At 37.5% G+C, this 228,917-nt stretch overlaps 24 protein-coding genes, 4 long non-coding RNA genes, 1 other non-coding gene and 4 pseudogenes across 78 annotated transcripts in view; 12 read left to right on the plus strand and 21 right to left on the minus strand.

Annotated features, from left to right (window-relative positions):
* Nucleotides 1–1,413, minus strand: part of LOC112165121 (F-box/kelch-repeat protein At3g23880) — a 2,001-nt gene extending 588 nt beyond the window's left edge. For all 4 annotated transcript variants that reach the window (XR_002922641.2, XM_040505370.1, XM_040505369.1 and 1 more), the window contains exon 1: nt 47–1,413. Coding sequence is in view for 3 of the 4 variants with exons in the window: in XM_040505370.1 (XP_040361304.1) it covers nt 47–1,198 (1,152 nt within the window). In the remaining variant the exon portion in view is untranslated. The remainder of the gene's footprint in view (nt 1–46) is intronic.
* Nucleotides 1,414–4,366: 2,953 nt separating this feature from the next.
* Nucleotides 4,367–5,637, minus strand: LOC121049131 (F-box/kelch-repeat protein At3g06240-like; the record flags this gene model as incomplete). The annotated part of the gene is made up of 1 exon (XM_040505685.1): nt 4,367–5,637. A coding segment is annotated over exon 1 (981 nt), but the record flags the coding sequence as incomplete, so codon positions are not given.
* Nucleotides 5,638–10,359: 4,722 nt separating this feature from the next.
* Nucleotides 10,360–10,990, plus strand: LOC112165122 (dynein light chain 1, cytoplasmic). Its single transcript, XM_024301551.2, has 2 exons — nt 10,360–10,600; nt 10,690–10,990. Exons 1-2 carry the CDS (start codon nt 10,463–10,465, stop codon nt 10,885–10,887), a joined length of 336 nt encoding a protein of 111 aa, XP_024157319.1. The 5' UTR covers nt 10,360–10,462; the 3' UTR covers nt 10,888–10,990.
* Nucleotides 10,991–11,711: 721 nt separating this feature from the next.
* On the minus strand, nt 11,712–16,196 carry LOC112165120 (external alternative NAD(P)H-ubiquinone oxidoreductase B2, mitochondrial). Of its 2 annotated transcripts, XM_024301549.2 has the most exons (10): nt 15,935–16,195; nt 14,863–15,133; nt 14,376–14,573; nt 13,985–14,235; nt 13,672–13,891; nt 13,478–13,582; nt 12,837–13,109; nt 12,636–12,757; nt 12,282–12,410; nt 11,712–12,194 (listed from the first exon to the last, which is right to left on the minus strand). In XM_024301549.2, exons 1-10 carry the CDS (start codon nt 16,021–16,023, stop codon nt 12,107–12,109), a joined length of 1,746 nt encoding a protein of 581 aa, XP_024157317.1. In that variant the 5' UTR covers nt 16,024–16,195; the 3' UTR covers nt 11,712–12,106. The 2 variants fall into 2 exon arrangements, with proteins under 2 accessions (XP_024157317.1, XP_040362709.1); XM_040506775.1 differs by lacking the exon at nt 11,712–12,194 and having other exon boundaries at nt 12,344–12,453; nt 15,935–16,196.
* A 3,022-nt stretch (nt 16,197–19,218) lies between these two features.
* LOC112166320 lies at nt 19,219–20,415 on the minus strand. Its single transcript, XM_024303136.2, has one exon. The coding sequence runs from the start codon at nt 20,229–20,231 to the stop codon at nt 19,386–19,388; it is 846 nt and encodes a 281-aa protein (XP_024158904.1). The 5' UTR covers nt 20,232–20,415; the 3' UTR covers nt 19,219–19,385.
* A 2,403-nt stretch (nt 20,416–22,818) lies between these two features.
* Nucleotides 22,819–25,984, minus strand: LOC112165423 (heterogeneous nuclear ribonucleoprotein U-like protein 1). Of its 2 annotated transcripts, XM_024301919.2 has the most exons (9): nt 25,799–25,984; nt 24,920–25,683; nt 24,639–24,827; nt 24,436–24,544; nt 24,300–24,358; nt 24,006–24,219; nt 23,829–23,902; nt 23,361–23,721; nt 22,819–23,276 (listed from the first exon to the last, which is right to left on the minus strand). In XM_024301919.2, the coding sequence occupies exons 1-9, from the start codon at nt 25,902–25,904 to the stop codon at nt 23,173–23,175; spliced, it is 1,980 nt and encodes a 659-aa protein (XP_024157687.1). In that variant the 5' UTR covers nt 25,905–25,984; the 3' UTR covers nt 22,819–23,172. The 2 variants fall into 2 exon arrangements, with proteins under 2 accessions (XP_024157687.1, XP_040362472.1); XM_040506538.1 differs by lacking the exon at nt 22,819–23,276 and having other exon boundaries at nt 23,489–23,743.
* Nucleotides 25,985–29,201: 3,217 nt separating this feature from the next.
* On the minus strand, nt 29,202–30,485 carry LOC112166027 (F-box protein SKIP27). The gene is made up of 3 exons (XM_024302778.2): nt 30,013–30,485; nt 29,837–29,911; nt 29,202–29,748 (listed from the first exon to the last, which is right to left on the minus strand). The coding sequence occupies exons 1-3, from the start codon at nt 30,250–30,252 to the stop codon at nt 29,497–29,499; spliced, it is 567 nt and encodes a 188-aa protein (XP_024158546.1). The 5' UTR covers nt 30,253–30,485; the 3' UTR covers nt 29,202–29,496.
* Nucleotides 30,486–41,194: 10,709 nt separating this feature from the next.
* LOC112202941 lies at nt 41,195–43,231 on the minus strand. 3 transcript variants are annotated; one of them, XR_005800735.1, is made up of 3 exons: nt 42,764–43,231; nt 42,595–42,636; nt 41,195–42,484 (listed from the first exon to the last, which is right to left on the minus strand). XR_005800735.1 is itself a non-coding variant. In XM_040507262.1 (2 exons), exons 1-2 carry the CDS (start codon nt 42,783–42,785, stop codon nt 41,708–41,710), a joined length of 951 nt encoding a protein of 316 aa, XP_040363196.1. In that variant the 5' UTR covers nt 42,786–43,231; the 3' UTR covers nt 41,195–41,707. The 3 variants fall into 3 exon arrangements, 2 of the variants coding, with proteins under 2 accessions (XP_040363196.1, XP_040363197.1); XM_040507262.1 differs by having other exon boundaries at nt 41,195–42,636; XM_040507263.1 differs by having other exon boundaries at nt 42,595–43,231.
* Nucleotides 43,232–48,092: 4,861 nt separating this feature from the next.
* On the plus strand, nt 48,093–51,555 carry LOC112201339 (G-type lectin S-receptor-like serine/threonine-protein kinase RKS1). 9 transcript variants are annotated; one of them, XM_024342223.2, is made up of 8 exons: nt 48,094–48,341; nt 48,453–49,417; nt 49,534–49,671; nt 49,850–49,998; nt 50,178–50,388; nt 50,491–50,728; nt 50,806–50,956; nt 51,031–51,555. In XM_024342223.2, the coding sequence occupies exons 1-8, from the start codon at nt 48,178–48,180 to the stop codon at nt 51,331–51,333; spliced, it is 2,319 nt and encodes a 772-aa protein (XP_024197991.2). In that variant the 5' UTR covers nt 48,094–48,177; the 3' UTR covers nt 51,334–51,555. The 9 variants fall into 9 exon arrangements, with proteins under 9 accessions (XP_040375471.1, XP_024197991.2, XP_024197992.2 ...); XM_024342224.2 differs by having other exon boundaries at nt 48,096–48,341; nt 49,856–49,998; XM_040519534.1 differs by having other exon boundaries at nt 48,120–48,341; nt 48,644–49,417.
* A 1,287-nt stretch (nt 51,556–52,842) lies between these two features.
* Nucleotides 52,843–53,777, plus strand: LOC112202942 (annotated as a pseudogene).
* A 1,168-nt stretch (nt 53,778–54,945) lies between these two features.
* LOC112165853 (telomerase Cajal body protein 1) lies at nt 54,946–60,259 on the minus strand. The gene is made up of 15 exons (XM_024302551.2): nt 59,883–60,259; nt 59,708–59,770; nt 59,454–59,506; nt 59,169–59,249; nt 58,927–59,000; nt 58,676–58,758; nt 58,229–58,335; nt 57,985–58,127; nt 57,861–57,908; nt 57,577–57,629; nt 57,306–57,390; nt 57,135–57,201; nt 56,920–57,030; nt 55,901–56,732; nt 54,946–55,805 (listed from the first exon to the last, which is right to left on the minus strand). Exons 1-14 carry the CDS (start codon nt 60,092–60,094, stop codon nt 56,620–56,622), a joined length of 1,293 nt encoding a protein of 430 aa, XP_024158319.1. The 5' UTR covers nt 60,095–60,259; the 3' UTR covers nt 54,946–55,805; nt 55,901–56,619.
* A 7,926-nt stretch (nt 60,260–68,185) lies between these two features.
* On the plus strand, nt 68,186–70,073 carry LOC112164928. The gene is made up of 2 exons (XR_002922560.2): nt 68,186–68,616; nt 69,653–70,073. It is a non-coding gene; the product is annotated as an uncharacterized LOC112164928 (long non-coding RNA).
* Nucleotides 70,074–70,818: 745 nt separating this feature from the next.
* On the minus strand, nt 70,819–75,192 carry LOC121053111. 12 transcript variants are annotated; one of them, XR_005810807.1, is made up of 13 exons: nt 74,642–75,192; nt 74,416–74,481; nt 74,126–74,265; nt 73,965–74,039; nt 73,739–73,838; nt 73,576–73,640; nt 72,517–72,737; nt 72,230–72,399; nt 72,041–72,102; nt 71,877–71,955; nt 71,674–71,786; nt 71,318–71,413; nt 70,819–70,864 (listed from the first exon to the last, which is right to left on the minus strand). It is a non-coding gene; the product is annotated as an uncharacterized LOC121053111 (long non-coding RNA). The 12 variants fall into 12 exon arrangements; XR_005810808.1 differs by having other exon boundaries at nt 73,965–74,033; nt 74,126–74,268; XR_005810814.1 differs by having other exon boundaries at nt 73,601–73,640; nt 74,126–74,268.
* A 75-nt stretch (nt 75,193–75,267) lies between these two features.
* LOC112164925 (bifunctional riboflavin kinase/FMN phosphatase) lies at nt 75,268–80,218 on the minus strand. Of its 5 annotated transcripts, XM_040519561.1 has the most exons (13): nt 80,105–80,190; nt 79,571–79,837; nt 79,243–79,309; nt 78,161–78,292; nt 77,872–78,058; nt 77,649–77,779; nt 77,440–77,509; nt 77,271–77,336; nt 76,542–76,696; nt 76,363–76,458; nt 75,929–76,080; nt 75,770–75,853; nt 75,268–75,666 (listed from the first exon to the last, which is right to left on the minus strand). In XM_040519561.1, exons 2-13 carry the CDS (start codon nt 79,607–79,609, stop codon nt 75,538–75,540), a joined length of 1,308 nt encoding a protein of 435 aa, XP_040375495.1. In that variant the 5' UTR covers nt 79,610–79,837; nt 80,105–80,190; the 3' UTR covers nt 75,268–75,537. The 5 variants fall into 5 exon arrangements, with proteins under 5 accessions (XP_040375495.1, XP_024157052.1, XP_040375496.1 ...); XM_024301284.2 differs by lacking the exon at nt 79,571–79,837 and having other exon boundaries at nt 80,105–80,218; XM_040519562.1 differs by lacking the exon at nt 78,161–78,292 and having other exon boundaries at nt 80,105–80,193.
* A 2,402-nt stretch (nt 80,219–82,620) lies between these two features.
* Nucleotides 82,621–87,403, plus strand: LOC112202943 (annotated as a pseudogene).
* A 12,705-nt stretch (nt 87,404–100,108) lies between these two features.
* LOC112202944 lies at nt 100,109–103,291 on the minus strand (annotated as a pseudogene).
* Nucleotides 103,292–104,837: 1,546 nt separating this feature from the next.
* On the minus strand, nt 104,838–107,687 carry LOC112164926 (dephospho-CoA kinase). 7 transcript variants are annotated; one of them, XM_040519567.1, is made up of 5 exons: nt 107,587–107,687; nt 106,444–106,562; nt 106,190–106,335; nt 105,516–105,889; nt 104,838–104,947 (listed from the first exon to the last, which is right to left on the minus strand). In XM_040519567.1, exons 2-5 carry the CDS (start codon nt 106,549–106,551, stop codon nt 104,853–104,855), a joined length of 723 nt encoding a protein of 240 aa, XP_040375501.1. In that variant the 5' UTR covers nt 106,552–106,562; nt 107,587–107,687; the 3' UTR covers nt 104,838–104,852. The 7 variants fall into 7 exon arrangements, with proteins under 7 accessions (XP_040375501.1, XP_040375500.1, XP_040375502.1 ...); XM_040519566.1 differs by lacking the exon at nt 107,587–107,687 and adding an exon at nt 107,225–107,325; XM_040519568.1 differs by lacking the exon at nt 107,587–107,687 and adding an exon at nt 107,094–107,112.
* Nucleotides 107,688–113,759: 6,072 nt separating this feature from the next.
* LOC112202945 lies at nt 113,760–120,640 on the minus strand (annotated as a pseudogene).
* On the plus strand, nt 115,634–117,487 carry LOC121053112. Its single transcript, XR_005810818.1, has 2 exons — nt 115,634–115,802; nt 115,901–117,487. It is a non-coding gene; the product is annotated as an uncharacterized LOC121053112 (long non-coding RNA).
* Nucleotides 120,641–120,862: 222 nt separating the features above from the next.
* Nucleotides 120,863–126,133, minus strand: LOC112164924 (bifunctional riboflavin kinase/FMN phosphatase). 3 transcript variants are annotated; one of them, XM_024301282.2, is made up of 13 exons: nt 125,827–126,133; nt 125,405–125,443; nt 125,190–125,313; nt 123,726–123,860; nt 123,440–123,626; nt 123,217–123,347; nt 123,025–123,094; nt 122,856–122,921; nt 122,151–122,305; nt 121,971–122,066; nt 121,529–121,641; nt 121,364–121,447; nt 120,863–121,262 (listed from the first exon to the last, which is right to left on the minus strand). In XM_024301282.2, the coding sequence occupies exons 4-13, from the start codon at nt 123,811–123,813 to the stop codon at nt 121,134–121,136; spliced, it is 1,119 nt and encodes a 372-aa protein (XP_024157050.1). In that variant the 5' UTR covers nt 123,814–123,860; nt 125,190–125,313; nt 125,405–125,443; nt 125,827–126,133; the 3' UTR covers nt 120,863–121,133. The 3 variants fall into 3 exon arrangements, with proteins under 3 accessions (XP_024157050.1, XP_024157049.1, XP_024157051.1); XM_024301281.2 differs by having other exon boundaries at nt 121,529–121,680; nt 125,827–126,129; XM_024301283.2 differs by lacking the exon at nt 123,726–123,860 and having other exon boundaries at nt 121,529–121,680; nt 125,827–126,127.
* Nucleotides 126,134–127,975: 1,842 nt separating this feature from the next.
* Nucleotides 127,976–128,047, plus strand: TRNAD-GUC. The gene has a single exon. It is a non-coding gene; the product is annotated as a tRNA-Asp (tRNA).
* Nucleotides 128,048–128,142: 95 nt separating this feature from the next.
* Nucleotides 128,143–134,808, plus strand: LOC112164922 (anaphase-promoting complex subunit 4). Its single transcript, XM_024301277.2, has 19 exons — nt 128,143–128,347; nt 128,425–128,536; nt 128,635–128,726; nt 128,935–129,018; nt 129,114–129,353; nt 129,482–129,562; nt 129,753–129,904; nt 130,202–130,362; nt 130,456–130,556; nt 130,667–130,741; nt 131,122–131,301; nt 131,601–131,686; nt 131,762–131,860; nt 132,171–132,275; nt 132,684–132,822; nt 132,940–133,164; nt 133,261–133,413; nt 133,966–134,047; nt 134,528–134,808. Exons 1-19 carry the CDS (start codon nt 128,276–128,278, stop codon nt 134,620–134,622), a joined length of 2,334 nt encoding a protein of 777 aa, XP_024157045.1. The 5' UTR covers nt 128,143–128,275; the 3' UTR covers nt 134,623–134,808.
* A 121-nt stretch (nt 134,809–134,929) lies between these two features.
* On the minus strand, nt 134,930–139,459 carry LOC112164923 (calmodulin-binding protein 60 D). Of its 4 annotated transcripts, none has more exons than XM_040519560.1 (9): nt 139,218–139,459; nt 139,000–139,106; nt 138,539–138,614; nt 138,288–138,346; nt 137,667–138,166; nt 137,405–137,565; nt 137,125–137,328; nt 136,413–136,644; nt 134,930–136,155 (listed from the first exon to the last, which is right to left on the minus strand). In XM_040519560.1, the coding sequence occupies exons 2-9, from the start codon at nt 139,095–139,097 to the stop codon at nt 135,584–135,586; spliced, it is 1,902 nt and encodes a 633-aa protein (XP_040375494.1). In that variant the 5' UTR covers nt 139,098–139,106; nt 139,218–139,459; the 3' UTR covers nt 134,930–135,583. The 4 variants fall into 4 exon arrangements, with proteins under 4 accessions (XP_040375494.1, XP_024157046.1, XP_024157047.1 ...); XM_024301278.2 differs by having other exon boundaries at nt 139,000–139,123; XM_024301279.2 differs by having other exon boundaries at nt 139,000–139,138.
* A 3,883-nt stretch (nt 139,460–143,342) lies between these two features.
* On the minus strand, nt 143,343–145,406 carry LOC112165682 (ribosomal RNA-processing protein 17). Its single transcript, XM_024302285.2, has 4 exons — nt 145,237–145,406; nt 145,017–145,122; nt 144,484–144,616; nt 143,343–143,969 (listed from the first exon to the last, which is right to left on the minus strand). Exons 1-4 carry the CDS (start codon nt 145,356–145,358, stop codon nt 143,716–143,718), a joined length of 615 nt encoding a protein of 204 aa, XP_024158053.1. The 5' UTR covers nt 145,359–145,406; the 3' UTR covers nt 143,343–143,715.
* A 4,611-nt stretch (nt 145,407–150,017) lies between these two features.
* Nucleotides 150,018–151,255, minus strand: LOC121053175. 2 transcript variants are annotated; one of them, XR_005810959.1, is made up of 6 exons: nt 151,233–151,255; nt 150,945–151,050; nt 150,756–150,817; nt 150,592–150,670; nt 150,389–150,501; nt 150,018–150,119 (listed from the first exon to the last, which is right to left on the minus strand). It is a non-coding gene; the product is annotated as an uncharacterized LOC121053175 (long non-coding RNA). The 2 variants fall into 2 exon arrangements; XR_005810958.1 differs by lacking the exon at nt 151,233–151,255 and having other exon boundaries at nt 150,945–151,075.
* Nucleotides 151,256–160,881: 9,626 nt separating this feature from the next.
* LOC112164982 (sphingosine kinase 1) lies at nt 160,882–167,383 on the plus strand. Of its 4 annotated transcripts, XM_040506866.1 has the most exons (12): nt 160,883–161,389; nt 161,508–161,630; nt 161,742–161,842; nt 162,081–162,153; nt 162,344–162,430; nt 162,525–162,602; nt 162,746–162,816; nt 162,991–163,281; nt 163,426–163,548; nt 163,700–165,090; nt 165,461–165,634; nt 167,021–167,383. In XM_040506866.1, the coding sequence occupies exons 1-10, from the start codon at nt 161,053–161,055 to the stop codon at nt 163,895–163,897; spliced, it is 1,482 nt and encodes a 493-aa protein (XP_040362800.1). In that variant the 5' UTR covers nt 160,883–161,052; the 3' UTR covers nt 163,898–165,090; nt 165,461–165,634; nt 167,021–167,383. The 4 variants fall into 4 exon arrangements, with proteins under 4 accessions (XP_040362801.1, XP_040362800.1, XP_024157118.1 ...); XM_024301350.2 differs by having other exon boundaries at nt 163,700–165,634; XM_040506867.1 differs by lacking the exons at nt 165,461–165,634; nt 167,021–167,383 and having other exon boundaries at nt 160,882–161,389; nt 162,991–163,285; nt 163,700–163,887.
* Nucleotides 167,384–172,202: 4,819 nt separating this feature from the next.
* Nucleotides 172,203–180,509, plus strand: LOC112202784 (B3 domain-containing protein Os07g0563300). Of its 3 annotated transcripts, none has more exons than XM_024343789.2 (14): nt 172,203–172,571; nt 174,613–174,694; nt 174,787–174,885; nt 175,017–175,356; nt 175,491–175,827; nt 175,965–176,061; nt 176,187–176,361; nt 176,679–176,755; nt 177,051–177,140; nt 177,218–177,481; nt 178,124–178,173; nt 178,719–178,832; nt 179,012–179,082; nt 179,314–180,509. In XM_024343789.2, exons 1-14 carry the CDS (start codon nt 172,438–172,440, stop codon nt 180,081–180,083), a joined length of 2,700 nt encoding a protein of 899 aa, XP_024199557.1. In that variant the 5' UTR covers nt 172,203–172,437; the 3' UTR covers nt 180,084–180,509. The 3 variants fall into 3 exon arrangements, with proteins under 3 accessions (XP_024199557.1, XP_024199558.1, XP_040362039.1); XM_024343790.2 differs by having other exon boundaries at nt 177,051–177,098; XM_040506105.1 differs by lacking the exon at nt 172,203–172,571 and having other exon boundaries at nt 174,635–174,694; nt 174,774–174,885.
* Nucleotides 180,510–182,320: 1,811 nt separating this feature from the next.
* On the plus strand, nt 182,321–184,065 carry LOC112165507 (syntaxin-124). The gene is made up of 2 exons (XM_024302052.2): nt 182,321–183,570; nt 183,648–184,065. Exons 1-2 carry the CDS (start codon nt 182,663–182,665, stop codon nt 183,655–183,657), a joined length of 918 nt encoding a protein of 305 aa, XP_024157820.1. The 5' UTR covers nt 182,321–182,662; the 3' UTR covers nt 183,658–184,065.
* Nucleotides 184,066–184,332: 267 nt separating this feature from the next.
* Nucleotides 184,333–186,205, minus strand: LOC112165508 (vacuolar protein sorting-associated protein 28 homolog 1). 2 transcript variants are annotated; one of them, XM_024302053.2, is made up of 3 exons: nt 186,047–186,205; nt 185,877–185,959; nt 184,333–185,370 (listed from the first exon to the last, which is right to left on the minus strand). In XM_024302053.2, exon 3 carries the CDS (start codon nt 185,253–185,255, stop codon nt 184,626–184,628), a length of 630 nt encoding a protein of 209 aa, XP_024157821.1. In that variant the 5' UTR covers nt 185,256–185,370; nt 185,877–185,959; nt 186,047–186,205; the 3' UTR covers nt 184,333–184,625. The 2 variants fall into 2 exon arrangements, with proteins under 2 accessions (XP_024157821.1, XP_024157822.1); XM_024302054.1 differs by lacking the exon at nt 185,877–185,959 and having other exon boundaries at nt 186,047–186,204.
* Nucleotides 186,206–188,030: 1,825 nt separating this feature from the next.
* LOC112164635 (pre-mRNA-splicing factor SYF1) lies at nt 188,031–192,855 on the plus strand. The gene is made up of 5 exons (XM_024300901.2): nt 188,031–189,708; nt 190,340–190,524; nt 190,604–190,774; nt 191,655–192,107; nt 192,204–192,855. The coding sequence occupies exons 1-5, from the start codon at nt 188,196–188,198 to the stop codon at nt 192,636–192,638; spliced, it is 2,757 nt and encodes a 918-aa protein (XP_024156669.1). The 5' UTR covers nt 188,031–188,195; the 3' UTR covers nt 192,639–192,855.
* Nucleotides 192,856–202,516: 9,661 nt separating this feature from the next.
* On the minus strand, nt 202,517–203,245 carry LOC112202946. The gene has a single exon (XM_024343991.1). It carries the CDS (start codon nt 203,243–203,245, stop codon nt 202,517–202,519), a length of 729 nt encoding a protein of 242 aa, XP_024199759.1.
* A 503-nt stretch (nt 203,246–203,748) lies between these two features.
* On the minus strand, nt 203,749–205,763 carry LOC112166606. The gene is made up of 2 exons (XM_024303484.2): nt 204,902–205,763; nt 203,749–204,465 (listed from the first exon to the last, which is right to left on the minus strand). The coding sequence occupies exons 1-2, from the start codon at nt 205,614–205,616 to the stop codon at nt 204,044–204,046; spliced, it is 1,137 nt and encodes a 378-aa protein (XP_024159252.1). The 5' UTR covers nt 205,617–205,763; the 3' UTR covers nt 203,749–204,043.
* Nucleotides 205,764–213,468: 7,705 nt separating this feature from the next.
* Nucleotides 213,469–217,389, minus strand: LOC112168094 (ADP-ribosylation factor GTPase-activating protein AGD5). 2 transcript variants are annotated; one of them, XM_024305217.2, is made up of 11 exons: nt 217,163–217,389; nt 216,093–216,151; nt 215,809–215,899; nt 215,631–215,685; nt 215,436–215,526; nt 215,126–215,318; nt 214,774–215,032; nt 214,471–214,646; nt 214,100–214,330; nt 213,960–214,018; nt 213,469–213,798 (listed from the first exon to the last, which is right to left on the minus strand). In XM_024305217.2, exons 1-11 carry the CDS (start codon nt 217,211–217,213, stop codon nt 213,639–213,641), a joined length of 1,425 nt encoding a protein of 474 aa, XP_024160985.1. In that variant the 5' UTR covers nt 217,214–217,389; the 3' UTR covers nt 213,469–213,638. The 2 variants fall into 2 exon arrangements, with proteins under 2 accessions (XP_024160985.1, XP_024160987.1); XM_024305219.1 differs by lacking the exons at nt 216,093–216,151; nt 217,163–217,389 and having other exon boundaries at nt 215,126–215,346; nt 215,809–215,895.
* Between the last annotated feature and the right edge of the window lie 11,528 nt (nt 217,390–228,917).

Genomic DNA, 228,917 nt, shown 5'->3' on the forward strand with positions numbered 1-228,917 from the left:
ACCTTAAAGTGAACGGAAAAAGACTCGAAATGTTGGTGTCACATACTTGCGCGGTTCCGCCAATGCAGTTCAATGGTGAAACTAAAGTCTCCACATAAGCAACACACTGAGGAGAATACTCCTCGCAATTCCAAGTGACACTTCTAAATGTCTTTCCTTCCGGATTATATACTCCCAAGGCTTGTCTATGATTGAGAAGAACTTCACCATTGTCACAAATGCATAAAGGTGTCAACATGCTGTTAAAATGTTGATCAGGTAAAACCACTGGGGAAATGCATGCAACTTCGGTCCAAGATTCCTCTACCCCATATTCCTTCATCAACCATATACCAAATTCATGGTATACAAACAACGAATTCCCAACCATCACAACTGAAGTAGATACGGGGCTATTGGGAGCAGGGCGACCACAGGGGAGTAGTGCCATCACTTGAAATTTCTCCTCCGCGAGACCAATAGACACTATTCCCAAAGTACCTTCCTCATACTCTGCCCCGCTTAGAAGGGCTACCCAATGTAGAGTTTCGTTTAGTAAGAAGCCCTGCTTTTCTCGCAGAATGATGCACTCACTCTCTTCCCTAATACGATTGAAATCTGTAATGGTTCTCCATGAACCCGTTTTGAGTGTAAATACCTGAAGTGTGGTTGGCTTTTCATATATTTTAGTGGCTCGTATTACCTTGAAATCTGCAATGGTGGAATCATAACCAAAACCAGCAAAACATACGAAACTCACAAAGTCATATTCTCTACCATCAAGTTCAGGTTGCGGTAGCTGCTTGAACTCTCTAGTACAAGGGTTCCATAATATGATGTTACCCATTTCAAACTCCATACAAATCAAGCCATTGCAAGAACCATAGATCACAGGAAAAAAGTCAGGAAAGTCAGACGTTACCGGATACTTGAGCTCTTGTGTGACTGCAACGTCACCATCATCATCTACCTTCACTACAGAAGCTTGGGAAGGCCTTGTTCCGACGAGGAGGTTGAAGCGGTGGTTAGTGTTGACTTTGCTCAGGTGTTGCTTAACAAAAGAGGGATTGGAGATCAAAGCACGCCATGACTTGCGTACGCAGCGAAATCGAAGTAGAGATTTGGCCGGCAGCCTTGACACTATCTCAGCAATGCTGTCATCATCGAACTCAGGACTGACTGTGTTTGTTTGTGGAGCTGAATCCGGCTCGCCGGCCATGTTTGGGCTCTGGGATTTGAGTTCTCTTTTGTCGTATGGAAAGAAGAGTTAGAAGCTCGTGCTGAGAGCCTGAGAGAACCCACGCTCTGCTGATATACAGACTACAGTCTCTACGGTTTTGGATTCGAATTTCGAAGGAGGAACTGAGGAAGGGAAGGTGGGGGTGTTGACTGTTGACTAAAATGAAACTGGAAAGACCAGAAGTGGGTGTTTTGTATATCCTACGCGTGATTATATCTTATGGTAGGACCCTAGCTAGATCTTATAGATTAAGAAAACGATCTAAAGAAGGTTAAGACTTTGAACTTTCTTACTTAGCCAACACAGAATTATGATCTAATAAAATAAAATTTTAATAGTAAATAAAAAAATAATAAGGGTACAACAAAAAAGTAAAAATAAAAAAGAAGTCACTTTCTTCAAAAGTAAATTAGTATGACAGACTTTAACGATTAAAAAATATAAATTCCCTTTAAAAAAAAAAGGTCAATTGACATTAGGGAAGTAGATAGTGTAAGTAGTGTGTAAGTGAATTTCAATGTAGCCGTCTAATACTAACTAAGAGAAATGCTGTCTTATGTGACTAATGGAAAACAGTGTACAATACCAAACGAAAAGTGTGACAATTATACTAAAAAAAATTAGGTCGGTTATTGATCGTAAAACATACACAAACAAAATATTTTGGTTTAAGCAGTTTTCTTTCGTTCCAAGATGTTAACAGGAAGCAATTCCCTTTTTAAATTGGCCTCTCTTCAATTTGTTACACTGGACTTTCTTCATCAACTTGAAGAGTTGAAGTGGAAGAGTAGCTATTCAAGAAACTAAGATTACAGTAATTGAGATGTTAGAAGAATACTGTTAGCGCTAGTTTAGGATTGCTGAGACTTTTAAAGAAAACTGCTGCTATTGTGTTGTGAGAATAATCAGCTGTGAATTAAAACAGTTTTATGTTTAGTAAATAATATTTTTAAAAGTGCTATCAGTACATAAAACAACTACAGAACGTATTTTGATCCTCAATAGTTTCTAAAAAAACCACTGATCTGCTTCTAAAATCTGTCACTAGTGATCATTGAAAACTGTTATTTATTTATTTATTAAATATAATAAAATTTAAAATTTTAAACGGAAGCTAATTTTTTTTTAAATTAAACAATCCGGAACGAGGTCTTTGAATGGACTAGTGGAGGAAAGGTGCAAAAGTAAGTTTTGACAGACACACCGATAGTAATGAGGACAGTGTTGCTCTAGTAATGAGGACAGTGTTGCTCTATTTGTTGGAATGCACTGAAGGTGAGGAAAGCTTGTCGTTTCTATTAGAAAATAGTGACCGAGGGGGAGCACCTACTACTCCATTAGTTATGTCTAGGAAAAATGTTACTTTAACACATACGAGATCAGTTGGTTCAGTTGCGTCACATGGGTTTTGACTTCGATGGCTCTGAACCAAGTCTTCAAGAAGCAAGAGTTTTTCATGCTCTAAGATACCACAGTCACAAACCAACTTGGAACACAAGGAAATCAAGTAGAAACCATACAAAAAACCCCTATTAGTTGCACCTACTATCATCGATCACAACCTCAAAAGCTGTAATCAACATATGTATGTGCTACGAGTTGTAATTAAATTACAGACTTTCAATACATAAATTTTTTTGAAAAAATAAATAGAGGATTAGGCGATATTAGCTCCTTTGTGATAGCTGATTTGGAGTTTCAAATATCCATCCACAATCCCGAAAGAAAGGGGACCATTACAACCGGGACTTTCAATCCATAACTTGCTTGCAATAATCTTAACAATGCTTACAGTCTCCACACAAGTTTCAAATTTACCAAACCTAGTTGTTATGATCTTAACAATGTCATGAAGATGATGGATGGTTTGAGCCGGTAGGTGTTGGATTTGATCTAGGATGTGGTCTTTGCCTTTTTCTCCTGCGACCTACAAGCCATTATATACCCATAACTGTTAGCCCAAATTAATTAATAGTACTCTCAAATCACTTCATCATATTTTTAACAAATCACAATCTGAGACTTCTTGCTCATGAGCTTGTCATATGGGATTTTGATGAAAATTGACAAAGATATGGCTACTATTTGGCAGGCTGGAGGAATGATCGAAACCATAACTAATCAACAAAAGGTTGTAAGAGCCAAATGTGCATGTTGGAATAATAGTAATGAAGTTGATTTATCATTCAATTCAAATCATAGTTTAAGGACTCAATTGCAACTCGGGTATGGTCTTCTGAAAATGCAGTCAGAAGTTACAAGCAGAGTTTAATGAAACATATGCGAGTTTTCAACCATATCAAAATCAACTAACACGTTTTCATTGAATGACTTAAAAATCAAGAGAAGGTTGAACTCACCACGGTAAGAGGAACACTCGGAACTCAACTATAAGTTGTGACCCTTTACTGTACATTATCAATTTCTACCACATAATCTCACCAAATCACAATGCCAAAGTAAAGCCAAATCAAATTTCCACAAGTAAACACGAATTAAGGTAAAATACCTAACACCAAAGATTCAAGATTTGAAATTCCAGGGAAATATGAGGTAATTAACATAATGAAGTAGTACCCTTCTTACTCCAACCCGGAGGAGCCACCAAGGACAGAACTTCCATTTTTGCACCCTTGTTCTCCACTTTGCTTGCCCTTTCACTTTCACCTACTGAATTCGAACTAAAATTAGAAGGGGATAAAAAAAAAATTAAAAATTAAAATTAAAATAAAACTTAAGCTCAAGGGAAAAAAAACGTTGGTGCCACATACCCGTTATTGGTGAAACCAAAGTCTCCACATATGCAACATAATGAAGAAAATATGCCTCACAATCACAAATGATATTTCTAAATGTCTTTTCTTCCGGATTATATAATCCCAAGGATCTACAACGGAGAAGAACTTCGCCATTCTCTAAAATGCATAAAGGCGTCAGCATATTGTCAAAATGTTGAGGTAAACACTCTGGGGAAATGTATATGACTTTGGTCCAAGATTCTTCGACCCCATATTCCTTCATCATCCATATACCAAACTCATGGTATACAAACAAAGAGTTCCCAACAGTCAAGATTGAAGCAGATATAGGGGAGTGACAGGGGAATAACGCCATGACCTTAAATTTCTCCTCCGCAAGACCTAAAGACAGTATTCCTAATGTACCTTCCTCATACTCTACTCCTCTTAGAAGGGCTACCCAATGTAGAGTTTCGTTTAACAAGAAACCCTGCTTTTCGAACCGATAAATGTATTCACTGCCTTGGCTAATATGATTGAAATCAGGATTAGGCCTCCATGAACCCGTTTTTAGTGTAAAGACTTGAAGTGTGGTTTCTGCTTCATATATTTTAGTGGCTCGTATTACCTTGTAATCTTCGATGGTGGAATCATAACCGAATCCAGCAAGATATACGAAACTCTCAAAGATGCTTGAACTTTCACAAATATGAAGTTCAGGTTCTGGTAGCTGCTTGAACTCTCTAGTGCAAGGGTTCCATAATATGATGCTACCGCTTCCAAATTCTATACAAATCAAGCCATTGCAAGAACCATAGATATTTGGAAAACATTCACCTTCAAAGTCATGCATCTCCGGATAATCAAGCTCTGTGATTGCAACGTCACCATCATCTAGCTTCAGTACAGAAGCTTGGAGAGGCCGCGTTCCGAGAAGGAGGTTGAAGTGGTTGGTGTTGACCCGGCTGAGGTGGTTTTTAACAAAAGAGGGATCGGAGATCAATGCAAGCCATGACTTGCATACGCAGCGAAATCGTAGTAGAGATTTGGCCGGTAGCCTTGACAGTATCTCAGCAATGATGTCATGATCGAAGTCAGGACCGACTATGGTTGTTGCTGGCGCCGAATCCGTCTGGCGTCGCCGGCCATGTTTGGGGTGCGAGATTTGAGTTTTGTTTTTCATGTAGAAAGATAGAATGAAGAGAGGAGGGGCAACATTCTTGTGTTGCACCCTCAAAGTCAATGGTTTGAGATTCGAAGGAGGCGACGAGGAAGGAACGTGCAAGCGCTGACTATATGAAAATGATTTTTTTGTTTTTTGAAGTTTCAAAATTATGTATTTTTTCATTTTTATTAAATTTTTAAGTATCTTCGCTGATTCATAAACCATTCATTCCACAAAAACAAGCTCAAGATGAGCTTTAATAATCAAAAATCATCTCTACTAGTAATCTTGAATTCAACACAAAATGAGGAACATAGTCAGCCCCCAACTATAAGTACGTCTATAACCCATTACCATATTATCAATTTCTGCCATGAAACTCACAAAATCAAAATGCCAGGTAAAACCATATCAAAATTCCACATGCAAATAAACATGAATCAAGGCATGAAACTAAAGTAGCTACCCGCAGTAGAAAAGTATGAGGGAAATAACAAAGTAAGTATCTTTCTTACTCCAACCTGAAGGAGCTGGTAGTTTGAAGGACAAAATCTCCATTCTTGCACCCTTGTTCTCCACTCTGCTGGCCATTTCACTTTCACCTACTAAATTCAAACAAAACTTATTTAGAAGGATAAAAACCTTAAACTCAAGGTAAAAAAAAAAGGCTCACAGTGTTCGGTGTTACATACTTGCACAAATGCTGTTTAGTGATGAAACTAAAGTCTCAACATAAGCAGCATAAAGAGGAGAAGGCCGCTCGCAAGTCCAAAAATGACATTTCTAAATCTCTTTCTCTTCGGATTATACAACCCCTAGGCTTTTTTATGATTCAGAAGAACTTCACCATTCTCTAAAATGCATAAAGGTATCAAAGGTATAGTCAAAACCTTGAGGTAAAACCTCAGGGTAAATGTATATGACTTCAATCCAAGAATCTTCTACCCCATATTCCTTCATCCTCCAGATAATGTACTTGTGATATACGAGTAAAGAATTCCCAACCATCACGATTGAACTAGATATCAGGTTAGAATGACGACAGGGAAGTAGCGCCATCACCTGAAACTTCTCCTCCGCGAGACCAATAGTCACTATATATTCCCAAAGTACCCCTCATACTCTGACCCCCTCAAACGGGCTACCCAATGTAGAGTTTCGTTTATTAAGAACCCCGGGCTTTGTTGACGCGTAAGATATTCTCTCTCGCTAATATGATTGAAATCTGGATTGGTCCTCCATGACCCGATTTTGATTGTAAACGTACACCTGAAGTGTGGTTTCATCATCAAATACTCTAGTAGCTCGTATTACCTTGTAATCTTCTATGGTGGAATCATAACCGAATCCAGCAAGAGTAACTACAACCACCTTCAGGTTCCGGTAGCTGCTTGAATTCTCTAGTCGAAGGGTTCCATATTATGATGTTACCGTTTTCAAACTCTACACATATCAAGCCATTACAAGAACCATAGATCATGAAGCAAACGGGATCGATCAGAGAACGTTACCGGATAATCAAGCTGTCTTATTGTAATGCCACCATCATCTTGCTTAGACAGTACATCACCTTGGAAGGGCCTCGTTCCTACAAGGAGGTTGAAGAGGTTGGTGTTGACTTTGCGGAGGCGATTCAGGACAAAAGTGGGATCGGAGATCAAAGCACGCCATGACTTGCAAACACAGGGAAACTGTAGTAGCTAGGGATTTGGCCGGTAGCTTTAACAGTATCTCAACAATGATATCATCGTCGAAGTCATGACCGACGGTGTTGGTTTCGGATCTGGGAGTTGAGATTGACCTTCTCATATGGAAGGATGAACAATGGGACAAGAAGGGAAGGTCCGGGGGTGGTGACTAAATGAAACTGGAGTCGTTGACGAGGAAGGGATGATGGGCCGGGATGCTGACTAAACATTTGTGCATGGATTTCCAGATAAGTGCTGTTTTTAAATCGAGTAGAAATGTTAATGGCGAGGCTGTACCGCCATAGTTCATCGTTTATGTTAATGGCGAGGCTGTACCGCCATAGTTAGGTTTGGTTAAGGGTTAAATTTGGTTAGGGGTTGAGTCTTTTTGGCTCATGTAAGTCACTGGTGGTGGTGGTCCCGTAACTTTGGTTTCGTTGATGCTGTAACCTGTATGGTTATTTGGTTATTAATGGAATGCGGTACTTTTCTCAAAAAAAAAAAAAAAAATCGAGTAGAAATGTGGATTCCTTTGTACGCTAATGGATTTGTAAATTGTCGAATATAGGCATATCACATGGGTGCACAAAAATACTACCTCCTCCGTACATCTAAAGAATGACAATTTTGTAAACACTCGTTTTGTTTACGAAATATTGTGGAAACATTTCCAAAATTAAAGAAATATTAAGAAATTCTACAAATATGTTATGAATTTTTTAATAAAATTATAAATAGAAAGGTGATCTCGAACATTTTTTTTCTGCTGAATAATATCGATGTTATATTTATCAACTGTTTGAGATATCAATTTTAAACATTGCATCGCTTTTTCCTAAATCGAAGGCAAAAAAATCCTAGGAGAGTTTTCCTCTCACCCTAGTTTTTCTCTACGGAGTCCTAGCCTCCTTCCTTAGCCTCGCTATCTCTTCCTTGCCTCTCCATCCCTCCATGGCCTCCATAGATGCTATCACAGCAAGTTTTGAGGCTTCTCTTGCTCTTGCTTCTGGTGGTAGCGCCCCGGATCTGGGTAAGATTGGTGGTGGTCCAGTGTGCAAGTCATCTCAATCTTTTCTACTTGGCAAGCCTCTGACGCGCAAGCCCAAGCCGATGGATCCCAAAGCTTTCAAGGCTCACTTCCACCGTACTTGGATGGTGGATAAGGATTTTAGGGTCCAGGAAAAGGCGGGCTATGTGTTTCTATTCTCCTTTGAATCGCTTTGTGATCAGAACAAGATACTACGCGGAGGAGTTTTGTCTTTTGATCGAGCTCCTATGTGCTTTGAAGAATTTGATGGGGTAAAGCCCCTGCATGAAGCCCAATTCAAGCATCTACGTGTGTGGGTTAGGGTTTCGGGGATTCCTCCTTTGTATGAAGAACCTGAAAATTTTACTCTTATCGGTAATCTCTTGGGTGGTTTCTTAGACTATGATAAGAAGGAATTCAAGAAGGGTGGGATTTGGATCTTCTTCACCCATGATATCTCCAAACCTTTCTTGCTTGAGCGGAAGATTTTCTTGGATGTCGGCGTCGAACCGGTGCTTTAATTTCAGTTTGAACATTTGAAAGGGAGATGTTCACAGTATGGACTGGTCACGCATGCTTGGATTGCATGTGAGGAGTTGCATACTCCACTACCGTCATCTAGGGTTTTGAACTTTCCGGGGCCGTCAACCTCAGGAGGTTTGTTTTCCTTTTTGGCTCAGAACAAGCATGAGTTCTTCACTACTTCCTCATCTATTCTGAAGAAGAAGAAACCAACCTTTTGTCGCGTTGAACGCCCTAACCCTCCATCTACTTCTCCTTCCGGGTCGTCTCCGATTTCGGATCCGGTTGATGGTAATGGCGAGAACATAGCTTCGGGGACAGAGCATGCTTTGGAGCAAACCTTGAGTTCGTTTTTGGCCCATAATGGTGCGACTGGATCTGGTACAACTGAAGCTGCAACCATAGTGCAGGATATGCAACAAGATGTCGTGGCTTCAAAGAAAAGGGATAGGAATGGGGGTTGCGATCCCTTTCCGAATAAGTTCAAGACCATTTTGGGTGGAAAAATTCAAACTTTGCAGGCTGATGCTTTGGGTTTGGTTGGAGACAACAATGATATTCCTCTTGTCACTCTCACGAAGAAGATGGGTAGGCCGCCTGGTAGCAGGAATAAGAGCCAACACTCTGGGAAGAAGTCGGGAACGGCCCCTTTGAGACTCACCTACCCTGCAGTCGGTGCTTCAGGTTCTAGCCCTAGAGATAAGGGCAAAGAAAAGCTTTAGACTTTCCTGGTTCCTTTGCCTACTACTGGAAATTGAGTTCCTTATTACTTTCTTCTCAGTCTACTTAGTTGTACACCAATTGAGGTCTCTAAGCGACTAAATTTGCTTTTCAAAGGGGGTTAGTAGTGAGGATTTGATTTCTTGTATTTTAGGCTCAATAAGTGAGCATATGTGTTAACAGTGAAGGTACTTGTGTTTTGCTTGGCGGCTTGTGCCATCTAAATTTTAGGTATGAGACAGCATCTGATGTATGTGTCTTCTAGCCTTTAGTAATGAAGCTATCCTTTTCTCAAAAAAAAAAAAAAAATTAAACATTGCATCACAAAATTCGAAAGCATATGTGAAAAGAAAATCTAGCAAAACTTTCATCGCAATTTCTTGCTGTATTCTATTGATTTATGAATATACCTCCAATTCTCTTGACTCCATATTAAGTTTCATCCAATATCTCAATTTGAATCGTATTCTTTCGTTAGTACAAATGGTGTATATTTTTGTTGTACATATGTTTCAAAGTTTATAAAGAAGTTAAAACAATTTTGTGGATGTTTTAAAGAACCGGTTCAAATCATATAAGAGCTTGGCTGAAATAGGAAAAGTAGTGTTCCTCATGCACGATTTAGATCAGGTACATCCTGAAAATTACATTTGGTGAACACCATCAAACTCGCAATGTGAAGATGGCACTCAAATTGGGTTGGTTATTGATCACGAGAATCATATGAAGCCACATAATATTTCTGTTTCATCTGCCATTTTTCACAGCCTGTGATCACGTGGTTCAAGTAGTTCACTGCCAGCTTGTTCCTAGTTAGTTGCTACTCACACTTCATTTCCCAACATTGGAGCTCATCTTCATTTTTATAGTACATTTTCCTCATCAAACTCACTGTCAAGGAGAAGCTAAAGCTCTTTGGACTTGAGATCAACAAAACAAGAATACAAGCTAGAAAACAAAGTATAGGCAAACAGACAATTGATTATCAACCTCACAACACTAATGATTGATCAAAGGTACTAGTATCTTCGTGCTTATACTACCACAAACGTCTTGCATCTCCAGGATAATGTGGACCTAGAACTGAAAATTCCCCTTCAGTGCCGTAGAATCTGAGCCATTAACTGATCATACCAGATGCAATCAAGTTCACAAGCACTGCATTTTTCATGTCCCATTCATACATGGAGAGGCACCTGTCTGTATCCAAACCACCGCACTTTATTCCATTTCACTGATTGAATTCTCTGATGATCACAAAGCCTGAACTAGAAATATAATCCGCATATCACTCAATACTGCTACCTTTTCCACTTTTGAGCTCTTTGATCACTATTCTCAGCAGCAAGCGATTCCCAGTCCCGGCAGGTTTCCTCTTCAGCTATGTTAGAAGGCAAAGCGGTAGTTAACGAGACTGATATGCTTGAAACAATGCAGCAAGAAGCACTCCAATTAGCCGCCAAGGCTCTCGATATCTTTGATGTCACTCAACCTACTGAAATAGCTCAATTCATAAAGAAGGTTAATTACTTACTCTTCTTCCTCATCGAATCCTCAAATATTAGAGGCTACTGTGTACATGAATTTGGTACTTTTGTTTGTGAATGCAGGAATTCGATGAATCGTATGGAGCTGGGTGGCAATGCATAGTGGGAACAGATTTTGGTTCGTTTGTGACCCACAGCCAGGGGTGTTTTATCCATTTCTGCATAGGTAGCCTTGCATTCTTGCTCTTCAGGGGTGCAGCTAATCTAGCCACCTCGGCGGAGCTAAATAGGATTCCGACATTGGAGGCCTCAAATGCATAAGCTTTGCATCATAATTCCCTTTCTTTAATTTTCTGTTCAATTCATATTGACAAATAAATAAATGAATGTCGAAGAACGGATTCCAAGTTATGTCATCTCTCATATTCTTTTCAGCATCCATTTTATTAAGCTCAAGAAAAATGAAATGTGATTCAAACCCCCTCTACAGAAACGGAGTTTTTGTCTTAGATTGATGAAGAATTATGAGGGCAGAGGCAGAAATCAGAATAATAGGTTTCTCTCTTGCTATCTAGGAAACCATGATACCTTATGCTGGCAAAGGTAAATAATATCAAACCCTGTCAAGACTCTTTTTTATTGAAATTCTCTAGTGTCATTTCCTCATCATTGGTAAAACATGATTTTTAGCTTTTTAAAGTGAAAAACCTCAAAAATCTCTATCTAATTTGTTTTTAATGATTTTCTCGGTTTTCCGACTTTTGGAAATCGTTAAAAAAAAAAAAAATTAGGTCGAGATTTTTTAGGTCTGTTGGTTTTAGAATTGAGAAAATAACATTTTAGCAAAAAAAAACAGTGCTAATACACAATTTCGGTGAAAATCATGGTTTTGGACCATTTTGTTTTTTGGGTGAAAGATACTGGATTGTCTCCCACGGATTTAAACATCACGCCTAATTTCGCATACTGCATGAGCATGAGCATTGTTAGCCTTACTTGCTAGCACAAAGATATTGAGTAGCTCAGTCAAATTCCTGTAACCAGCCATAATCAATGATGGGAGGAAGTCTGGAGTCATCAATAAATAGTACACAAGCTGAAGCTTTGGATTGTTAAGGCGCTAACAAAAGTGTCTGAGACGATTGTTGTGGAAAGAAATTCATGCTCTTGTTAAGATCCAATTGCCAATGCTTAAGGTCTATACAAATACTCGATAACTGATTTAAGGGACATTTATTTTGGTATGACCTTTATGATCATCATTTCAATGAATCAAATGAATCAAAGTACTTCCTACAGAAACAAAATCCAGAGAAACTTGGTGTCTCCGATAGGACTAGAAAGAACTGAGTGTGAATAGCAAAATTGGGGACCTTGTAATCCCTACGGAATGTTGTTCATCAAAAGCAGTACTGGTCAGACTTGTTGGGTTTCAACTTTCAACAAGAGATCACTACTTAATTCTTCGTTCAACAAAAACTTGTTTATTGCCAAAATTGTGGTAAATGTGTGAACCGTATAGTCAAGATGATGTCTTCCCTCAAATCTGACTAGAATCCCTTCCGAAAATGAAACGCCTTACCCAGTCTGAAATGACCATTCCCCTGTTGCGCCAGCTAACTTGTTTGCTGAAAGTTGAGGAGGAAGCAAGAGAAACATCAAAATCATGGACATTTCAACTAAACCTCAAAGAGATCAAAGAGGTGGTTATATACCTTGCATAAACAGAATACCAAAGCCACTGGGAACTGTAGCCAATTGACACCCCATCACCGGGAAGAACAGGGAGTTGTGCAGCAGTTTGCTCACCTCCCAAAGGAGCAAATTGACCAAGATGCTTGTACCTTTCAAGAATAATCAATGGCATATTAGCACATTATAGCTAGCCTGCATGACTTACACAAAATTTAAACCCTGAATGAAGTGTCAATGTAGGTATCAAAGATCCAAGGGTTTTTGTTACAAGGATGAAAAGCTTACTGAACCTAAATTGGGTCTCATCTAATTCCAAAGAATGATTCCAGAAAAAGAGACACACATGCACAATAGAAACACAGATTGACTTGTACCTGAAGGGATGAAACCGATGGCGACCTTCTCCTCGAAACCTGAGAGGACCTTCTGGATATTTCTCACACTTTTCCATACGGTTGAAACAACTGGCAAGGTAGGCACCTTCTTGAGCTGCAACCTGATATTTCATTTAACAAGCAAATAAATACCTTGGCATGCCCTCAACAATATCCACATGTTCATGAATAGATCAATACCTGGGCTGTAGCTGGAAGCATTTTCATCTGGGAATCCACTTTAGAAAGAGCTGTTTTGAAATCTTCAATGTTCAGCTCCACTGATTTGGTTGCACTAGCGCCCTTTGTTTCCTTCAAAAGATCAACAATATCACGCATCTGCATGTTCTTCAAATAAAGCTCCACTTGAGGATATCTTTCACAAATGTCATTGATGACTTCTTTCCATTCCTGAACTGTAAGTGTTCCTGATTTGTCCTTGTCTGCCTTACTGAATATGGCAGTGATATCTTCCTATAAAGCCAATAGGAATAAGAAAAACAAGTAGAGAGATTAGTGATACGTTGAATCAAAAGGAACATTCCAATGTAATTGATAATGTGTGGACAATTGATAATGTGTGGACTTAGTAGTAACTACTAAAAGCAAATCAAAGTACTAGATGCATATTTGGTTATATGAAAACATGGATACATAACAGGTTTTTGTAAAGTTTGGTTGTCATTATTTCACGTCAATGAGAACTGTGTCTCTAAACTGATTATAGTTGACTGCTCCACTCACAAGTTATCCTCGAAGGGAAAACCAGGAGTAGTGCTGATATTTTGTTTCCAGAGACATTGGTATAAAAGTTTAGGTTGAGAAGTAAGAAGGGTAGTTACCAGGACTTTTCGCTGATTGATTGTGGCACAATCACCAAGTGCATAGACTTTGTCACATCCCTCCACTCGTAACCATTCATCAGTTGCTAGAACACGTCTGTTAGCCTGTTAAAAGGTTCTTCATTAATCATTACAGTTGTAAACTTCATAGACACAATGCAACAATGAGATTTCAGAGGTTTAGAAGACCGCACCTGACCAATTTGATTCATGAAATCCCTTATGAAAGGCCGCGTTCCAATACCAGTTGACCAGAGAGCCATTCCATATGGCATGGTGGAAATTTCCCCAGTTTTCATTTCTTTGGTAGTGATTTGTTTATCATCTACTTTGGTAACCATTGCTCCAGTTTTTACATTAATACCCTCTCTGCGAAATTTTTCTTCAGCAAACTCCGTGATTCTTTTATCAAACCTGCAAAAACATTAGAACTTCAATGAGTAAGCTTCCGCGGTAATAGAAAGATACCTGTCTGTTCAACAGTTCTAAGTCAGATTCTCTACTTACATACTCAGAATGTGATTTCCAGCCTCGAGAAGTGTTATTTTAACTTTATCTTTTACCCCAGGATATAATTTGACCAAGTCTTCATTCACATAGTCATGAAGTTCTGCAGCAAACTCCACACCAGTTGGGCCACCTCCAACAACGGCAAAATGAAGAATTCTCTCCTTCTCCTCATCACTTACAGTTGGCAGGCTAGCCTTTTCAAAGCATTCAATAACAGTTTTTCGTATCTTCTGGGCATCTTCTACTTCCTGCATGAAGCAAGAATCTCAAAGATGAGTTAGTAACAAAGATGCATACATTGATTCCCACCACCTGAGAAACCTCATTCCAAACGAGATAATTTTACAGTATTGCAAGACATGAATATAAAGGTTGCCAAGGACATCACCTTCAAGAAATGGCAGTTCTCCATCACACCAGGAGTATTGAATGTATTAACATTTGCTCCCACAGATATTACAAGGTAGTCGTAGTCCACAACAAATTCTTTTTCCCCATTCTCTAGATTAGATCGGCAATAGACTTTCTTCTCTTTTGCATCAATCTTGAGACACTCAGCTTCAGTGAATTGAAAGCCAATCTTTTTCTGTATAAAAACGTCAAAAAAAGGAAGTTAAATGACAAGTAATTGAACTCTGGCACAAAATGGAATTGCAATCATAAAAATTAATAGAGACTTTATCTGCAGGGATATGAACCTAATTTCCAGGTTAACATAACTTCAAGTTTCAGCATGCACAATTGTCTAATTGAAAGATTGCTGGCATGTAATCAACCAGAGACTGATAACAGTTTAATAAATAATAAGCAAAATAATGTTTACCAGAAAACAGAGACAGATATACAACAGCTTATATTATCTCACTGTGATTTACCTTTCTGACAATGTTACGAATTGGTTCAACAATGCTCCGAGGCTCCACGGTACCACAGGTAACACTCGGTAGTAAAGGGGTGAACGCAAAGTAATTCCTAGGAGATACAACATGAACATCGTATGAAGAATTTTTCAGACTCCTTAAGAAAGATGTTCCTGCCCACCCAGTTCCAAGTACAACCACCTTCTTTCTTTCCACATCAGGTGCACTACTACTGATCAGGTCAGAGTCTGAGTTCGCCTGAGCATAAGCCACATAGCCGCCGCCACTGCAACTCAAAGCAATAGACATAAGCCAACATATAATCACCAATCATGGCATGTATATATCATACATGACAAAGCGCAAAATGAGGGGTTTGCTTGGCAGAAACTGCCGAAATCTGAGCATGGTGACATGACTGCCATTAAAGTGGCAGATCATTGCAACTCTATATCTCACATTGATTTTAGTCTATGAATTCCAATCCCTTGCATTTAAAAATTACACATTAAATGTTCTATAAGCAACTGAGCATGAAATAATTCCAACAGATCTGATTATTTCCATAGACTTGCAACAAAATTGGAATGATTTAAGAACTTTCCAATTTTTTCACATGCTCACAAATTTGAAACTATACCAGATTTCCTCAGATTTTCAACTCCAAAAGATCTAATTGAAACTTCCAAAAAAATTGGAACAAAGCAGAGAACACATTTTTCAGCACGAAAACGCAATCAAACAGAGCTAAACTACAAGAACAGAATCTCATAAAGTATATTCCATTTTAGACGCGTAAAATTGCAGAGTCAAGAAAATAATAAACGAAACTTCATCAAATTTTAAAGTTTGAGGTGCAATTTTCTACAGAGATCTAACAGATTCCAGAGACTTCCAACAAAATCGGAAGAAAAACAGAGCACATAGTCTTCGGCATGGAGACGCCATATGTTACAAACTCAACGGTCCGAACAAAAAATCTAAACAAACTCGGCCTTATTTTATTGCAATAATTAACAATGCTAGAACAAAAAATAAATCAGTAACGGCATGAACAAGAAGAAGAAAAAGAGAGAAAGAGTAGTACCTGACGGCGACGACGAGGAGAATATTGGTGAGCCTAGGGTTGGCACGGAAAGGTCTAGAAATCTTCTGGACGATTCCGAAATCTTTCATTTCCGGCGCTTATTCAGATCTGCACCGAGAGAAAATCACAGCGAGCAAAAACGTAACAGAGGCGGCGGCACGAGAGAGAGAGAGAGAACAATTGTTGCGTAAGAATTTGCGTGCGAATTTATGCGGTTGTGTTATGGAGAAAAGGAAAGAGAGAGGAGGGAGCCAAATTTATACGGAAGGGGGAAAAATCCGAAGAGGTTGGAGTGTGTGTTAAATGCGAGGAGGGTTGGTTCCAGATTTGCTCGCGACTTGGCGCGCAAGAAAATTCAGCCACGTGTGAAGAGAACGAGAGAATATTCGAAGCGCTTTATACCGTGAGAGCACGACACGTAAGCGGAGATGGGGCCCTTGGGTGTGCTGGAACGCGAGAGTTGCGTGAGAAACAACAAAAAAAAGCACGCTTTGATTTTTTTTATTTTTTTTGGGGGATTATTTTATTGGGGGGTTTTTGGTGTGGGTGGCGATTTGGTCAAGGGAAAGCAAAAGCCACCTTTGATCACATGCCACATGGGTTGGAGAGGAAGGAAAGGAAAAAGCTGTAGTGACGATTGTGCACCGTCGAATTGTCTGACCAGTGACCAGGGACCCTGAATTGTGGGGGGTCTTGTTAGTTCTTTTTTATATAGACTAGGATCTTTTGGGTTTTGACATTTTGACGAGTTTTCTAAACGTACTTTTCACCTTTCCCACAGTTAACAAATTAGTAAAATAACTTGACAAATTTCTTGCTAAAAGTCGCCCCTAGTAATCCAAATGAATAAAAACCTAGATGCGGGGAATGTGTTGGAATTGTGCTGCTCAATATTGAAAAAAATATAATATAAACGACATAAGTGTACGGATCACTATTATTGGTATTGAGACAATTTAAAATAAAATTACGTATTAAGGTTATAATTTTTTGCTTAGAGAATAGACGCGCAAGCTTGGAAACAAAAAACTTGCCAACCCATTTGAATGTTCATTTCCATTCCCGTAAGAAAACATTAATTATGAAAATATGAACCTAAATTACCCATAATAAAAACTTGATTTCCTCTCCTCCCATAACACCTCCACATTTATTATGCACGTATTATTACCGTAAATTCACTGTATGTTAAATGAAAAAATGAGTATTGTTACATGGAATTGAGGAAAAGTACAAAAATCTATCATTATTTACCAAAACTGTTGTGATATAAATTAGGGTTAGGGTTGTGGCGATTTGGTCAAGCAGTCAAGGAAAGCATCACAAATATAGCACATGCCATATGGTTTGGCAAAGAAGAAAAGCCACAGCTGTATTTGACGATGCACAAAGAATGACCTGACTGGCTACCCAAAATAATGGGACGCTTTCCTAATTTTTTATACAAGACTAGGATCTTCAAGAGGGTAAAGCCAAACACATTTGATTTGACAAACATTGCTTTTCGGCTTTTGAGACGTCTAACATTGACCTAAGTTTAGTCTATTACCTAACTATCTACCAAGTTTCTTACAAAATAATTTTAATAAAGTTCATAACCAATAAATTTGTTCTGGGCCCAAATTCAAAAGATGCTTCTTTGTTCTGGGCCTTTTGCTACCATAACCAGGCCTGGATTCAAGTAAACTACAATATGGGCCTTGGTCCGTTATATGTCAGCCCATCTCGAAGCCCACTTTGTATTTGTGACATGCAGAGGACTTGCCTTAAAGGAGGAGACGTTGACTTCTTATTTTAAGGGAAGAGAGAAAAAGAAATAGTTGACTATTTTATGTTTTGACCCACAGATATAAGAATGATGGAGGAGGTGAAAGATTCTTCAGAATTTAGGAACCAGAAGCATGCAAGGTAGAAACATCAGCATCAGAAAGTCCTATAAACAATTGGACAGAGCTAGGGCTATGAATTTCTATGGCATACTAAACGATTTTAACTATTTGTGGATCTAACCCTGAACAGCTATACATTATTGGCATGTTGTTTAGTCTCTAAGATTCTAAAAGCCAACCATACTCGACAGCACGTCTGTTCGAGATCGAGCTCGAGTCCAAATTAGTGCCAGACTACTGATGAGAAGTTTTCCTGCCTATGTGCATGTACATATGTTTATCTATTTTGAGCTAAGCAAGTACTTCAAGAAACCCAGTATCTATATAGAGCTAGCACAGTACGTACGTCCGTCTGTGCTGCTATCATGTTTGGCTATCTACCATGTTTATATAGCACTACTGCACATGGACGTCGTCATCTTTTTCGACAGCCACTACTAGCTAGCTAGCTAGGTTTCGATGACCTTGACTAATAATGCTCGGAGCCTCGATCGAGCGCTAGCTAGCTATAGCTCATTTGCACCCTTCGTATTTGGATGAGAAGATCGATCCAAACCAGTTGGTACGTTGTCGATGTTAGTATCTTGACACATGTCTATATTTGATGACTCTTTCAAACATGGCAGGCCAATTTCGACGTGATCATCGTATGTCTGCAATAGTCAAGGGATATGAGTGACTTACAATAGACCACTTGAGCTAGCAAATGTCAAGATCTAACATTAATTGTTTCAATTACGATATTAGACGTTGGATTATACATGTAGTGGAGTAATGAATCTGATTTGAAGTGTTTGAAAATTGCATATTAAGAAAAATTAGATTCATTTATATTATATCCTATTGTATGTTTAAATTTGAACATACTAGTGTGATTCTCATTCTTTCAACTCCGAGTTCTTGTATATACACATTGAATACACTTACAACAACTCGTCTGAAATTGAATTATCCTTAATTGAAAATAAGCCCTTGAATAATTTAACTCATTTAAGAAATGTTTTGCCTATGGCTTCTCTCCACTTAATTCATGCATAAAGTGTAGACATGAGATAATGTGGATTTTGATTTCATTTGTGTTAAAAGTTATAACACTTGAAAACTCATAAATTTTACAAATCTTACGGTTGTCATTTTTTCATTTTGTTGAGAATATTAAATAATACTTTCAAATATAATTACCACTCCACGTGTAATTTTCTAATTTAAAGTACATCCTCCTTCCTTACATCAAATCTATATTTCATTTTCATGAGTCATGACTTTTCTCATATTTCTTTCTTATCATATGCTTTTTGAACCAATTGTTACCACAATAGCTCCACTTGTTTCTATGACCCCAAATCAAAATCATTGGTCTTATCATAATACGAAAACTATGGGGGGCATATTAGACATTCCGAACAAACATTTAAAGTTTTGGATTAGTGCTTAATATGTGTACTTGAACATGGGTTTAATACAACGGTAATCAATTACACAAACATTCAAAATCCCAAAACGCTCTATTCTTCACCATCTCAAAAAAAACATAATTAATTAAACCATTAATTAATCCCACATTAGCTGAATCTAATCTCACCGGAAAACATCCACTTCTCACCGCCAAAGTCATTGCTTCTCGTCGGAGATATATCAATCTCTATCAAATTCTCTTCGTCAACTTGAAATTCTAAGCCTGAACTCTTATTGCCATCCAAAGCAATCTCAATCAACCCTTCTCGGTCATCCTCTTCCCACTTGTAGCACATGTTTTCCGGCGAGTCCCACGCTCCGGTCACCGAAAAGTCGCCGTCCGATGATGTATCCGAATCCGACTCCGGGTAATATAGAGACAACGAAGGCTGCCTTCCAAGACCCAAAACTTGGTTTTCATGTTCTTCACGATTATCCTTCTCATCTTCTTCACCTTCATATTCTTCATAGATGACCTCTAATGGCGCCTTCACATTCCACTCAACAAAGTAATCATCGAAACAGGGGTACTGATTGAAACCCATCTCGCTTTCGTCTGTTTCGAATCGATACGTGACAAAGCTGTGATCTTCTTCTTGTACAACACTTGCAATTTGTTCATGAACGACTTCAAGACTATCATTGGTTTCAGAGTGCTCTGTTTCGAGTATGGAATCTTTTTCCTTTTCTTTGAGATCATCGTCTTCAAAACTCTGACTTGCACCGAGTCGGATAAGGCTGATCAAGATTATTCCGGTTATGATCAGCACCGGCGAGAAAACAATGCTTAAAAAATGGTACGGGAAGTAAAGGAGGATCAGAGAGTAAAGAGTGACAATGCTTGAATACAGAGGACTTGAGGAAATCGAAGCCCAAAAGTACTTCATTGTTTCAGCGAAAACCAAATCCGAAACAGAACTCAAATCCCATACATGACTCGCAGTTTGTTCCATGAAAAGCTGAATCAAATCCCATCCAAATCCAAGCCAATGAAACTGAGGAAAGCAAGCTTGGAATGGATGGGATCAAAGAGAAGGATAAAGATGTTTGATTGGGTTAAGATTCAAGAAGGATTGGGTTGTGGGGTTTTGGAGGGCTTTTAAAGCCTTTTGGGGTGCGTGTGAACAAGGCATGGAATATTATTTTTAAGAAGAGAAGGAAATGGTGGTGGTGGTCTGTAGTGACTAGTGAGCATTTACCAAGGTGACCTTTACCCCATGAAATCTACAAATCAACCTTAAAAGATGTTTAAATTATGTCCATTCATGAATTTAATCTCTGTCACTGCGTACATTCACCTCATAAGCTCAGGAGCAGACCATCAAGACGTAAACGCTTCAGTCATCGGAAATGTCAACCACTCTCATTCGAGGTTCAATCAAATCGGTAAAGAAGATTTACTATGTTTTCCTTGAAAGTTATGATTATAATGTCAGTTCATGTAGGTTTTAGGTACAGATAGTCTTTAAATCACCTCTTAAGTGTTTTATCGAACAATTTACTCTCTTTCCTTGAAAATTTTTATTACAATACCGGTTCATGAAGCTTTTAGGTATAAATAGTCTTTAAATTATTTTTTTGAGACATTTTATCAAACAATTTAATCTTACACTTAAAAAAAAATAACGAGAAAGTTAGGGATGATGATTTCAATTGAACTTGTAATAGTTCATCACCAACTTCATATATATCAACCCAATTATGATGAAATCAATCTGGGTAAAATGAGAAGTGGGTGAATAGTCCAAATGCAAATTAAAGGTCACATTTATCAGTGAGGATAGGAGCATAACAAATAGCTCATATGGACCAAATTAAAGGCATCAAAGTCATATGGGTTTGGCCTTCCACTTTGCTTACCATACATGTGCTAATAGCACTATTGGTAAAGTTGTGGTCTACCCCAGAAAATGGCTTCCCATACTGGAAAAGCTAAATGGAGGAAAAAGTAAGCAACTAAAAAGGAAATGCAGATATTTCTTTAGCTTTCCTACCTTCCTGGTTTGCTTTGAACTGAAAGGTATAGAAGAACTCTCCCCCTCTTTTTTCCTCACCAATCAGTCAATTATTATACTGCTCCTCTGGACTCTGGGTCTACCACTGCTACTAATTACTAAATCCTAGCTTGACTTTCAAGGAAATAATGCAGAGTTATGATTGGATGTGAAAGAACAACAAATATCAATGAAATAGGACCTTCTGAGCTTTTATGAATGTATGGGTTAATGCACAGGAAGAAGAAGAAGAAGAAGAAGAAGCGATTGAGTGTCCATGTGATTAATGTTCCCATCTCATTATCTGAATTCATTGATCATATGTTCCAGTTGTTACGAATTAATGCAAGTTCCTGATATCAGTGAGATGCAACTGTTGACAACTTGACATGAAAGATGACTGATATCAGGAGCTTTGTGTCATTAAAAGAATGGGTGCTATATGCAAACCGCGTCGGGCACCTCGAATTATTGAAGTAAACTGGTTGGATCAAAGTTAATACTGATGGTGCACAGAAAATAGAATCCAATCAGGCTGGCTATGGTGGTGTTTATAGAGACTACAAAGGCTTGGTTTTAGGTGCATTAATTCTCTTCTACTCTTGATATCCCTAGTTCGGTGACTGCAGAGGTCATGGCGGTCATTAAGGTTATTGAACTAGCTTGAGTTAGAGATTGGAAGTATGTATGGTTGAAGGTGGATTCTTCCTTTATACTTATTTTTCTTCATTTTCCTCATCTGGTGGTGCCTTGGAGGCTTCGTGTGTGATGGAGCAATTGCTTGCATTGTATCTCTCAAGTGCATTTTAAAGCTAGCCATATTTTTCGTGAAAGCAATCAAGCTTCTGATGCCCTTGCTAACTATGGGGCATCATCAAATGGCTTTACTTGGTGGGATTCAACTCCAAATTTTATGGTGAGTCATTGTAATAGGGATCGTTTAGGTCTTCCTAATTTTCGTATTCGTTAATTTGTGTTCTTATGATAGGAGGTTAGCTGCGTTTCCTACACTTGTTCTGCCTTCTTCCTCTTTGTAACTTTCTTTTCATTTAAAAAGAAAGATGAAAGCCAAACAACTCTAGACTTTAGCATCGTTAAAGACTCTAATCCCTCGAACGTTACCGGTACGTTGCTGAAGTGAATTATAGGGCGATGAGAGTAGTCCTTCTATCATCATTAGCAAGATACTCTGACGTAATTACTTTGTGAGATCCATGATCACCTAAAAAGAGATTAGATCAGAGCATTTGTGTGAGACTCAAACTACATGACATAAGCTCGTATGCTTGATATTTTTTTTTGGATGTCACTTCTACAGTATATGATTTCAACCGATACAAAAGGGAAAGGATGAAAAGGAAGGAGAGAACGAAACGATACTGGAGCTGCCGCTAGAAAGGAAACCATGCTATAAAGGCAAAGTTGATGGGAGTTGTTAGTTGTGGCAGACAATGAATCTAACCCACCAATCCATTGTTGAAACTAAAAGCCGAATGGCCGGTGAAGAAACTTTAGGACGCCGTCACATGGTTTTGGGACCCTTCAATTAGAAAACCAAGCATTCGTGCCACATAACTAACAATTATAACATGATTGTATTGTTGACTGTTAATGATCGGAGAAGAGTCATACATCAAAAAGTGAAAATGAACCAAATGCCATCATATACACCGCCCCAGTTGAATTAGGTACAAATGGTTCAAGTCCATCCTTCCTCTCCTATACCGCTATACTATCCTATAAAATTTGCTGATATCCCAGAAGAAAAACAAGGAGAAAGGATCATACCATCTCATTTAGCAGATCATGAACATATTTACAATAGGCAGCCGCAGTTCATGACACCTGGTATTCTTAGACTCTTTCTCCTTTCAAAAGCATGTTTGTCAGTCCACAGAAGTCAGTAGTACCCGGAACCAGGAGGGGTGTACCCGTCAGGATAAGGTGTGTTTGCAGGAAAACTTCCAGATTGAGGTCTAGGAGGCAGAGTTCCGTATGGTGAACCTGAATTGGAGCAAATCAACGAATCAGAATAATATATAAATCAACACAACACAAATACAGAATGAAAAGTTATAAATATGCTACCTCCATATGCAGGTGGGTAAGGACTAGGATGAAATGCAGGTGCTCTTGGAGCCTGAGGAGCAGCATGACTGGAGTACCCAGCACCACCATAACATCCGGGGGCACTGCCTGTGAATGAAGCCATTGCACCTCCTACTAGAGAGGGTTGAACTGCCGGACTAGGATAGGGGTTAGTGGCAGCACCATAACCTGCTCCGTAACTATTGCAAGGGGCTGTGCCACTTGTAGGATTGGCATTATAACTGCTGGAGTAGCCAGAACAAGTGGTAATTGCTCTAGGTATAGGTGGAGGTTGATTGCCTTGATATGGTCCTGCAGTCCCAATTGGCACAGCTCCCTGATGGGTCTGATATGAATTCACCTGAGAATAGAAATAATACACCCCTCATTAAACTGATGATACATTATTTGTTACCCTGCTCCAGAAAGTACCAAATACGAATGAATCTATGGGCAACCTCAACTTACTTGGTTGGGCATATGTGACTGATAGTAAGGTGGAGGAACAGATGAGTAAGAGCTATTCCAATTTCCAGTGTTGACTGCATAAAACATAATAACATGAGGATATCCCACATAAAGATTTTGAATAAAATAATTATATCTCGATTTCTTATATCCAGAGAAGGATATATAGATATTTACCTGCTGAAACTCCTTGATATTGTGGTGAAGGAGTGGGATATGGCCGCACAGGACTCACCCCATAACTTGGTGAACAAGGATAAGACTGAATTGAGTTTCCGCAGGAATATGGTGAAGATGTATTCGATTTCAAATTAGATTTACGTGCAAGTTCCTGCTTCATCTCATCCAAATGTCTCTGTGATTCTTCTCTGTTGAGTTCTACAAACACAACCTTATTGAAGAAGACGAGACTTAGAAATTGGCAATAAAATGAAAACAGCAACAATAGTATCAAGTTGGTGAGTAATTTACCTCATCAAAAAGCTCATCTGAACAAGGCAAATCCCTGCTGACAGGTAAAACATAATTGGCTGCCAGAAAGATAATGCAGGTCTCAATAAAACCACAGATGTCATAAGAACACAATTGGGAAAGGATTAACCATTACCCAACATTTCATTCACCGCATCAGCAGGTACCTCCTTTCCCATTTCTCTGAATCTCTTCATAGAACGAGCCTTCATCTCTTCAGGGCTTGGAAACACCACAACAGCAATCTGCAAAACAGAAAATAAGAAAAAAAGTAAGTATAGAGAGACTAAATAAACTGAACCTGAATCTAAATACATAGTTTCATGAACGTGTAGCTACCTTCTTGAACAGTTTGAATGGCGAAAGTTTACGTTTACGAGCCTTCTTGTATACATTTGTCTGATCAAGAATGTAATTGCGAGGAGTGGTGGCTGCTCTGGATAAAAGAGTATTAAAAATTTCAGTGGCTCTACTCATCAGACGTTCAAATCGTTCGCCATAATTCTGCTTCCGCAAGAGTCCTGGCACCTGAACAAGGTTTCAATTCATGTCAAGCTTTCTGTCAAGCAACCAAGAACGAAATAGCAAACAGAACAAAAGGACATTGAACAATCACACACCTTCATTTGGTCTAGAACCGCATTCGTCCCAAGCACAACATAACGTTTGTCAGGGTGCTCTTTCACCCATTTCTCTGCCCAAGTTGTTTTGCCCGAGGCAGGCAAACCCACCATCATCATCACTTCACAATGCTTCGGTTCACAAACAGACGGTCCCATAACAGAATTTCCATCCTCAAGAGCACATTCCCAAGGATTAAAACCCTCTTCAGGAACAAGTCCATCTTCAACACTAAACATCAACTCCACCCCCACATTTTTCAACAGCACATGAGGGAACACCCCACATTCCCAATGCAAATTCTTCACTTCACCCTCCGCCACCCCAAGACCCAAATCCCCAGCATTGAACCTCATCGCCGTACCCAAACTCTTCCCATTCTTCGAAAAACCAATGCAAGCCAATGGCTTCTCTTCAAGATTCACAGCACAAACAATCACATCCCCAAGCCCAAACTTCTCACCGTAGTCCGAAAACCTACTCGCATTCGAAAACTTCCCTGTCCCACCATACCCAAAACTCAGCTTTGTCTCCCCAAGGCCTCCCACCACATCATCCCCTCTGGAAATCCCAACCCGGCAAAGATTCCGCTGCTCCGGCGCCGTGTCCTCCATCTCAACAGGCTGAAACGACGTCACTTTGCAGCCGAAACAGTATTTCCCGCCAGTAATTCCCACATGGGCTCTAGCACCGGACCAGCAATACGCAAATCCTTGCTCGTAGAGCGAAGAACCTCGAAGCCCATTGCCTTCAATGTTGAAATCTTTATCAAAAAAAGAACAATTCACATCAGAATTCTGCTAAATACTAATTAGGGTTAGGGTTAGGGTTCTGGACATTTATCGAAATTGAAATTAGAAGCTAGAAATTGAAGGTACCTAGGTCGCAATCGACGCGATTGAGAACCACGCGCTGCTGGAGCCTGGGCTTCTTCGAGGGCTCTGGTTCGTCTTCAGTGGGAGCTTCGCGTTTGGTTGATGCCATTGAAACGATGAACTGTGTGGAGAAGAAGAGCGAGGGAGAGAGAAGAAGAAGCGCGAAATGGAATGGGTGTGATGAGCCAATTGGCTATTGACATGTGGAGGGCAGGGTTTATATAGAGGACCACGTAGGCGGTGGAACTGTGGAAGAGGATCAACACCGACTCGTTGGGCTTTATGAGCTGGAATCACATCTGATGGGCTTTGTATTAATACTTCTTTCACTTCTTTGTTTACTATTTCAAAATTCTATGATAACTCTCTGAAACTCTGATAACGATGGTGATATTGATTAAGACAATTGTTCAATTTGGGTAGCATAAAGTCATATATGGTATGGGAGGTGGGAGGTTATGTTATTCAGGATATAGGTGACTGCTTAAGTCACTAACAAAGTAAGAAATTAAGATTACCAATCTCTAATCAAATTAAGCTTCACTCAAACAACAAATCACTTTAAGGTCTTCCTTTCAGATAGTAAAATTGTTCTTTGTTAGTCTCATAATGAATAGAATTAATTACTTCACTTGATTTGAAAGTGATCAAATAAGCCTTTGGTTGAGCAAAAAAACTTATTATTAAGAGTTTCCTGATGGGAATTGAGATAGTTGCAGGAAGGACCTAGTGATAAGTACCCAAAATATTTTAGTTCGTTAGAAGAAAGACATTTGTGAAGGATACAATGTTTACTTACAATGGCATCATCACTAATAAGTTCATGTAGGTGTAAGTATCATATAATATAACCCCTCACGACATAAATCAAGTCCATTTGTGCAAGTACATTTCCGAGCTACTGAAGCAACATAGTTTTCATTGTTTTGATCCTAATTCCAAGTAAAATAAACTTCTCATGAGCATGGGAATCAAGTTGTGAACTAATCCGGCCTAGACATATACTAAACTCATACCTTACGTTTGTTTCTAAGAAACAAGACAAATGTAAGAACAGACTTCATCTTAACGCTCAAATATTCAATCCCTTAAAACAAACCACCCAAATGATGTACTCCAACATTTCTTTAAAGAAAGAACGAAGAAAAGAGGACAAAATTTAGAGGGCAGAGTATAGAACTATAGATAACAAATTCTGCTTCCCTTTCTTTTTTCCTACCTTTTTAAAATTGAAATGCATACCAACTTTAAGACCAGATATTAAATGGAAAAAAGTTATGATTGATGCTTACCAGAAACCAGATAGGTATCTACCCAAATATCTAAATTTTACAGCTAAAATTTAGCTAATTAAGATGACAACTACTCTTGGTTATTGAGAACCTTACCGAGTTTGCTCTCAATAAGATCTTCAAATTGATCTTGTCCCAAATTTCTTCATACTGTCATTAATAATTTCAAACATTTTATAATAGAAGCCTATTACTTTCCCAGTTTTCTCTCAATAAGATCTTCTAATTGATCCTACTTCAAACTTTCTTCATAAGGTCGCTAATAAATTTTAAGCATTATGACTTGCTACTGCAAAATTATTATGACTTTCTTAAGCCTAATAACACTTATGAATCAAACCCATGATGATCGATCAGTAACCACATGAAAATACAGAAGAAAAACAGAAGAGAACAAATGCATAGGAACATTATTAATTTTATAGATTAATGATCATAAATTACATAACCAAGTCTAAAACCTTCTCGTGTATTATATAGTTGTATAGATTTCTTGATGTTCTACTACGAACACTTACCATTATCGTATGGAAGACTATTATTTTTGGAAATAAATGACTGCTTAGTGCAACTAGCGAAGTAAAAAAATTAAGATAACCAAGTTCTCAACAAATTAAGTTTCACTCAAACAACAAATCACTTTAATGTCTTTCTTTTGGCTACGCATTTGTTCTTTGTTAGTCTTGTAATGAATAGATTTAATGACTTCATTTGTTCTGAAAGTGATATTTTGATCCTTGGTTGCTCAAAGAAATTGGGAAATTGAGATAGTTCATGAAGGCAGTTATAACTATCGAAAGTAGTTATAAATCTTTACAAGAACGGTAAACAATGTTTACTTATATTGGGGAAGTGATGAATCTAAATAAGTTCATGTATGTGTAAGCATCGGATAACATAAACCTATAAGACATAATCTATTCAAGGAGATGTGCGAATCACTAAAATTACAATTCCAATTGTGTAAGTTAAATTTCTGAGCTCCTGAAGCAACGCAGTTCTCATTGTTTTGATACTATCCCATGTAAATTTGTGATTAAACTTCTTATGATTTGAGCATGGAATCAAGTTGTGAACCTAACTCTAAACTCTACCTTAGGTTCGAATTTTAAGAAAAAGACAAATGTCAGAAAAATCCTTGTGTTAACACTCAAATATTCAATCCCTAATTCTCTAAAGCAAACCCCGAATGATGAACACCAAAATTTCTTCAAGAAATAATGCAGAAAAGAGGACAAAATTTAGAGGGCAGCAGATAATAAATTCTGCTTCCCTTTCTTTTTTCCAAACTTGGATGGATAACTTTTTTTTAAAATTGAAATGCAAACCAAATTTAAGACCAGATATTAAAAGGGAAAACGTTATGAATGATGCTTACCAGAAACCAGATAGGTATCTACCCAAATACCTAATTTTACAGCTAAAATTTAGCTAAGATGATTACTACTCTTGGTTATTAAGAACTTCACCGAGCTTGCTCTCAATAAGATCTTCTAATTGATCTTGTTCCAATTAAATTTCTTCATACTGTCATTAATAATTTTCAAACATATTGTAACTGAAGCCTATAACTTTCCCTGTTTTCTCTCAATAAGATCCTCTAATTGATCTTACTTCAAACTTTCTTCATAAGGTGACTAACAGATTTCAAGCATCAAGTCATGCTGCTGCAAAATTATTATGATTTTCTTAAGCCTAATAACACTTATGAATCAAACCCATGATGATCAATATGAACCGAACCCGTAAGGATCAGTAACCACATGAAAACAGAATATTGCATAGAAAACATTATTGATTTTATAAGGATCAGTAACCCATAAGGTCACTAATAAATTTAAGCATTACGACTTGCTGCTGCAAAATTATTATGTCCTAAGCCTAGTAACACTCATGAATCAAACCCGTAAGGATCAATATGAATAACCCAAGGTCACTAATAAATTTAAGCATTATGACTTGCTGCTGCAAAATTATAATGTCCTAAGCCTAGTAACACTCATGAATCAAACCCGTAAGGATCAATATGAATCAAACCCGTAAGGATCAATATGAATCAAACCCATAAGGATACGTAACTACATGAAATACACAGAATAAAGAAGAAGAACAAATGCATTGAAACATTCATGCTTTTTATAAATTAAAACTCATAAATTACACAACCAAGTCTACATCCTTCATATTATTCTCAGTGGAAGGGCTCAAAGATTAGAGCCCTTAAATAACCAACCAGTAAAGTTTCTTTCTTTCTTTCTCTTTCTAATACATGTACAGAAATAGATAAACAAGCAAGTTTTGATCTTCAATGATTGAATTTGAAGAATCTGCTTGGTACCAATTTCTCCATATGTACACATTACTCAAGCAGCAAAGCAGGACATTTCTATTTACAAAATCCCTGGTCGCTCACTCATCATCTTCATCCATGAAAAGCCCTCTTCTCATTCCTTCCTCCAATGAATCCAATAAGTTAACCGATATCTCTTCAAGCTTTTTCCGGCTCGGCAGCTCCCTATGCAGCCTCTGCTGCCTCGGAGCATTCGGAGCTTCAATCTCTTCCAATTCATCATTTGACTCCGAAAAATCAATCTTGGTTCGAAAAGCTCGAATCTTTCTAGGTGTGCTGTAAGCAAAATGCAACTGTTTTGCAATAAGAGTCTGCAACACAAAAATCATATCAAAATCAATCCCAAATTTAACCAAAACCAAACAAAATCCACCAACAAACTAGTTCATAAATACTCACCGCTTCTCTAATCGCCTTAGATACATGGAACAGCTGTTTAAGATCCTCATGCTCAACTCCACACAGAATTTTAATCTACAAAACCCAAATATAGAAACAAAATTTCAATCAGTAACCAAATCAGATTCCACTTCAATCCAAAAGTAAACCCATTTGGGGATTTAGCGCTTGCTTACCAGAATCTCCTGAGGCAGAGCTTCAAGTTTAGACCTTTCACCCTCGAAATCGAAATCGAAAGCGAAACACTCGCTCCTCTGCTTCTTCAATGGAGTCTTGGGACTCAAACCCGAATACGAATCCTCCGCATCCGGGATTTCTATCCTCTTCCTCCCCAAAGCTCGAACAAACCCTTCTCCTCCTCCGAACGAAACGCTGCGTTTCAGTAAACTACTCCGACACTTCTTCCCCAAAGCCATAATCAAACAAAGACCTGATAAATTGACTCAGATTCGGACTTAGATTTCGCAAATCTTTGTGCTTTGTGTTTGTGGGTGTGGAAAAAATTGGAAAGCAAGAAGAAAGGGATTGGGTTTATATATGGGGGGAGACGAAAATATAGCGTGTTCTCGAAAACTGTGCACAGTGGAGAAGAATAATCTACGCGTAAATGGAATCACCCCGAAATTTCTGCTGGAAAAAATCTCGGGTCCCCTGTAATTTATCTTTGTTTTTGCAGCAGTTAAAAAAGAATGGGGAACCAGGAGGGAAAACTAGCCGTTTGAACCTGACACGTGCCTAAAAGGAAGGGGCTGCGGTGGCGCACGTGTGGGGCAGGCGGTGACGTGGACGATATGGTCGGTCTGAGTCGGTAGTGAGGAGGTGATAGGGTGACAGTTGACGAGGTGGTGGGATTGTGACACGTGGAGAGGAGTACAGGCGGACGGTTGGGATGTGGAGGTGTAGACGCGAAAGACGGTGGGGAAGCATTGTTTGACTGAAGATTCTAGATTATTTGAGTGACGGCTGTCGTACTAGTAGCCATCGGGTTGGACTAGACGTCAAAGCCGTGGACGTGGGTTTTAGATTTTGGGCTCCAAAAGCATGTCTGTTAATTTTTAAATACTAGGTTTATCTTCTTCTTTTTTTATAACTTTTTTACTCTCTTTTTTTAAGTCTTTAAGTAAATACTTTTGGAAATTTTATAGATGAAATTTATCAAGAACAAATTTACTCTTTCATACCGAAAATAAATTGTAACCTACACAAGCAAGAATACTTTCCATTTAGAATTCTAAACCATATTTAATCACTTTGTTTAATTTGAATCACAAGTTTTAAAGATTAGGGTAATTATCTTAATATAATTGTAAAAACATAATTTCCTTTCCAAAAACGTGTAAAGAAAGTTTTCCTTAATATCCTAGACAAACCCTTTGGGTTAAGCAACAAGTACAGTAGTGATAGAGTGATAAACATGAGTCGCATATGACTCATGTGTCACATGATCCAACATATGAAGAGTATTAACCAAAACAAAGTATATGTTAAAATTGATTTTGAAGTTGCGAATGAAGTTGGAGAAATATATGAATGAGCTACGGACTATCAAACTACACTACCTTCTAAATGAGTTGCTTTTGAGTGTTAGATTCTCACCTAAAACTGAAAACATATTTATTCATGGATCTATAGTGTATTTAGATACGATCTTGATTGGAGATTTTGTGAATGAAATATAAAAATACACTGCTATCTATATAATTTTATTGAGTTTTTAAAAATCTGAAAAAATAAATAAATAAATAAATTTATCCATGAATCTATCATATACTAATTGTATATCTAAAAATGAATCTCAAAACAAGATTTTTATGTATCTAACAAAAACGAAGAAAATTTCACAAAATTTTTAGTACATGATCTTTATCTAAGTGCCGGATTATAAGATCTTAAGTTGTATCAATGATTATTTTTAGAAGATCTTAAGTTTTAATGATCTGACATTTTAACAGGTAAAAGTGGAAGGTTCGGTACAGAATAAAGGCTGGATCCTTGAAAATGTTGATTACAAAGATACTTCAGTACCTGAGGAACTGAGGATAAGGGGTTTCAGAATCAACAAGATTGAACAATTGGTAAAGTCTGAGTCTTGAGTTCTGCTTGGAGCCTTGAAGGTGAAACCTCTTCCATATTGTTTATTAAAAAAAAAAAAAAATTCTCAAGTCAGATAGATTTCTTTGCCCTTCTCTTCCCCTTTGTAAGTTGTTTGGTAAATATATATTTTCTTTTTGGAAATAATAAGTTTGAGCTGTTAGCCTTCTCATATTCGTCTAATCGTCTTGTCTCATTTAGGAAAAAACATATAATAATGGCACTGTATGGTTTAGGCTTTGAAGTAAAGCTTATCAAATCAATTTATACAATTAATGGCACGTTTACTTACTTGGAATGGAAAATAATCATGAATCGGAGACAAATGGAATGGGAGAAGAAAGGAATCGGTATTGATTATGGAGAAATGATTCCTAAACCCATCTCCCCCCTTCGTAATCGAATTCCTGAGTATTCAGGAATCGATTTCCTGATAAATAGGTGGGACCTACACCAATTTCGATTCCTTCATGTGTTAGTAAACACATGAATTCTTTTACCTGGAATCATTCCGATTCTTTTATGTGTTAGTAAACACAGGGGTATTTTTACTCCGTAATCATTCCATTACATTCTAAGTAAGTAAACGTGCACTAAGTTCTTTTAATCTGTGTCGGTCCAGAGAACATATAAAAGTTAAATTTTGGTTTTTGTTCGTGTGAAACGACAAATATCTTTGATCCTGTGAAGACTGTTGCGGCTGCATATTCCCCAACTATAGTTGTGCCGTGTTTTGGACTGTAAACTTGGCCAATTGGCAATTGTCTCACCCATTGTTGGTCATTCCATGGTACCAAAAGACAAAAATATAGAGCTGCCTGATAAATAACATTGGCTTTTTAAAACAATTGGCATGCTTCCCTCCTGCCGATCTAGAAATTGTCTCCACTCATTCTCAACGATTCTTCAATTAAACAAGTCTTTTCTTTCTTTTCATTCGGGTCGTCTTGTGGAATTCTAGAAAAGTCGGTCGCCCACTCTGTTAAGACACGCACAAATAGGTACATGACTGGGAATCTTCCCATTTATTGGGACAATATAAACAGAATATGAACTCCACCTCCTTCTATGCCATAGATCTCAAAGCCAAGCCTCATATATCACTAGACTAGAGCATTTACAATGTTTCGGAGTATGACATTCTATAATTTCGCATGTTCACCGGTTATAATCTGGACCGATGGAAAAGCATCTTGGATTCATTCTAAATGGTAAGGCATGTTGGGTTTCCAGCCTATGAGTCTTTCCTAAGACAATTGTCTTAGAGTATGAGAATTGTTTACCCAGTAGATTTTGGATTCCTACTGATGAATGGAGTTCCAATGAGGAAGGAAAATCCTTATTGATGTAGGATTACCTGTAATCCTTATTGATCACAGAGAAGGAGAAGGCATAATTGCCTACCACCAATAGGAATAGGTTTCCTAATTGGTGAAGAAAATTGATATCCTTATGGCCATATAAGGAGGGGTTATGCTCTAGGTTTTTCATCACAAAGACAAAGAGCAAAGTGTATTCCATTCTCGGAGTTAGAGAGTGAGAGAGGGCAAAGACAAGCATTCAGGTAGAGGGTTTAGTGGCAAGTGTCACTATTGTGGCGATACGGGCCACATGAAGCGGATGTGTCGAAAGTGAAAACAGGACAAAAAGAAAGGCAACTACCAAAATAATGGAGATGCTGACATTATCTCAGGAGATGTTCTTACAGTTCAAGAATGTCTTTATGTTGGTGACAAGGGTCACAATTAGTTCGTGGATACCGGTGCAAGTAGTCATGTTACTTCCAACTTGGAGTTTTTTTCTACATACGAAGCACGCGACTTTGGGATGTTAAAGATGGGCAATACAAGCTACTCCAAGATTTCAGGAATGGGAGATATCTGCATCGAGACTAATCTTGGTTACCAAATGACATTGAAGGATGTGAGGCACGTTTCTGATTTGCGTGTCAACATATTGTCTTCAAGTGCTCTTGATAGACAAGGTTTCCACCAATATATTGGTGATGGAAAGTGGACGGTTATAAATGGGACATTGGATGTTGCTAAAGGTGAGCTTTGTCATTCCCTGTACAAGATACATAGCTTGGTATGCAGAGATGACTTGAGTGCAATGGGTGATACTTCTTCACACATATGGCATCACAGCAAAGGCCATATAAGGAAGAAAGGTGATTTGGAAAAGAAGTCCCTAATTTCCTTTTCCAATGATGAGTTTTCTGACCAGGGAAAAGATGGTCAAGAGTTGTTCCACCAGGAGGGACATGGTGATGGGTTATTCGATCAGGGGGAGCTACATGCTCCAAACATGAAGTTCTGCATCAAGTCAGCTCGGGCGAACTCCCAGTAATGGAGTCACGCCGGTATTCCTCCCTCATAGTCTGGAGGGGGAGATTGTTGGGTTTCCAGCCCATGAGTCTTTCCTAAGACAATTGTCTTAGAGTATGAGAATTGTTTACCCAGTAGGTTTTGGATTCCTACTGATGAATGGAGTTCTAATGAGGAAGGAAAATCCCTATTGATGTAGGATTACCTGTAATCCTTGTTGATTACAGAGAAGGAGAAGGCATAATTGCCTACCACCAATAGGAATAGGTTTCCTAATTGGTGAAGAAAATTGATATCCTTATGGCTATATAAGGAGGGGTTATGCTCCAGGTTTTTCATCACAAAGACAGAGAGCAAAGTGTATTCCATTCTCGGAGTTAGAGAGTGAGAGAGCGCAAAGAAGGGAGAGATAGGAAGAGAAGAGAGAGTCCTTGTTTTCTTATTCTTTCTGGTTGTACCCATTATAAATATAGTGGAAGATCGTTTTTCTGCCCGGTGGACGTAGGCAAAAGTTTTGCTGAACCACCTTAAATCTGTGTTCTTGTGCTTGTATCTCTGTGGTTGTTTCTCTTAGTGTGCTGTGTTTATTTGTGTTTTCGACTTCACGTATTGACCGAATCTCAACAAGGTAAAACCGGAGAATTAAATTAATGGTTGAGCAATTATTCAGTGACCTGCTCTTTTCTAACACTAGCCCATGTGTCCCGCGATGAAAGCATGATACACGAGTACAGCCACAACTGAAATTTGTTTTATTGGATCAATTATAGATTCGTCGGTCCCTTTTGTTCACATAGAAAACATAGTCTTGTCTCTTTGTATGAAGGGAGATAGATACATGTTGCACTACATTAAAAAAAAAATACAAATTGTAAAGTGGAAGCTCAGCATGGGAATTGAGACCAAAGCATGGAGCATGCTAAATACTCTTACGCAGCAGACTTTGGAACAATCATATATAGAAAGCCTCCAAGTTTTTTTTTCGAGTAAGAGAGCAACCTTTTAAAATAAAAAAAAGGATTGCATGAGACGCAGTAGATGGAATCTTTCAGTCAATTAAGAACATGGAGATAAACTAAATTCCCATGTCTTTAATTAAGAAGGTGACAATTGACCCCAAACATAATGGAGAACTTTCTCAATATTTTTGTGGTTCATGTTGAACTCATGCAACGGGTTTGCAAATATCAAACCAAGTTATCGTGATCGATTGGCCTTCTTCCCAATATTTGAAAGCCTCCCATTGCAACTTGGAAAATCCTAATTTCAAGACTTGTCTCGTGCCTACCTAAATCAAGAATGCCTGAAAGAAAAGCTCGATGGATGACTTTGGATTCCAGACACATGATTCAGAGTTTATTCAGCTTCGGGGTCAGTGGCGGAGCCAGGAATTTAAGTTTACTGGGGCACAAAAAAAATATAAATATAAAAACATACAAAATCTTTAAATGTAATTTCTATCTATTACAATGGTAATTGTCCTCGACTAGATTTCATATTACATTAGGATGACAACTTGAAATTGGAGGATGATTTCCAGGATCAGAAGGATATTTTTCATTAACGTTGGGACAAGGCTTTTCAGAATTACTATCATTTTTCTTTGTTTTTTTTTACGGGGGATGACTCCAATGAGATATTTATACTCGACGACTCCTCTGCACCAAGATTTTCTTTTCTTTTAAAGTATTTTAACATATTTGAATGAAGAATAGAGAAGTAGTGAGAACCAAAAGAAACGACTACATCAATACTCTTCACAAAATAATTGATTGAGAATTGTTACTTGATGATATATATATATATATATATATATTGATGTAATAGAATATTTTGTTAATTGTTTTTCTATTGGACTTGAAAATTTGAAAGTAATAAAGAAATAGAAATCATTAAACGTAAAAGGATATAGGAAAGAAAAATATTATATGATTCATACAAAAAAAAATATTATATGATATTAATAGAAGGTCAAACATGGGACGGGTAAAGCCCATCAAGAAAAAAAAAGAAAAAAAAAAGAAAAAAAAAAAGAAGAGCACGTGAAGATGATTGAAAGAGTACATTCATCAGGTTAAGCAAATAATATAAAAATATATAGTATAAACCTGATATTAATATTAATATTAATATGTGTGTATATATATATATATATATTAGTTTTTTTTTTCTTGAAAAGCTGAGTGGGGCACGGGACCCAGTGGGCCCCTGCCTCCCTCCGCCCCTGTTCGGGGTGTCCAAAGTAAATACCCGAGCATTGGTTTCATGAAAAATGCTTCGACACCCAAAGTGAAATGGGATATTGACCATTTACGACAATTTGAGCCTAAAAATTGCCTACTTGCTCCACTAAGAGTTTTTTACTCTCATTTACCCAATTGAACATTTATTGACAGTTTTGTCCTATCCTCTCAGACTCTCTCTCCTCCCAGACTCACTCACTCTCTCTTAGAAACCTCAATGGACTGAGGGAATCACACCCAAGCCCTCGCCGAAATCCGAATCAGACTCACCGGCCACCGCCGTCAGCGATCTGGTCAACTCGAGCTCCGAAGCAGCCTAAGGGAGGTTGGGCCTCGAGTTCTCGTTCCTTCGAGTCTGCGACCTCCGCTCGCTCCTCAAGTTCCTTCGATCCGTCGCGGAGTCCGACTCCACCGTCAACCTCTTATCCCAAACCCAATCGATTCTGGAGCTTCAAGGTTCGGCTATTTTCGCACCTGCAATTTCACATTTTTATTATTTTATGAATTTTTGATGGTTGGGATTTCATTTCTTTAGGTTCCAGTGGTTCCGGTTCTGATCCAGGGTCGGGCCTGGGATTGAGGTGGAGGTCGAAAAGGGCAATGTGGCCCTGGCGGTAATAGGCCGTGAGAAGGAAGGGGGAGCTGGAAGACTTGATGGAGAGGAGGTCGAGGCCGAGGCCTGGATGGTGGATGGCGTCGGTGAGGCTCTTGACCTTGACATGGTTGCGAGAGAGAAATGTTTGGGTGTGATTGGCCGGGAGTTTGAGGAATGTTCGGGTGTAGGAGAGAATGAGGTGTTGAGGTCTGGCGGTGGAGATGGAGGTGAGAGAAAGATGGTGTGGATAGAGAATAGATTTCATTGTTGAAGAAATGGGAGAGATGGTACTGCATTTGGTTTCGTTTTTGTTGGCGTTGATGATGATGTTGTGACCTGGTGCTTCGGGAAGCTCGCAAAATTGGTAACGACATGGTGGGAAGATGCTTAAACATCTTTATACGTCTGGCGATGGAGCCGGAGGAGCAGAAGCTTTTGTTTAGGGGGGCAATAATAATATTATTGAGTGGAAATAATGTTTCTACTGGGGGCAATAATCATATTACTGGGGGGCAGTAATGTTTCTACTAGGGGCAAAAATTATATTACCGGGGGGGGGGGGGGGGGGGGGGGGGGGCGCAATAATCATATTACTGGGGTCTACTGGGGGGCAATAATAACATTATTGGGGAACAATAATATTCTTCCATGACCTATGAGATATGCGACGAGCTTTTTGAGAACTTCCGGCGACTTATGACCGGATTCCAGTGACCGATGACTGAACTTCGGCAACCTCCGGCAGCGGTGACAGGACTTCGGCGACCGATGACCTGAGTTCGGCGAGCATTGACGGGACTCCAGTCAAGTCTCCATTGACTTCTCTCTAAGTGACAATGGGAGGGAGGGCAAAATTGTCTCAATAATATACACAAAATAATTTTAAAAAAATTACTTAATTGGGCATTAGGGTAAAAATTATGTAATTTGTTGGGCAAGTGGGGTTAATGAAGCTCAATTTTGGGTAAATTGACATTTTCCCAATCATTTTTCCTTTTATTTGGTTCTACTGGACCAAAGAAAGAGTGGGCTTGATAGTGAAGCCTACGTGGCTTAGTCTGCAAGCTCGTGACTCGAGCTTTCATTTGCGAGTCAAAGGGTGTGTGAGGCCTGCTGGGCTACTAGGTCCGGCGTAGAGGCTCAGCCTGGTCTGCCAAGGAATGAAAAGTTATTACTCAACCCTTTTGGTAACTCTAATTGAATACAATCAGGTAAGGAAGGATGAGGTTTAGGTGGAGCGAGGCTCACTTAAGTACACAGCCTCATCTGAATCTTACCTAGACATCGCATCCAACCGGATAAGCCTAGTTGGAGAAGATTTATAACCATTGGCATGGCAACACGTGGCCAGCTTTTGTGCTAGCCTTGCAGCTTGAGCTTGGGCTTGAGCTTCTGGCTCAGGTTTGTTGTTGTGACTTTGGGCTTGATTTGAGTTTCTGACTCAGCCTCATTCAATATTCACCATTATAACATAAATAAATTCAATATATATTATTAAATCATAACGAAAACAACTTAATGCAGGGGTTATGTACCTAAGGAAATGGGTTCAAATCCCATTAATTAATGCTTCTGACATTACGTATAGGCAATAAGTTGGGAAAATGCTTCTGGCATAACGTTTATGTAATAATCACGTGATAATTTAGTCTATAATGCTTCTAGCATAATGAATTATAATGGCATAATTCATCCCTAAATTACATGCCCTTAAATGTCATAATGAATTATAATGGACATAATTCATATTTGTAACTGACATTACATATATATTAAATCGGGAGTAATAACATAATTTGTGCTAATGGTGCAGCAAGTTATACCAATAGTTAGGCCTGGCAATTCAGCCCATGACCCGTTAACCGCCCATTAAACGCCCGCTAAAAACCCATTTATTTCCGCCCGATAATTTAACGTATTAATGGGCTGCCAACCTGTTAACAACCTGTTAGTTAACGGGCAGAAATGGGTTGCCCGACGGAACCCATCGAACCCGATTAGAAGAGAAAAAAAAAAAGATTTTTTTTTTTTTTTAAAGAATTGTGAGCCCAATATGTATTAACTTTTGATTTAATGAAAATCAACAATGAAAAAGAGTTATAATGGGTAATGGGTTGGAAGAGGGTTTAAAAAAAATAAAAAATAAAAACTTTTTTTTTTAGAAAGGTTTTAATAGATAATGGGTGTGAAAAAGAGTTTAAAAAAATGCAAAAAAATAAAATAAATAAATTCATTTTTATGTTAACGGGTTTCAATGGCCAATTTATTGTTAACAGGTATTAACGGGTTTTAGTGGGTAATTGATTAGAAAAGAATTTTAAAATTTAAAAAAAAAAAAAAAAAAACCTTAGCAGTCTTAACGGGTTCCAACGGGTAACCCGCGAACCCATCGGGCTCAACCCGTTATAACGGGTTATAACGGGTTGAGCCCGTTAAGACCGCTAATCCGTTAAGTCCGCCCGTAACCCGCCCGTAACCGCACTGTTGCCAACCTTTCTATAGAGATTTGTGTTCAAATCTCATTAAGAGCAATATTAATTCCTTTTTGTCACTAAATGCTTCGGGCATAATGAATATTGCATATATGTAACGTGTGGTATAAATGACCAAATTAATGGTACCACCTTAGTGGTTATGAGCATTACTTCCGGAATGCATGCAGGTGGCGATGGCTGATTCTGGTGGCTATTGGCAGGGCCGGTCCTGAGAATTCAGAGACCTAGTGCGAAAATTTGACTGAGGCCTTATGTTCATTACACAATGACTTTAAAAAAAAAAAAAGGTATAATAAAATAAATGTTATGATAAGATCATTCAATCATATAAAAATTATTCTCAAACAGCTTATCAAAATAATTAAAAAAATTTCAAATAATGTTAAACATGGAAGATTAAAAAGAAGAAAGTAAGATTAAAAAAGAAAAAGAGAAAAGAAAAAAAATTCAGGGACACGGAAAGGAAAAGAAAGAAAAAAGAAGAAAGAAAGAATAGGAAGAAAAACATAAAAAAAAGGAAGATAAACAAACAGAGCTTGGGAATTGAACCCGCGACAAAGTCATAAAGGCCCGCATTTGACTTTGTCACCCTACCAACTGGACTACACAAACTTTTGAATCAATTCAAGGAACTAAATTTATTATATTCACTTCTATCTGTATATATTTATTCGAAACTTGAAGTCGGAGGCCTTCGATTTTCAGAGGCCTTGTGCGGCGGCACTACCTGCAGACCCTCAGGGTCGCCCCTGGCTATTGGGCGTTCTAGTGACTTGTGATGTCAGATTCTTCTTTTTGAATCTCATGACAAATATATATGCATCAACCAAGTAAATTAATAATATAAATTTGGGTGTCCATGCATCATAGGTGATTTTTCAATATGCAACCAAAGATAATTAAAAAGCATGAAATACAGAATTTGAAATAATAAACTAAATATGGCTCATGCTTCATGGTGATTTGTTCATCTAATCAAGGCTTGAAAAACATGAATTAAAATTAGAATTTAGAAAACATTATTCGATGCAGGATGGATGAATCTTTCACATGCAATATAGTGATTTGGAACAGCAAGTTGAACGATCATCCTTCTTTTGTTGGCGATTCAGAATTTTAGAGATTTGGTTGACGATCCTCAATCTTGTCTCAATGGTAGACATATTCGTGCTGATACCGTGTTGTAAAACTAACGTAAAAGAATTTAGAGAAAGAGAGAGTTTGGACGCATAGAGATGGAGTGTCACTTATTCATCTCACCATGAGGAGTTTTATATAAGGCTACATGGTGTACACAAAAGGTAATGCTTAATTACAATTCAATCACTCCTACAATTATAACATATCAATCACTAATCAGTAGTGATTGGCAAATATTACTCAACAACTATTTGCCTGATTATCGACAAATATTTACAGCACATCTGATTATCTGAACAATGCATAATACAATCTCTGCGATAAAACTGAAATGATGAAAGATACACTCCAATCAATAATTGAGTCACTGAGAGAAGAGTAAACGACGCCTTAATTGATTCTATAGTAAACAATTTATTCTAATGTAAGCACTAATTTTTTCAAGATGAAGAGCCTTCAAGTCCAAGGAGCTGTGGATAAACCCTTCAACCATATCCAGTGATATATCCCACCTATACATTCTGTCCTCATTATGTTTACACATAAAGTGCAGTGCAAATCATCAAGAAATGAGTGTTTACACATAACTTCAGGACAGTACTCCATGGTGAAGAAATAATAACTTCAGGAGATATCATTTGAAGAATTTTTCCTTCTAGTTATAGCAGATTACAAACATTTTGTTATTACTGAAGAAATCAAATATCTATACGAGAAACATAGTCACCACATTATAATACCCAAACCGTAGGCAACACAGAACATACGCTAGCTACAAGAGGAACATAGACAGAGAGGAAATTAATAGGAAAACAAAGAAAGAAAGATGGAAACGATAACAAATTAATATTGATAAAAGAAAAAAACAGTACAAGTTTGGCCGTGGTCCGGTTTTGTTTTTAATTTCCTACGACTGTACAGATTGAAGATCGATGATGCTACTAAATAAGTAAAGAGAGAAAGTAGGAAGACAGCAGGGCCTATTCAAAACTCGGTTGAATCCATAAATGCGATCCACTCTTATCTTTAAAATCATAATTGAAGGATTTGCCAAATTCTCGGTCGATTGACGCGTTGCTCATATTATAAATACCCATATCAATGTTTAGCACTGAAGAGACAAACATATTGTTCATGAAGTATATGCAATTGGCTTTACATCCGGAATAATCAGTGACTTCAATACAGAAGGAAGAACTACTTTGACTCAAGAAGATTGCTCTATTCCCCAAATCCTTGACCTCAGAGTCGTTCCATGATTTGCCGTTATTAAATGGGACCTCGAAAACCCTACAGGCGGTAGTGGATTCATACTTATTGGAGAAGAGACAAAAAACAAGCAATAGAGCTCCCGCGCATTCCGCCAAGTACAGTTGTTTAATGTGCCTCCTAGTACCAAGTAGTTCCTTTTGATTTATCTCTGGAGCAACAACCTTCAGTTTTGCTCGATTAGGGTCGTCAATATCACAAACGACTAAAACACGGCCACAACAGTCCACCACATAAAATTGTCCCCGATAGTAAGTCAGATCACTGATAATATTAATATTGTCCCTTTGGAATGATAGCTCCGTCCAATTTTCACCTAGTCCTGGTCTGCAGTATGCCAAAGTAGTAGAAGTATGAAACATGACTACGTAATCCGATGTCCAAGAAGGACTCGACGATAAGACAAACTTGCCTCTATCTTCAAGGGGATATTGTAGCGAACTAGCTCGTCCATCTGGGAGTTGAATGTTCATGGCATGTTTGAAGGGCTGTAACAGTTTGAATTCCAAGTCTTTAGATACAGTGACCAGCCATCCTAAAGAAGAATAGCACATTTTACCTTTAGCATCTAGTAATTTACTTCTGTAAATCTTATTACCTTTTGCAGTGAGACTGTAAAATTCAACCGTCACGTCGCCGCCTGCAACACCCCGTGGAAGGGTAAGTCTTATCGGTAGCATTAGGAGAGGAACTTGATATGCTAATAATCTCAATCCAGTGCTAGTACTGGTACTAGTACTAATACTAGCAAGGTAGTTTTCCTTTACCTCCATCGCCGCTGAACTCCATGATTTGCAAACTGCACCGAAAGCAATAAAATCCTCCAATGAAACCATCAACCGATTGGCGAAACAGAGAACAAGATCTCGAGGAATATCCGTAGACCAGTCGACAGCCATTCTTTCTTTTTTTCAGTCATGCGATCCCTTAAGATTAGCTTTGCCTCGCCGAAGAGATGATAAGTTGGGGAGTGGGGGTTATTTAGGGTCAGGGTGTATATATAGGCGCTGTGACTTGCCAACTGAATAATTCGAGATTCAATAGGATTTGGATTGCCAAGGTTTTTCCCGAAAGATTTGGTTAACTTATTAGATCATGTGGATTACACGTGGTCGGATAACAATTTTTCCAGTTGTATTTTTTGTTTGCAAAATGTGTTTTGCCAGATTTTGCCAAAAACCTATAACCAAACAATCAACGTTGCAATTACTAGAATTTTTGATGGATGGAGTTATAGATTCCATCATGTATGAGAATTTCAAACTTTTCTCATCCAAAGCTAATTGAATGGGTTTAATGGATTCTATCAGAGATACGGGTAAAAGACAAGAAAAACAAAGGAACAATGAAATTGGTAAGGATGGAAGAGTATTGAGTTAATTACAATCTGATTAGTTATTGCATGGCATGAACCTGGTCTTATCTAACTTTTGCTAATGATGATCTTCTCATCTTTAGTACTTTAGTTCATTCTGTATCAAAAGAAAACTCTTTGATATGATCTCAAACTGTATATTTCTTTTAATAGTTGGAAAGGAGTAAGATAAGGTTTAAAATTGTATAAAAAAGGGAGGATGTCTGAATGCTAAATTGAGAGGTATGGAATTCTGAATAAAACCACCCTCAATTGAAAACTTGTTAATTATGTTTTTTTTTTTTTTATAAGAAAAGGACTGCATTTAAATTAGAAATGCAAGCAAAGAAAAATTGTTAGGAAAAAAAAAACATATAGTTTCAATTTTAGTCTTTTATTTGCAAAAAGAGGTTAAGCATATACTTAGGTGAACCTTTCGAAAATTACATTCCCATGCAATAGCCAAGACCTGGAAGAAATAAGAGAAAAATATGAAAAGTAGAATGAAGATGGCGAGCAGTATCGACCTGTACAAATGACCGACAAAGAAAAAGAAGTCAAAAGCTGGGTATTGAATCATGGTGTAAAAGACTGTGAAATTTAGGAGGACCTTGTTTTTTTTTTTTTTCCTGATGACAGAAATGAAAACTGAAACTAAAGAACAAAGCCCTGACTACCACTCTCTTCCAGCTGATCCAAATGGAACGCTGGGGGTATTGTAAGGGGAAGACAAAAAAAAAATCACACTGAAGGATTCTAAGATTGATGAGCCAAAGAAGCTATATGATTAGCAACAAAATTGGCTTCTCTATAAATGTGTTTGAAGAAGATGGAATGAAATTGACGAGCCAGTTGCTTAATATCCTAAACAAAAACTTTGATTTGCGAAGGCACTTCAATTTTTCCCTGAATACAGTCAATTAACATCTTCGAGTCTTAAGGACTTTAGAAGGATCTTGAGGTAAAATGAGATTTATTCTTTTTTAATTTTCCAGATATAACAGACAACTACACTCTTAAAAAAAAAAATAATGATATAACAAACTACTAAGGAAATATTTACAAATCCAACGTCACAAACACAAAACTCACTCTACACAAACACAAACACAAAACTCCACACTCGCCACGTCACAAACCGCGCAACCCAATCATACACAACTTAAACGCACGTCCCAGATCGCCATTTTCATCCGTCGATTCAAACCCAAATCCAACGGCCCACGATTTCCCTCTCAAATCCCAGAGCCAGAAAACACAAACCCCCTCTCATTCCCAAAAAAAAAAAAAAAAAACACAAACCCCCCAATATACTTGAGAGAAAAAACCCTAGAGAGAAAAAAAAAACCTTGAGAGCCGCGTGGTCCTTCTTGCCTGTCCGGCTGTGCCTCGGCGCTGGCGCTAGCCGGTGCACGGTGCGTGCGGCTGGACCGGTGGTCTGGTTCGTTGGCATGCTTGATGCTCAATGGCTGGGGTTGGGAAGCTGCTTTTCTCGTCGTGCTCATGTGCAGGAGGCGGCTGAACGTGGATCGGGTTGGTGGCTGCTAGGTGGGATCGATGTTTGGATCTATGGCACTGCAGTAGGACTGACGGCGAAGCTACCATGGATAGGTGGGAGATCGGAGATGGGAGGCGGAAGGACAGGCTGGCTAGGACCGGTTGGGAACAGAGGGCGGTCCGGTTTGGTTCTGATATCCGGAGTGAGGCTGTGTGGGGCTGGGGCGGTGGAGTGGGTAGGTAGTCTTGGCCTGTGGTTCGACGGCGGAGATGGCTCGCAGATGGTCGAGGTCCGACATCGATGGCGGAGCGGCACATATGGTGGCGTGTTGGTTCAGGTGCCTTCCTGGACTGGGCTAACGAGGTGGGGCTTAGCTGCCTTAGCTCTCTGGGCCTGGGCTTGTTATTTACTTATAATTGGTGGTTTTTGGTTAGGTTTTTTCCGTTTTGATTTTTGTTTAGGTACAATAAGTCCCTCCTCAATTGAGCGAGGGTTAGTTTGTTTTGGGTTCATGGGTGTGTCGTGGTCTGGACTTTTGTCGGTGCTTTTTGGTTATCAACGTGATGGTGAATCACCCTTACACGTGGTCTGGCGGTTTTGGATCGTGGTGTCCGAACGGGTGGAAACAGTTCATCGTAATGTTGGTGGCTGGGTTGTATCGGTATATGTTTGGTGGTTACTCATTGTAGCTCGAGGGTATGAGCGTAAAATTTGGTTAGGGGTTGAGCCTTTTTTGCTCATGGAAGTCACTCATGTGGACGGTCCCGTAACTATGGATCTAATGTTATGTAATCTGTTTGGTTATTAATAAAAAAATTTCTTCTCAAAAAAAAAAAAAAACCACCGGATTATAAAATCTTAAGTTGTATCAATGATTATTTTTCGAACTATCATAAACAAAGCGCTTTTAGACTTTCAAAAAGCCTAAAATGCTTCGTAGGCAATAAAAGTTATTTCCATGTGATTTTACAAAAAATAAAAACACGTTAATGTAATTAAAGATTCTATGTCTCTGCAAAAGGTTCGACCCGTTTAAAGCACAATGGTCATGGGCCTACGCCTGGATTGTTCTCAGGTTTTGGTTTTTGAACAAAACATGATTAGTAAATAGATTGGGTGGCACCAGGTCTATTCAAATGTTTGAGTTTTGACCAATGAACATCCAGAAACTAGTTTTCCTCGCCCATACCACAAGGTTTGTAAAATGGTTTGCTTGTTAAGCTCTGCCATTGTATTGTTCTTTCATTTCATTTAAGTCGTTATATATAAATGTACCGGTACAAATGGATTTACCTTGGAAGTGACATAAAGGTACATAAATTTGATACAAGTATCAATACATGTATCTAGCTATCACGGTCAGTGTAAACTTTAAAACACTATATCACACGATGATCACAACACCATCTTAAGTCTTTAAGGCAGAAACACTGGTCGAAATATTGGTTTGAAAAGCTCGACCATCTGGTTCAGCTTTCACCCTCTTGAGTTTTGATCGAGCAAGTTCTTCCTCTTTACTAGTACTATTTCCTCACATGTTTTGGGAAACTATACATGTCCTCCATTTGGTCACATAAAATAATTTCCGCTCTGGCAGACAGTTTCCAACCTACAAGGATGTTGGTGTACCTGACTTCCTCACTGAGAGGTAGATAAGGCAGACCGCGACATAAACGGCATCGGTTCCTAGGCCAAAGGAGGACCATACACTCTAAGAACCTCGCCTTGTCTAAGATGAACCTTGCTAACTGTTCGTGTTGCTTATTTGTAACCTTAAACCCTCTTATTTTGACAAATTTGAGGGCATTAAGGAAGCTCATATTGTGATGATGTGATCCATGGCTGGATTTTGCAGCATATCGCGGTAAATTGCGCTCTCACAAGTATTCTCATTCAGCTGAAAGAAAATTTGTGTTATTAATCTAGATGACAAAAATAACTCACACTTTCGATTTATTGTAATTCAAATAAAAATTAACCATTTTACTGTTAAAAAAATTGAAAGAAAGAATGCCGCTGCAAATTAACTGTTAGAATAACTACATTTAAGCCAACAAAAACAACTGATCACAGTCATGATATTTAGATCCATTCACCTCAATAAACAAATTCTTCAGCCTTTGGACAGTTTTTTATAAAAGAGACTACTTCTCCGGCATTAGTGAAGCTCGAATCCTGCATGACTATTTGGAGCTCCCTCAAGTTTCAGAAGCAAAACTGCGTATCTTGAATAGATCCATGGTGAATCTTGGCAGCCAAGCCCTAATTATTCACAGAGAACATTAATAATTTAAATAACCACCAAACAAACTTCTCAACTAAAAACACTGATAAATTAATCCGAGTGGTTAGGGTTTTGGGATAAAGTCATTCACTACCTCAAGAAATGTGCTAGTAAAGGTGAGCACTCTCACAGTGGAGGCATCAGCAACAAGCTTTTCAACAGGCAGTGGAACCTCCAGCACTGATGCTGATCCATAAGTACCGAAATGATTTATATTCTATAAATGACTTGACAATAACTGCAGTGGAAGCTCGATAATGATACAAGCTCTTGTTGTTTGTAATTATCACACGTACGTAACTCTTATTGTTTTAGTTCGTTATTAAATTTACTGCTTTGCTAGGCAAGCACACGATTAAGTTTATCATCATGTGATGTACTATCACATTCATTGGCCTTCAATTTATATATTAGCATTGCATACATAGAAGAAAAGTACATACATAGGAGCAGGACATGTTTTGGCGTTTCTCCCTTCAGCTTTCTGTTTTTGTCAAACGAAAACAAAATAATATATTATGATCCTACACGCAGGTAATCAGATACTTTTTTTTTTGTCAAAGTAATACTTCATTAATAAGCCCAAAGTGATAAACCTAATGGTTTACTGACGGTTGACTCTCAATGAATGGGAATGGCAGAAATCTCTAGAATGGGAATGGCAGAAATCTCTAGAGAGCCTCTCTCTCTCTCTCTCTCTCTCTCTCTCTCTCTCTCGCTCTGGAATTTTCAAAGTTGGATGGGTTGGGTAATCAGATACTTCGTTAGTGCATACTCCGTTAGCTCTCAGCTAAGAAAATCATTTTCTTACGTTATAATATGAGTCATATAGTCAACATCCAAGACCATTTTAATTTAAAACTCGTTCAGTTTTTCCCCAGTCAACATCCAAGACCATTCTGGTCAATTTGTTGTGCATAATTGACAAAATGTGTCCTATTGGACTATTGGGAATGTTTAGAAGATAAGAAGATCAACGTAAGACAACTATAAAAATCAGAAAAATGCCACTTTTCACACCAACAAAGTTGCAAATGCCCAGAAAATGTTATTCAAAGCTCTGCTTCTCATCCTCCTCTTCCGATTTTGCGAATCCAGGGACACCATAACATGGAACCAAGAACAACTGAAGGATGATGGTGGAGTTTTGGTGTCCAAACAGAGCAAGTTTGAATTGGGTTTCTTCAGCCCCGGAAATTCTAGCTACCGGTATGTTGGAATTTGGTATTCTCAGACTAGTGTATCTAACAAAATAGTGGTGTGGGTTGCAAACAGGAACAATCCCATCAATAATACCTCTGGTGTGCTCACAATAAACAGGTATGGAGAACTAGACCTTTATGCTTATAACATGGAGAGCACTCCTATTTGGTCTAGTAATGTGTCGCGGTCGGTTCAAAATGTTAACACAAGCACTTTATCTGCACAACTTTTAGATACAGGAAATCTAGTTGTGTTCCAGGATGATAATAATGAAAACTTTTTATGGCAAAGTTTTGATCATCCCACAGATACTTTAATTCCAGGTATGAAAGTTGGGATGAATTGGAAAACTGGGCGAGAATGGGTTTTAACATCTTGGAAGTCACAAGATGACCCTGGAACTGGGGACTATACCTTAAGGCTCTATCCAAATCAGATTGCATCCCCCCAATTTTTTATGTACAAGGGTTCGAGTAAGTATTGGCGAAGTGATCCAGGGACAACGGGTTTGGTCACTAATCAAGAGGAAACTTATTATCCCATGAATAACACCAATGCAATTACAAGAGCAACAGTGATTGATTCTGCTGTAGAAGGCTTTACATGGGATGATGGTGGCCTTCAATGGAAGGTAGGCTTCTCTGCACCGAAGTCCCGGTGTGACTGGTATGGAGAGTGCGGTGCCAACAGCAAATGTCTCCCTGACAATGTTATTATGTTTTGGTGTGATTGTTTACCAGGGTATGTGCCTAATTCTATTAGTGACTGGAATCATAAAAATGGGTCAGGTGGATGTGTGAGTAATCGACTTGGTTTGTTAAAGTGTGGAGATGGAGACGGGTTTGTGAAGGTGGCAAGAGTTAAATATCCTGACACATCGATAGGAGCATTGTCAAAATCAGGTATGAGTGCCAAAGAGTGTGAGCAGGAGTGCCTAAGAAATTGTTCTTGTACCGCATATTTGAGCACTGAAAATGAAGGGCCTGTTGATTGCTTGACATGGTATGATGACTTGATGGACATTAAAATGTACACAGAGATTGGACAAGATCTCTACGTTCGTGTGAATGCGACCGTGTTAGGTACTAATCTGCTTGCAATGGAAGCAAACTCAACTAACTACATATAAGTTTTGAATGTCAAAATTACTTGTTTTTTATGTCATTGTTTTCTAATCCTTTGTCACCCTCTTATGTAGCTGCAAATGCCAGACGATCAGAAGGTTTCTTGGAAAGGAGGCGTATGCTGGCTATTCCAATACTGTCTGCTGTGCTAGCATTGGTACTAATCATTATGCTTGCATGTTGGTGGCGCAAGAAGAACAGGAACACAAAAGGTGAAAGACGTTCTCATCTATTTTAATTAATTAGTTAAACTGCTTTAGTTGTTATGAGCTGGTAACACTTGTTCCATCTGTAAATCACATGAAAGAACTGCAACAAGATCATCTGCATCTTGAAAACATGGACTAAAGTGGGATAAAATGATGTAGAGAATAATTGTTTATTGTCTAGGCATAGACTTTGTGGAGGCAGAGGAGCTTGTGGAAAAACAGAGACACCCTGAATTGCAATTTTTCGATCTTGACACAATAGTCGCAGCAACAGACCACTTCTCTCGTGTCAATGAACTTGGCCATGGTGGATTTGGCTCTGTTTATAAGGTATAGCAACAAATTCCTAAACATTTCTAGGCTCTAAAATCTCCTTTTTGTTCTGGCTATGTTAGGTTCTGGCATGGCTGTTTCATTCACTATTCTTAATTAATTAATCAACAGTTTAGTTGCTCCTTAAAGGTCTTAACTATGTGAAAGATTGATATCGATATTGGACATAACTTCAGGGTCAGCTACCAAATGAACAGAAAGTTGCTGTGAAAAGATTGTCCCAAACTTCAGGACAAGGGATCGAAGAATTCAAAAATGAAGTTGCACTTATAGCAAGACTTCAACACAGGAATCTTGTGAAACTTTTAGGCTGTTGTATAAAGGGAGAAGAAAGGATGTTAGTGCTAGAATACATGCCTAACAAAAGCTTGAACTCCTTTCTTTTTGGTACGTGTAGATGAAATAATGATTGGTTCAAGCCATTTCTCAAATATAAAGAACATTTTTGAAGCTTCTTTACTAAAGAGTACCGTTTGCATTTTGATGTAGATAACACAAGACGGTCCTTCTTGGATTGGGAAAAGCGCTTTGAAATTATCAACGGGATTGCTCGTGGGATTCTGTATCTTCACCAAGACTCAAGATTGAGGATCATCCATAGAGATCTGAAAACTAGCAATATTCTTCTAGATGCCGAGATGAACCCAAAAATTTCTGATTTTGGCATGGCTAGAATATTCCACAGAGATCAACTACAAGATAAGACGAGCCGAATTGTTGGAACATAGTAAGAATAATAAATATCACATTTAATCTTCATTGTGCCATTCTTTGGCTATGACATTCTACATTGTTTTTACACAGTGGCTACATGTCACCAGAGTACGCAGTATTTGGAAGATTTTCCATGAAATCTGATGTATTTAGTTTTGGGATCATAATGTTGGAGATTGTAAGTGGCCGGAAAAACAATGATTCTGATTTGGAGGATCCTTCCATGAACTTGATAGGACGTGTAAGCAAAACATATTTTTATAACATTTTATCCCTTAGTATTCATTTGTTTTTTAAACCCAATTTCAACTGCAGGTTTGGGAGCTTTGGGGAAAAGGCAGAGCCTTAGATATTGTTGATTCCACACTAAAGTCATATCAGCCTAATGAAGTCATGAGATGCATACAAGTTGCGCTCTTATGTGTACAAGAAGATTCAAAGGACCGACCTGCCATGTCAGCCATTGTTTTCATGTTGAGTGGTGAATCATCTCCTCCATTGCCTAAGCATCCAGCATTTGTTTACAGAAGAGATTCCGGCATTGATGTTGATCCATTACTTCCAAACAGATCTTATTCTATAAATGACTTGACAATAACTACAATGGAAGCTCGATAATGATGCGAAACTTAAAGTTCTGACAATATGTACCTGTTTTTAATTTAATTAGTATTTCATCAGAATTTTCTGTTTTTACTTTCCCATCCATTTTCTATCTGTTTCTGCTAACACCAAATAAGATTAGGATATTACTATCCAATCTAATCCATTTCCTAATGTTAGTATAGGAACTTGTATGTTGGCATTCCCTTTATACAAAACTAGAGAGTTCTAGCTTAAGAGAGTGCGTGTGACGAATAATCTTATCAATTGGAATTGAAGTTCAAGGCATGTAACGCAAGACAAGATCCTACTGACTCATATGGAAGTTTTTGGTAAGGTTCATTCATTACATTGTGCATGATTGAGTTCCAGGATTGAAGCATAGCTTCAATCTTGAGGTCGTTTGTTTAGTATTCCCTGTGTGTACATTATCTATGTGTCATGTTTATAAAGGAAACTATCATCAAGTTTTTATTTCAGTTTTTAAGTCATTGATTTAGCCGTGTACTGATTAAAGCATATATCGTTTTTATTTAGGATAAAATCGTTTTGTTATCTTTTAGGAAATCTATTTCCTATTTGATATCAATTTACTTTTATTCATCTTTATCACACCCTAATTGTTTTAGGGGGAGTCTTTAGTGATGCATATATATGTTTTGCATTAGGGTTCATTGGGTATGTCTTTGCAGGATAGAAAAGTTCATTTGATTCAATAGGCAAAGTTGTGTCTTGATCATTAATTCAATTGTTCCATGTCTAAGTGAATTAGTGAGTCAAGGATTCATTCATACATCATCCTCATGTTTCAAAGACCTACGAGTTTAGTTAGGAGTCAAGCATATTCAAGAATTGAAGATTCATGAGTTGATACGTGTGAAGTGCATCTAGAGGCAGTGAGCAAATTTGTGTTAAGTAGTTCAACCGGCTTGAATGAGTTTAGATAGAGGTAACCGCGTCCACAGTTATCCGAAAGGTTGCAAGTCTACTTTGTAATTTGACTACTATCTTATAGTGTGTGCTTGAGCACTTGAACTTCAAGCGATAAGGCCACGCAGTTGTTTACCTCACTTTGAGGATTTTTACTGCGCAAACATCTTATGTGTTTCTTTAGTTCTTATATGTGTGTTTGCTTGATACGTTGATTTCTGCTTGTTCTATTTCTCATTGTCTTGGGATTGCAATCTTATTACAATCCTAAAGATCAGTTTCAGTTTTGAGTGTACATTCCAGAGTGTTGCCTATTCACCACATCTCCCCTCTCCCCCCCCCCCCCCACCCAGGCCATTCAATCTATTCCAGTCAGGGGTACCAAACGTGGCCAATCTGCATTTAAACATGGAAAAAACATTCAGTTAGAATTTAATGGTAAAGAAGGAAACCACTAGCAATGGATGGATCAGCTGATCAAAGATGGGATTACTTGTGCTAGACTTTCCTAATTTATTTTTAGTTTCCAAGTTTGTTAAGGAAAGTATGATTTCCTAGTGATTAGGGGAGAGCCAGACATTTGTCCTAGTAACTATGAATCATATAAATTACCTGCCTCTAGGTAATTTAGATGAATTCTTGGTGTGAGACTAAGTAGTGCCAGTAGTCTTCTAGTGCCTAGTTTTTCATTGAATTGCAAGCAAACTTTTCACTGAACAGTCTATGGCAAACTTTTAACAGAATCAATACTGCTCTGCTTCTTCTCGATCTGTTCGGTGATCTATTTCCTACAAGGAGTTGCATCACTTGGTATCAACTATGGCCAACTTGGCAACAAGTTGCTAACGCCACAGCAAGTTGTGAACCTATTAAGCTCCAATAACATCACAAAAACAAGAATTTTTATGACACAAATCCTCAAATGCTAGCTGCATTTGCAAATTCCGGCAATGAGCTAACTGTAACAATTGAAAACGCAATGCTGAGCGAATTAACCAACCCCCAAGCAGCCCTTCTCTGGGTTAGCACACACATCAAGCCTTATTGTCCCGCAACAATCACCATCATTGCGGTAGGGAATGAGGTGGATGCAACCGACTTGCTAGCTAACCTTGTACCGGCCATGTCCAACATTGAAGGGGCACTATCTCAATTAGGCCTTGATTCATACATCAAGGTGTCAACGTGTAACACCCCTCACCCAGAAGATTTGAAAACAATTTAATATCATCCTACCATGCAAACATGTGAAAAGAAACAAAACTGATCAAATCTTACCAGCACGAAAACCTTATTGAAGCCAGAATTATTTTACCTATGTCAATCTCTAGCAACTAACGATCGAAGTCATCAATAACACCAACAAGCTTCCTTTCATATGGCTGTGATCGGTGCAATAATTGACTTACGGCCGTGCTAGTTGCTTGCTGGTGAATTGAAAGAAAGAGTAGTAACAACAATCGCAAGAGAGGAGAAATAAAGAGAGAGGAATTTCTCAAGAGAGTCAGAGAGACCGAGAGAGAGGGGCTACCATTTTCTCATCTGGTTATATATACCTAAGACAGATGGTAGAGATCAGGCGGTGCTGGAATGAACGGCCCAAATTGCACCATCTAAATTTTGATTTATTCTTTATTCTTCTTCTTCTTTTATTTATTTATTTATTTATTATTGTTTTTAATCATAATATGTAACGTGAATCCCTTAGAAATTGATATTTGATTTTAGACCATCAAACAAATTTTTAGGCATCTTGATAATATATGTAGGGTATTACACAACGCCTTTTTCTTACTCAGTGATGGAAAAATCTTATCCGCCTTCTGCTGGCAGTTTCAAAAGTGAGGCATGTTTACTCTTTTTAATGAGAATATGAAGCCTGGACCAACTTCAGAGAGGAATTTTGGTGTCTATCAACCAAATGGAACTAGAGCTTACAATCTGGGCAACAATAGGAAGCCGGATGTACTTGATCATGTTTGTTGCTTTGTTGACTTTCCAAGGATATAAGAGCTAGAAGACCAAATAGGCAAATCGGAGTTGATCCTCTAAAGTTTAGTTTCACTAGTTTGTTCAGGGGAGATGCGATCATTGCTGTAAAACAGTTTGCTTGACTACAGCAAAAGCAAAAGGTGCTTCGTTTTCTATTTCACTTGTTTGTTGGAGGATTTATCCAATGAATATTCCATTGGGATAAGTCTGTCACTTCTTAATGGAGCAAATTTCATCGGCAAATTTTTGTGCGGGAGGTTTCAAATGATGAAAGTTCGTCGGCAAAAGTTGCATTTTTTTTTTTTTAATTTAATTTTTGAGGAGGTTTTTGCCAACAATTATGTGATGGATATGCGTGGAATTTTGGGCGACAAAGTTAGCATGTACAGTGAACTAAACATATATGTAGAGTGAACTAAGTTTGCATGTACAGTGAAACTGCTAAATACAAGCCTTAATTAATGAAACTGCAGAATACAAGGAGGATATTAATCTTAAACCCCTTATTACAATAAGCATCTAGAATAAGTCCCGAAATGATATCAGGAGTTTCTACCAAATACATGTATTCAAACAGGCACCAATTAGCAAATAGTGCACGACTGGCTACTCCATTTACTTTGACATAGCATCTAGAATAAGTCCCGAAATGATATCAGGAGTTTCTACCAAATACATGTATTCAAACAAGCACCAATTAGCAAATAGTGCACGACTGGCTACTCCATTTACTTTGACATAGCGGAAAGATAACTTGATTACAACGAAGCATAATTACCCAAATCACAGCTTTCCTACTATGTTATCGCTAGAGATGAAACCCGATGACACTGAGTTTCATCCTGCCACTATGAGGTTGCAACCATTTAATCAGAATGTATCGCCGCCTCAGTAGGCTAGACAAGGCACTTAGAATGCACACACAGGCAGTTAGCCCAACTAGCCCTACAAGATAGTTGTAGGGACTTATTACACACCAAAGGCGAGACAATACTAACCAACTAACATAAGCAAAACTAAAAACATAAAATGCCTAGGCTGAGCCCAAAAAGAGGGCCCAAGCCCAAGCTCATGCCTCCACCCAAGAAATAGAAAAAACCATAGCCACCATCCAAGCCCCGCCACACCAGATTCGCCGGACCACCCACCTTCTGCCATCCTGTCACGCCAGCTCGCGCCACCACGAGCAAACCATAACCCAGCCAGAGTGTGCCCGATCCATCCCAGATCGGATCCCATAGCACCAACCCAGATCCGCCACCACGATCCCACCAAATAGGACACTGCCCAGATCAAAAGGATTCCTGCCGCCGATCCGAATCTAGCCATGTTGCGACAACAACTCCACCAAACCCGACAACTACTGAGATCGCTCCCATTCCTCACCTCACACACCGCCGCCACAATCTCCATAATCCAAACAAGAAACATAGATCGAGAAGGCCGACCACATATTAGACCCACACGAGGATGACAGCACTCGTCCGATGAATGCAAAGGGCTCGCCGCCGGATAGGAAAGAAGATCGCACTTTTTCCTTCAGGAGCATGCAAATCACGTACAAACTGTTTTATGAAATAAAACAAATTAACATCCCATTTCAAACAAAAAAAAAAACAAAACAAACAAACAAACAAAGTTAGAATCAGCTTTCACTTACATTTGTATTAAAACACTATTGGTCTTCAACATAGCCATTCATCTTGAGGCAAAGATGCTAAACCCTAGCCGCCTTGGTTTTGGGTCTCTACATCGGCGTTCTCTATCACTCGAGGCTGCTGTGTAGCCTTTAAAAGTCGACTATGGTTGACGAGCACCCTACTACATCTGCAGAACTATGAATTTGGTTCTGCCTTACACTACACTGATGCGTCCTCCTGCCGGAATGAGTTCTTGCAGAAAGACGGTTTTGAAGATCTGGGTTGGAAGAGCCGCCCAGCAAGGGGGCGCCTCAAGGCAATTGAGCGCATTGGCAAAAAAAGTTTTCACACAAAATTATCTCTTTGAAGGGTAATGTTGTAGTTAATTAGGCTCCTTGATTAAGTGAGCTAAGATGTCTTAAGTGAATGGTGCATGATTCTCGCTTTTGAGAAATTTGTAAGTGTTGTTCTGACATGCGATTATCAATGAAATCTTTCATTTACTCAAAAAAAAGGTTAATTGACTTTAATTCAACCAGACAAAGCTTTTCACAGGGATAGATAGACAATAGTCCCCTCAAAATTGAGCTCAATTTTGGGTCACATATGGGATGCAAAGCTTGAAGACATTTCTATCCGACTGAAAGAAACTTCATATTCAATTAGTGTACACCAATGCAAATTATATTTTTTTTGGCAGAAGATCATATGATTTGTTAGATGGGATACAGCAGCTTGGCTACAGATTCTGGAGCCGGTTCTGGCTGTTGTGATCATTGCCATTAATTTCAACAACGTTCTCTTCCATTGAAGCAACAGAGAAACTCCACACAGAAGCACAGTTTTCATGACCTACATATAACCAAGAAAACTAATTACATGATGCTGAGTGGGAAAAACAAAGTTTGTTGAGAAAATGGGTGGATGACACACAGACAATTAGAGTAGGAGACTAAAACTAGAAGGACATACACTCTAATTACTAGAAATATCCCCAAAAGTAAGGATCTGTATTTAGTATTAGGGTTACAGGAGCTACCACTCAAATGCAATTCGTCAATCCCATCATCAGGAGGAAGAAATCTTCGGTGGCCCGAAGAAGTTGTAGCCATTGGCAGAAAGGGATGAAAAGAGAATCCATTAACAGTATCTGCATTGTGTATAGAACATAGGAATGAGTTGGTAATAGAAGAGATTAAGCTATATGCGAGTAGCGCTCACACATCACATTTTTATAGGACACAAAATAATTACCCAATGCAGCTTGGAAGCCTGACACCCATTGTCCAGTTTGAAGATCATATATATGAAGAAAACCATCCTGAATCCAAATGCACAGACAAACAGACCATTAACATAAATAGGGTGTTGATTTGGTTGTGCCATAATATATGCTCATATAAGTATTTAAAGCTAAGATGCTACCTGACCACCTGTACAAAGATGGCGGCCAAGTGGCTCAATATCAAACAGAATCCGCTGGTTGGTATGTTCTGCAGACCTATATAACCTAATTCATGGTGCAAAAAGATAATGGTGGGTAAAAACAAGAGAAACGAAAAGAAAAGAAAAGAAAAAACTCCAAGGTACAGAAACTCCACAGCTTTTTGTTTTTTGAAACGCACAGCTTTTCTAAATTAGACAGGATATATCTAATCAAATCATAAATAAATTAAAAAATAAATAAGAAACTTACTTGTAGACAACATCAACAGATTTGCGTATATCCCAGCATAGTATATAAGGATCCTTCAAGTAACAATAGGCTAATGTTAATCAACGTTGAGAATAGAATTAAGACCATATATGTTACTACTGCATACTAAAATACTTCAATATTTCCAAGAACAAATAAAGCATGTGTCATATTATACTCGTTACATTTTTTGTTTACTACATTTCCAATAGTAAAGTCCACCAAAAAGGAACAAATAATAATAAAAGCCAGCCAAAAAAAAAGAAATAAGTAAAGTGTTTTACCTTCCGACCTCCAGTATACAAGTAATTTCCATCCTTTGAGAACTGGACCTGAAAGGCAACATGTTTCGATTCATCTGCTGAAATTATTATCAAATTCAAACGAATTATAAGGCTCCTGACTTACATGTGTAATCCCACCTTCATGTCCATGTAATACATATAAAAGTTCCATATTATCTTCTCTATATATTGCAGTAGTCTTGCTGTAAGAGCCTATAGCTAGCATTCCATTATGGGTTGGAGAAAAAGCCATTGCAGACATTATACCTGTCCACAATAAAGTAAACATGCTGAGGGGTGTGCACTTGCAGAACTTCTTCAAGTTTATATTTGAGCAATTATTAGATAGCTAAACTAAGAACATGTACCTGTTTGGCCTTCTTTATTTCCTTGAACAGTCGAATACTGGTTGTAATCTCTACCAGGGCGATGTAAATCAAACACCCTGACTAGTTTGTTGTATCCAGCAAAAATCCTAGAAAACAAAACAAGAGTACTGTGCTGTTAGAATTAAAAACCACCTGTTAGAATTAAAAATAAAAAACAATTTGTATGTTATTTATGGACCCAGCTAAGTGATTTTAATTCACTGAATTGCTTATTTATTCATGAAGCCCTATGCCTCAGTTCATTCTGTTTCATGTGTTAGTTTCTAAGTTCAAGAATGAATTCCCATCCAAAACTCTCTACTCTAAAATATGATAGGTTACCTTTCAAAAAAAATATGATAGGTTATTAGCACAATAAGATGAAGCAGAAAACGCGCATTTGACATATTACATAATCCTGAGAAAGAAAGAAGAAGCGTTACTTACTTTGTTCCACTGGGATTAAAGGCAATTGAAAAAGCAGCAGTGATTTCATCCACAGCATCATAAGCACGGTACGTGCAACGTAGCTGGAATTTCCAGTCAAAAGAGAAATTGTCATAACAGATATAGGAATAAAGAACTCACAAATACATATTAGAGTTAAGCAGGCAATATCCGACATTGACACTCAGCAAAAGTCCTACAGTCTTCAAATTTCATTAGCATAGTGTGGATTTGGAACAATGAGACAGCACCTGACCAGAAGAAGCATCCCAAAGATGAATCGGATGATCACGAGCTGTACTTGCGAAAACACATGTAACTGGGTCTGCAAATGTTAACCAAATTCCAAATCAATCTTTAATTTATCATATAGCTGCTGAAATTCACTTACAACCACAATGATAATATCTACTGCTATGACATATCAAATCAATATAGTGACTGTAATAGTAATAGGATAAAATTACGCCCACTAGAAGAGTTAAAGAAGTACCTGAAGCAGACATGTAAGGGTACCAACAATAGTCATATACCGACTCTCCCTCATTGATAACAAGGCTCGCAGCATAGGAGTCTGCAGCTCAAGAGTAAAATCATCAAGTAAACATATAAAGTCCCAAAGACCAAAAGCATCATGTCTCTTAGATGCATCCCCAAATGTAATCAAACCTAGCTCGATACTGAAACTCTACATACTCAAGCAACACTAAGCAAAAACATCTCCGGGTGCAGAATGTAATGAGTTTAGTTAAAAAGGATCTTGTAAAGACAAACTCACCTTCATCAGCAGGCGCAGAATAGCCGTTAACATATTCATTCCCACTTTCCGGTCTGTCAAAATGCACACAAGGTTTTAGTAGGCAGACCTCCTATTCAGTCTAATACATTAGTAATTTCAAAGTTTCGGCTTTTCAATTACATTTTGAGCTATTAGCAATTCAAGGAAGTAGCTATTTCCTTCATCCAAATGATACTTGATTCCGCAATCTCGACATATAGAGCACAAAATCAGCCAAAAGAAAACAAACTTACATTGCGAAAACTCGGAGGGTGTTGTCCTCAGAACTGGTGAGAAAGCAAGAACCATCCGGCGACCTGAACACAGAAAAATATAAAATTGAAGAAAAAAAATTATCAACAAAAAGAAGAAGAAGAAGGAGCTTTTCATTTTGAAATTAGAAGGAAGGTTGAGGTGGGAGAGGTAAACCATTTGACGGCCTTGAGAAAATTGTTAGGGTTTGAGGGAGTTCTGAACTGGCGGGAGAAGTGGTAGGTTCTCTGCGGAGGAACATCGAACCGAATCGCCGGCCATGAGTACTCTACTTCTCGCCGGTGGCTTGGGTTTTCGGTAATTTCGGTATCTGGGTTGGGCGAATTGGATAGGTGTTGCTGCTCTTGTTGCTCTTCTTCTTCTCCCATTGCTTAAACCCTTGAGTAGTAGTCTCTAAGCTACTTGGAATTTCTGGGTATTTGAGTTTTGGTGTGTATCAGAGTGTGTTTGCCTGTTTTGGCATTACCGCCAAAACTAGGGTCCGCTCTCTTCTGCTGCTTCAGTTCACTTCAGTGTTTGAACCGGGTCGTGAACCAGGGTGGGCAGGCCCAATTAGTTTATTAGTCAATCATCAATAGACCCCTATATTCTCGCATTCAATAAGTCCCGGGTGAACACAAGAAGATCTTGTTCAACTACTCTCGGATGTAAATTCAACACTGGAAATTTAAATTGAGTTGTTTTATTTTTCGCCGTTGGATGCATAGTTTTTTGGGTCAATTAATGATCACGTGAACACTCAACGGTGGAAATTTAAATTGAGTTGTTTTATTTTTCGTCGTTGGATGCATAGTTTTTTGGGTCAATTACTGACCACGTGAACACTATTGTTGTTGTGGTTTAGCAGTTTGCACGAGTTATGGGATCGATTGGTATGACCAAAGTTTGCCTTCTTTCTTCTGTTGTGACTGAATCACCGGTTATTACTTATTAGTATTCTTGTTGACTTGGATTATCGAGATACATGACCCGGGTGGAGAGGGACTGCAAGGCCCGATTATTCAAAGTTCTTTGGAAAAGAACATCATCGACAGGTTTGAGTATGTAACTATCGAGTATCTTCATATTAAAAAAGAAAATAAAAAGTATCTACCGTGTAAAGAATGAGTATGTAACTTCATGCTCTGTGAGTAAATGGAAGATACAGTAACTTATACGGCAATCATCATTGCAGTAACTTCATGTTTATGAAGTGATTGGCAATTTACAATACAATAAAACGAGTTTGTGATATATGGCATTTGTAATGCACACCATTATGTTTCAGGAAATGACTCGAAATGAAAGAATGCTATTGTCTCAATAATGAGTGTACAACAGCTTCAAACTCCATTATCAATTAGCCAATGAAGTAGAATAAGTAGAATTTGGGAAATTTCAGGGGCACCATTATGTTGGGCTTTTAAGATATGGGTCATCCTTGAATTTTGAGTACATTGGAAGATCAAGAGCTTTCTCTGCTGTAGATACCTCTACTAGTATGACTAGTTTGCTATCTCACCAAGCATAAGTAACACCCTCTTTGGGACACCCACAAGCCATGATGAGATCCAACCGCTACTTGCATCTTGTAGCCCTATGTTCAAGCTACGCTACGGTATCCGGAAGTCGCAAATCCGTCGCCGGGAAGCCACCTTTCCGGCCTTGCCAACATGCCCTCACAAATAGGCTTTCTAGACTAGAAATGGTGGTTGCTTGTCCCACATCGAAAACAATGTAAAGGAGAAGCATTCCTTCACCTAGAAAAGGAATGTCTCCTCCCACAACTAAAACAATCTCATTACATCTCTTGTAATCTTGTTAGGCCGCAAGGCTCGACACACTAGTTAAACATTCAAGTGGATGTAGCGGGAAACGAACCACTATACATCTCGTGTCACTCACTCTCTCTCTCTAAAGCTAACTAGAGATCCCACGGATCACTAACGTTAACATCTGCAATTTTCCCGTCCTCATGGATCTTTTTGATCAAGCTCTCGAGAGATGGGAAATTGGCCTGTGTAATTTCACACCAAAATATCAGAAAGAATAATCGACATGGAGAAATGAGTAATTTACTGTAAGATGTTGATTGATTTAATTGTGTAAGTTTATACCTCATGCCGTATGTAGCCAACTATGATAAGATGCAATTCCTCCCCATAGAAGTCCTCAAAGTCATGAAGCAGCCATGGCTCCTGTATTGCAATTGACCATTTTAAAGACACCTCGCGTTGGTAATTCAGCCCAACCGAAATATACTCCCGAGGGATGTTCTGAAAGGAGAGTTGAATATCGCTCAGTGGATAGATTAGCTGGAGAAAATATGGTTGCACCCTTATTAGGATAACAAAATGAAACAACTTTATCAAGCATTAAAGGAGAGAGAAAAATCTAATCATATGCAACAAAGCAATTATCTAAAGCTCGAAATGTGGGTGTACCTAGGGACACCAAGCATATTGACAGTGTGAGCTTCATGAAATAATTCTTATGGATATTATTACCTCAAACTAACAACATCAGTTATCACTATGTCATCCCAAGTCGTGTAGACTGTTAGAGTTCTATTACTGAATAAGCCAATAGCAAACAGCATTAGTCCACAAACCTGTAGAGATCCCAAGTACTTTTGAGCCCCGACCAAATCCCTTAATGACAGAGTTGTCAAAAAAAAAAATCCCTTAATGACAGGACCACCAATTTGCCAAGGTTCTATCGGTAAAGTGTCTTTTATCCCTGCAACAACAAATCAATGCTATGAAAATGGCGAATGCAAGTTGCATATGGATGAAGAAAGGAGAAAGATATTGGGGATTTGAGGGTTTACAATCTTTGAAAGTTGGTAGGCCCCACTTAAAAGTATATGGCAGAATTTTTTTTTTTTTTTTAAAGATTGTAATTCAAATCAAAAGATAAGGTAAAGTGGTCATTTCAATGAATAGTGCTAGGGTCAGTGTTATAAATAGTGCTCTTTGGGCTTTAGTATATGTATAACTAGCAATGATGCACGCACGATGCTGCGGGTATATTGTTTAGGCATTTTAAGACAGCGGTTACAAACATTGATGTGTTATATAGCTAAAGAGTTCTTTTATAGATTCCAAAATCTGGTATGTTGACCAGATGTGTATTTACAATTTTGCAATTAGGAGAACCTAACCAACTTTAGGTAAAAATGGTTAGATTTGGCCTTTGCATTTCCAAAATGGATTCAAAGGCATAAGACGATATGTGTTTCTGTGAAAAGCGGTTGGCCAAACTTACTACTGCATATTAACTTGCATCCTCGGCGGCGGGAAACAGCTAGTTTGGAAACTTATTTGAGCAGCTGCTGCTGGATATCAAAAATAATGATCAGTATGAAAGTCAGTTAAAAGTTCAAATGGATATGTAAATAGCTGAATTGAAATGTGGGGTTCACATATAAGCATGAATGTAATTTAAGGTTATTATTGTTGTATTGACATCTTAACAGCTCTTTTGTGATTACCATCAAATGTTGCTGAAATCTCATGTTGGGCTTTGTGGACCATGGCAAAGCCTGGCCATGGTATGTGAAGTTGAACGGAAATAGAGTCTCCATCTCTTATAACTGAAGCCATTTGACTTCTTGCCAGGATAGTTGTTCAGTGGGATCCTGATACCATTCTGCATCTGATACGCTTAAAAGCAAGCGCATAATTTAACCCTGAAATGTCATCGTTAGTATATAGTAAATAGGGATCGTTCTATTCCGGGGATTGAGGGTACACTTGTAATTGCAAAAACAAATTAATAAAAGTAAAAAAGTATTATTTACAAAAATAAAACAAAGAATAAAAATATATACAAATGAACACAAAATGGGGTTTTAGGATTATTAAATTAAAAACTAAAATAAAGAAAATAAAGAAAATGTAAAAACATATATACAAGGGTGGAATGAGAGAACAAAGATCAAAACCGAAACTATGATCAAATTCGATTAAACCCTAATATTGTTCATCTAAGTCATGAGAAAGGAGTTGATCATGTGAAATATTCGAAAGCAAATAATTTCCCATTTTTTACTTTTCAATGCTAATTAACCTAAGTGAAAGCACAAAGATTAATCCTATCAAACATGTAATCAAGCCCTAGAAAGCTAGTCAATCATGACATGTTTAACGCATGAAACACATGGAAAGGCTATCAACTCAAGTGTGCAACTTAGTATGAAAAAGTCCACCTAATTGCAATCATCTTTAATTAAATTCGGTTTTTGTCCAAAACCTTTACTACTTTGATTCAAGTTACACAAAACAAAAAGTTGATTTCATGTTCTTAAATCTAGCACCATTCATATCAAAACCCTAAGTGTTTCGAACCACATAAGATTAAAATACAAAAGATATCTATAAAGCAAATTTAATTAAACAAACTCACATAAGCAACTCTCGAATTACAATAATAGAATCTGAAAATTTCATTCAATCATATAAAATTTCAGAATTGAAAATTTTGTTCAAACATAAACGTCAACTAGTACATAACCAACGAATTCAAAACAAGGTTTACAAAGGAGAGGTCGAATTACACCGTGGATGGAAGATGAAGATGGATGATTAACGTTGTGGTCTCTTGAAACTCGAAAGCAAGCTTCAAGGCTGGGGAAGGATGGTGGTGCTCACGGCTTCTTATTCTTCCTTTGGCCTTGCTTGAACCCGTGGAGATGACTAGAGGATGGAGAGAGTTTTTCTAATGTTTATTTTCTGAGTGAGAGAGGTGTGTTGTGGTGTGAGTTGTGTTTAAACGTCTAGCATAGGGGAGTTTATATAGGGGAATGGCCAAGCTTTGTCACACAGCTTCGACCAATCACGTAGCGCCACGTCAGCTCTGTGTGTCATCCAACCAATCAAAAAGCTCCAAAATCAATCCCTAATATATTGTTGCTGATTTTCCCAAGATTATTTCTGATTTTTCTCTTAATTTTCGGCCAAATATCTGGATGCATTTTGGACCTTTCTTCCCTTAAATCTCTCCATGGCTTTATCCTTAACATCCTCCCCTTGATTTTCTCTTGATTTTCACATTAAAATTGCAGATTTTATTCTCTAATTTCAGCCAACATATCTTGAGGGAATTAAGGAACGAATCTGGACTTGTTTTGAACCTTTTCTTCCTTGAAATTCTCCCTTGATATTCTCCACGTAATCTCCTTGATTTTCCATGCAAAAATCAGATTTAATCTCCCAAAATATCTCCCACGTCATCATGTTGTCTTCTAATGCCTTCAGGTTTCCTAGCCTCATCAGGATTCTTGCGTGGACTGGGATTCCTAGTTGGACCAGGAAAACTCCATTTCTTCATTTCAGCTCATTTCAGCTCCACTTATTCCAATGTACCTAGAAAATAAAAATTAAATTAAAATTTATTTATTTAAGGAAATAACTAAGTAAAATATGAGGAAATAATTATTAAAACGTCGCATTAAAATGCTCCTATCAGCATCTTTGGTTCGGTGTATTGCAACGACATATCGTGTAGACATCCAATGAGCTCTAATTTTGTCACCTGAGGAAGATGCAATAGCAAAACAAAAAGCTGGAGTCAATTTCTTTTTTTTTCTTTTTCTTTTCAACAGTCATATTGGAAAAAAAGTAGCATGAGTGTCCAGTCCTTCTAATACAATAAGCAGCAAAGTAATGACTATGCCATATTGCCATTATTAATTGAGTTAAGACAGAGAGAAGTTATGGATCACTGTTTTCCAGAAACCAAATATAAAAAATTATGGTAGTAAAAAAATAAAATTTTCCATGAAGAATAAGACACTAAATGGACAACCTCAGTGAAAAAAAGCAAGAAATGAATGTAGCAATGAGCCATGAGCACCTTCTCCAAGCACTTGCTGGAACTTGTATGATCACCATTCATATAATAGGCATTTGCAAGATTAGCTATTATATGTCCTGGTTTAGTTTCTTCATTCAAAGATGCTAACAAATACTTCTCTGCAACATTTGCCCTTATATGTACTTATAATGACACAGGTTCTTCGACCAGAGCATTATGATGATAAAGCAGCACTCTACAAAAATTGACTGCTATCCAGGAGTCAGCATCGTCAAAGCTTAAATAGTAGATCGTTAGAAAGCAATGGAAGAGTTTATGAAACTTGGAACCAAACTTATCAAAACCATATCTGCAACAACTGAACCATATCTACATAAAAGAAGGGCAGGATAATTGATTAAGGCGGTGGGATCATTTTGATCTTTGAGGATCAACTCCTGGAAATAATTTTTTGACAGTTCCAAATTTTTACTGAAAATAGAACATGCAACAGTTTCAAGTTAGAGAAGTATAGGAGGTCAAAACATAAGTGTAAGATATGAGCGTAATTCATCGAACATTTAGCATGAGAATAATCCTGAGATATTAGTGTAAGATAATAAGAATATAAAATCAAATACTATCACTTCGCATAATTTTGAAATGCTAGCAATGTTTGAGTTAACCATTGTTCATACTGGCAATGAGATTCATTCTTAACTTGACTGTTCTATTTTGTCTATCAGTTAATACTCCGATTACCCGAATGATATTAAAAACTTATAGTCAGATAGGACATTACACCTGTATGCACTCTTCCTCACTTAAATAATTGTCTGCTTCCAATAATTTTGAATATGCAAAGTATCTTTGAGTGCAGTGGATTAAAGAAATGAACACAACACAAAATGAAAAGAGAAAAAAAGGATCGATCTTGTGGATTAAAGAAACCAACAATATATAATCATGATGGAGCACGAAATGAAAATATGATCGAGGATATAAAGAATTGGAAAGAAGGAAATGGGGATTTACCTTAACTAATAAATCTGTAATGGAGTCTGGGTTTGAGCCGATGTTGATCTCAGAAGCAAATGAAGAAGATTTGAACCCGGCTAGCAATTAGAGATTCAAGATTGGACCAAAGTCAATCGATCTGTAGAAAACATATATATACTGAGATTAGGTAGCTAGTATATATAGTGTGCAAATGAAATATGAAACGGACTGCGTCTGCATTGAGTTGGATTAGCAAAATTTGAACTGACTGACTAAGAAGGAATAGAAACAGAAAGTCTCTAAAAATCAGATACCCATTACCAAACCAGTGCAATAAAGCAAGAATGGTATCACTTCATTATACCACTGAAATCCATAATCAATACAATATATAAAACAACAACAAAGACAACTGAAAATGTCTTATACATAAAGTTTATAATCATTACTACATACGGTAGCCACTGTATGCTTTATCCATGTCAATGTTATGTTTCTTTGGATTTAGAAAGTGCAAGAAATAATTGCTCAGCAAGAGAAAAAGCATGATTCTCAAAGCTTTATTGCTAGCTATGGGATTTATTAGATGGAATGAAGCTGTAATTGATTTGAGGTAAAACAATGTCAAAGTTTTGGAAATACTTTCATTAGCAGAAATGATATAATTTGGGAGCACCATTCTCCAAATTTATTGAAGAACCTTGCACAGAACTTTTCTCACCAGTAAACCACATGCTAAAACGATTACACAAAAACAATGAAGTTGGTGGACACTCCCCCCAGATTTAGAAAATTTGTTGTTCCTTTGCAGAATATAGGAATTCATGCGGTTGGCGTTTTATCAATTAAACACTAACTTGGCCTTCAAATTCAGTTTATAATCAGAGGTACGATAGACTCAAACAAAGAAGTATGAGGACAACTTTGTCTTTATCTAAGTTCAGTTCTCTTTTGCGGAACACATGTATATATATATATATATATATATATATATATATATATATATATACGGGCGGGTTCTAGAGAGGACGTCCGCACTTTCGTTAAAGTGCGGACGACGCTGCTGCAGCAACTTTCAGGCGGCGACGGGGCGGCGGGGCTTGCTAGACGGAGGCCAGAGGTCGGACGGACCGGTCTGTGGTCGGTGGAGTCGCCGTCGGACGTGGTTGCCGGGCTGCCCAGAAACCTGCAGTTGCAGGTGAGGTCGTTGCCCAGAAACCTGCAACCTCGACCTCCTCCGACCTCGATCGCTGCCCAGAAGCATGCTGGGATACCTCTAGCCTCCGTCCGGCAAGTCGTGCCGCCCCGTCGCCGCCTGAAAGCTGCTGCAGCAGCGTCGTCCGCACTTTAACGAAAGTGCGGACGTCCTCTCTAGAACCCGCCCGTATATATATATATATATATATATATATATTTATATATAAAAAGGGTTATTGTTTAATTAATCAATCATGATTGATTGATTAAACCAACAAGGAAATGGTGCACGTGTGTTTGGCTTCTGATGTTAGTGTGGCTTTTCTCTCACCACCATGTGCTAGACCACATCCATTTACCCTTTCAGACCATGTGCTGCTCACACTAGCACACTTAACGCATACATCCTTGACACGTGCCAGACCTCCTTACCCATTCAGCCCTCTTTCATCCTTGACACGAAACCTACCCTATATTAAGGGATATTTCTCTCTTCCTCAGGGAGACACCTAGCAGCGCCGCACCACCGAAAAAAATAGAGGCAGCCCTTTTGGGCTGCTCTCTCTTCTCCTTCTCCTCCATTTTTCCTCTTTAATTCTCAAGCAGGAGACGGAGACGGAGACGGAGGAGAACTCGTGAGGCCGGGTCTGGAGATACCGAGTCTCCCATTGTCAGCTACCCCTGTCCACCCTTAGAAGACTTCTAAGATGATCTGGTCTGGGGTGAGAGTGAAGCTGCTAAGCTGATTCAGGAGGCGACTGCCTCTTTGGGAGCACTTTGCTGGCATGCTCAATCCTTCTCACCTTGAGCCCAGATTATCGTAGCCCTCTTCTCCAGACCAGATAATCTTAGCCCTCTCAATCAGGCCATTTCCGGTGGTTGTCGCTGTCCTCTTCGGCCTCGGTGGTTGTCGCTGAAGGTAAATACTTATGTTATGCTTTGCTTTGCTCGACCTTTACAATCTTGTTTTAAGTCAGATTACTTGTTTCCTTGTCCAGATTACTATCCTTTCAGCTTGCAATCTTGTTTGATTTTTCTTACTCCGGTTAATTTTGTTTTAAATCTCTATTTTCGTGAAAGAAATAAATAAATAAATTGCTTAATGGTCTTGCTACGATCTGAACCAGCCCTATCAAAACCATTTGCGCGCTGTACCTATATAAGAACAACTTGTTGTAATGTATATATAGCTATTAGGTAAGGTTGATTCAATGTTTGAGTTAGATCACTTGATATGAATTCTACGTTCATTGTTGTTTAGTTAGGTTCCCATGTTGTTATCTGTGTCTTTTTCACTCTGATATTGTAACTGTTATATGCAATTTTGGACATTCGTTCATTCTTTTATTATTTGTAGATTTGTTTTGACTTTCATTTTTTTTTTTTGGTAATCAATAAAAATATATAAGAGTGTTGCCAAAGGTAACAACAAATACCCTAGCATACGCAACCATTTAATCTTTGTCGTTCTGTATTCAAATATTTTTGCTGTCAAAAAATATGTATAAATGTTGATGACATATAAACCATGCTACTGTTTCCATCAAGAATCCGGTTTAATCAGATACATCACAGACATCTTCCCAAGTACAAAGAAAGTAAATAGTAGTAGCAAACAACTAGGAATGATTAAAGGAAGGACAACAATTGGACCAATCTTCAATCCGAGTAGGAAAAGTAGGTTGCTAATGCTCATATAATACATATAGAAGCCATGGGAAATCCATTTACTATGTTGAAAATTAATCATGTAAAATTGAATATGAAACACCTTTTGCATTGTCATTCTTGCTCTCAATCCTTGGAGACAGTAGAAAATAATCTATAATTTTCATATGATAAAATGAGACACCTTATGCATTGTAACTCTTGCTCTCAATCCTTAGAAAATGTATAAATTCTGTTGATTAAACTCTTGCTCTCTCTACCTTACCGCTGCTTCCGGTTTATTGCAGAGGCCGCGATGGGAGTGAAGGCTTCTGGCTTAAAATTTTTACCAAGAGAGGTCATCTAAAACAAAAATAGATATATATATCAAGTCTGTGAAGGCAAAGACTTGATATATATCTATTTTTGTTTTAGGATGACCTCTCGTTGATATGTCGGCATTTGAGTTGAGACATTTTGGTGACCTCTAGTTCGATTTAGTGGCTATCTATTGTCTCATGGTGTTTTCAGAGATTGTATAGCTCCATAATTTGGTATTGCGCTTTTACGGTTAGAAAGGTATGTCAAGTCTGTCGCAAGTAGGCTTTTTATGGCTCATATTAGTACTGTAATCATACAATCCTACTCGTGACACTTCCCATATGAATGAAATTTGATGGCTTGTTGATAGATAAAATAAAATTTATGGAACCGATTAGTATGACCAAAGTTTGCATTCTTTCTTCTTTGGTGAGACTGTCAGTGGTCATCAGTACTCTAGTTGACTTGGATTCTCGAGATTCATGACCTAGGTGGAAAGGGACTGCAAGGCCCAGTTAGTCAAGATTCTTTGGAAAAGAAAATCATCGATTGGTTCGAGTATGTAACTGACTAGTATCTAACTTCATATTCTAGACAAGGTATTTGCTGAACGAATGTTCTATGAGTAACAGGATGATACAGTAACTTATACGGAAATTCATCAGTGCAGTAACTTCATATTTATGAAGTGATCGGTAATTTACAATACAATAAAATGAGTTTGTGATATATGGCATTGTAATACACGCTTATGTTTCATGCAATGACTTGACATGAAAGAATGTTATTGTGTCATCAATAATGAGTGAACAACAGCTCCAAACTCCATTAGCAATTGGCCAATGAAGAAGAATTAGAGTTCGGGAAGTTCTAGGGGCATCCTTATGTAGAGCCTTTACAGATATGGGTCATCCTTGAATTTTGAGTACATTGGAAGATCAAGAGCTTCCTCTGCAATTGTCCGGTCCTCATGGATCTTTTCGATCAAACTCTCAAGAGATGGAAAATTGGCCTCTGTAATTTCACACCAAAATATCAGAAAGAATAAAAAGACATGGAGAAAATGAGTAATTTACTGTAAGACATTGATTGATTTCAATTGTGTAAGTTTATACCTCAGGCCGTATGTAGCCAACTATAATAAGATGCAATTCCTCCCCATAGAAGTCCGCATCAAAGTCATGAAGCAGCCATGGCTCCTGCATTGCAATTGAACTTGTAAGCAAGAAGAAAATTACTTGCAAAGGGTAAGTTATGCGTTTCAAAGACTCAATATAGTCTTTTCAGTGTTGTTGAAATAAGGATTCCAACCAATACTCATGACCATTTTAAAAACACCTCGCGTTGGTAATCCAGCCCAACCGAAATATACCCCCGAGGGATGTTCTCAAAGGAGAGTTGAATATAGCTCGGTGGAACAAAGTGAAACAACTTTATCAAGCATTAAATGAGAGACAAAAATCTAATCATACGCAACAAAGCAGTTATCTAAAGCTTGAAATGTGGGTGTATGAGCTACATGAAATAAAACTTATCGATATTATTAGCTCAAACTAACAACATCAGTTATCACTGTGTCATTCCAAGACATGTAGACTGTTAAGAGTTTAATTACTGAATAAGCCAATAGCAAACAGCATTAGTCCACAAACCTGTAGGGATCCCAAGTACTTTTGAGCCCCGACCAAATCCCTTAATGACTGGACCACCAATTTGCCATGGTTCTATTGGTAAAGTGTCTTTTATCCCTGCAACAACAAATCAAATGCTATGAAAATGGCGAAAGCAAGTTGCAGAGAGTTTTACTTTTCTGCAAATTTGTACGCAGATTCATGGTTCCTGCACCACATTTTGCAAATGTGCCACTCATTTTCAAACTTACTGATCAAACAATAAACATCAAATAATGAAAAGATTCAAGCAGGCCATTATGTTTCTTACAAGCAATTTCTCTATTAGGAAGAGCAACAGAACAAGTAGAGTATATGACTAAAACAGGATAACCAACCTCATGGTCTTTGGGTTGACTTGGTCAAAGCCTGAAACTGAAGTTAATTGAGGCTTTGGATCCCATTCACTCTTCCCTCGCTTTCATGCCATGAAAATCCCATCTGATGGAAACTACATGACGAACCTAGTGCCTTCAGTATTTGAAAAGCCTTTTTACTATTAAAAGGATTATTTCAGAGATACATTATGTTAAGAGCTCACCAATCAGTCGAATGGATGCCAAAACAGATGATACAACTTTGATTGATGACGTACACTGCTTGATAATCATCCATTCCGCCTGCATACATCTCTCAAAAATTAGCAACTATCATCTTAAGAAGATGCAATACCTAACTATAATTAGCATCTGCTTAATGTTGGACCTGCTGAGACAGTTGAGCAATCTTGTTCTGCGACTCTTGCCACATCTCTAATTCTCTATGACCTGCGGTTAACTCAAGACCCCAAAAGTTTTCCGAGATAATTAGAGGCAAAATTTAAAATATTTTCATTTGAAACAACTATGAGCAAAAAGTCACCAGTTTTCTTTGGAACAGCAATCCAATACCTACCAGTCCCATATTTCTAAATACAATACTCTTAAGCTGTGCATCTTCAGGTGACCATGGCGCTCTCCTAGCCATCGCTCTCTGTATGTCTCTTTCTCTGCTAGCTCTGCTGAGAAAACGAAGAAACCTTTTCAACGAGTTCTCCACATATCGAAGGCATTTTTCATCTTCTCCTAACCGTTGAGGAAACTTGCATAAATTCTTTGATGACTTCACATAATCAAAAAAGGGCAAGATCATACTTAAAGAGTAAATATATTGCAAATAAACAAACTCAACTGAAGCCGTACCAGTAGAGGTGGATGTGATTGGCAAATCATCCTTTCAGCTGCCTTTCTTGAAATCATTTCCTTTCAGCATCATAGATCCTGATGCCCATCATCATCAACATTGTCAGCCTCATCTTTCTTATCATCATCTTGCTCATCATCACCACAATCATTATCAACATCGTCAACATCATCCAACTCCTTGCAAGTGAAAACTGAAGCCTTTAACTGTTACATCATATCTGATACAGATGAAAAATTACAACACTATGTTAAGTGCCCCACCAATAATCCAAAAAGGCCAAAACAGAAGTTAGATGTTTTGTTCATATTGGTTTATCACTGCTTAAAAATCCTCTTGCACGTATGTCTCAGAAATTTAGAAACTAGAACCTATAAAAGGATGCAATAACTAATAATGAGAGACCTAACTTTCTTTTGAAAAGAAACCAGCTTTATTAAGCAAAAAGTTATATATATATAAAAAGAATGTGGGCAAGAACTATAGAAGGAGGCAGAGCCACCAAAAAAAAAAAAAAAAAAAAAAAGCAGCAACAAATGAAGGTGCAGCTTTGTAGGAACCAGTTGAAAAGTCAAATCTCCAAAAATGAAAGCATAAAGGAACATTTTCTTGAAATCATAGCGTAGCCTGTCTTTCTCGTTTTAAGCTGGGATTGCCGGCCAGAGTCTTGGGGAGGGTTGTACAAATTTAACGTACATTGTCATAGAGTTACATTGCGCAGAGTAATTGAAACTAAACTACATGAAAAGAGGACAAATTTAGGAAGACATAATCTACACCATATGACAGATTGCTCTTTGATATGACTAATGAAATAAGTGCATTCTTTAGCAATTGCAACCAACTCACACCCTGCAGTTTCTGTCCATCCACACAAAGCTTTAAGACTTGATTAAATTATCAGAGAAAGCACCGGAAATCTAGAATAAATGAAATTTGACACCTTACAAAAATACCATGTGAGCTTACTGCCAACCTTTTAGCCACATCACAAACACATATAAGTTTACGGTATATCGAGCTTATTATAAACCTTGCATGGTGATAGAGAGGTATACCTAGCTTAATTACGCTATGTGGTACCTCATCTGATCAATGATTAATCTCCATACTTCTGCATTGCCTGCACAATAGATTTTCATCTATATTAGATGCATAGAACTTGTTTGTAATGAATTACAAGAATATGAATTTTATACGACATAATTAAAGGTTTCTTACGGAGTTTTGCATAGCATCAAGACTACATGAGTGTCATGTTCCGCTGATCCACTGCTACTTTGAGGTCTGACCTGCTAAAAGGGTGTTGTTGCAACATTTTCTGCAAAAAGTCATCATTACATATCAATATAGTTTGCATCTAATTTAAAATAAGCTGCTCATAGTCTCAAATACAGAAACTCAAAGAATCTAGAGCATTGCAAAAGACTATTAGTGCATGCATGACCTTAGGAAAAGAAAGTGAGATAGTTGAGGCATCATTTAATCTGTAACTCATTGCCATGTCTCCTAAGACCTGCAGCTAAAACACCAAAAGCGATTCAGTAATTATGGCAGAACAGCTAGAAGTAAAATCATAATGATACGTAAGAAATAGCAAATAGTTACCTGCTTTCTGTGGAAAAACAATCCAACTCCCTCTCTGAATCATATATATATATATATATATTTACAGTAGCAGTCTTTAAGCTTTGCAGTTTCAGGTGATGATGGTGATCTCCTCATCTCTCTGTACCTCTGTTTCAACCCTGCTGAGAAATATATCGTCTGTCAGTTAGTAAAATTGTCTCAACTTCCTTTTCAAGCAAGAATATATCATGCCAAAAGCGATTCATTAATTATAGCAGAACAGCTAGAAGTAAAATCATAATGATTTGTAAGAAACAGCAAATAGTTACCTGCTTTCTGTGGAAGAACAATCCAACTCTCCCTTTGAATCACATATTTGTATCTCTGTTTCATCCCTGCTGAGTAATTGTGTGTCAATTAATAAAATAAAATTGTCTCAACTTCCTTTTCATGCAAGAATATATCATGCATGCTTGGCGATTATTTGAAGATGTAAAAGAGAAAATGAACAAAGAAATGTGATGAAGGAATATAAGTAAACAAGAGCAAAATTACCTCTCAGTAGCATCCGTCTTGTTACTTGTCAGATGCTCCACCTACTGGGAGAGTTAAACACAGCACCTGTAATGCACTATAACTAAAGTTAACTATGGTCAATTGAATGGAAAATCAAGAAAGAGAAAATATTCGTGAAAAAAAAAAAAATAAAGAAAATTTAATCTCATCTCCATGACTCTTCTTCCTTTGACGGCCTTGAGAAAATTGTTAGGGTTTGAGGGAGTTCTGAACTGGTGGGAGAAGTGGTAGGTTCTCTGTGGAGGAACATCGAACCGAATCGCCGGCCATGATGAATAAACTCTTCTTCTTGCTGCTGGCTTGGGTTTTCCGTAATTTCCGTATATAGGTGTTGCTGCTCTTGTCGCTCTTCTTCTCCTCCCATTGCTTAAACCCCTCAGTAGTAGTCTCTAAGCTACTTGGCCTTTCTGGGTGTTTGGCATTACCGCCAAAACTAGGGTCCGCTCTCTGCCTTGGGTTCAGCGTTTGAAGCGGGTGGGGAGACCCAATGAGTCGAGGTTTATTTTTGTTGTTTGTGCTTTAGCCGTTTGCACGAGTTATGGAACTAACGAGTGCCAAACTTCATGTTCAAGGTCTTTGTTGGAAAAATAAAATGATTTATCGAGTACGTAACTTCAAGTTTTATTAACTTGTGAGTAAATGGAAGATACAGTCATCGACAATCATCATTTCAGTAATTTCATGTTTATGAAGTGATCGGTAATTTACAATACAATAAAATGAGTCTGGGATATATGATGCACACCATTATGTTTCATGAAATGACTCGAAATGAAAGAATGTTTTTGTCTCAATAATGAGTGCAACAGCTTCAAACTCCAGTAGCAATTAGCCAATGAAGTAGAATAAGAGTTCGGGAAATTCCAGTGGCATCCTTATGTAGAGTCTTTAAGATATGGGTCATCCTTGAATTTTGAGTACATTGGAAGATCAAGAGCTTCCTCTGCAATTTTCCGGTCCTCATGGATCTTTTCGATCAAGCTCTCGAGAGACGGGAAATTGGCCTGTGTAATTTCATACCAAAATATCAGAAAGAATAACAGGACATGGAGAAAATGAGTAATTTACTGTAAGACATTGATTGATTTTAATTGTGTAAGTTTATACCTCAGGCCGTATGTAGCCAACTATGATAAGATGCAATTCCTCCCCATAGAAGTCCTCATCAAAGTCATGAAGCAGCCACGGCTCCTGCATTGCAATTGAACTTGTAAGCAAGAAGAAAATTACTTGCAAAGGGTAAGTTATGTGTTCTCAAAGACTCACTATAGTCTTTTCAGTGTTGTTGAAATAAGGATTCCAACCAATACTCATGACCATTTTAAAGACACCTCGCGTTGGTAATCCAGCCCAACCGAAATATACTCCCGAGGGATGTTCTGAAAGGAGAGCTGAATATCGCTCGGTGGATAGATTAGCTGGAGAAAAGATGGTAGCACCCTTATTAGGATAACAAAATGAAAAAGCTTTATCAAGCATTAAAGGGATCATATGCAACAAAGCAATTATCTACAGCTCGAAATGTGGGTGTACCTAAGGACACCAAGCATATTCACAGAGTGAGCTACATGAAATAAAACTTATGGATATTATTATCTCAAATTAACAACATCAGTTATCAATATGTCATCCCAAGACATGTAGACTGTTAGAGTTTAGTTACTGAATAAGCCAATAGCAAATAGCATTAGTCCACAAACCTGTAGGGATCCCAAGTACTTTTGAGCCCCGACCAAATCCCTTAATGACAGGACCACCAATTTGCCAAGATTCTATTGGCAAAGTGTCTTTTATCCCTGCAGCAACAAATCAATGCTATGAAAATGGCGAATGCAAGTTGCACATGGATGAAGAAAGGAGAAAGATATTGGGGGTTTACAATCTTTGAAAGGAGGTAGGCCCCACTTTTCAGGATGCAAATCAAGTAGAGAGTTGATCACCTCATCTGCTGAAGTAAAGAGATGGGATTGCTTTGGCAGAGAGGGTACAGCAACTACCTCCATTCCAGCAGCCTTCCCGGCTGTCACACCTGGCCTGAAAAACCGAATAGAGAAATGTTTAGAAAGAAATGCAAACTTAAGTGACATTAGTTCTTAAACCACAAACATCATCAGGGACATCTGGCATATAATTATCATTGCCAGAGCAGTTCTTCCAAACAAATTTAGCAATCTTTCTGTAGCAAGTATAATTTTGTGGGACTTAACAATGCAACTTTGGAGGCAAACAAGACAATATACCATAATAATTTCTTGTGTAGATCATTTTGATAGCAAATAGATACAAAGGAAAGAAGCCAAGGTCTTTAGATAGCCACGCTTTACTTCATAAATTTATATTTGCTTTCAACAGAAAATGTCAACATTAGATTCAATTCTGTGGGTGACCTAAACTGTATTCATTACATGAAAGTATAACCTTTGAGTGTGAAAATCAACGTCCTAAAAACAAGACTGGTAATTAAACATAAGAAGAAAAGGGTCAATGATCAGTTAACTAGAGTCAAACTGAAGTTGAAGCCATGTAACATGAAACATGCATCTACATCTACATACAAAAAAGACACAGAACAAACCTAATCTCCAAAAACCAAAGTAAGGTGACTCACAGAGAATCTTCAATGACAAGACAGCTGGACGGTTCAATATTTAATCTTTTAGCAGCTTCAAGGAATCTACAATGCAAAACTGTAAAGTTAGAGTTTCAGAAGAGCAAGTATTCAAAGCTTGTAACATTAAACGAAGTCAAGATTGAACGAAATATTGTTGCATTCTCACATTTCAGGAGATGGCTTTCCTGATCTTACTTCGTCACCTCCAATGATAACTAAGAAGGATTCTTTCCAACCTACATATGAAAACACAATAAGAAAATAACTAATTCCTTAGTATAATATAACACATTGTAGCACTGTCGGTGCATGTCATACCAAACAAGTTTCAACCTGAGAAAAATAAGCAATAGCATATTTCTGTGAGAACCATACCCTGATGAAAAGAAATTTTGGTTTCTATGTTTTCCCTTGGAGAGTTTGAAGCCAATGCTATTGGCACTCTGTGACCGCTCAAATGTTTAATTAGCCGATTGGCACCTGGAAGCGCTTTGATGTTGCACCACCTAGAGTGACAATTGACAAAAGCTATCAGCCATTTGCAATAAAAGTTTCGGCTAACTATTGGTGTTTGAAAGTATGTGCAGAAGTTGATTACTGATTTGAGAACATTGGGTCAAGCTCTGAGAGTAATTCACTCGTTGTGCAAGATAGCCCATAATCCTCCACAACAGCAGTTGCAGCTTCGAGTGGTGTTTTTCCAACTATCTTTTGAACTTCCCTCCCATCCCATTTCTTTCCATACTTGCCCAAATAAACTCTTAAAACATCACTTACTATGCCATCTGTGATTAAATTACGATTATAAGAAGAAAAGTCGCAGGCAACATGATTCCATTACCATAAACCAAAGTAAAATAGAACTGTTACTCAGAGCACCAGCGAACCTGTGTGTAGTAGTGTACCATCCAAATCAAGGATAACACACGACACTAATTTCTTTAATGGCTTGGTGATAGACATCTTCAAGACCACATACAGATCACAGAGATTCACTATGCTCTGATCAATGGAACATTCTGAAAATGAAACAAATTCAATGATTGAAATACTAGTAATTGATCCAAATATATATTAAGCAACTAATTGGTAACATCAACTCAACATTGCCCTTCTATAGAAGATATCATAGTAAGTCCTAGCAAAATTCATTTCTGCCATCTTTTGCATACATAAACATTATATGCCTACTGTAATACATAATTATGAAATGCAGAACTCAATTTTGCTTCCCATACAAAGTTCATTCCCTTGTCACAAAACACAATCTTTCACTGTCTTTTATTTTATCCCCATAACATTAAACGTTAAAATTATACAAAATAAGTTCAAAACAAAGCCAAATTGAAACATAGTTCTATGAGAAAGCAAAGAAATGTGGTTCCTCAGTGGCTAGTCTTAACAAAACAAGGTAGAATTCAACTGTAAAAAGAATATGTTTAAATACAAGACATTATATGAGACCAGGATAGTAGACAAGACCAAGTACTCTGAGCTGATCAGTAGGGTTTAAGTAACTCACAAGTAGAATATCATGAACCATACAGTAAGACCAAACGCCTATATAAATATCGAAATCACGCGAATATGCAGACAATTACAAGTATTTAAGAACAGCCAAAAGTACTGGAATCATGTTATAGTAACAGTGTGCCTAGAAACACCTAGACTGAGCAGGCACAAAGACTTTGAACTCAGCAAAAGAAGGGTTAGCTGAAAACAAGAGCAGACCCAGACCAGAACTCAAAAGAGAAAGCAGTATCTGATTGCAGATTATGAATGGCTTAAAACCCTAATACACAAAAACCGCAAAAGGGCCATAACATACCAACACCAGAATCCAATAAACGCAAAGAACTTGACCTAAAAGACCTCAAATTTGCAGATTACTTACAAACTATGTTAACAAGTAAAAATAAAGATGAGAATAAACAGTAAAGAGTGGATTCAAGTGAAGAATCTGCAATACCTGATTGGAAGTGATCTGGGCTTTGGAGGGAGAGAGATGTGTGGGCTTGACAGAAAGCAAAGCGAAGCTGAAGAGAGAAGGAACTGTGAGTACTTGAGAGTAGATATGAAGAAGGAGGGAGAAAGATGCTGGAGCTTTTTTTATATATTTGATGAGATCACAAAAGAAAAAGGGGCTCAAGACTTGTAAGTGTGAGTAATTAGAAAAAGGGGTTTTTCTTTTTTCTTATTTCTCTAGCAGAAACAATATTTCCTGTTTTCACATAGCACATAATCATAGAATTCCATGATACAATATTCCTCTGAAACCTCCTACTTCCCTCATTCACCTTATCACGACGAAATGGTATTTGATCGAAAAGGCGCATAGCCTCTTCAACCCTTCCTCTCTAACCATAACCAGCAACCGACGTATTATAAGCATCCACCAAATCTTCCAAACCCTCATCCCTCTTCCCACATCCACCAACAATCCTGGCAGCTCCATCCAGTTCACCATTCTGAATAAGCCCCGACACAAGTGCACTAAGAGAAGCCCCATCCCTCTGTAGCATTCTCTAAAAAAAAACCTCAATTGCACGCACAACATCACCATTCTGTAGAAACCCAGTACCCGGATATCATCAAATTTAACAATCACGTCACTCGAAAACTAATTCATACACACTATCAACGTCCAAAAATGAGATATGCAGAAATTCTGGAGCACATCGATCAAAAGTGACGGAGCAATGTGACTGTGAGAGAATTCAAATGCAACAAAATATATATATATATATATATATGCTTAGATAAACTGATATGTGAAATTAGCACAGCAATAAGCTTCGAGACAGAAAATAGCATAAACAATTCCACCATACCTTTGGATTCACGATGATGAAGCTGAAGTAGTAGACTGAGAGAAGAAAACGAAATTGATATTGGAGGAAGGACTGAGAAACCAAACAAGTGGACGGGAGCTGTTGCCCAATAAACTTTTGGATGATTCATGAGCTAAATGGGCCGTCAGATCCAATGCCACTGACCCAAAAAGACAATTTTCTTTTTTGTGAACGATTAAAGACAACTTTTTCGATTTTCCTAACTGCTTAATACACATCTCCTATTATCTTACATTTCAAATCAAATTTGATAGGTAGGTTAAATGACCAAAAAAGACATCTATATATTACAAAAAAAAAAAGTTATATTTTCTTTATATTATTTTATAGTTATGTTTAAATAGTTAGATAAACGCAATAAATAATTTATATACTTGGACTCCCCATTTAATACAAAAATAAAGTTAGAAACCATCTAATTTAAATTTTCCTTAAACAAATTGTAATTAAATGGGTGGGAAACCATATAAGTTAGAATTTCAGAATCAATGACATTAAATGGTTTTAAACAAATCGCTTTACTCCCATTTTTTAGTTCATTTCCTTTTTTTGCAATAAAAGTGATGATTAGTCAATTTATTATCTAATACAAAACATCACAGTTAGAAAACTTTATAATTGTTAATTTGTTTGGTCCCTTCTATGACAATTTCGTAATTCGGCCACTTTGGGGAAACGACTGATATTTAAATAGTTTTGGTTGAATGTTCAACTAAAAAAAAATGGTGTTTGGTGGATGAGGACTCAAATAATACAAAACCTATTTCTAGGTATCTATTTGAAGGGAATGATCTCCCAATAACTAACTCAGGTAATTAATATGGTCATTTATAAAATGTCAATATACTAATGATATATACTAATCATATTAAATAGTAACCCAAATATAGTCAAATAATAGGATATTTTATGGTTTTTGTGTTTAAGGATATTTTAGATACTTTGGGTGGTGTATTTAGTAAGACATTATAATGAGAAATTAAATGGGTAGTGTATTAAGTAGTTAGGGGTGTGTATTTAAAACTTCTCATAAGTTTTTTATACACTGTTTGAAAAAGAGAATGATATTGTTTTACATTATACATGTGCAAACTTTTAAGAATGGGAAAGCTAGTCTGTCTTGAAATTTAAAAGAAAATGAAAGTGTGTGATTTGCAATGAGTAATAGTGGTAGATGTGTGTGAAATTCTTGATCAATCGTCTTTAGATTTAATCTGGTTGTATTTTTGTGTTTGAATATTGTGTAACAAAATGAAGTTATTAGCTCGTGTGTCTGTACACTTTTGTTTGTGTTTGTGTTTGTTCTAATGTTCTCTGCCATTAGCTTATATTTCATAGTTAGTAAGTAAAACGTCACTTCAGTTCAAAAATAGAAATCTAAGACATGATTCCTAACACAAACAGTAGTTAAAAAAAAAAATTGTGATCGTAGTTTTTTTTTTTTTTTTTGTGTGACGTGTGCGGTATGATTTTTATAATGATGTGGTTTGCAATTTATCACAATAATATGTCTTACTATTATTGAGGACGTTTTATTTGCAGATGCATGTAATCATACTCGAGGTTTAGGCACCACATCCTCCTCGCAGAATAATAATTCCATCAATAATAACATATGATGGACTCCTAACCCCCTTTAAAAAAAAAAAAATTTCGACTTTCTTTTTCTTTCAGATATTTTCTCTCGAATTTAAAACGGTATAACCACCTAAAACATAACGGTTATCACTTCTTGTGATTTGAGATTGCGAGCAATGTTACCATATTGATGATAATGTGTTAAATTAACGTGTTTTCCATATATACATGATTTAACATATTATTGTACGGACTGACAACACCTTGTGCGATTTGTTTAAAATTATAATTCATACAAGTCTTAATTGTTCGAAGACCAACTGCAGCTATTAATCGACTATACATTATCGTTATACAATATTCATCAGTTTATGAGTCAATTTGTATTACGTGCAATTATGCGGAGGCCCACAAAAGTGTTATGAATCTATCACTCGGCTACTCATACACCTAACCAAACTACATCAAAACTACAACAAACGGACAACAACATAACACCAAATTCAAAACGCGTCAACATAACATTCTACAAATAGATTATCATCCACCACAACATTGAAACAAATACATTATTTTTGATTCGATTCAAGAGGCACAACAAAGTCCATATATTTGATGAAAATGTATAATGCTTTCTTTGTGTAGATAAACGTCTCTTGACACATCCTAAAGTAGCAAAGCAAACTAATGCTCAACGGCAACAAATCAAACCAATCGAAGCATCACAAATATTTTGATTTATATTTTGCATTTCATACAAACTAACAACCAAGTCGTTGTAGTATAGTGGTAAGTATTCCCGCCTGTCACGTGGGTGACCCGGGTTCGATCCCCTGCAACGGCGAATATTTTTTTTTTTTTCCAAATTTATTTTTCATTATTTCAAAAAAAACTTAAAACGCAAATAAAAGTCCCCCGCCTTCATTTTCAATCTCCATTGCTTTTCCCTCTCCATTTCGGTGTTCTTCTTCCTAAACGGCACCGTTTTGGCCACATTCACTCCACTCCTGCTAGGGTTTAGGGTTTTACAAAGCCCTCCTACACTGTTTCGTTTACCAGATTTGGTCATGGAAACCGACGAAGAAGAACAACGCGTCACTCCATTCCAGCTCCAGTTCGACAAGCCAGTCGCTTCGCAGGTACGCTTCTACACTCACAGCCTCCAAATCCCCAATTGTTTTGATCGGAATAGTAATTTTCTGTTTTCAATTGCCAGGTTAAGATCGCAGAGTGGAATCCCGAGAAGGATTTACTCGCCATGGTAACTGAAGACTCCAAGATTTTTACTGCACCGCTTCAATTGGCAGAGGCTCTGGACAATCTCCCCAGGTATCTCTCTGATTTTGTGTTCTTCTGGCCTTGTATGGTTTGATTGTGAATTTGTGAGCTTAGTTTTTTTTTGGTTCACATTTTGTGTAGGGAAGAGCATAACGTCTTTGTGTTGGAGACCTGATGGTAAAGCCGTCGCCGTCTCATTGCATGATGTTGAAGTGAGTAGCCTTAATTTTCGAGTGAAACATTGTGATATGAATTACATGAATTCACCGACTATAGTGTGTAGGATTTGTAATATGAATTTCTTTCATGATTCCTGCAAATTTCCCATTAATATCTGATGTTTTCTTTTCGTTCAGTTTTCAAACTTCTTCAATTGGCTCTTGAAGTGTATAAAGTTACTCAATTCAGAACCCAGTGATCACCATCTTCTACTGTACAATAGGTCTGTGCCTAGTATTCATGTGTTTAATCTGGTTATCAGCATCTATTCGCTTACTCACACATGTCAGTTTGGCAGTGAACTTGTTGTTATATTCTTGACGTTTCTATATGACCAAGATCCTGTTAAGCAGTTGCTGGAGGTGTCGGAAGCTGATGAGAGTATCGAAGTTGGATTGTAAGTGATTTATATATCACTCAGAGGCAATCTGTTTTAGAGTACAACCATTTTCTTAATTAGTATCATCTATTATATAATATATTTAGCATGTTGATAATTATTGTTTATCCAACATTTGTCTTTAACACTCTTGGAAAGTCAGTCTGTTTTGTTATTCACAAATCTATGTGTCTGCATTTATGTACATTTGACCGATTTCAGGACAATGGACATTCAGTGTGCATTCATGTCCGTAATTATACAAGTATTTGCAATATGGATTCTCATTTTATTTCTCAAGACTGAAATCTGCTTTCCATTTTTTCAGGGAAACAGTGCAGAGAGTTAGAGAATTAGTTCAGTTTGGGGGAGTTTCAGATTGTGAGCACCTGCAGAGGACGTTAGCCAAGGAATTTCAGCAGATGGAGTCTAGGTATGCAGAGGTTTAAAGAATTGATTACTGTAGCTTTGGTGACTCCGGGACTATTATCTCCCTCTCTATGAATGTTGGATTGTGTTAGTCATGTAGTCAATATATTGAACATCACAATTTGCTGAGGTTGGCAAATGGAGGAAGCTTTTCTGACATAAATTGACATGCTTTGGTTCCTGAAAGTGTCAATGTCGACCATTTGAATCTACCATGGGTTCTCTGACCAAAGAGTTAATGCTTTGATGTGTTTAAATTGTCATTCTAGTTTTGTAACTGCAGTAAATTTCACTTCATTACTTTAATCACTATCAAAGCACAACATACACACAGCATATATAGAATAAGTCTTCTCTGTAAGTAATACTTTGTATTTCAACTTATAAACCCCCCTTGGTGTTTTAGTTTTAAGGAGGCTTTTCAGATGCCCTTTACTACAATTTCAAGAAAGATAGCTGTGAAGATTCATTGCCACTTTGCCCACTTCCACCTTTGTCAGCATCTTTGTCTACCAGTATTCCTATGTCAGTATCATATTATGAGGTACTTATTATTTTAGGAATTAATGACCTTAAATTGCATGGTCATTCAGTATTATTCAATATAATCCAATACTTGGATTGCTTATCAGTAACATTGTTGCTTTTCCTTCCTGTATAGGATGCCTCCCATTCCGTCCCTCATCAGACTCGTCAACATATGTTTCTTGACTACATATCTTTCCATATACCAGATGAGTCCTTCTCTGGTATGGAAAAATGTATAGTCATAGTGAGGGGGATTATGCATGACTCAAGCATTGTAAAGAGGGGTTATACTTCAGTAGAAGCTGTACTGTTGTGCATCCCTGTTGGTTATTACTGTGTGGATCTTTCTTTAATAAGGTAGAGAAACTGTACTTTGTTACTTACAAACAGCAGTGATTCTTTTTTTATTGTATTTGTTTTTGGATTTCCTTTAAGCTACTTTATTCTTGCAGGAAAGTCAGATTGTTTTATTATTAAATGAAACAACTACCACTTCTGAAAGCTCTGGTGATGCCTGTATGATGATTGTGCAAGCAAATGACCTTCCATATGTATCTATCACAAGATCCTCTAGTCTAAACTATTGGAACTTGCATCAACTGAAGGTAATTCTTATCCTTGCTCACTCATCCATTCATGACTACTTGAAAAAGAGATCCCATAACTCTTATCTTTCTCCATCACAGCGTCAATTGCATTCTGTACTCGATTTTAGTATTAGTCAAGCTGTTATCCTTAACTTTCTATCCTTAAGTTGAAACCACTCTTTTTTTCTCTTTTGGTTGTCGATTGCCCACTCTTTCTACAAAAGCATGCTGTCAAAATTGGGGCATATGGTTTATTTTTTGAGAACTCAAACTCATCCCCTGTTGAAATAGGTTCCCTTTTCATTTGGATGGGTGCTTGTATGCTGTTCGTGCAGCAGTTCTATTGTTAGTTTTAGTGTCATGTTAAGCATTTTTCTTTTTCTTTTCTTCCCTCCATTTTTTCAATTATTGTTTTGTCCTAAGTTGTGCGAGAGATTTGTTTATTTTTTTTGTAAATAAAATAAAAGACCCAATCACATTCTTTCCTTGATTATTCTGATGCAATCTCTGTTCCCAGTTGCTCTATGGTAATGCTACTATTCTCTATTTGTACATTTAGGACTCTGTTGTTCACTTGCAAATGAAGAATGAGAAGGTTCGCAGTATACCCCATTCTGTTATTGCTCCTCTAGCAGTTAGCTGTAAGTCGCTCTAATTGTTTCTCAGTCAATCATGTTTTTGAATCCAAACAATGGACAAATTCTATCATGTGGGTTTGGAGGTAGGAATGTGATTTGAATTTCACATAAATTGTTTCATAAGACTCCAGAAATCTTTAGTTTTATTTAGTATTTAGGAATGCCCGAGAAAAAAGGTATTATCTCAAATGCACTTTAAATCACTGACTCAGTTTTACTTATTATTGTCATGATAAAAATGATCAAAACTCTTTCTATGTTGCGTTTTGGCATTTAATGCAAAATGTTTAAATCAAAAGCCAAACATTTAAATTTCAGCATATCAAAATAAACCTTAATCTTTGCTAGAAGTGATGAAAATGATTACGGCAATCGTGGTTTATATTGACCAACTAGTTTGTCTCCAACTTTTCTTGGTTTTGCTTCTGAAACTTGAGGGAGCTCCAAATAGTCATGCAGGATTCGAGCTTCACTAATGCTGGAGATGTTGTCTCTTTTATAAAAAACTGTCCAAGGCTGGAGAATTTGTTTATTGAGGTGAGTGGATCTAAATATCATGACTGTGAGTTGTTTTTGTTTGGTTAATGTAGTTATTCTAACAGTTAATTTGCAGCTGCATTCTTTCTTTCGGTGTTTTTAAAAGTAAAATGGTTAAGTTTTATTTGAATTACAATAAATCGAAAGTGTGAGTTATTTTTATTTGAATATATCTTGTCATCTGGATTAATAACACAATTTCTCTTTCAGCTGAATGAGAATACTTGTAAGAGTGCAATTTACCGTGATATGCTGCAGAATCCAGCCATGGATCACAATATGAGCTTCCTTAGTGCCCTCAAATTTGTCAAAATAAGAGGATTTAAGGTTACAAATAAGCAACACGAACATTTAGCAAGGTTTGTCTTAAACAAGTCTAGGTTCTTAGAGCGTATGGTCCTCCGTTGGCCTAGGAACCGATGCCGTTTATGCCGCGGTGTGCCTTATCTACCTCAGTGAGCAAATCAGGTATATACCAACATCCTTGTAGGATGGAAACTGTCCGCCAGAGCGGAAATTATTTTATGTGACCAAAGGGGGGACATGTATAGTTTCCCCAAACATGTAAGGAAATGGTTCTAGTCAAGAGGACGAACTTGCTCGATTTGCTTGGTCGAGCTTTTCAAACCAATGTTGGTTAAATGTGTACGAGAACTTTATAGCAGTCTTAGGGTTATATTTGGACCAGTGTTTCTGCTTTAAGAACTAGGATGGTGTTTTGATCATCGTGTGATATGGTGTTTTAAGTTTTTTTAATTATTTTATTTATTATTTATCTCTTTCCAGTTATAAGAAAGGCTACTTCGTAGTTTAACGATGTTTCATAACTTCAGTGCATGCAACCAACAATGTGCAAGCACAAAGCTGTTTATTATGAATAGGACCCCTCTATTGATACAGTTACATGCAGATGGGTTTGCCACAATCATTCATGGCTTATTTTTTTATTTTATTTTTTTGATACGAAAAGACTATTACAAAACAGAGCCCCTGGAACAACCAGGATTTACAACATCAAACAAGGACGCATGAGCAGCAGATCTCAGCAGTCTATTAGTCCATGTGGTTACATTGCGAGAGCCATGACCTAGATGCGCTAAAGCGTCAGCAACAAAATTTGCTTCCCGATAAACATGGTGGAAGATAGCAGTTGAGAAAAAAGTGGCAAGCTGTCTAATGTCTTGAATTAGTTTCTCAACTCTCCACGGTGGCTTAACACGTCCGTTCACAGCATCAATGTTTAGCTTTGAGTCACCATCAGCTTGTACGTGTGTGAATCCCTGTTGCTTTGCCGCAACCAAGCCATCTCGTATTGCCGTAGCCTCAGCCACAGGAATGGTGGTACATCCAAGTCCCTTAGTAGCAGCCACCATCGACCTGCCAGTTGAGTCTCTAATAACAAAACCACCAGCTGTAGAGTTCTGTATTACAGATCCATCAAAGTTTAGCTTAACAAAATTTGGGGACTGAGGCTTCCACCTAATGATGTTTTGGGTTTCAGGAGAGCCTAGCACCCCAGATTCTTGCAACCTGGTGTTCATATCCTTAAGAGTTGCAGCCGACGCTGCTACAATATCATTAGGGTTCCTTGTTTTCCAGATCTTCCAGCAGGTTATGATAACTTAAGCAAAAGCATAGCTGTCATATGGTTGGAGGAGGAACATTTCCTTAAAAACCTTCTGGTAACTTTCAGTCCAATTCCTAGGAGGATTGACTTGAGCAAGTCTCCATACTGCAGAAGAAAATTCACAATAACCAAATAAATGTTCAGCAGTTTCATTGTCATTATCACAAAGTGGGCAAGTGTTATCATCAATATAGCCAAATTGTCATAATCGGTCCCTAGTTTTCAGTGCCAGCCAAAAATTTTGGTCTTTGGAGGGATGTTTAATTTCCAAAGTTTATTCAGCAAGTCTGTATTCCTGTGTTTTTCTCCATTTTCTAGTTGGAGCCAAGTTGCAGATTTGATGGTGAAATTGCCATTAGGAGAGGGTCCCCAAATGAACTCATCTTCTTGTTCCGTAACTAGAATTGGTGTGCCCATGATTTGTTCAACCAAACTTGCATCCACTAAGGGAATTGAGTAACTTACCTCTATCCCAAGTGCCATCTGAGATATAATCTGCAACGTACTGTTTCATTAGTATTGATAGTGATGCAAATTAGAAGGAATAAGATCAATCAAAGGGTGATCGAAGGCCCAATTAAAAAGCCAGAAATTGATAGTTCTGCCATTACCAACAATCCATCTCATTCCCTTAAGTATGAGCTGCCTTGCATACAAGATTCCTTGGCTATTGGCTTTCTGGCACAGACCTTGAAAGAATTAAAGATTGATGCTGCATGGAATGCAGCCCTTTTGAAGTTACAGACTTCTCACTTGGTTAAAGCATGAATGAAAAGGCATTTGTCCGTCTGAAGTACAGCTATGATATGTTGAAGAAAGATGCTCAGCAATGTCTCTTGTATTGTGCGTTATACCCATGTGGTCATTAAATTGGTAAAAAAGAGCTAGTGGTGTACTGGTTTTGGGAGGGTTCATTGGATGGAAACAAGAGAGATGGACGGATAGAAGATATGGTACAAGCAAGAGAGATACTCGATCAGCTTGAAGCTAGCTTACCTTCTGGAAAGAGTTAGTCAAGAAGGTGGAAAGGAATGCACAAAGATGTGCAGATTGGTTAAGCATATGGCAGTCCAGATTACCAAACAAGTCCTCAGTTTTTCATCAAAGCTGGGCAGCAGAAAGAAAAATTCCTAGGGGATTGGCTACACAATGTGGAGAGAGCCGCATTGATGATGAATCAGTTTAAATTCCTCAGTGGAGAACCAAAGAGTGCCAAGCTAATCACATTATTGCTGCAGCATAATCCCATAGGTTTGAACTTGCGTGAGAATTTTTTTCATAGTATGCCTAACCTTCAAGTTCTTGACCTTTCTCATACTGATATCACTTCCCTTCCACAGTCATCTTTTTCTAGATTGACAAAACTCAGTGCACTTCTCTTGCATCATTGTCGCAACTTAAAATTCCTGCCTTCTCTAGAAAGTGTAAGAAACTACTTGTTCTCGATCTTTCTGATACTCAGATAGCAGAGTTACCAAAGGGGATGAAGATACTAACCAAACTTCTTCGGCTAAACCTGTCTTGGACCAAAGTGAAAATATTTCAAGCTAATTGAGTGCCTGTTAGTCCATCTGGAAGAAATGTTAATGATAACTAATGAGTCAGGTTTTCTGTGGGAATCAACCGAAGGAGCATCTATAGATCAGCTGATATCACTCCAGAACTTTGCTATTCTTCATGTCAACTTCCTAAATGCAGCATCCTTGGACATGTATGTTGATAAGCATCACTGTCCGCCAAGTTTCAAATTCTGTGTTGGTGGTGCTTCTGCCAAGAACTTACCTGCAAACAGCATAGTTTTCAAGGGTAACTTCCTTATGAATGGAGGAAACCTGGTCTCACTCCCAGAACACACCTCTGAGCTGCATGTAATGAGCAATGATGATCTACAATGCTTGCAAGTTAACTGACATCTAAAGAACCTGAAGGTCATCAACATTCATGACTGCCGAAGTTTGGTCTATCTATTTATGACAGGCATGTTGGGCAACCTTCCAAACCTTGAAATGGTTTTTGTCAAAAAATGTCAAAAGATGGTGGGTTTGATAGAGCCAGAAGAATCTGACGTGATTAAACCTCATTTGAAGCTGAAGCACCTACAGATCATTCGTATCTCTGACTGAAAATTTGGTCTACTTGTTGAAGAGTGAGATGCTGCACTACTTCCCCGAGCTCCTAGAGATCTCCATCAAACGATGCCAGAGAATGGAAGTGGTAATAGAGTCGGAAGAGCCGAATGTTTGTCTTGATATTCTTCCAAAATTACAGGAGTTGGTGTTGCGTGATCTCCAAGAATTACATAGCATTTATAATGGAGAAATGAAGTGTAATTGTAGGCACAACCTTTGGAATTGTCCTGCCCTAAAGATGCCGATGATAACTTGTCTGCCTGCAGAACTGCTTCCAAGGTTAGTATGCCACAAACGATTTATTCCATGTCCCTTTTATATTAGAACTCAACTTTCCTGGTTTATAAATAACACTTTCAAGATAATGTGGATTGCTAATTCTATATAGTTTCTTCTTCAACAAGTTCTTCTTCTGTGCTTGGATTTTTTTTTCCTGTATGCCTTTTGTGTGTGTTTCCAGTACCTGTGTCTGGTAAACAACCTTCCTGCTTGGCTTTGTCTTAAGAAGACCATGCGATTTGTCTTTATAAGGAAGGCACTATATATGTAATAGAATCACCCTCAGAACTCTGAGGATTCCCTTGGCTGGAGTGGGGTCTTCTGCAGTGTTAGAGTTCGAAACAATATTGCAAAATCAATGTCAAATGGTTTATTTTAGTTAACTCTGAGTTTCCTTCCCCTATACTGACTATAAATTACTAACTCCGATTTTCTTTCCTGCATTACAGTATTACATTAGTTGGTCGAAGCAATCAATTTATTTTTTATTTATTGTCAGCCTGAGACTGAAATGAAATGGCCAGGCCGGAAATTCAATTGAGAAGAAATGTTGCTAGATTTCTTGCCTATGGAAATACACTAGAAATGTACGCATCAATTAACTGCACATTTGAGTTTGTAAAGAAAACTGTTGATTTGGTAAACTCAGACACTTTCTGATTCAGATGATAAGGGGGCTTTGCTTCCGGAGCCAATAGATATTAACACTACAGAAGTTACTAAACCAGTCCGGCACAAACGTCGGAGCGCTGCAAGGGTAATGTGTCAGGCATCCAATCTTTTCTTTTTCCTCTCTCTCTATCGGTGGCTCTGGAGAGATATTCTCTTTATTTGTAGTTCCGATGATCCAACTCTTTATATATGCAGGGTCGAAATATCTATTGATAAGCTCTGGTTTGACTACCTCTAGCAGTACCTATTTTCTTATGCCTGATTTGAGTTGCTGCATAAATTACTTTATCTACACTTTTAATTATCTCATAGTAACAATACAGGATCAAACTCAAGTCATATATACAATGTACTTGCTTGTAACACTAAGCATAGAAAGGCCTATATTTGTTCTGGTTGATGTAGAGTCTTTGCTTTCCCAAAGTGACTTGTATGAGTAATATATACTCCATGACAAATTTGTTTGAAATTAATGGACAATGTGGCTTAAAGTATCCACGTATGATTGGATGCTTAGTTCTTCAGTTTGCTTGCATTTATCATAGAGTGGTGGCAAAAACAGGGAAGCTTGTTAGAGTTGAGAACAACTTTGATGCCAGATTTGCTTTGATGGATTGGTTTATTTTGGTTTTTGAGGTCCAATGCAAACCAAACCAAACTGAACCGTTTGTGTTATGAACTTATGAAAGTCTGGTCTCTGGCTTTATACTTCTGTTATAATAAAATAAAATAAAAATGGCCTCTAAAATAACAAAGTAAATGCATTTGGGAGAAGTTGGTAAACCTTTAAGTTGTAGAACCAGAGAGCTATTAGAAAATGGCCCTCAAGTTTTGGGTAAATTGTTGTCAACCTGTCCTCAGTCTTATGTAAAATCTCACTTTTGCTCTATTGCAAACGGTAGAAAGTTTCAGTCTTCCTAACCATGATCAGGGCTCAAGAAGAAAAGAAAGCTCAGGTTGGTTTGGTTTCATACAACGTTTATGGGAAATGGGTACCGTTCTTTGGGTAATAAGTTCAATGGGTTTGTTTTATTTATGCTTATTATGCCATATGAACAATGCTGAGCTAAAATATTTGGAACATGTTAAAAGTTCTGTGAGAACCAAAAGAAACATCTCCTTGCAGGTTCTTCTCCAAAGTTCCAATTACAAGGTTTATCAACTTTCTAACTTTGAAAAGTACTTTACATTCTTTCCTTTTAGTTTTTACCCTTGAAGCTTGAGTAGCTAGCTAGAGTTGATTGAATTCAACTGTTTCTTTGTTGGTTGAGTAGTTAATGGTATCTTACTGTTTCTGACTCTGTTCTGTGAAATGTGAACTGCTGTAATTGCTTTAATGGCTTTTCTTTATGGTTAAGTTGGCTAACCTCTTGGGCTGTTTACCCCACTCTAACTTTAATCAACATGTGTCTTAGCTAATCCTGACCAATCTAACCTTCTTTATGTTAAACTGGTGTTATGAAGTGGGGTTAAGTGGTCTGTTATCTATATAATATCCTGGGCATTTATTGTTTGCTGCAAGAATCATTGACTGTATAAATTTATCAACAATGACCATGCATTTTCATTTTCTATTGAAGAGCTGTCAGTTTCAAGTGTGAAAAGAGATTTAGAAACAGATCACCGTTATGCTGGAATTAATAATATTATTGACAATGACCCTGCAATTTTGGGTCAATCCTTATTCTCATGCTTATTTAGTCACTCACTTTTAGTTCCAGTTTGAATCTCTGAAAGTGAATACTTTGCTGTTTGCAAGAAAAAGCTCAGGTCGGTCTGTTTTCATAATGCTTGTATTCATGAATTTTGGTTCAGTCATTTCAAGATGCACTGATATATATATATATATATATATATGTTTGGCACACTTTGGCTGCAGATGAGGTGCTTGTTGAAATACCAAAGCAGAAGGGCATAATACTACTTTAAAGAACAAGGTATTTCTTTACTCATCATATTGGTTTTTCTATGTTAATAATGGATTTTAATAACTAATGTAACTAAAAAGGCTGTTTTTGGTTTTTCCTACCCTTTTTGGCTGTAGAGTGGCTACCAAAAAAAGAAAGTTATCCACGAGTCAAACTCAGAAGCTCATCAGTCTTGCATAATCTTTTGCTTATATCATTTTCCCATGCACCATACCAACAATAATGAACTGAAATATTCGGAAACTTGTGAGTGTAGACGATATGCTTGTGGATAGCAGCAGACAATGAAAGAGACTCTCTTTACCAGTACAGTACTCCTTTGAAGGTTTACCTCACTCTAGCTTTAATCAACATGCATGTGTCTTAGCTAATCCTGACCAACCTAACATTCCTTATGTTAAACTGGTGTTATTAAGTGGCTTACATCTATATATTTCCTGGGCATTTATTGCTGCAAGATTTTATTGTCTCTGTATCAATTTATCATTATAGTAACAAGTTGGGAGTAACACTATTAACAATGACCCTGCATTTTCATTTTCAATTAAAGAGCTATCGGTTTCAAATTTGAAAAGGAGACTGCAATTTGAACATCAGTCGTTATCCTCATGCTTATTTATTAATTCACTTATAGTTCCAGTTGATGAATCGCTGAAGGTGAGAAATACTTTGTTGTTTGCAAGAAAAAGCTCAAGTTGGTTTGTTTTCATAATATTTTGGTTTAGACATTTCAAGATGCAGAGAATCAGTATGAGTGCTTACAGATAACAAAAATGTTCCACAGATGAGGTTTTTCTTTTTCTTTTCTTTTTTTAATAGTCCCATGAGAACCAAAACAAGCCTCTCCGTACAAGTTCTTCCAAGTACAAGGTTTTTCAACTTTTTAAATGTGAGAAGTATTTTACTTTGTTATTTTTGTTTTTATCGTGTATGAATAAGCTAGCTATGAGTTTGATTGAATATCTGTCTCTTTGTCAGTTGGTTGAGTGGTTAATGTTACCGTGCGTTTTCTGACTTTCTTCCGTGAACTGCTGTAATTGCTTTAATGTATTTCTCTGTGGCTCTAGCTATTAACCAGTGTATCTAGATTCATTGTTTCTGAATCAATTTATCATTGTACTAACAAGTTGGGGTAGCATTTTCATTCTTCCTCATTACAATGTGAACAGAAATTCACCAACTGTAACTATGCAACATGGAGTTGGTGGGTGGGACTTGGGAGTATTTTCTTTTTTCTTTCACTGCTGATATTTGTTTTTACTGTATAATCATTAGGGCAGCTCTCATTCTTCTCTGAAGTTCATGCCCGAGTAAACCTGGCATTGGGATTAGATGTGAAAGAGTGACTCAAACGAGTTGCAAATGGCAGGTATGATACTCTTAGCTGGTTTTCTATAATTTTCGACTTCATTGCAACCTCAAATTAACTTTCCTCGTAACTCAAGCTTTCTCACAGTCTTTCTCTCGTTATACTTGGAAGTAACTTTCCTGAATCATTTATGCATGTCTCGTAGATAAGAGTTATAACTGACTTATAAGTTATGAGTTGTATGTTACATTAGAACTAATGATCTGTTGATGCCTACAACAATGTCAACAGCCAATCTAATTCATTAAACTTGCTCCAAGGTTGTAAGAATAACAAAAAAGATTGCTTTTGCAGTTTTGCTATTTTAACATGAGCTCGTATTGGTTTTACTTGAACTATGATGACATGAACTGATATCGGCTCACCTTAATATATTTCCCCATTGCAGAAACAATTGCACTTGTTTCCAGCGTTTTTGGTTGCCTAACTGTAGCTGTAACTCTGGCAGCACCCTGTTTTTGTGTACCCCTTACGGATAAATATGATTTCTTGAGGAAATGAGAAAAAAAGCTTTGTGCTCTATTACTTAAACTGAATGAGCTGGAACAGAAAAGGAGTAAGGTAGATCAGGAATCTAAGGAGAAGGTGGTGCGTAAGTTTGTGAGAAGTTCTGAGTGGTTGCAAGAGACAGAGAATATTATCAAGGAAGCTGCTGTATGGAAGTTTGAGGAGAGTATACATAAGAAGTATTGCCGTGGCCTACCCAACTATAAAGCTGGAAAACAAATTTCTGAAAGAACTGACCAGTTGGTTGAACTAATAACCGAAGGTGAAAAATTCATTAATAAGCAGGGGTCTGATGTGGTCGGGAAAATGATATGAGGAAGCAAGTTCATGGGGGAGACGGCAAATGCTACAGTTGAAGAGATAAAGAAGTGTGTATCAGACTATCAGGAGAAGAGGTTGCGACAATACGTGTTTATGGAATGTCTGGTTTAGGCAAGTCGAATATTGTATCGCAAATTAATGATCTGATATTACATGAGGAAGATGTTGATGATAACACAGGAAATAGCCATTTTGATAAAGTTCTTTTTGTGACTGTAAAGAATGAGCTCGTATCAACTAAAGCATCCGTTGAGGATCTGCAGAAGCAGATTGCAGATAAATTACAAATTGATCTTCACAAGGAAAATGGAAGTAGTGCAGATGATGCATTGGCAAGTGCCTTGGCCAAGTTAAGATTTCTGATCATTTTGGATGATATGCAGACAGAACCGTCTCTTGAGGCAATCAGCATTCCAAGGCCAAGTGAAGAGAATCGCTGCAAGGTTATTATTGTATTCAGCTCACTTACAATGTGCAGCGACATCCACGTTGATGAAAAGTTTGAGATCAAACCTTTATCTGCTACAGAGGCACAAGAACTGTTTGAGAGTGAAGCTGGCATTAAATTGTCAAAGCTAGGGGATGATACTCAAGCCATTGCAAAGAAGATGATAGATGAATGTGATGGTTTTCCCGTCACAATTATCTTGCTGGTACCAATGTACAACTTCATACCTGTTGATCTAGAAAGACTGAGCCCTCTCAGGCTCTCAGCTGCCAATTTGGGTTCTAACTTCTAAGAAGTTGCTGACGGGCTCATAACGTACACCATTCATCACCATCCCAATGTACACTTCAAGAATTTGGACAATACAAATAGGAGTTGTTAACAAGTTTACTCATTTGTATGAAAATTTTATGATACATCAATTAGACTAGATTTGACACAAAGGTAGACTCAATCCATGCATAAGTAAATTAACTAATTATCTTGATCTCAAATTAGTCTACTTCCGTGTCGAACTAATCTATTTAATGTATTGATACATTAATAATATTAATGCACCATAAACCTATGTTCGAAAAGACATCACGAGACTGAAAAATAATCATCTCAATCAATCAATCATGGATATCCAAAATCGAACGTCATGAAGTCGTCCGTATTTTCACGGGAAAAGTTTTTTTTTTTTTTTTTTGGAATAACACTAATAAGTATTTGTAATCGTATAAAACTCGTAAACACAATGAGTATTGTTCATTACACTTATCAATTGAAAAAATGAACAATACTCATTGTGAAAGAAATTTGAGCATCTATAAGTTTATTCACTCTTTGAGGAGGAATATGATTACACCACAAAGAGCCGAAAATTTGGTGTTTGTGCATAAAGTCTTTGTCTTTTATCAAGGAGAACTCCACAATACAAAAGTGGAGAAACGTGAGATATTGGAGGGGATAATTTTGATTCAATCGATACGGTTAATGGAGGCATTCTTGAGGTTTCCAACCTCTCTCTTGATGAACTGGACTTGGAGGGTGTAATCTTTGATGATGATAACGAAGTTGATAGAAGTTGTGGAAGTTTGTTTATTGTGCTTGAACTTAGTTTTATTTATGTTGTTTGAACTTTTTATGTTGTTTGAACTTTTTGTTAAGTAATTTGATCCTTGGACTTATGTTTTGTATGATTGACACGTTCACCACTACGATTCTTGCTTTATTAGGTATTAAAATGATGTTTGACTTGTGCGTTTAGGCTTTGCTTGATACTGCATTTTGTGTCTAAACTTACTGCATGTTTGTTGGAACTTTGATTAGTAAGATTAGCGTTCTTTTGTTAATATGTTGCTGGATATGTTTTGCGCATTCATATCTCCTTGTCCTTTGTTATATCTGTTTCCTTTATCTATGGTGATTTCCTTATATAAGGGCAGTTGCTAGGTTGTATTTCCATTCATCTTCTTAAATATATAAGATACTAAGGCAATAAGCAAAGCAACAAGGCGATTAACATCGAGGCGGACAAGAACCCTAAGGGTGAGGTCGAGAGAGGAGATTAACATCGGGGTGGACGAGAACCGTAAGGGTGAGGTCAACCATATGGAGATCCTTGGTGCAGCAGACGGAGGAGAACTCGTGAGGTCGGGTCCGGATGTTTTAGATGTACGGCTTCTGGATCCATGGGACAACGAAGTAGGTGACTTAGCCTATGGTGTCGTTGAGGACGTCAAGGAAACGGTCAACGAGGGCAGCGCCCTGGCCGGCGTCGACTGTGTAGAGGGTGGAGGTGACGATGGTGGCGCCTGTGACAAGGCTGAAGGCGGTGAGGGCGAGTTTGGTGAGGAAGGGCACGGCGATGAGAGGCGATTAACATCGGGGTGGACGAGAACCGTAAGGGTGAGGTCAACCATATGGAGATCCTTGGTGCAGCAGAAGGAGGAGAACTCGTGAGGCCGGGTCCGGATGTTTTAGATGTACGGCTTCTAGATCCATGGGACGAGGAAGTAGGTGATTTAGCCTATGGTGTCGTTGAGGACGTCAAGGAAACGGTCAACGAGGGCAGCGCCCTGGCCGGCGTCGACTGTGTAGAGGGTGGAGGTGACGATGGTGACGCCAGTGCCAAGGCTGAAGGCGGTGCGGGCGAGTTTGGTGAGGAAGAGCATGGCGACGCTTCCCATAGTTTGAGGATGTGAGGGTCGAACTCGGTTAGGGTAAAATGCAAAGGAAATTATACATATACTAAAGGCCAAAGAGCACTATTTATAACACTGTTCCTAGCACTGTTCATTGAAATGAACACTTTACCCTTATCTTTTGATTTGAATTACAATCTTTTTTTTCTTTTTCTTTTTTATAAAAATTCTGCCATATACTTTAATTTTTTTTATTATTAAAAATAAAAACAATTCTGTTTTATATTTTTAAATTTCTACAAATCATAGAAAAATTTTATTTTTTGTTGTATCTCATTTGTTGTTAATCTATTAATCTATTATCAACAACAAAACAAAAGAAATCATATTTTAAGTAACGCTGATGTTTTTTAGATTGCGAGTAATCCGAGTATTCATCTATTACATATGAAACTTGGAAAAAAAAAATCGGAATTCTTTCACTGCATGATTGTTTATGTGTGAGAATAGGGAACGAGAACTAAGTATCATATTTTAAGTAACGCTGATGTTTTTTAGATTGCGAGTAATCCGAGTATTCATCTATTACATATGAAACTTGGAAAAAAAAAATCGGAATTCTTTCACTGCATGATTGTTTATGTGTGAGAATAGGGAACGAGAACTAAGTATGAGGCAAGGTACACAGAGAGAGAGAGAGAGAGAGAGAGAGAGAGAGAGAGAGAGAGAGAGAGAGAGAGAGAGAGAGAGATGACACAAGCATGTATAGTGGTTCATATGTAATGTTGACATACGACGTATAAGTCGAAAATGTATGTGGTTGTGATAGTATAACAAAGTGCATATGATGCATACATGTGTGATGAACGCGATGACGCGTACATAATGATATGTATATGTTGTATGCATACGATGCATATGTTAGGATCGGGAGTGTTATTACTCGCCGAGTCCCCCAAGTCACGTAGTTAGTAAAACGGAAATTTGGAATTAAATTATGTTCGATGATGTCGGCGAGGCTAAGAATGAAGCTCCGGTATCGAGGTAACTACTTGTCATATTAGCGAGACTATGGCAAGACCATGATAGTCCCCCGAGTATGAGTGTGTAAGAATTGTGCTCGCTCATATTGAGTGAGTGATAGGTAGTGTGAGTTTTGTCCTATGGTCTTATTAATGGGATGTAAAAGAAATTTAATTGTTGCGATCAACAATAGGTGAAAATTTTCAATATTTCCATTAATAGACTATAGAACGAAAAGTATAAGCGTGAAGCTCAATGATAGTCCATGTCGGGTACTGCCTCCACTTGTGATAAGTGGTATGAATAAGTCCCCCAAGTGTAGAGAACGCTCGGGAGGTGAGATGACTCAAAAGCAAGGGATTGGACCTTGGCTTACCCGCTTGGTGTACCTCGCTCGGGGCAAGGATTATAATGCAAGGGACTAGACCTTGGCTTACGTAAGGGAGCTACCCTGTAGTCATCCCGTTGGGATACCTCACTCGAGTAGAAGATTTATGAGGGCCTGTAGGCCTTGTGTACCCGGTGGGGTAGATAGGCTTCGAGCCTCTTGTACCCGTTGAGGTGAATGAGAGTTTGAGCCTCCTTAACCCAATGGGGTTGAATGAGGGCCGGTACTATTGTTGTGGTTTAGCAGTTTGCACGAGTTATGGGATCGATTGGTATGACCAAAGTTCGCTTCTTTCTTCTGTTGTGTGACTGAATCACCGGTTATTACTTATTAGCATTCTTGTTGACTTGGATTCTCGAGATACATGACCCGGGTGCAGAGGGACTGCAAGGCCCGACTATTCAAGGTTCTTTGGAAAAGAACATCATCGACAGGTTTGAGTATGTAACCTATTGAGTATCTTCAGATTAAAAAATATACATATATATATATATATATATATATATACAGATCCTATCCAGAGCGAGGCATCGCTTTGAAATTTCAGAGCGAGGTTAGGGTTTAGGGTCACTTTTCGGTCGCATATCCACATCTCAACCGTTCAGTTTTTAGGTACTAATGTATAGATCATCTCTGCAAAATTTCAACGAAATTGATGGTCTTTAAGGTATCTAACTCGCTTAAACCAATGGACGAACTGAATCTGTCCAACCTGAACCGTACTAGCTTTAAGGCAGTTATCAATGCCTTAACGACCATCAATTTAGCTGAAATCTTGCAGAGATAATCTATACATTAGTACCTAAAAACTGAACGGTTGAGATGTGGATATGCGACCGAAAAGTGACCCTAAACCCTAACCTCGCTCTGAAATTTCAAAGCGATGCCTCGCTCTGGATAGGATCTGTATATATATATATATTTACCATGTAAAGAATTGAGTATGTAACTTCATGTTCTGTGAGTTAATGGAAGATACAGTAACTTATAGGGCAATCATCATTGCAGTAACTTCATGATTATGAAGCGATTGGCAATTGACAATACAATAAAACGAGTTTCTGATACATGGCATTTGTAATGCACACCACTATGTTTCAGGAAATGACTCGAAATGAAAGCATGCTATTGTCTCGATAATGAGTGTGTACAACAGCTTCAAACTCCATTAGCAATTAGCCAATGAAGTAGAATAAGTAGAATTTGGGAAATTTCAGGGGCATCCTTATGTGGGCTTTTAAGATATGGGTCATCCTTGAATTTTGAGTGCATTGGAAGATCAAGAGCTTCCTCTGCAATTTTCCTATCCTCATGGATCATTTCAGTCAAGCTCCCGAGAGCTGGGAAATTGGCCTGTATAATATCATACCAAAATATTACACAGAATAACATGGAAAAAATGACTAATTTACTGTAAGAAATTAATTGATTTTTAATGTGTAAGTTTATACCTCAGGCCATATGTAGCCAACTATGACAAGAAGCAATTCCTCCCCATAGAAGTCCTCATCAAAATCATGAAGCAGCCATGGCTCCTGCATTGTAATTGAACTTGTAAGCAATAAGAAAAAAAAACTTGCAAAGGGTGAGTTATGTGTTCTGAAAGACTCACTATAGTCTTTTCAGTGTTGTTAAAATAAGGATTCCAACAAACATTCATGACCATTTTAAAGACACAACACGTTGGTAATCCAGCCAAACCAAAATATACCCCCGAGGGATGTTCGAAAAGGAGAGTTGAATATTGCTTGGTGGATAGATTAGCTGGAGAAAAGATGGTAGCACCCTTATTAGGATAATGAAACAACTTTATCAAGCATTAAAGGAGAGAGAGAGATCTTATCATATGCAACAAAGCAATTATCTAAAGGTCGAAATGTGGGTGTACCTAAGGACACCAAGCATATTTACAGTATGAGCTACATGAAATAAAACTTACGGATATTGTTATCTCAAATTAACAACATCAGTTATCACTATGTCATCCTAAGACATGTAGACTGTTAAGAGTTTAATTACTGAATTAGCCAATAGCAAAAAGCATTAGTCCACAACCTGTAGGGATCCCAACTACTTTTGAGCCCTGACGAAATCCCTTAACGACAGGACCACCAATTTGCCCAGGTTCTATTAGTAAAGTGTTTTTTATCCCTGCAACAACAAATCAATGCTATGAAAATGGCGAATGCAAGTTGCATATGGATGCAGAAAGGAGAGATATTGGGTGTTGACAATCTTTCAAAGGAGGTAGGCCCCACTTTTCAGGATGTAAATCAAGTAGAGAGTTGATCACCTCATCTGCTGAAGTATAGAGATGGGATTGCTTTGGCAAAGAGGGTACAACAACTACCTCCATTCCAGCAGCCTTACTGGCTGTCACACCTGGCCTGAAAAACCCGAATAGAGAAATGTTCAGAAAGAAATGCAAAAGAAAGTGACATTAGGTCTTAAACCACAAACATCATCAGGAACATCTGGCATATAATTATCATTGCCGGAGCACTTCTTGCAAACAAAATAGGAACCCAATCTTTCTGTAGCAAATGTAATTTTTTGGAACTTAACAGTGCAACTTTGGAGGGAAGCAAGACAATATACCATAATAATTTCTTGTGTAGATCATTTTGATAGCAAATAGATACAAAGGGAGAAGCCAAGGTCTTCAGATAGTCATGCTTTACTTCATAAATTTATATTTGCTTTCGACAGAAAATCTCAAACATTAGATTCAATTCTATGGGTGACCTAAACTGTATTCATTACATGAAAGTATAACCTTTGAGTGTGAAAATCAACGTCCTAAAAACAAGACCGGTGATTGAACATAAGAGGAAAAGGGTCAATGATCAGTTAACTAGAGTCAAACCGAAGTTGAAACCATGTAACATGAAACGTACATCTACATCTACATACAAAAAAGACACAGAACAAACCTAATCTGCAAAAACCAAAGTAAGGTTACTCACAGAGAATCTTCAATGACAAGACAGCTGGACGGTTCAATATTTAATCTTTTAGCAGCTTCAAGGAGTCTACAATGCAAAACTGTAAAGAGTTTCTGAAGAGCAAGTACTCAAAGCTTATAATATTAAACGAAGTCATGATTGAACGAAAAATTGTTGCATTCTCACATTTCAGGAGATGGCTTTCCTGATCTTACTTCGTCACCTCCAATGATGACTAAGAAGGATTCTTTCCAACTTGCATATGAAAACACAATAAGAAAATAACTAATTCCTTAGTATACTATAACACATCGTAGCACCCTTGATGCATGTCATACCAAACAAGTTTCAATCTTAGAAAAATAAGCAAGAGCATATTTCTGTGAGAACTATACCCTGATGAAAAGAAATTTTGGTTTCTATCTTTTCCCTTGGTGAGTTTGAAGCCAATGTTATTGGCACTTTGTGACCACTCAAATGTTGTATTAGCTGATTGGAACCTGGAAGCACTTTGATGTTGTACCACGTAGAGCGACAATTGACAAAAAGCCATCAGCCATTTGCAATGAAAGTATCGGCTAACTATTGGTGTTTGAAAGTACGTGCAGAAGTTGATTACTGATTTGAGAACATTGGGTCCAGCTCTGAGAGTAATTCGTTCACTCGTTGTGCAAGATAGCCCATAATCCTCCACAACAGCAGTTGCAGCTTCAAGAGGTGTTTTTCCAACTATCTCTTGAATTTCCTTCCCATCCCATTTCTTTCCATACTTGCCCAAATAAACTCTTAAAACATCACTACTATGCCATCTGTGATGAAATTAAAATCATAAGAAAAGTTGCAGGCAACATCATTACATTATTATAGACCGAAGTAAATGGAAATGGTACTCGGACCACAAGCAGACCTGTGTGGAGTAGTGTACCATCCAAATCAAGGATAACACACGAAACTAATTTCTTTAATGGCTCTGCGATGAACATCTTCAAGACCATATACAGATCTCAGAGATTGTGACTATTGTTCTGATCAATGGAAAGTATGGAAAAAGACACAAATTCAATGATTGAAATAGTAGAATACTAATAATTGATCCAAATGTATAACCAGAACCCAACAGCCAAATATATATTAAGCAATTAATTAGTAACATCAACTCAAACATTACCCTCTCTTACAATGCATAGAAGATATCAAAGAAAGTCCAAGCAAAATTCATCTCTGCCATCTTTTTCATATATAAACATTATATGGCTAATGTAATATATAACTATGAAATGCAGAATTCAACATACAAATTCTCTTTCCTGGTGGGAAATCACAAAACACAAAACACAATTCCATCTTTCACTGTCTTTTTATTTATCCTCATAACAGCAACCGTTAAGAATTATATGAAATAAGTTCAAAATAAAGCCAAATTGAAACATAGTTATATGAGAAAGCAGATAAATGCGGTTCTTCACTGGCTAACCTTCCGAAAACAATGTACAATGCAACTGTAAAAAGAATGTGCTATACTAATTTCATGAGATTTTTTTTTTTTTTTTTTTTTTTGGGGGAGTGGTAAATCTCTATTGAAGTGTCCTGGGAAATGCACCAAAATGTTTAGTTCAAAAACAGAAATTTCACCTAACTTAAAGCAGCAGGTGTAATTTGCCACAGAAACATCAATTTCCAGCTGAATTATGATACACGAGAAGCATGAGATGTCAAATGACAGAGTTTTACTTTTATGCAAATTTGTCTGCAGACTCATGGTTCCTGCCCCACATGTTGCAGTGCCACCCATTTTCAAACCTACTGATCAAACAATAAACAAGCAATTTCTCTAGAATTACTATTTGAAAGAGCAAGAGAACAAGTAGAATATATGACTAAAACAGGATAACCAACCTCAGGGTCTTTGGGTTGATTTGGTCGAAGCCTGAAACTGAAGTTAGTTAAGGCTTTGGATCCCATCCACTCTTCTCTCGCCTTCATGCCATGAAAATCCCATCTGATGGAAACTAGATGACGAACCTAGTGACTTTAGTATTGGAAAAGTCTTTTTACTATTAAAAGGATTATTTCAGAGATACATTATGTTAAGAGTTCACCAATCAGTCGAATGGATGCTAAAACAGATGATACAACTTTGGTTGATGACATACACTGCTTGATAATCTTCCATTCCGCCTACATACATCTCTAAAAAATTAGCAACTACCATCTTAAGAACATGCAATACCTAACTATAATTAGCATCTGCTTAATGTTGGACCTGCTGAGATAGTTGAGCCATCTCATTCTGTGACTCTTGCCACATCTCTATGACCTGCGGTTAATTCAAGACCCCAAAAGTTTTCTAAGATGGTTAGAAGCAAAAGTTAAAAAAAAAAAAAATTCATTTGAAACAACTATGAGCAAAAAGTTACCAGTTTTCTTTGGAACAGCAATCCAATACCCACCAGTCCCACATTTCTAAATACAATACTCCCTAAGCTTTCAGGTGACCATGGCGCTCTCCTAGCCACGCTCTCTTTATGTCTGTTTCTCTGCTCTGTTGAGAAAATGAAGGAACCTTTTCAATGAGTTCTCCATATATTGGAGGCATTTTTCATCTTCTCCTAACTGTTGAGGAAACTTGCATAAATTCTTTGATGACTTCATAAAATAAGAAAAGTGCAAGATATATTTAGAGAGTAAATACATTGCAAATAAACAAACTCAACTGAAGTCGTACCCGGTGGATGTGATTGGCAAATCATCCTTTCAGCCGCCTTTCTGGAAATCATTTCCTTTCAGCATCATAGATCCTGATGCCCATCATCATCAACATTGTCAGCATCATCTTTCTTATGCTCATCATCACTACCATCATTATCAACATCGTCGGCATCATCTAACTCCTTGCAAGTGAAAAACTGAAGACTTTTAACTCATCACAGACTTGACTCTCTTTTGAACCCGAGCACCTTGACATTTCAACAGTCTAGTTAAAGTTGGCTACTGGGGAGTCCTTCCCACCTTTGGCTCCTAGATCCATAAATATTACCATTCTGTCCACTTACAAGCTAAGGTTCAGGGGACTTTAAAGAAATAAGAGATCTAAATAAACCTTGATATGCACTTGCAAGTAGTCTAAATAAACCTACTCCCAGGAAGTTCAATGACCAAATGAGCCTTCTTCATATAACACATAAACTAGTTTCTACTATAAACAGAAATATAACCTAGAAATTTAGGAAACTGAAGACCTTTTGCAATAATTTTAGATTGTAAATGCATATAATCATTCTTCATTACAAACACAGTGAAGTTCTTCTCTTATCAACTACCACAGAGAGGGAGATTTAGATCAATATCTCAACAAGCACAACTCCAAGGTTGCTATAATTTACTATCACTGTTATAAACTTTTCTGAACAAAAGAACACCTATGATAATGGAGACAAGAGCAGATGAAGCACCTTGTCGAGAAAGCCAAAATTCAGTCCATGTCAAGGGCTTTGCGACCTCAAATAGCACACTCTTAAACTTCTCTTTCAAATCCTCTTGTGATCCAGTGTTATCAATCACTATGTCTGCCTTAGTCCTCTTTATATCGAGTGACATCTGAGCATTTATTCTGTTTCGAGCATCATCCTCACTTGTTCTGTCCCTCGACATGAGTCTCTGGAGCTGTGTTTCAGGATCGACCCATACAACAATAATGGGCTTTGTCCATCTGTCCATCTTGGCCTCAAACAATAGAGGGACATCAAGAACAATAACCTTAAACCCCTTCAACCATAGCTTCAAAATTGCCCAAAAGATTCCAGATGATATGTAAGGAGCCAGTAGTCTACAAAAAGATAAAATCTAGACATTAAAGTTGATAGAGGCATGTAATTTGTATTATAAGTCACTCCAATACATTATCCAGACATTAACCGAAATAAAAATCACCAACATTCAGCAAGCAATCAGTAGATCAAATGGTGACCATGTAAATTTGTAAAACTGTATGATTTGCTCCACCATACCAGGTATAATTTAGAACAGTTGACAGATAATGCGCTTGTTTACAACTAATAGTGTTACAAAGAGATGCTCTCAGTGAGATCACATAATAAAATTATGCAATTTGTGAGAAGGTACATACCGATTCAAAAGTTGACGCTTCTCGGGATTAGAGAATACAATTTGCCCTAGTTTAGGCCTATCAACTTCTCCATCAGGTTGCAAAATGCCCTGTCCAAATGCTGAAACAACCTTTTTCCATCCACCAGTTCCCTTCTTCAATACATCCTGAAACCAAACATACTTAGTCCATGAAAGACCTAAAGACAACTGATTCACATTTTTTTTTTTATAACTGTCTAAATTAGTATGCTTCAGCTTTTGCTCATCACTTACTCGAGCCACAAGATCGGCGTCAACAACAGGTATGTCATGGGCCTTGAAGAGATTTGAGACAGTGCTCTTCCCAGACGAAATCCCACCTGTCAGTCCCACTATCCTCATTCTTCTTACGTCTACTCAGAAAGATCAAAGAACGGTGATTAACAAAGTTCCTGACTTTAACTAATTCCAGTAAGAAAATTACTTTCATTACACGAATTTCTGAGGTATTTAAATTTGCTACACTCAATAAGAGCACTTGTACCGCAAATGGGAAGAACAAAAGGCAAAACTTTTCATCACCAAAACAAAAAAGGCAAAACTTTTTGGACAAAGGCCTAATTTCCCAGATTTCTTTTACTCCTCTTATTGTTCTTCAGTATGCAGATTTATTTTCATCATCAAGCATCCGCCACATTATCATCATCCTCCATCAAACCACAAGCATAAAAAGTATCCCAAGAATATTGACAAACAGCTTATGGTCTCAAAATGAGGTCTACCACTAAAGAACTAGTAAATATGAATCATAGCCTTTGCACATGTATAAGTTTCTGCCCAGAAACAGAAAAAGTCAACCAATTTCATTCCAAATCCAGTCAAAAACAATCATGGGAAACAACAAAGAAGCAAAAGCTACCCCAATTCTAAAGCTTTACACATACCCAGAGAAAAGAAAATTCTATATCTCCCATCAAAGATTAACAACAACACTTAAACATTCAATAGCAAATTAAGCATAAATATTTTTAGGGAATGATGCAGATTCTAGATGATATTGAAATTAAACACTTACTGTTTCTTCAAGAGAAACCAGAACAGTTTTCCGTCCGAGTAGTTCAATACAGATATAAAATTACAACACTATGTTATGTGCCTGACTAATAATCCAAAAAGGCCAAAACAGAAGTTAGATGTTTTGTTCATATTGCTTTATCACCGCTTAAAAATCCTCTTGCACGTATATCTCAAAAATTTAGAAACTAGAACCTATAAAAAGATGCAATAACTAACAAGGAGTGACCCTTTTTTTTTTCCCGAAAAGAAACAAGTTCTACGCATCTTATCATATTAGATGCATAGAACTTGTTTGTAATGGATTAAAAGAATTTGAATTTATACTGGGTAATTAAAGGTTTGTTACGGAGTTTTGCATACCATCAAGACTGCATGAGTGTTATGTTCTGCTGATCCACTGCTAGTCTGAGGTCTGACATGCTAAAAGGGTGTTGTTGCAACATTTTCTGCAAAAAGTCATCATTAAAAATCAATATAGATTGCATCTAATTTAAAATAAGATGCTAGAAACTGAAAGAATCTAGAGCATTGCAAAAGACTAGTAGTGCATGCATGCCCTTAGGAAAAGAAAGTGAGAGAGTTGAGGCATTATTTAATCTGTAACTCTTGCCATGTCTCCTAAGACCTGCAGCTAAAACACCAAAAGCGATTCAGTAATTATGGCAGAACAGGTCGAAGTAAAATCATAATGATATGTAAGAAATAGCAGATAGTTACCTGCTTTTTGTGGAAAAACAATCCAACTCCCTTTGTGAATCACATATATATTTACAGTAGCAGTCTTTAAGCTTTGCAGTTTTAGGTGATGATGGTAATCTCCTCATTTCTATGTATCTGTGTTTCAACCCTGCTGAGAAATTGTCTGTCAATTAGTAAAATTGTCTCAACTTCCTTTTCAAGCAAGAATATATCATGCAAAAAGCGATTCATTAATTATCGCGGAACAGCTAGAAGTAAAATCATAATGATTTGTAAGAAACAACAAATGGTTACCTGCTTTCTGTGGAAGAACAATCCAACTCCCCCTCCGAATCACATATTTGTATCTCTGATTCATCACTGCTGAGAAATTGTGTGTCGGAATTAATAAAATTGTCTCAACTTCCTTTTCATGCAAGAATATATCATATATGCAGCCTAGCGATTATTTGAACATGTAAAAGAGAAAATGAATAAAGAAATCTGATGGAGGAATATAAGTGCAAAATTACCTCTCAGTTTCCGGATCCCCTATCTTGACGTCACAGTTCTCGGGCCAGACAGGCATTATAATACTCCAACGACATCTGTGGATGGAAACCTTCCTGACCGGTACGTGTATTTTGCAGGAAGAGTGGCAGGTTCATCAGCTCAGGGCATTGTGAAGGAAACAAGGCATGGCATAATTGTAATTTCATCACCACCGTTTTCTGTCCACCCTCCAACTCCTTCCCACTGTTTACACTCATACATGCCTACGAAGGTGAGTTGTTTCAATTTTGGGAAGAAAACAGAGTGCCCGTTATTCCTAAAAATTCATCTCCAACTCTGTTCATACTGCCTACTTCTAGTACTTCAAGGAAACGGCAATTTCCCAAGAGGAGGCCAAAATTCACATTCAGACCAACCCACAAGATAAAAGGGATCTCAAATTCTGTAACTGTAAGGATATTATCCAACTGTAAGCCTAATACACAGTTACACACAAGGTTTGCAAATTGTATAAATTTCCCACACTGTCCGGTAATTTCTCCAAACCTCTATTCCAAGGCAAGTCGAGATACCTCAAATGTATCAATTCACTCATCTCTCCTGCAAGTTCTATGCATTCCCGCTCAAATTTAAGGTCCTCAGACATTTTAGTTGTGAGCGAGATTCCTTTTATATCTATGCTACTTCTTGAACCAAAAGTTGCAATAGTACGTAACTTTCTCCAATTGACTGGTGAAATTAAATCCAAAAGGGGTGGAGAACGAGAGGATACAAGCAATGACGGACCTCCTCACTTATTACCGTTTTTCTTCCATCTACTTCTTTAGCCTCCATTGTAAAGCATTCATTCTTATTGAGAAATTGCACAAAGTCGTGCACAATATCATGCATTTTATAACCTATATTAGTCCTCTTGTTATCCCAATTATCTACTTCTTTCATAACATCCTGGAAAAATGATCGCATTAATAAGGTATTGAAAACATTTTGACCTGTGTTTTCCTTTTCTTTGTAGTCTATTCTACTAAGGTAAGCCTGTGATATCCACAACTCAACCAAATTGTGTTTATTGAACCAATAATCTTTTGGAAATGTAGCACAATATAAAAGGGTACAGGGTCTAACTCATAATAACTTAATAAAAGTGGTTGAAAAACTTGTTGCTCGACCTCCTTTAAAAGTCATATCTTGCTATCCAAGACCTCTTGCCAATCTCCCCTTTCCTTCTTATACCGCATGAGAGCACCTAGAGTTATTGCAGCAAGTGGCAAGCCGTTACACGTTTTTGCTATTTTCTCACCTATAGCTCCAAATCCATTAGCCTTATCTTCTTCCCTCCCCAAATATGCAATGCTATTGAACAATGCCAAACAATTTTCATCACTCAACTTCTCTAAAATGGATCATTTGAGTGGTTGCTCCCATTATCTGAGCAACTTTCTCTTTTCGTGTGGTCACCACTATTTTACTACCTTTAGCACAAGTTTCCATTAGTATTGGTAAGTTTAAACTTTCCCACTCTCTTGGGTTTTCGGTCCACACATCATCTAGAAAAATCAAGTACTTTTTGTCCTTAGTACATCTAGACATACACTGCAAGACTTCTTCTAACTCAGTTAAATTCTTGTCTTCTTTACTACCAGTACCCCTAATAATGGCTTTGGCAATCTTCACCCCATCAAAAGGATCTGAGACACAAACCCATATCCTCTTTTCAAAATGTTCTTTTACATTTTCATTGTTGTAGGCTAATTGGGCAAGAGTTGTTTTACTACTTTTGCCCATCCCTCCCATACCCACTGTAGGGATGACAAGCACCCGTTTCCCTTCACAGTCTTCACTACTATCACTCAACAACTTGCTTAACAAATCAGCTTCTGCTTCTTCTCTGCCAAATATTTTAGAAATATCGACAAATGATGAAGTTTTCAGCTGTTGCTTAAGTTGTTCATCATTGTTACGAGTTGAGGATTGATGAAACTCAAACATATCTTTTTGAGCAGTAATCAGAGTTAACTTTTCATTCAACTCTTTCATCTCGGTAGCTATTTTATAAAGATGAGTTGCCTTATTGACTAGGCCAAAACAAAAGCAATTCGAGGGAATGGATCAGAAACATACCTTCTTGGAGGTTTTCTTTTCCTCAGTGGCAACTCCATTTGCCTCGTTTCAGAACTTCAGTGTTCCACTCATCTAGCACGTCAACCATCTCGTAAGAGACATCATTCAGCCCATCCAACCAGTTTCTCACGCTAGCCTTCTCCACTTGCTGCTTCTCAGCATCCTCGAGCACAGCTTGAATTGCTTTTAGATTGCTGCTGAATTTTTGGACCTCTGTCTCAGCATTCAAAATCAGCTTCACAACTTCTTTTGTGTGGTCAAAAGAAACTGTAACCAATTGTTCCAGAACCACGGCAGTGAGTGCCTCGGCCATTTTGGAAAATGAAACACAAACAAAAACACAAAAGAGTTGCAGAAATATCATGAACTGAGAAATGCAGAATGGATGTGAGCCTATTATGGTCTTTGTACCAAGTTTATATAGAGCATAAATTGTTAAGGCCAAACTATTTCGAGTAAAATAATAAAGATTCCAAGTGAATATATTATATATGTATCCTAATTTCGAAATTGGATCTACGCCTTTTATATTAGACACCCCGTCTTGGTAGATGCTCCACCAACCACCTACTGGGAGAGTTAAACACAGTACGTGCAATGCACTATAAAACTATGGTCAATTGAATGGACAATCAAGAAAGATTCCAAGTGAATATACTATATATGTATCCTAATTTCGAAATTGAATCTACGCCTTTCATATTAGACACCCCGTCTTGTTACTTGTTAGATGCTCCACCTACTGGGAGAGTTAAACACAGCTCGTGTAATGCACTAAAGCTATAGTTAACTATGGTTAATTTGAATGGAAAATCAAGAAAGAAAAAATGTTAGTGAAAAGATAATAGAGAAAATTTTATCTCATCATCATCTTCTTCCCTAGAGTGAAAAGGCTGTAGCAATGGAGCTCAAAGCATCAATCATTTGACCGAATCGCCGGCCATGATGAATACTCATTTTCTTGCCGCTGCCTTGGGTTTTCGGTAATTTCTGTATATGGGTGTTGCTGCTTTTGTTGCTCTTCTCCTCCTCCCCTCCCGTTGATTAAACCCCTCAGGAGTAGTCTCTAAGAGCAAGTTCACCCGTTGGGTCACCAAGTTACCTACTATCCACTGCTTTTTAGTGTTAATTTCCACTCTTTGAGTCACGGATACAGTTTTCATGGTGACCTGGGTCACTTTGCAGGACATGATGGTGATCCTGAAAGTGACTCCGGGTGACGCAGGGCACGAAATACACTATGACACAGATGGTGAAATTAACACTAAAAAGTAGTAAATAGTGGGTGACCCAACGAGTGAATTTGTTCTAAGCTACTTGGCGGCATTACCGCCAAAACTAGGGTCCGCTCTCTGCCTTGGGTTCAGTGTTTGAAGCGGGTGGGGGCACCCATTGAGTCGATGTTGTGGTTTAGCCGTTTGCATGTAGAGTCAAGGTCTTTGTTGGAAAAATAATGATTTATCGAGTATGTAACTTCAAGTTTTATTGACTTGTGAGTAAATGAAATGGGGAGGAGATAGTCATTGACAATCATCATTTCATCATTGCAGTAACTTCATTTTAATGAAGTGATCGGTAATTTACAATACAATAAAATGAGTATGTGATATATGGCACTGTAATACACACTTATGTTTCATGCAATGACTTTGTTTGAACCCAAAATAACATTTTTTCCGACATGGGGGACTTGAAGAAGACCGGGCCAATATCCGTGGCCCAAACTATATATTTTCGATAAACTCGGAATATATTGTTTAGAGGCTAAATAAAGCCTACTTGGAGGCCAAGCAATCTTGGAGCAAATCTGAATATTCTCAAGATATCTGATAATTAATGGTGATTTGTTTGCTTGATTGCCAAATACTGTGCAAGCGAGCAGATTGGGTTGATCAATTAAGGAAGGAAACAATGATCCTTCGTTGTCCTTTAGTACCAATATACATGCAAATAGTTAAGATTCTCATGCAATTGATGGCATGGTGGACGTGTATAAGGAGCATGCAATGGCAATAATCAAGGAATATATATACAAGCTACATGAATCAAGGCCAATACGTGGCTATTTCACATATATACACATGCATGGTAGAAGACAATCAAGGAAGAGATAGCATGGTGGGCCATCAACTATTTGCAGCCAATAAGATGCAAGGAACCAAGTTTTCCCATGTAGTCAAGCAATTAAGGTGGACGTGAAACACTTCAAGGGGATTGCAATAAATAAGGGTGATATAATTATGCATGATTGCATAGCTACAGAGTCCCTGCGAGAATATATACATATAATTAATGCATATCCTGCCACATTCAAGAGGAAGATTATGTCTGAGACTCTAAGAGGCAATTAATCCTTGCCTACATTTTAGCGGCGACAGAGGAGGATAATTATTAATTATCGCTTACGATAATATCAAAACTATTAAGAGTTTTGATTTGATTCAAGGCCAATAACTGTGGCCTAAAATATAGTATTTCATTCCTATTTGGAAATAAAATCTGCAGCAGCCTATATATAGAGGCTAAAGACGATACAGAAAAAGATCTCTCTCTAATCAATCAATCCCAGCGATTACAAAGCCTCCCCGGAGCAAACCCTCAACCTCGTTGAAACCCGGTGACCGCCCGCCAGTCCTAGTCTCCTCGCGAGCTGACTGTTAGCCTCACCAGATCAACCCGGCGACCGTACTTCCAGTCCTAGTCTCCCCAGGAGCCGACTGCGAGCACAACCGCCACTGTTACTTCCAGCGAAGCAAGGGTAACGCCCCCGCAACCCAGCGAAGCTAAAGTCACACTTTAGCAAACCCGTGTTCCTCTCAAATTTCCCAGTGATTGCTCTGCTCAGCTTTCAAGTTGAGTATCGATACGGTGAACGAAAAGAGACCACAACCAAAGCCCTTACCCGCGTAAGGCAAGAAGTCCTTCTCCGGAAGGCAAGAAAAGAACCCTGTGACGAGGTTGGTGCTCTCCTCGTCCACAGCGCTTGAAGAAGAAGTCAGGTCACGGGACTACCCCAACGACTGTACCCCGCGGTGCTGGCACGCCTGCGCAACCACTCGCCCAAAAGAGACTGTTTGCACACCAGCTGGTTTTGGAGCCAAACAGACTTGACATGAAAGAATGTTATTGTCTCATCAATAATGAGTGTACATCGGCTCCAAACTCCATTAGCTAGCCAACGAAGTAGAATAAGCAGGGTATAGGAAATTCCAAGGGCGTCCTCATGTAGGGCTTTTAAGATATGGGTCATCCTTGAATTTTGAGTACATTGGAAGATCGAGAGCTTCCTCTGCAATTTTCCGGTCCTCATGGATCTTTTCGATCAAGCTCTCGAGAGTTGGGAAATTGGCCTGTGTAATATCATACCAAAATATCATAAAGAATAACATGGAGAAAATGAGTGATTTACTGTAAGACATTGATTGATATTGTGTAAGTTTATACCTCAAGCCGTATGTAGCCAACTATGATAAGATGCAATTCCTCCCCATAGAAATCCTCATCAAAATCACGAAGCAGTCATGGCTCCTGCATGTAATTGAAATTGTAAGCAATAAGAAAAAACTTGCAAAGGGTGAGTTATGTCTTCTGAAAGACTCACTACAGTCTTTTCCGTGTTGTTGAAATAAGGAATCCAACCAATACTCATGATCATTTTAAAGACACCTCGCGTCGGTAATCCAGCCCAACCGAAATATACCCCGAGGGATGTTCTGAAAGGAGTGTTGAATATTGCGCGGTGGATAGATTAGCTGGAGAATAGATGATAACCCCCTTATTAGGATAACAAAATGAAACAACTTTATCAAGCATTAAAGGAGAGAGAGAAATTCAATCATATGCAACAATTGCTTTATCTAAAGGTCGAAATGTGGGTGTACCTAAGGACACCAAGCATATTCACAGTACGAGCTACATGAAATAAAACTTACGGATATTATCATCTCAAACTAACAACATCAGTTATCACTATTTCATCCCAACACATGTAGACTGTTAAGAGTTTAATCACTGAATAAGCCAATAGCAAACTGCATTAGTCCACAAACCTGTAGGGATCCCAAGTACTTTTGAGCCCCGACCAAATCCCTTAATGACAGGACCACCAATTTGCCAAGGTTCTATGTCTTTCATCCCTGCAACAACAAATCAAATGCTATGAAAATGGCGAATGCAAGTTTGCACATGGATAAGGAAAGGAGAAAGATATTGGGGGTTTACAATCTTTGAAATGAGGTAGGCCCCACTTTTCAGGATGCAAGTCAGGTAGAGAGTTGATCACCTCATCTGCTGAAGTATAGAGATGGGATTGCTTTGGCAGAGAGGGCACAGCAACTACCTCCATTCCAGCAGCCTTACCAGCTGTCACACCTGGCCTGAAAAACCCCAATAGAGAAATGCTTGGAAAAAAAATGCAAAGGAAAGTGACATTAGTTCTTAAACCACAAACATCATCAGGAACATCAGGCATATAATTATCATTGCCAAAGCAGTTCTTGCAAACAAAATTAGAAAACCCAATCTTTCTGTAGCAAGAATAATTTTGTGGGATTTAACAATGCAACTTTGGAGGCAAACAAGACAATATAGCATAATAATTTCTTCCGTAGATCATTTTGATATACAAAGGGAAGAAGCTAAGGTCTTCAGATAGTCATGCTTTACTTCATAAATTTATATTTGCTTTCAACAAAAAATATGTAACATTAGATTTAATTTTGTGGGTAACCTTTGAGTGTGAAAATCAACGTCCTAGAAACAAGACCAGTGATTAAACATAAGAGAAAAAGGGTCAATGATCGGTTAAACAGAGTCAAACCGAAGTTGAAACCATGTAACATGAAACACACATCTACATCTACATCTACATCTACATACAAAAAACACAGAACAAACCTAACCTGCAATAACCAAAGTAAGGTTACTCAGAACAAACCTAAATTTTAAATAGGATTTGGTGTTTATTTATTTGGTGTTGTGGACTACCAATTGTAGTTCAGATTGAATTTTTGTTTTATGTCTCAGTCGGTTATTTAATTTATTTTGTTTTAGACTTTTGTTTGGGTATAGAAAGCTTAGTCACAATCTAAATAGACAACACGTGCTATTCACTCCTTCATTCCTACTTCCTCTTCCACCGCTTCTTTTGCCTTGCCTCAAAGAAGCAAGGCAAAAACCTGCACTTTTCCAATAGCTTGACAGAGATTGCTGTGAAACCCACTGACCTCGAATTGAAATTTCTTGGTTACTTGCAGCTATCTCCAGTAAGTCAGTCAATTTCTTTTCCATCTTCTAAAACCTATTCATTCTGTTTCAGCCTTTCTTTGAATTTGGGTATAATTTTGTCGAAAACTTGGTTTAGGTGGTTGGAATTGCTGATTATAGAGTGGGTGTTAGCGTTTGATTTTGGGTTGCCGCTTGTAGCAGTGGATTGTGGTTTTATTAGCTGCTGAAATCTAAGGCCTTGAGGTAGGGAAAACAAAACCTTCTTTATAGCTTAGATTCTAATCTAGTTTGTATTGGGTGTGATTGATATGAGAGGTTTTTTTTCTACGAATTCATATGAGATTCTGTTATGCTTATGAATTGGTGGAATCTTGTTTGTCTTCATACTGCTACATATGTCTCCATGGCGGAGTTTTACCTCGTTTTGATCTGCAATTATATATTTGGGTAAACAAACTTCAAGTACCAAATGTCCTTGCTTCTTATTTTCATTATATTTTGGTCTTCTAGTTTTGTTTGAAATTTGATTTCGAGTTGAGTAAAAGCTTTGAACCATGGTTTCTGGAAGACAAGAAATTATGCAGATAACTTGAGCGTCTTGCTATAAAACCAGAAAAGCTGATTCCTCTTTGCATATACTTCTTATTGGAGTCTTTTTCCTTTTTCAATCTTTTATTTAATCATGGTTGGTAGCTGTTCGTAAAGAAAACGGTGTTTGCTGCCCTTGATTATTACTTCTTGATCTTCAATCTGCCATTTTGAATGATTAGTAAGTCTCCAACTAGTAAAGACTGCTGCTAGTCGATAATGTTCTTTTCCTGCTCTTTTGACATTGGTATGAAAGAAACCATATTGGCAGTCGCGTTCTCTCCTTCCCAAAGTTTTGGCTGCTGCAATGATGTTATATATGTATTGATTTTGCATTGTTCAGTTTCTCCTTGAAATGCTGAAATTCCTTATGGAGGTTTGGGTCAAACATGAATTTAACCATCTTTTCTGTTGTTGATTTATTGAAAACAAAGTCTCATTCTTTGAAATACCTTATTTCCAGTTTTATGAATCCTATATCTCCTTTTGGATAGCAATGTTGATCAAGTGTTACTTTGAAACTCCAAGCTTTTATGTACTTACTGATTGGATCTTCACAAAAAGAACTTGATCTATTACAGTTCGGTTTCTTGAAAGAAAACAGATTTAAGCTAAAGTGCCATTTCTTGGCGGCTTCCTATTACGGTTTGAAATTGGACTTCAAGCTATTACTAAAAATCCTTGAATGTTCAGATTCATTTGGGAAAAAAAAAAAATGTTTCCTGGAAAGACCAGATTTGGTTTTAAATTGTTTGATTTGGTTAGGCCCGGGAAAAGTTAAGTAGGGATTGTGCCTCCCTAGGGTGAAAGACCCAAAACCTGATCAGGATCCGCTTGTACGGGGTTTGCTCGGTGGCCTTAATACGAGCAATGGGCTCTAACCGGAAAAAGAAGGATTTTCAAGGATTTTGTTGGAATTCTAGTCAAGAGATTTGAACTATTGTTGCTGGAAGTTGCAGTTAAGGAAAGAAAAGGATTTCTGGACTTTGGTTATAGTAAACGAAGCTAAAAGGCTTCATGGTCTTGTTACCCTTTTGCTAGATTTACGACTAGCTTTATTTTTTTTTTCTTCCAATGTATTTGAATGTTATCAAGGAAGCTTTGAATTTCCAGCGTGTTCTCCTTTTCTTGCTCAGTTTTTTGTGGAATTGATTTAAGTTGAATGCTGTCTTTGAATTGAAGCAAAGCTTTGAATCTTAATCTGTGGCAGGGATTTCTTTTTAATTATTGCAGCAGCAACTTCTAAGCTTAAGTTATTTTGCCTCTAATTATTCCCTTGTATACTCCAGAAATTATACAACCAGAAATACTAACAGTGTATTTTCTCTCCCTTCACTTTCCAAGTGCATTCTAAATTAGAATCTTTGCTATACTGATCTTTTTGTTGTACCTACTGAGCTTGTGAAGCTCACTCTCTACATTCTTCTTGTGGTATTCAGGAAAAGAGTCCATGAGTGGACGTGTTAGTGAGATACCAGAATTGTCTTGAGTAGACAATGTTTGGAGCTTTGTTTTGCTTGTGAAGTGTGTGTTGGACCTTGCTTTTCTTGTTTAAATGATTGCTCCCTGGTGCTGGATGTTCCTCATTCCAGAATTTTGTTCGTTTTGCCTTTGCAATGTACATATGTTGTAAATGACTGAAGTGTTAACCTGGAGCATTCTTTTGTAGTGGAAACTTTGTAAGCGAGTTGCTCTTTTGAGCTTATAAAAAGGAATTACTTTTCTCTCAATTTTTAGAAAGGCTTTACAAGAAGAATTTGTTAAAAGTCTTGTTCAGTGAAGGATTAGAAACATGCTTTTCAGTTAGCGTTTAAAAACTTCCAGTTTGATTTTGTTTCCTTTGTGCTCACAGAATTGTCCTTACTTCAAAAAAAAAAAAAAAAAAAGCCTTACTCTGATTTCAGTTTTAACCACTTCAGTCATGACTCAAGGTTGGGTTGTGACAGTAGCATCCTCGATGCATGTCATACCATAAAAGTTTCAATCAAAGAACAATAAGCAAGAGCATAGTTGTGTCAGAAGTATACCCCGATGAAAAGAAATTTTGGTTTCTATGTTTTCCCTTGGAGAGTTTGAAGCCAATGCTATTGGCACTCTGTGACCACTCAAATGCTTAATTAACCGATTGGCAACTGGAAGCGCTTTGATGTTGCACCACCTACTAGAGCGACAATTGACAAAAGCCATCAGCCATTTGGAATGAGGTACTCAGCTAATTATTGATGTTTGAAAGTAACTGCAGAAGTTAATTACTGAGTGGAGAACATTGGGTTTAGCTCTGAGATTAATTCACTCGTTGTGCAAGATAGCCCATAATCCTCCACAATAGCAGCTGCAGCTTCGAGTGGTGTTTTTCCAACTATCTTTTGAAGTTCCCTTCCATCCCATTTCTTTCCATACTTGCCCAAATAAACTCTTAAAACATCACTTACTATGCCATCTGTGATGAAATTAAAATCATAAGAAAAGTTGCAGGCAACATCATTCCATTATTATAGACCAAAGTAAATGGAAATGGTATGAAAGAAACCATATTAACAGTGTATTTTCTCTAATTATTCCCTTGTATACTCCAGAAATACTAACAGTGTATTTTCTCTCCCTTCACTTTCCAAGTGCATTCTAAATTAGAATCTTTGCTATACTGATCTTTTTGTTGTACCTACTGAGCTTGTGAAGCTCACTCCCTACATTCTTGTTGTGGTATTCAGGAAAAGAGTCCATGAGTGGACGTGTTAGTGAGATACCAGAATTGTCTTGAGCAGACAATGTTTGGAGCTTTGTTTTGCTTGTGAAGTTTGTGCTGGACCTTGCTTTTCTTGTTTTAATGATTGCTCCCTGGTGCTGGATGTTCCTCATTCCAGAATTTTGTTCGTTTTGCCTTTGCAATGTACATATGTTGTAAATGACTGAAGTGTTAACCTGGAGCATTCTTTTGTAGTGGAAACTTTGTAAGCGAGTTGCTCTTTTGAGCTTATAAAAAGGAATTACTTTTCTCTCAATTTTTAGAAAGGCTTTACAAGAAGAATTTGTTAAAGGTCTTGTTCAGTGAAAGATTAGAAACATGCTTTTCAGTTGGCGTTTAAAAACTTCCAGTTTGATTTTGTTTCCTTTGTGCTCACAGAATTGTCCTTACTTCCAAAAAAAAAAAAACCCGTACTCTGATTTCAGTTTTAACCACTACTTTAGTCATGACTCAAGGTTGGGTTGTGACAGTAGCATCCTTGATGCATGTCGTACCATAAAAGTTTCAATCAAAGAACAATAAGCAAGAGCATATTTGTGTCAGAAGTATACCCCGATGAAAAGAAATTTTGGTTTCTATGTTTTCCCTTGGAGAGTTTGAAGCCAATGCTATTGACCACTCAAATGCTTAATTAACCGATTGGCACCTGGAAGCGTTTTGATGTTGCACCACCAAGAGCGACAATTGACAAAAGCCATCAGCCATTTGGAATGAGGTACTCAGCCAATTATTGGTGTTTGAAAGTAGCTGCAGAAGTTAATCTCATTGGGTTTAGCTCTGAGATTAATTCACTCGTTGTGCAAGACAGCCCATAATCCTCCACAATAGCAGCTGCAGCTTCGAGTGGTGTTTTTCCAACCATCTTTTGAAGTTCCCTTCCATCCCATTTCTTTCCATACTTGCCCAAATAAACTCTTAAAACATCACTTACGATGCCATCTGTGATGAAATTAAAATCATAAGAAAAGTTGAAGGCAACATCATTCCATTATTATAGACCAAAGTAAATGGAAATGGTACTCGGACCACAAGCGGACCTGTGTGTAGTAGAGTACCATCCAAATCAAGGATAACACATGAAACTAATTTCTTTAATGGCTCTGCGATGGACATCTTCAAGACCATATATAGATCTCAGATATTGTGACTATGTTCTGATCTATGGAACGTATCTGAAAAAGACACAAATTCAATGACTGAGATACTAACAATTTGACCCAAACACATAATAAGCTACTAATCAGTAACATCAATTCAACATTCCTCTCTTACAATGTATAGAAGATATCAAAGTAAATCCTTGAAAAATTCATTTCTGCCATCTTTTGCATATATAAACATTATATGGCTAATGTAATACATAACTATGAAATGCAGAACTAAACATACAAAGTCTCTTCCCTGGTGGGTAATCACAAAACACATCTTTCACTGTCTTTTTATTTATCCTAATAACAGCAACCGTTAAGAACTATATGAAATAAGTTCAAAACAACGCCAAATCATACACATGGTTCAATGAGAAAGCAAAGGAATGAGTTCTTCAGTGGCTAGCCTTACGAAAACAATGTAGAATTCAACTGTAAAAAAAATATGTTAAACTAATTTCTTAAGAATGTGGGGGGGTGGCGGCAGAGGGAGAGGGGTTGGAGAGAGAGAGAGTAGTAGTGGTTCTCTATTGAAGTGTAACTATCGACAGGTTTGAGTATGTAACCATCGAGCATCTTCAGATTTAAAATAAAAAAATATTTACCATGTAAAGAATGAGTATGTAACTTCATGTTCTGTGAATAAATGGAAGATACAGCAACTTATACGGCAATCATCATTGTAGTAACTTCATGTTCATGAAGCGAGTGGCAATTTACAATACAATAAAACGAGTTTGTGCTACATGGCATTTGTAATGCACACCATTATGTTTCAGGAAATGACATGAAAGAGTGCTACTGTCTCAATAATGCGTGTACAACATCTTCAAACTCCATTAGCAATGAGCCAATGAAGTAGAATTTGGGAAATTTCAGGGGCACCATTATGTTGGGCTTTTAAGGTATGGGTCATCCTTGAATTTTGAGTACATTGGAAGATCAAGAGCTTCCTCTGCAATTTTCCTGTCCTCATGGATCTTTTCGATCAAGCTCTCGAGAGATGGGAAATTGGCCTGTGTAATTTCACACCAAAATATCAGAAAGAATAAAAGGACATGGAGAAATGAGTAATTTACTGTAAGATGTTGATTGATTTAATTGTGTAAGTTTATACCTCAGGCCGTATGTAGCCAACTATGATAAGATGCAATTCCTCCCCATAGAAGTCCTCACCAAAGTCATGAAGCAGCCATGGCTCCTGTATTGCAATTGAACTTGTAAGCAAGAAGAAAATTACTTGCAAAGGGTAAGTTATGTGTTCGTGTTCTCAAAGACTCACTATAGTCTTTTCAGTGTTGTTGAAATAAGGATTCCAACCAATACTCATGACCATTTTAAAGACACCTCGCGTTCGTAATCCAGCCCAACCGAAATATACTCCCGAGGGATGTTCTGAAAGGAGAGTTGAATATCGCTCGGTGGATAGATTAGCTGGAGAAAAGATGGTTGCACCCTTATTAGGATAACAAAATGAAACAGCTTTATCAAGCATTAAAGGAGAGAGAGAGAAATCTGATCATATGCAACAAAGCAATTATCTAAAGGTCGAAATGTGGGGGTGCCTAAGGACACTATACAGCATGAGCTACATGAAATAGAACTTATGGATATTATTATCCCAAACTAACAACATCAGTTATCACTATGTCATCCCAAGACATGTAGACTGTTAAGAGTTTAATACTGAATAAGCCACTAGCAAACAACCTTAGTCCACAAACCTGTAGGGATCCCAAGTACTTTTGAGCCCCGACCAAATCCCTTAATGACAGGACCACCAATTTGCCAAGGTTCTATTGGTAAAGTGTCTTTTATCCCTGCAACAACAGATCAAATGCTATGAAAATGGTGAATGAAAGTTGCACATGGATGAAGAAAGGAGAAAGATATTGGGGGTTTACAATCTTTGAAAGGAGGTAGGCCCCACTTTTCAGGATGCAAATCAAGTAGAGAGTTGATCACCTCATCTGCTGAAGTATAGAGATGGGATTGCTTTGGCAGAGAGGGTACAACAACTACCCCCATTCCAGCAGCCTTACCGGCTGTCACACCTGGCCTGGAAAACCCCAATAGAGAAATGCTTAGAAAAAAATGCAAAGGAAAGTGACATTAGTTCTTAAACCATAAACATCATCAGGAACATCTGGCATATAATTATCATTGCCAAAGCAGTTCTTGCAAACAAAATTAGAAACCCAATCTTTCTGTAGCAAGCATAATTTTGTGGGACTTAACAATGCAACTTTGGAGGCAAACAAGACAATATGGTATAATAATTTCTTGCGTAGATCACTTTGATAGCAAATAGATACAAAGGGAAGAAGCCAAGGTCTTCAGACAGTCATGCTTTATTTCATAAATTTATATTTGCTTTCAACAAAAAATATCAACATTAGATTCAATTCTGTGGGTAACCTTTGAGTGTGAAAATCAACATCCTAGAAACAAGACCGGTGATTAAACATAAGAGAAAAAGGGTCAATGATCAGCTAACTAGAGTCAAACCGAAGTTGAAACCATGTAACATGAAACATACATCTACATCTACATACAAAAAAACACACAGAACAAACCTAATCTGGAAAAACCAAAGTAAGGTGACTCACAGAGAATCTTCAATGACAAGGCAGCTGGACGGTTCAATATTTAATCTTTTAGCAGCTTCAAGGAATCTACAATGCAAAACTGTAAAGTTAGAGTTTCAGAAGAGCAAGCATTCAAAGCTTGTAATATTAAAAAAAGTCAAGATCAAGCATAATATTGTTGCATTCTCACATTTCAGGAGATGGCTTTCCTGATCTTACTTCGTCACCTCCAATGATGACTAAGAAGGATTCTTTCCAACCTACATATGAAAACACAATAAGAAAATAAGTAATTCCTTAGTATAATATAACACATCTTAGCATCCTCGATGCATGTCATACCAAACAAGTTTCAATCTAAGAACAATACGCAAGAGTATACCCTGATGAAAAGAAATTTTGGTTTCTATGTTTTCCCTTGGAGAGTTTGAAGCCAATGCTATTGGCACTCTGTGACCACTCAAATGTTTAATTAGCCGATTGGCACCTGGAAGCGCTTTGATGTTGCACCACCTAGAGCGACAATTGAGAAAAGCCATCAGCTATTTGGAATGAAGTATTCAGCTAATTATTGGTGTTTGAAAGTAAGTGCAGAAGTTAATTACTGATTGGAGAACATTGGGTTTAGCTCTGAGATTAATTCACTCGTTGTGCAAGATAGCCCATAATCCTCCACAATAGCAGATGCAGCTTCGAATGGTGTTTTTCCAACTATCTTTTGAACTTCCCTCCCATCCCATTTCTTTCCATACTTCCCCAAATATACTCTTAAAACATCACTTATTATGCCATCTGTGATGAAATTAAAATCAAAAGAAAAGTTGCAGGCAACATAATTCCATTATTATAGACCAAAGTAAAATGGATTTGGTACTCGGACCACAATCGGACCTGTGTGTAGTAGAGTACCATCCAAATCAAGGATAACACATGAAACTAATTTCTTTAATGGCTCTGCGATGGACATCTTCAAGACCATATATAGATCTCAGATATTGTGACTATGTTCTGATCTATGGAATGTATCTGAAAAAGACACAAATTCAATGACTGAGATACTAACAATTTGACCCAAACACATAATAAGCTACTAATCAATAACATCAATTCAACATTCCTCTCTTACAATGTATAGAAGATATCAAAGTAAATCCTTGCAAAATTCATTTCTGCCATCTTTTGCATATATAAACATTATATGGCTAATGTAATACATAACTAAACATACAAAGTCTCTTCCCTGGAGGGTAATCACAAAACACATCTTTCACTGTCTTTTTATTTATCCTAATAACAGCAACCGTTAAGAACTATATGAAATAAGTTCAAAACAAAGCCAAATTGAAACATGGTTCTATGAGAAAGTAAAGGAATGAGTTCTTCAGTGGCTAGCCTTATGAAAACAATGTAGAATTCAACTGTAAAAAAAAATATGTTAAACTAATTTCATAAGAATGTGGGGGGGGAGAGAGTAGTAGTGGTTCTCTATTGAAGTGTCCTGGGAAATGCACCAAAATCTTTAGTTAAAAAAAAAACAGAAATTTCACCTAACTTAAAGCAGCAGGTGCAATTTGCCAAAGAAACATCATTTTCCGGCTGAATTACGATTCAGTGATTCATGAGAAGCATGATATGTCAAATGACAGAGAGTTTTACTTTTCTGCGAATTTAAAGTATCTTTATGAGAAAAGAAACAAAGATACACTGTAAACAAGTCAGTGTATCAGTTCCTAAGATGTGCTTGAGAAAATGTTTGCAGGACCACAGATATAAGTAGTTCTGCCCCTCTTTCTCAATTAAGATTCTAAGTAGTTGTAAGTCTGTCGTCGGTTAAGGGCGCAGAGACAGCATTAGACTTGTTGAACATTTTTAGCACTCCATAAAAATTATGTCATAATCAGCAGCATATTAGCTGGAATCAGTAGCATTTTAGGAAGCAGCTGAATTTGGAGAGAAGGCAGAGCAAGAATCTCAAAGCACCATTGGAAACTATCAAAATCAATGAGAATCAGCCAAAGGGTCATCGAAATAGGAAATATATAGTTTTTTTTTTTCCTTACAGAATTTTGGCTAGTTAGTACTATAGTAAAGCTACTCTTTAAGTTTTCAGCTAATAACATTGTTTTTATCTATAACAATGAGAAGTTCAAAAGAAAATTCGAAGAGAGAGAGGCTGTAAAATATAGGGGAAAACCAAAGAAGCATAGGAAAAAGACCCTGCATTGAATTAACCATTATGTGACTCGAAAACTAACAGATACACACTGACAAATGTCCAATATGAAATTCCCAAAACCGCGACGGATGAACTAAACTTGACAGGAATAAGGTTCCATGAGAGTTGAAACAGCATACCTTTTGAGTCACGATGATGAACGTAGTCAGCCACTTTCTAATACTACCTTACCTATCCTTTCTCGCTTGTGTTATCTTCCCTTTCTCTCTTCTATCTCCCTTCTTTTCCTTCCCTGATAGGAAACTGATACGAGATGAAGAACCAATTTTGGGTTACAAATCTTGTGTGAAACTGTTATCGAGTAAATAATTTTGGGTTACAAATCTTGTATTACCTTTGCTTATCAGCTTAAACCTCACTGCTTATCATGAATCTGCAATTGACCATTTCAACCAGTTAATCAGTAAGCTCATAAAGCTCCATTATATCATTTTGACTGTAATTATATGGTTTATACCATCCAGAAGACAAGAATTCAAGATTCAAGATCAACTGGAAAATGGAAATAGCTGAAATTTGAAAACTTGAAGTAAGAACCAACAGTCCAACAACGCATCAAGTTACAAGTCATAAGATCAAATCGAGTAATCGACAAATCATCAAATATTCAAATGGAAATCGATTAAAGACTGGAGGAGGAGAGGACTGAGGAGCCGACCCGCCCGACCGAGCCGTCGCCACTCGCCGAGAAGCAGAAGAAGACGACGGAGACTCGGAGAGGGAGAGAGAGAGAGAGAGAGAGATCAGGGGCGGTACCTGGAGGGTGGAGGCGGAGACGCCGAGACGGGTTGCTGGAGCAGTCGGGAGTGCTCCAAGGACTCAAGGAGGAAATCGAGGACCTGCAGTTTGGGCTGTTCGGCGGAGGAGAAAAAAAAAAAAAAAAACCCGGTGGGAATTTCTGCAGCGGAAGCTAATAGCTGATCTTGGTTTCGTTCAAAACTCGACGGTGGGGCTTGCCATGTGTCTTAATCTCCTTCAAAACTTAGATAGCTCAGGTAAAAACAGTGCACGGAGAGGATCCTCTCCCGACTGGGAAACCAAAGAAAGAAGCGGACGGCAGCTGTTGCCCAATAAACTTTGGATAATTCATGCCACCGACCTAAAAAAACAATTTCATTTTTTTGAACAATTATAGATAATTTTTTTTATTTATAAGTTTTTTATACACTGTTTGAGAAGGAAAATGATGTTTGTAATACATTATACATGTGCAAACTTTCAAGAATGGCGAGCTAGTATGTCTTGAAATTTTAAAAGAAAATGAAAGTGTGTGATTTGCAATGAGTAATAGTGTTAGATGTGTGTGAAATTCTTGATCAATCGTCTTTAGATTTAATCTAGTTATATTTTTATGTTTGAATATTGTGTAACAAAATAAAGTTATTAACTCATGCGTCTATATACTTTTGTTTGTGTTTGTTCTCTACGATTAGCTTACATTACGTAGTTGGTAAGTAAAACGCCGCTTCAATTCATAAATAGAAATCTAAGAAATATTTATAATACAAACAGTAGTTCAACAAAAAGGTTATGATCGTAGTTTATTTGTGTATGACACGCGTGCGGTTTGATTTTTATAAACATGTGGTTCGCAATTAATTACAATAATATGTCTTGCTCAAAAGTTTGACCTTCATTTTCTTTCATGTTGTTTCCCTCAAAGTTAAACGGTGTAATCACCTAAAATATAACATACACTTCTTATTATTTGTGATCGTGTGCAAATATTACCATATTAATTAATATTGATACGTTGAATTAACGCGTTTTTCCATGTATATATATATACACACACATATACGATTTAACATATTATTGTATGAACTAACAGCACCTTATGTGATTCTTTTTTTAAATTTTAGTTCATACAAGTCTTAATCTTTCGAAATGACCAACTACAACTATTATTCAACTATCCTCTATTGCAGTGGCGGAGCCATAAATTAATCTAAAATGAGGCACTCGAAAGTTTACAAAAAGAAAATTTAAAACTTAATATATATCAAAATTTTAACAAAAATAAAAAATTAGAACAAAGCTACAGAAAGATTGATTTAAATTACATATTTTATTAATCAAACTTATAGTTTTTAGATTTTAAATAATTTTTCATAATGAAAATATAATTTATCTTTAAACTTTAAAACTATACGAAAGAATAGTGTTAATGTTTTTTTGTTAAGAAGAAAAAGTAGTATTAATGTTAAGAAAAAATTAATCCAAAAAAAAAGAGGAAAGAATTAGAACTCTGTTGCTACCAACACTTGAAACTTGGACCAGCCTCTTAATGTAAGAGGCCTCTACCCACTGCAACAACACAGCTTCCAGTCATTGTGAAACCAAAAACATTTTAAACTAAAATCTTAGTGGGGCACAGGATCCACCGTGACGCTAATGTGGCTTCACCCCTGCTCTATTGTTATACAATATTCATCGGTTTATGAGTCAATTTGTAGTACGCACAATTATGTAGAGGTCCACAAAAGTGTTATGAATCCATCACTCTGCTAGTCATACGCCTAACTCAATTACATCAAAACTATAACAAATGAACAACAACATGACACCAAATTCAAAACGCGTTAACATAACATTCTACAAGTAGATTATCCTCCACCACAACACCGAAACAAATACATTACTTTCGATTTGATTTAAGAGGCACAACAGATGCCATATACCTGAAGAAAAAGTAAAATGCTTACTTTGTGTATATTACGTCTTTTGACACATCCCAAAGTTCCAAAACAAACTAATGTTCAACGGCAACAAATCAAACCGATCGAAGCATCACAAATTTTTTCACAATTGATCCCACTGTCAAATATGCATAGATAAGTTAGGATCAATACACACATACCCAGAATTAATTATATATTGTATTTCATGCCGAAATAACAACCAAGTCGTTGTAGTATAGTGGTAAGTATTCCCGCCTGTCACGCGGGTGACCCGGGTTCGATCCCCGGCAACGGCGATTTTTTTTTTTTCCAAATTTATTTTTCATTATTTCAAAAAAATTAAAACGCAAATAAAAGTCCCCCGCCCTCATTTTCAATCTCCATTGCTTTTCCCTCTTCATTTCGGTGTTAACCTCTTCTCCTTCTTCCCAAACGGCACCGTTTTGGCCACATTCACTCCACTCCTGCTAGGGTTTAGGGTTTTACAAAGCCCTCCTACACTGTTTCGTTTACCAGATTTGGCCATGGAAACCGACGAAGAAGAACAACGCGTCACTCCATTCCAGCTCCAGTTTGACAAGCCAGTCGCTTCGCAGGTACGCTTCTACACTCACAGCCTCCAAATCCCCAATTGTTTTGATCGGAATAGTAATTTTCTGTTTTCAATTGCCAGATTAAGATCGCGGAGTGGAATCCCGAGAAGGATTTACTCGCCATGGTAACTGAAGACTCCAAGATTTTACTGCACCGCTTCAATTGGCAGAGGCTCTGGACAATCTCCCCAGGTATCTCTCTGATTTTGTGTTCTTCTGGCCTTGTATGGTTTGGTTGTGAATTTGTGAGCTTAGTTTTTTTTTTTTTTTTGGGTTCACATTTTGTGTAGGGAAGAGCATAACGTCTTTGTGTTGGAGACCTGATGGTAAAGCCATCGCCGTCGGGCTCGAAGATGGAACAGTCTCATTGCATGATGTTGAAGTGAGTAGCGTTAATTTTCGAGTGAAACATTGTGATATGAATTACATGAATTCACCGATTATAGTGTGTAGGATTTGCATCACGTATGCTACAAGCTTCTAGAGAGTACATATGATATAGTGTATGAGCAGCTAGATAAATTTTTTTTTTCCCTCTTCATTATGCTTTTCTAATCTGTTTGTTTTCGGTGATTTTGAATGCAAGGCAGAATGGAAAGTTGTTGAGGAGCTTGAAATCGCATACTGTGGCTGTTGTTTCTCTTAATTGGGAGGAGGATGGACAGATGACTAGAGTATGTGCCAAATTGATTCTGATGGGTAAAATCATGAAATCACTTTACTTTATTTATGATCTCATTTTGATCTATTTCTTAAAAATTGATGTCAGGATGAGTATGGCAGCCACTCGGTATATGAAGACCGTACTTCTCGTTTCTTTCCACCACCTCCAAGAGTTCCACGAATGCCTGGACTAGTATCTGGAGAGACCGGTTTCATGGATGATAGTGAAGATTCATTTCGAGAGCTGTCAAATTCTTCACAGCAACGTTTTAATATCCTCTGCAGTGGAGATAAAGATGGATTCATTTGCTTTAGTATATTTGGGATCTTTCCGATAGGGAAAATTGTAAGTAGTAACTTCTGCTCCATTCTGAGAAAGTTATAGGTTTTTGTGTTTAGTTTTGTGAAGCTACATATTCCAGTTTATGTCTGATGTGTCTCGTAACTACCTGTGTCATCTTTTCCCCGTGCCAGAACATACACAACTTTGGTGCTGCTAGTCCACTTAAGGATACTGAAGCTGAGTGTAGACTTCTGAATGCTTCTGTTTACAAGGTACATTCACTGTGTTCATAATGATCTTGAAAGGTCCTGCTGTTGGAATTTTCCTTTTTCCTAAAGCTAGCATAAATTTGCTTTTTTCTTTATTCTTTCTTAAAGTGCTTCTTCTTTAAAGCAATTTACAGGTTAACAGCGAACTAATTTACCAGGCCAAACTGATGTTATCACATGTTGTTGTCATTAGGTTGCTTTGTCAAAAGATCTTTGTCATTTGATAGTCATGTGTTCAGGAGAATTAATTGAAGATAGGGAAGAATCAGAAAACAGGCAGATGACTGAACCTGGTATGCATGGCTTACATTGCATAGTGCTTGATACATCTATATTTTGGAAGAGGTAACTTTTCTGTGGCAACCAGGATATTACAGACTGTTCAAAACATATAATAAGTTGTGCTGTGATATGATTATATTATATTATACTATATTTAATTCCTCTATTATTTTGTTTCTCTTGTTCTTGTTCAGTGTTTCAGTGCATGCCAATTGCTGCTTATTCTAAGTTTTAGGATCTGAGATTGATTTAAATGTAATTCATGTGTCAAGCTATGTATTGTAGAATGTTTAAAGTTTCACCTATTGATTTTCCACTTGAGATCAAATATCTGGCTTACCATTTTATTTATCATTGTAGAAAAAGTGAGCTTCATCAAGTGGCGCAACAAGCTTCTAACATTGAGGAATTGGCAGAGGTTATTCGGTCATCAATTTCAGTTATGCACAAGGAGTGGTCTGATGCTATGCGCACTTTTCATGACAAGTTTGATTCTCTGTCCAATCTGATCATAGACCATGGTAACTTCTGAATATCACCTAGTCCCTTTTTCTTGATATTGTTCTTGGTCATTTAGTTCGCCCATTCATACTGTCCCTACCATTTCTTTAAAGGACTCCAGTCCTCTCCCCAAGAGGAGTTTTTGAGTCTTTTAGGCGGTGCAAGGACTAGTCCAGCAGTTCATCAGTTTCTAGTTAACTCTCTCGGTGAAGTGGTATGCTTAGTCTCATGTAACATCTTCTTTTGAGATCTTGATTTTATGCATTCCGCTTAGCAAACTGTATGCAATCATATAATTTATTCAAAAATTGTATTTCTACTTAGGGCGTGAAGCGCGTGTCAAAGGCTGTTTGTGGTGCTGGGAAAGAACTGCAGCTTATAATCCTAAATCATCTCCAGGTGCTTTATTATTAGTTCTTGCTGTTGATGCAAATTTTCATGTTAGAAGCAGTTGATCTTTGCCGTACTCCTTGATGGGGTCAGCTAATATAATCAGTTAGAGCATAAAATAGTTCCATTGTCACAATCTATGTCTAAGAAAAATGCTCTCATATATTCATGCGGAATTGGCAGAGGAAACATAGATTACCAGTTTAGGGTTCACATTTTCATTGTAAACATCATGAGTCCCCAATCTCGTATATGTTTCTGTTTATCCCTTGAGCTTTGTTTAATGATACAAGTCGAGTTATTGCTTGATATAATTGATCCTATTGCTCAATACTCCTCCTATCAGAGGGCTTGAGTTGTAACCAAAGCTAACTACCTACCCTTTCCAGCCTGCTGCAGAAATTATCGCATTCAGGATGGGAGAACTAAGAGGCCTTTCAAGATGGAGAGCACGCTATCAGGGCATCGGTTTGGATGAGACGCTTATCAATAATGCAACAGAAAAAGCTGGAATGATACTTGTACAAGTTGAACGGTTTATCAGGGTGCTTTCATCTGTGGTGCAGCAGGTTTGCTTTGATCTTGAATCATTGTTGCTCTTGTATCTTACTATTGAACAGTATTCCCGTCTATTCTTCCTTTCACTTCCCCAAACTATATCTTACTAACGAGGCTGTAGTTAGAAATGTTAAGTAGTTATGTACTTTAACTTAGATCCACTATTAATTTAGAGAAACTGTAGTTACCTGGAGAAGTATTATAATTCAGGCAATTTGAAAATTGGTTACTGTACAAAATGAAATAGAACAATTTCTTTCATGATTCCTGCAAATTTCCCATTAATATCTGATGTTGTCTTTTCGTTCAGTTTTCGAACTTCTTCAATTGGCTCTTGAAGTGTATAAAGTTACTCAATTCAGAACCCAGTGATCATCATCTTCTACTGTACAATAGGTCTGTGCCTAGTATTCATGTGTTTAATCTGGTTATCAGCATCTATTCGCTTACTCACACATATCAGTTTGGCAGTGAACTTGTTGTTATATTCTTGAAGTTTCTATATGACCAAGATCCTGTTAAGCAGTTGCTGGAGGCGTCGGAAGCTGATGAGAGTATCGAAGTTGGATTGTAAGTGATTTATATATCACTCAGAGGCAATCTGTTTTGGAGTACAACCATTTTCTTAATTAGTATCATCTATCATATAATATATTTAGCATGTTGATAATTATTGCTTATCCAACATTTGTCTTTAACACTCTTGGAGTGTCAGTCTGTTTTGTTGTTCACAAATCTATGTGTCTGCATTTATGTACATTTGACTGATTTGAGGACAATGGACATTCAGTGTGCATTTATGTCTGTAATTATACAAGTATTTGGAATATGGATTCTCATTGTATTTCTCAAGACTGAAATCTGCTTTCCATTATTTCAGGGAAACAGTGCAGAGAGTTAGAGAATTAGTTCAGTTTGGGGGATTTTCAGATTGTGAGCACCTGCAGAGGACGTTAGCCAAGGAATTTCAGCAGATGGAGTCTAGGTATGCAGAGGTTTAGAGAATTGATTACTGTAGCTTTGGTGACTACGTGACTATTATCTCCCTCTCTATGAATGTTGGATTGTGTTAGTCATGTAGTCAATATATTGAACATCACAATTTACTGAGGTTGGCAAATGGAGGAAGCTTTTCTGACATAAATTGACATGCTTTGGTTCCTGAAAGTGTCGATGTTGACTATTTGAATCTACCATGGGTTCTCTGACCAAAGAGTTAATGCTTTAACGTGTTTAAATTGTCATTCTAGTTTAGACTTTTTACAACTGCAGTAAATTTCACTTCATTACTTTAATCACTATCAAAGCACAGCATACACAGCATATATAGAATAAGTCTTCTCTGAAAGTAATACTTTCTATTTCAACTTATAAACCCCCCTTGGTGTTTTAGTTTTAAGGAGGCTTTTCAGATGCCCTTTACTACAATTTCAAGAAAGATAGTCTGTGAAGATTCATTGCCACTTTGCCCACTGCCACCTTCGTCAGCATCTTTGTCTACCAGTATTCCTATGTCAGTATCATATTATGAGGTACTTATTATTTTAGTAATTAATGACCTTAAATTGCATGGCCATTCGGTATTATTCAATAAAATCCAATACTTGGATTGCTAATCAGTAACATTGTTGCTTTTCCTTCCTGTATAGGATGCCTCCCATTCCGTCCCTCATCAGACTCGTCAACATATGTTTCTTGACTACATATCTTTCCATATACCAGATGAGTCCTTCTCTGGTATGGAAAATTGTATAGGCATAGTGAGGGGGATTATGCATGACTCAAGCATTGTAAAGAGGGGTTATACTTCAGTAGAAGCTGTACTGTTGTGCATCCCTGTTGGTTATTACTGTGTGGATCTTTCTTTATATAAGGTAGAGAAACTGTACTTTGTTACTTACAAACAGCAGTGATTCTTTTTTTATTGTATTTGTTTTTGGATTTCCTTTAAAGCTACTTTATTCTTGCAGGAAAGTCAGATTGTTTTATTATTAAATGAAACAACTACCACTTCTGAAAGCTCTGGTGATGCCTGTATGATGATTGTGCAAGCAAATGACCTTCCATTTGTATCTATCACAAGATCCACTAGTCTAAACTATTGGAACTTGCATCAACTGAAGGTAATTCTTATCCTTGCTCACTCATCCATTCATATGGGTTAGATTACTTGAAAAAGAGATCACATAACTCTTATCTTTCTCCATCACAGTGTCAATTGCATTCTGTACTCTATTTTAGTATTAGTCAAGTTGTTATCCTTAACTTCTCTATCCTAAGTTGTAACCATTCTGTTTTTCTCTTTTGGTCATCGATTGACCACTCTTTCTACAAAAGCATGCTGTCAAAGTTGGGGCATGTGGGTTATTTTTTGAGAACTCAAACTCATCCCCTGTTGAAATAGTTTTCCTTTTCATTTGGATGGGTGCTTGTATGCTGTTCGTGCAGCAGTTCTATTGTTAGTTTTAGTGTCATGTCAAGCATTTTTCTTTTTCTTTTCTTCCCTCCATTTTTTCAATTATTGTTTTGTCCTAAGCTGTGCGAGAGATTTGTTTTTTTTTTTTTTTTATAAATAAAATAAAGACCCAATCACATTCTTTCCTTGATTATTCTGATGCAATCTCTGTTCCCTGTTGCTCTATGGTAATGCTACTATTCTCTATTTGTACATTTAGGACTCTGTTGTTCACTTGCAAATGGAGAACGAGAAGGTTCGCAGTATACCCCATTCTGTTATTGCTCCTCTAGCAGTTAGCTGTAAGTCGCTCTAATTGTTTCTTAGTCAATCATGTTTTTGAATCCAAACAATGGACAAATTCTATCATGTGGGTCTGAAGCTAGGAATGTGATTTGAATTTCACATAAATTGTGAATCTTTAGTTTTATTTAGTATTTAGGAATGCTCGAGAAAAAAGGTATTATCTCAAATGCGCTTTAAATCACTGACTCAGTTTTATTTATTATTGTCCTGATAAAAATGATCAAAACTCTTTCTATGTTGCGTTTTAGCATTTAATGCAAAATGTTTAAATCAAAAACCCAACATTTAAATTTCAGCATATCAAAATAAAACCTTAATCTTTGCTAGAAGTGATGAAAATGAATACAGCAATCGTGGTTTATTTTGACCAACTAGTTTGTCTCCAACTTTTCGTGGTGCCGTATTGTGGTGTATATTCCCCATAAAAACTACAACGTGCAGCATTTCTTATATTTATATTGAATTTTTTGTGACAGCATCAAGAGGTGTGGCCTGTGTTTTTGCTGCAAGAAAGCGTGCCTTGGTCTACATTCTGGAGGAAGATGAAGATGAAGTTTCTGATTCAGAGTGACCCTCACTCTTTTTATGTATCAGATTGGTTTTCATGGGTTTTCAATCAACCAGGGGTATAAATTTTGTATATATGGAGGTTCAAGATAGGACAAGCTCACAAAATGAGGCATGAGTTCATACTTTGGACAAACCCATAACATTGTCTGCCAGTCGAAATGAAATCGAGAATTTATTCAGCTTAAAACGGTGATCAACTTATTAGAGATTAATGGCATACGTCGATCAAAAACATATCAGCCATTGACTACTTAATCCAGTAATCCTATCACCTGAGCCCCTGACGACAGAAACAAACTATAGGGTGCGTACAAAAACAAATTCATTTCTTACATAACTAGATATTGACCAAATTACATTTATTAGATTACAATACAAATAAAATTAAGAATAAAAATTCTTCAGTGACATTAATCATGTCAAGTTCAAAATACAATTCGTGAACAAAAAAAAAAGAAAAAATTCACAGAACAATGAGTAATAAAAGAACAACGTACTACCAACAAGTGTACTCACTTGTACCCTTACGCCTTCCGTGAAATGTAAATAAGAAACACCTTTGCCAACTTTAGCTACAAGAAAGCTTCCGCTGAAACATTGCTAGTCAGTTGAAAGAGCTCAACACTGTTGATTTCACAAGTTGCAGTGAAATGGTGCCTATGTCACAAGAAAACTAGCATGCTTCGAAGTAAAGCACAACCGTTAAAAGCAGCGGGTGTCAACTGAGAAGATCAGCTTACTGTTCATGAACTGTACAGTCAGAGGTCCGAAGATGTCAGACTTATATTCCAAGGAACAACTGTACCCAGACTCAAGGTTTTACTCCTAGATTTATCCACGGAACCACTCAATTCTTGCTGAAGTTAGAAACTGCAACATGATACAAATTCAGGTTGGGGAACTGATTCCCTCATGACACCAAACTGTATCAGCGAATCTCCTTTCTTCATTCAAGTCATAAATTATGATTCATCCAACTCAACCAGTTGTGCCCGTCTCTCAGCAGCCTTCTTTCTAATGAATATGCCCCATCTAAGGGCTGCCTTAAGTTTGAGCCAACCAACAACAGCCTTACCAGATGAACGGCTGCGATCATCGTCGAAATTGTAGTTTATAGATGGACTGGGCATATATGCTGAGGCGTAAGAATAGTCTTCGGTAGCATTTATGGAAGGATGGACACCCTGACCGTGAACTTGACCATGACCACCCATGCTAAACATACGAAGTAGATGCTGCATATCTTCATGTTCAAGTATCTCATGGCTCCTCGTACGAATTTCTTCCTCTGGGAAAAAGTCAAGTCCCCTAAAAGAAGCAAGATTGGATGTATCCACATTCTGGAATCCTGATGTGGATGATTGTGGCGGACCAAGGGCACGCATATTTTCACTTCTTTGGATTTCATGTGGGTGCGAAGTGCTGGGCAACTGACTCTGTAGAGGGAATGAAGAGCCATCAAACTGAACGGGAGGATTGAGATTTACGTTCTGTGGAGGTATTGAAAATCGGGTTGCCATGCCATCATTATAACCTATAATGAAAGAGAAAGCACACACACACAAGTCAGCAACCACATAGTTTAGGGGAAACAGACAAAACCTCAATTTTTTCTACTGCATCTTATAAATTTGAAAACAGACTATTATGAAACATACCAACAAAATTTAAATTGTTATTGTACCAACCCTCAGGCTTTGTGATCCCACCGGTAAGGGAGGATGGATGACTCTTTAGATATAACTTTCGATAAAGTCATTGGATACAACATTTTGGCCAAAGAAAATATACCTCCCGCAATAAATCCAGGATCCATAATATTCTGCTCTGAAGGAACTGGCAGGCTAGGTAGTGTGAACTGCTGGTTAAATGAGTTTGTATACTCCTGCGAAACCATGGGAACCTCAAGTTGAGAGGTAACTGGACCCTTCTGCTGCTTGAAGTTTAGAAGAGACTTTCCATCATACTCCATAACATGCATCCAGTTTTCATACGCCTTCTTCACCAAACCGTCAACATAGACCTGCAAGAAACAAAACCATTCACTGTTCTCTCAGATTTCATCTCTGACAGTTTACAAACGAATAAAATCTTAAAAAATATCTATGGCTCTGTATATATAGCTTTAAGTCTTTAACAGACCCAAGGAAGTATAGAAGAGTCATGACACAACTTAACATCAGTCTAGTTGAACTTATCAAACTTAAAGGCTACGACTATGATCCCAACACAATCCTAAAGTAGAAACTGAAAAGTATATTCAGACACATCAACCAGAAGTTCAGACTATTAAGGTTAATTTGCTTAATCTTGGTGTTCCTTTATAAATTGAATAGCAACTGCATATGAAGTAGATTTTCTCCCTGTATGGGTAAAACCGTAAAACAGAAGAAACATCCATTAAGTTTATAGGTCAATGACATTGCAGTTCATACCATAAGTTAACCAAAACCATGAACCATAGAGGACCCACGAAAACCAAAGAAACCAGAGGGTCACATACCTTCTGGCTGTCTGAGAGAGAGTCAGCGGACATATACTGTTCATTGGTGATTAACCCACTCAACTCATAGATATTGTTGAAAACAACACCAACACTTCTTGCATCCTCAGGATAGTACACATAGAGTTTACCACCTAGAAGACAGGTCTTTGCATGTTGTATAAGGACGTCCCACATCTTATTCGACATGCCACTCCCAAGAATCTGTGACAAACGGATAAAAAACTTAGGAACTGCATTGTTTGTATCTCGGTTTGACAAACAAGTTCTATATTCTTACATTCCGCAGTCTCTGCGAGTCTCTATTCACAAGTCGTAGGAAGTCTTCAACAGTAAAGACTCCGGCCTTATTCAGTCTCTTGTGAAATGACCCATCTTTTCCAATTTTCTCCAATCTCCAAACCTCATCAGTTAGCACAGGTGGGTAGTGTTTCTTGTATACTGTAAAGTAAAAAAAAAAAAATACAAAGATTAACTTTTGATTATTATCATTATTTTGCACACAAAAGAGGAAACATGTCCAGAACAAATTATTGACTCACATTCCCCACGGTGGTCCTTAACGGTGAAGGCATCTGTTTTTGCTTCACGGATACGAATTCCATCGCAACAGCCTGAGGCAACCTTCAATCCTAGCCTGAACTTCCTGCTCCTAATCCAGCTTGAATTATCGGTAAATGTCAGCTCCCCTAGAGTTCCTACACCTTCTTTCAGTGTCACTTGAAGATCCCCAGTGAGAAGTGGCCTCTTTCCTTCACGCTCTTTCACCACATGGCTCTCAAATTCTTCTTCAGTCCAGTTATCATCGTCCTCATTGTTAAAATCACCTTCAAGAACAATAACATCTAGTTTCACCATTGACTCTGGACCTGATGTGACAACACAGTGTGTATTTGCATCAATCAACACAATAGGGATTGCGGCACCCCACTCTCCTTCTACTTTTCCACCAGTAAAGAGAGGAAGCGACAACTTGGACCTGAAGTGCAGCTGCAAGTTTCTTCCATCAGGTCCTTCAATTTGTTTAGGAGGAGACGACCTGCTATTTAAAACCATTAGAAGAACAAATTATTGACATGAAAGAAAAATAACTGATTGAATAAGTAACAGAAACAAGAGAAAGAAAAGTGAATTAACAAAACTAGGTAGAAAGGGTCAAATACCTTCCGGTAAGTTTAGCCGGGCCTAATTTTGCTAAAGCACGCTCTACCTCTTCACTGACCTGTTCACATTAAATAAACAAGAAACATCAGCTATGCATGTTAGTTAATCCAATTTCATTTAATTACAGATTAGGAAGCAATAAATGGTATGAATTTCTTTAAACGGATGAAAATTGAAAACAATAATTCTCCTAATCCTTCACAAAAGCCAAAAAAAAAAACAAAAGTCGACAAAAAGTTATATAACTTACAACTCTGCGTAGAATTGGCTCCAGTGAGGAGCAAAGCTTTTGCAGACTGTCGACCTTGAGAGCTTCAACAATTACACTGCATCAAACAAACATTTAAAGCAAATTTAACATTTCATAGAATCCAACAACTTCTCGATCCAACTTGGACTAAACATGCCTCCACGACTATATAAATTTAAAAAAGTTCATCTGTAGATCTCGAAACCAATCATGTTAGCATATGAGAATGACATAATAAACTGTAATCACTACGTCTGGATTAGGAAGACCCATTAAACACTGCCACGACTTCCCATAATCCAGACCAATATTTACTTCCTACACATCACTTGGCAACCTCTAAAATGACTTTCCAAGTTCAAGTCACATGAACCATAAAAAGTAAAGAGCTTCCACATTTCCGGGAAACACCATTCCAGCTAAATTCACTAGTCGAATTTTTCGAAAGAAAAAGATTTCACCTTGCTAGAGCTGGGCGTTTCCTATCAGGCTGGCCTTCTTCAGCTGCGGCCGAATCCAGACCCCGCTTCTCCCTGGCCATACTATTCGATCTCTCCATGTACCTCGTCTGCATCTTCCACCTCTCTGATTACAAACAATCTCAATGCAAAACAAAATCACAATAAAGCGCAGACACACTTTGACTGGCAAAATTCCAATTCCGCAAGCCAACACTCACCAACCAAACCCAAGTCAACAACTTTCTTTCTCTGCTCAACCGAAACCCTGATCCGAAACGCTAGTCTTTATTGCGGCTGCGGCAATCGAATTGGATGAGGGGGGGGGAGGGGGGAAGGCAAAGACAAAAAAAGTGAAAAGGAGAGAATAATAGAGGAGCGGGAAAGTGAAAAAATAGGAAAGAAAGAGAGCTATCTGAGAAGTTTCCAGGAAGCGTCGGCGAATTTTCTCGCCCCCGCTAACGTGTTTGAAAAAATTTAATGTTGAAAAAGTTGACGATGACGGCAGAGACGGCCCCTTTTACTTGGAAATAGTGGCGAATCCGGGGGAGGGGTCGGTGGGGCTGAGATTTGTCGGAGGCGAACGATCAGGGTGATCGGGGCCGTCGGTGGGGGAATCTTTTTTTTTTAATTTTTTAAAGCATTGGCCACGTGAGTCTTTGGTGGGCTGGATATTGGGGACTGATGATCGTGTGTGGTGAGTGTAGGTGGGGTTATTGTGGGGGGGTGATGAAGATGAAGTAATTACTGGATATGGAAGAGTCAAGGATGGATTAAGGAATATCAAAGTTGGATTTTGCTTCTCCTAAGTGATTAGATTGTTGTTAACAGAGTCTTCAATTTCTCTCCTGTAATTGCTAAGCAACTTCTTGACATTTACTTATGTATTTCGGGGAGTTTTTGTCGTTGAAATTCCATGCAAATAAATGACATATTTTAGTGTATAATATAAGATATGTTTATATTTGTAAATTTAAATGAAGTGTCGGTTAATATTTGTTTGGCATTTTTACAGTGTTAAAAAAATTGTAGTGAGAAACCAGTTGTTAATCTTTAACAGTAATGATCGTGGTTATTTGATTGCACGATTTAGTCTTTTGCAACAAAGGCCAAAAGTAGACTTGCTGTGAAAAAAGATAAACCCTCTAGCTAGCGGCTAGCGCGGTTGTGCTTTCAAATAATATATACGTGACAGTAGGATGAGCTTAATGACAAACACAGTCATAGTGAGATAGTCCGTATACTACTTCTCAATTATTGATAGAAATTTGGACCTTATTACTGGTGACAAAACGAATTTCTTTACAAAAGGAGGATAACTACACTTTTTAAGTCTTTAACAAAGGTGCCACTATACGAGCAAAAAAGGCAAGATGCCACAACATGCCGCAAAAGTTCTTGGATACGATTCTGTAGAACAATGTAACACTGAATTGATTTCATTCAAGGGTACAGAAAATTTTAGTATACAACTGAAGCATGATCTTAACTAAACGCCAGTTCCACATGCTCATAAATTGTTCAAAGTTACACCCAAAATGAAAGTTCTGGTTAGCTGAACTCATGTACTTTATATATCTCCAAAGCAAGGACAATTTGTAGATCCTAAAACTTCAAAGAATTGGACAAGGGTAGAGTAGCTAGCGCCTCTTTTGAGTTATTTTCCTTTCCCTTCCTTTTTTTCTCTTTTCTTTTGCATCTTTCGCCCTGATTTGCGCTTTCCAACTTTTTTGAATGGTTTTCTTGTTGCTCACAGGAACATTGTCCTTTTTATTAGGTCCAACTGTTTCGGGCACCACGGCATCTGGCTTTGTAACTGGATGGATTTACTTTTCCCTAGAGATCTCGCTTGTCGTCACTGTGACTTTTATGTCGCCATTGTCATTACTTGTTGTACTTTGAACACATGATATTGGTTAACTCCAATGCATAATGAGCATAAAATGAATCAGTATGATACACCAAAATCCAAATCTAAACATATAAAACCAGTAAGGCAGATACACTCAAGTTCATTTGACACATGCAAAAGGCCATTGTCATGATTCCTAATTTTTATGTTTGTTCAAGCTAGAGCATTTAAAGGGGATTAAGTCTTTTTTGGCATCAGTACTATCGAAATTTTTGCATCTTTTCCAACGATGGAAGGAAAATCTTTGACTTCACTAATGTTTTATGTAAAAGCATACGCAACTCATATCTAGCCACTGCATGATCAAACATTTTGCGAAGTAACACCGATGCTATTAAAGTGCATTCCAATACTCACTGAGTTTCAATGTCTATTATTATTGAGATTTACTATCCCAAAAAACAACAACTGAGTAACTAAGACTACAGTGATATGCAACAGCGTTTAGCAGCTTGAGAGTAACTAAGATAGTCAACATGAGCTTCAAGTACTGACACAATAAAGTGGCGGTGTATGCATTACAAGGTTTTTGAAAATACCAGAGATTGGAATATATAGGACTTCCTTCTCTATATTGAAATAGGACTCCCTAAAAATCTTAGGGCGAAATCTCTTTTTGTGTCTGACTAGGAAACTAAAAGAGTAAAAATGGCCAACACAACACCGTGTGCCCCAAGCATGTAAAGGCCTATATAGCTAGCGAACCCTAAAGTCCGGAAAAAAAAATTATAAGGTATGTTTAACAAAAAAAAAAATCTTTTATAAAAGTAAATTTAATGTAAGATATATTTAACAGTTGTAATGTATTCTTTTTATTAAAAAAAATTTTATTAATTTATTAAAGTCAATATTATACCACTCAACTGATACAAAAGTAAAAATTATTATTATTTATTATTGTTTTCTGCATAGAGTAGAGGGGTGGGGGGAGGAGGGGGGCCAGTACAAGATTTTTGTATGAATCTCATTAAATTCATATGCCAATTATAGGTGCACATGTCAGCATTTCAAAAGTTTGGGGAGGCTAGGGCCACCTCCGACCCCTATGAAGTTTCGTCAGTATATGTGACTAAATATGCCTGTATTGATTGATTTGCAGGCCTGATTTGGGGGCATGATTTTTGTATAAATCTCATTAAATTCATATGTCAATTATAGGTGCACATGTCAGCATTTCAGAAGTTTGGTGAGGCCAGGGCCATCTCCCGGCCCTATGAAGTTCCGCTAGTGTATGTGACTAATTTGCCTGTATTGATTGATTTGCAGGCCTGGTCTGTAAGGTTCAGAAATAAACCCATCATAATGTGTGTGTGAATTTGTGAGAGGACTTTTGGTTTTATGTAATTATAACTACATATATGTAGTGAGAATTTCTAATGTCTTGGTTTAAGTTATGTTATGTACCTTAATTGAATGGGAATGCTGTGAAAGGGACTAAACATGTCTGGATAAGTATCAAAATCTCTTTATGTTTGGTTTAATATATAGTTCATTTGGTTTGATGTATTTTTATATATTCCAAAGTAGTTTACAATCAATAATCTATAAATATTTTCTTTTGAAGAAAAACGAAACACGTATATCTGACTCAATTTTAAACTGAAAAGGGAAGTGTTTTCACAGTATTTGATGTGAATAGGCTTTAGTTGCTCGGAGTGTTATCGACATTTGGCCCCAACATACATACATGGCAACCACGCTGCTGAAATCCTCTCGCTGACTTCGCAGCTTCTCCTCTCCCCTTGCTTGTTCGTACTTGTGGAAAACATTACATGTCAGAAGCTGGTTCTCCCGCTAAAAGGCGAACTGGAAAACTTTGAACCTCGAGTTACACTAACTTTTCGTGCAAGAAATTATCCATATCCTCTAATTCTTCATGTTGTAGAGTGACATCCTCTTTATCTGCTTTCTGACCTCTCAGTTGATCCACCCTTCTAAACTGCTACCAACAACACATGCGTGAGTCGTTCAAAACAATGTCCCTGAAGCAATCCTTTCTTCGTTCTCTTCAAGTACCTTTGCAACACAATTCAGAAGAACAATTAGAAAATCAGCAAATGTTAATGGGCTGAAAGAAAGTGTCTATATATCTTTGTACTTGCATGGTATAAAGGCCTTTCAGGCTCCCTTCTCTGCAGTTTACGAAGGTCAATGAAATTAGGTGTCTCAACGCCAGTGGGAGCAGTTCAAAAAATTACCTCAAGTTTTAGGAGTTCTCTCGAAACTACCAGGACATGAAACATGGAACTTCACAAGGATAATAAGACAAAATGAAGATGGGAAACAAACAAAGATATACCTTGAAAGGCTATCTACAGATTCAATACCATCATCTAAAGGTGACGGTACGATGAGCCTAATGACAAACCGAGTCATAGTGAAATTGTTCATACACTACTACTTAACTATTGATACAAATTTGAACCCTAATACTGGGTGACAAAACGAACTTTTTACAATAGAAGGATAACTACACTTTTTTAAGTCTTTAACAAAGTTGCCACTACACCAGCAAAAATGGCAAGATGCCACAACATGCGCCAAAGTTCTTGGATATGATTATGCAGAACAATGTAACACTGAATTGATTTCATTCAAGAGTCAAGTACAGAAAATTTTAGTATACAGCTGAAGCATGATCTTACTTAAGCGCCAGTTCGAAATGCTCATAAATTGTTCATAGTTAAACCCAAAATGAAATCCAAATGAAAGTTCTGGTCAGCTGAACTCATGTACTTAATAGATCTCCAAAGCAAGGACACATGGTAGATCCTAAAACTTCAAAGAACTGGCTAAGAGTAGAGTAGCTAGCGCCTCTTCGAGTTATTTTCCTTTCCTTTCCTTTTATCTCTTTTCTTTTGCATCTTTGGCCCTGATTTGCGCTTTCCAACTTTTTTAAATGGTTTCTTTTTTATCACAGGAACACTGTTCTTTTTATTAGCTCCAGCTGTTTCGGGCACTACAGCCTCTGTCTTTCTAACTGGATGTATTTCCTCTTCCTGAGAGATCTCGCTTGTCGTCACTGTGACTTTTATGTCTCCATTGTCGTAAGTAGTTGTACCTTTGAACACATGAAATTGGTCAAGTCCAATGCATATTGAGAATAAAATGAATCGGTATGACACACCAAAATCCAAATCTAAACATATAAAACCAGAAGGCAGAAACAATTAAGTTCATGTCACAGATGCAAAAGGTCATTCTTATGACTCTTATTTTTATGATTGTTTAAGCTAAGGAATTAAGTGTTTTTGCCATCAGAACTATTGCAACTTTTGCATCTTCCCCAATAGAAATCTATTACTTCACTAATGTTTTATACAAAAGCATATGCAACTCATATCGAGCCACTGTATGATCAAATATTCGGTGCAGTAACAAGGATGTGATTTCTCAGTTCCAATGTCTATTATTATTGCGATTTACTAGCCGAGAAACCAACAACCGAAGAACTAAGACTACAGTGATAGGCAGCAAGGTTTAGCAGCACTAGAGTAACCAAGATAGTCAGCCATGAGCTTCAAGTACTGACAAAATAAAGTGGCGTGCATGCATTACAGGGTTTTTGAAAATACCAGAAATTGGTGCATCTGGCTCACTTTCTTCATCTTCCTCCTGGCTCACATCTCCCTCATCATTCTCGTCAGCTTCTCCCTCAGCAGCTGGGGGAGCTCCACCAAAGAGAGCCAATTCCTTTTCTAGTCTCCTCTGCAATGAAAAGTAGCCAGACAAAAATAAATACATAAATCTCACAAAGAATGAAAAATACAAGCTGGGTGATGCAGATTGATTATCAAAGTGTTGAAAGCTTTCAGCTTTTGGCATACTATAACAATCCTAAGCTGCTATGAAGTTCCTACTGCCAGAAGTTCAATCTTCTTCACCATAATACTCCCAGAAACAAACCACCCGGATCAGCAAATTTCACATTCTAACAGCTTCTGTTTCTTAAGAAACAAGCACTACTCAACACAGTTCATAAAAAGCACCAATCTTTTTAGCTTAAAACACTAACCCTCTTATCAACACCATCAATAACAAAAACCCAACACATAAACAAGGCCATTCAATAACACTAACAAAAACCAAACCATTAAAAAAACTTCACCTTTTTGCGGAGCTCAAGAAGCTTCCGCCTTAAAGCCTCCCCTTGCTTCTTCTCAGCTTCCTTTCTCCTCTTCTTCTTCCTCTTGTGAAACCCAGAAACAAAGTCGCTTCACACCAAAAAAAAAAAAAAACTTGAGAATCAAAACCAAAAATGGACAAGACCCAATTCACCAAAATCACAAAGGCAGGCAAAATCAGGGTTTAGAGTTTGAAGATAGTACCTGAGATCTTTCTCGTTGAAAGTGACGGCGACGGCCTTGTTTTTAAGAGCCCTCTTGTTGATGTAACGGCCGCGGGGAGCGGCGGCCGGAATCGCCAAGTCTTCAGCCTTGTCTGCTGCCATTGCGGCTTCGAAGCTAGTGAGCTCTTATTCTTGCGCGCTTTGTTTTAAGAGGCTTTGTTGTTTGTGTACGTAGCTCGTCCGGGGAAAATTCGACTAGGCCCAATATTTGTATGGTCTGCTCAAAATGAAAGAACAGACCTCTCTGACTTAGGCCCAAATAACATGTGGGACAAGTGTGGAAGGGAGGCTAAAATTCTATCTGAGAGGTCAAGGCTGCGAAACAGTTAGATGAATGTCGATAGAGGCTTCCCGAAGATACTAAAAATCTATTTACCTTCTAATCCAGATTCACATTGGCAGGCTGTGAATCACGAAAAACAAAGGGTAAAACCGTACTTCCGTATGTACAGTGTTCATAGCACTCAGACTCTCAGAGTGGCAGCCGGTAATTGATGGAACACAAAGGGCAAAACTTTCTTTTTGTACGCTTATGAACAGTTGTCAACAGTATAAATATGTTAAATTTCCTTTGCATTTTACCCTAACAGAGTTCGCCCCTCACATCCTCAAACTATGGGAAGCGCCGCCGTGCCCTTCCTCACCAAACTCGCCCACACCGCCTTCGCCGCCTTAAGCCTTAGCGCCGGCTCCACCATCGTCACCTCCACCCTCTACACCGTCGACGCCGGCCAGGGCGCCGTCCTAGTCGACCGTTTCCTCGGCGTCCTCGGCGAAGGCACCCACTTCCTCGTCCCATGGATGTAGAAGCCCTACATCTTCGACATCCGGACCCGGCCTCACGAGTTCTCATCCGTCTCCTGCACCAAGGATCTCCAGATGGTCGACCTCACCCTTAGGGTTCTCGTCCGCCCCGATGTTAATCACCATGGCCAAAGAAGCATGTGCCCAAAGATATTTACCACTAGATTGCCACTTTGAGCCTATTTATTTATTTAGTTTTTTTGTTCATTACCACCACAAATTCATACCTAACCTATACACTTTTATCCTACCCTTCCATGGTAGTTGGTGAAGCGATTTGAGAGAATGATTTTATGTTTGAGTGCTTCAAAATAAAGAAAAAGTCAAAAGTGTGAGGTTACAAAAGAATAAGTGTGGGGGTGAGCGATTTTGTTTAGAAAAGAAAGTTCTAAAAAAAAAATAAAACAAACAAAAAAAAAAGAGAAGAAAGTTTGTGAAAATAGAAAGAAAGTTCAAGGAAAAGAAAAATAGAAGGAAAAAAAAAAAGTAAGTTGTGTGAAGAAAAAGAAAAAATTACGTAGTATAATATGGGTTGTACATTGGGATTAGAGTGAGTGAGTTAGCATTTGAAAGTAAAGTCATATATCTCTACAAGAGAGAGTTGTTTCACCGATTTCCATGGACTTTGTCTTTCCTTATCCTTCATTTCTATTAGCCACTTACCCTTAGCCCCATTACAACCAAATAAAAGACCTCTTGATCTTGAAAGTTGTGGGCTACCTAGCGGAGATGAGATCGAAGAGCAAGCATATGGCGGCGTGTGTTGTGAAATTGCTTTTAAGTGAAACACATATAGCCCTAAATACTTGAGTGGTAATATTTAGTGAACCTATGTGAGTTTAGTGAGTTTTGTTAGGTCTTCTATATGCCTATTGGATTGTGGTGGATCGATTTGACACGTGGTCAACACATGCATATACTTGAGCATTTCTCACACGTGCATCTTAATTGCCCTACAAATTTATAATTTCTATGTTATGCTTTGTCGACCTCATGATCATTTACATAATTAGTTCTCCGAGGGTTATGGTTGGAAAGGCTAATACTACACTATCTTTAATTCTTTATGTTTGTGAGTTATTAGATTTTCGGATGATATTTCATTTAGTTTGCTTGAGGACACGCAAAGTTCAAGTGTGGGGGTGTGATTACATGCATTTATATGCATGTAATTGTATCTAAAACACTATAAATAAGCTAATCTTTGAGCCAATTATAATGTAATTAATCCAATTTTATTTATTGTGTAGGAAATAAGCAGAATTGCGGAAACCGAGAGAAAATAGTGTAAAATTGAACCAACTTAGAATTTCTAAGAAAAAGATGAGAAAAGTCAACGGTCGATCGACTAAGTTCAACGTCATCAGGGTGTGAAGCTCATGTATTGGTACTTCAACTTGGTGGAAGAGAAGAAAAATGAAATAATAAGAGAAAATTAAAATGAAAGAAGAAATTGGATGCTGCACACGTGTTGACCATTTAATTAAGCAAACCTTTGCTTAATTAATCCTTACTGGCCAATCCTCCGCCTTTTCTTATTATCACGTGCAGCACATTTTGTTTGATTAGATTGAGCCAATTAATGGCTAACACATGGCAGACTACCAACGCATTCTTTCTCCTCTTCCGCACAGCCGCACATCCTTTTCTCTTCACAATATATACCGACCCACGACCTAATTCCCTAGAGGAGAACCCTAAAACAGTAGCCGCACACCACCAAAACAGGGCAGGGCTGCTCTCTTCTCCCATCTTCTTCCTCCAGCCCTATCAAAACCATTGCGCGCTGTACCTATATAAGAACAACTTGTTGTAATGTATATATAGCTATTAGGTAAGGTTGATTCAATGTTTGAGTTAGATCACTTGATATGAATTCTACGTTCATTGTTGTTTAGTTAGGTTCCCATGTTGTTATCTGTGTCTTTTTCACTCTGATATTATAACTGGTATATGCAATTTTGGACATTCATTCACTCTTTTATTATTTGCAGATTTGTTTTGACTTTCATTTTTTTTTTTTTTGGTAATCAATAAAAATATATAAGAGTGTTGCCAAAGGTAACAACAAATACCCTAGCATACGCAACCATTTAATCTTTGTTGTTTTGTATTCAAATAATTTTGCTGTCACAAAATATGTATAAATGTTGATGACATATAAACCATGCTACTGTTTCCATCAAGAATCCGGTTTAATCAGATACATCACAGACATCTTCCCAAGTACAAAGAAAGTAAAGTTTGCTACTACTAAACTAGGAATGATTAAAGGAAGGACAACAATTGGACCAATCTTCAATCCAAGTAGGAAAAGTAGGTTGCTAATGCTCATATAATACATATAGAAGCCATGGGAAATCCATTTACTATGTTGAAAATTAATCATGTAAACCACCTTTTGCATTGTCATTCTTGCTCTCAATCCTTGGAGACAGTAGAAAATAATCTATAATTTTCATATGATAAAGTGAGACACCTTATGCATTGTAACTCTTGCTCTCAATCCTTAGAAAATGTATAAATTCTGTTGATTAAACTCTTGCTCTCTCTACCTTACCGCTGCTTCCGGTTTATTGCAGAGGCCGCGATGGGAGTGAAGGCTTCTGTCTTAAAATTTTTACCTAGAGAGGTCATCCTAAAACAAAAATATATATATATCAAGTCTGTGAAGGCAAAGACTTGATATATATCTATTTTTGTTTTAGGATGACCTCTCGTTGATATGTCCCTAAAACAAAAATATATATATATCAAGTCTGTGAAGGCAAAGACTTGATATATATATATCTATTTTTGTTTTAGGATGACCTCTCGTTGATATGTCGGCATTTGAGTTAAGACATTTTGGTGACCTCTAATTCGATTTAGTGGCTATCTATTGTCTCAGAGATTGTATAGCTCCATAATTTGGTATTGCGCTTTTACGGTTAGAAAGGTATGTCAAGTCTGTCGCAGGTAGGCTTTTTATGGCTCATATTAGTACTGTAATCGTACAATCCTACTCGTGACACTTCCCATGTGAACGAAATTTGATGGCTTGTTGATAGATAAAATAAAATTTATGGAACCGATTAGTATGACCAAAGTTTGCATTCTTTCTTCTTTGGTGAGACTGTCAGTGGTCATCAGTACTCTAGTTGACTTGGATTCTCGAGATTCATGACCTAGGTGGAAAGGGACTGCAAGGCCCAGTTAGTCAAGATTCTTTGGAAAAGAAAATCATCGATTGGTTCGAGTATGTAACTGACTAGTATCTAACTTCATATTCTAGACAAGGTATTTGCTGAACGAATGTTCTATGAGTAAAAGGACGATACAGTAACTTATACGGAAATTCATCAGTGCAGTAACTTCATATTTATCAAGTGATCGGTAATTCACAATACAATAAAATGAGTTTGTGATATATGGCATTGTAATACACGCTATTATGTTTCATGCAATGACTTGACATGAAAGAATGTTATTGTGTCATCAATAATGAGTGAACAACAGCTCCAAACTCCATTAGCAATTAGCCAATGAAGAAGAATTAGAGTTCGGGAAGACTCAATATAGTCTTTTCAGTGTTGTTGAAATAAGGATTCCAACCAATACTCATGACCATTTTAAAAACACCTCGCGTTGGTAATCCATCCCAACCGAAGTATACCCCCGAGGGGTGTTCTCAAAGGAGGGTTGAATATAGCTCGGTGGAACAAAGTGAAACAACTTTATCAAGCATTAAAGGAGAGACAAAAATCTAATCATACGCAACAAAGCAGTTATCTAAAGCTTGAAATGTGGGTGTACCTAAGGGCACCAAGCATATTCACAGTATGAGCTACATGAAATAAAACTTATCGATATTATTAGCTCAAACTAACAACATCAGTTATCACTGTGTCATTCCAAGACATGTAGACTGTTAAGAGTTTAATCACTGAATAAGCCAATAGCAAACAGCATTAGTCCACAAACCTGTAGGGATCCCAAGTACTTTTGAGCCCCGACCAAATCCCTTAATGACTGGACCACCAATTTGCCATGGTTCTATTGGTAAAGTGTCTTTTATCCCTGCAACAACAAATCAAATGCTATGAAAATGGCGAAAGCAAGTTGCAGAGAGTTTTACTTTTCTGCAAATTTGTACGCAGATTCATGGTTCCTGCACCACATTTTGCAAATGTGCCACTCATTTTCAAACTTACTGATCAAACAATAAACATCAAATAATGAAAAGATTCAAGCAGGCCATTATGTTTCTTACAAGCAATTTCTCTAGAATTAATATTAGGAAGAGCAACAGAACAAGTAGGATATATGACTAAAACAGGATAACCAACCTCATGGTCTTTGGGTTGACTTGGTCAAAGCCTGAAACTGAAGTTAATTGAGGCTTTGGATCCCATTCACTCTTCCCTCGCTTTCATGCCATGAAAATCCCATCTGATGGAAACTACATGACGAACCTAGTGCCTTCAGTATTTGAAAAGCCTTTTTACTATTAAAAGGATTATTTCAGAGATACATTTTGTTAAGAGCTCACCAATCAGTCGAATGGATGCCAAAACATATGATACAACTTTGATTGATGACGTACATTGCTTGATAATCATCCATTCCGCCTGCATACATCTCTCAAAAATTAGCAACTATCATCTTAAGAAGATGCAATACCTAACTATAATTAGCATCTGCTTAATGTTGGACCTGCTGAGACAGTTGAGCAATCTTGTTCTGCGACTCTTGCCACATCTCTAATTCTCTATGACCTGCGGTTAACTCAAGACCCCAAAAGTTTTCCGAGATAATTAGAGGCAAAATTTAAAATATTTTCATTTGAAACAACTATGAGCAAAAAGTCACCAGTTTTCTTTGGAACAGCAATCCAATACCTACCAGTCCCATATTTCTAAATACAATACTCTTAAGCTGTGCATCTTCAGGTGACCATGGCGCTCTCCTAGCCATCGCTCTCTGTATGTCTCTTTCTCTGCTAGCTCTGCTGAGAAAACGAAGAAACCTTTTCAATGAGTTCTCCACATATCGAAGGCATTTTTCATCTTCTCCTAACCGTTGAGGAAACTTGCATAAATTCTTTGATGACTTCACATAATCAAAAAAGGGCAAGATCATACTTAAAAGAGTAAATATATTGCAAATAAACAAACTCAACTGAAGCCGTACCAGTAGAGGTGGATGTGATTGGCAAAATCCTTTCAGCTGCCTTTGTGGAAATCATTTCCTTTCAGCATCATAGATCCTGATGCCCATCATCATCAACATTGTCAGCCTCATCTTTCTGATGATCTTGCTCATCATCACCACAATCATTATCAACATCGTCAACATCATCCAACTCCTTGCAAGTGAAAACTGAAGCCTTTAACTGTTACATCATATCTGATAAAGATGAAAAATTACAACACTATGTTAAGTGCCCCACCAATAATCCAAAAAGGCCAAAACAGAAGTTAGATGTTTTGTTCATATTGGTTTATCACTGCTTAAAAATCCTCTTGCACGTATGTCTCAGAAATTTAGAAACTAGAACCTAGAAAAGGATGCAATAGCTAATAATGAGAGACCTAACTTTCTTTTGAAAAGAAACCAGCTTTATTAAGCAAAAAGTTATATATATATATATATATATATATAAAGAATGTGGGCAAGAACTATAGAAGGAGGCAGAGCCACCAAAAAAAAAAAAAAAAAAAAAAGCAGCAACAAATGAAGGTGCAGCTTTGTAGGAACCAGTTGAAAAGTCTTGTAGAAACTGTATAAATTCTGTTGATTAAACTCTTGCTCTCTCTACCTTACCGCTGCTTCCGGTTTATTGCAGAGGCCGGGATGGGAGTGAAGGCTTGGGAAAGGCAAGGTTATCAACCATCAAGGAGTCTCAGCCTCCACCTGCCAACATAAGAGCACTGATATATCTAACGTTGCACCTGAAAAGCAGAGTCTGTTGAATGTATCTTTTGCTGCAACAGCACTATATATGCACTTTGGTGATAAAGAAAATGTAGAATAGCCGTAAATCTTATGTAATTATGATTCTTATTTATTTAGGTTATCATGTAATTATAGGAATGATTGTTTCCTATTAGGGTTAGACTACTCCTCTTGTCCTTGTATATATACCCCTTTGTGGGATGAATAGAAAATGATTGAAAACCCTAAAATCAAAGTATTCTTTTCTACTTGGTATCAGAGCCAGGTTCAATCCTTTGAACTTGCCTGCATCCTTTGAATCCTGAATCCTGAATCCTGAATCCCAAAGCACACCACAAACCGCTGCGTACCACCACCATTAAAATCAAGCCATCCCTGAATTTTTTTGAAACCCTAGAAAAACCAAACCTGAAAAAAAAAAAAAAAAAAAAACAAACAAACCCCAAATTCCTCAATGGCCGGAATTGCAATGGTGTCATCCTCACCGATCATCCATCACCACTACACCACCCAACAAGACAACTCTGCTTTAACCACAAGTGTTGTCTTGAATGAATCCAACTACACCATATGGGCTCCTCTTATGAGAATGCGCATTGGAGCACGAGGGAAGGTTGGTTATCTGACCGGAGTAAAGGCTGAACCCGCCATGAATTTTGCAGAGTATGAAGCTTGGGCCACGGACAATGAAAAGGTGAAAAGTTGGCTAATTGACTCCATGGAATCCTCTCTCATGAACCAGTATATTCGTCTTCCTACTGCGAAAGATATTTGGGAAGCTGTAGAGAAAACCTTTTATGATGATTCTGATGAAACCCGAATCTTTGAGTTGAATAAAAAGTGTTTTGAAGCAAAGCAGAATGGAAGGCCCATTCCGACCTACTACAATGAGTTAGTGGCAATGTTCCAGGAGATTGATCAAAGGGTGGCCTCTCAACATGATAATGTTGCAGCTGTCGTTCAAGAAACTTCAGCAATGTCCCGGATGCGTGTTCACTTGTTTTTGAGTGGACTTGACCCAAAGTATGATTAGGTGGGTGGAGAAATCCTACGCAAGGAGCCTAAATTCTCCTTGGAGCAGAGCTATGCTTACATTCGCAAGGTGCAATCAGAGAAACAAGCTATGGGTCGTTCGGTACCTACCGAATCTTCTGTTATGGCCGTTCAACGCCGACCAGGTCCTTCTCCAGGCTTCTCAGGTCCTTCTCCACGCCGTCCTCATGACAAACCAAACCTATACGCAAACAAAAAATGTGTTGTCTGTGGGGAAGTAGGTCATACCAAGGAGCGGTGCTATGAAGTGATTGGCTACGTTGATTGGTGGGACTTCACCAGGAAACCGCGAAAGAATCCAGGCAAGGCGGCTATTGCTACTACAGAGGAAGAGCATCTCGATAATGCCTCCGCTAATGTAGCGCAGTCAGGTATGAAGGGTAAGGCTACTTTGAATAATACATGGATAATTGATACAAGTGCATCTGATCATATGACCAATGACCCTAGTCTTGTGAAAAACCTTAGACGTTCCTCTCAAAATATTGTCTCTACTGCTGATGGTACTCCAACTCTGGTCGCCGAAGAAGGTTCTATTGTTGTATCTGATACCTTAACCCTTGAATCTATCCTAGTTGTTCCCTCACTAGCTTATAATCTCCTATTTGTTGGTAGATTATTTTAGCACTTGCATGTATTGTGACCTTCTATCAATCTTTCTGTGTGTTTCAGGACATTCTGACTCGGCAGATTCTTGGTTATGGTGTTAGAAGGGGAAAATTATACTACCTGGATCTGACAGAGACTGGAGAAAACCAGAAGCATCTTTTGGGGCAAGCTAATCAGATTAATGGGGTAGAGAATGCAAAGGAAGCAGTATGGTTATGGCATCGCCGTTTAGGTCATCTATCTTTTAGTTATCTTAAGAAGCTGCAACCTCATTTGTTTTCGGTTGTCAGTGATTTGGATTTCCATTGTGACATTTGTGAACTGGCCAAGAGCCACCGTATTTCATATTCACCAAGTCTTAATAAAAGTCCTGTTCCTTTTATGAAAATTCACTCTGATGTCTAGGGTCCTGCAAAGATTCCTTCTCTTTCTGGAGCTCGGTATTTTGTAACGTTTATTGATGATTGCACTCGCATGACATGGGTGTCATTACTGAAGAATAAGAGTGATGTATTTGGAATGTTTATCGAATTTTACAAAATGGTGGCAACTCAGTATCAACAATCCATCAGAGTGTTTCAGTCTGACAATGGTGGAGAGTTTGTGAATGGCCCTATGATTGAGTTTTGCCGGTCACATGGAATTCGTCATCAAACCTCCAATTCTTATACTCCTCAACAAAATAGGTTAGCAGAACGGAAGAACAGGCAGTTGATGGAAGTTGTTTGTGCTTCCTTATTTGGCATGAATGTACCTCGGTCCTATTAGGGAGAAGCAGTAAAATCTGCAGCATATCTTATCAACCGTACTCCTTCACGGGTGATTGAGTTTCAGAACCCTCATCAGAAGCTTCATACATTTTTGACCGTCCCTTCTATGCCTAATTTGGAGCCCCAGGTGTTTGGGTGCACAGCCTATGTTCATATTCCCAAGCCTCAACGCAGCAAGCTTGATCCCCGTGCCCGTAAGTGTATCTTTGTTGGTTATGCTGACTTCCAGAAGGGTTATCGATGTTATGATCCCCTTACTGGCACTTTACATGTCTCTCTTGATGTTGCTTTTCATGAATCCGAGCCTTATTACTCAGGGGGAGCTTCTCAGTCTTCCCTTCAAGGGGAGAGAGGTTGTGAAGGGAATCCTCGTTCTATTATTGATTTTGATGTCTTTGAAGACTTGGAAAATTTGGAGGATACATTTGAGGGTAGAAATTTGGAAATAGAAAATGCAGTTGCCGAACAGAGCATTGTGAATTCCGAAATAGACAATGCGACTGCCGAACGAAGTGTTGCGAATTCCGAAACAGAAAATGCGACTGCCGAACAGACTGTTGTGAATTCCGAAACAGAAAATGTAACTGCCGAACAGAGTGTTGTGAATTCCGAGACAGAAGAGACGACTTTTCTGGATAGTTTGAATCAAAATCAAGACGTATCTGAAGCTCACACACAAGATATTCCCCCTTCTGCATCACCAACTGAAGATCCCGGTCAGAATGATCCTCCTCAGGTACCCCTAAAATTTAATGAATCTTTTGGATTAGAAAGTGTCGAACCTAGGAAATCACAAAGGGTTACCAAGGGAATTCCTAAGAAACAATATGAACCAGATATCAAAGCCAAAGCTAAATACCCTATAGCTAATTTTATGTCTAACCATAGGATTTCTGGGTCACATGCACTTGTTATTGATCAATTATCTACTGTATCTATTCCTAGTAACGTGCAGGATGCATTGACGGATCCAAAATGGACAAAGGCGATGAATGAAGAATTGGAAGTTCTTCAAAAGAATGCAACATGGGAACTAGTACCTATGCCGGTTGGAAAGAAGACTGTAGGGTGTCGTTGGGTATTTACTGTGAAGCTTAATGCAGATGGAACTATTAATAGATACAAGGCGAAGTTGGTTGCCAAAGGATACACACAACGTTATGGGATTGATTATGAGGAGACTTTTGCCCCTGTGACAAAGATCAATACTGTTCGGATTCTAATCTCACTTGCAGCAAACAAAGATTGGCCCTTGCACCAGTTTGATGTGAAGAATGCGTTTCTTAATGGGAATTTGGAAGAAGAAGTGTGCATGGATGTGCCCCCAGGTGTTAAGAATTACCCAAGTGAAGTTGGCAAGGTGTGTAAATTGAAGAAGTCTTTCTATGGCCTGAAGCAATCTCCAAGAGCCTGGTTTGGGAGATTTTCAAAGGCCATGAGAGCCTTTGGGTACAGACAGAGCAATTATGACCATACCTTGTTTATCAAGCGCAAGAATGGTAAGATTACAGCTCTTATTGTGTATGTTGATGACATGATTGTTACAGGGGATGATCCGAAAGAGATGAATGAGTTACAAAAGTATCTGTCAAAGGAGTTTGAAATGAAGGATCTGGGGCAACTGAAGTATTTTCTGGGTATTGAAGTTGCGAGGTCTAAGAAGGGAATTTCACTGTCACAGAGGAAGTATGTTCTTGACTTACTTACTGAAACGGGGATGCTGGACTGCAGTCCAATTGAGACACCCATTGAGATGAATCACAGACTTGCCATTTATCCTGATCAAATTCCAACTGATAAAGGAAGGTATCAACGTCTTGTAGGAAGGTTGATTTATCTTTCACATACTAGACCTGATATTGCTTATGCTGTGAGTGTTGTCAGTCAGTTTATGCATTGTCCTAGTGAAGAACATATGGATGCAGTTTTTCAGATTTTGAGGTATTTGAAGATGGCCCCAGGTAAAGGATTACTGTTTGAGAAAAAGGATGAATTGGAAGTTGGGGGATACACAGATGCAGATTGGGCTGGTGATAAAACTGACAGGTGTTCTACATCTGGGTACTTCACTTTTGTAGGAGGGAACCTTGTCACTTGGCGTAGCAAGAAACAGAAAATTGTGGCCAGATCAAGTGCAGAAGCTGAATTTCGAGGTATGGCACATGGAGTCTGTGAAATGTTATGGATTCGTAATGTCCTGAAAGATCTAGGTTACAAGCTTAGACAACCTATGGATTTGCATTGTGATAATAAAGCTGCAATTGAGATTGCACATAATCCAGTTCAGCATGATAGGACAAAGCATGTGGAGGTTGACCGTCATTTTATTAAAGAAAATCTTGACAGAAAGGTTATTCGTTTTCCATTTGTAAACTCAGAAGAGCAGTTAGCTGATGTTCTTACTAAAGGAGTGTCCAGGAAGATATTCAACAGCTCAGTTGACAAGTTGGGCATGATAGATATCTATGCACCAACTTGAGGGGGAGTGTAGAATAGCTGTAAATCTTATGTAATTATGATTCTTATTTATTTAGGTTATCATGTAATTATAGGAATGATTGTTTCCTATTAGGGTTAGACTACTCCTCTTGTCCTTGTATATATACCCCTTTGTGGGATGAATAGAAAATGATTGAAAACCCTAAAATCAAAGTATTCTTTTCTACTGAAAAGAGGAAAAAAAAAACAGGTAGCATCCGAGTTGACAGAATGGAATCAAATGCTGAGGGGCACAAACAACAGAACTTAGAGACAATAACCATGGCATGTCGCCAACCTAGATTAAAGTCAATTTAGGTGGAAAACATTGTAAGACTTGAAACACCACACGGTTGTTGCAAACCCATAAGCCATGTATGATTGTGGCAAACCCATCTGCATGTAACTGTATCAATAGAGGGGTCCTATTCATAATAAACAGCTTTGTGCTTGCACATTGTTGGTTGCATGCACTAAAGTTATGAAACACCCGAATTTTTTTACCCTAATAGAACGGGTACCCGTGGGTTTTTATGCCATCCCTAGGGACAACTGGACAAGTATGTTTACAACTAATAAAAGTCTGCCGCAATCCACTTTTCTTTCTCACTATATTTACTGTTTTTTATTCCATGTAAAACGTGTGTCATAAGTTATATCCTTTTAAAAAAATATATTTTATTTTATACTGGGTGGAAGTTAGAGCCTAAATGGGAAGGCCCCCTACATCATCGAAAAAGTATGCTCAAAGCTAAGAAATGTCTTTTTCGTGATCGACAAACTAAAACAAGAAGTTTGGAATATCAAACAAGAAAACCTATAAACTAAGTGAACACTTTAGTTGAAAATATTGGAAAGCATTTAGCACTTTTGAATCTCGCTAGAAGCACTATTTAACAACTCTTTTACTAAATGATCCCACAATCCACTTTTTTCTCCTACTATCTTCTCTTTGCAATGAGCGTTTTATTCCATTTATTTTCTTTTTTAATTTATTAAAAAAAATTGTAATTGTCATATTTACCCTTATGATTTAATTTATTATCAATTTTTTTTTAATCTTTTAGAGTTATTTCTGTTAAATGTTTTAGTTTTAGCTAACAAAACATGTTCTGTTAATAATAGATAAGTAAAACCAATATTTAAATGCAAGTGGTCTTGTCAATGGAGGCAGTGGCGGAGTCAGGAATTTAGGTTCACTGGGGCAAAAAAAAAAAATACAAAATCTTTAAATGTAATTTATATCTATTACAATGGTAATTGCCCTTGATGAGATTTCATATTTTGAAATCTTTGCATGATAGTTTCATTATCTATGCTAGCAAAAATGTCTTTCTCAATATATGAAATCAAGCAATCATCAGGAAACTCGTGAGCTCTAGGTTGACAAGGACCTTTTTATAGATAATATATGCGTACTTCATTTTGAACATTAGGACGATAAGTTGAAATTGGAGGACGATTTCCAGGATCAGAAGGATATTTTTCATTAATTTCAGGACAAGGCTTCTCTAAATTACTATCATTCTTCTTCGTTTTTTTTTTTTTTGCGGGGGATGAATCTAATGAGGTATTTATACCCGACGACTCCTCTATACTAGGATTTTCTTTTCTTTTTAAGTATCTTAACATATTTGAATGAATGAGGTATTTATATCCGACGACTCCTCTGCACTAGGATTTTCTTTTCTTTTTAAGTATCTTAACATATTTGAATGAAGAATAGAGTAGTAGTAAGAATTAAAAGAAGTGACTACAACAATACTCTTCACAAAAGAATTGATTGAGAATTGTTACTTGATGAAAATACACACACACACACATGTTATTGATGTAATAGAATTTTTTTTTAAATCATTTTCCTATTAGACTTAAAAATATGTAAGTAATCAGAAAATAAGAATCACTAATTGTAATCAATTTTATTATTGATGTCAAAAAAATTGGGAAACGAAAAATAATTTATGATATTTCAAACGTGTTTTCTTCCTCAAATAATCCCAAGTCCCAACAAAGAAAACAAGAAGAGCACGTGAAGTGCTATCCTGAAAGTGAAAAAAATAATATAAAAATATATATTAAAAACCTGATATTAATATAATACTAATACTATAATATATATATATATATATATATATATATATATAAACTTTTTGGTGAAAATGTGAGTGGGGCAGGAAACCCACTGGGCCCTGCCTCTGAATGGAGGGAACTATAGAAGTTATCAAATTCATCTGGAAGTATAGAAGTTATCAAATTGGGAGAGGATCCTCTCCTAATCTCATTTCTCTCCTAAGCTACCTAAGCTTTTCACTAGAGTTAGACACATGGCTAAAACAGCATCCAATGGTCCAAATCTCCTTGAGTAACTAATTTTACAATAATACCCTTTCCAGATGTTTGTCATATTCCACCTCTTCTCTATTATTTTCTTCTTCCTCTCTTCTTGTCAGCTCCCTCTCTGTCTGTTCTTCTTTATCACACTGTTCATACATATCCATGGCTTAACAATTCGACCCCAACCTCATTCATCTCAAATCATTATTCATTAGTTGCTGTTTGTATTATTGAAGAAGAAGAAGAAACACACTAAACCATCATCACTTACCCAAACACTAGAAAAGATTCAAACTTTCTCAATATTTGCCCAAATAAATCAAATAGGAAGAAGACCCAGATCAATTACTAAACACTCGAAGAAGAAAGAAAGCTTGGGTCCCCAATTCACCAAAGCTCACCCACTAAACCTTAAGAAAGAAACACACTAAACCCTCCTCAATTTTCCGGCGACACCTAATTCACCAAAACTCAGGGACTTAGACTTCATCGCGCTTCGGTAAAGGCCAGAGGTTTGTTAAAGGTGAGAGATTTCACCTTGGGCTTGATGTGTAGGGGAGTAGAGGCTCCTTGTCCATCTGGGCTGGTCGGAAAATCGATTTTGGTGTACTGGGTGTCGTTGGAAATTTGTAAGATTGAAACTTTGTGGCTTTTCTTTTGGAGGAATGGGATTGCAAAGAAAAATAAGAAGAACAAAGAAAAGGCATGGTTTGAACTTGATGAAGAAGACAAAGGAGCAGTACTACTGCTTGGTCGTGAAATGAGTAAGGATTAAAAAATTAAAATAAAAGTGTAGTGGGGAAAAATTGATATAAGTAATTAGATGTACTTATTAACACGTGTCACCATGTAGTTAAAAGCTTAGGTAGATTAGGTTGATAAGGAGCTTTGATGGGAGTCCTTTTATTGAGGACCACTGAAATGACTAGTCAACTTTTCTGTGAGACCTACATTTCGATCACATTTCCACAAATTAGCTGTTAGATGTTTAGATATTTCATTTATGTAATTTCAACTAAATTGAAAATAGTTAAGACATTCATAATCATAATCTATCAGTTATGAACATGAACTGTTCATGTTTGACATATTTGGTTTGTCCATTAATTTGATAAAGTTCGGTAGCTTAATAATTAGCAATTTGGAAGAAAATTTTTAGAATTGATCTACTTATACATACATAAACATCTAACGGTTGATTTGTCGTAATGTAATCGAAAAATGGGTCTCTCAAACCATTGATTAAAAAGTCTTTAATAGTTCTCATTTTAGTGGTCCTTATTAGAATAGCTCCATAGTTTTGATTTCGATTCATACGAGTTAATAAACAATATATTTATGAATATATTTTTTGTATCCTAATCCAATTTCATAAACAAAGGTAACGGCTTGTCTTTATGTGACATTCTCTTGGATTCTCAAAACTTATGTCACTCCACTTCCTTGAGGCAGAAAACTCATCGTTGTCTCGGCTGTGTCAAGTGTTAACGGAGGCATAAAAATTACATTTTTCTTTTTTTATGACAATTTTTGAGCATGTATTAGGATGGTTAAATTTGGATACACGTCATTCATTCAAACCATAGGATATATAGAGTTTCTTTGACTCACACAGCGCATGACGTTGACATGACGCGTGACATCTGAAAATATACAACGAGCTTGATTTTCACGACTTTTGATCAAATGCAACCAAATTCCAGTTGCGTTCGTTTCCAATTTCCTCGCTCACATCAAAAAACCCGGTTCACTTCTTCTTCTTCTTCTTCACCAAAACTTAGCGTCAACGACTCTTCACGACTACAGAGATGGACCGACCCGACTCCGACTCCTCCTCCCGGCCCGTACTCTCCGACCGGGTCCTCATAAACGGCGCCGTAACGCCGGTCACGTTCTTCGCCGACGGCGTGCTGCGGTGGACGGAGAGAGGCGAGAGGAGCTTGATCGTCGAGAAGGAGGTCCTCGGGGTCAAAGTGGAGGGTCCGAAGATCAGAATCGGAGCTCTGGTCGACGGCGGAGGTGGAATCTGCTGCGTCGGCAGTAGCGGAGGAGCTCTGGTCAGGATGGACTTGGTGTTCGAGCCTTTATCAGAGGACTCGCAGAGGCTCTGGTGCCAGAAGCTTCTCGAATTCATCGATTCTCTCGGTAACTGTCGAGCTGTTCTTGTTTCAGTTTCTTTTAGCTCAAGCTAAAGTTCGATCAAGTCCTTTTTTTTTTTTTTGAACTGCTCTTAATTTTTGATTTTGTTTTTGAAAACAAACAGGACGGCCGAAGAGGCTGTTTGTGTTTGTGAATCCATTTGGAGGGAGCAAATCGGCTTCGAAGATTTTTGTTGATGAAGTGAAGCCGCTTTTTGATGATGCTGGTGTTCAGTTTACACTGCAAGGTTTGAAATCTTGTGCATTGGTAGATACTAGATGGTATATGTTGTTGTTGACCTTTCGATTTTCGGATTGTTGGTGACACTTGGAAATTTGTGTGCGTATGTGGTTTTCAGAAACTCAGTATCAACTGCATGCGAAGGAAGTTGCGAAAACTCTAGATCTTTCAAAGTATGATGGCATTGTTTGCGTCAGTGGGGATGGAATCTTGGTTGAGGTTGGTTGTAGCTTTAGTAAACATGTAGTGATTTTTCGGTTAAACTCCTTTCGAGAGCTGGAATGGTTTTGAAGTAGTAATGTTGAATTACAGACTATATTCCCACAGGGGATCAAGTCTGATATATCATTAGTACCATTTGTATGTGTGTGTGTGTGTAGATTAATTTGTCTTGAAGATACTTGTGCATATATTAAGCTCATCATTTTCTTCTTACAAGTACCACACTTTTTAGTAGGTAGTAAATGGACTTCTTGAGAGAGAGGATTGGGACACTGCAATAAAGATGCCTCTCGGAGTAGTTCCTGCAGGTTTGATACTCTTGATCTCTCAATTTTATATTTTGCGGTACTTTTGTTTGATAAGTTTGAAACCTTTAAAGTCCTGGAACATGAGCAAGACATAGTCTCTAGTCGCTAGTCAGGATTATTTTTATTTTTATTTATTTATTTATTTATTTTTTTCATTAGCAATTTGGACAACTGATGTTTCCGTGTTTAGGTACTGGAAATGGAATGGCAAAATCTCTTCTAGATTCTGTTGGTGAACCTTGTAAAGTATCAAATGCTGTTCTCGCCATTATTAGAGGTTGCTTATGGTATTTGTCAGTATATTTATTATTCTCTCTCTCCCTCTTGATTATTTTGTTAAGTAAATTTCTTCATCTTAAACTTACTGACAGGACATAAGCGTTCATTGGATGTAGCTACCATATGGCAGGGGAAGACAAAATTTTTTAGTGTGTTGATGCTCGCATGGGGTATGTCAAGAGTTTTACCACAGGATAGTGTGGATTTGATACTTTAAGCAGTGTCTTTTACCCTTTTTCTTGAAAATAATAATAATAATAATAATAAGATTTGGACTGGAATAGTAATATGTAATGATTTTATTTCCTTTCAGGCTTAGTAGCAGATGTTGACATTGAGTCTGAAAAGTATAGGTGGATGGGAAGTGCTCGTCTTGATTTCTATGTAAGTTTTAACATCTCATTTGTTATGTTCTAGTCCACTAGATTATGCCTTGCTCGCTCTGTTATTTGTGTGTTATGTATCTCTGGTGAGTTGCTTGAAATTGGTTAACATGTTGGGATGGTAGTGAATGGCAAGATATGAATATTTTAATACCAATTGTTTTCTTATTTTTAGGCCATTCAACGAATTGTGCATTTGAGGCAATATAACGGATCTATTTCTTTTGTGCCTGCGCCTGGCTTCGAAGGGTTTGGAGAGCCTACTAGTTACAATTACGATGGTGAATCTACTAACAATGATCCAAGTCAAGAAAAGCCTACTAAGGTTCGACAGCTTGGCTATGAGGGACCTGATATTAATCTAAAGAACATGAACTGGAGAACAATCAAAGGACCGTTTGTTTCAGTGTGGCTTCACAATGTACCTTGGGGAGGTGAAGACACAAGGGCAGCTCCTGATGCCAAGGTTGGTCTGTAAAATTGCATAACAGATTAACATCTCTGCTTCAGATATTTCTCTGTTCTACAGTCAGGGAATGTTTATATGAAACAAATGCTTCAGAACTTATTTGTGTGAAAAGAATAATGCATGTGTGCTCCTTGTATGCAGTTCTCAGATGGTTATCTAGACGTTATAATTATGAGGGCTTGCCCAAAATTGTCCTTGCTCTCATTAATGACAGGGTTGAGCACTGGGACTCATGTCAAGTCACCATATGTGCTATACTTCAAGGTGAGCAAGATCAAACTGCTGAGCCATATAATTTACTTTGCTACTTTGAAGTTAGGAAGCTTTGCTACTTCAATACCAAGAGCTTGGGAGAAGGTCCAGTAACGTTTTTGCATCTGTTGATTCTGTCTCTTTTCCTGCAAACATGCAACAGGTGAAAGCTTTCATTCTAGAGCCTGGTGCTCGCGCTGATGATTCAACGAAGGAAGGGATAGTGGACTCAGATGGTGAGGTCCTCGCTAGGGGCAAAGGAGCATACAAATGTCATCAGAAAACACTAATGGTGTACGATAAACTTCAAATAACTTTGGATCAAGGTTTAGCCACTCTGTTTTCCCCTTCCCCGGTGTAAAATATACATTTTATATGGATTTGATTTTTCATCACACAGAGAAATACCACACATGATAGTCGTATTTGTTCATTCTACCCTACATGTAAGGCCTCAACAACAAATTAGAATATTAGATCTGACAAGGGATTGAGTTATATATAGGAGACATTCCTTGGGAACTTGCTTGCTGAAAAAATAATATGCAGGTCATGTTTGAAGATTTTGCTTTGATGTAGTGTGCCTCTCTGATCATTTGCTATATACTTGTGTTCATGCTCATCTTGATAAAGAACGAACCAAATACAACAACAAAGCAAAAGCTATTTTTGTGCTAATTGACTGATCACAATTCCTATAGATATCATGTAATGGACACACATGCATGTTTTGCTTCATAGTATATTATCCTTCAAGGCTTGTATTTCACCTAGTTGGAACCCATTGATTAAAGAATGAGACCCACCTAAACCGTAAGGACCTAACTGGGATTAGGGAAAATTGAAATGTAGCGGAAAGGTACACATATGCTTGCAGGCAATTAACAAACATGGACCAGTTGTACAGACATGTCTAGTACACCCTTTCAATTCAGAGTAGAGCTTGCAGTTCAATTCCCATGTGAAGCCAATGTCCTTGCAGCCTTGGCTTGCCAGAGCTTGGAGGGAGATTTGGGCGGGAAATTTCAACAATTTACTTTGTACAGCCAGTTAAAAATCAGTCTGCCCAGCTATTACTGAAGAGGTCAGAAAGTAGGTGAAAGCAGTTGGGAAAATCAATTTTTCTGCCAGCTATTCAAGATTCTATTCTAGGGAAGTGGGAAACCTGCGGAAGAAGGAGCATGATCCTTGTCAAATCTGAACTCCTCACCATGTCAGTGTACTCTCTGCTATTTTCTGAGAAAGCAGGTGAAATGGAGTTGGGAAATTGAATATATTTGGCTTTCAAATCAAGGCCTTCACTGTATAGAAAGGCCCTCATAGTTATTGCTCCAAAAACGCATAACCTCTTCCTCTCCCTAAGATTCTAAACCCCTCTTCTTTCCCCGTTCTCTCTCTCTCTGTTTCTCTCTCGATTTCTAAATCCCTTTACCATTTGAATGTTAATGGATGCTTTGTTCAAGCAATCCATTGTCCACTTGACTTGTTTTTGGAATGGGAGGAATAGGAAAGAGGGTTTGGGCAGCCGTGAGTTTCAGGGCAGCCAGGCGCAAGGTATAAGTCTTTGAGGGTTCATATTGCTTTTATTTGTCTTAATCGTAACGAAATATCCCAGGAGTATGATTTTTCGTTCTGATCCCTTAGAAAATATAGATTTTCAGAGTATCATATCATTTAATTGGGGCACAATTTCATTCAAATCAGGCTGAGTTCTATACCCGTATACACAATTTCTTTTTTCCAGATTACTTTGATGCTGTATTCCTTTCAGTCTTTATCGTTTGCAATCTTGTTTGATTTTTCTAACTCCTCACTTATTAATTTTGTTTTAACTCTCTATTTTCGTCAAAGAAATAAATAAAATTAATGCCTCTATTCATTTTTATCATCAAGTATTTTGAATTTGGGTTGGTTTGTCATCTAGTTCCCTCACCAATTTAAGGAAGAGGATATCTTTAAGAGGAAGCAGGCTCATGCAGCTGCAAAAGGCTATGGTGGCATACGTAGCCTCCATTCTTGCTGCTGCAACAGGCGTTGGTGGCTTATATTGGCATTCTCTCCATTTCAGATCGCTTCGAAGGAAAAGGTACCGGCAAAGGTAACTGTCCTCCACATATTCATTTCTCTTATCTTTTGTTTTTGATTGATGTGCGGGTCTGTCCTTTTTTCAGAAATTTAAGCTCTGTATGGTGGTGATGGATGATAATTGTTTTGTGTGTTTGTTGCACTCATTTCATGTCTAAGTAGCAATAATCAAGACATCAAATCTAACAGAATGTAGGCTTTATCATAGAATGTAGCTTTTGAAAGAGAGAATGAGAAAATGGACCAATTCGAGCCTCAAGATTTGTTGTGGTCCATTTATTTGTTGCCATTGTGATGAAGAATATGAACAGGAATTTTAAGTCAGATTACTTGTTTCCTTGTGATTTTTCTTTTTCCAGATTACTACTGTGATGCTATAATCCTTTCAGTTTGCAATCCTGTTTGAACCTTACTTGAGGGTTATGAAGGTTATATTTTAAGAGATGGTTATAACCCAGATTACTGCTGTGATGCTATAATCCTTTCAGTTTGTAATCTTGTTTGAACCTTACTATTGTGATGAGGTCTGTGATGTACAAAAAAGTAGCGAGAAAATACCAGTCGGAAACAACTAGGAATGATTAAAGGAAGGACAACCCTAGAACCAATCTTCAACCTGAGTAGAAAAAGTAGGTTTCCAAGGCTCATAAGACATTGGAAACCCATTTACTATGTTGAAAACTTATCCTTTTGCATTGCAGAGTATTGCTCTCAATCCCCTTGGAAACAGTACAAAATATCTATAATTTTCATATGATAAATGAGTTCCCTTCATCCCTTCGTCCCCAGAAGCTATATTCTGCAGAAACTTAATTGCAAATATCTGCAACCCTTCCTCTTTAGACCTCACAAGCCCAATAAAAGTCCGTATAGCTCCTTGTTCAATCATGAACCTCTTTATCTCTTCCACCCCAACAAGATTCTTAAGCACCCCACAAGCTGAACCAACCAATCCACCTGAGCTTTCACCACATTCACATAAATTAAGCAGAGCTGTGACTTCTCCATGAGCTGAAATAGACCACCCATTATCCCCATTCTCAGTTAACCTCTTCAAACTTCTCGCAGCTCCTCCTTTCCCAATCTCACTTCCACACTCCAAAACCCTAATCAATGGCGCAATAACTCCGGCTCCGATCAAAACCCCTTTATACAATCCAAACCCAGAACCCAAAGCCTTGATACTTGCATATTATCAAGTAAGGATGATTCAATGTTTTGAGTTAGGTCAGTTGATATGAATTCTAAATTCATGGTGTTGTTTAGTTAGGTCCAATGTTATTATTTCAATCTTTTACATCATCACATTGGACACATTGGAAAAGTATAGTATAGGAGGGTTGCTGAACCATCTTTACATATTCATTTGTCTTATCTTTGGTTTTTGATTGATTTGCAGGCCTGGATTCGAAGGTTCAGAAATGAACAACCTCAAGCATAAGGGGGAGTAATTTTGGCTTGGTGTAATTATAAATGAAGTTAGTGGATTGAGCTATATATGACTTCTACAACAGAGATACCACATGATGAAGAACCGAGTTGCTATGGAACAAGGCGGCTTGGGAAGCAATAAAACAACAGATTTGCTCAAAACAATTCTCAATTCAACGTGAAGTAGGGAGTTCTCAAGTAGGCTATACAAGAACAAGGCCCCTTCATTTTCACATTCAATTAGTTGGTTTATTGTTCAATGTACATTTTGGTTATCTTACAGTTGTAAACTAGCTGGTGAAATAAGTAATGCAGCACAAATTCAATATTACATTCACTTTCTTCAATTTCGTTTTTTGTTTTTTGGAAATCTCTCATCTCTTTAAGCAACTCTAATCGATCATTGGTAGTATACATATATCCATGGTTGATCTTTTTTCTTTTGGTCCAAGTATTGATGCCTTTCCTGACAAAGAAAGAATCAACAACAATAACAACAACAAAGAAAAGCTATTCGTGATAATATATTTACCGATCACATTTCTAATGCCCAACAGTATTTTGGGTAAGAACACAAAATTGGAATAAGGTCTGCCTAAAACTTAAGATTGACCAAGGCAGAAAATTCGGGAGGGAAGGTGTAACAATAAGGCTTGGTACATGCAGTTCTTCTGCACTCCTGTTACATATCTGCAAAACTCTGAAGTAGGTGAAGGACCAATGACCTTTGATCATTGCTTTGTTTGGGCCTCACACCTCAAGCGTATCTTTGGGCCTGTGAGTTTCTGGTAAGCACCTGTCCTATTGGGGTCTTTAGGAAATCCGTACTTGACCACTCAAGCATGGATTCCAAGTTCATACTTTGAATGGAGAATAGTCACTTTGATCACTCAACTATGACTTATTAAACACTTTGGTCACTCAAGTTTCAAATATATCATATTGGTCACTCAAGTATTACACTGTCATTCACAAAAGTCACTTTGTTGTGAGAAAAAATTCCCCTTGGGTGACTTTTGTGAATAACAGTATAATACTTGAGTGAACAAAGTGATATATTTGAAACTTGAGTGACCAAAGTGTCGAATGAGTCATAGTTGAGTGACCATTTGTAGAATTCTCTCTACTTCGAAATTTATATATGATGATATGCGATAATTGGTCAATGAAATTTGGGTCAAACATAAATGGAAATTTCTATCATACAATGATAGGAATTTGAAGAAGTAAATTTAGAGAAACAAGTTTTAGGGTATAACCCACATGGTGATGTACGATAATTGGTCTTAGGGTGGCATAAATCACAACAAAATGCCATATTTTCACCAACAAATATTTTACTGCATCAACTGAAAAATGGTTCAATTCATTCCCATATTTAGATTAGTATCTATCTGAACTTGAAATAAATGTTAGATTTAGGTCAAGAGTTTGATCCCCTTGCATGTAACAAAAAGATAATGAAATCAACATGGAATCAATCTAAATATGTGACGAAGATCTTGGAACTCAAAATTGGAACCTCAATTTGTACCCGCTATCTAAAAACGTAATTGATATCACTCCTAGCTACTTATTAATCAATACCCGTCTTAAAACTTGTGACTAGGATCCTGAAGCTCAGAATTGGATCCTCAATTCATACCCGCAGTCTAAAAACATATATAATTGATATCATTCCTAGCTACTTGTTAATCAACTAATTGAGCTAACTCAGTACAACTCCCAAGCTTCATAGCTAGCCAAATTAGTACGCGTAGATTCCAAAATCGCACAAGGCCATGGGTGCCTGCGTTTTTGGCTTGACCCCTTATCTTTACAAGTCGCAACGAAAGAGCCAATATGAACATTATCCTTTTCTCATTTTGGAATGGACGTAGTCTATAAGCAATATATTCCTTGGAAACAAAGTTAATAATTTATTGCATCACATCATTGCATGTCATATACTTCATCTGGTTCTTAACTTTGTTAATAGTACATGCGTCTTGCTTTGACGTTTTTGTAGTCTTGTTATTATAAAAAGTGTGTGCCTAGCTAATATGATGAATCCTAGAGACCTCAAAATGGTTACTGTCACTGACTCACTGCTCTAAGTCTAAGCCACTGTCCTCCTTTATTCAGCCTATCTTAAATCATTCTTAATCGATCCCAATCGTCCATAAACAGCTATATGTAGTTTTGTTAAAACGCTAGTTAACATTGCTATCAATCATGTATATCAATGCATGGGTCAGAAACCAGCTAGCTGGGGCTGCTAGCTAGGCTAGGTGATAAGTATTACAAAACAGATTTGATATGCTCCGTATGTGTTGCGGTTAATAATGAACGATTTTGTACACCATTTTTCAACGAGGGACTTTCAGTCACGTAGATGTGCAAAACAACACTACGATTAATTCATGACGACATAGTTTACGGTGCCTCGACCGACACTTGCCGAAGTGCGTGGTGAGGCATGAACTAGAAGATGACGGAGAAAGAGAGTTGGGAAACCTAAATGAATGGAGGAGAACGAAGAGAGGTGACAGAGATAGAAACTTGGAGGAGTACTAGCTAGTCTGGAGTTATCACTTAGAATCAGTACAAACACTCGATGAGATTCCAACTAAGCTACTTTGTTCAGAAACAAATTGTGCCCTAGGAAAACAAGTTGCAGTGATCGAGAATCTTATGACGTACTGCATGCATATTCGACCTTTTTGTCCATGCATGATTTGCCGAGTCTTCTCATATTATAAAGTCCATGGATATGATGAATCCTAGACCATAATATTGTACGTAGTGTCACTGACTCACCCTATCCTCTTTTGTTCTGGCCTATCTTAATCTTAGTCTCCTCTCACGAACTACAAAGTAATGCAGCTACGTCCTAGTTTAAACTTTAAACAAGCTAATTATGCCATTTTGATCTTAACAATCGTGTATGTTGATGGGTTGGGAAACCACTAGACAAATCTATATTGAATTGTACGAGCGCATGGAGAGTTAATTAATACCAAAAAAAAAAAAAAAAAAACAAAGTCAGGTGTTTGTTGAAATATCTGAAAATAACTCACGTAAAGTGCAACCACTTTACAATAAGTGTAAATTGATTAAAATATTTCATGGAACACTTAACATTTGTAATTCATATATAAATGTTAAAAGAAAAAATACATGAAATAAACTATTTTGCGAGCTTCTTCACCTTACCCTGTAAATCGATCAGTTATATATATATATATATATATATATATATATATATATATATATATATTGTTTTCTACAATTGTCCAAATATACGTATATCAGTGGAGATACATGTGGCTGTCCGTCAATGCCTGATTATCACTAAACTATCAAAAGGATGGCTTTTGATCCTAGGAAAGAAACAACATTGTTAGATGTGGCCGAGACTATATGTTAATTAAGCCTTGTGACTCATTCATAGGTTCAATTTATATGATATGGTCAAATTAAACTATACTATTTGTCCAAACAAAATAAACTATAGTAATAGACAAATAAATATCTTAATTCGAGAATCTAGATCATGCTCGGATCACTTTCTTGTCCTTAGCTCATTACAATAGTTATTTACTATTATTCTCTTGCATGCATACTGCTCCAGATGAGCATTGCAATTAGTCAAGTAATTTGTTTTATCTTCTTTCGCAAAACACGTGGTTTATTTAACCAATAACAATCTATTACCGTTAATTACTCCACTAATTAACTCTCCCACACAGCGCAGCTATAGCGGACTACTTTATTAATTAAGGAAACAATGTACCATTAATAATTAAATCTGGGGTATTGACAAAAGGACGCACACCGTAGTGTACGGTTTAAGCTAGAGAAATTACACCAATCTATGTTGTGTGTTTTTTTTTTCACTTTATGTTACCTATGGTTTGAATTTGGGACCTTTACACCTACTTTTGTTCTTTATTTTGCGTTACTTTCACTTTTTGGTCTAGCTTAATTTTCACAAAGAATTGGAAAATGACATCGAGTTTGACTCTTGGCCGGTGATTGCTGTAATCCGTGGATTTGGCCAACAATTGCACTACTGAGATTGGTTATGTGTGATACTATTGAGGGATCTTTTAGCCTTTAATTTCTTACGTTGGTTACATGTATAGTTGGGAGAGTCCGCCACCTAATGAAGGGTTCACAATGATGTTGGTAGCAATAGTCTTGTGAGTGCCGGGTGCCATGCGATGTCCTATGGTTACAACGTGCTTTATGGGGTGGAGGTTCTAACTTGTTCAAGCATATAATTTTATACGAGCTCGTCCATCGATCTATGCATGTGCTCAATAGATGAGCTATTGTTTGCATACAATAATTTTTTTCTTATGTGAGTGACAAGAGTAACCTATTTTTCTTTTAAGAGTGAGGAGATTTAACGTCTTTTATTGTGAGCTCAAATTATATGTAGTAATTTTCTTTAAAGAAAAAGAAGCCCAAAAAATGATAAATTCAAAAAGATAAAAGAAAATGATGATCAAGTTTTACACACAAAATTCCAAAACGAGTAACTCTGTAAATGCTGAAGCTGAGTGGAAAATCTTTGAAGTTCCGACGAAGTACAAACGCGGAAAGAAAAGTAGGCGACCAGGCGTTACGTGATTTAATAAATCATGCAATTCCCAACACTTCCCCACTCTCCCATCTACAAAACCCCTCGTACTCGCTCCCTCTATCCAGCATTACTTACCCTCCGTGTCCCTCCCTAACCAGTCCACCCCAAAGTCCACCCACCCAAATTACCAAAACACCCCTCATCCCAGAGCTCGTACCAAAATGCCACGCAGGACAAGGACATCAGATATCAAAAGTAAAAGGAAAAAAAAGGCCTACAACCGCCTGTTATGGTGAGGTTGATCGACGGTCTAACATGAAATTTTCATGTCTAGCGTTTGAGAACCAACTCTCGCTAAAACTTTAGATTCGTAAGCTTGCGACCGTGAATTAATCTAATTATACTAGAATATATTTATCAAATATTGATCGGATGAATGTATTGCTAATGCACTCTCGATTAAAAAAAAAAAAAAAAAAAAAAAGCCACGAAGGACAGCGACATCAGATATGGGAAAACAAAAGAAAAAACGAGGACGAATGCCAAGACTCGACGTGTTTTAGAAGCGCCTCATATTTTTTTTCCTCTCTCTCTCTCTCTCTCTCTCTCCTCCCCCTTAAAAATAAATGCCCTTTTCTCTCTCTAAAACCCTCCCTCTCAAATACTCCTCTGTCTCCCTCACTTTCACGCTCTATATGATTACGTACAGATCAGGCCGAACCTTGCCGTGCTTCGATTCCTATAGAGCTCCAGCTTCTTCTCTCTAAGAAGCTCAATTTCCTAGGGTTTTAGTAGTAGCCGCGGCTCGCACTTCGATGTCGCCGTCGTCGTCATCGTCTTCTTCCAAGTGCTGCTACAATTCCGAGTGCGGCGAATTGAAGCCGGAGCACCCGAGGAAGGCCTGGCGCCTCCGCACCGGAGACTTCGCCGAGCTCTGCGATCGATGCGCGTAAGCTCTCTAGCATTTCTTTCTCTCTCTCCGTTTTTTTTTTGCTTTGCTTCGTTTTCGAAATGGTTCAGTGGCTTCTCTTGCTTTGCTTCGACTTTACGGCGTCGTTTTGACGTTTGATTTGGGCGGGTTTGGGATCCGGGTTAGGGTTTTAGGGGAGGAGTTTGCTAAATTTGGAGGAAAGCGCACGCACTTGTTTCGAAAACGAAGATTGGGCGTTTTTGTTTGTTTGTTTGGAAGGGTAGTTTCGGTAAATTGCTCTTAGCTTCGTATTTCTTCGTTGTGCTCTTCGTTGAAATTTGATTGTAGGCGCTGAATGATTGTTGACTTCTGTTAGCTCATTTCTATTAGTGTGTGAAATGAGAAAGTGTAACTTTGTTTACGGAAGGTTTTGATTGCTTTTGGTTTAACTGGCCTGTTAGCGAAAATTGTTACTTGGTGTTGGGAATTATTATTATTTTTTTGTTAGATTGTTTGTTGATATAGAATTTTGTTTTCGAAAATATGTTTCGATTCAGCGTAACTAGCAGGTACTTAATGTTAGGTGATGTAACCCGCATTTGCTTATACTGGCTTAAGTTTAGGTAGTTTTCTGGAACGAGAAGCTTTTACAGTCTTGTTTGCGTGTAGTTGTTGATATTGAGACCCGTAGAAAGCAAAGGAAATAGCTTTCTGGCAAACAAAGGAAAAAGAAAAATTGTGTGCATTGAAAACCTTTAAAGAAAAGAGTAAACTGCAAAATGATAACTTTTTATTGTTTTGGGTTAATAAGGGATAAATGTTTGGATTAGAATGAGACTACTGATTGAGGAAATTGATGGGGATGAGAAGTTTTTTTGTTTTTGAAGACTCAAGGGAAGAGAATGATAATTTTTGCAGTATTTAAAATGATGTATACAAATATAAGTCGAATAGTATTTCCAATATGAATAGGGATATTGCAGGCCCTCCTCACAGACTTACATGGGAGACATTCTGAGCTGTTAGATTTGCAACTTATTAAGACCTTTACTTTCTAGCAAGCTTAATTTTAAGTTAGTAAGTTAGTGCCAAAATTTAATTTCCATATAGTAGGGGTAGACAGGGGAATGATGTTCCCCAATAGACTTTAGGCTTTCTATCTTTCGAGTTTTTAAATAGTTTATTGAAATTGTTCAGCCTATAGTATAATCTCTTAAACAGTTCACTGGAACTTCGTATTGCTCTATCTAATGAATATGCATTAGCAGCAAAACAAGAATAGGAATTGCAATTTTAACAGAAATTCAGAGGTTACAATTTTTTGTTATTAATCTATCTAAAATTGGTTTCCAAGCAGGCCTATTTCTTATTTCCCTTTAGTTTGCATTTATTATTTTTTGTTTTATCTTGAAATAGTGACAATGATATATTTGGACGGTCTTTAGTAACAAAAAACTGATGTTGGATGGTGGCTGGCATCAAATTGAATACTTGAACTTGGAGCCAAAATTTTGTAAAGGGACCAATTAAATTAGAACATAATTATTTTGTAATTATTCATCTGCACATGTCTGTGATGTTTGCGAATTTACATGTGTGCTTCTGATAAGAGATTGACATGTCCCCATTTTAGTGTATGAATTCTACCATGTAATGACTTATGCAAACACACCCTTTATTTTGTTCGAATTAACCCATAGACAGAACTAAAATCACATTTAGACCCGTGTCCTTGTAAGAGAATTAACTTATCCCCAACATGTATTGTTAATCTATTATGTCCATTGGTCCCTCCCTAATCTAATAATTTATTTATGTACAAGTATTGGATCCATATCCTTGCATGGTGGTGTGTGTGCATGTGATACAGATATATGGAAGGTTTTGGAGTTTGTGATTGTTTGCTGAAGTGATTTTCCTCCCTCGTAGTCAGATGGAAGTGGATTATTTACATATGTATTCTTGATTTCTGTAAAATGGTAGTATTTTGGTGAAGAATCTCATTCCCTTTGCCTATACTATATTGCATGCTTAGTAATGATACTGAAATATTTTCTCTCTTTTCCTTATGTGAGTCAAGCCTCATTTATGAAGAAGGAAGATTTTGTGAGACTTTTCATGTGAAAGCATCTGGGTGGAGGTGTTGTGAGTCGTGTGGAAAGGTGAGGGACATTGCTTTATAAATAATGTACTAAATTTACTGATTTAGTAGATTTTTACTGTAAATGTTGTTTTGATTAGTCTTACTTTGCAGCGGGTTCATTGTGGATGTATCGTTTCAGCTCAAGCCTTTACCTTGTTGGATCCTGGAGGGATTGAGTGCGTAACATGTGCAAGGAAACATATTGTTTTGGTACGGATGTTTCAAAAAGTTTTTATGTTTGAATGTTTACCATCATACTCTTCAATTGTCAATGTTCAGCTACGTGAACATTTATATAAATTGCCCTGTTTGATTTACAAACTCTCTTTTTGTTAATTCAGACATCAAATCCAGCATGGGCACCAACTTTGTTCTTTCATTCACCTTTATCTGATAGACTGAAGGACATGTCTGGCAAAAATTGGACTCAGTTGGCTGGATCTGGTCCTGTACCATGGAGGCAAGCACCCAGTTTATTCAATTCTTCAATTTCTTCATCTGAATTGCATGGGAGGTTGCCATATGATGTTGATGGTTCAATGGGAATTAATAAACTTAATGCCGGTGAAAGAGTATCAGTCCATCCCTTGGAAAAGAAGAAAGCCGAGGATTTTTCTGAAAGATTAATGAAAGTGAACCTTGCAATTGGCACACCAGTTAGTTTTGAAAATGGGAATTCAGGTAGTGCTTCCTTTACGGTATCTTCCATAGTCTAAGATAAAACTGGACATGTCAACTTGCCATGTTTATTTCTTCTTTGCTGCAAGAAAAAGCTATGGTTTGATGGCTGATTGTTGTGTATATTTATGTTGTAGGAAATAAATGCATGGAGCAAAGCAGTTCATGTTTAAATATATCTCAACAGCCTGCCTCTTTGAAGGAGGAACCATCTACTCCACAGTTTGTCCTGTCCGTACCTTATGTATCAGCAAGTGAAACAAATGGTCAAGTGGTAGTTACGGGAACCAATTTGCGGCCTGCCCTTCCTATGGTAAAGCAGTTCAATGGTACTTTACATAATGGAGTTGAATTGTCTGGTGATACTCAGATCCGCAATGCAAGGCCTCGAGCAGATGCACGGGGAAGAAGTCCGTTACTTCCACGGTACTGGCCTAGATTTACTGATCAAGAGCTACAGCAAATGTCTGGAGAGTATCCTTTGATTCGTTATCTTGTTTCTTCTTTCTTTTTTTCTTTTTTGTTGTTGTTGTCTGTCCTTTACCAATTATAGCTGTTGATGCTGTATGTAGTATAAATTATGATTTTGTCTATCCTTGACCATATTTAAGTTCAAATTCTGTCATTACTCCATTATTTGAGAAAATGCTGAGCGCAAGTGATGCTGGGAGGATTGGACGTCTGGTGTTGCCAAAAAAGTGTGCAGAGGTGTGTCCTTAAGTTTCCTCTCCTGGACCTGGCATTTTGTTTCTGATGCATAGTTTTTGGTAGATAAGTTTTAGTTTTCTATGATTTTTTATATTATAATTATTAATATTCCCGCTATGAGACAGGCCTACTTCCCACCGATTTCTCAGCCCGAAGGATTACCGCTTAAAGTCCAAGATTCGAAAGGCAAGGAATGGGTATTTCAGTTTCGCTTCTGGCCCAACAATAATAGCAGAATGTATGTTTTGGAGGGGGTTACTCCTTGCATACAATCCATGCAATTGCAAGCAGGTGACATAGGTAATGGTTTGATATCACTGAAGAAATTCTATTCGAGTGCACTGTGTTTATGCTTAAGGAGTTCTATTCCAGAACTCTGCCAGCACTTCGTGAAGGAGTTCTAGTTGACTTGGTTGTGTCTTTGATTTTCTGGATTTTCTTGCACTGCATTATTTGTTCTTAGATATGATTGATCTCTTGGTACTGTATTTGACGGATCCTGTTGTGAATATGTGTGTGTGTATACTCTACTGGTTGTCTTGTTAGTTTCCCATAATTCATCCATTAAGTTGCTTTGTTCCTCACTTTGACACTGAATAGTTAATCTGTTTCCTCAGTGACATTCAGTCGATTAGAGCCCGGAGGGAAATTGGTTATGGGGTGCAGAAGGGCTTCAACTGCCCCATCTGATCAGGTTTGGCCTGGCACATCCTCCTTATCCTTGTGACTATTTTATGTTGTGAAATAGATGGTTTAAGTGGCATGCATCTGGGATACTGTATTTTTGTTCGAACACCAGATAAACGGTATTGATGCTCTTTAATTGATTGGGATGATTTAGCTAATACCGTATATATCTTGGACTCTGCAATTGGACTAGTTAGTGATCTTTTGTTGCATGCTTTTTTGCAACTTTATGTTGATATTTTGCATTTTTTTCCCTACTGCTCATACTCATCTTTAATCTGCTTTTTGTTTGCACTTGGCAGGAAAATGATACAAACAAGATGGGGAATGGAGTTTCAGCCCATGTAGATGTTAGTATAACAGATACCAAATCTGGTGAAGTTTTTTCAAATGTATGTTGTATAATAAAAGATTCAGAAATCGTATTAAAAACATTTAAGAATCACGTAGCTTTTCTTCAATGAACCAGGCTGAATTGGCAGATCCTAGTACATTTCCCAAAGGTGATAAGTCAAGTTACATATCAAGAGAAGTAGAGGGAGCTAAATCTTTGATCTCTCGAAAAAGGAAAAATAGCAACTTGGGGTCTAAGAGTAAGCGCCTGAGGATTGAAAAGGAAGATCTGATAGAGCTGAAGATAACATGGGAAGAAGCTCAAGGACTGCTTCGCCCTCCTCCTAACCATGTTCCTACTGTTGTGGTGATTGAAGGTTTTGAGTTTGAGGAATATGAGGTACATATATTACTCCTGTTTTTTCTTGAAGGATTGACATTGCCATGTGTTCTTCATAGTTTTTCTCACTCAAATCTTCTTGTTCTCCTTGCAAGAAAGACGTACATCTTTGTATTCCATTTCTATAATTTCTGTTTCTTCTTTCCCCTTTATCACGATATAGCATGGTATTGGGTTGTGGATTACCGTTTGCTACTTTATTCTGACTTCCAAAACTCAACAAAATAAATACTAATGAATCATGGAGAGCTTCTTTTACTAATTAAATACCCAAGTTGATTGTGACGATATTATATGCTATAAGCATTCTTATGTTTTCTTTGCTCTCTTTCTGGTCTGCCACTGATCTCCATTTCTTCTGTTCTGGATGCAATAATCATTTTTCTTGGTTTGAGCCTATACTAAACAATTTCAAACTGTGATTATTCTCTTATTTTTTGAGCTGAATAAAAAGGAACGATACAATGGGGGTTGACCTCACCCGTGGTTCAATCGTTCTCAACCCCAAAACCCAATTCACATGCCCTTTATTAAAGAGGGAATTACTTCTTCGCTTTTAGTCAATTTAAACACCATGGTGTTCATATAGGATTAGTAGGACCCCCATTGTTTGGATTCTGACATCGTTATTTCACCTTACAGGATGGTCCAATTCTTGGGAAGCCGACACTTTATGCTACAGGAAGTAAAGGGTGAGTCACTGCCTACCAATATCTGTCCAAGAGTTCCAAATTAGTTTCTGTGGTATTTCTGATGCTTTACTTTAATTTTGTATTCCTTAATCAAATTTATTGATATAGCGCTAGTGGACTTATTAGCATTTTTGTGGGTAAGATACGTTATTCACATAGTGGTGCCTGAATACTGCTGCTAGGTGAAATATTTTAATTATTGACATTTTTCCCTGAATCTTTTAAAGAGCTAATAAGGCGGTAATAGTTTTGGTTGTCTGCTATTCTTTACTGGTATGTTCTATTTTTCTTTGTCTTGCATTTTCTGTTCCAGGTAAGCAAAATCCAACATTTCCTTTATTTGTATGTGTTCTTTTTATCATGTACCAGGGAAAACAATTTAATGTAGTTGATTTTTCCTTTTCTGGAACTTCTAGTCTCCACATAGGCGTGATGTATATACTTGGAGTTAAACTTAAATATGCTTTGCTTCTGTTCGTCAGTATTAGCTTTTCTGTCTCCCTAATATGCTAGTCAATTCAAAGACTTCGTTTCTTTTGTGCCAGTGAGAAGATTCAATGGGCACAATGTGAAGTCTGTTGTAAGTGGCGCAAATTGCCTGTTAATGCCCTTCTTCCCTCAAAGTGGACTTGCTCAGATAACTCATGGGACCCTGATAGGTAAAACAGACATTGACTATAGGCTTTTGAGTTCTCATGAATACTGGTGCCTGAACTTGGTCTTCCTACTATTTTGCTCTAGGAAAGGACTCAAAGGAGTTAATACAAAAACAAAACGAAAAAAACAATAATTTAGTTGAGCCTCTGGGTGTTACTAACGTGTTGCAAAATGCTACCAGGTCATTGTGTTCAGCAGCTCAAGAGTTGACAACGGAACAGCTTGAAGATCTGCTTCCCCGTTGTAATTCAGGTATTAATGAATTGAAACAATTATTCTAATTGTACTTTCCTTCTATCAGAGATAATATTCTGTGACTCATAGGAGTCTAACTTGGCTTTGAGTTATTCTCCTGTCTGGCTGCCTATATATTATGCATTGTTTTTTTTTTTTTTTCTCGTTCAAGTAACAAATGTTTTGATAGTGTTAGTTGTATATCATTTCAATTGATCAAATTTACATTTTTTTTTTCCATCAAAACAGTTGCTCCTAAGAAAATAAAGGCTGCTAAACAGGACCCAGATAACATTGAAGCTTTGGAGGGGCTTGATACACTTGCAAACCTAGCTATCTTGGGAGAAGGTGAGTCACTCCCAGCATCAGCTCAGGCCACAACAAAGCACCCCCGACATAGGCCCGGATGCTCATGCATTGTCTGCATCCAGCCCCCTAGTGGGAAGGGTCCTAAACACAAGCAAACATGCATCTGCAATGTATGCTCAACAGTGAAGCGCCGGTTCCGTACGTTAATGATGCGGCGCGAGAAGAATAAGTCGGAGAAAGAAGCAGAAACTACACGCAAAAAGCAGCAGCAACAGCAATTACTAGACGATGAGACCCTCTTATGTGGTAACGCAGGAAGTAGCAGTCCAAACAACAAAGTGGAGGTCCTTGAGCTTTCTGATGATGACTTTAACAGGACGAAATCTCCAACTCCACCTTATAAAGGCCAAATTGACCTGAATATCCAGCCAGAGCGGGAGGAAGATCTATCACCTGGCTCAGATTCTGGTGGCGTGATAAAGTTGCTCCAAGATGCCACAGAAAGGTATCTCAGGCAGCAGAGGCAGAGTTTGTCAACCTCTGGTGGTGGTGAAAGATCAATGGGCAACAAGTCGCAGCGAGCTGGAGGTGAAGCAGGGGGAGAACCACTTGGCAACATTGCAATTCTTGGGAATAGCAATCATGATAGTGGCAATGATCATCCCGCAACTTTATCTGTCAAAGCTTCAGCTTCCATGACAGCTACGTGATAAAATCAATGGATTCCATTGTGCAATGATATGTCAATGGTTTTGAACCAGTTATAGTTTCTGTTGTACATTCATCACCGACATGGCGTCTCAGGTTGTATATAAAGAAGAGAGGTAGGAAGAGGGCAACTTGTCTGAGAAACTATAGCTGGGGATTTGTTGTTGTGCTCTCTATAGTTATATAAGCGGTAATTTATAGGGAAATGATGACTGCGACTGATGTGGGTGGAGGTTGCAGCTATGTAGTTCCATTTTTAGAAGCTCACCTTGCTGTCTAGTGCAGTAACATTCAGGATGTAACTTATATCTCCTTTTCGGTCACAGGAGTAGAAATTGCATTCACCCAATTGTGTATTTTACATTTTTTTTCAAGCAAATTTGAGCAAATATTAATTAATTGATTAATATATTGTTCATTTCAATCTTTGTCCGGTGAACATTAATCAGAGTATCTTTCTTTTTGGCCGACTTACATAAAACAAGTTACTATAAAGCAAAATACAGAAATTGTAATTTTATTTTTCATTTCTTTATTTTTCTCAATTCTAGGTAAAGGTGGCGTGAACCCTAAAAGAGCTGAGGAAGACAATCTCTAGTCTCTGTTTAACTATTTATATTTTATAGCATGATGAGCCCGAAAAAATGATAGTTTAAACTCGGCGGAATATGTTGATGCCCAGAGTTGGCACCCGGCAAATGATTTGGTGTAAGCTTCAATCATACAGCCAACAGTATGGGCATTTAGGTTTAGGGCATTTTTTTTTTTTTTCAGGTTTGAAATTATTGATATGAATATTTTTTTTCATGTGAATTTTCCTCATTTTCCTGTTGATGCAATATAGATCCATTTCATTCACATTTACAAAGCAATTGTAGGGTAAAGAGTTTGTCAAACCAGGATACAACCTAAACCAAGTGCAATGGAAAAGATTTGTCCCCTTCAAAAAAAAAAAAAGACTTGTCTCCGGAGGACAGCTTATTAAATCTTTGAAGCTACCTTTTAATCAAGGACTAGACCTTTACTTGACCAATAGTTTAGGTACCTGCTTTAGAAGAAATCCTTAAGATGGAAACCCATTTCCCATTGACCAATAGTACATGCTCATACTCTGCAAGTTGTTAATACTCTAACTCAGCTTTAACACTACTTGATTTCAACCTTTTCACTCAGGGTAACAATCTTGACGAACAACTGTCTGATTGTTTATATTCACATACACCTCACACGAACCTCTTCCCTATCAAATTAATATTAATGGGGTAATTTAGTTTCACCGCCCAACAGCCCATTAAGTCCCTTCTTTATAACCCTTACTATATTGGAGAATATGTCTTGCGGCTAATTTGCTACCGTCGGCCAACCCAGAACTGTCCACCCATTGTTTGAAAAGAACGTTGACTCTGATAGCGGCCATTTCCACGACGCCTCCAATAAGGGAAATGTCATGTCTCCCACCAGTATGGGCATTCTTATCATGGGCATAGTGACAAGAGGAAGGTTGAAATAACCTAACCTAAGTTTCCTATTTTCTCCCACCAGGTGAGAGTTGAACTCATGATTCTTATAACTATCCTAACCTAAGTTTCCTATTTTAAACAGTTTTCTCCCACTATCTCAGAGTTGAACTCATGATTCTTACGACTAATTAATAGGTCACGGCTGCTCTAACTTAATTTCAAAGGAAATTCCTATTCATTTTTTAGCATCTTCCAACACCTTAATGAAATCATCCAAACTTGGATCAAATTTTCATTACATATTATCTATAGTGTACCTTGTCAAAAAAAAAAAGAAAAAAAAAAACTATAGTGAATTGCAGGGATAACCAAGACATATACTTCTTAAATTTCTAGCAACCAAAGTCTTTAAACTAGTCATATCACACAACATACATTTTTCTTTTACCTGCCAAGAAAAATGAGTTTGGTATGAAACTATACCCATGGACATATAGTGAGAAGGGATTGAACAGGGTTCACTTGGATATTTATGACAATTCATCAGTAGCTTGTAAACATAAATAGTCAATTATAACAAAAGCCATTTATAATTAGGCCAGAAAAGTGAGCAAGAAAATAATCCCAAAAAAATCTTTACCAACAACTATGGTGTGGCTCTGTGATTGGGAGGAGAGAAATGTACGACCAAGTCAACCAAGCTATCTTGAAGAAAAAATAGAAAACGCCATGACATTTGTGAATCCCTCAGCAATTTTTCAGGTCAATTTGGCTGGCCCTGATATCAAATCAATCCAAACCCTCAAAAAAGGAGCAATCCTCATCCAAAAATAAGGAAACTTCGCTTCTCGTCCATTTTGTTGGTGACAGTTTCTGCTTTTGTCCTCCTTTGTCTTCCTCCTCATTCATGCAGAGCAGCAGCGGAGGAGGAATATGCAGAAACCCCAATCCCATTTCATTAGCTTATACAGTACTACGTAAAAATAAATTTTACTTGATTGGTTTGTGCATTGTATGATCTCAATCTACTTGTTCTTGTTCTTCTTCTTTGTGCACCGAGTTTCTTTTCACATACGTAAGGAAACAAAAGGGTGAGTGATCGTATATAAAATCCAGTCAAGATGAACGACTTATTTTCGAGCTCGTTCAAGAAATACACAGACCTGAAGCAGCAGGCCTACCTGGACGACATGGAGGCAGGGAAGGAGAATATTAATCTTGACAAGTTTTTTGAAGATGTAGAGAATGTGAAGGAGGATATGAGACAGGTGGAGAAGCTCTACAGGCAGCTACAGGAGGCCAATGAAGAGTGCAAAATTGTCCACAATGCGAAAACCATGAAGGAGCTCCGGACCAGAATGGACTTGGATGTGGAGCAAGTTCTCAAGAAGGTGAAGATCATTAAGGGAAAGCTGGAAGGTTTAGAGCGTTCGAATGCAGCTCATCGAAACAACCCGGGTTGTGGACCTGGTTCTTCAGCTGATCGAACGAGGACCTCAGTTGTTAGTGGGTTGGGGAAGAAGCTTAAGGGCATGATGGATGACTTTTCGGGGTTGAGAGCAAGAATGACAGCTGAGTACAAGGAGACAGTGGAGCGTAGGTACTTCACTATAACCGGAGAGAAAGCAAGCGAAGACACGATTGAGAATTTGATAGCAAGTGGAGAAAGTGAGAATTTTATGCAGAAGGCTATTCAGGAACAGGGGAGAGGTCAGATTATGGATACCATTTCCGAAATTCAAGAAAGACATGATGCTGTGAAGGAGATTGAGAAGAACTTGATCGAGCTGCATCAGATATTTTTGGACATGGCTGCTCTTGTAGAAGCACAAGGGCACCAGTTGAATGACATTGAGAGCCATGTTATGCATGCTAGTTCCTTTGTCAGACGCGGCACGGATCAGCTTCAAGAGGCTAAGGAGCAGCAAAAGAAATCGAGGAAGTGGGCGTGCATTGCTACACTTCTTGGAATAGTTCTTCTGATTCTCATCCTAATTCCAATATTATTGCAAGTTTTCCCACATATAATGTAGGTATAACACTTTTTGTTTCTTGTGATTCTCATCCTAATTCCAATCTTAACAAGTTCTGTCACATGTAATGTAGGAATAAATGAGAGGGGGTCCTTGACTTTCTTTATTCTTGGAGCTGTGAATCCTTGTCTGTGAATGCATAGTGTACTCGGATTTTCACAGTAGGAAGGAACACAATTAGATCTTCAGAAAAGTTTTGTTTGTGCGGTTTCAATGTCTCACCCGATTCAACTTGGTGACCCAAAGCAAAGTAGCACATCTAGACATACCGAAGTTCAATGGGTTCATTTCACATTGGCGCATTCCATAAGGTTTTGAAACTCAGTTTCGTTCACATTTGGGGAATCCTGTAAGCTTTTGAATCTCTGGAAAGGACCCCACTGCCAGAAGCTTTACAACGAAATTCTTATGCAAGAGATATCATGACATAGAGATCATTTGTAATAGCAAATGTACTCCCATTCTATGAATGACACTGCTTTTCCTATCCCTACCCATTATTACCATCTGATTTTAATGAATCTATTCATAATTCCAGTATTATAATCAAAATTTTCAATAGCATTAAAAAAAAAAACACAGAGCCACAATCAGTGCCCCTATCCAAGATTCTTATCAGTAGTTTAATAGAAAAGGCCAAGGCTGGTGCACCTAACCAAAACCAGATTTCGAGAAGCCTGTGATAGTTATGGCACTAAATAATATAGTATTGATACCATACTTTAAAAAGACAGTCAATCATTCAATCATCAAACAGGTTAGTTTCTCAAGTGCCCTGTAATGGAGCATCCCCATTCATTTAAATCAAGCATTACAAATCTGGAAACCAACTTTCAGTACTTCTAGAATATAGTTTGATTGCACAAAAATACTAATATTTAGTTCAGAATTGCAGTCATACGCAAAATATATAGGCTGCAGAAAATTAGGAACCCTTCTAAGAAATCATTGAGGTTCCAACAAGTAGCTGTATCCACACAAAACGCTATATATCGAACCTCCCACGGAGAAACACCGCACCCAAATATTGACAAACTACTCCGACCATCAATCAATTACCAGCATTGGGTAAAGCTGCCATAAATGAGTTGTAGGATGATTCGAGATCAAAGTGAAGCTGCCTGGCCTGTTGCTCTGTCAACTCATCGGCTGCGCCCATCTTTGCCAGCCTTGCAATCCATTCCTTCAACTTCACCTTCCCCAAGAAATCCGGTGGCAGAAAGGTCAACTTATTGAGAGATGTTGCGAGGTCCGAGAGTAGGGGGTGCACCTGATCAACTGCAATCATATTCAACTTCAATGAGTCCATTGCCGTAATGAAATTCTGTGTGCACTCTGCCACAGCAGCGGCCGATGAAGTCATGGAAGAAGCTGCAGCAGCCCTGTGCTCCACTGTGGCAGGAACCCCAGAGGTCACAAGGCGGTTTATAGCTGCTGGGCAGTCCATCTTATATGTATCTGCAAAGCGCTCAATGCTTGGGATGGTGTCTTTAAGCGTGGAAGACAAAGTCTTAAAGTGAGCAATGAGTTTCTGGCATTCAGTCTCATACGCTGATGAAGAGATCACGTCGCGAATGTATGCCCTTTCAAGCTTCTCAGTGGCCTTTATAATGGCGTATAACTCAGAGAAATTTTCATACATTTCTCTTTCACGCTTGTCATTCCATAGCTTGACCTCCATTTTACTTATGTATATACCGATACGTCTTTGAAATAGAGAACAAGAGCTCTTAGGGATGCGTGTGTATGTCAAGGATTGGAGAAGAGGACGGGACACGCGCAAAGAACTTTATTCACTGAAGAAAAATCACATACAGAGCAAACAAAGGAGAGCATGAGACTTCATCACTCACTCAACAACAGAAACATTCTAGCATTAGATGAGCAGAAAAAGATTTACTTTCATCTACTGAAAAGCATCATAAGTTCATAACACAGACAAAAAGTCTAATGCAAAGTCTAATACAACATTTCGACTTATCTGAGCTTATAAATAAACGTAACACATAATCTTTGCAAGTAAGAAGCAGATCAAGAATAACAGAGCTAGAAAAACCAGACTATAAACCCAAATCCTGGTAAGAAAGAAACAGAAACAACTCCCATTTCTACCTTAAAACTACTTGATCTTCAGCATCACAAACATACAAACAATGCCTTAAAACTCCATTATGTTCAGTAAAAGCCGCTATCTTTCTTAATCAGAAATCTAATAAAGCTCAAATGACCTGAAATCTGAAATCTTAATTAAGAAACAGAAACCCAACTAAAATCAACCAAACCAGTACGAAACAAGTTTTACCCTTTTCAACTATGCAAACATAGAAGCCATGGCCCCCATGATGGAAGCCATGGTCCTCATCTCAAGCCGCCATGGAGACCACCCTAGAATCCGAACCAAAACAACAACACCCTAAATCAGAACCAATCCCCAAACGCAAAGAAGATTCTGGGTGGGATGAGAGAAATTACCTGAGAGAAGAAGTTGGAGTGGTTCTGGGTAGAAAGATTGGAACTTTATTTTTGTGGTTTTTGGGGAATTTAAAACAGGGTGTTTCTCGAAGGAGGAGAATGAAATTGAAGGGAATTGCAGAGAGAAAGAGAGAAAGGGTTGCGTGTGTGTGAGGCGCATGATATTATTGTTTGTTGCTGCTTACGCCATCTACGTGTGTAGCAGTTGGAAAGCGACCCGGCCTTTCTTTCGCTCTTTCCAATGACCGCGTCCTAAGTCCTAACACGTCTTGCCCGCCCGTATTGTATTCGGATCCCGAAACATTGATTTAGATGTATCGAGTGCTAGGGCTGCATACGGATTGAGTTAGATCGGTTCTCACTACAAACCGTCTCTATGCTAAAGTGAGCGGTTTAGGCACTTTGGAAAACCAGTCATAAAAAAAAAAAAAAAAAACTCAATCCGACCCAATCCAATTAAATATGGTTTGGTTTGGTTGGTTCGGCGGTTTTCACCTATATAATATTAACATGCTATTTATGCAAAAATTCATAGTAAAAATTCAATTTCAAGAATTGAAATTATGTTAAATTATCTAAATTTAAAATTCAATAATTAAAATCCAAAACATATAGTCAAAAACTAAAACCTAAATTAAATTCAAAGTGATTCAGTTATTTAACGACTTAGCCATCAATACTGGCTTAATATGATAGTATTAAAGGTCAAATAATGAGAGATTGAGAGATCAGTGATGTGATATGAAAGAATCAAAAAAATTGTATGATAGTATATCATTTGAGAATAAAGTTATAACTGGAGATTTAGAAATTACTTAGAACAAATCGGACAAATGAATATATATTTATTCTGTGTGTGTGTGTGTGTATATATATATAAGGAAAATAATAAAATAAAAGGTATTGGAATAGTTTAATACACATAGAAATTAGAAGAGTAAAACTTTTTCTCTTATATTTCAAACATACCGGGTCGGTTCGGGTTCCACGGTTTAAGTACAAGAGAAACCAAACCAACCCAGTTCATAAATGGTTTGGTTTGGTATTGAACCGATTTTTAATTTTTAAAGTTAAAAAACCTTAACCAAACCATATTTATCGGTCGGTTTTGGCCAATTTAGCCGGTTTGTACCATGTTTTGCACACCCCTATCGGGAGCCAAATAAGTATTCGATTGAGAGTTTTTAATGGAATTGCGTCGCGTGGATGGTACGGTCGATCAATTCTGTGTAAGAAAGAAAATTATATGAGTTATTTTCGGTTTGGTGTTTTTCGATAAAAAGTATTTTTGTGATTGAAAAATAAAAATATGATAGTCAATTGTGTCATTACAGTTATGTGACACGATTTATTCTAAAAAAAAAAAAAGTTATGTGACACGATTGTTTCACCTTTAAGTTTTTTTTTATATACAAGACTGAAAGGGAAATAAAAAAAGCATCAACAACCCTTCCTCGTTGTGTAACTAGCCATATCAGTAATAAAGGAATTTGTCGTTATTCATTATCTGATTTGTTTATAGTAGTATATAATCAAAAATAATAATATACAAATGAAAGCTTGTGAGTTCTTTTGATCCTATTCATCTACGAGATAGTTTTAAAAGATTATGAAGGACAAGTAAATCTCACCCATATGTATTAAGTCTGAAATTATAACAACTTAAAATTGTGTATTCATTATTGACCATCAAATTCATCAGTTCGTTTCAATCCCTAAAAATTTATCATTTGCTTGAATAACTCTATAGATTCTATAATATATTCTCGACCGTTAGATTTAGAATCGTGAGCTTTTGATCACAAGGTTACTATAGGAACACTGATCCAATGAAAGGTCGAACCCAAATATATATTGCTTCTAGTCCCAACCTAATATCAAAGAAGGGAAATGAACATGAATATCCATATTATATCCAAAACACATATGGGCTTGAGGCCCAAGAACTTTACCGCATTATTAGATCTGCTCATACTTATCGTTCTTCCTTCAAATTTTTAACAGAGCTCACTCTGTTCCTCTTTTCAAATTAGGGCTTTCTCACGCCCAAATCCTCCTCCTTTCTACCTCCAATTTCAACATTCCCACCCAAATTTCCAGAGGTTTAGGGTTTTAACACCCCCCCCAAATCTCTCCAATTCCATCTCCCATGGCTATCTCTCAAGAACTCTACCCCTCCCAAGACGACCTCCTCTACGAAGAAGAGCTTCTCCGAAACCCTTACAGCCTCAAGCTCTGGTGGCGCTACCTAATCGCCCGATCCGACGCGCCCTTCAAGAAGCGCCGCACCATCTACGAGCGCGCCGTCAAGGCCCTCCCCGGAAGCTACAAGCTCTGGTACGCCTACCTCCGCGAGCGCCTCGAGCTCGTCCGCAACTTTCCGATCAACCACTTCGAGTACGAAACCCTAAACAACACCTTCGAGAGGGCGTTGGTCACAATGCACAAGATGCCGCGGATTTGGATTCTGTATTTACAGAGCCTGACGGAGCAGAGATTGGTCACCAGGACTCGCCGGAGTTTTGACCGGGCGCTGTGTGCTCTGCCGGTGCAGCAGCACGACCGGATTTGGGAGCTGTATTTGGTGTTCGTGAGCCAGAAGGGGATCCCTATCCAGACCTCGCTTCGGGTCTACCGGAGGTACTTGCTTTATGATCCGACTCATGTTGAGGATTTTATTGCGTTTTTGATAGAGTCTGAGCTGTGGCAAGAGGCGGCGGAGCGGCTGGCCTCGGTGCTTAATGATGATCAGTTTAGGTCAATTAAGGGGAAGACCAAGCATAGGCTGTGGTTGGAGTTGTGTGATTTGCTTACTAAGAATGCCACGGCGGTTTCGGGTTTGAATGTGGATGCTATCATTAGAGGTGGGATTAAGAAGTTTACGGATGAGGTGGGGAGGCTGTGGACGTCGTTGGCGGATTATTATATTAAGAGGAGTTTGTTTGAGAAGGCTCGGGATGTGTTTGAGGAGGGTATGCAGACAGTGGTGACTGTGAGGGATTTCAGTGTGATTTTCGATGCGTATGCGCAGTTTGAAGAGAGTATGCTTGCGATTAAGATGGAGGCTTTGGGGAGTGATGAGGAGGATGAGGAGGAAGGAGAGAATGGGAGAATGGAAGATGAGAGAAGTGAAGAGGAGGAGGAAGATGTCCGGACCAATGTAGACTTGTCTGTCGCTGAGCTTGAGAGGAAAATACTCCATGGGTTTTGGCTACATGATGAGAATGATGTTGATTTGAGGTTGGCTAGATTGGACCATCTTATGGATAGAAGACCCGAACTGGCTAATAGTGTTCTTTTGAGACAAAATCCGCATAATGTAGAGCAATGGCACCGGAGAGTGAAGCTGTTTGAGGGGAATCCTACAAAGCAGATACTTACTTACACCCAGGCTGTGAAGACAGTGGATCCAATGCAAGCAGTGGGGAAGCCTCATACGTTGTGGGTTGCTTTTGCTAAGCTGTATGAAACACATGGAGATATTGCAAATGCAAGAGTAATTTTTGATAAGGCCGTCCAGGTGAACTACAAGACAGTGGATAATCTGGCTAGTCTATGGTGTGAGTGGGCAGAAATGGAATTGCGGCATAAGAATTTTAAACGAGCCCTGGAACTGATGAGTAGAGCTACAGCAGAGCCGTCTGTTGAGGTCAAACGAAGAGGTAATGCTCATCCTTTAATGGTTTGCTGGGTAGTTTTGTCTGCATTTGTGATTGGTTTGTCTGTACATTTAAATATCACAAAATTCCATTCAGAATAAGAACTATGGAGCGGTTTCATTCAGTATTTTCAGTTTATAGGAATTTTAAACATGAAAATACTTGTAGTATCTATTTTCGTTTCACACTTTGGAGCCAGAGAATCATCTCTTGAAAGTTAATAATCATCTTTGTTCGCTTAGAATCGATTGCTCTTTTCCCTGCTCTCTATTAATGAACCCAAATAATATGTACTCTTCATATCTGCTTGACGTCTGAGTGCCTTCTTAATTTTAATGCTGTCGCAAATTTTTGTTTCTTGAACAATTTTTTCTTCTTAAATCTTACTTTAAACCCTATCTGAGTTTGACATTGTTATGTTGCATATTATCCTTTCATATTCCATTTTCTACAGACAGCTCTTTTTTGGTTACTCTTGCACTAATATGTTTGTAAGAGCCCCATTGAGTTGTGGCTTTCTATTAGTTTATTCAACTGTTGAAGAGAAAAGGAAAAAAAAAGGCTGCATGTCTAGTTGTGAAGCATATCTGGAGCTAAAACTAACCTTTTGAACCTCTGATTGATGTTCTTGCAGTTGCTGCTGATGGGAATCCACCAGTTCAGATGAGGCTCCATAAATCCTTGAGGCTTTGGACCTTTTATGTGGACTTGGAGGAGAGCCTGGGTACACTAGAGTCTACTCGGGCAGTGTATGAGAGGATATTGGATTTGAGAATAGCCACACCTCAAATAATAATTAACTATGCATTGCTTCTGGAAGTATGACATTCCTCCTACTGCTATTTTCTTGAAATTTCTGCATCTAACTATATTAACATTGAAAAATTTACTGATGCAGGAACATAAATACTTTGAAGATGCATTCAAAGTCTATGAAAAGGGTACTCAAATATTCAAGTACCCGCATGTCAAAGACATATGGATTACATATCTCTCTAAATTTGTAAAAAGATATGGGAAGAATAAGCTCGAACGTGCAAGACTACTCTTTGAGGATGCTGTTAAAGCGGTATGAACCCTCCATTCCCTTTCAACTTTAGTCTGGTAAAAGTATAATTTACCCTGGCATTTCTAAACCATTAAATTTTTGACAATGTATTGCCTATTGTTCGTCTGGTTGAACATTGTTTTTCCACATTCATCACCTTGGTTTTAGTTTATGATTATATTTTATGATCTCATCTGATTAGCAATTATTGGTTAAACTTGACATTTTGTCTTGTCAGATTATTCTTACGTCCTACTGTCCATTTTTGAAGTGAAACACCGCAAATTATTGAGGTCTAATTAAAGAAGCCAATGGTTTCGTGTGTCTGGAAGTGGTTTACTTTTCATTTACATCTCATGGGCATGGTATTGCTGTTTTTTTTATCTTATCACTATTTTGGTGCAATCACAGTATGCATATACACGTTTATATTATAATGGGATGGATGGAATACCTTAGATATTACAGGCCAAACTGATTTTGAAGTTCAATGACCTTTTGGTGCCATGTCCATGCATTCAATTGTAGAAGTGGTAGGGTTGTGTAGATCTTAGGTTAAAAACTTGCAACAAAAAACATGATAATGAATTTGAGCAGAGCTGGAACACCTAAAAGACACCCACTTCGGTCAATATGGTAACCTCATCTAGTCTGGCTTACTAGCTACTGATTTTTGTTGCTGTTCCTATAGAGTTCAAAACTTACAATGACAAATTTGATATTTAATTTGACTACAGCTGGAAACAGATAAAATTACACCCTCTAGTGTTTTACTGGGTTTTCGTTGTCTAAATTTGTCTGAATTCTTTATGATTTTGAAATTAGTTTTTGACTTCAAGTTCAATAGTGCTGGCATGTTGCATTCTTGCATATTCATACTGACCTTGATTTGTTCTGTCAGGCTCCTGCTGATGCGAAGAAACCTTTGTATCTTCAATTTGCAAAGCTGGAGGAGGATTATGGTCTAGCGAAGCGGGCTATGAAGGTCTATGATGAAGCAACTAAGGCTGTTCCAAACCATGAAAAGTTGAGCATGTATGAAATCTATATTGCCCGTGCAGCTGAGATATTTGGGATCCCCAAAACAAGGGAGATATATGAGCAAGCAATAGAATCTGGTCTCCCTGACAAAGATGTGAAGACAATGTGCCTAAAGTATGCTGAACTCGAGAAGAGCTTGGGCGAAATTGATCGTGCTCGGGGAGTTTATGTATTTGCATCTCAATTTTCAGATCCACGATCGGATGCAGAATTCTGGAACAAATGGCACGAGTTTGAGGTGCAACATGGGAATGAAGATACGTTCAGAGAAATGCTTCGAATCAAACGGAGTGTTTCTGCAAGCTATAGCCAGGTAAGTTCATGAAATCACAGTTGTATCTGTATTACTTTTACCTGCCTGCTAATTGCTTATTGCTCATCTCCACTCGTTTTTTGGTTGTTCTTGCAGACACACTTTATTCTACCTGAGTATATGATGCAAAAGGACCAGAGGTTGAGCATTGATGAGGCAAAAGACAAATTGAAACAGGCTGGAGTCCCCGAAGATGAAATGGCTGCTCTTGAGAGGCAGTTGGCTCCTGCGATCAGCGATACACCCTCTAAAGACAGCAACAGAAAAGTGGGCTTTGTGAGTGCTGGAATAGAATCACAGACTGATGGAGGGATAAAAGTTGCTGCAAATCACGAAGACATTGAACTACCAGAAGAAAGTGATTCTGAAGATGAGGCGAATGTTGAAATTGCACAAAAGGAGGTCCCAGCTGCTGTTTTTGGAGATTTGGCTAACAAGAGAAAGGATTCTGAAGATAATGAGGGCGGAGACAAGGATGGTGAGAGCCGCCTTGGTGCTCTTGAGAGAATAAAGAGGCTGAAGAAAATGTGATTAATGAAGGTTTTGATGCATTAGATATTGAGCTCATTTTGTATTGAGATTTCTTTTTGGCCCCTTTATTGTAGCCTGTACCTGTATATTTGAAGCAAATAGCTCTAGTTTTCAGTACACTTGATGTAACTGAGTAGTACTGTGGAAGGTACATGCGCTTTCAGGTTTGTATCTCATTTTCAAAGAGGTTAACAAGAATTACAGATAACATGAACCACATCATCAACTGATTCTACCACTGCATTTGTTTGGAAAGCATTTTCTGATGCTGTAATTATTACACAAATGTTTTCTGTGTCCTAAACAAGAGAATGTGGAAAGCTGCAGAATGTTATAAAAGCTACAGGGTCAAGTGAAATAATTGAAAGCTGCCAGAGAGACGGTAGAGGATAATGTTGCTGAAGCTAGAACAAAACTTGAAAAAATACGATCTGATGTCGAGTTGTGGCTGACAACAGTGGGCGAGATCATTGCAAAGACAGACGAATTGTTGAGTGAAGAAAGCCAAAGCAAAGCTGAAATCTCTCCATGGCTTTTGTCCTAATCTGACCGTCCGTCACCAACTAAGCAGCAGATCAACTAAGTTGGCACTGGAGGTTGTTGAACAGTATGGAAGAAAAAGAACTTTCCCAAGTTTCGTGTGGTATTCTTCGGAAGGAGGTGTGGGACTGTGGGGGAAACTACAGGAGATAATCTGGCTTTTCAATCAAGGATGTCAGTTGTGAAGGAAATCATGGATAGCCTGAAAGACACTGATATTCAGAGGATGTGGGTGTGTGGCATTGGAGGAGTGGATAAAACCACGTTGGTCATAGAAGTTATTTGATAATGTGGTCATCCTATAAGATGTGAATACTAATCCAGACCCGCAAGCAATTCAAAAGAAAATTGTTGAAAAGTAGGGCATGGACATTCTTCAAAAATCAAAATGAAACTACAGAAGGTAGAGCGAATTGTCTATGTGCGACGATACGATGCAAAAAAAATCTCGTGATTTTGGATGATGATGTTCAAGAAAAAATGAGTTGGGAGAATTTGGGACTTCCCCGTCTTCCAACTTGAGATGCAGAACTTGAGATGTTTTAAGATGCGTGCAGATAAAGTGTTTCAGCTAGACCTTTTAGATAAAGAATAAACATGGAGTTTGTTCGTGAAGATTGCAGCTAACGTCATTAAACACAAAGGTTATATACAAGATAATGATATAGCAATCCAAGTAGCCGAAAAATGTGGAGGTTTGCCCTGATTAATCGTCACAGTAGCAGGTGCTTTAAAAGGAAAAAATAAATTAGATTAATGGAAGACGACTTAAAATGTTTGATAAAGAGGTTTAATATATGGGATCCCTTAATATATTTCTCTTTGAATTCATTTCTAAAAAAGGTCTGAGAGTTCTCTCTCCTCGTGTTTTTTGGGAAATTATTAGGTGGTCCCAGATCATTGTACATGTGGTGGTTCGGGTTAATGTTATTGACTCATACGATAGGTGTTTGTTTATGATTGGTTTCTTAATTTAATTTATCTTTTTTTTTTTACCCCCATCATGGTCTCCACGAAATTTAAGTGATGTTATTGGCTTGGATCACCACTTGGCAGTGCCACGTGGTAATCCGAGACCACAGAATAATTTCCCGTACTTTTCTATGGTGGCCGCAAGGCTGAATTTTCAACTCCAAATCACATATCGTCCTTCCTTGATTCAATTCCAATCCTTTTCCTTCTTTCCACTCATTTTGATCTAATCTCCCTTACCTTCTTCAACCCAATTCATCTCGAGCATCCACATGGGAGCCATCGACAATGAGATAGAGGCCTCGCTGCAGCAGGTGGGATTTGATGCCAGACTTCCCTTGGCTGGTTGGGCGTTTTGCTTCAGAGGAGGAGATAGTGGCTGCCCCACATCGACCTATGGGTTAGATTGTGCAACTCTGCTCTTTCTCTTGGTTTCTTGACCCAGGTGGAGACGGTGATGCTGGTGGAGGAGGTGTTGTCGGCTGCAGTGATGTTGACGGAGGTGCTTCTAGCCAATTTGTTCCAATGGTTAGAGTTGTTTTGGGCCCTCGGGTTGTCTTGAGCACTAATGGTGGTGATGTTGGCCATGGCGGCATTGCGGGCTATGTTAATGGCAATGCTGATGGTCTTGGTAAAGCCAATGGTGTCGGCACTGTTGCTAACGGCGGCGGCGCTAAAGTCAGTCTGCTTCTAGGGTGGCTAGGGTTTGATTCATGCCCTATGATTATCTTTGGGCTTGAATGTGGGCTTAGTAGACCACTCTTGTTTTATTTTTCTTTTTTCTTTTTAGTCTTCTTTTTGTTGTATTTTAAGAACAAAACGGAGCTTGGTAGGGAGAGTTTTAGGGTCCAATTGAGGCTTTTTTGGAGTATTTTCCTACTCTCTTTCTCTACTGTTTGATTGTGCTATGTTTGTCAGTACATGGTTACGTTTAGGTACTCATTTTATCAAGGTCACACACGTGGCGGGTTCCTATGTAACTTTGTTGGCCGGAGTAATGAAAAGTGTCCACGTTTCTTCTAAAAAAAAAAAAAAGTGTTGACAAAGAAGAATTGACGGAACATGCAAACCTGGCTTTAGAGTGGAGTTATAACCAATTAGATGATAAGGAGCTTAAACTGTTATTCTTGCTATCCGAAATCACAGCCACGCAGAACCATATAAATGTGCAACACTTGTTGAGAAATGGTGTGGGTTTAGGCTTGTTTACAAATGTGAATACATTGGAAGAAGCATGGAACGCATTGGATACACTGTTTGGAAAGCTTAAAGATTCTTGCTTGTAGCTGGACAGTGATACTGAGGGATATGTCAGAATGCATGATCTTGTATGTCATGTTGCTAACGGGATTCCATATAGGGATCATCACATGTTTTCAATAGAATATGGAGGTGAGTTTAAAGAATGGCCAAATAAGGATTTCTTTAAAAAGTGCACTAGGATCTCTCTCGTACACAAAAATATTCCCACTCTTCCTGAAATACCTATGGAATGCACAGTACTAGAGAAGTTCCATTTGTGTGACACTAAATGTGATAACCTGCAAATCCCATCCAACTTCTTTAGCGAGATGCAGAATCTCAAAGAGATGTATTTAATTGCCATGTATATGCCATCATTACCTTTATCTCTTTAATACTTGAAGCTTCAAACATTGTGTCTAGATGCATGGTTGTTATTTGGGAAATATAACTCTACTTGGGCAGCTAAGCAGTTTGAAAATTCTTAGTTTTTCACGATCCAATGTTAGAAAATTGCCTAAAGAAATCGGGTAATTGACTCATCTTCAGTTGTAAGATTTATCTAATTGCAATGAACTTAAAAGTGATTTCACCTGCTATTATATCAATCTTGGTGAGTCTAAAAGATTTGAGAATGAGAAACAGTTTTTGCAGTTGGGCGGTTGAAGGTGAAGAAAGTAATGCAACCCTTTTTGAGCTAAAGCATTAGTCTCGGCTATCCACATTAACAATACATATTCCAAATGTTGACGTTCTTCCAGAAAACTTGTTTTCCCAGAAGTTAGAAAGGTTCAATATTTCTATTGAGAGTGTGTGGGAGACAAGAGATTCAATTGTGATGACCCTTAACACACTGAAACTCAAGCTTCCCAAAGAATTAGATGAAAGTCTAAAATTGCTACTAAAGAAAACTGAAGACTTGTCCTTATATGAGACGGAGGTTGTTTGAAAATTATATTGAGTTTCCGTCATTGGAAGTATTGGAGATAAGGGGTTGCGGTAATCTGAGGGTATTCATCGGTGATAAAGTTTCTATGAGTAGTAAAGATACTAGAAGCTACAAAGAAATTGAATAGGAGGTCTTGGAAGAGGAAGAGAACCTTCATGTCGAGAGTGAGACTGCTGTAAAATACTTCCTCTTTAACGAAAAGGTAATCTATATGGAGATCTCTGTCTACGTCTCTCATTCTTTCATTGTTCATATTCAGATATGTCACTTTTGTGAAAATAAATAATGATTTTTGGACAAGTTTCTAACTAGCTCAAAACAATTTGCATAAATATGAACTTCAAGAACGCAAGATGATTTTTATATGAACTTTTGTGAAAATAAATAATGATTTTTGGACAAGTTTTCTAACTAGCTCAAAACAATTTGCATAAATATGAACTTCAAGAACATAAGATGATTTTTGAAATGGACCAACTGCTGCATCTTGGGAATGACAACTCCCAATCAATACTTTTTCCAAATCTGGAAGCTCTTGGGGTAGAGTATAAAGTCATCCTTAATATCCCTCCAAATTCTAACAACTTTGGCAATACATTGGTGTGAGCGATTGAAATATTTAACAAGTCATTCTGTGACTAAAAGCTTAGCATAAGTTAAGGTATGGAAAGTGCAGTGTTGTGATAGAATTGTAGTAATAGTGTCAAGCGACGGAGATGATGGTGCCGATGTTGTAGGAAATGAGATTGTTTTCAACCGCTTGCAGCGTTTGGTGCTTGTTAATCTACCAAGTTTACAGGATTTTCACTCCGGAAATTGCACAATTAAATTCCCATCATCCATGACCTTAGATGTAAAAGACTGCCCAATCATCAAGTTGAAGATATCCCCTAATAAGGTCATCCTACCACAAATAAAGGCTAAGAAGCAGTAGAAGAAATCGAGGAAGTGTAGCCACGCTAGCCCTAGCCACATTAACACCAACCGCTTCCGCCCTAAGGTTCTGACCTTGCCCCAATCTCTTCTGTCTGGCTCTAAACCACACAGCCGCCACACAACATTACCGATGCCGAGAATTTCCTTAGTTGGCCGGATGGTGGCGGCTAAGGTGGTCCCTGTGCGAGTTTACTATACGGCGGCGGCAGCTGGAAGGAGCTGATGGTTATTGAAGAGCCAGCTGCCCGCAAATGGAGATTTCCTTTTCCGGGGTTGGAGATTGGTGGCCACACAACATTACCGATGCCGAGAATTTCCTTAGTTGGCCGGATGGTGGCGGCTAAGGTGGTCCCTGTGCGAGTTTACTATACGGCGGCGGCAGCTGGAAGGAGCTGATGGTTATTGAAGAGCCAGCTGCCCGCAAATGGAGATTTCCTTTTCCGGGGTTGGAGATTGGTGTTGTGGGTCAAAAACGTCAAAAAGTATTAGTATCATTTACAAAGAATGTCGAAGATTACAAAGGATTAAAACAATATTTACGAAAAATATTAAAAAAAAGGGGGTTTGAAAAGTGTTTGTATTCTAACATAACTAAACTAAATAAGTTGATAGATCAAACTATGAATCAAGATAGAGATACGGAATGAAATAGATATAAAGATGAAGTTAACAACCATTAACACGAAAACAAATAATCTAACATAAACCATGGATCAAAATATGTAGATGAAAGAAATCAATCATCAGGGATGAAAACATACAAAGTTCTTTTTACTTTCCTTAGTTAAATTAACTAGATGAATGTTATTCCTTGTGGGGTTTGAGTACCCTCCTAATCAATCTTTTGTTGCAAATACACTATATATATCTAAGAACTAAATAAAAGAATCAAAACTATAATATACTACAATATATCCAACAAATCACAATACTAAAGCAAATTGAATTAACAAAAATGCAATCACTGACTTGGTTGGTTGAGAGAGGTTTGCGTATGCAGCGCAATGTCCTAAGACATAATTTCGTCCCCACACAGGTGCTGTGGTTAATCGTAGACAACTGCCGTGCAGGATACAACTCTCGTTCCAAGGCGTGGCACCGTTGCCTTGAAACCTAGCGAACTTCACTTGTATTTCTCTCGAGTGTTTATGAGAAGAGATGTCAGAAGCGATTTTTCTTATTCTGCAATGAACCTTCATGCCTCTTTTATAAAGAACGGACAAGAAGAAGAAGAAGTAATTGTTCAATCAATTTGAATTTGATTTGAACAGTTACAACCGTTTTGAATCAGTTTTTCCAGAAATCGTTTTTGGATCAGTTTTTCCAAAAATATTGTCTTTATCCGAATTTATAAAAAGAAATGGTTTTATTGGAATTTTAATTTCGGCCCAAGGCCCTATCTTTGATATATTAGAATATATATATATATATATATATATATATATATTTCCAATATTTTCATTGCAAAGGGCTTGTTTCCCATTCAATGGACCTCCACTTTCACTTTGTCTATTTAGTATGTTTCTTGTGGAAACATATATAAAGAGATCAAAGTATGGCCTTATCTCCTATGTGGGATAAGGGAGCACAATCTATTCCAATCGGTTCTAACAATGAACACACCATAATTAACCCTGTTAGACATACAATGCTGGTTGTAGATTGCTCCTCACTAACAAAACATACTTAACACATAAAGATCAATGAAAATTTGATTGATTTAAGACAAGAACAAAAGTTGGAATGCCATACAAGTATGCAAGACTCATTGTTGATTTACTTAAGGAACTATAGGTTTTCCACTTAAACAATTAGGATCTAGAACGCTAGCATATCTTAATTTAGATTCAATTACATGCTCAATATTCTATGTTGGCCATCAGATAACACAAAACATATAAAAGGTGGGACTGAAGAACAAAGTTAACAATCTAAATTCATCAATCACACATTGAAATTGCAATTTATGTTGTCAAAAACCTAAAATTTTTTCGTACTTCATGGTTATTGGAAACTATACATCAATACACAAACTCAATCATCACAAAGAGTCAAAATTTTCATTTAAACGATGCAAGAATTCGAATTTTTTTACAAACACAAGAAACCGAAAATAGAGAGCAAATGGTCATGGTTACACTTTTGAAGAACTTCAAGAATGCAAGATGATCTTTAAGAGGATAGAGGCATGATAAATGCTACGGCAAGGAGAGGATGACTTTGCTTCATGGCTTCAAGGCTTGCACAATGGAAGAGGCCAAAACTTTGAGAGAGAGAGAGAGAAGGGTGGATTTACGAAATTGATTCTGGGTTTTGATGATGAATAAACGTCTACACCTCCCTCTATTTATAGTGGACGACAAGGACTAGTGTTAAGAACATCTTGCAAAAGAAGTAGAGATCAATCTTGATTCTAGAAAGAACATCTTTTGCCGCAATCTTCAATGTATCTAGACACAATTTCAGCTACTTTTGTAGTATTTATATAATCAGGAAACCTTAATTGGTAAATATTCTCTTCATTTCTTTTCCTGATTGCATACGATGTAGATTCCCCTTGGAACTCTCCATATTTGATTTCTAGAATCTTCACGGATGGCACATGCCTTCACTTCTGGTCCAGGCTTCGCCACATGATATCTCAAAGCCCAATGTCTTCATAGTCCACATATATGTCATGTCATCTTAAGTCTTTTAGAACATTCTTGTACAATCTTGAGTCATCGTGAAGCTATGTCATCTCCTAGCCTTCCCAGTATAATTATCAGGATTCCTATTGCCAACAAATTTCTTAGTCCAATTACGACTCTTCATTTCTGAGATGTTCTAGAACCTTTCAGAGCTCTCCTTGTACGACATGGACTCCTAGTCATATTAGGTTTCATTTTCTTGGCAGGAATGGGTTTCCTTGTCCAAATGGGATTTTGTCATTTGTCATTTTTGTCATTTCTACAAGCTTGACTCCTAGTTTACTCATGATTCTTAGTTCAACTGGGATTCATTTTCCTAATAGGATTGGGAATACATCATTTCTCCATTTCTGATCATTTATGTGCCTCATTTCCTCCTTGCCTTCATTTTATTCATTCTCAGCTCTTGTTAGCTCATTTCCTATGTTTCGAGCTCAAATGTACCGAATTACAACAAACTAAGTTAGAAATGGTGATGTTAAGGGAATAAGAATAACTAAGTAAAATGTAGAGATAATATCACTTAAAACATCACATATAATACTCTTATCACTGATTCCAATCTTAATGCAAGTTTTGCCACGTGTAATGTAAGAATAAATGAGAGGGAGTCCTTGACTTTCTTTGTTCTTAGAGCTATGAATGCCTGTATTGTGTACTCGGATTTTCACCATAGGAAGGAACATAATAGATCTTCAGAAAAGTTCTATTTGTGCGGTTCCAATGTCTCACCCAATCCAACTTAGTGGCCCAAAGCAAAGTCGCACTTTTTTTTTTTGGCTTAAAAATATTATTTATTGAAAGGAAAAAGAGAGCTAAGGGGGGAAATAAAGCAATACATCTTAGGAAAAAGAGAAAACAAAAAATTCAAAAGGCATAACCAATTGAGTCAAAGGTTAAGACACACAATTGACTTCCGGTTGCAAGTAGGATAGGGACCCCACAAACTAGTTTGACAATGTTTGGGATTTTTTGTGATGAGTCTTTGGTAGAGCCCGAAGGAGATTCTCATCTTCTAAGACATATGGAAGTAACACATTTAGACATACGGAAGCAGCACATTTGGACATATGGAAGTTCAATTGGCGCATTCCAAAAGGTTTTGAAACTTGGTTTCAATTCACATTTGGGGAATCCTGTAAGCTTTTGAATCTTTGGAAAGGACCTAACTGGTAGAAGCTTTACAATTAAATTCTTATGCAAGAGATACCATGAAATAGAGATCATTTGAAATAGCAAATGTACTCTCATTCTATGAATGAAATTGCATTTTAAAATTCAAGTGGTTTTCCTAATCCCTAACCATTATTACCATCTAATTTTGATGAATTTATTCATAATTCCAGTATTATAATCAAAATTCTCAATAGCACTAAAAAAAAACACAAAGCCACAATCAGTGCACCTATCCAAGATTCTTCAGTAGTTTAATAGAAAACTGAAAAGGCCAAGGTTGGTGCACCTAACCCAAACCAGATCGATCTGGAGAAGCCTGTGATAGTTATGGCACTAAATAATATAGTATCGATACCATACTTAACAAAGGACAGTCGATCATTCAATCATCAAATGGTTAGTTTCTCAAGTGCCCTGTAATGGGCTGGAGGATTACGGTCTAGCAAAGCGGGCTATGAAGGTCTATGATGAAGCTAAGCATGTCCAAACCATGAAAAGTTGAGCATGTATAAAATCTATATTGCCCGTGCAGCTGAGATATTTGGGATCCCCAAAACAAGGGAGATATATGAGCAAGCAATAGAATCTGGTCTCCCTGACAAAGATGTGAAGACAATGTGTCTAAAGTATGCTGAACTCGAGAAGAGCTTGGGCGAAATTGATCGTGCTCGATGAAAATGTTTTGGGCATCGAACATATCGTTGGCAAAAGTTGTTTCCTAATATGATTCAGGAAGCATGAACATGATAGTAAGAGACTCCGTCAAGCGTCGAAAGCCATATGAGATGAGCTAGAATCCATTAGCAATTACGGGCACAGCCATAATATTTGGTTTTAAAAAAAACTTGAATGAAAATTACAATCTAAGAGGTGCCTTATATAGGGCACATAACATAAACCTAATATAACTAGAAAACATAAAGAACAATTTATTGTACACTAAAACTAAGAAACCTAATTAAACCTGATTAAATAAAAATCAGAAATAGAATCCTAGATACTAAAAAATATTACTCTTGGAATCCTAATAAAGATTTTGCTCGAGAATCCCGATATATCCAAAAGAGTAATTTATGATTAATTCCATTATTAAGAAGTCTATTTGAATACCAATTTCTAATATTTAAATTATTCTTCTTAATGTGAAGACGCTTATGCTTATTTCTTTTCGAGATTTTTTGTTAACATTGGCTAAAATCTAGTCCTACATCATAATATCGGCAAAGTTGTTTCCTAATTTAGTGTTAAGCCAATGAAAATTTGTTGGTTAATGTTGTCTCTACTTAACCAATGAAAATCCGTCGACTAACGTTTTCTTCTAATCCATCCTATAAGAATTGTTCAATAAGAACCTGCAGCCTGACTCGATCTCTTCAATTTTGCAAATTACCACATTGTTTTCTTTTGAACAGTACCACATACTTAGGTAGAAGAGCACTGCTGTTTCTCACGTATAAAACCGTAGCCTTCCTATTGTGACTTGGATTAAAGCAACTCAATGGATCATGTTCTTTCTCCGAGCTAGTCAAGTCAATCCTCCCTGGAACCACTTTGCACAATATTACAGCCTTCCTAACCGTAACATCTCCAATATACTCTAGTGCCATACTGCTCGTTGTAGTACAAATCCCTCTCTTCTCATGTCTTAGAACCGAACACAGACCACATTCATCTGAATCGCATAGCTGCAGGGTTGGAATCAAGCCTTTCGAGGCAAGTGAGCATGACACGGGTGCGCCATAGAACCTCCAAAGCACATCAAGGTTGGCCAGGCTACATGGCCCTGTTTGGCTATCTTCTTGTGCCTGCACCTGTTCTTCAAACCGAGATACCTTTTCCGGTGTATTCTCAACCTTCAGGACCCTCTCGATTAGCTGCCTCCAATCGTTTCTCTCAGAGTTCCTCAACCCTTCTCGGAACAAAGGTTCTATTAGTGTGTTCATAATGTACTCATGTTTTTCGCCCGGTTCACTGAGTGGTACTCCAGCTCTATTATTGTGCGAGTTCTTATTGATTGGAAGGCCAGAACTTGAATTAGTTTTGGACTTGTTACGAGGCATAGAAGAACCCGCAAAACAAAATCCAATAAACAACCGTGCCATCAGATCAAGAAGCCCAGACAAGAAAACTAAATTCTAAACGCAGTGTGTATACATAATAGAGAAAATCTATCAACGCTAATTAGAACCAAATTCCTAAATTGACTAGGGAAATCTATCAACGCTAATTAGAGCCGGATTCCTAAATTGACTAGGGAACTTGATCTATACTCCTCAACCGACTTGATTACACTTCCCTATTACACAATGATAATGTCTATCATTGTCTTAAGAAATTTGCGGTTAGAGTGAGGTTAGAACGTTTATCTAGGAATTTTGACAAATAAAAAAAAAATGTAGGAACAAAGATTAAAAAAAAAACTCGATAATCAGTGAGTGATTTTACATTGATCTCTTATATAATCAGCATGACTCACTTCAGAGACCCTTTTTGAAGACTTGTGAAGGATATGTACGTAATAACTAAATGAGGAGTTTATAACTACTTTATTTGTGCCTTGGTGATTTTGATGTGAAGGTAAGAGTCAGAGTATACAACAAAAAACTTGTACAAACATCATTCTAAATTTTTGTTCTTAATTTACAAGGCAGTAAATAGAATTTCTTCCTGTACAATACAGACTACTGACCGACGTGTATCTTCTTTTCTGTAACCATAACCGAAAGGAACTTCGACTCAAAAACCAATCCAAAAATCCTAACTAGCTAGCTAGCTGTAACTTTGTATCTCTACTTTTTTTTCTTTCATTTTTTTTCAGTGAGAAATTTAAAATTCAATGCAATCGAAAAATCACTACCTGTGCCTACATTAGAAAATCAACTTCGATGCATATAACTTGACTAATGGCTTCCACGGTTGATCATCTCCATGTACTGATCCAATGACTCCTGTCTCTGCAACCTCATTTCTTCGTTGAACTTCTGTATAAACGCCTCGACTCGGCGGTTCAAATCGTCCTGACTCAGCGACGGCTCTTTCCTCAGCTTAATCCCTCCCGGCGAGGAACTCACAGCTGCCATGGTCCTCAGCTTCTGCTGGTTCGTCATGTCCTTAAACGTCTTTGACTGTTGCACTGCTTCTGACGTCTCCTCGTCCACTTCATCGTTAACGTTGACACCTCCGCTACCGTGATGATCCCACGTGTCGCTCTTCTTGATGTGCCGGCTCAACGGCATCGCACGCCCCTCCGTTATCATCTTCCACGTGTTCTCCAACGTGTCGTGCCGTTTTGGCGCCTTGGACACTCGCAACGGCCTCCCACCTGAAAAGTAATCTTCAGATAAGTTCACCAAAAAAATACTATTGAACGGCAACAAAACATGGCCCATGAATCATCATCTATCAGATTTGTTTCAATTTAACCACTCAAGATAATAAGTTTTAATCACAAAAGGTTTTGAAAAACGACAGCATTATCCCTATCTTGCAGCATCTTTTGGGTTCATCTAAGGATAATTTGGTCATTTATTACACTGTGAAGTAGACTGCTTGTGGATGTTTTAAGCCATACGGGCCATACGCCATGTTTGAATACTACTTTGTTCTTACTTCAAATGAACGCGTTTCTTTATAGAAAGCGATGTCGTTGTAACGGAAAGATGACAACTCTAAGGCTGACCTGACCTAGTGACTAGTCGTGTTCTTCAGATTTTAAAATCGGAATCATGTAAATGAGCGAAGTTATCTAAAATAATTACCTTCAGGGGTGGATCTAGCCGGTTTCCGGTGACTGAATCTCGTAGAGACTAGAGGCTTCTCCGCCGGCAAAATAATATCAACGAATTTCGTAGTATTCTCCGACGTCGTCCACGTGGCTGTCGAGACCTCGATCTCATCCTCACGATCATTATCAACCTCAGCCACAGGCTCTTCAGGGTTGTTAAATGGTACCATAGACGTCACTTCCTTAATCACGGCCTCATCTCTGTCATCGTACACTACCGGTGACGCCGCCACATCCTCTTCTCTTCTGTGCTCGTACACCTGTGGCGCCACATCCTCTTGTATATGCTTGTACACCACTGGTGGCGCCACGTCATCTTCTCTGTGCTCGTACACCACTGGTGGCGCCACATCCTCTTGTATATGCTTGTACACCACCGGTGGCGCCAGGTCATCTTCTCTGTGCTTGTATACAACCGGCGGTGGTGTTGATTCAGACTCCGGGGAAGGAAGCTTTGCCTGAGGCCGGTCATGGTGGAACATTGAGGAGGCGGCAATGGTGATGATGATGGCGTTGATGACGACGTAGAGATACGGCGGGCGGAGCAAGGATTTGCATGAGCTCCAGATCAGAGGAAGGTTTGAGACGGCGAACTCAAACACCAACGGAACATAGAGCTGCATGGCCAATGCCAAAGCCACAACGCCGCTCGAAATCAACAGAATCTTCAACGACACCAACCACGCCATTTTCGATTGTATTTTGAGGTTCTAATTTGAAGATAGGTCGATTGTATTTTCAGGTTCTTATTTGAAGACAGGGAGATAGTGTGTGTGTTTTTGAAGTGGGGATTTGGAGAGAGCTGGGTAAGCGTGGTGTAGATTGTACAGAGGGAAAATGCATGGGGATATATATAGAGGGAGAACAAGGACGCGTTTGGGGAGGGAATGTGGACCGTGGGATTTCTGTGAGGACAAATTGACGGCGATGATTTGGGGACTGTAAACCGTTGGCATGGGGCGGCCTACGTGTAGAAGGAAGACTATCCTCGGATTGGCCCACGTACGTATCAGATTTTGGTAATGATTATGTAGGAAGAAAAATGATAATAAGGATGAAATAGCATAATTAAAAAGATGAATAAGCGTGGAGCTGGACGCTCCTCACAAATCAAAGACTCTTCTGTGCATCTTATTCATGGCGATTTGGCAAGTAATGATGAAGGTGAAGCAGATGTGTCGAAAAAACATAAGATGATGAGGCAGCGTAATTTCCATATTACACGCCAAATTTTGAATTGTGGCCACTAATATGATGGGGAATAGTGTACTCATTCACCATTTATGATTTTCACATTTAACTCAACTTTTTAATTGCTTGAATGGTATATTGTTTGATGTAAGAGTCGCTTATCATTTTGAGTCTCCATTCAAATGTATCAAAAACTGCACAACGCGAAATAAGAACATTATTCGGTCGATATAGTCGAACTTCGTAACAGATGATGAACAAATTAAACTGTTGAACGCTAACAACACCGTAACATCCTTAACCATGACTGAAAACAGATTTAAGACTTTGGGAGGGAGCGGGTGACTAAGAACGCCTCCTAACCCGGAAAACTCTAAAGCTCCTACCAAAGCTCGTAGTTATGTTTTTTATTTTTCTTTTTATTCTTAATTAGTTGTGTATGCTGAGATGAATTAACACGCATTTGCATAAAAATTGTTATAGCTTAATCTAGAGAGTTTCTATTGGAACCTCCAAATCTGCTCACTTGACCTCACTCTATTATGAATTATTAAATGACATATATAACATACTATAAAATGACTATTAAGGACAATAATTATACCAAAAAAATATTATATTTATTTTATGTAGACTTTCCAATTCAATAATATTATATTGTATTCCTTATTATTTTCCTTATCTATTTTTAATTTTCCAATTTCACTACATACTCATTAATGCATTCATATATATTTAATAAGAATAAAAAATATGATTAAGATCATGTGACATAAAAATGTGTGATATATATGTTGAACGCATATTGGTGAGGGAAAACAAAATAAATCCTCTTATAATTTATGACCTAAATCTAAGTCAATCCATTATATTTGCAAAAAACAAAAAAACAAAAAACAAAACAAAACAAAAACTAAAAATATTTAAATAATTAATCATGTGGTACAAAAAATACAGAAAACAAAAAACATTAAAAAACCGAATGATTTTTTTTTTTTGAAAATAAAAACAAATGATTTTTTTTTTTTTTTTTGCACAGCTAACAGAAAACAAAAGTTTAAAAAGATAATAGTTCATGACATTTTCTTATTGATTAGACATTAATTTTTGAAACTCAAGTTTGACTAAGAAATGTATATTTATTTAAGATTTATAGAGTGATTAAATCATTGAAATGACTAAATTTTTTATTTTAAAGATAATAATTTGTTTGCAAATTATATGAGTGAGGTTATTTGAGGAAGTTTAGTGAGTAAATTTAGTATTTGAAAATTTGATAAGAGCTGTAAAAAGTATAGATGTCAAAGTGAGTAAATTTAGAATTTCCAATAAAAAAACTCTTTAATCTATAACCCATTGCCATGCCATGATTATTAATTTATTATATATAACGAGAAAAGGTCAATTCATACCTAGTTTTTTGGGGATTTAAAGAAGACGAGAAAGAGGACTGGATGGCTTTAGGTGACAGAAAAAAGGTCCAATATCAAAACAGGAAAGCATTCGAGTATATTTGAAAGAACGAAGGTTGATATGGATATAATGGACGACCCTGCTCAGCTTCCACCACCAGCTGCGGTGGCCTACCAAGTGTGCGCGAGGCAAATGCACCTGATCTAGCCGACCACGGAACCATCGTTTTGGTTCTACCGGACCTACTCCGTCATTTCTTATTTACAGATAAAGGCTTGCTTCCTTTTTCTTTTTCTGAGAATTTAAGCTGATTAAAATAAAAAACATATGACAGGGACAGAGCTAGCTGCGTGTATATATCACTGGAGGAACAGCACGATCATGCAAGATTCTCTTTTTCTTTCTTGATCGCTAAGTCAGCGGAGAAAATTATACATTGACTTCAGATTTACGGTCTGAAATATTATATTCCATTGTACCTAATTAAATAGTCATGTTAGTCATGAACTGATGAGATCATTCCATTACAGATGGAGTAGCCTTAACGTACGTAGATTGTGTACGATTGCGACGAGCATATTCATTTCCTTCTCACATATGAAACAAGGATACCTAACGTAGAATTATGTTAATGACGATACGGGTTCTTTTGAGAGGGCTGGGGAGAATGACTATTATTAGAATGATCGACTTTTAAGACAATTCTTACGTTCAACCCTTAGGTAAAAGAACATATTCATTTATATTGTCAATTAACATACTTTTACCTAATAAATTTTTCATCAAATGATACATATTTTAAGTTAACATTTAAAAATCATCTATGTTAAAAATTAATCAAATCAGAAATCGTTTAGTTATCTAATTGAATCAAACAAATGGATGGTTTTAACAACACTTATTATTACCTTTTATACCATAGTGTTATTACATTACTTTTTCCAAAATATTTGTACATGGAGATTTTAGTAACTCAACTAGTTTAATGGAACAACTCTTTTTCCTTAGTAAATAACTCGATCGATGTGAATCTTCTGACTCCGTATAATTAGTAAACAACTTAACATGAATGACTCTCATTTCTTTTCCTTTCGTTCTTTTCGTTATTTTTCTCTCGGGTTCTTTCTATTTCCCATTTTTAATTACAAATATGAACTTGCAGGTCCACATTCACCAAAGGGATTTGAGAACAGACATGATCAATTTTAGGCAGCATACTGATAAGAAGTGATAATTATCAATCCAAATTTATATGTAATACTAATTCATTCCAGCCTTGGGTATGGTGTTTTCAGAGTGTGATTTGAGCAGCTGCTATCGCAATGATATTATGGACCAATTCAAATTTAAGCTGCAATTAATTGGAAAAAGACTGCAGTTAATGGCCTGTAGCTTAACAACCCTAAATGATCCAGACATATGCCGTGCTGGTCCGTTAAACGAACGAAGAACTTATTCTTTCATAACTAAGATTGGCCAACTATATATAGAGACGTACTCCATTGCAATGTGATCAAACAGTACTGAAATTGTGAATAACAACCCTAAGCGATTCTTCTTTCAATTATTTCAATTAATGGACTGTAGCTTAACAACCCTAAATGATCCAGACATATGCCGTGTTGGTCCGTTAAACAGAACGAAAGTTCTTAATCTTTCATGACTAAGATTGGCCAACTATAGAGACTCCATTGCAATGTGATCAAACAGTACTGAAATAGTGAATAAGGTACTCGTATATATGATAGGTGCAAATATAGGACTATAGGAGCACAATTTACCCTAAAAACGAATTGCCTTGAACCCAAAATGATGATTGTAGCAGTGCCATTATTCGGACAAAATGATGTTTAGTTTTTTTTTCCTGATAATTACACCTATATAATATTGTCATCTACCGTTTGGTACCGTCTGTAATATTTTCCTTAAATGAATCACGTGATCATCCATTCATCCGTGCTCACTTTTCGATCACTATAGACCACATAGCTGGCCTGAGGCGAACTTCATATAGTAGCCTCATTGTTCAAAGGGTTAAAACCACCGTTAGAAACTTAGAATGATATGCTGAAAGATAAGTCGATTAGTCAACTAAACAATTATTATGTCGACTGAAATTTAACAAACCTTTACCCTATTTCATATAATGTAATTAGTTTGAAAGCAGGACAGTACTAGTTGATTGCAATAAGCAGCTAAACAATAATTATGTCCACTGAAATTTAACAAACCTTACCCTATTTCATATAATGTAATCAGTTTGAAAGCAGGACAGTACTACCTGATTGCAATACACAGCTAAACAATAATTATGTCCACTGAAATTTAACAAACCTTACCCTATTTCATATAATGTAATCAGTTTGAAAGCAGGACAGTACTACCTGATTGCAATACACAGCTAAACAATAATTATGTCCACTGAAATTTAACAAACCTTAACCTATTTCATATAATGTAATTAGTTTGAAAGCTGGACAGTACTAGTTGATTGCAATACACAGCTAATTAAGACCGGTACGGACGTAAATTGATAAACGAAGCATTGCTTTTGGTCGACTCTCGCTGTCTTATTTGTAATGAAAGATCAAGACATGGATATATTTCGGCCAATCGAAGAGAACAAAGTACTTGGGCTTTCACGAGCACCAATTACTTGACTAATCTACTACTGATACATGCTCATTAAACAGTAAAATTGCGTATGCCCGTGCTCATTAAACACTGAAATTGCGAATGCCCTAGCTATATATATGATTACTTGGAATTTGGGTGCCCAGCCTAGCTATATTTTTTTTTTGGTCTGAAGCCTAGCTATATATATTTACTGATTATCTCTCCACGAAAAATTATTATTACTTTAGTGTGCAGAATCACCGCAATGTGTCAGATTATCTCACCACATCAATTAAAAACATTAAATTTAGCTAACAGGGAAGATAAGCCAAAACCCCAAAACTTGAAAAAGTCCAAGGAAATGTTGATTAAGTTACAGAACGCATATAGTTACGTAGGTGGCAAAAATATATGAGTGCAAGTATGGATAAGATGTGTGATTATGCCACACATTTAGGGTTTTGGCCTATTTAACACTTTGATAGCGAGAGCAAACGACCAGTCCTGATAGTTGTGGTATATATTAGGGTAGAAAAGAATAGATACTAGCTGGATTGCATATAAATTAAGGGTATAGCTGTCGTTTACTGTTGGGAGAGATAGGGTTCATGCATGCATGGTTAGGCTAGCTGCTTCTAGAGCCAACCGACCACCATGGAACTGGATATGTAATTCCATATAGATACAGATTATTATAGATTCATAGCTAGAGTAACAAATGGGGCAAACGTCTAGTCGTATACATGAAATGGCAATCTATAGTTCGTGGAGATTAATCGAAGTATTAAATACGGCAGTTGGATAGCTTGTCAAATAAATTAGCTGATAGCTAGCGTTTGCATATAAAGAGAAACCGACAGGGATGAGAATCAATGATGCATTAGTTTCAGGTGAAGCTAGTTTTAGCTTCTGGTCAGTTTTGTGCCTGCGTGAACCTGAATTTGTCACAATCTGCATATCAAGAAAACAACCGCTTTACCGCTCTATACACAGATTAACGTATAAAGATTCAGCAAGTTGTACAATATCTTAACATATGAACCTAAACATTGAACCGATATATGATCATCTAAGCAGAGACATAGGGAATAAAAAATGTCTAAATTAGTTGAAGTTTTAACCTTACACTACATAGATATATCATTGTAATACAGTGTGATGGTTGAATTTGGATGCTTATTTTCCCTCGCTACATCCTTAGATTGAGTTAGATATATGTTATTTTTTCTTTTAGTTGAGTTTTATCTAACTTGAGGTGTGGAAGCTTACTCTTACATCCACTTTTGCATTAAATTACATTGTCTGATAATAGGAAAAGTGTTAGAAATTTAAAATCCTCACTCAATGTGTACCACACCGAATTGTATATCAACTAGATGTCATCTTTTTCTCTTGGTTGTAACTAAACCTCATCCAACTCCCAACTATATATGAACATAATAGATAGAAACATAAATAATATATGGATAAGACATGGACCCGAAGTTAAGGAACCGTTGATAGTTATATCCTAGTGTATATTCCAAGCACATACCTACCCATCTGAACGCGTACATAGTTTCAACAGAGTAGCTAGACTTCAGGTCTTTCACCCTTTGTCTAGAAAAAGTGCATTGCATGGGTCACAAAAAATCAATTGCAATATATAATGAAAGTAAGGATAATACCTACAGATAAAAGTCGTTGATAATTATGGTTTCGACTGCTTAATTTCTAAGCTACTGCACTTTCCGGGAAATTAAAACCTGGCCGACTCTTACATGGCAATAGGTCACAGCCTCATTAATTGTAGAATATACTCCCACTATCAGAATTGTCAGTTGCTCTTCTTGTTAAGCAAACAACAAAATCCACTCAATTTGTTTACCAAAACAAATGGAAAAGTAATGGAAAAGTATTACCACAGTGCAATCTACTCTTAATACCCAAACCGATATTGGGCGGTGGTCAGATGGAAAAGTCGACAAAGAAGACCACCCTGGGATTTGGCACTATGATATTAGATAACGGTTTTTCCTACTTTTTCTAAATCAAAGTCGTTACAGTTAAGCACCGTCCAAACCTTTGGTGTTTGCCATTTGTAAATTCCGTCAATACGGAACGAATCTTAATAGGTTTTTTCGATTGAATCTTCATAGTTGAATGTGTAAATTCTCTAATTTTTTAATTATACCCTGGTGGGCCTTAACCCAAAATTTGAGTTAAGGACTAATAAGTGCCCAACGATGTCCGAAGTTAACAATATTTATTATTAGTGAAGTTAAATAGTTAATGATGTCCACGGTCAGTGTCTAATTGAAGCTAACGATGTCTATGCACAGATAGATGGCGTTAATTCTGTACATTGAAGCGACGCTGCACTTACCCAAAGATGTCGTATGTTATTCTACATTTCTACCCAACTCATAAATTTTCTTAAATTTTTTTTTTTATCTGAAAATTGATTTTCTACCCAAAACTGTGGAACGATTTTTTGAGCAAAAATCACATGTTTTTAATTTTGCACCAAAATCTTCCCACCCACAAATAATAATTGTTACGCAATTCTAGAACTGATAGAACTCAAAAATCTTGACTTGATTTTCTTTATACAATTTTCCAAAGTCATAAAACTGAGAAAAGTGTAATAAAAAATTGGGTCAAGATTTTTAAAGTCCATCACATGGAGGAGATCCCAAAAATCATGTTCTACCAATAGTGAAATTAGAGCAAAAAAGCACTCAATAAAAAATTGTGTTGAAAATGTATGTCTGAAACATGATTTTCTGCCCAAAACTGTGCACACATGATTTTTGGCAAAAATCGCATGTTTTTATTTTCTCACCCTCAAATCATAATTTTTAAGTAATTCTAGAAATCATGTCGAGATTTTTGAAATTTGTCATTTGGAGTATTTCTTAACAATCATGTTCTACCAATTGTGAGATTAGAGCACAAAATTAGTTAACATAAAATGATGTTGGGAAGGTTTGGCTTTGGCATGTTTTGACGTGCCATGTCATTGTCACGAGTGCCCCCATAACACTTCTAAAGTGTGAAACCATGTCAAAGCCTTTAATTCTTAAGGAGGTGAAATTTGCACTCCCAAAATTGCAAACCACTCCCTTTTCACACCCCATTCACGCTCCCTTTTCACACCCCATTTTTTAAGATACCATAATCTCACTATTAATAGAATATAATTTTGAACATGTACTCTACTTGACGGGCCCAAAGTTTATAATCTGAATTATGACATGAGCCTATCTCAATTTCTTCTTTTAGCCAACGGCCCAATATCTTTTGATTTCTATTTTCATGAAAAATAACAAGCAATAGAGATTGAGGCCAAGAAATATGAACCTAACTTTATTGAAGACAAGGCCTGCTGTCTGCTGATACAATTGAAGTCACCATCTTAATGAATAAAGATTAAGGAATCAACTATGAATGAGTAATCAACTATAAAATGCTCCCATATTTGGTCATTTCACCCACAAACGATTAACTTGTCATCGTTTAGTAAACAATCCTTGAGTTAACGATGAAAAATCAAAGTCCCTTCCTGAGGGAGTTGGAGTGACAGAAGATTTTGGCGGTGGTGTTGAAACTCTGCTTCCTCCAATGCTTCTGACACCGTTGATCGGAGCTACCGGCCTCATCATATACATGCTGCAACAGAAATGTCGACAACAGATTCAAATGGTTGATGTCTTTTGCTTTTATTTTCATGAAAGATCTCATACACAATATGAATCATTGATAACTAGGTCTCATGAAAAGACAAACAATTCTTTCAAGCATGCACACCAGCTACTTTCAATAATGTGTACCTTGATGTCGAGTATGAAACTGCATTGCCTATTGGACGTGCATGATAACCATTCCCAATCTGGCAGCAAGAAAACAACATAAGAGATCAGATATCAGACAGAAAACACTAGTTGAAAGCAAGCTCTTTCATGAGTACCACCTGACTATAATATTGTAGATTAGGCGGCGTTGGGTTGCCAGGAACTTGTTGGCCAACGCTTCGCCCATTTTGTGTGGGCAAGTGAACAGCTTGGGAGGCAGGTTGTAAACTTGAAGAAAAGGAATGGGATCCGCTAGAATTTGGCGCAGCAGCCATTAGTAATGAATGTTGTTGGGAGAGCATTGCTTCTTGTTGTTGTTGATGCATCGAGAATGGAGAAACTATACTTGACTGCGCAAAATGCATTAATAAATTGGTTAGAGGACATGGACTATGATAATGCAGCTAATGTTATATACCTCATCATAATTTGCAGCCTGACCAAAAAAGGAAAAGGAAAAAAAAAAAAGAGAAATATGCAGCACATATACCTTCTCAAATAAGTTTATAATGTCATTCTTGACATCAGTCTGAGGTTTCACTGAAAAGGTTTGAGTGGTTGATGGAGAATCTATAAACAAATCCTCAATACCATATTTTGATTGCACCTTGCTTTCAGATGATTTTGGTGCATTGTTTTTCTCTTCTGCCAGTTTTGTTTCAGCAGCTGCAGGTTAAGGAGATTCAAGGTCAATCTCATGAGCCAATTTAATAAGTAATTACTGATCCGAAGATTTCTCTTTTGGGAAGACAAAATTAATAAAGCAACAGTTGCATATGATAAAGGAACATACAATGCATAGTAGCCAATGTAATGTTATTGGCAAATGTCATGGAGCCACTTCCTCTTGATTCCTCCATGGAGAGCATATTGAACAAATCAGTAGCATAGTCCACTTTAACTGGTGCGGAAATTGGAGTAGCACTGGCTCTATGACTTGTTGGTTCAGGTTTTGGAGCTACTGGATCTGTTTTCTGCTCAAGTTCTTGTGGTTTTTGACTAGCTTCTGGTGATTTCTTTTCCATGTTTTTCGGTTTCAAATCATCACTAACCTGTCCATTAAGACCATAAATCATATTAAAACAAGAAGCACTGGAATAATCAGTTTTTAATCAACAAATGGGCAAATGAACAATAATACGCACCTGCTGTGGTATCCTGTTTATTCTACCAGGTGGATGAGCAACTTTCTGCTCATAAGACTGTTCAATATTTCTGACATCGCCATGCTTGCTTCTAATTTCAGGGCTTGCTCCATAAACAGAAGTTTTCTGCGCAGTCACCCTGGGAGGTGATTTTAGTTTGTCATCCCTGGGAACCCATTTTTTCGATTCATACCTAATGGATAACATGAGCACCCAAACACCTAAGCCCAGAATATGAACCATAATGAATAACTAGTATTACATAACACAAAATACCAGTACTGTAAACCAAAAACCAATGAAGTCATACTTTGCACGGATGAAATTCTCGATTCCAACTCTGTCATAATTAGGAGGCAACTCTGCTTCCCAGTAACTGTTCGATTTCTCATTTCCCATCGCTAGTAGCAACAAGGAACCAAAATAACTCTTCAGTAATTGCATAACAATTTTAAACTCGATTTCCATCAGACTAAAGAGCCCATGGAATAACATTTATACTTACATTGGATAAATGCAATCTGCTCTGGAAGCCATGTGTCCAAAGTGGCAGATCTCACCTGCATCAACATCAAAATCATAATAATTATACAGAGCATATAGCACAGCTAGAGGAAAAACACATAGAAGTAACATGGATATGCAATGAAGTTCCAAATATAAATAGGAAAAACGTATGCCACCTTTGATATGTGTACCCCAAGACTTCTATGGGCCCCAGAACACTGCATGCATATAAAGATCCCGAGATTGACACTAGCCCATCGTGGAGCTCTGTACAGAAACGGCACCATTACAAATCAACCAGACATATAAGATGCATGACAAAATAATCCACCACTGAAATAAGCACTAAACCCGAAAGAGTTTACATGACTCTGTCTCTTTCCCTTAAATCATTGCTATTCAATTTTATGTTACTTCTCCTTCACAACAATTACTATCTATAACAATGTATGATACATACATGGCTTTGCAGTCTGCACATTCTCTGTTCTCTGGCAATTTAAGAAGACCTTCCAATATCTACATCCAAGGAAATAAAATACGACAGATAAGAAACACAGTATACAGAAAATTAGGTTCAAAAGTAGAATAGCAAATTTACAAGGGGAAGAAGAATGATGATTGTAACCCCCATTTACCCCAACCCCAACTCCAACTAAACACCTAGTCCACACACCAGTTGCTTAGCTTAATCTAAACAGTGACTAAACATGCTTATGTGTTCAGACTATAAAAACAACAAAAAATATGAATCATCTCACATAATAGACAGCTATAATTTGTGTGTTAGTTCAAAATTTAGTTTTGTTATAAGTACATTCTCAATAATTGACAACTCATTGTGGACCTTGACTAACCAAGGCTTGCACCATCAATAGTTCACAAAATATGACACCTTGTACCTACTTTTGTTATATATTATTTGTTCACATCATGAAATTTCAATGACACAACTGAATACAACACAAGATGAACAATATTAGGTAGTGCAGATAAACCAGTTCTGTTTGTGTCAATAATGTCAACCAACAATTATACTGATCACCTGAGATACCCGTCGACGGCTATCAGAAACTACTAAATTCTAATTCCCCATACTAAACGTTAGACCAATATGCAAAGAACCCAAGATTTCTTCTTGAAGACCCAATTAGCATCTTCAATGAAAACCCAGATAAGCTCAGCCAAAACAACAAAGCAATGCAAAAGGGCAGTAAACATTAAAGCATACAGTTCCAATTACAAGAACAATCTTCCAGCTACAACCAAACCAAAAAAAAAAAAAAAATGTCAACAAAACCAAACAGTGTGCCGTAGCTAAACTAGAACACCATAGTTGACATATACAGAGTTTGAAGCCAACCCAACAATCCCAAAACAGCTATCAATCATGGCTAGCTTGAAAAAACAAAACCCGGATGGAAGAGAAAACAAAGCTCGAATCTTTGCAACTCCTAATACAAACTGCTATGCAAAACTTGAGATTCAATGAACTGATGAAAGTGAAATAAAAGAGAGAAAAGAAGAGACCTTTCTGTGCTTGGCATTAAGCTCTTTAGAAACGTTAGCCTTTTGGTTCATGTTGCTGCGGATAATCCAAAGCTTCCAAACAGCTGTTTCTCTAAGAAAAAGGGTCTGTCTTCCTTTCTTGGTTTGTGATTCTGAAAAAATGAGGAAGTGGGAATCTTTGCTTTCTTTTCTTGGCTGTGTTGTATTCGGACTTAGGAAGAGGAGGGTGGCATCACCAACAAACACACGCGTCAAATTTCAAGTCTTCTTATAGGTGTGAACGGCCGTTGACGGCGCCGTCCATCCTCCGTTTGGTGTTATTTGGAGTCTACTGTTTGGTCATGTCCTAAGCAGAGCAGATGGAGTTAGTCCTACCCCCCCAAATGCCAAATCAACACATTGTTCATGATTGTTCTCTATGTAAAATTGACTCTATTGGAAATACCTAATCATCCTGTTCTTGTTCTGGAATTACATTATTTTTACAGCTACCACCTCCTTATTGCTTTTTCGTGCAAGACATAGAGCAACCTCTATCAAACATAATATTAATCTAGATCGTATAGCATGTTTGTCATATTATGACAGAACTGCTGACCGATAACGCAAATTCTGAGAAACTGTCAGAGATAAGTGAATCTGATCATTAAGAATAAATAAATGATTTTAATTTTTATTTATTTTATAATTTCCCTATAATTTTGGTATTTGCAATTAATACATGTGATTCAGAACCATTAATTCGTCATGGTCTCTTATGTTTCTTAAGCAAGATTGCGTAATATGGTATGCATTCATATAATTAATTGTTACAATAATTTTTGCCCACGAAGCTCTATTTCTATTTGGCAAACATTGGTGAAATTAAAAAAAAAAAAAAAACTATTATGTGGAGTAATGTGCAACATAATTGTTAAAAGAGAGTTTCTATGCATACCTCCAAAATTGGTATTTAGACCTCCTCACTTAATAGACCTCCAACTTACTTTTACAAATAACCAATATACTATCTACACCTCCCTAATTTTCCCATAATACCCATCATCCAATAATATCAATCAAAACTTTTTTTTAGAGTGTTCTATTCATATACCTCCAAATCGGTAATTAGACCTCCATCAATTTTTGAACATTTCATAATATTATTTTACTCTTGATACAACTAAGCTGAAAAAAAAAAAAAACCTTTCAATTGATAGCTCCCCCCCCCCCCCCCCCCCCCCCTCTTTTTCTTATTGTTTGTATTTTGTAGGCATATGCATCTTTAGAGGCCAAGAGCAGTTCATTTCTTCAACTTCCTAAGTTCCCTTGTTTCATATATTTGCTCGATGGGAATAGTATGCTCCAATTGATGAGTATGATTTTAAGAGAAAGTGGTCTGTTGGTGTTTTGGTTAGAGAATATTGCATATCCGAAATTGACTCGAGGAACTGCAAAGTAAGGAACTGGTCTGTTGATTTCTCCGCTACTTGGTAAGGATGAAGACTACAAAAGGGAAAAAAATGGCATAAGGATGACCATTTGTTGATTTCATACCTCTAAAAGGGAAAAGACTTTTTAAATTTTGTTTTTCTTTCGTGTCTTTATTGGTAATTTGACATGAGTTGACAAAATCAACTATCACTTGAAAAAAGAAATAGGTCTAAATGCTAATTTTGGAGGTATGAATAGAAGCTCCTTGTTATAATACGCGTTCTGTGGCAAGGACTTTTCTTAGGTTCAAAAGGCACAAATTCTTCACAAATCCTACTTCGTAAGTCTTGTTGGTCGGAAATTGCTTTATGAGGTTTGACAATAATAATGAAAAGATTCAATTTAATTGTCTTTAAATTTGAATTCTTATGAACATAGTTAAAGTTATGAATTGCATGTTTCGTCAATTCAAAAATTTTAAGAAAGCTCGGTTTTATTCACCAACTGTTTATCCCCATTGAAGCCAAAATATAGAGAAATCACGCATCAGTCACATACAAAAATAAGCAAACGTTCTCGTTGTAGATTTCTGAAGTTAATTTTTTTTTCCTCATGAAAATAAAACTAAAAATCAATAGTAAGCAAATGCAAGGTGTTGATAGATACGCATGTTAACTTCATCACTTCTTCGTCTTACCCACGCTATTAGACTCATCCCTGCAAATGAACCAAAAACCCGAGTTAAGTCACCGAAATCACATTAACATAAACAGCTCTCACTAGAAAACTATTTACTTTCTAATAACAGTCATCAACGTCTCTCTGCATACAAACCTCACAACTAACATACCAACGACAGAAATTTGCTATTTTGGCATTTGATTAGCTGGTATAATTTTAGCATATGAAGCTAGGCCCTTGCAACAACCCCCTTTTCATATATCTATCTTACCTATATTTAGGAACAATAATAGCACATTTGCAATTGTTAAAGAGAAATACAATGAAGATAAAAAAGAAGGATGCCCAAATGCAAAATAAGACCTGGAGATTGGCCAATGGTAATAGGGCAATAGGCCAGAAATCCAGAATGTGACGACGAATATATATGCCTTGTAATCTAGTTGTATCCTGAGACTACCCAAAACTAGCTAGGAGCTTCACATTTTATTAGGGCAACTTTTGCTGCACCAACTTATATTTCACAAGCTAAAGTCTTGGGATGACAAAAATGAATATAGCACAACAATAAGCCGTTTGAATGTCCAAAAACATCTATCACGCTTTGATGGAATGGAATGATCTGATCAATAAAATTTAGTTCTTTTTCAATTTTGATTTGGAATCGATTCACAAAAATTCTTTCATCCATCATACAACAGCAACTCACAAGATTCTAGTCTACAAAACTAAAGCACAGCTAAAAAAAAAACAAAAATTATAGGAAGATTATACCTGACAAAATTCTTGAAATCGGTTATAGCTGTAGAAATAGAACTGCAAATTTACCAAAAACCACAAAATTGAAGAATCAGAACAATTCATCTGTAACAAAAAATGAAAATAAATGCAATTCCAAGGACATTGAAAATTGTATGTAAAAGACTGAAAGAGTATAACATCAAAGCAGCGATCAACTGATGAAGAAAATTCTTACTTCTTGGTCTCCTTAATCAGCTCAAGTTGGTCACGCCTAATCGAGAGCTTCTCTTTCCTATAAGCCTCTTTGTCCCGACCCAACTGCCATTACAGATGCAGTGATAGGCAAAATCGAGTTTCTTGAGGCAGCAGCACCCATGGTTGTACTATGAGACTCTGAGGTATAGAGTTTCAGGGTGGTTATGTTTAGGGTTCGATATCTATGTATATATAGGATTCCTACTCAAGAATCAAGACACCATGAGACTCTGAGGTTTAGGATTTTAGGGCTGGTTATGTTTAGGATTCGATATACATAGATATATAGGACAGCGGTGTTCACCTGGTCAGTTGTTGACCAAAAAAATTATGCTCAACAACCCTTAGATTTACATCCAAGGGTGGAAAACAAAACACCTCAACTTACTAATAATTCTCTCTGCCCTTGGATTTACATCCAAGAGTGGTTGAACATTATTTTCTTGGTCAATAACTGACCAGGTGAACATTTTCGATATACAGGATTCCTACTCAAGATCGAATCAAGATATCTTTTCTTCACCACCAAGTTTATGGTTGTTTTCGTAAGAACACCTGGATCATAAATTAAGGTTATAGTATTAAGTATTGTGTATGAGTACGAGTGGGTACGGCTATGATATCTTAATATTTCTCATACATGTCATACTTGTCACTTTTATGACTCATGTCACAACATTGGCGAGTAAGCGACTCATGTGGTAACTAATTAAAGAAAAAATCGTTTTAAAGGGAAATAAGATTCTCATTAGTTTAAAATAATCTGAGTGATTGAGTCTTAAAAGTGGTTCTTATTTTTTTTTTTTTTTTTTTGAGAATGAAAAACCTTTTATTCCAAGATACTAGGATTACATAAGACAGAAATAACCGGTGAAGGAAATTTCTCTGAAACCTTTTATTTCTGTCTTATGTAATCCTAGTATCTTGGAATAAAAGGTTTTTTCAACTGAGATCTTTTATTTCCAACTGAGATACTAGGATTACATAAGACCGATATCTTTTATTCCAAGATACTAGGATTGCATAAGTTCCCGACTCTCCTCCTTAAGAACAATCTCAGTTACGGGGGTCCATCAACAACCATGACATCCATGGGCCAAATAGGCTCAACCCCTAACCAAACTAATCATTCATTTTCTCGGGCTACATAATAATACAAATCTCGAGAGTCATGATAAATTCTCGCCGCCAATACTAAGAACAGCCATGTCAACCTCCTCCATATCGTGTCATAAAATAGCCAAACCACGAACAAGGATAAATTGCCACCATATTGACCATTAGAAGCTAGTCAAGCCACTGATAATATCACATGTAGTCCTTGGAAATAAAGCCATATCAACGGCTCATTAGACAAACCAACCCAAAAGTCTCCATACCTCCTCATAGCCAATCTCAAGAAGAAAAAGACTCCCTTCAACACCGTGACCCAAAACCGCCAGACCAAATCTTCTGGATCTATGGTTGTTGATATGGATGTGCAGGAGCTCTTCCCAAATACCTCGACCATAAGATGATACCGAGAATAATTCCAATAGTCCCTAGGAGTAAGGATTCAAATTTCAGTTCCGGTTTCGATTTTGCTACTTTAAATTTAAGGAAATTTCAGAGAAAGTTTCAATTTCGGTGAAAATTTCAATTAAAAATAAAGAAAAATCACATTCATTGCATTTATAAAATTATATTTTCTATTCCGCAGAGTATATCATCATACTTTCTCTGTTTTCTTGCTTACTCTGTTTGTTGCATAGAATGAATAGGTTATGTAAATCTTCTTGTGAAGATTTAAAGTTGCCAAATATCCTGTCAAACAACAATAATCAACTAATATCATAGTAACGGGCTACTTGACTATTGAGCACATGTAAATATTCGATTATGATTCTATTGTTAATTTCAAGAAAACCCAATAATATAACAAATCCATGCACGGTATCCTAAAGCAGGGTGAAATTTATGCCTAGGAGAGAGTGGAACAGAAAGTATGAGGGTAATTAGGTAAAATAAGTTGTCCAGCATATGTAGGACAGACACAAAGTACATCATCATCCTCACCTTCACCATTGCTGCCTGCATTAGTCATAGCTATTATATTCCACAATAGGCAAGCAATAATTCCTGCACAACATCACCATTCATCAATACATCTTGAAAGTTGAGAAGCGTAGGTGACACAATGATATATGGATTAGACAATAACGGAAACTCATCAGCTCTCTTATTTTTAACCGTTTTTAATTTTAAACTCATCAAAATTGAGGCCTCAACACCGTTTACAAAGGCTAAGCACCCTGGCACCTATAGCCAGGATTTCCACTATAGTTTCCACTATAGAGAACTATAGCCATCACATATATCAATCTAAATGTACCCGTAATTACATGGAATTAGAATTCTGGCACATGTTATCAAAAGATACCGTGAAACAACAGTTGACGTACATAACCAGGTTCCAAGTGCAGCATATTGCACCCTTTGTAAATGGATTGGTATATCATTTGCAATATCATGATGAATAAGTGGGAAGAAAGGTGGCCAATTTCTTTCCTCAAAAACAGTTGCAGCTGAAACACAAAATGGAGCATGTCAAGACTGTAGGTGCATGCATTCATTTAACCCCAGACAGTAAGGACTAAGGAGAAGATTAAAGCTAGTAAACAAAAGGATGGTTCAGCAAAATAAAGGCAAGGAATAGTACGTGGTGCTTGAGCCTCTTCGTTCTGTGTTACTACCTACATGTACCAAGAAGAAGAAAAGATTACTGTTTGAACTATGTAGTGTATGGATGAATGAAAAGTTATGGTACAGTTACTGAAACACTTTTTTCATTTGGGGGGGGGGGGTATTATGTATGGAATTAGTTGAACTTTTTAAGAAATCTATGGAATTTAAAAGTCTGGGTGTATTCATATAGACTTTCACCAGTCCATGAAAGTCTTGAGGTATTCGATTAGGATTTTTAAAAACTTTATGAATTCCACCAAAATCTAGGGGTATTCAATCAGGACTTTTAAAAATGAATAAAAGTTCAGAGGTATTCAAAATTTCATTCATACTCATGGAATTAGAAAATCAAGGATAATCATGGACTTTGTAGTGTTAACTATGCATACCAAATTCTAATAATTTTCTAGCCACCAGACCAAAGATTTGAAAAAGTCTATCAATGATTTTTTTTTTTTTTTTTTTTTTAAATCTATCAAAAATTTTTCTTTACGTGCAAAGATGTTAGTCGTTGGTTATCTATCATCTCTCTTTCTTATTTCTTCTTATCTTTTCTCTAATCTTTCATGATATCAATATTTTTCGATACCCAACATGTTCATTGTAGTTGTTGAATGCGATTTTTTTTTTGTTCAATTGTGATACTTGGAACGAGTTATTATCATCTTGAAAGTTGAGAAGCGTAGGTGACACAATGATATATGGATTAGACAATAACGGAAACTCATCAGCTCTCTTATTTTTAACCGTTTTTAATTTTAAACCCATCAAAATTGAGGCCTCAACACCGTTTACAAAGGCTAAGCACCCTGGCACCTATAGCCAGGATTTCCACTATAGTTTCCACTATAGAGAACTATAGCCATCACATATATCAATCTAAATGTACCCGTAATTACATGGAATTAGAATTCTGGCACATGTTATCAAAAGATACCGTGAAATAACAGTTGACGTACATAACCAGGTTCCAAGTGCAGCATATTGCACCCTTTGTAAATGGATTGGTATATCATTTGCAATATCATGATGAATAAGTGGGAAGAAAGGTGGCCAATTTCTTTCCTCAAAAACAGTTGCAGCTGAAACACAAAATGGAGCATGTCAAGACTGTAGGTGCATGCATTCATTTAACCCCAGACAGTAAGGACTAAGGAGAAGATTAAAGCTAGTAAACAAAAGGATGGTTCAGCAAAATAAAGGCAAGGAATAGTACGTGGTGCTTGAGCCTCTTCGTTCTGTGTTACTACCTACATGTACCAAGAAGAAGAAAAGATTACTGTTTGAACTATGTAGTGTATGGATGAATGAAAAGTTATGGTACAGTTACTGAAACACTTTTTTCATTTGGGGGGGGGGGGGGTATTATGTATGGAATTAGTTGAACTTTTTAAGAAATCTATGGAATTTAAAAGTCTGGGTGTATTCAATATAGACTTTCACCAGTCCATGAAAGTCTTGAGGTATTCGATTAGGATTTTTAAAAACTTTATGAATTCCACCAAAATCTAGGGGTATTCAATCAGGACTTTTAAAAATGAATAAAAGTTCAGAGGTATTCAAAATTTCATTCATACTCATGGAATTAGAAAATCAAGGATAATCATGGACTTTGTAGTGTTAACTATGCATACCAAATTCTAATAATTTTCTAGCCACCAGACCAAAGATTTGAAAAAGTCTATCAATGATTTTTTTTTTTTTTTTTTTTAAATCTATCAAAAATTTTTCTTTACGTGCAAAGATGTTAGTCGTTGGTTATCTATCATCTCTCTTTCTTATTTCTTCTTATCTTTTCTCTAATCTTTCATGATATCAATATTTTTCGATACCCAACATGTTCATTGTAGTTGTTGAATGCGATTTTTTTTTTGTTCAATTGTGATACTTGGAACGAGTTATTATCTTACTTTGCATTTGGATTGCATTGGTTGTGTTTTTTGTTTTTATTTACTAAAATCTATAGAAGTCATTTATAATAAAGTATATAGATTTTCAAGAATCAATAAAAAATCTGTTGCTTAAATCAATGGTTTTAAGAAATCAATAGCAGTCTATTAAATTTTTAAAGAGTCTGTGGACTTTTTAAAAAGTCTGTCAATTAAAAAAAGTCTGCACAAATCCAAATACAATACACCCCCCTTAACATGTAATGACATAAATTACATGTATCAAATATTCTTGAAGTCTGGTGATTTTGGCTTTAAGGTAATTTTCATTATCAGGGACTCCACTCATTTCTATTCCAATTAGTCGTTCGAATTCATTAAACCGCATAACCTCGTCTCGTATAAAGTCGGAAGTGGTATCTGTCAAATAGCAAGAAACAACAAAACAGTGTCTATTAAACTTGATCAGGTAAAGCTCAAACTCAAGAAACCATCAGGAATTACGTTGGAGACTTTGTAGCGAGGTATCAAGACTTATAAGGTGGTCGCAATAAATGTGTCTGTAACGAGAAGATCGGTAGCTCAATGCCTTTTTACACTGCGATAGATTGCAATCGAATAATTAATCTATAACAGAAAAGCAATCAAACCCAAGAAAGCAATACTTATAATTCATATCCAAATTGTGCACAAACCTCTAGTGAGTAGTGATCGAGATGTGAAGAAGCCATTCAACAAGCCTAACCAGCACACACCAAAAATCAGTACGTACTAGTGCTACACAGTAGTAAAAAATAAAGATCCAAACAATGAACTGTTGGAGTTAAGTCTTTCATTTACGTACTATTCCCAGGTTGATTCTCCAGCTTGAGTCTCAATGAATTCATTTTCTTGTCAACTCTAGCTTGGAATTTGCCAATGATGGAGTCTAGTTCAGCAGGCTTAGGCGTCACCCTTTTAATCACAAGCAACACTATATAAGAACACAAGCAGCTATACATGCCTAAGTTTTCTTCCATCTAAACAAAATCTCAAGTATCATGTAGTCACCTGGAAATGCCAAAGGACGATCCCGGACGCCCACAAACCAAAAATCTCAATCGCAATGGTCCCTATGTATTGTACTAGATACACCACAAGTTGATAGGAGCATAAAATGCGATAAATACAATGTGCAATTCTTTACATTTTTCTTAGTTATTTCCTTTAAAAAGTCAGTTTTAACTTTGTTTTCTTTTCAGATAGTTCGTGAAGCAGTTAGAGAACACGTAGGAGTCAAGAATCATCTAGAAACATAGCAAGATGAAGTCGTTCCTTGTCCAAGAAGTAAGCTTCAAAGACAGAAATTGAGTCCCAGTCAAAACAGGACAGTTTGGCAGGAATCTTCTATGGACAGATTTCAGGTGCATTTTTGGAAGGTTATTGATGCTGCAAATATCAAGGAGAGTCCTAGAATAATTCTGCAAGATTATGGCAAGATTACCAAGGCTTGAAACTTGTGCACCAATCAAAGGAATCCTCAAGCAACTAAGGAAGGTCTTTAAAGCAGAATTGGAGAAAGAAACTTGGGTTGTGCTCTTCATACATATAGAGCATCTGCAAATGTGATTTTTCACCCATCTACAGCGCCATCTTCTTCCCTAAAATCCCTAGTTCACAAAGTCTAAAATTCCCCAACTTCAAGAAGCAAAAAGCCGTGCACACCATCATCCATCTTCATCAAGCCTTGCCGTGTTCTTCATCTTGAAGGAGTTCTTGCATCCAAGGCTGCCTAAAAGTGAATTCGTGGCTCTCTTCTTCTCTCATTTATGGTTTTTACTTTCTTGTAATTCAAACTCATATGTTTTTAGTTGTGAATTTTAAGACGATGTGTGGCTAATTTACTTTTGTTAGGGGCGAGGTTTGAAGCCCCTAACATATATTTTTGACAATATTTTGATTTCTAGTTTCGTGATTGCTTTGTTGTGAAATTGTTTATTTGGTTTTGATTTACAGATAACTCTTGCATGTTTATGTTTTATGAATGCGCACATAAAATATTATGATCATGTGAGTGGGGCTAGAAATAAGTATTTTAATCTCCTAAATGATTAATAAGGCTTGTTTCAATGGTAGTAAAACCTATAGGACAATAAGTGAAACCAAATAAAAAGAATTACATGCTAGGTAGGCGTTCCACACTAGTATTGAATTCTTGTTTCGATCAAACTTCCATATGTGATTAATGCTTAGAATAAATTGTTGATAGGATAGCGTTCTATACCTTGATTGTTTATTCTAAAGGCTTAGTAATGGTGTGTTCAGCTTACTTAAGTAATTTAGGGAAATAATAAGAACTTATGCAGTGCGTTCACGGTTTATTCTTGATTGAAACCTTTTTCACGACTTAGTAATTAAAACTAGGATGATAAATTTGTGTCAAGCATGTTTTGGTGGTGGATCTCCGAGTTCCTAACATCTTCATCATTATCTTTCAAACCCTAAATTCAAAATCGTTTTTCTTTACTTTATTTTCGGTTTATTTTCATTAAAAACCAAAAACCCTAAGTTCAGTTCGTTTTAGGATTGCAGCGCACTCTTCTATCTTCTCTGTCCCTCTATCTTTCTCTCTCTTTTTCTTTTGTTGACGTTTTTCTTTAGTGTTAGTTAGTTTTTGTTTTGTTTTCTTTTGTGTGATTAATATACTTACCCTCGATCTCTGGCTTCGAACTATCATTGCTTATCCTTTACTACTGACGACTATATTATTGCAGGGTTAAGTTGAGCGTCTATTTTGGGCATGTCACAAGTTCATCGTCCAACAAGTGACAGATGGCTGGTGCGTGTGTATATAACACTCCCTTTGGCTAGGATATATATCTTTTCTAACGTCCCTATCTCCTCACGGTCCCACAGTGCACTCTACTCCAAAAACCTCCACCTTTACATGGAGAGTCCGTCATTCCTGGAAGAATTTCTCCACCACCGGCGCCGGCCAGACTTTCATCCACCAATTGCAAATCAGGCCTATGATGAAGCCATGAAGCAGTCCCAACATGATTCTGAAAATCTGGTTCTCGAAGAACTACTACAAGGCCATCTTCTTCTTCTTCTTCTCAATCTAACTAACTAGCGCCATGATCGAACAAGGAAGGAGAAAGAAAGTTTCTAATTTCGAGGCTGGCCACTGGTGTTTTTCGGAGCTAGAAGAGACAAGAGGGAAGAGAGAAGAGAGAAGAGAGAAGAAGAAGGTTTTTCAATTTGTTTCGGTAGCGATTAGGGTTTCTTGGAAGAGGAAAAAGACTAAAGTGGAGTGACTAAAAACAAAATTGCGAGCCATTCTCATTCTCATTCTCCTCATTCCGCTTCCCCTTCCCTTTGCCCAGACTGACAGATAGTTCGTACTACCGCACGCGTGTTTCCTACTGGCTTAACTGACACACTAACTAATATTGGGCTAATACCATGGGCCTAAGACTAAGTTAGGCCTTTAAGGACATAAGATTTTGAGCTGTTTGCTTGACTATTAACACATTTCCTGCCACTTGGCATAAGTTAACACCTGATTCCTCGAGATAATTAAAAGTATCACGTAATTGATACATTTTTATTATTATTAATTTTTTTTTAAGGATGTAGAAAATGAGCAGAGTTGAAGAAATAGAGAGAGAAAAAAATTGACGTGAAAACGATTGTGCTTTCTATTTATTATGAGAACGTGCCTCACCCGCACCTTCTTTGTCTAGGGTTCTCCTTTTCAAGCTTCCTCTTGTCCGATAGTGTCGACACCAACTGCTATGACGCCTTCCGCATGGGAATCCTTTTGGGAGTCAGGTCTAGAGGTCGACAATGTCTTCTGCTTTGGTGGGGTTATTATAGTGGTCGAGGTGTTCTTTGAGGCAGAGTGGTAGTTCTTTGTTTTCGGCAGTGTGGCAGAGCGAGTCACTCATTGTGTGCACGCGATAGCGCCACGTAAGGAAGGGGAGACTGGTTTTGGGCTGATCCAGACTATTGGCCTTTTATGTGTTGTCTTCCATTAAGCCATTAGGCTGCTGTTAGTTTTGTTTTTCCAATAATTCCTATATGTGAAGGGA

Source organism: Rosa chinensis, chromosome 5, assembly GCF_002994745.2.
Source record: "Rosa chinensis cultivar Old Blush chromosome 5, RchiOBHm-V2, whole genome shotgun sequence".
In the NCBI taxonomy this organism is placed as follows: domain Eukaryota; kingdom Viridiplantae; phylum Streptophyta; class Magnoliopsida; order Rosales; family Rosaceae; genus Rosa; species Rosa chinensis.

Excerpts from the sequence above, each read along its gene's own strand:
- LOC112201339 (XM_024342223.2), top strand. The coding sequence starts at position 48,178 with ATGTTATTCAAAGCTCTGCTTCTCATCCTCCTCTTCCGATTTTGCGAA. Across the intron at positions 49,418-49,533 it reads TGTGAATGCGACCGTGTTAG|CTGCAAATGCCAGACGATCA; the intron begins GTACTAATCTGC and ends CCTCTTATGTAG. Across the intron at positions 49,999-50,177 it reads GATTTGGCTCTGTTTATAAG|GGTCAGCTACCAAATGAACA; the intron begins GTATAGCAACAA and ends ACATAACTTCAG.
- LOC112164925 (XM_040519561.1), bottom strand. The coding sequence starts at position 79,609 with ATGCGCCTTTTCGATCAAATACCATTTCGTCGTGATAAG. Across the intron at positions 78,293-79,242 it reads CCCAGATCACTTCCAATCAG|AATGTTCCATTGATCAGAGC; the intron begins GTATTGCAGATT and ends TTTCATTTTCAG. Across the intron at positions 77,780-77,871 it reads GACCCAATGTTCTCAAATCA|GTGGTGCAACATCAAAGCGC; the intron begins GTAATCAACTTC and ends TTGTCACTCTAG.
- LOC112165682 (XM_024302285.2), bottom strand. The coding sequence starts at position 145,358 with ATGGCAGCAGACAAGGCTGAAGACTTGGCGATTCCGGCCGCCGCTCCC. Across the intron at positions 145,123-145,236 it reads TTCAACGAGAAAGATCTCAG|CGACTTTGTTTCTGGGTTTC; the intron begins GTACTATCTTCA and ends TTTGGTGTGAAG. Across the intron at positions 143,970-144,483 it reads GCCAGATGCACCAATTTCTG|GTACAACTACTTACGACAAT; the intron begins GTATTTTCAAAA and ends ATGTGTTCAAAG.
- LOC112202784 (XM_024343789.2), top strand. The coding sequence starts at position 172,438 with ATGTCGCCGTCGTCGTCATCGTCTTCTTCCAAGTGCTGCTACAATTCC. Across the intron at positions 174,695-174,786 it reads GTTGTGAGTCGTGTGGAAAG|CGGGTTCATTGTGGATGTAT; the intron begins GTGAGGGACATT and ends CTTACTTTGCAG. Across the intron at positions 175,828-175,964 it reads CTACAGCAAATGTCTGGAGA|TTCAAATTCTGTCATTACTC; the intron begins GTATCCTTTGAT and ends ACCATATTTAAG.
- LOC112202941 (XM_040507262.1), bottom strand. The coding sequence starts at position 42,785 with ATGGAGTTCAGCGGCGATGGAG. Across the intron at positions 42,637-42,763 it reads GGAGTTCAGCGGCGATGGAG|GCGGCGACGTGACGGTTGAA; the intron begins GTAAAGGAAAAC and ends GGGGTGTTGCAG.
- LOC112165122 (XM_024301551.2), top strand. The coding sequence starts at position 10,463 with ATGTTAGAAGGCAAAGCGGTAGTTAACGAGACTGATATGCTTGAAACA. Across the intron at positions 10,601-10,689 it reads TAGCTCAATTCATAAAGAAG|GAATTCGATGAATCGTATGG; the intron begins GTTAATTACTTA and ends TTGTGAATGCAG.
- LOC112164922 (XM_024301277.2), top strand. The coding sequence starts at position 128,276 with ATGGAAACCGACGAAGAAGAACAACGCGTCACTCCATTCCAGCTCCAG. Across the intron at positions 129,563-129,752 it reads TGAATGCTTCTGTTTACAAG|GTTGCTTTGTCAAAAGATCT; the intron begins GTACATTCACTG and ends TGTTGTCATTAG. Across the intron at positions 130,363-130,455 it reads CAATCTGATCATAGACCATG|GACTCCAGTCCTCTCCCCAA; the intron begins GTAACTTCTGAA and ends ATTTCTTTAAAG.
- LOC112165853 (XM_024302551.2), bottom strand. The coding sequence starts at position 60,094 with ATGGGAGAAGAAGAAGAGCAACAAGAGCAGCAACACCTATCCAATTCG. Across the intron at positions 57,909-57,984 it reads ATGAAGGTGGGATTACACAT|GTCCAGTTCTCAAAGGATGG; the intron begins GTAAGTCAGGAG and ends GTTGCCTTTCAG. Across the intron at positions 57,202-57,305 it reads ATCTTTGTACAGGTGGTCAG|GATGGTTTTCTTCATATATA; the intron begins GTAGCATCTTAG and ends ATTTGGATTCAG.
- LOC112166320 (XM_024303136.2), bottom strand. The coding sequence starts at position 20,231 with ATGGAACAAACTGCGAGTCATGTATGGGATTTGAGTTCTGTTTCGGAT.
- LOC112164635 (XM_024300901.2), top strand. The coding sequence starts at position 188,196 with ATGGCTATCTCTCAAGAACTCTACCCCTCCCAAGACGACCTCCTCTAC. Across the intron at positions 189,709-190,339 it reads TGTTGAGGTCAAACGAAGAG|TTGCTGCTGATGGGAATCCA; the intron begins GTAATGCTCATC and ends ATGTTCTTGCAG. Across the intron at positions 192,108-192,203 it reads TTTCTGCAAGCTATAGCCAG|ACACACTTTATTCTACCTGA; the intron begins GTAAGTTCATGA and ends TTGTTCTTGCAG.
- LOC112168094 (XM_024305217.2), bottom strand. The coding sequence starts at position 217,213 with ATGAACCAAAAGGCTAACGTTTCTAAAGAGCTTAATGCCAAGCACAGA. Across the intron at positions 216,152-217,162 it reads TTAATGCCAAGCACAGAAAG|ATATTGGAAGGTCTTCTTAA; the intron begins GTCTCTTCTTTT and ends CCTTGGATGTAG. Across the intron at positions 215,527-215,630 it reads GCAGATTGCATTTATCCAAT|CGATGGGAAATGAGAAATCG; the intron begins GTAAGTATAAAT and ends TGTTGCTACTAG.
- LOC112165508 (XM_024302053.2), bottom strand. The coding sequence starts at position 185,255 with ATGGAGGTCAAGCTATGGAATGACAAGCGTGAAAGAGAAATGTATGAA.
- LOC112202946 (XM_024343991.1), bottom strand. The coding sequence starts at position 203,245 with ATGGCACGGTTGTTTATTGGATTTTGTTTTGCGGGTTCTTCTATGCCT.
- LOC112165507 (XM_024302052.2), top strand. The coding sequence starts at position 182,663 with ATGAACGACTTATTTTCGAGCTCGTTCAAGAAATACACAGACCTGAAG.
- LOC112164924 (XM_024301281.2), bottom strand. The coding sequence starts at position 123,813 with ATGGTCTTGAAGATGTCCATCGCAGAGCCATTAAAGAAATTAGTTTCA. Across the intron at positions 123,348-123,439 it reads AACCCAATGTTCTCCAATCA|GTGGTGCAACATCAAAGCGC; the intron begins GTAATTAACTTC and ends TTGTCGCTCTAG. Across the intron at positions 122,067-122,150 it reads CCTACCTCCTTTCAAAGATT|GGATAAAAGACACTTTACCA; the intron begins GTAAACCCCCAA and ends CTGTTGTTGCAG.
- LOC112164926 (XM_040519567.1), bottom strand. The coding sequence starts at position 106,551 with ATGAGGATAGTGGGACTGACAGGTGGGATTTCGTCTGGGAAGAGCACT. Across the intron at positions 106,336-106,443 it reads ACGCCGATCTTGTGGCTCGA|GATGTATTGAAGAAGGGAAC; the intron begins GTAAGTGATGAG and ends GTTTGGTTTCAG. Across the intron at positions 104,948-105,515 it reads ATTTTGGCTTTCTCGACAAG|ATGATGCCGACGATGTTGAT; the intron begins GTGCTTCATCTG and ends GCAAGGAGTTAG.
- LOC112165120 (XM_024301549.2), bottom strand. The coding sequence starts at position 16,023 with ATGAAAGATTTCGGAATCGTCCAGAAGATTTCTAGACCTTTCCGTGCC. Across the intron at positions 15,134-15,934 it reads CTCCTCGTCGTCGCCGTCAG|TGGCGGCGGCTATGTGGCTT; the intron begins GTACTACTCTTT and ends TTTGAGTTGCAG. Across the intron at positions 12,195-12,281 it reads TGGTATTCTGTTTATGCAAG|CAAACAAGTTAGCTGGCGCA; the intron begins GTATATAACCAC and ends CTCAACTTTCAG.
- LOC112164923 (XM_024301278.2), bottom strand. The coding sequence starts at position 139,112 with ATGCAGACGAGGTACATGGAGAGATCGAATAGTATGGCCAGGGAGAAG. Across the intron at positions 137,566-137,666 it reads TAAGGACCACCGTGGGGAAT|TATACAAGAAACACTACCCA; the intron begins GTGAGTCAATAA and ends TTTACTTTACAG. Across the intron at positions 137,329-137,404 it reads ACTCGCAGAGACTGCGGAAT|ATTCTTGGGAGTGGCATGTC; the intron begins GTAAGAATATAG and ends CGTTTGTCACAG.
- LOC112166027 (XM_024302778.2), bottom strand. The coding sequence starts at position 30,252 with ATGGCTTTGGGGAAGAAGTGTCGGAGTAGTTTACTGAAACGCAGCGTT. Across the intron at positions 29,912-30,012 it reads CTCTGCCTCAGGAGATTCTG|ATTAAAATTCTGTGTGGAGT; the intron begins GTAAGCAAGCGC and ends TGGGTTTTGTAG. Across the intron at positions 29,749-29,836 it reads CTAAGGCGATTAGAGAAGCG|ACTCTTATTGCAAAACAGTT; the intron begins GTGAGTATTTAT and ends TTTGTGTTGCAG.
- LOC112166606 (XM_024303484.2), bottom strand. The coding sequence starts at position 205,616 with ATGGCGTGGTTGGTGTCGTTGAAGATTCTGTTGATTTCGAGCGGCGTT. Across the intron at positions 204,466-204,901 it reads GGCTAGATCCACCCCTGAAG|GTGGGAGGCCGTTGCGAGTG; the intron begins GTAATTATTTTA and ends ATTACTTTTCAG.
- LOC112164982 (XM_024301350.2), top strand. The coding sequence starts at position 161,053 with ATGGACCGACCCGACTCCGACTCCTCCTCCCGGCCCGTACTCTCCGAC. Across the intron at positions 163,282-163,425 it reads GGGCAGCTCCTGATGCCAAG|TTCTCAGATGGTTATCTAGA; the intron begins GTTGGTCTGTAA and ends CCTTGTATGCAG. Across the intron at positions 163,549-163,699 it reads CATATGTGCTATACTTCAAG|GTGAAAGCTTTCATTCTAGA; the intron begins GTGAGCAAGATC and ends AACATGCAACAG.
- LOC112165423 (XM_024301919.2), bottom strand. The coding sequence starts at position 25,904 with ATGGCATCAACCAAACGCGAAGCTCCCACTGAAGACGAACCAGAGCCC. Across the intron at positions 24,359-24,435 it reads TGCGGTGAATGAAATGTTGG|CCAATTATGTTTTACCTGTC; the intron begins GTAATGGTTAAT and ends TCTTTCTGGCAG. Across the intron at positions 23,903-24,005 it reads ATATCAAGGAGTTTCAGCAG|TCAACACTGGAAATTGGAAT; the intron begins GTAAATATCTAT and ends TGTTTTATGCAG.